The sequence below is a fragment of the Meriones unguiculatus genome, chromosome 12, assembly GCF_030254825.1.
Source record: "Meriones unguiculatus strain TT.TT164.6M chromosome 12, Bangor_MerUng_6.1, whole genome shotgun sequence".
NCBI lineage: Eukaryota > Metazoa > Chordata > Mammalia > Rodentia > Muridae > Meriones > Meriones unguiculatus.
Window position 1 is genome coordinate 90,847,345 of NC_083360.1, and position 263,161 is coordinate 91,110,505.

General features: G+C 40.2%; 2 protein-coding genes across 6 annotated transcripts; both read right to left on the reverse strand.

Annotated features, from left to right (window-relative positions):
- Positions 1 to 6,828: 6,828 nt before the first annotated feature.
- On the reverse strand, positions 6,829 to 16,070 carry Gpr75 (G protein-coupled receptor 75). Of its 4 annotated transcripts, XM_060366185.1 has the most exons (3): positions 15,781 to 15,926; positions 12,403 to 13,438; positions 6,829 to 11,124 (listed from the first exon to the last, which is right to left on the reverse strand). In XM_060366185.1, the coding sequence occupies exons 2-3, from the start codon at positions 12,492 to 12,494 to the stop codon at positions 9,474 to 9,476; spliced, it is 1,743 nt and encodes a 580-aa protein (XP_060222168.1). In that variant the 5' UTR covers positions 12,495 to 13,438; positions 15,781 to 15,926; the 3' UTR covers positions 6,829 to 9,473. The 4 variants fall into 4 exon arrangements, with proteins under 4 accessions (XP_060222168.1, XP_021484778.1, XP_021484769.1 ...); XM_021629103.2 differs by lacking the exon at positions 12,403 to 13,438 and having other exon boundaries at positions 6,829 to 10,885; positions 15,781 to 16,070; XM_021629094.2 differs by lacking the exon at positions 12,403 to 13,438 and having other exon boundaries at positions 6,829 to 11,213; positions 15,781 to 15,938.
- Positions 16,071 to 18,794: 2,724 nt separating this feature from the next.
- Positions 18,795 to 131,797, reverse strand: Psme4 (proteasome activator subunit 4). 2 transcript variants are annotated; one of them, XM_060366188.1, is made up of 47 exons: positions 131,352 to 131,797; positions 109,425 to 109,565; positions 108,552 to 108,668; positions 92,247 to 92,291; positions 90,362 to 90,511; positions 89,786 to 89,849; positions 88,389 to 88,463; positions 87,289 to 87,411; positions 85,247 to 85,339; positions 83,763 to 84,028; positions 81,183 to 81,369; positions 80,046 to 80,135; positions 77,705 to 77,769; positions 77,285 to 77,435; positions 73,938 to 74,036; positions 73,633 to 73,702; positions 72,930 to 72,997; positions 71,848 to 72,063; positions 70,742 to 70,899; positions 69,105 to 69,200; positions 62,280 to 62,335; positions 60,340 to 60,396; positions 60,083 to 60,138; positions 59,896 to 59,994; positions 58,260 to 58,322; positions 58,033 to 58,128; positions 56,859 to 56,990; positions 54,892 to 55,101; positions 53,372 to 53,508; positions 52,303 to 52,356; positions 51,791 to 51,920; positions 50,214 to 50,295; positions 48,279 to 48,432; positions 47,741 to 47,810; positions 46,484 to 46,609; positions 46,022 to 46,174; positions 44,301 to 44,405; positions 43,753 to 43,844; positions 42,352 to 42,483; positions 41,788 to 41,996; positions 37,884 to 37,969; positions 34,744 to 34,872; positions 32,080 to 32,139; positions 24,697 to 24,859; positions 22,637 to 22,770; positions 21,179 to 21,317; positions 18,795 to 19,479 (listed from the first exon to the last, which is right to left on the reverse strand). In XM_060366188.1, the coding sequence occupies exons 1-46, from the start codon at positions 131,591 to 131,593 to the stop codon at positions 21,183 to 21,185; spliced, it is 5,436 nt and encodes a 1,811-aa protein (XP_060222171.1). In that variant the 5' UTR covers positions 131,594 to 131,797; the 3' UTR covers positions 18,795 to 19,479; positions 21,179 to 21,182. The 2 variants fall into 2 exon arrangements, with proteins under 2 accessions (XP_060222171.1, XP_060222170.1); XM_060366187.1 differs by having other exon boundaries at positions 31,984 to 32,139; positions 131,352 to 131,796.
- Positions 131,798 to 263,161: the final 131,364 nt, after the last annotated feature.

A 263,161-nucleotide genomic window follows, 5' to 3' on the forward strand; every position in this document is an offset into this window, starting at 1 on the left:
GGCATTTCCTCAACTGAGGTTCCTCCCTTTCTGATAACTCTAGCTTATGTCAAGTTGATATACAAAAACAGTATAATTGACCCCTTGTCAACCTGACACATAAACACATCACCAGTGTAGTGGTTTGAATAGGTTTGACCCGTGTAACACATGTGTTTGAATGCTTGGCCCATAGGGAGTGGCACTATTAGGAAATAGGCCATATTGTAGTAAGCGTGGCCTTGTTGGAGGAAGTATGTCACTGTGGATGTGGGATCTGAGCTCAAGCCCAGTGTGGCACACAGTCTCCTTCTGCTGCCTTTGGATCAAGATGTAGAACTCTCAGCTCCTTCTCCAGCACCATGTCTGTCTGCATACTACCAAAACATTAATGGACTAAACCCCTGGAACTGTAAACCAGCCCCAATTGTTTGTTCACAGCAAACCCTAACTAAGACCCTTTCTTTCTCATTTACCCCAAATTTTCACATTAAAAACAAATAATAGCCAGGCACAGTGATGAACACCTATAATCCCAGCAGAGGCAGGAGGATCTCTATGAGTTCCAGGCCAGCCTGGTCTGCAGAGTGAGTTCCAGAACAGCTAAGGCTACACTGAAAAACCCTGTCTCAAAAAAAAAAAAAAAAAAAAAAAAAAAAAAGAAAAGAAAAAGAAAAAAGAAAAAAGGGGGGACATAATACTTTTAACGCACACACACACAACCTGTGAGAGCTGGCACTCTACCTCCACTATATGGCTTCTGAAAATATACTCTGGTCATCAGACTTGACAGCAGGTACTGTTACCTTCTGAGCCAGCTTGCTGACCCATAAAGTCCAATATTCTTAAGAATTAAAGCTACCAATTTCACATGAGGTTATAACTATGAGATAAAACCAGTCTTAGTCCCACTGGTGCAAGGAGAAAGACCACTAACCACAAATTATAGCCAAATCAAAGCAAGCATTATTCTGTGCGCAGCAGAACCAGTCCAGTGTCTATCTCTTCCTAAGACGGGGTTTGAGAGAACAGCCCTGAGCCAATTTCTCAAGCCTTTTTTGTGTCAAAATCACAAAGTGGGGCCTTTTGCAAGTGTAGCTACAGAAGAGAGACAAGGCAGTTAAAATATTCTATGGCTATAGGCAATTAAGGGAACTTCCAGGAACGTCTGTTACAGAACATACTATGGTCATGGGGTGAGATACTACCCAATTCTGAGAAACAGAAACAAAAGTTTTCCGTAAATAAAAATTTAACTTAGCGAGCAGTCAAAATTCAGTCATCATGGTTTTTCACTAGCAAAAATAATTTTTATGTAAATTTTTTATTTAAAAATTATTTAAGTATGTAAAATATATTATTGAATACAAAAACTGTAACTACAGGAGTGAATTTATGACAACATGGGTCTGCATGTTCTCTGTGTACGCTGCTTTCAGTTCTTGAAGCCATACTGTGTTCTTGATTATTTTAAGTTCAGGCCTAATAATCTTATTAGAATCTTACTATGAATGATCTATGATTAAAAAAAGAAAAGAATTAGACCTTGATCAGTAAGGCTAATGGGTATGACAATATGATTGGGAAATTTCTTTCTCAACCATTTCTCTCTCCTGAAAATTGCTTTCCACCTACTCAGCCACACCTTCATCAGAGCTTAGGAGTGACCCGTACTAGCTCCACGGAATACAAGGAAATATTTGGCCCACAAGGAGAACTATAACCCACATCAGGGAGCTCACAAGCACCTATAAGTTCAGTTTCAGAGGTTCTGACACCCTCTTCTGGCCTCCATAGGTACACACATGGTACACACACAGAGACAAGCAGGCACACACACATGCACATGAGTAACAGAATAAAAAGTGTTTAAAAATGTTTCTATCAATTCTGTGCGTGCCTTTACCTCCACACACTGGGCTCATTGTTCACAGCAAGACAGTGCTCACCTAGGAATTATCCAGGAATTCTTAGAAATTTTTGGAGACTAGCAATGTTTGGTTCTAAGATGTTCATAACAGCTTTACAGAAAATAAGGAAGGAACAATCTAAATGTATATATAAAAAAGGCTTAAGCACATTGTGTTTATGTGCTGATATGTGATACAGCCATTTTAAATTTTAATTTAATAAAAAAAGATTGCAGTGGAATTTCTGGCTTGCTTAATGACATCAAACCTTCTGTACTTTGACAATTCCAATACTTTCGACCATTTGTAAATATTCAGATTGATGTTTGAATTTACAAATAATTTTCATCTTTTCTCTTGTTTTCTTTTGAGGAATAGAGAATATATTTTACTTCTGTCTTTCATCATACCCTGAATAGCAATGACACTCAATACATCTTTGTAGACTAAACCAACCCTTATCCTCTTATGCCTTATAAAAACCTTCCCTTTCTCCTCTAATTTTTCCACCACTCTATTTTTTTTTTTTTTACAGTATTTGATGCTCTGAGGAAAATTCTATTTTCCAAGCTGAAAATGGCAGCACATGCTTGTAACCAGCACTTAACAAACCTGAGGCAGGAAGAACATGAGTTTGACACAGATCTGGGCTATATAGTGAGACCTTGTCACACACGAATGCACTTGTTCACACACACAAAACTGGAAGGGGCAATCCTCAGTTTGACAGTGGTTGGGTAAAGAGACTAAATTTTTTTTAAAGATTTGTTTATGTAATTTGTGTATATGGATATTTTGTCTGCACATACATCTGTACACTAGGGCCCTTGGATCCATGGGACTATAATGATAGTTTTGTGCTCAATTCAGAGACCTCCAAAGACTGCTAGGAGTCAAGTCTGTTGCGAAACACATGAGGATCTTTATTTGCAGCTTGAGCTGGGACTTTCACAGACACCAAGGCACTAGTATCTGACTGAGATCTCAGAGCTCAGGATTGGGCTCTGAGATTTTATGTCCCAGTCCCTCCCAGCATGCCCAAAGTGGGGGGAATTCCAGCCTGGCAAGTGTCTATTGGTTGAAACACAGAAGGGATGTTGCATTTTAAGCCAACTGGCTGTGGGAAGGCGCCAAAACCATTAACAGGTCTGGTTTCCTTTTTTTGGCTGTTGCTAGGGGAGAGGGGAGATCTGGGCCAGTTTCCTAGCAACTGTATCTCTAGTGGGCAGGAAAGAATGCAGTAAGGCTGGTTCCCCCCTGCAGGTGGCCAGACATGTCTTGCTGTGTCTAGCTTTAGTTCAGGCTTGTGTATTAAACTTTAATCAATAACTCCCCCCCATAAGACTTAATTTTTAATTCTTTGGTCTCTCAATAGATGGTTATAAGCCACCATGTGGATGCTGGGGACTGAACTTGGGACTTCTAGAAGAGCAACCAGTACTTTTAACCGCTGAACTATCTCTCCAGCCCCAGAAGAATTTTTAAATCAATTTGTTTTGACTCTATTAAATTTCATTTTGACTAGTTTTGCACACTGACTTTGCATTAATGCTGCTTCTCCCTAACAGGTGTACATAGCACAGTATGTCTTCTTCCTCTGTTTTAGTTCTCTCACACCAAGAATTGAAAACACTCCAATTGTCTGAGTGTCTTTCTTTCTGGCTCCTCTGTGAAGAGCACAACCTTGTCTTTCCTCAATCATGTTAATAAAATTAGGTTTTGCAGTTTCTATGGTATGTATTCATCTTAAAGCCAAAGAAAAGACCAAGATAGCTTATCAGGCAAAAGAGCTTGCCATACAACTAAGGACTCATGTTCATTCCCAGAACCCACATAAAGGTGGAAGGTGAGAACCAAGTCCATAGTGATGTCCTCTGACTTCCACACACAGACTGTGGCATATGTACACACGCACATGTGCACGCATATATATAAACACATGTACTCGCCCACCACATACAAACTATTAAAAGAAACTGAATTAAGTTCTCATCAGTCCTTGCTAACATTAGAGACACATGTGGTGTGAACTTGTCCTTGTACCTCAGGCTCCGAAGACAGACATAAAGCACTCTCTTGAATTGCTGGGCTTTGTGAGACCCTGGTGGCCTCTGAACAAGCTATACTCTGCAGCACAGCAGGCTCTTCATGAAAATCGAAGAGTCCTTGTTTGAGAATACATTGAAAGAGTCTGCCACTCATCAGCATGCTACAGGCTATCAAGAACTAGGAAACCTCCAGGGCAAAGGCAAGCCTTCATGTGAATGGAATTCTGAGAAACTACTGTTTCCACAGAGGAATATATCTATAAAGAAACAGATCTGCTCACTGGGAGGAAATATTGACTAATTTGTCCACAAGTAAAGAAGCGATATTTCTGGTTTGATAAAAATTATTTTCAGGCCAAGGCATGGTGGTATACGCATTTGAGCCAGCATTCAGATGGCAGAGGCAGGTGGATCTCTGGTGAGTTTGGGGCCAGCTTAGTCTACATAGTGAGTTCAAGGACTGCCAAAGCTATATAATAGAGAGATCCTGCCTCAAAAAAAAAAAAAAAAATCAAATGCACTGGAAACAAGTACATTGACTGTCTATTAGTTATCATGTATGGTAAAACTCCCCTACATTTTTACTTCACTCAATTGCCATAGAATTTATAGAAACTGGTATTTTTTTATTTACTCTCTTCCTAAAAACGATTCTCCCTTTTCTTCTTTTTCTAATTATTTTTTAATAGTTATTCTATTATTTTATTTTATGTAGTTGAGGTTTTTGCCTGCCTTTATCACATGTGTGCCTCGTGCCTGTGAAAGTCAGAGGAAGGAATCAAGTCCTCTGAAACTAGAGTTATGGACGGTTTTATGAGCTACCACGTGGGTGCTGAGAACTGAACCCGAGTCCTCTGATAGAGTAAACAGTGCTCTTAGCCACTGAGCTTTCTCTCCAGCCTCCTTCCTCCTTTTTCTTCTTTAACTTCTTTGTGATTACGGACAGATTTTGTTTCATCTTCAATGACTTCAGGCAGCATAAATCAAAGAATTACAATGACAAAAAATGAAGATGGTACAGAAGTTTCTGGGTGGTCCCAAAGGAAAGATGTTCCCGGATCTTATCTTTTAACTGAGAAAACAGAATAGTGCTAGATGTCAGGCAGGGAGAAGGGCAACACAAAGGCAACTTGTGGTCATTTTTTTTCTTTTTGTTACTATTACATTTGTTAATATTTTATTTATTTATTTGACACCTGTGGATGTGAAAGGAAAACCAGCAAGAACTCTGGTTGTCAGGTTTGGCAGCAAATGCCTTTACCAGCCAATCTGTTTTGTAATTCAGATAGCCTAATCCAGCATAGAAAGACAGGGTCCTCTTAGGGTCATGACAAGGAAAGGAGTCCTTCATCCAGGAATCTGACTGAATTGTTTTGTCAGCAGAGACAAAAGAGTTCAAGCACAATTAACAACCATGTTACTGAGTATTCTGTAGAAAACAGAATATATATTGTTATGCCCAAGTCTTGAGGACCCCAGAGATCACCAAGGAGCTGATTCGGATGCAAATGCAGAGTAGTCTTTTATTACAAGCTTGAGCTTGGGCCCACATTGTCACCGACACAGTGCTGAAGAGTGTAGAGCCTCCAGCCCAGGGGGAGAGGGATTTTTGGTTAGGGTTACGTCAAAGTTCAGGGACTTCCAGCGTGGCACTTCTATGATTGGTTGACATTTAACAAAAATTGGGAGATTGTTTGCCCAGAGGGCCAAGCCAAACTGTAATTGTTTTACTCATCCTACTGTAAGGAACACCTGGGTAAATTCCAGGTATTCACTGATTTGCTGTTGCTAGGGGTGATGGCTAAATATTACTGGGTTTTCTCCAGGATATTCCTTGAGTAGGGGACTCCACTGTCTCCTTCCTGGAATTGTTCCCAGGACTGTTGACTTTTGGGGTGGGGTGAGGGTCAGGCCTGGTTTTCTCAATATCATATAAAGGGGATTTACTAGATTAGTCATGTGACACGGGCTAAATAGTCAACAAGAACTGCCTTTTATATCAAGAGAGGTTGAGGAGACAGTAGCTACTCAGTTCAGGAGGATAGATGTTTCACAATCCCAGTCTAGTCTGAAGGCCTGAAGGATTCTGGAGAACCACTGATCTTTAGAAAGTTGTGTTCCAACATTTGCAGAGGATGGCAGTGGCAGTGGCATTGGCAGCAATGAACTCACAAACAGGGTAAATGAACTTGCTAGTGATACACAAAGGCAAGAAAGCTGAAAGCAAGATCCTCCCCATCTGCTGATATCTGGGCTCTTCTAGAAGGGGACAGGAGGGAAGAGGAGGGGAGGAGAAGAGAGAGAGAGACAAGGAGAGGATCATGGCAACTTTTATAAAGAAAGACATTAAATTGAGGTTGTTTTACAAGTTTGAAGGTTTACTCCATTGTCATCATGGCAGGAAGCATGATAGCACAAAGACACGGTGCTGAAGAGGTAGCTGAGAGTTCTGTATTCATATCCTCAGTTAACAAGAGAGAGTGGGCCTGGCTTGAGCTTCTGAAACCTCAAAGCCCACTCCTAGTGGCACACCTCCTCCAACAAGGCTACACCCACACCAACAAGGCCACACTCCTAATAGTGCCACTCCCTATGGAGCTCATTTTCATTCAAACCACCACAAGCATTCCAGCAATCCCAGCAATTGGGAGGTTGAGACAGGATTTATAGGTTTGAGGCTAGCCTGTGCTACACAATGAAAGACTAGACAAGACACTATATTGAAACTTGATTTTTCAGTAATGTGCTAGCATACACTTGTTATCCCTGATGAGAGAGAAGGAGCAGAGTGCATTTGAGGTTAGCCCATAAAAAAAAAATCCTGATTCAAAAACAAACAAATAAACAAACAAACCAAAACAACTACAAAAAAATCTACAAAACCCCCAAAGTTAGGATTTTCAATATTTTTATTTTTCAAACTCATTTTAAAAGTACATTAAAACATCAGAAATAGAAATCTAACCTAATGGTTAACATAAGAACACTTATTACAAAATGTTTGAGACACATACTTTGCACACAGTAAGCATCAAGAGAAAAAAACTAATGTACTTGGCAAATAATCATATCCAACTGAATTCTCATTACTTTGAGTTATAATTTTTAGCCCTTATGAAGATATAAGTTATATATGTCTGTCTACATCAATATGGTGACTTTGCTATTATAGACAGACATACATAGCTTATGAAGAAACAAGTTACATCTCTCTATATAGATAGGAGGAGAGCCAAGAATCCAGCCCACTATATATTTCATGCAAATTAAATCAATAATTTCTTTGATGAATATGAAGAAACTGAACACTTTCTATGTACATGCTTTGTCTTCTTATGCTATAATTTTTATTTCTCATGGGCCCCATGCTGGTCAAATAATTTCAAACTCAAAGGTCATACAAGGAAAGCTAACATTTAAAAATTTACAAGTAGTAATTTTGCTATAATCTTTGTCAAGCCACATTTTAAATGCCTGATCCCTCAAAGAGATGTATACCTTTTTGTGAATGTAAACTTTCAGATATTCTAAAGATTCAATTTTACTTTATGTGTATGGGTGCTTTGCCTGCAATGTGTCTGTGTATCATGTCACTCTCAACCTCCTAGCTATCTCCCAGCCCGAGATACAGACCTTTAAATGTGTGAATGATCTTGTTATTGACTGGACTAAACAACAGGTTTTCAATTAAGACAAAAGTTTAATGGTAATTTGCCAAAATTCTTCAAATGATTTTTGGGAGAGGAGATCAGATGTCTTAGTTCTTTGTTAAAAAGAGCTCTGTACTGAGTCTGTCTCATGGGAGTATTAATGAGAACCATATTGTGTTGAAGCTATAAAAACACAGTTGAAATAGGTAAGAGTGACTTCCAAAAGGAGTGTCCAGCTATCAAAATAAAGGAGAGTGGATATGCTATAAAACTTAGTAGCAAGAATAAAAAAAAAAAGGGAAAGGAAAAAGGGAGGAAGAGAAGGAGAGAACCTGGCAGCCCAGTTCCGGACAGTGAATTTGAAAATCTTGTCCTCACACTTAAATATCTGAAACAGACCTGACTGGGGTGCACTGGAATGTACAGTGACTACATGAGGCCAGGCCAGGTCTGGCTAAGGAGCTACTCTGTCTCTCAGCATCTCCTGTGATTTTGGAGTTTGGAAGAGCCTGGGAGAGGCTGCTCTGAGCTGAGTGCCTTCTGTTCCTTGTTCCTTCTGAGCTCTGCGAATAACAGTGGGATACAACACTTTGTAAAGATATTCTATTTTGAGTCTAATAGTTAGTGTTCCAAAATTGCAGTGAGTTCAAATCCTAACTGCAGGACCAAAACATTTTAACGTTAGGAATCAGCGTACCTAATAAAATTAGGTTCAGATATAAGAGTAACACAGTTGCATGTTTCCTGTTTAAGGTTAATGAGAGGATATGAACCATTAGTTTGGGGACTGGGGATGCAGTTCAGTGGTAAACTGGTTGTCTAACATGCATGAGCCTAGGTTCAACCTCCAGGCCCCTAGAAAGGAATGAGAAAAAAAGCGCCAAAAACCTAAAAACCTCAATCTGAAAATACCAATAGATCATATCGAGAACTTTTTTGCATAGCAATATTTATATAAAAAGGGTATTTCTGAATAGCTCTGTGAACACTGTCCTCATACAGAAGGGAAGCCCACGTCGTGCCTCCCAATTGCATCTCTACGCAGCTAGTGTTGGATGTATGATGATAGCTAGAGTATGCACTGAGGGCTAGGAGAGCTGGTGTTGGGTGCCCGATCAAAATGTGCGCTGGCCTCAGCGGATTCCTGAAGCTGACACCTCGCCTGCTCTCTCAGAACGCCACTACTGCAGTACAGTCCCCCTCTTGGGTAGGATTCTTGGGAAACAGCCATTAACTGGTAACTGCCAAAAACACTTCCTAAAGCTAACCACTCAATTAACGCGAAACAAAAATGTACAGCACGAAGTGACAAGAGTCATAACTCTGTCCTATTAGGTAACTGTCTTATAAAGGGGAGTACCGAACACTGCATGAAAATCTTAAATAAGGACAGAGGCACAGGTAACACATTTCTATTTTCTGCTTTAACAGTAAGTTTTTTTATTTAAATCAACTTGCCACCATAAAAGTACACTCTTTTCTATTTCAGTACTTCAAACACTCAAATTTCATATTTTTATAAAAATAACACTTCAAAAAGGTCTTTTTTTTTTTCAAACACCTTTTTAAAAAATGTAGCCAAAGACCCATATCTAAAAATCTGTAACACTGACTTGAAGGGCTTTCATCAGCAGGATCATTCCTGGCATCTTCTTAGCAGTTTAGTACAAAAGATTGAGACACCCATCAGAGTAAAAATTGAAATAAGCGTTTACATCAAATCTTAAAATGTCAAGAAACCATGAAGCAAATCTGGATACTAATATTTCAGACAAAAGAAAGTCTAATGGTCAACTGTTCAGTTGACTCCTCACGCTTTTCCACTGACTCCAAAGTCTTTTAAAGGAAAGCAAACAACTCCTTCCAGGCTCTCTGGCCTTGTTACTTTAAACAGAGGGGATGGGGATCTGCTTCGCTGATGTGCTGTCGTATTCCTGCATCCGATCATTAGTGGTGTAATAGTGCATGGCGATGTATGAACTGGCAAATCCAAAAGAGTTTGCTGGCTGTAACTTTCCTGGACTGGACACTTCCTGGGAGGGGCTGCTGTTATAGATGCTGTAGTAAGGTTCAATCCGGGTGTTGATGGGTGTGGAACTGCTCTGACCGCAGTGTTGATGTCCAGCAGAGACTTTGGGACTTGCTACACTTTCCTTTGAATGGCTTGGGCCACAAGCCTGGTCCACAAATTTTTTCTGTGGTTTTGGAGACAGCATGTAGGCAGAGTTTGTCTCATGATGGGAAGATTTGTTTCTATTGATTTCCAGGCTCCCTTTTCCCATGGCTCGAAGTCGCGTTTTCTGTCTGCAGCACGGAAAGCCCAGGCCAACATACTGGAGGCAGCAGAGCACCTTCCTCCTCAGCCCAGCACTGTTCCGAGAATAGATAAAAGGATTTAATCCTGACTTGAAAAAGATCAGAGTAAATCCAAACAATTCAAACTGATAAAGGATGAAGCTCCCAGTGTCAGACAGGACCACCTGCATTAGGGAAATCCCCAGAGGAAGACAGCACACCAGGACTGACAGCACAATGATCACGCAGGTGACCACCGCCTTGGAATCCTTGGCAGTAGAAAGGTTGACGGCTGACACCAGCTGGAGTCGACTGGCTGAGGGGATTGGCATCTGGCTGGGATTCTTAGTGTATCTATGAGTTTGACTGTGCTGCAGTTTGTTATAAGTCTGGTTTCTGTACAGAGCTGGCATGGTGCACTGGATGGGATCTCCACCTCCCTTCACAGAGGCCCCGATGAATGGCTGTGGTCTGGAAGCATCAACTGTGATCACAGGGGGGCACTTTTTGACTTGAGCATTCTTCCAAAGGGTCTGAGCAATCATGGTGTAAGAGACAGACACCACAGCAACACAGAAGGTAAAGTCAACAACATACAGACACAGAATGGCTTTCCCTTCCCCATCCATCAGACTGGACATGGGGAGACACAGGTGAGACTTACTGGTTCTCAGTGTGGCCAAGGTGGCAAGGGTAAAACTGGTGGTCCAGAGAAGCAGGGTAAGGAGAAAGATGCAGGAAAAGGAGGCTGTACAATTGGGCTGTTTCCCTAGCACCATCCGGAGCCGGTGCAGAGCAATCACAGCCACCATCTTGAGGGACATGATGATGAAGCCTGAGCTGGTGAGGTGGAAGGCGAAGCAGAAAGGATCTGGGATGCTGCTGGCTGAGCTGAAGAACAGCACAAAGGTGAACATGGGGGCTGTCACCCCACAGATGAAGAGATCACAGAAAGACAGGTTCAGGATCATGAAATCAAAGTTGGTTCTGAACTTCCTGAAGGCTGGGTCAAAGAAAGACAAGAAGACAATAAAGTTTCCGTAAGAGCCTAGACAGAAGATGATGGCAAGCAGAAAAGTGCAGGTCACCAAGGTTGCTGTGTGGATAAAATCTCGAAGATCCTCCTGGAGAGAAGTGGCGTTTCCTCTCTGCAAGGGAGGCATGTACAGCAAGGTGGTATTGGGAGCATTCTGAAGTGGGCCACTGGAGTTCATCTTCAGAGAGGTGTTTTTTCCTCTTATTCTCAAAAAAAAAAAAAAAAAAAAAAAAAAATCAGCAGAACAGTCAGGACCTCAGCTCACAGACATGCTGAAAGAGGGCCAAAGATAAGCCTGCACAAAAAAATGTACACCCAGAGACAGAGAGGGGTTAGTGATCTAGTAATTACATTGTTTTTACAAAAGCATTCCAATTTTTCATTGTTTTAAAAAGCATGTAACAAAGTCTAACATAGAAAAGGCATGAAAACCAGGCACTGGAGACACACAGGAATGGGACCTCGCTATTGGAAGTCCACAATCTCTTCCTGGGAGGAGCTACATCTGTGTGGTTGCAAGGATTACAGCCAGGGACAAGGAGAACTGAGTGTGTCTCGGACAGAGGCTGAGAAATAATGAAGGGAGCTTTGGTGAGGAGAAGCCAGCTGGGTGAGAGGTGAGGGGCAGGGAGAAGAATGAACAGCTTGCAAAAAAAGAGGCCTCTGCAGCAGAAGGCAGGCAAGCAACAGGATGTGCTTGAAATTCAAACAGGAGAGTATTGTCGCTACATAATGCGGCCCTCCAGTAAGTGCTCAGAAATCACTCACAAATCCCACTTTTCTCTACGGAAGATTTTTGTTTCCCAGCATTTATGTATTTTCCTAGTTTGGGAGTTAAGTTCTTTGTCAATTGAAAATCCTCCTTCATAGAAAAGAAAAATTCATGTAGGACTACATTTGAAGGAAGAAGAAGAAGAAGAAAAAAAAATAAACTAACAAAGGGTGTCCGAGAGGATATTTGTACTTTCTGAGCAGCCCTCTGGGGGCTGAAGATGTAGCACAATGGCACTGCACCTGTCTAGCATAGTTTTGTGTTTGGTCACCAGCAAGCATGGTCACCATAACACTACAAGGGCTGGAGACATGGCTTAGTGGTTAAAAGTACGTACTGCTCTAGCAGGGGACCCAGGCTCCACTGCTTGCACCCAGGCTGGGTGACCCACCTGTAACTCCAGCTCCAGGGGATCCGATGCCCCTTCCTGGACTCTATGGACACTTGCACTCATACCTGCATGCTCCAATACACATATGCCTACTTTAAAAATAAAGTAAAACTTAAACACACCACTATGTGTTTTTAGAACGGAATATCCTCGCCATCAAATAAGAGATAATGCATTCTGCATTCCCTCACTTAACTTACACTAACTACATGCGTGTCTTGGGCCAGTACTGCGTTAGCTGCTGAATGCACATAGATGAATAGGAAGCACTTGCTACCTTAAACTTTTATCTCTTATGCCAAAAAAAAAAGTAATACATACTCACACCAGTCTTCACTGTTCCCAAGCCCAAAGATGTGTGTGGCCTGTGGCCTATCCTTTGCCAAAGAAGAATCCCACACCACAGGAAACATTTAGAGCTCTGCTCTTGACAACTGCCAAACACTTGTTTTACTCTAACATTGCAGAGATTAAAAAAAAAAAAAAAGGAGTGAGGAAGTCCAGAGCCTATGCTCTGAATATTTAAACCATCAGCTGGAGCTGGATCCCAGAGACTTATAGGTGCCAAGCTTTTAGCTGCTGCATCAGAGGGTACAGACTGGACCCAGTCAATGAAAGCAACAGCTATGGACTGCCTAGAATAGAAGTCTCTCAGCTCTTAACCACAAGTACAGGCTTGGCAGTAAGAATCAGATCGGTTCTGGGAGAGCCGTGTGAATACGCTGCCCCTCATTGAGACAGAAGCTGCCTCTGCTGCAGAATGCACACGGTGGTAAATCTCTTCACCGCAACGTGACACCAACCTTTCTGGAACACAAATTTTCTTTAAACTAAGTTCTATAGGAGAGAAAAGGACAAATTCGGAACATCTGTTTGCCCATGACTAAATACTAATGGAGAGCTCTTACTATTTTTAGTAAGACTGCATGCCTGTTTGTGAACCCTTTTGATATTGTTACAGTGGATAAAGACAGTGTTTTACTGTTGGTAAAAAAAAATAAAAGAAAAAAATGTTCCTTGAGTTAATTTATGAAAAGGAAAGAAGAAAACCCCCTTATGAGGAGGCAAAGGAGAGCAGGAATTTGGTTCAGGAAAAATTTAAGAGTCTGGAATCAAGGCGCTTAGAGAAATAAAGTGGGGGATAAGGAAATGAAATGATGGGAGTTATAAGACCCCAAGCTATAGATGTAGAAGATGAGATGACGAGGAACCAACATTAATCAAAGAAAGAACAGGAGGCAGAGAAGGAAGGAGGCTACCGAGTCTGAAGTCAGGTCACAGGTTGTGATCCCTGCTGCTCAGAAGATGGAGGCAGGAGGACTTTCAAGTCCAATGCCCTGGGCAACTTTGTGTGACCCTGAAGCAAAAGAAAAGGCGAAAGAAAAGCTGAGTGTTTATAACTAGTGGTAATGCACTCTCCTGGCATGCATGAAGTCTTAGGTTCAATCCTTGGTTTAGGAAGATGATTTGGAATTACTCCGGGGACAAAGTTGCATAATCAATAGATATTTCAATTAAAAAATATATAGAACTCCACATTAGGAAATAAGAGCAATACAACCTGCCAGCACTGTTGTCAGTATCTAGAGAGAGTTTATGATGTGCTGGGCACTGTCCTTGTGGTTCCACACTATTGAATCTCTGCCAAAGCCTCAACATAGTATCTGTATCTCCATTTTGAAGATAAGGAAACCCAGTCAGAAAGATAACTCAGCAAGGTGACAGAGCTTCCACATGAACTAAGCAGTTGTTCCTCCAAACTCACATACACAAACACACATGAATACACATGCTCAAACACATATTCATGCTCACACTGGAGAGGATCCTTAGGTCAAAGCTTAATTACAACAGCTGTCATTTGTTGGGTGGCTATTACATGGTATGTTCTCATACTCAAAGCTTTATATAAGATATCAAACTTTATTTCACTATTGAAACAATCCTATGATGTATTAAAATCCTGTTCCTAAGAAAAGCTCCTGGAACACAAAACTTTAAAAACAATAAAGGGACTGGACAGAAAGTCAACCAAGAGCTCAATATTAACTCTTGTGACTTTGAGAGGAAATTACAAACAAAACAAAGATGTAAACCATGATGGCCCATGCCTATAATCCCAGCACTTGGGAGGAAGAGGCAGAATCTCTGTGAGTTCAAGGCCAACCTGGTCTACAAACTGAGTTCTAGAACAGCCGGGGCTGTGACAAAGAAATCATGCCTCAAACAAACACAACCACAAAGAATGCTATATATGTATTTGTGTTTGTGTACATATTCAGCGCTTTGGAGCAAAGTCAGTAGTGGTTAACTATTCCTAAACATTAAATGTTATTTCCAATGCATGCATATATGTTACTTTTTATCTTTGAGGTTATAGGCAGGTCCTAAAAGACAAAGTCATATAAGAATGATCTTAAGTTATAATCCCAGCTTTAAAATATTTGTATTGTGTCTGCTTAGTGTGTGTGCATTAACCATGTTAAAACAGAATGAGCAGTGCACTGAAGCGCATCTTGAGAGGCTGGACCAAGCAGAGGTGTTCAACAGGCTCCTGGTCTGGACTACACATATAGACAGACTTTTCTCACATGAACTCACATGCATCTGACTGCAGTTAAGGATGTTGAAGTAACTAGAAGCAAGAACCAGAAACTCTGAACATACTGCATAGTGTCAACTCTTAGTAAGACTCAGGTGTGGCACTGGCCTTTAATCTCAGTGCTCAGGAGACAGATGGCAGATTTGAGTTCAAGGCCAGCCTGAATTTCCAGGCCAGGCAAGGATGCGAGTCTGTTGCAAAACAAATAAACAAAAAGGGATGTGTGAAAAGCTGGATGTGGTGGCTCCGAGGTTCTCACGAGGTCGAAACATGATCACTTCCTTAGAAGCCAGCCTGGACTACATACCAAGATCCCTGTCCTGGAAGAAAGGGAGAAAGGAGGATAGGAAGGAAGGAAGGAGGGAAGGAAGAAAGAAAGAAAGGACGGAAGGACAGAAGGAAAGGAAAGGAAAAAAGGAAGGGGAAAAAGGAAGCAAAAGAAAGAAAAAAGGAAGAAAAAAAAGAAAGAATGAATGAAAGAAAAAGGAGTGATGGGTCCCCCAATGCTCAGCTGTATTAAGTTTTGAAGCAAGCGTTACGTCATTTACAAGCCTTACAAGTTAACTCATGCCCTGAATTATTCCAGTTTATTTCGCCTCCAAGAATTATTCAGTTTCATCACGGCAGGCATTTTCTGAGCACAGCCCTCACACAGAACAAAGTTCTGTCCCATGGAAAACCTCAGAGGCCAGATAACTTGCCCAAGGTCAGGAGGTATTTCAAACCTCCCATTCAAAAAGAACTGCCCGACCCACCACTCGGAGCTGTCAGTGGCTGCTGGGGTGGGAAGACCTGGGTGGAGGAATGAGGAGGCTGTGGTGCACCCTGGGACTAAAGGAGTGGGAGAATTCAGGTTTCCCACCAACGCTGACTGGCAATGGCTGGGCGCTCCCTAGAATAGAAGGAAAGACAGCGTAGGCCAATCCAGGGACGCTTGGACTCAGCCTGTGGGCAGTGGACTGTGGTCCACCTAAGCCTAGGAGCTTCCAGCAGGCTGCACAGGAACACAGGTGCGCGCATTCTGCCAGGCCAAGCTCAGCCTGTTCCCCTCAGAGTCTAGGTGGGAATCCCTCTGGCCTGGGCCCGCGTCCTCTCACCTGACAGCTGGCTGCAGCGCCGCCCTTCCTCTTCCATGTCGCAGCAGCAACCCCGTCTGCGCCGGGCGGCCTGTATGTTGCCGTACTGGAGGCATCATCGCCATGGCCGCAGCCTCCTTGCATCTCGGGATCCCAGGCGAGCCAGGCGGGAGGCGCAGTCACTAAACCGGGCGCGGCCCCTCCCTCCTGCCCCGCCTGCCGGCACCCTCCCCGTCCGCCGGCTGCCCAACTGTGAGGTGCGCAGAGCTGGCCTCAGCCTAGTGGGCGTGCGCCTGGACCCGCCAGGACTGCTTGCTACTGGCCGCTGGTAACACAGTACGGAAGACAGGAGAGGAAGCGACGCAGTCTGAGTGGGTCTCTGTACAGGCCTCTTGAGACAGCTAAGAGTGCCTGCAGACAGCCTTTAAGCTGGCCTGCTTGGCTTTCTCACTAGCCTGTCACTTCGAGTTTCATAATTATAGTCATTATGACAACCCGAATCAAACCCTCTTCAACAGGCGTATGTGGGGTTGGTGCAAAAGTTAAAAAAAAAAAAAAAGCATCTATTAAATGCCGTGTGTAGTGTAAAAATCGTGCAAAGCGATCGTGTAATCCAGCTAGGCCTATTTTAGTAAACACCAACATAAAACATGGGACTTGTGGCTTCTCATCTCCCCAAGTCGCCACGTCTCAAGTAACAAGCTCAGTTTGGTTGTAATTTTAGTTGGAGTCATCAAACAACAAACATTCCTAAGTGTGTTATTATGCACACATAACAAACTCATCAGCTCTTTCAGGATTTAGCCTTGTTAATTAGTATCTTCTACTTTTCCGATCTCACCCAATATTTAGAAATAGAGAATGCTATTTAAATGTCCCTTCTGTTGGCTGATACTACAGAGACTTTGATTACGTCCAGGTGAAATGTTTTGTGGCACCGATGCTAGAACCTCTGTCCATCTGCTGCTACGTTTTTCTTTATAAATACAAATTAGTAACGAGTTTCAAAGAAATTTAATTTTCCCATACTTTTTGCTAAGAAACATGCTGGTGGGCTTTGTGAAATATCAGAGTTCTGTTTAGAAAAAAAATACTGAAGAAAAATTCCCAACTAATTTATACATAAATCATGCTTTACTCCCCAGACCCTTGGCAAGATCAGTTCTAAGATTGTGTTGTCAGTAAAGGTAACAGTGGGCCCTAGAAACATCGGAGGGAAAAAAAGACTAATTAGCAGCTAGAGTGGAAATTCTGATCCAAATTATACATCACTCCAAACAAATTAGACACTGCTTGTGTCATTTCCATTTGGGCATAAGTGATGCTGGGTACCTAGATTAAGGGACTCTTGTTTTAGGTCTGAAGTAGAATCTAGATCTCGTTTTCACCAGGGGTTCTCAATCACTGATAGATGGAAGCAGTAAGAAGCTTTTTGAGATTTTAGAGTCCTTTAGTCTTCTGGCTCAGGATCCAGAATGCCTTGATTACTGGTGTGTGCCACCTTGTCATTTTAAAGAGAGGAATGCTATCCAGAGAATTTTAATTAAGGAACATACTGATTACCAAGTATATATAAAACATTCCCACTTAGGAAATGTTGATAAAGCATAGTTTTATGTAGTTTAGTTAGAAAAAACTGAAGTGCGATATTCCTCTCTTGGGAGTCCTTTCTCCAATTTCCACAACAAAACGAAGAGAAAGAAAAAGAAAAGGCCGAAATAAGCAATACAGTTAAGACTCAAATGGTAGTCTTAAAAGAATCAACCACACAGATTTGTGCTTACAGACACCCCTGGCCCCAAGCCTCCCCAAGCCAGGGTTTCTCTGGATAGGCCCAGCTCCCCTGAAACTTACTCTGTAGACCAGGCTGGCCTTGAACTTAGAGATCCACCTACTTTTGCCTCCTTGGAGTGTTGGCATTTAAGGCATGTGCCACCACCACCTGTTTTTTTTTTTTTTTTTTTTTTACTTTTGTGATGAAAGAAAAGCTCCTCTGTACCAATAAATGTAGTAATTATGAGTAACATGTGGCCTCAAGAGCCTGGCCACTGCACTCAACAGAGCACAGCTAGCTAATTCATTCTGGACAAAGGAAAGAAATTCATAGATCTAAACATAAGAAGGCAGAAAGAATCCACAAAAATTGCTACCTGCAGAACTTTCTTCTCTTAATGAAGACAAAAGTCAGGTATTAAAAACAATCCATTTTATTGTGTTTTTAAACTCATTACACAATTGAAATAGTCAATTAGGTACTACTCTATACACAGATTATGCCTGTGTATGCTGACACTTCAATACTGTGTATGCTGACACTTCAATACTGTACCAAGACCACTGCTGGGCTTAGATTGGGACAGTCAGCACGTAGAGTCTAAAAAATATACTGCAGTGTTCCTTTAAAGAAGATTGTAAAGGATGTGTGACAAGATGTCATTCATCAACTGGTGAATTTTCAACTAGAAGGTGTGTTGCACTCTATAAAGTTGTAAAGGCAAACATGTTACCATTTAAGGATGCACACAAAAAGGTACATAAAAATCCAGATATTCTAATGATAAATGTACTTAGAAAAAAATCCCACATTTGAGCTTTTGTAACATGAGAAGACAAAATAACTTACAAACACACACCAAAAAAGGCATTCTGTAGGCACAAAATCCCCAAGTTGCCATAGTAAAGAGCTGTGCGTGAATCTTTATAACCTCACACAATGGTTCGCGTGAAGGGCTGCATCTGTACAAAGTCTTGCCAATGTTATCTCTACAGTGTATACATTCTTTTACATCTATGTAACATACTAAACAGGTCAAATATCAAGTCTTAATCTTAATGATTCTGCAGGCAGGCAGGCAGGCAGACGGGAGAGGAGAGAGGGAGGGGGAAAGAGAGGGGAGGAGTGGGGGAAAGAAAGAGATGAAAAGAAAATTTCCACAACCACAGCAATCTTTCATTCATATGAAGTGTAACATATTTCAAGGTGGGGTGCAAACAGTATTTGTGAAGACTACAGGGTAAGAAGCAATCAGCCAGAGTGTTTATTGATGGTGTTTTTTATTTTTAAAATCACACATTGTATACACATACAAATCAGTCTAAAATTTATTCACCAAATCCCCAGTTTTTCAGCAATTGGCTCTTACTCAGCACCAAAAACTCCAGTCTGTGGGGACACAAAAACAGACTTCTGCCATGTGTCTAATTCCAAGACTTGCCCCCTTTGATCTTCTCTTCATGACTCTCCAGACAGAAGGCTGTTGACTTCAGACTCATGGGCCAAGGCCCTACTATCACTAAACCCAACAGCCTTTGGGGAAAAATTCAAAGTAATTTGAGATGAATGAAATGAGAGGACCTATATTACTGATGAATATTCTCCATTCCAAGAAAATTGTTTTGTTTTGGTTTTTAACAAGTTTCTAGACTGTTTAGTCATGATGCCATGATCATACTAGGTTATTCTAGTCTGAGACTTTGTGACTTTGTCAAATGTCTCAAAGAAAAAGTGATCAGTATTCTGGGAACATTTCAGGACAAGTTAGGAAATCAAATGGCAGCTGAGAACCTGTGAACGAAGACTAATGAGGCCAAACACGGAAGTCAGCGAAATGATGAAAGCTCATCAGAGGCTGTGTTGTGAAACCTGCAAAGAGTCACCACAGATGGTACCTGAGGAACTGGAATTTTTGATGAAATGAGCCCAAAATGAGGACTAGTCATCTGCATTAGAAAGAAGAAAGAAAAAAGTGTGTTAGGCAACAAGACACTCAGTTCTAAAATCCCACCAAATAGATTTTCTTTATTCTCCTTACCCTTGTCTACACAAAGACTTGTTGGCCCTCCCTCGTTTTTTCTTTCTAAAAATTTATTTATTTATTATTTATACAGTATTTTGCCTGCATGCCAGAAGACGGCATCAGATCCCAGTATAGATGGTTGTGAGCCATCATGTGGTTGCTGGGAATTGAACTCAGGACCTCTGGAAGAGCAGTCAGTGCTCTTAACCTCTGAGCCACCTTTCCAGGCCCCTGGCCCTCTCTCTTTACAGAAGGGTAATAAGTATTTATGAATTTAGATGAGTTGTGCAATGGTGGGAAATACCTTTCACACCAGCACTTACGAAGGCGGAGGGGCAGAAGCAGGAAGACCTCTGAGTTTGAGGCCACCTGTTCAACATACTGCATTCCAGGGCTATATATAAAGACTCTATCTGAAAATAAAAACACAAACAACAACAACAACAACAACACCCCCCCAAATCCCTATGGTGAGATAGTGAGATGGCTCAGCAGTTAAGAGCACTGGCATCTGTTCTAAGCACCCACATGTAGGCTTACAACCATCAAAACTCAGTTTCCTCTTCTGGCCTCCACAAGCATAGCATGCACATGTGCTCATACATACATGCAAGCTAAATGCCCATTTATAAAGAAAAAGAACCCAGACCAAGTATTCTCATAACTACAAAATCCAGCACAATCCCAAATGTTCCACTCAAGAAACAATTTCAACTACTATTCATTCTCTTTCCCCTGACCATCCCAGGCTACTAAAGCAACTTATTTACTTTCTAGTTGTCACAAAGCAGTCACATAAATTGCGTGCCTAAAAATGGAAACAAAATTATGAGAAATTCTATGGGAGTTATTTCCACTGACCACAGCAAAAGCCATATAATCAATCAACCTAACAAAATCCTCTGAGGGCACAGGCACAGGCCATCATGTCTGTTCACCTCTGTACAGGAAATTGAACCTAGGGTCTCATCTTTGCTAAATTTGGGCTCTGCCTCTGAACTATATACATATAAAAGCCATGTTTAAAACCAGTCAGGTTGGGGCTGGAGAGATGGCTCAGAGGCTGGGAACACTGCTTGCTCTTCCAGGGGTCCTGAGTTCACTTTCCATGACCACCTGGTGGCTCACAACCATCTATAGTGTGATCTGGTGCCCTCTTCTGGCATTCAGGTGTACATGCAGGCAGAGCATCGTATACTTAATCTTAAAACACACCAACCAGTCAGGTGTGGTGACATACAGCTGCAATTCTAGTACTCAAAAGAATCACTCCAAATGCAAGGCTAACCTGATCTACACAGCTATCCCTCTCTCAAAAAGTCAATAAACAACTCTCTCCACTTTACCTAAACACATCTGCAATTGTCAGTAAGCTTTTTTTTTGTTTTGTTATTATTTTTTTTTTTTTAGAGACAGGGTTTCTCTGTGTATTCCTGGAAGTTGCTTTGTAGACCAGGCTGGCCTTAAACTCAGAGATTTGCCTGCCTCTGCCTCCCAAGTGCTGCGAGCAAAGGCATGTGCCACCACTACCCAGCCAATGCCAGCAAACTTTAAAAACTTGCAGATATTCTTTTCTCAAGCATCAGTGGAATGATGCTGCTGGGATGTCACCTGTAACTCACCCCTCTAAGCATAATAGCATGGTGACACAAGGAGGTCCGTGAGAACAAGCAGCTGGTCATCAGTGAACTGCTGCTTGTGTTCTTGCCAATTGTCATGGTGCGTCCTTCGGAAATTGGATAAGGTCTTCTTTACAGTCATCTGTAATCAACCCATGCACATTTTTAACCAGAGTTAAATATGGGTTATCCTCGGCTAGGTGAGCACCCACCTAGACCTCATAGTTCACACACTGCAAATGCTACAATGTTAGAAAACCAAGTCAGTTTTTTTGTCACCAAACCACTAATATTCTTTAAAATTACTAGCTTCATTTCAGGACAAACCACTGGAATATATTACCACATTGCTAGACTAGTTTAACACAAATTTCTCTACATTTACAAAGATGACAGCTGGCTTAGGAACATGGGTGCTTACTACTAGATAATATATCATTACTTCTAGTTTAATTTTAGCCCTCAGTGAGGTGAGAGTTTCCAGATACAAAATGCCAGAATAACAGTAACAAGAAACCCAACTTTCTAGTGCTGGCAGTTCTCTTAATCTTGGGCTTAAAAGAAGAGAAGCTACAGAGTTTTGTTTCATTTTGCTACACATGGAGGCATGTCTCTGCAAGGCTTTAAATATTTACAGAGTAAACATGACCCTATAAGAAGCAGGAGGTTTAAAATAAAATTTTTTTTTTAAATTTATGTTTTTGAGACAGGGTTTCTCTGGGTAGCCCTGGCTGTTCTCAAACTCACAGATCCACCTGCTATGTCTCCTGAGTGCTAGGATTAAAGGCATGCAGGAAAGTACATCCAGTGATGTAAATAATCTAACAAAGATTAATTATATACTTTAGGATGTGTATTATTTGGGTAAATCGTCATGTGCTCTTTGAGGTCACCAAGAAGCTGGATCTGGAAGTGGAAGTGGCCCCAAGCATGTGTACACTGTGTCCTCTAGGGCCCCTTGTCTGGGAATGGGTTAGCCTCTTTAACTCTATGGCAGGAGGAGAGAACAACAGATCAGGTCAAGAGTAAAACCATGTCCAAGGACAGCTGGACGGCAAACCATTTCCGGCAGAGGCTGCTACTGCTTATCCCATGTCAAAGCACCTGCAGTGGGAAACTGGAAAGGGCAGCCACAGGAAGGTCAGCTCCTCTGGGAACTCTTAATGCTATGTTGTTGCAAGTGCGCGTTCTGACAGCGTTATCTCTACCTGCAACTTGTTCTCTTCCTTGAAGGCTTGGTAGAGGGCATGCTCTGCTCTGCCTGAGAGGCTCTTACTGGGAACTCCAGCTGGCTTCTGCTCAGATGTGCTCAGCCTCCAATTTGATGGCATTTTGTGGTCTATCTGATATCTGCCTGCTACTTGTTACTTATTCTTTTACTTCATCCTGTTGTATACTTAACTCACATAAGACTGAAAATATGGTTATTACAGATGATTCTCTGGGCCATACAGAACATACCTCAATAGGCTGAGGATCATTCAAATGTGCGCTGAGATTCATCAGAAGTTGGGGCATCCAGGTGGGAACATCATAAGGGCTAGAAAGAACACACGCACCAAGTCCAAGCACACCAGCATGACGTTTGACCAGCTCTGCAACAAAACGACAACATCTCCTTTACGGTGAAGTAAAATTTCACTCATGGAAGGTGTGCCTTCAGTATGTACATTGCCCCACTTAATATAAATTTACAAGTGCACACACGAAAAGCATGATCTCTGAGTCTGAACTAGAAACTGTACGAAGTTTAAAGACATTTTGTAGCTGTCCCTCAGTGACAGTCTAATTGTTTCTCGTCAGAAATGGGCCATATTGTTAAAACTAACAACACAGCTACAAAATTCCTTATCAGCTCATGCATAATATAAGTAAATCATTGACCCTAAAGTAATCTCCTGCAATATTCTCTATGTGATTGTCCTCCCCCCAAATGCATAACACACCACCATGCAGGACAAGAGCATCTCTTAAAGCAGAACTGCAGCACACGTCTATCTTACAGGTCTGCTCTTTCCTCAGCAAAGGAGGTCCAAATGTTTACAAATGCCCACGTTCCCCGCTTCCTTTCTCACTCTGACCCCCTTCCCTTCCAGCGGTGTTGGGGTTGATCAAGCACAGAGCCTCATATGAGCTAAGCACCATCCTCAGAGTAACCGCCAGAGAACTCTCAGTTTCCATCTCCTTTTTTGGTAGTCCTTGGGACTGAGCTCAGGACATGATGCGTATTAGCTAAGAGTTTATTACACTGAGCCACATTCTAGTTTTCCTCAGAGTTTCTTCATAAAGCAGTGAATATACAAATTCTTTTGTAAATCTATTCTAGGTGTGTCCATCAACAGAAGGAAAAGGTAAGGAAATGAAATTTTGAAGTAGTAAAAATTATAAACAATGCCATTTGTTAAAATAAATACTTAAAACACTTTATATTATCGAAGAAACTTAAAATGTTGATTAAAGCCACTATTAAGTATTCCCTTCTCTAGATAGAAGCAAGGGTACCTCTGGTTCCCTAAAACATTTTCTTTTTTGTGTGCGTGTATTTCTGTTGTATACATGTGTGTGCACATGAGTGCAGACAGCAGAAGTCAATCTCAGGCATTGTTCCTTTCATCAATTTTTTGGTATATATGTGTTTTTAATTTTTATTTCTCTGTATGTGTGTGTGTATATATATATATATATATGCATGAAAGTCCCACAGAGGCCAGAAAGGGGTGTTGAATTCTGTGGGAGCTGGAGTTACAGGCAGCTGTGAGGCTCCAGATGTGGATGGAAGAAATCAAACTTGGGTCTCTAACAGTGAGCACACTTAACCACCAAGACATCTCTACAGTGTGGTACTTGTTTTCTGAGTCAAGGGATCCGATGATCTGCTTGGTTCTCCTCTGCAATGCAGAAATTACGAGCCATCACACCTGGCTGTTACTGTAGTGCTGGGAATCACATTCCGGGCCTCAAGCTTGTAGGGCAAACACTTTACTAAATGTGCTATCTCCCGGCCCGGCCCCATTTTTCATTGAAAAAAAAATTGTGTGTGTGTACTCAAGCCCACACACGAGTGCCACAGTGTAGAAGTGGAGGTCAGAGAAAACCTGTAGGAGTAGGTCTTGCCTTCCATCATGGATTTAGAGATCAAACTCAAGTCCTGAGCATGATACCAAATGTCTTTACCAAATGAGCCATCTTGCTAACTGCAATTTTTGTTGTTGTTGTTTAGTGCACTAATATATAAACCTTAAATTCTGAAAAGAGAATTTAAGTCTTCCAAAATAACCAATTTTGGATCTGACTTTATGTACTTATGTTTGGGGTGGTGGTGTTAGGACTGCCTTATTAAAAAGTTATTGCATGCAACAGGTTCCTTTGTACATGCAGTTTTAGCCTTTTCATTTTACAGCCTGACTTCTTTCATGCCAACTCCCAGCATCTAGTGAAGACCCAAGCACAAACAAGTACTTCAAATGTATAAGCACGCTGCTTAATTCCTCAAAGGAATGGGAATTTTTTTCTAACATTACCTGCAGAAGGAATGGTATCTCCCACAGAACCAGGATCTCGTTTTCTTTTCTTGGGCAGTTTGGTTTTGCACAGTTGCTCAAAATGGCTCTGCATGGCACTGTCCATGGTGAGGAAGTTACACTGCAGCAGGCCACTTAAGGTGGTAGCCGCCATTTCCCGAACCTGAAGAGATAATCATTTCTATTAGCACTGAGATCCCAAGTCTGAGGTGAGAAGGGATCTCGGAGAGGCATGGAAAGCTGAGTGGAGACCTTCCCTAGAAATGAATATAAAAGTTATTTTCTTTCTTCAGTGTGACAGAAATATCACCAGATCCCCAGATTCCTATGACCTCAAATGTGGATAAAAAGGTAACTATTATACATAAAATAAAAATTCTCCACAATTCATAAACAAAATAATAAAAACAGGTGCTAAAAATATCAACCAAAAAACGCCAACACTTTGCTCTGTACTCCCTGAGAGGTTCTTTGTACTGTCATTTGGTTGCCCTGTTCTCTATGTGTTGTGGTCCTAGGACTGAGTGGAGGGCTCAAAGGCTTCATATAAGGTAAGTAAGTGCTCCACACCACTGAGCCCTCGGTTCAGCTTTCCATCTTGAAATAAGGTCTCACTAAGTTGCCAAAGGTAGCTGTGTAGCGCTGGAGTCAGCCTAGCCCATGTTAGTTAGGCTGGTACTGTCAGTGAGCTTCATTCCTAAGCCCTTTTTGTTTGTAGGTAGACAGGACCTTCCAAGTTGCTCAGGCTGTCCACCAGAACATCAGACAAAATATTCTTACTTCATACAACTTTTGATTGGCTATCCAAAAAATAACCAATTTTGGATCTGTCTTTATGCACTTATGTTGGGGGAGGGTGGTATTAGGAACAATTTGAAAGACTCAGCTATTCTATGGCTATTCTGCTCAAAGAGAAATGCTAATGTACTATGACACAGAATTTGAATGTGGACAGTAGTCAAACTGACTGGCCAGCAATAACATAAGAGAAGACCTATTAAAAGTAAATAAACATGCCTTGTCTTTAGTTTGCATTTTTGTGGTCATTATTTGTCGTTGTATTGACTATAACTAATCTACAAAAGGTTGATTTTTCTGTATGTCACACATTTTTTCTCTAGAAAGTTTCTAATACTCTTGCAGTGAAATTTGTCTAATTTTGAAATCACCCGAAGGGTTAAAAAGTCATCTCTGCTTTAAATTCCTACAAATAGCCAAATCGTATTTCCGTCCCCTTAACTTAAAAATGGAGAGTGTGCTGCTTTACTCTATGGGGTGTGTTACAGGGTGACATGTTCTAACTTTTCCTCCAAGCTGCTAAGAGTTACCCCAATACCTCCAAAAGAATCACTCTTCCTCCCAGCACTAAGGCCTATATTTAAGATATATATTATATATATAAATTTACATGTCAGTAATTACTTTACACTGTTAGAAAATTTTATTTCACTTTATTAGTCAGAAATGTGTTACCTTCCCACACTCCTAATTTTTTCAACCTTTAAACTTTAGAAAAAAATAGCTCAATTATAAAGTATTTTCAATTAAATCACACATAAGATTGAACTAGTTATTACTGCTATATATTTTCATTGTTATTTAAATGACGATTTTACTTTATGTCACAGTGACAGGCATTTTCTGCTTAGAGAAAGCACAGTGATTTATTTATCTTTATTTTATGAGCATTGATGTTCTGCCTGTATAAATGTCTGGATAAGGGTGTCATATCCTCTGTAACTGGAGTTACAGACAGCTGTGAGCTGTCCTGTGGGTGCTGGAAATCAAACCCAGGTCCTCTGGAAGAGCTTAACCACTGAGCCGTCTCTCCACCCCCTTCTCAGATATATTTTTAAAAGTCCCAAGTAACAGGAATGAATTTCCATGGAAAATTCCTCCAAACAGAATTTTCAAAACAGTTGCTAATCATTCCACCTAAGCCATCGCAGTGATACAATGTGTTTTCACTACAGATTCTGCCTGCCTTCTCTCTTAGTCAGACAAGCCCCCTCCCCCCATGTTGACCCTGTCTACATAGATACACCATCTTGGTAAAAACTATGAAGAACATGAAAGCTCACCAGTACGATGAATTATTTGAGCTCTCTTCTGGAAAGACTTTAATTCTAAATGATAGTAAATTAAGAATCACACATTTTCTTGGGACATTTTTTTTCAACTAAAAATAGGGGCTGGAGAGATGGCTCAGAGGTTAAGAACATTGGCTGCTCTTCCTAAAGGTCCTGAGTTCAATTCCCAGCATGGTGGCTCACAATCATCAATAATGATATCTGGTGGCCTCTCTTGGTGTGCAGGGGTACACATAGGCAGAACACTGTATACATAATAAATCTTAAAAAGTAAAATAAAAATAGATTGAAAATAAAAATAAGTCGCCTCAATGGTTAGATGAAGAAAAAAAAAAAAAAGCCAGAGCCATATTTTTGTTGCTGTTTTGAGACAGGGTTTCATGTAGATAAGGCTGGCCTCAAACTTGCTGTGTAGCTGAGGTTAAACAAAGGTTATTAAGTGGTTACGAATGTGAAGTAAAATTCTACTCTCACCTGCTGTATATGCTGTGAAGATGCTTTCTCCCCCCAAATACCGGGATGATAAGCGCATGTCATGTGCTGCTACGCAAGCTTCCTCCAACTGAGTCACACCCTCAGGCTCACCTAGTATTCTTTTTGGTAACTTACTAGAAATCTAGAGCTTCACTTGCCACAAGTAGAGTCAGAAAATGAGTGTGTGCTCTCTAAGCTCCTTCAAAGCTTTCTTAGGGATTGAAAAAAAAAAATGTGGGATCAGTGTTTGTACTTACACAGATACTGACCTAAGAATAAACAGTTAAGGCTTACTTTTTTAAAATCACATTTACTAACTATAGAAAAAGGATTTATCTTATGTGTCTGAGTGCTTTGCCTGCATGTATGTAAGTACACCATATGCACACGGTGCTTGCAGACGTTAGAGAGAGTATCAGACCTCCTGGAACTCAAGTTACTGTGGTGAGAGCAGCCTTGTGAACACTGGGAACTGAACCTGGGTCCTTTGCTACAACAGCACTCTTAACTGCTGAACTCTCTCCAGCCCTCAAATACATTCACTCACTTTTCTTTCTGGTTTTTCGAGATAGGGTCTCTCTGTATAGCTTTGGCTATCCTGGACTCTCTTTGTAGGCCAACCTGGCCTCGAACTCACAGAGATCCGCCTGCCTCTGCCTCGCCAAGTGCTGGGATTACAGGCATGTGCCACCTGGTCCAGACACTCACTCACTTTTAAACCTAGTATTATCATCATAAACAATATCCTTACAGTGACTAAGCTGAAGTGCTAGTTTATATATGCTTAATACGTAATAAAACAACAGATGAAACATTATAATTCTAGATGCTCACCCTGGACCTAAAATAATCTTTCCTACCATTCATGATAGCACATACACTCCCTAAAATCTAGACAGTCTTCAAAGGAAGTATTACAATAAGAATAAACTAAGATAAATACGATCTATAAAAATATATTCAATCCAAAGGCTGGACATACTTTCACTAGTTGCCATGAGCAAGGTAGATCATATTGCTTGTTCTCAGTGTCTCAGTTTGTCTAAGTTCTTGCTCTGGCTTACTAGGACTCTTCAAATTTAGATTTGACTTTCACTGTTTCTTTCTTTTTAATTTTAATTATTATTAACAAAATTCCCAGGTAAGAACTTTAGAGCAGGGTGAGCAGCTTTCATGTTGTTAATGTGCACAACAAACCCCTGAACCCAGGTCAGTCATACTCATCTAACCATCTGCACAGTCCAAAGAGGCTGGTCATGAAACACACTTTAACTCTGTAAAGGAGATCTCTACAAGTACCCTTCTCTTGTCTCTAGATGAGATTTAAGGCACAAAATTAATTCAAGTATGAAACCCATACACAACCTGGCCCCTAGTGGTCAGCCCTCTTTGTTTAAGGTAGGGTTTCATATAGTCCAAGCTGACCTCTTGCTAAAATTACAGGTATGTGCTACCATGACTGTTTCTTTATTCTTAGTTCAAGATATTTGAGGCTACCACCAAAATATGACAGTTTATATAAATGCCATGATCTATTTATTACATGTTCTAAAGTTCACTCACTCACTCTGTGTATATGTGTGTGTTGGGGGGGGTGTTTATAATATGGAGGCTACTGGATATAGTCAGGTTTCCTCACTCTTTTGAGAATGTTGAGTCTCTTACTAAACCTGGGAGCAGGATGATGATCATCAAATTCCAGTGACCTTCATGTCTTTACCCTGGGGTTCTTTGAACATGCTCTCGAGAGTGGACCGTGGGAAACATATGTTTTCTACTTTTTGGACACAAGATAAATAGCTTCGTAACACCACATATTCCTACCATGACATGCTACGTTACCATATGCCTACAAGCACCTAGGGTCCATCTGGAATGGACTGAAGCCTCCAAAACTACAATTTAAAATATACAAACCTTGTTGTGGTGCTATTTTCAGGTATTGTTATGGTCAAAGAAAGCCAATTAATATTCTAAAACTGAGGCTTAGAAACAGTATTTCTGAGATTCCCACTTTCCATCTTTATTCCTTTGGATTAGTTTCTAAGAAGCACAAGAAATGTAAGTATTTCCACTGAATTGGCTTTAAGCCGTCTGTCAGCACCCTAGGGTCTGGGCATTTGCTTGATGAACACGAAAAAGCTAGACAGGCTTTTTAGGGAAGAGGAGAAACCAACATTCCCCCAGATGAATCTATTTTCAGTACTTAAGAACATAGAAATACATAAGATACACAAACATAGAAAGTTCTCCACCACAAAAAATTTTTAAAATTTGTAAAGTAATATTATTATAGAAGTTTGTGCATTTTCTTTTCCCCAGGTCAAATACATCTTATTCTTTATTTATTGCAGCATTGAGCTAACTGAGTTAAAATATTATCTTCTGGTAAAAAATATAACTAAAACCTCTACATCAAGTAGGGGTAAGAACAGTGATAATATTTTAAGTCTACTGGATAATAGTGTATTTTGTGCTCTTCAATATGCCTTCGGGTATATTTCTACTAGTCCCTTAAGAATCTTTACTCTCACATTTTGGTGTCTTTGGTGTGGGAAGGTACAACAGGCTTTCAAAGGAGAACACCAACTCAGCCGCAAACCCTTTGCCCTGAAATCTGTCCTACCTGCAAGATATGGTAGGAAAATAGTGGCACAGAACATGTGGGTACAACCAGGCAATGTCTGATTTGACTGAAGGCCAAAATGGAACACAGACTTGACACTGTTGGAGGGACCAAGAACCAGAGACTAGACAGGGGGCTGGAGAGATGGCTCAGGTTAAGAGCACTGGCTCCTCTTCCAGAGGTCCTGAGTTCAGTTCCCAGCAACATGGTGGCTCACAACCATCTATAATGAGATCTGGTGCCCTCTTCTGTCGTGCAGGTGTACATGCAGACGGAACATTGTATACATAATAAATAATATTTAAAAGAGTATCAATAAAGTGACTCCCAATGATATTCTGCTATACTCATAGATCAATGCCTTATTCAGTCACTTCCTACAGTAGATTGGAACAAATACAGAGATCCATACCCAGATATTACTCAGAGACAAAGACACACACACACACACACACACACACACACACAGAGAGAGAGAGAGAGAGAGAGAGTCTTTAGAACACACAGATCTAAATGGATTATCTTCATTAAATCAAATCCCTTCCTTCAGAACTCAGGGAACCCCAGAAAAGAAGAAAGACATGGAAAGAGTTTAAGAATCAGAGGGATGGAGGACCTCATGAGAGAAAGGCTCTCTGAATCAAGTAAGCAAAAGTGATATGAACTCAGAGACTGAAGTAGGAAGCACAGGACCTACATGGGTCTGCACCAGGTTCTGTGCATTTATATTGTAGCTATTAGCATGGTATTTTTATGGACTCCTGAGTGTGTAAATTAGTGGGTCTCTGATTCTTGTGCTTGCTCTTGAGGCTCTTTTCTCCTACTGGTTTTCCTTGTCCAGCTTTAATGTTATACTTTGTTATGTCCTACTACATTTTATTTTGTCATGTTTGTTGTTTTCTCTTAAAAACTTTCTTTTTTGTTTGCTGAGACAGGGTTTAGCCTTGGCTGTTCTGGACTTACTTTGTAGACCAGGCTGGCCTCACACACAAAGAGATCTGCCTGCCTCTTCCTCCCTGAGTGCTGGGATTACAGGTGATCACCACTGTTGCCTGGCTAGCCTTTTCTAATGAGACAGAAAGGGAATAGATCCTCTCAGAGAGAAGAGCAGGTGGGAAGGAATAGAGGGAAGGGAAGTCATAATCGGGATATATTGTATGAGTAAATGTTGGAGGTTGGTCTAACGCTAATTACTGGCACTCAACTTCTGATTATTGCTCACCAGATACAGGTATCCTTGTTTGTGTACACCTGGCTAAAACATGCCTGATTGGTTCATTAAATGTCCTATATCTGGGCAGGACAGAATGGAGTCGGTGTGGCTAAGGTTCCTGGGCTTTTGAGGATCAGAGAATCACGAGATGGGACAGATGATGGGAAGAAAGGAGGAAGGAAGACACCATGATGAGTTATAGTGTGGAGGAAAAACCATATGGGTGAGGAAAAAAGGACTACAATAATGGCATGAAAAGGCCCAGATAAAAGCAAGTAATTATAAGATTATGGATGGAAGATAGGATAGTTAAGGAAGATGGCACTGAATGGGGGCTGGAAGATGGTGAAGTGATTCAGACAGTGTATGTAAGTGTATCTGCCCGGCACGTGATAAATAAGGCAATTATAAAATCTAACAGGTGTCTGTGTCTTATTATTTGTGATAGCAGGTTAGATAGTACCATCACAATAACCTTAGGGTTAATAATAAATACAATATAGCCAAACACCTTTTTTTTTAAACAACAACAAGAAAACAATCTATTTTCAATTAAAAGGAAAAAAGAAAGAAAGAAAAAAGAAAGAGTAATTACAATTCCAATTTCATAAGCAAGAAAATGCAGATTTATAGCAGCTGAGAGGAGGAAAAAACATCCAGCACACACCCAGTAGTTTCTGTCTGTACTGCAGCAAATGACTACTCATACAGCTGGCCTTATACTAAAATTAAAGTTAAATAATGCTTAAACAAAACACATCTCATGAACTGCACTCTGGAGTCAAGGCTGGCCTTCAATTTATGGAAATGCTCCTGCCTTAGCCTCATAATCACATATTTTTAAAGTTAACTCAATTTCCATTTGTTCTAACTTTAAATTTTACCTCTAACTGTTCATCCTCCAAAAGGCATATAATCAGCCATCTGATGTCTTTAACTGCATCTTCATTATTTAAGAAAATAAAGAGGTTGTAAAATACCATGGTCTGGAGGTAGGTCAGCACTGAGTATCTTGCATGCCAAGAACTGCTTCTTGCTGTCTGTGAATGAGAAATGAGTATATATGATAATAAATAGAACTGACAAGAAAAATCAAATGATAATATTACATACAAGTAATACAATATTTGAATCTGATTCTACTTTCACAGGTATAGTTGCAACTAACGTCATCTTCCATTTCTTTCTACTCATAGAGAAGCAGACTCAAGTTCCCAAGGCAGTTATTCAGAACGTCTGAATGTTCAGTAGTGGGAAGGTAAAATACTGGTAATACTCAAAATACTTTCTTGGGAGAGAAGTATTCATAAGTAAGACAACTGACTTCTCCAAGCATCACATATTATTTTATTTTACTTTTTATAGTAATAGGTAGGGCCTGAGAAACAAACAAACAAACAAACAAACAAAAAAGCATAAACTACTAGTGTCATCAGGCATGGATTCCAAATCATGGAGTGGGACTTAAATCCCATCAAAAACATCTGGTCACTCCCGTAACATCTGTGCCACTGTTACACCCAGTATCCTGCAGGCAGGCCAATATTATATGTTGCAGGGTTTGTAGTTCAGTGACGTGGATGACTAATTTTTTCCTCTGGCAGCATGCAGAATATTTTCCAGTATCGTGAACAGTAGTCAGTAGAGATGAAGATTCTAGTTAAGAACCAGATCGATTGACTGAAGTTTTGTCCATCTTCAGCAAATGACCCTTCCCACTGTGGAGATGAGCCGAGAGCTTTGGCAACGGTCTACCAAGATTTGCGGGGAGGTGTCTATAAAATCCCTAGGGTCAAGAACTTAACAAGCTTTAACTGACTCTTGGCAGGTTTTAATTGGCTGCACATCTAAATGGGGTGCTGTCGCCTCTGTCACGTAGCGACTCCATTTAAATACGCGCATATGCACAGATATTTGAGAAAGCTTCTACAGTAGTTGGCTTCTGTATGGCTTTTCAAAGAACCTGTAGTTGTTTTTCCCCACATATTTCCTCTTTTACCTCGGCCCCTCATCCCAGAGCGCCACAAGTAATTGGACAATGCAAATGGATTCCATGTTTTTTGGGTAGGTTTTTGTTTTATTTTTGGCTTGGTATTTATGTTTGTTTTGTTTTGTTTGTATGTTTTGGTTTTTGTTCTGTGACGGAGGGATGTGAAGCTGGGTGGGGAAGATATGAGAGGAGTTGAAGGAGGAGAATGAAAAAATGATGTAAAAATAACAATAAATGGTTAGCCCTGAGCCTATTCATATGTATTTGGACACGCACTCATGCATGCAAGCGTGCACTCGGGGGGGAAGAAGCCATGAATTTGAAAGAAATCAAGGATGGGTATATGGTAGAATTTGCTGGGTAAAAAGGTAGAGGAAATAATACAATTATTATTTCAAAAATGAAAATATATTTTAAAAATGCTAGCTAGCTTTAACATTCAACACATGGTGGAGTAGGAGAGAGTACGAGTAGGAAAGAGAGAGAAAGGAAATAGGGAGGCAAAGAGAAAACAGTGTAATGAATAGAAAAGACATCAGGCCAGGAAGCGGAAATATGAAGGATTAAAGAGCCCCTTGAGGTCAGCTGGGAGACAGTTCCAAACTTTTGAGGAAACTGAAGAGTAGAAAGACTAAATAGGTCCTGGAAGTCATGCAAATGAGTAATGTAACAACATTTGAGTTTAGGTCTTTCTACCTCCAAACCCAAGATCTGCAGAGTAAGCTGAAGATCAAATAGGTACAAAATAAAATAAAATAAAATTTAAAAAGCCAATTGCAGTTTGTGCAGATAGACAATTTTTGCCTCTGATACTCCTCTACTATTATGCCTTACAGAAAGAATTCTCAGCCCTCAGCCCCCATCCCAAAGAAAGAACTATACATTCCACTGCCTTCTATCTAACTCCTAAAGGAATACTAGTAGTTAGTGTATTGATTCTATAGTCAACATTACAATTGCTTGTTTGTCTCTCACTTGTAAGAAAAAGTAGAAATAAGAAGCTGTGGCCAGTCATCATTGTTTTCAAACAAATTCTACTCAACAACTAATAGAGCCACTAAATCCTGTTGCCCTAAAATACTGTTTTAAATTGTTGGAAATATTTTTCAGTGATTAACTGCAAGAATATGCCTATTTTTATGTATGTGCATGATTAGGTCTGCTGCTACAGTCACAGTAATGCAGCTACTGTGTCTATCACAGACCAGGTGAATGACAAAAGAGAATAAGCCCCTTTCCTCATCAACACTTTGTATCAGCACATTTTAATATTTATTATCTCTTGAATGTGTCCAAATTCAAAGAAGTTGGTGACTAAACCAGCTATAAATGGAGGCCTGTTTTCTGTTTTGGTTTGGCTTTTATTTTTGCTTTTGGTCAACAGATATATTAAAAGAAAACCTAAAACGAAAATCAGAGGTCAGGTGTGATACCACACTTTAATCCCAACATGTGGGAGTCAGAAGTAGGTGGATACGTTTGCAAATTACAGGCCAAGCCTGCCCTACCTGCTAATTCCATCCAGTAGGGCTACATACTGAGACTCTTATCTCAAAAGAAATAAAACAAAACAACACAAAAGTCCACTGTGAAATTCTCAGGATAACAAAACAATGTTGGACAGAGGATGTAAACATTGTACCCATATACTTACTTGGTTTAGCACCTGAAGTATCAAAGGCACCTGATGAGGGTAGAGCAACCCCTGAGACATTAGTGATAAACAAAGCTTTGCATCTCTTTTCAGTTCATCATAGCTATTGTCATTTTCCACTGGGGCGATCTAGAGAACAAAAGAAAACAAATGCTTACCACCAATACGTATAGACACCCTGTATGACAGAAATTCTAACACCCAGGAAGGTGAGGCAGAAAAATGGTAGGTTTGCAGCCAGCCAGGGCTACAAATCAATCTAAGGCCAATCATGACTACAGACAGACCCTGTCTCAAAATAAAAACTTAAAAGTCACATTTTAACTTTTAACAACTTCTATGGAGAACTGCAAACATGTACTAAAATACAGTGAACACCTTGTAATCCAGTCCCTTTTCTTTTTTTTAAAGATTTATTTATTATGCACACAATGTTCTGCCTGCATGTGCGCCTGCATGCCAGAAGAGGACACCATATCTCATTATTCATGGTTGTGAGCCACAATGTGGTTTCTGGGAATTGAACTCAGGACCTTTGGAAGAGTAGCCAGGGCTCTTAACCTCTGAGCCATCTTTCTAGCCCCACTTTATCTTGAATGATTATGGCTTGCTATAAAAACAAATTAGAAAAATATCACAATAGAAAAGTATGCAAACTTTTGGATTTCTGAGACAGGAACCCACTCTGTAGACTAAGCTGCCCTTGAACTTGATCCTCCTGTCTCACTCTACCAAATGCTAGGGATGAGAGGCATGTACCACATACCTAGTTTTACGAATTTCTTGATTTTATAGATAAGAAACTGCTTCATATGGGTTAACTTTATTATTGGTGTGCACGACTGCACCATGCATGCACACCACAGTAAACATGTATAGGCCAGAGGACCCCATTCTTCCCTTCAGCCACCTGGGCCCTAGGAATCCATCTCAGCAGCTTGTCAAGCTTCAGAGCAGGCACATTTTTTTCCCTTTTAATAATTTTTATTTTATGTGCATTAGTGTGAAGGTGTCACATCCCTTGCAATTGGCCTTAAAGACAGTTGTGAGCTGCCATGTGGGTGCTGGGAATTGAACCTGGGTCCTTTGGAAGAGCAGACAGTGCTCTTAACCACTGAGCCATCTCTTAAGCCCTATCAGCAGGCACCTTTACCACTAAGCCATTATGACAACTCTAAATTAACCCTTTAAATAAAAGTATTAATGTGCCATATCTGGTAATTTATTAAAAACCAAACACAACATGCAAGTGTAAAATATTTTATAGAAGTGTAAAAAATTATATAGAAGATGTTTATTATGAATGAACAAGCCCATGGTAAGATGGGCAAGAGCTCTGCCTGTGATTATAGTCCCTTTCTTGACCATTTATTTATTTTTTTTAGTGTTCACCATATGCCTGACACAGTCACTGACTACCATGCTCAGGCAGGCAACTTTTTCACTTGATTTAAAATCCAGTAAGTCAGTGTATTATTCTATTTAATCTGAACTCTTGCCCTTTGCTAACAGCAATGTGGAGTAAAAACTTCAGATGAAATGATTTTCTCATTACTAACTTTAATCACACAGCTCAACTGTAAGATGAAAGATACACAACAGCACGCCACGATCTCTAGGAAGTGAGTAGACCCTACTATCAATTTGCACAGGAGGAAAAGGAAGTTCTGAGGGGCTAGATATTTGCCCATGATTACATGGTCACTTCACCAGGATTCAAGCCAATACTGAGTTCCAGCAGCCTGGCTCCCTATTCTTTCCTCTTACCGTCTACCTAGAAAATGTCTGTAATTAATTAAATGAAAGCTACTATACAGTAAATGGTTTATTAAGTTACAGTAGCTACATAAGGAATAATACAGATAAGAGAAATTACCATATTAAAATCTCATTGTCCCTTTTAATCATTTGTATGGTCTCTAAGGTGAAACTGGCTAATGAAGAATGAAACAGGGCTGGAGAGGTGGCTCAGAGGTTAAGAGCACTGGCATTTCTCCCAAATGGTCCTGAGTTCAATTCCCAGCAACCACATGGTGGCTCATAACCACCTATAATGAGATTTGATGCCCTTTTCTGGTGTGTAGGCATGCAGACAGGCAGAATGTTGTATAAATAATAAATAAAAATAAACCTTTTAAAAAAAAATGAAACAATGCTTGATCTGCATAACTTTTGTGTATAGCTGCTGTGGTGGCTCATGTTAGCAATCTCAACATTCAGAAGATGGAGGCAGGAGGAACAGCTGTTCAAGGTCACCTTCTGCTACATAGCAAGTCTGAAGCTAGACTGAGCTACACAGGATCCTACATAAAAATGAGAAGAAAAAAGACCTTTCATATATCTATCATGTTCCCACATTGTAGTGTTTTGAATAGAAATGTCCCCCATGGGCTCACATATTTGAACGCTTGGTCATTAGGAAGTAGCAACATTCAGGTAAGGAGGTGTGGCCTTGTTGGGGTAATATTGGAGGAAATTTGTCATTGGGGGTAGGTTTTGAGGTCTCAGAAGCCTAAGCCAGGCCCGGTGGCTCTTGGCCCTTCCTGCTGCCTGCAGATGCACAAGTAGAACTCTCAGCTACCACGTATGCCAGTACGCTGCCATGCTCCCTATCATGAGGACGGTGGACTAAACCTATGAAACTGTAGGCAAGCCCAAATTAAATGCTTTCTTTTATAAGTGCTGCATGATCATGGTGCCTCTTCTCAGCAACATACCATACGAAGACAATAGTTTTACATATATGTATCTATATGTATGTATATATCGATGTTAATAGTAATTATATTACATATAACGTATAAATACGTATACATATTCAACGATAACCACTATCACCTAAGAGTTTCCCAGTGATAATCTATCTTGAGATGCAATTAAAATCCAACCAATACACAGAAAGAAAATATCTATTCTTTTTTTTCTTTTCTTTTTATTAATTACAGTTTATTCACTGAAAATATCTATTCTTACCTTGAGTGAAATGGATTGCTTTAAGGGCGGATTAGGAAAATACTAGAATAGAAAAAGTACGCAAGCAGATTTTTGAAACAGGAGCTCACTGTGTAGCTCAAACACATCAACAACTTTCTTCGGAAGGCCAGAAGGAATATATTCTTTATTTCAACTTAGAGTCTTACCTTAAAGAACAAAGGCAGAAGCTGAAGTTGCTCTTTGACTGCTGTAGAAAAAGATCTTCCTGCACTTGCCATAAGCCATTTCAATACTATTTGGAAATAAACACACAAAATCAGCTGAGCTATTAAATTAGGGACATGAAGAATGATGCAATTCTAATGTCCTTGACAGCTCTTTAATATTTAATATATTAAATACACTAAATATATCTAATATAGCTATAATATTTTAAATCTGAAAATTAGCAGAATAATAGCACCCATGGTAACGGCTATTAAGTAGTTGATCATCCTAAGGGAAGAAAAATAATCTACAAATTATTAATAGCCTACCAAATACTTTTAATACATTTCAAACTAGCCAAGAATTCCAAGGCAGGTAAAATAATTACAGAGTAGCTAATAGTTAAAATCCTTAAACTTTTTTAAGCTACTAAAAAGGATGCTATGAGTAGGCAAAATATCTTGAGGACTCATATTTAAAACAAATCCACAGAAATTAATAGTATGGCACTGACATAAAGGTATTCACACAAACCAATAGGACACAGCAAAATGCAGAAATAAACCCTCAAAATGTATGCTGATCAAGAACACCAAATCAATTTAATATAGTTTTCAACAAGCAGTGCTGGGAAAAGTGAATGTCCACATTCTAAACAATAAAGCCTGATTCATTCTACCTTACAATACATAGTAAAACTAACTCAAGGGAGACTAAGGACATAAATATGAGCCCAAAGTGTATTTTAGAAAGCTTAAAAAAAAAACAAAAAAAACCAAAACTCATGTAGGCATGACAACAAATGTCTTTAATCATCACAGTGAGGAGGCAGAGGCAGGCCCAACAGAGTAAGATTCTATCTCAAAACCTCAAACCCAAATGAAACACAAAACTATAATAATAAAACCAAAATTTGGCAGAGGAGAGGAAGGAAAAGTGGAGAGAAAACATATATTCTCAGGAGAAAATATTTATAAATCATGCACCTAATAATACAACAGCAGCAAGAACATGTAAACAACTACAATCCAAAGTCAACCAAATATGTAATTTTTATAAAATGGAGAAAAATCCAGGCATGGTGACACACTTAGGAGAAAAGGTAGGAGGATCTCTCTGAGTTCAAGGCCACCCTGGTCTAGAAACTTAGTTTCAGTCTTAAAAAACACTGTCTTAAAAAACCACCACCAAATGTAAACTTGTACAACCACTTTGGAAATCAATCTGGAGCTTTCTCAGACAATTAGGAATAGTACTTCCTCAAGATCCAGCTATACCACTCCTAGGCATATATCCAAAATATGCTCATACAACATACAACAAGGACATTTGTTCAACCATGTTCGTGGCAGCTTTATTTGTAATACCCAGAATCTGTAAACAACCCAGATGTTCCTCAACTGAGGAATGGATACAGAATTTGTGGTACATTTACACAATGAAATTTTACTCAGCAATTAAAAACAAGGTAATCATGAAATTTGCAGGCAAATGCATGGAACTAGAAAAGATCACCCTGAGTGAGGTATCCCAGAAGCAGAAAGACACACATGATATATACGCACTTATAAGTGGGTATTAGACATATAAAAGATGGGAAAAACATACTAAAATCTGTACAACTGAAGAAGCAAAACAAGGAGGACCCTGGGTAAGATGCTCATTCCTCATTCAGAAAGTCAAACAGGACAACTATCAGAAGGAGAAAACGGGGAATAGGACAGGAGCCTACCACAGAGGGCCTCTGAAAGACCCCAGGAGGGTATAGAAGCAGATGCTGAGACTCAGCCAAACTGTGGACAGAGTGCAGGGAATCTTATGAATGAAGGGGGAGATAGAAAGACCTGGAGGGGACAGGCACTCCACAAGGAGATCAACAGAACCAAAAAAATCTGGGCACAGGGGTCTTTTCTGAGACTGATACTCCAAACAAGGACCATGTATGGAGATTACCTAGAAGCCCTGAACATGTAGCCCACGGCAGTTCAGTTTCCAAGTGGGTTCCCTAGTAAGGGAAACAGGGGCTGTCTCTGACATGAACTCAGTGTTTGGCTCTTTGATCACCTCACCCTGAGCGGGGAACAGCCTTACCAGTCCACAGAGGAAAACAATGCAGCTAGTCCTGATGAGACCTGATAGGCTACAGTCTAATGGAAGTGGAAGAGGACCTCACCTTTCAGTGGATTGGGGGAGGGTCATGGGAGGGAGAGTGGTATTGGGAGGGGACGAGGGAGGGGGCTACAGCTGGGATACAAAGTGAATAAATTATAATAATAAATATAAATAAACAAAAAAAAAAAAAAAAAAAACAACCACCACCACCACAACAAAGTTTTCTCCAAAGAAGGTAAACAAATGGCTAACTAAGCACATAAAAAACGGTAAACATCATTTGTCATCAGGTCAATACAAATCAAAATTACAACTTTTCAAACCCATTAGGATAAGCGGGAAAAAGGAGGGGGAGCCCATATAAAAAACAAAAAGTATGGAGTAGACAAGGATATGAGACGCATTTAATAACTGAAACAAGTGGCCATTGAGAAAAACAATAGCTGAGCACACCTTACAAGTATGAACAGAAGTCTACACAGGCCAGCAACTCTACTCTTAGACATATACACAAAAAGCAGGGAGCCTAATAGATACTTAGTACATTAATGATCAGGTCATGCATGGTAGTACAAGCCTTTAAATCCAGCACTTACACAGACAGAGGCAGGTAAAACTAGCCTGGTCTAGAAGCAAAGTTAAAGGACAGCCAGAGCTACTTACTGAGACCCTGTCTCAAAAACAACACAAAATTAATGATTAGAATGGCACTGTTCGTAATAGTCAAAAGGTGATAAAAATTCAAGTGTCAACTAACAGATGGATAAATAAAGAAAATGCAGTAAAATGAATTTCTTATTTATAGTGCAACATAGATGTGCTGGTTTGAATAGAATGGCCCCAATAGACCAATAAGGAGTGGCAGTATTTAGGAGGTGTGGCCACGAGGTGAGGGGTGGTCTTTGAGGTTTCAGAAGCTCAACTCAAACCTAGTAACTCACTTCCTTTCTGCAGATCCAGATGCAGAACTCTCCTTCTCCAGCATAATGTCTGCCTGCAAACTGCCATGCTTTCCATCATACTGATAATGGACTAAACCTCTGAACCTGTAAGCCAGCCCCAATTAAATGTTCTGTTATAAGAGTAGCTGTAGTCATGGTGTCTCTTCACAGCGATAAAAGCTCTAACTAAAATAACAGATTCATCATAAAATATTTTGCCAAGTGAAATATGTCACAGATAAAAGAACCAATAAGATACAATTTGACTGAGATGAGCCACCTAGAATAAACAAATTTTAAAGACAGAAAAGGAAAGTAGTGGCTATTAAAGGCTAGACACAGGAGAGGAAAACTGAAGAGTTACTGTGAAATGACTGCAGACTTTCAGCTTGCCATGAGAATTCTGGAGATGGATGAGTGAGAACTTATAAAACTGCACATTCAAAAGCAGTAAAAATTGCCTAACTATCCCAGCAAGTAATAGCAAGAACATATAAACAACTGCAACTGAAAATCAACAAAATGATTTTAAAAAATGGAGAAAAATTCAGGCACGATGGTACAACTAGAGAGGCAGAGGCAGGTGGGTCTCTGATTTCAAGGCCAGCCTGGTCTACACAGGGAGATCCAGGACAGCACAGCTACAAGGTGAGATACCATCTCAAAAACCAATCAATCAAACAAACAACAACAAAAAAAAAAACACAAACCAAACCAACAAAAAAGGTTAAAATTAGAAAATATACTGTTTTACCATAAGAAAAACAGTGTGTGTTTTTGTAGGGAACCACCCAAACGAACTAAAATAGCTCCATTTTCAAGTGATTTTCTACCAATTTTGAAGACTTACTGGTTTTTAAGAGTTTAATGCCCTGAGTTCGTTCATCTTCTTCACCAATGCCATTTTCTTCCATAACATGGTTCTGAATTTCTTCATCCACATCTGTGAGGGGTTTCAGTTTTTCTAGGACTCGAGCAGTAAACTCAGGGATACAAGGAGATATTGTTGGAGCAGTATTTGGCAAAGAAACATCTATCATGAATATGTAGGTCAGCACACTGTTAAATATAAGGCACAAAAGTAGGCAGTTTAGCATGAGAATTAAAACTGAGATTCAAAACTTATAACTCAACCAAAGAAATTTTCCTAAGATAATTCCCAGGGAGGGACTCGGATTGCTCCCAGTGTAAAACATGCCATGCAATTCTGATGGCTGCTCAGTGGTGACTTCTGGGTACACTCCTTCCTAATTTACACTCAATATTTTGTTTTTCAGAACGTAATAGTGAACGAGACATGAGGAGGACAACACCACACTGACTGGCAACAACACCAGTATATGCATTGCTAGATGTTACAACTCCATACAAAGATTTAGGGCTACTCCAAACCAAAGAGGAAAACCACACATACCTCCCTATTCTTTCTCTGACATTTTTGTAAACTTGGGTGAGTTTGGGTTCCAAGTACTTCAGAAGTCTGTGTAATAGCTCAGGGACTCTCCATTCTTGCTGGGCAAGGCCACCTTGTAGCACATAGAGTCGGCTACAATTAAAGGACAGAAGCATTGTGTTAAGATGCTATTTTTCTATGCTAAGAGTGTAAACACTACCTGTATTACATTTCAATCTTTTCCTGCTTTCTCTTAGATCACCAAAAATAGTGTCTTCTCACTAAATAAATGATTCATAATTCAAAATAATGACATAATTGCCTTCCCTACATTTTTTCCATATTTTTACTACCTTTCAATGTTCCTTTTACTTCCTTTTTATTTACATTAATTTTTAAAAAATCTCTTTTTAGTAGTAGGAGTGGGGGTGCACACATGCATGAGGGTGGAGGGCAGAAAACAACTTCAAGGGTCTTCTCTTCTTCAACCACGAGGGTTCCAGAAATCAAACTCAGGTCAGAGCTTTGTTAGCCCAGCCATCTCACTGCCCCTGTCAAACTATGAATATGTTCTTTTACCATGTAGTCACCATGTGAGTCTGAGGGATTGGCTCAAACTGCCAGGCTTGTAGGTAAGCATCTATATTCCCTGAGCCCTCTCACAGGTACCTGACCTAATGTTTTTAGAATAATGATTCAAGTGTTCTCACCAATGAACTTTACTTATCTATGTATCTATCTATCTATGTATGTATCTATCTATCTATCTATCTAGGCTTTTCCAGACAGGGTTTCTCTGAGTAGCCTTGGCTATCTTGGACTAGCTTTGTAGACAATGTGGCCTCAAACTCACAGAGATCTGACTGCCTCTGCCTCCCTGACTACTAGCATTATGACATTACAATTTTTAATTGTCTCGGCTTTTCTCCACTTTCACAAGCATAGGACAAGTAAACTCTCCTTGATATGGTCACTTCTGTGGCGATACAGGGTATATGCTAGGCAAGCACTCAACCACTGAACTAAGTCCTTTGTATGTTTGGCAACAAAAGAAAACAAATCTGCGGCAGTACAGAAGGCTGGTATCTTATGCTGGAGCTGGTACATTGCTTACAAAATGATAACTAAGCACCACAGCCTTCAAAGGAAATCCATCATTTAATTTAGCACTTGGATAACTCAATTCCTGTTTTTCTTTTGCTTTGGTTTTATTTATTTTGACCCTTGCTCGTGCTGGGTCTCTTGGTCGGCCTGGAATTTGGTATATAGGCCAAGCTGGCCTCAAATGCATAATCATCCTCCTTCACCTCCCTACTGCAGGAATTACAAGGGTGCACTTCCATGCCTAGTAACTCATTTCCACGTGTTCATTAGTTAATATCAAATCTTTGATGCAGCTGTATAGGTTGTCTTTTTATTTACCATGCATCTACAAACGACCCCCCTTCCCCACTTAATGGTGACTCCAAGAGCAGCTCAAAAAGCCAATGAAGCTTCCGGGGATCTCTGCTTTCCTGCATTGAAGATATAAAGTAATAATTAGGCAAACGACATAATTCTGTAACTCAATCATACCCAGTCATATTACAAGTAAATATGCAAGAAGCAAGCCAAACTAAAACTGGGGAGTCAAATACAAGTTTAATTAATTATTGTTAGTTGTACTAACAGTGAGAAAACTGCTAACAAAATGGACAATAAATAAAAGCACATGAGCAACGAGCATACTTGGTAATAATAACACATTATTATATGGCTTTTACTATGTGTAAACTGCATTTCTCAAAACACAGTCTGACATAAAGATTTTAAAATGTATTACTATTTCAAAATAGACATGAGAACCAGAGTTACACTCAAGGGCTGCTGAGATGGCTGAAAAGCACCATCTTCAATTATGTACAACAAAAAACATTAACAAACTGTCAGGATTCAAAGGGAATGAGGAAACAAGCAGAAAGTGAGCTTACACAGGATGTGGCTATACAAGTTCCCCAGTCATTGTATGTCTCCACTGTCATATTGGACAGTGCTGTCCTCAGCAGCGGGCACAGGAGCTCCCAAAGCTTCTCCACCTTTTCAAAGTAAAAGAAAAGTTAGTGTCATACACCATCCTGAAAACAGTGCCTCATAGAAATACATACATACAAATAGGACACAACTTCCTAGACCATCCAAGTAAGGGATCTTATACGTTATAATTCATATAAGGTAGCATATAAAAATTATATATAGTTCAATTTCTTTCTCAAAATATTGTTCAGAAGGGAGGGAAAACTTTAAATGGTTCCTTATAAAATTTCTGGTACACAGAAAAGTTCTTTTTAAAAAAGTAAATAGATATCACATTGGGCAAAAAGAAAACTTAAAATTTTTTGAACTTATTCAGGTCACTATTGAACCTGAGAAGGAAGCACAGGTGTTCCAATATGAAACTGGAATTCACTTTAAGTGAAATTTTCAATTCAAATTTTTATAATCAAAGACTGAACATGTTTATGGCTTCAAAAATTCAATAAGCACACAAATTACTATGTGATCTTGAAAGACAGACTTTGATTAATCTCAAGGGGAAACTGAGGCCTTCCTTTTCTAACCACTACTACACACAATGACCACATTGCATAGCCACGCCCTTTGGTTTAAAAGGACAATAGGGAGGTAGTGTTTGGGATAAAAAGTATGAGACACATCTTTCTTAAAAATGTGTTTTAGAAAAAAATTAATAGTATCTCCAGTAACAGCATGGCAAGGACATGTGTGCTGCGGATAAGCCTCCATTTTGAGAGAAACAAGCTTTCTGGGTTTTGTTTTTTCTTGAGATTGTATTTTTTAAGCTCAGTGTGGTAGTACATACTTTAATCCTAGCGTTCAGAAGGCAGAGGTCACCAGATCTCTGTGAGCTGGAGGCCAGACTGGTGTACCAGGAGAGCCAGAGCTACACAGTATGACCTTGTCTCAAAAAAACTAAAACCAAACCAAAGCAACAACAAAATATTTATTTTTAACTACTGTGTGTGGGTACATGGGAGTACACTGTCCACAAAGGCCAGAATAGGGAACTGGATCCCCTAGAGCAGGAGAAACAGGCAGCTGTGAGCTGCCCGATGTGTGTGCTGTAAGCAGAACTTGGATCTTCTGCAAGAATAGTATATACTCTTTAACTACTAAGTCATCTTTCCAGCTTCTTCTTTAAAATTTAAACCTGATTATTACCCTGACTCTCCTCCATGCACTGAGTGTTATCTATAGATCATGAACTGTTGTTTTCTTATCTTTTCTTTTTAAAAATAAACAAACAAAAAAGTGCCTCTTGCATCCCTGGCTAGCCTCAAACTTGCTATGTAGAAAAGGAAGACTTTGAACCTCTTGATCTTCTTGCTTTCCACCTCCAGAATGCTTGGATTTTAGGCCCATGTCACCAAGTGTTAAGATCTAACACAGGGTTTTGTGCATGCTAAATAAACACTCTACCAACTAAACTGTTATGTTGCAGGAATCACTATCATAAATATGATGTAGACTGCTACTTTCTTTCCCTTTACTTTAGACAAGGTCTCATGCAGCCCCCTGAACTCTAGATCCTCTTATCACTGCCCTCCCAAGTCCTAGTATTATTTGTGTGCTGAGTAAATAATCATCAAAACCCGAAAGCAAACAAATAAAACTCTCCAAAGACTGATCACATCACCTTTTCAAATGTCCAATGCTTAGAACCTCTAATTAAACCAGCTATAATTTCTGCAACACATCTCTGGGTACTTTCATGAGAATCTGCAACCAAACGTTCTAAATGGGGCTTCAGAACAGGCAGAAAGGCATCGTCAAAATTTCTAAATAGACCCTATAAAAAAAAAGACAAAACTAATTCAGTATTATCTAGATAATACTTAAGACTGCAATTGTTATTTATTCTCTTCAATAGCATCAGTTACAACAGTAAGAATATTTCAACTTCCTATTAAATGCATTTGTCTCTACTGCTAATAACATCAAGAATTTTAAAAGATGCTTTAAAAAAAGTAAGCCACCACAAATATGAACCATTTAATTTCAGTACCACTTTAAAGTAGATAATAGGTAAGTTCAAATTTTCTTATGAACCCATGAACCTCACCACGTTTGATGAAAAGGGTACACAAAGCATAATTACCTTAAATAGGCAGAAGCGTCGTGGACTAAACTTATCTCTTCCTTTTCTATCTTCTAAAGATAGAAATGTTATTAACTGCTCGACGAACTTAGGATCAGAAAAATGATCATATATGATCTGTTCTGCCTATGAAGTTGAAAAAAAGAACAATATTCAGGATTTAAAGCCTACTTAAGAGCACAAGTCTGATAAAGCTAAAATTAAATTTTAAGACTGTTCATTAGATGGTTTACAGCCTTTTTTTTTCCCTCTGGAGAATTTTTAATACCCAAAGAAACTACAGTACTTTCTAGAACCAAAAGAGTAAATGTAACTAGGTGCAAAACTAAAATGCAGCTCTATGAATATTAAGTCCCCCCCCACTTACTTCCCTGGGTTTGGATGTCATTTCTCATTTTATGAAAATCTTCTAACTGTAAACCAAATTCCAACAAGCCATTTATATCTTTGTATAACACCAGCCTTAAAAGAAATGCTCATCAGAATCAGGAAATTTAAATATCAACTTGAAGAAAACTTAGTTTTTAAGCTAATTAACTTTCAAAATGATAATGAAGTATGTTTAATGAGGAATAAAATGTTGTTCCATGTTGTAGTCTTTTCTTTTGTTGATTACAAACTGTCTTGTTCTACAGTCCAGACTGGCCTTGAACTCAACAGCAGTCCCCACTCAACAGCTTGGGTACAGACATACTGTACCACACTTGGCTTAACTGAAGTGTTTGTCTTTAAAATCTAGATATCTGGGCTGGAAAATGGCTCAGTGGTTAAGAACGGCACTGTCTGTCTTGAAGGCCTGAGTTTATTCCCATCACCACGTCAGAGAGCTCACTACCTGTGACTCTAGCTCGTGGAGGAACTAATACCTTTTCCCACAGGGATACCTACGTTCAGGTGCACACACTCAGACATAGATACTCATAACTAAAAAAAAATAAAAATAAATCATAAAAAAGTATATAAACATCTATTTCCCCCCAAAACACGATCTATCCTATCCAAAACTAACACAAGCAACCAGCAGTAAACTATATAGAGCAGCACCCAAAGGAGTGCTGAACATGGTAGTAGCTTAAGGGTGACCCTGGAAACGTGGGTAGTGTTGACAGTTAGCACCTGAGTGATGGACTGTAGTATACCTTTCACCTATATGCTGCACTACACTGACATACCAGAAAGGGTTAAAAAAAAAATGACTGAGCGAGAGCTCAATCAGTCTCCAAGAGGAAATTAAAATCACCATGAAATGATGCTTACCTCTGTCATATCCTCCCTGCTCCTGCCGAGTTTAGGCTGCTCTTCCACACCGGCATAAACAACCATATTCCTACATAGTAAAAGTTTACATTTATAACACAAAAGGGATACAGCTTCAAGGGTTAACGTTAGGAGGCACTTTTAGCAACTGTGGTTAGAATGGAGTTTAGGGATATGAGTAGACTGTAACAGCTCCTGCTTTAAACTTCACAGATCCTGATGCCCTTCTCTTAATTCAACAGTAAGAGAAAAGTGCTTCTGCTTGAGACAAGTGTGTTATTATTAACACATAGAAAGACAATTTAGAGCAGCTGCTAAGAACCTCCCTAACCATATAACAGGAATTAACAAAAGCTCGGGACTGTAGTATAAGTGCGAAGAAATGAAGCACCGTCTTGGCAGGAGCAAAACAAAGATAGGAAGAAAGAAGGAAAAGGCCTTTAAGTGCCTCTGAGTAGAGAGATGAGCTCTAACAAACCACGTTCACCAACACAGAAACAATGTTCAATGAGCAGGTAGGAGGCGAACTATGACTTACTTTGGCCAGTTGTAGTAACCCCAGTGAGTTTTTTCAACAAAGCAACTCGACTCCCATTCTTTTTTTGTTCTTGGTATATTTTTGCTATCATAATGCAACCAATGATTATCAGGTCTATCACCAGCAAGAATTTTGTTGGGTTTAGGACATCCACCTAAAGAAAAGGCATTCAGATTCAATAATTTGAAAATATTAATTTAGTAGATGTTCTAGACTTTCAATAAACAATACTACTGCCATATTACTACTACTTTATTATTTATTTATTTCTCTGAGGCAGGGTCACTTTATAGACTTTGATGGTGTGGAACTCAGAGACACACCTGCCTCTGCCTCCAAAAGTGCTGGGATAAAAGGTAGGCACCACCATGCCCTGATTATAACTCCCCTAAAAAATTATAAATTATGTATTTATATTTGTATAGCTATGCTTGCATATGTGCATGTGCCCGAAGTTAGAGGCACCGCCAGATGCCTCATCACAAGCAGTTGTGAGCTCTCTGATGTGGGGGCTGTGAATAGAACTTGGTTCTTGCATAAAAATAATACATGTTCTTGAACTCTGAGCCATTTCTCTAGCCATGCCTAGAACTCTTAACAATAAATCACTTATTAATATTGTCTCAAAACAAGACCACATAGGACTGTCTAGATGGCTTAGCAAGTAAAAGTACATGAACAGCCTGAGTTCAATCTTTTGACCCACACAGTGAAGAGTGAAAACTGATGCAACAGCCATCCTCCACCCACCACATACATATGATGGCATATATGCATCCATACACACAAATATAAAAAAAAGACTAGATAGGAATTAAGAGTGTAGTGTTAGTGTTAGCTGGGCATGAGCAACGTCCTGGACGCAATTCCTCAGCAGCAGGGATGGGTCTCAAGTGGAGCATGGGGTTTTACTTAGAACTATTGAGGGGAAGATGGAATGGTTTGGATTGATAACTGTTAGGAGAATATGATGTACTAAATAAAAGAGTTTGTTAAAACATTTGGTTCTGAATTAATTTCAAGCTTACAGAGCTCAAGGAATGTTTTTTACATTATTCTTCACTTACAGGCCTCAATATTTTATATATTACCCTATATAAACTTTAACATATTCTTTAACTTTAACATATTCTCTCTCCCAACACACACTTAATGGAATTGTTTCACAGGAAATTGCTTACATAATGTCTCAGCACAGAATACAAAAGTATTTAAGATATTACATATTACACTTTATTTTACATATCAAAATACAGTTCTCAAAAATAAAAACTTAACATTTATTCTGTGTTAATAATTTTATCAACACATCTTACTGAAATCTTCATCACTTATCCAAATGTATGTCCTTCACATTAAGTGAAAAAAATTTTTAAAAGATAATCTTTTTTTCTGTTGACTACAGCCTAGTCCACAATTAAAATATTACATCTGCTAGGTGGTGGTGGCTCACACCTTTCATCTCAGTACTCAGGAGGCAGAGGAAGGTGGATCTCTGAGTTTGAGACCAGCCTGGTCTACAGGATGAGCTTCAGAACATCCAGTGCGACACAGAGAAGCCCTGTCTGGAAAACCAAAATAAAACGACATAACAAAAAGTCAGAAATAAATAAAAAGAAATAAAATCCAAGAACACAGTAAGAAAAGTAGAAAAATTGACCCTGCTCACACACACACCAAAAAACAAACAAACAAACAAACAAAAAACAACAACAAAAAAAACCCAATCCCCCCCCAAAAAAAACCAAAACAAAAACTCGATGGATTATGTTAATACAGCTTACGTTGACTTTTGAATTCCATACCTTCCTACCTCTACTTCCAAACTAAAGGAATTAGAGTCCTGTGCTACCGCTTCTTACCTCTGTGAATACTTAAGAAAATTTTCTAAGTGTTATTGAAAAGCACTGCTATTTACCTGGGATATTTACTTACTGATTTCGTAAGGATTGATGGTCAGCTTTTTGTGAGTTCTCTTTAGCTGCTTGAGAATACCAGCAACAGCTGAGATAGCCATCTACAAACAAGTTAATATGTAAATACCAACATTTTTGAAATCTCCTACAGCATGCTGTACTCTATTTCTTTCAAATATCTCCTCCCAAGAGAAACCCTTATTGACTCTCAGTAGGAGAGTCAACTTAGGCAGACTCTATGGAAATCAGTGTGGCGGTTTCTCAAAGATAAAAAATAGAACTGTCACCTGATCCCACTCCTAGGACTCTCAAAGGACTCTGCATTATACCATGAAGATACCTATAATACCCATACATCTATGTTCAACAGTGCTTTACTGGTAATAGCAAGGAAATGGAATCAGCTTAGATGCCCATCAACAGACAGACAATACAAATGGTATATATACATATATATATATATATATATATATATATATATATAAAATTTTACTCAATCATAAACAGAAAAAATCACATTCACAAATGGATATGGAAATCATATTAAGTAAAGTATTCCAGACTTAGAAATACAAACACCACAATCCCAGCTTCTAATTTATAAACAAGTTATTTATGTGACAGTGGGTGTGGTTATCTACAAGTCATGATGCTGAAAAGGGGAAATGAGAGAGGGAAAGGCTGTAAAGAAATGAGGAGGGGGGTGACAATCAGAAGACTTGAAAGTGGAAATGAAAATACAAGGTCAGAGGTTATTGGGGAAAATTAACTAAAAAAGTATGCATGAAAATGCCATAATAAAATCACTTGCTTTGTATGTTATTTCAAAAAAAAAAAAAATTTAGGGTCTGTGGGATGACTCAGGAAGCACAAGTACTTGTTGCACAAGCTCAATGGCCTGAGTCTGATCCGCTCCTCCAGTCCATCAGTGGAAGTGGAGCATCATCTCCCATGTCCTCTGACTGCCACATGTATATTGCAGTGGGGTGTGTGTGTGTGTGGGCGCGTGCACAGGAGCATGTGTTTGTACACTTACAAATTAAAAAGTAGATATGGATTAAACAGTTAACTAATTAAAAAAATACTGTCCACATGTTGGCACTGGTGGGAGAAGCATGGACATTTAACTAGGAAGACTTTACTAGCATCTCCAGCTTGAGCCTCTGGGAAGGAACCGCTCTTCCTCTGCTAGATCAATAGAAGCTCATTCTATTTGTGTCAGCCTCTGGGTCTTTCATTGGTTTTCTTCCAGAAGTACCAAACCCAGGACCTTTCTTAGAGCTCATTTCTAACACTTTTCAAAAACCAAAAAGCTGAATCCCTGCTTGCAAAATGAATTTTTGAATTCTTAAAATTCCAACTTTCCTATTAGTCTAAGTTTATTCCCTGCTATAGCTATAATGTTAAAATATAAAATGCTCGATTATGCTTCCCAGTATTTGTTGAACAAATTATGATTGCTTCTGGGTAAACAGAAGACGTCAGATCATTCCTTTCAAGGTATTTATTAGGATATATATGCTTATGAAGAATGAATAGAGTCTGCTAAGGTAGATATTCTCAAACCCAACAAAGTAACCAAAATAAAGTATGTACCTTTCGAACAACGATTGCATCATGGTTGAGATTTTCAACAAAAAAACGTATGGCGCGAACAGGCAACACTCTGTCATCCCTTAGAAGCAGAGACAGAAGCCCGATGCCTATATGCTCAAATTTCCAAGGCCTGATGGTTGGAGTGGTGATGGGGAGAATGAGAGAAGGTACATACAAATCAAATTACTCTTAAAACCATTTCAAATAAGAATCTGTTTTCAAACTTTTTTGTAGCCTCAGCCTCTTGAGAGCTGTGATCACAGTGTGTGAAAACCTGCTCAACTCTGTATCTGACATAATTTAAAGTTTCTCAAGAATTAAAACAAGCCTACTGAAGAACACTGCCCCTATCATTAGCCTGAGCCTTTCCATGCCTCCCTCAATATTCTAACACAAAAATTATGCCATTAATACAATCATTCTTTTTCTCATGCACAAAATCTCTAGAGCAGTTAGGACAAATGCTTTGATGATTAAAAAAACATTTTAAAGAAAAAAAAAATTATACTTACAGATTTCTTTGTTCCACACCATCTAGTAAAGTATTTACCAAACTTTCATAGTTCCTTTTTGAAAAAATTCAGATAAAATACGATCTTAGTATTAAGACATCACATAATGGAATATCAATTCAGATTCTGGCTTAGTTCACCTCCTCTTACACCTCACCATATGACAAGACGAAAAGTGAGTATGTGAGGAGACTGAAAAAAGAACATTAAGGGCTACAAATAATAAACTTCCAATTGTTTCTTCTTTCTTAATATTCTTAGGTTTTTGAGTAAGGTCTCTTACTACAGGCTAGCCTTGAACTCCTGATCCTCCTCCCTCAACACAAAAAGTACTAGCATTACAATAATGTCTGAGTATTCCAAAATAAATATTAAAACTGTAAGTAGCAATAAAGAGTTTAGCGGTGCTCCGTCTGTAAAGCACGCTGGCTGCTGGCTACCTGAAATCAATTAAACAGGCTATGGGAGTTCAATATTTACAAAGACATTTTAGAAAACAAGCTTTGGGGTTGTAGCTAGTGCCCATATTCATGACATTTAGAGCACTACAGTGAGGCAGGAAGAATTCTTAAGCCCAGATTGGGCAATAGCATAATACATGGGCATACTCATGTACTAGTGATATGGTAAACCCGAAACTGAATTAGGAAGGCTATGGCGTAAGTGCTTCCATGGATTTGTTCTGGCTCCCCAAATCAAAAAACAGTTTAGTAATATCCTAATACCAAGTTTGATAAAAAAGAGATTACTGTAAAAGCTATAAATATGAGTGCACTGAACTTCAATTTAGGACTTGATAACAAACTGTGCCAATTATACTGTGTCTGATACATTATACCTATAAACAATCAAAGGGAAGTCACAGTGAAAAAAATACAACAATAACTGTTTTACTTTTAGCCTGTTTTTTTTTCCAACTCTATACCTAAAAGTAAAATTTAGTCCCTTTCCAACAATCATCTCCCAATTTTATGCATTTTCCCAGAAATCAATGTGTAAATGATAAGTTACATTTATATTTTAGAGCTAGTTAAAATGTATTAAGTGTAACATTTTGTATATCAATTACCTTAGGGCATCAGCATTCTTTTCCTGTTGGCGTTTCTTTCCTTCTTTAATCATTTCTGGGCTCAGCAGAGTCTGGCTAACAGAGGGATTCTTTGACTGTTGAAGTAATTCGGCTATTGCAGCACATGGCTTTGGAATCTTATTAGAAAAAGATATGCAGGAAAAAAGAGTCATGGCACATATTACAATGTGATCTAAAAAAGAAAAAGGGCACTTGCTACCAAGCCTGACCATCTGAGTTCCCATACCTACATGGGTAGATGGAGGGAACAGATTCCTACAATTTGTCCTCTGGTTTCTACATTTGTGCCATGGTATGTGCAATGTACTGGTGAGTACATGAGTGTGTACTCGTCTATATATACACAAAAAGAAACAAATGTAATGACTGTGCTTTCAAATCCAGGGAGTGAATTCAGGTCATCAGGTTTACTGACAAGTACCTTTTCCTCTTTGGCCATTTTTGTCAGACCAATGATTTGGGAATGTCATTTCAAGTTACTATTATTATTAATTTTTAAAGAAAAAATAATCTACCTGGTTGTGGAGTGCATCCCTATAATCAGAGCACTCAGAAGAGAAGACAAGAGGATCAAGAATGCAAGGCCAGCCTGGGCTGCAGAAGACCCTATGTGGGTAGGGTATGGGGAACCAATTCTAATATAAGGACAGTTTCAAAGGGCAAGGGCTGCATCTATAGCCACAGCTACAATCCTGGTCATTAAGATGCAAATCATAACCAATCTGAGGGAAGAACTCATATCCTTACATTTTTGCCCATCCCGATGCACTGAGGAAGTGCGAATGTATGCTTCTTAGATGGTCAAGAAAGGTGGCTCATGCATGTAATCTCAGCACATGGCAGGCTAAGGCAGGAGGATTTAACACGGACTACAAAATTAGTCAGACTTTTGAAAAAGTGCTTAAATGATGTCCTATTTGATCTCTATTTGGCAACCAGTTAAATTTCTTTCTCATTCATCCAAAAAATTAATATATTCTGCATTGTAAGTTTTGAATCTAGCTAGTGGCAAGTTTCCTCTAATTTTGACTTGCATAGCTAATTTCCTAAAATATAATCACCTCTTTAAAAAACCCTGCCATGACTGGGCTTAATGGGTCATGTCTGTAATCCTAGCATTCAAGAAGCAGAGTGAGTCTGAAACTAGCCTGGTCTACAAAGCAAGTTCCAGGCCAGGCAGAGGAGAGGGAAAGGAGAGGAGAGAAAGTGAGGAGAGAGGCATATATGGAACAATGGTAAATATAGCAATGTTAACTATTGTAGCTTCTTGGTGGAAATGACCTGGTTCTCTCCCAGACACATTCCAGCTTGGTGTTCCACCATTATCCACAACAATGACCACTAGAAAGCATTAGATGGAAAAAGAAAGCACATGCCTTTAAAAAATTATAATAACAGGCTAAAGTATTACAGGAAAAAAAAAAAAAAAAAGAAGACATGGAACATAAAACCCAGAATGTCCACTAAAATATGAGTGAACAAATAAATGGTTTGCTTACTGTGAAGTCCAAGCCAATTGTTTCATATTGTCTATGAATCTTTTCTGCAAGGTCATCAAATAGTCTGACTATTGATGGCTTTTCCAGTGACATTGCTTGGCTAAGCCCTGAAGAGACAAGTGCTGGCCATGTCTGCACGATACAGTCCCAGTCATGAAGGTTTGCCAGACACACACCGCTGTGATTTCCAAGTAGACAATATAAGGCACCCTATAGGAACAAACATATGATACAGAAAATAAGAGACTTGTTTGAGTTCAACATGGTGTTTCAACCTTTACACTGGCTATTTACACACTTTCAGCTGATTTGTAAATAGGTTCACACATTTAATGTGGGTTTTTTTTAAAATGTGAAACAAGTGGCATCCATTCCCTTCCCCCACCCCAAGTCATTTAACAGAGCGTTGGCTAAAAGAATGGCTATTTAGCCAATGTAAAAAGGTAAGAATGTTTGTAAGAAAACAGACTCTACTCTTTTCTTTTTAAAGATTTTATTCATTTATTTTATGTATGAGTGCTCTATCTGCATGTACGCCTACATGCCAGAAGAGGGCATCAGATTCTAATATAGATGGTTGTAAGGCACCATGTGGTTGATGAGAATTGAACTCAGGACCTCTGGAAGAGCAGACAGTGTTCTTACCAGCCCCAAATTCTACTCTTATTTTCCCTCAGATATAATAATGGCCCTGAAATGAACCACACTAAGTATTTTTAGGACCTAATGTTGGAAATAATTTATCAAATACCAGCTAACATCGAGTTGCTAAGTATGTTACTAAATACGGAGAAGCTTGGTTACTCAGGAGGAGGATGGGTATGAGGAGATGCACTGTATACATGTGTGAAATTATCACAGAAAAAAGTATAAATATCTTTAAAAATATAGCTACTTAATGATACTACATGGTTTTTATGAACAAAGTCTAATCAATGATTCTAATGAAGCAGGTATTTCCAGAACACTCAATCTAAATGGATCCCAAGTCAGAGTGTTGCCCACTGCAGATTCTAGCCTCCTCCTCAGCCTCCACACAGTCACTGCTAACCTTGAGCTCTCTAACATGTTCTTAACAAGATTGACCAATGGCAGACCTTCCAGAGAGAATATTCAACACTGGGGCAGGAAGTCAGCTGCCAGATATTAAAGAATAAAGGAAATAGAAGGTCATTCTCAACTGTGATATGAAGAAGACATACAGACTATATAAAAGAATGTCTTGTCCTAAGAAAGCTTTATTTCTAACGTAAGTAACTAAGCCTGGCTTATAATAAGCCTACTGATTTCTGTTTTGCAAATTAACTTTCAAGGAATATGCTTAGTGCTCATCTTAATCCTATCCAGAAAGTTAGCACTGACGAAGATCTTCTTTCTAAAAGGTCTTTATTGCCATCTGTCTGATCCTCTGTTTTTATGGTATCTCGGTCAGTTTTACTGTTTAACCTCTAATTTTTCATTTTGTTTTGAGATGGGATCTTGCCATGTTGCCCAGGCTTGCCTCAAACTCTTGGGTTTGAGGGATCTCTCACTTCCCCTACAATCTGGAAGCTTTACCGATGGAAATTCCCATTTTTTGGTTCCCTCATATTTAGCCATTAATCTCTAACTCTTCTCTATCCTCAATATCTCTCAATCAATCAACTTATAAAGATTTACTTACATGCCATCTCTGAGATGCCTTAAAATTTCTTTTTCCACTCTGATCTGTTGTTCAAAATAACTTTATTTCTTCCTATTTCTGGACCACCTTTCACACTGGTTATACTTCTCAATTTATTCCCACATGGCCTGCATCTTATATTTTGTCATAACACAAACCATGATAAAATGTTCTGATATTTTCAACTTATATATATATTAAGATATAAGCATGTAAGTGATAAGCAAATCTAACAACATAAACTGCAGATCCTGAATAACAGATATATGGGTGTTTACTGTAGAAGTTAAAACAGAATCTATACCTTGAACTGTTGCTGTGTGACATCCTGTCTATCAGGCCGTAAGAACTCCAAAACCAAGGGGATAATATCTCTGCAACAGAAGTTATATGCTCCCAAAGCAGCAAAAAATGTTTGCTGAGCCTTGTTTCTGACCTGGGGAAAATTGACAGGGATTTTAAAAGACGTCTACTCAAGTATAAAAAAGAAAGCAATGATAATTAGATGTTTACTTAAATAACAGAAAGCACACACCTTAAAAAGTAAGAAAATGACTATTAAAAGGAAAATATTATCACATGCTTCTTTCTGATGAGAGAAGTGGAATGGCATGCCTAAGCAAGAGCTTATTACAAAGAGGAAAGCAAACAGCAGGCACTCTTAAGTTGATGAGAAGATCAAGTTTCCTATGTCCATACACAAGAAATTACCAAGTGAGAAGGAACTGATATATTGTACTTTCTCTGTTCTGTGTGCTAGGATGTATCTACTGGTCTGTTACTATATTAAGAGATAGACTACACGTTACATCCTAGCAACTCCCTGAAACCTGATCATTACACACAGAAGGCATTATGTAGCATTTCCAGATTAGCCTTCCAAATTTCACAGAATTAAGTGGGCACACCATTCTACTGGCACAGTCTCTAAAATTTCACAGAATTAGGTGGGCACACCATTCTACCAGCACAGTCTCTAAAATTTCACAGAGTTAGGTGGGCACACCATTCTACTGGCACAGTCTCTAAAATTTCACAGAATTAGGTGGGCACACCATTCTACTGGCACAGTCTCTAAAATTTCACAGAATTGGGTGGGCACACCATTCTACTGGCACAGTCTCTAAAATGTAAAAGAGACGATTTAAGATGTACCTGGTGCATATGCCAGCAAGCCCAGTACTGGAAAGGCGGAAGCAGGCAGACTGTCTCGGCAAAGGATTGTGTGTGTATGTGTGTATGTGTGGTGGTGGTGGGAAATTACACTACAAACATAAATGTTTTTGCACATTAAAGCAAAATTTTAATCTTATTTGAAATTTGAAAAGTATTTCCGATGGCACTGGGGGTGGGGAAGCTAGATTTAGTTCTAGTTCTCTTGTTTCTTTTGTACGTGACCCTACATAAGGGATTATTCAAAGTGTTCAAACAAGGGTTACACGTAACAAAATGAAAACACGGAAGAGAGCGAAGCTCACCTGGCTGTATGAGCTTGTTGATAATCGAAGAAGATCTCTGATCATCTCCTGGTGTATTTTTTTGTACTCACAACCCTCAACAGTTAGTGTCCGCAACTTTAAAAAGAAATAATATAAATCAAGTCTTAAAAGTATTTACTGAAAGTCCATGTAATTGTGAAAAAAAAAAAATCACAGTAATTATTCCTTAGAATGCCACATCATGAGATCATTACTGAGACACTTGCCTCATGCTGCAGCATCACTCGGTCAATTAGAAGGGCTCTGATGTGTTGCTTTTTTCCATGGAGCTGGAAAACAAAACAGAAAACATTGAGATGTTTTCACTAAGTGACTACAACAATGAATTCTTGAACCCCTGAATGAAAACTTACCTCAGAACAGAAGGCAGAGCCAGGTACAATGGTGCACACTTTTAATCTCCGACACAGGGGGGCGCTTAGTTCCAGGCCACCCAGGGCTACACAGATTAACCAAGTCTCCAAACAGAACCAACCAAACACACGCACCCACACACCCAGTAACAACAACAAAAAGGCCAACCCCCAACCATACCAAACCTCATACTGAGAAAATGGAGCAAAACCAGCTGCCACCCTTGTCTGACACACTGAGTCTAATGTCTGGGACCTACACGTTGGAAGTATAGAACTGACCCTTACAAGTTGCCCTCTGACCTTTACTTTCCCAGATGCATAGGTCCCCCACCCATACAAACAAACAAATGAAAAAATTGTAATTGTTAGCCTTTATCATATATTAACCATCAAAATCCTTCAAGTCTGCCCTTTGTCCAAACCCACTTCTATCTGTATCTTAAAAGTCTTGATTTGGGCTTTTTCCACTTAAGATTCTAACTGTGGCAGAACATTTTAATATTCAGTAAATACTTTTTCCTATATTCAAATTAAATCCATACTAACTTTCAGTCAGGTGTGGTGGCTCATGCTTACAATGTATATTCCATTTAGTGGATCTCCACTGCTGAATATAAAACCAATAGACTCTTTTACAACACAACTATTGACCTAATTTACCTTCTGGCACTCTTCTACAGCCTGCCATAGATGCTCTTCCATCTCCAGTATCTAGCACAAGTAACATATCGGCATCTAGAGACTCAAGACGTGAGCACAAGTCTACTAGGAAACACTGTTAGGAACACACCTCTACTTTTCTGTGAGTATTTTTCCTTCTGGGTGCCTAAAGAGGCTTATACCGATTCTCACATTGGAACATTAAATCAACACAAGAAATGTTCTTCCTCAGAGTCAAATAAGTTCATTCATACCTATGGGCAATCTTCCTTTTTTTTTTTTTCTCGAGACAGATTTCTTTGTGTAGCTCTGAATGTACTGAATTTGCTTTGTACTCCAGGCTGGCCTTAAAGTCACAAGATCCACCTGTCTCTGTGTGGCATGGCACCTGGCTTCTTCTTGTTTTTATAAAATAGCCTGAATGCTACTAAGCAAATCTCTGCTACAGAAATGTTCACGGAGGGTAACAGATGTTATCACTAAATAAAATATTTTGAACTGAGGGCCTCACACATGCTAGCCAAGCACTCTATAAGTGAACAATAGTCCTAAGAAGTAAATACATTCTCCCCCTAGGATCTGTTCGATATGTATTGTGCTTAGAGTTTTCATACGATATTCTTTTTTTTCTTTAAAAGTCAAATGTTTTATTATTATATGGAAAAATTCTATAAGAAAAAAAAAGAACATCACTGGTTTCATGCAATATTCTTAAAGCTACTAATTACAGGGAAAATTTCCTCTATAAACAATAATCTTCAAATCAGGGCTATTATACATCTTTTTTTTAAAACAATAATTCAGAGTTTTAGGTGAAAATACTGACCCGATTTTCCATTGACTTCTTTACTAAGTTAAAGCTTTTCCATCGGGAGTCAAATTCATGTTTATGAGATCCTTGGAACTGCAGAAGGTCTCCAATGATCTGTGTTAAAGAATTTCAACATTTATTCAGAAGTCACCAGTCAAGCCTGAGCACATTAATAATGATGGAGCTTTGGAGCCACTTCTACCTTTATGATGAGAAACAAGGACTTGGTGTCATCTTCCGAATTATCAAGTATGTGCTCTAAAATAGGAGAAGAGAACATTTTAGCTAACATCTTAAATTACTACGCAAACCCTAATCTGCTGCTTAAAGTGTGTGTGTGTCGGGAGGAGATAATATTCTCCCAATTTCAACTAAAAAAAAGTTAAGTAAAAGCACACCTGCCACAGGCTACTATTCTAAAGCTTAGCAAAAAAGGAAGTTATAGACATATATACTTACTAAGAAGTTTCCTTATGACACTAGCAATTACTTCTCGTTGGTTCTCTCTGGAAAGGTCTATTTAAAAAAAAATAAGAGAAGACATTTAAGATATGGAGAAGTTCCTGATTTTATTTCAGTTTTTAACAACACCTTATCCTAAGACCCTTCTTAAAAAGAGGGGAAAAAATGATTTTGTCTTTATTATAGTTAAATCAGTGGCAGAGTATGACAGACTAACATTCAAAACCTTCATGTTTAAAGGGTCTAGCTTAGTCACATCATTGAGGCACACACCTGTAACAGGGATGGCAGATGGTTCAGGGGTAAACTGGTCTACAACTGAAGACCCTGTCTCTAGTCAATCCATAAATGAACACATAGACAAACATATCTGGGCATGATGATTCACATCTGTAATCTCAGCATGTAGAAAGAAGAGTAAGGAAGAACAGGAGCTGAAGGCAAGATGGGGCTACAAGAGATTGGTCTCCAATAACCAAAATAAGGGCTGGAGAGATGGCTCAGTGGTTAAAAGCACTGTCTGCTCCTTCAAAGATCTTGAGTTCAATTCCCAGCAATCACATGGTGGCTCACAATCATCTGTGATGTGATCTGATGCCCTCTTCTGGTGTGCAGGTGTATGTGCAGACAAAGCACTCACATACATAAAACAAATACATCTTTAAAAAAACAAAATAAAATGATTATTTATGAAATAATAATCTTTTATCAAAACATTGGGGAGAGACAGTTCAGGGGTCAAAAACTCTGTAAGAGGATGCGGACTTAGTTCCCAGCACCCACACGGCATTTTACAACCAGCTGTAACTCCAGATCCAAGGGATCTGACACCTTTTTTCTCCGCAATGGGAATGTGGTACACACACATTCATGCAGAAAACACTCACACACATAAAATAAAAATAAACATATACTTTTTAAAGATAGGGAATGGAAGAGAAAACATTCTTTGTGAACATTTCAAAGGCCCTAGCTACTAATTAAGAGTCCACAAACACTTGAGATTCTCTAAAGTTATGGGTGACCCAAATCCAACGAACAGTTGTAACTTAGAAACTAATGTATATAAACTAATTCTATTATTAACCCATCAGTAAGAAAATTTACTGAGTTTCTATCAAGACTATATTCTGAACCTAAATTAGTATAATATAGTTTGGATGGGGGGGGAAGGAGGGAGAGTGCCAGGCATGGTAAGGATGTGATTAGTCACTGAGCAACATCCCAAGTTGTTTCAGAAAATACGAATATAAAATTTAAGGGTTAGGGTGTCTCTCAGGTATGAGTCCCAGTACGACATCAAAAACTTAAATTGAATTAAACTCACTGGACAGAAAGCTACAAAGATCATTAGATTATAAAGCTACAATATTAATGTATCATTCTGAAACAAACAAAAACATGGCTGGTGAGATGGCTTAGCTGGTAAAGGTCTTTTCGGCTGACTTATAGTCTGAGTTTGAGCCCCAGAACCAACACAATGGAATGAGGATCCACTCTAGCAAGTGGTCCTCTGACCATGGAATGTACACATATAAAAACATATACAAACTAATACTTTTAAGTAAAAAATTTATTTAAAAATAAGTGAACATTATATTCTGAACACAGAAAGAAATTAAATTTAATGACCTAATTTGTTATTTACTGGTATTTCTTTATATAATAATTTCTAAAGCCAGAGGCTCAGACAGGAAGATCTCTATGAATTTGAGCCTATCATGGGTTACATAATGAGACTCTGTCTCAGAAACAAACATAATCATCCAATTTTTTCAGAGAGAAATAAAATAATTGTTGTATATGTAATGAGTTTATTTTACATAGTACAAAAAAAAAAATCTAAGAGACATAACTACAAAACTACTCCATTCTAATCCTTACAAAGAAGCGACACAGATCCTTCTACAGATTTTCTTCAGTTAGTATTCACATACCATGTTCTAGTCCGGTATACAATTTTGTTTCCTCTAAGGACACCATACTTGGTACCCTGTATAAAAACAAGAGAGCTTGCATTTATCAATAATATCAACACAAAAGACCAAAGGAAAAGTCTCATTGCTACAATGTTTACAGTCAAACAAAGCTAATGCCCTTGTAACAAATTTCTACTCTCCAGTACTTCAATTCCTTACACTTCTGAAGATTAATGCTGTTGTTCCAGTAAGAAGCATATTAACTAACTTAAAGAAAATGTTAATGTAGTACCTTCAAGGGAAAAAAAATCATTTCTCAGTGGACATTATATTGGTAACTGAATATTCAAGTGGAAAAGGTTAAATTCACTGACAGACATTTACACATCCGCACAAAGAAAATCCAACCTCATAATTATATAATTATACTTTAATATGCAGTCAACTTTTATTGCTGAAGTACCCTAAGACAGCACACATGGCTCTCTAGATAATTATTACTCTTTCTCTTTAAACCAGCAAAATGAACCTTTCCTAACATTATAGTAAAATGGTGTTTCTAAATTGGTATGTAGAAATACTAAATCTTAACTAAAGATCAGTCACAACCCAGGCATGGTGGCCTGTAATCCCAGAACTCTGGAGGCTGAGGCATAAAGATCAGTGTGAGTTCAAGGCGAGGATGGGGCTACGTAGTGAGCTTCAGGCCATCCTGGACTAAAACGTAAAACTGTGTGAAAAACACCAAAAAAACTGCCCATAAGAAATGTGTCAATATGGCCAGACCCTGGTAGTTCAATTCAACAAATGGCTGGAAAGTTACCATTAGATTTACAAGAAGATCTTTTATGGAGAATAAAAATTTATACATATATATGAACATATATGCATATATGCATACACGTGTGTGTATCTTCCTCAGTTTTCAAATCTTCAAAATAAAAGACTTGCTTCAATAGCTATTCTAATATGAAGAGAAGATATTTTCTAAGATGTGGAACATTAGGTATAACCGCAAAGGAACCAAAGAGTAAACAAATCCCACGTAATAAACAGAAACTATTATTACCTAACACTAATGAGCTTGCAACATGTATAATGGGGAAGAAAACGCCACTTTTACCCCCCTTAAGAGTACCCCACAAAGCAGGTACATTCAAAGCATTATCTCCATCCTAATATCTGACTTACAAATCACAGCTAATGACTTCAGAGTACTAAAGTATCCATTCCTTAGCTATACTGCTCACCATATCTCACAGCCTAGATAGCAAATCTCAGAACTACACTATAGAATATAAACAAGGAATGGTTCTTCACTAATGTACTTCAAGATTTGTTAACATTTTGTAACATAAAATGCTAATTTGATTTGATTTTCTGAAAGTTAGCTTTCTTTCTATAAAGTTTCAACCTGTGACAAAACTTGCAATTTTCAGCATTTTGTTGTTTTTTTATGACCAGAAACAAATACATATCCAAAAATCAAAATCAGAAAAGGGGTAAGAAAGCCTTAACAATAAACTTTCAGTTTCTGCTGAAATTAGATCTCAGTACCAAATACAAACGAACAATGACAAAGTGGAAGGGAGCTATCACCTCCTTCACGGTAGAACATAGGGCAGGGTTTGTCATGGCTGGTATATAAAAACAGAAATAGCTTCACTGCTGATACAAATCTACTACCTGTCTAAAATAAAATACAGCTCTACTTGATTCATACTTGCTACCACGTAACACTAAGTAGTTCAGTCACACTACCAATGGAATGCAGAGACATCACAGTAAAAAAATGTACAAGCTTGCTGTACCAGGCACCCAAGTAAAAAGCTGAGCATGATGGCACAATGCTGGGGAGAAGAATAAACAAGATTTTCAGAGGCTTACTGGCCAGCCATGCTAGACAAAGCAGCAAGCCCTCGTACAGGGAGAAACCCCATCTCCAAAACCAAGATGGAGAATGATAGGGAAAGACATCCAACAGCAACCTCTAGCTTCACATATGTAGCCACACACACAGACACATAAAACATATATACTACACACACACACACCAAAGGCTGTCACTTACTAATCTGGAGTATTTCATTACATACATTTCCAGCTCTTCTAACACCAATTGTATTTTTTTAAAAAAGTATCACCTGAAGAGCTTGAAGCTAATTTCTTAAATCTATATGTCAACTCTGAGTTGCTTTTCTATCATTAATCCTAATTAAGGAAAAACACCCTGCATAGTTTTGGTCTGTTGGCAAATATCAAACAGAAAAAAAAAAATCTACCTTGTGTGAGATTTTAAAATACTAAAACTTAAAAATGGTTTATCATTTTCCTACATTTGAAACACAAATTAACATATACAATTCTTAATTATATTTAAACTTTAATTTTGTTATCCAGAATTCCCTTTCATATTCACTTATCTAAGAATCAACTTTATTTTGATCTCTTTCTACCTACCACAAATTAAATTCTAATTGATTTGACATATTTTACAGCCAATCTTTCTTAACAAGTATATGCAGTCATATGCGGTAGCATATGCCTATATACTTAGGAAGCTGAGGCAGGTGGATTGCCTCAAGTTTGAGGCCAGTCTGTGTTCCATAAACAAATAAACAAAAAGCAGTAGCGCAAAAATCTACAATTTAAGTTCCACATACCCCTATAAAGTCCATTCTGTTCACTCATTCATCTTAGAAACCACCATCATTTGTCTTAAAAACTAAACAGAATTCTGCAAAAACAATTCCAGCATAACAAACTGTAAGTTCTCCATGCTAATTATAATGGAGTAAAATCAGTTCCACTTAGAGCTTAGACCAGGCCACCCAACTTATAACAGAACATCTTAGACTCTGGCTCACTACCACATCATCTGTCCCACTAGATAGCAATCTTCTTATACTTAGGTAGAATTAGAACAGTTATCACTGGTGGCAAACAGAGGATGCTAGAAAATGAAGAAATGACAAAAACATAAAAGCAAAATATACAAATCAAATGTGTTACAAAGACTGGGATCAATTATAATGATGAAACAAGCACAAACAATATTATACACAAGTCTTCTGCCTTTCTTTCCCAAGAATTCCCTACCGTCCTGAATAAAATAAATAAAAAGATTGGACATCAAGCCACTGTCAGGCTTTTCCCCCTCCTTGATGTACAAGTGTTTCACAAGAGACATTTGGCCATTTCTGTGTACTCAGCTCTCTGCATTGATAACAGATGGAAATAACACAACTGAAAAACTTCTCTTCACTACCATGTGACCAAAGTTGCTAAGAGAAACTTTACACACTGGAGATTTAAAAAGTAGCTATGAGCATAGATTTTCATGTCTGACACACAAAGCTTTATGAAAACAATCAGAAGGCGAAATAAGGAGAAAACAGGGTTACTCACCGTGGAGTAGTAACTGTTTCCTTTTCTGTGTGCAGCTTCCCCAGCAGTGCTGGGTAGTTTCCTGGAGGTGCCAAGAGAGGTTAGCTAGCCCTGCCCCTCATTGTATAAGTAACACATCCTTCACACATCAATGAAATGGTCTCAAGCTTAGGTGGGAGGAATTTTTTTTGAGTGGACAGTTAGTAAAAGCTGAGATCCCAAAGAATGTTTTGACTATGACGTAACAGATCAAAGGAAAGGGGAACAAAATATAAGAAGTATTCTGAGATGAAAATGGTGACTCCTCTACCTTGAGTAACCCTGTTTGTTTTTAGATGTTAGTTTCTGCATCTTGTAATAGCTGGTTAGACCTAAAAGATTGTAACATAAAGTGGACTGAAAAAGGAGAAAACTGAGGATTTAAGAATAAAGGCAATATCCAAAGTTCCTGAGTGGCAATGTAAAGACATAATCCAATTTTCCCATCTATAAAGGCAGAGCTATACATATGAACTACTGTAGCAGAAATGCCTCTCTTAAAGTCCCAGGAGTACAGAAGGGAGAGATTCCATCCTAAGATTCATTCAGCAATGTATGTCACCGAGCATACCTGCTAAAACTTCAAGTTGTTTTAAGTTGGAGAGAAAACTTTTTAGCCTTGATTACCCCTCAAGGACCTTATCACGTGTAGACTTGGACATACAGTAATCCCAGGGGTTTAGTGACACCCCCCATTGCTGCACCATTTACTTTGGATTTAGCTTTTTGTATTTGTCTGTCACTCATTGCATAACACAGAAAACATTTTGCACTTGGTAGCCATTTCCCTAATAGTGAAATTAAGATCATCACATAAACTCCATTAGAAACAAAGCTACTTAGAAGTAAAGTGAACTTCTATTTTTCATCACAGTTTTCCAGAGGCCAAATACAAAATCACCAATAAATACAGAAAGCAGACCCGATACTGAGTCACCTGACTCTATAAGTGTTACACAATATAAAATATTTTATATAATTAAACTTAGATGAAGAATTTAAGCACAAATTGAAAAATATTCCTTGAGTTGCTACTAGTTCCCAAAATGATCTGATGTGGGTTGTTTTTTTGTTTTGTTTTGTTTGTTTTGTTTTGAGACAATTTCTCTGTGCAGCCCTGGCTGTCCTGGAACTCACTCTGTAGACCAGGCTAAACTAGAACTCAGAGATCTGCCTGCCTCTGCCTCCCAAGTGCTGGAATTAAGAAGCGTGCACGGCCACACCCTGTTGATCTGGTGTTTTAATAGATAAGACTTTACACTAATGCCCTCCCCACTATGCTGCATCCTATGCCCTCCACGTGTGGGCTTCCCCCATGTCCTACAGTTCTACCTCAGCCACTGTTCTTTTCCTCTCAGCAAACCTGCCGAGAGCTGTTGTGAGTCATACTCCATTCATTCAGCACACTCAGAGTATCACAGGATGTAGCTACTGATTTAAGTTGTTGTTGTTTTTTCAACTCGAAGATTTAGATGATCTTTTAACAACTATTTTACTACAGGAGAATAAGCATTTTAGAGGTTTTAAAGGCTATTTTATTAGTTTCAGATTCTGCAATCAAAGTGAAAATTGTGAACAAAGGAAAAAAAAGCACAAAGTTGTGGTCCACATTTTTGCAAAAAGACAATACAAATATTCTGTTAACTAAGAAAAGAAAATGGAAAGTCTCCCCATAGTGGAGACAAAGTCTCACTATGGCAAGTCTCAAAATTTCCAACCTCCTACCTCAGCCTCCAGAGTGTTACAATTACACGCATGAGCTGCCATGCCTGGCTAAATCTGAAGCATAAAACTTTTCAGTCAAAATTATATTTCTGGTGGAAACCCTGTGAGTAGAACTCAGTGTTGATACTAGAGCTTAAATAGTATTGTATTACATTACATGGCACGTGTTAATATACTCGTTTTATTAGTAAAAAGCATCTCATCATATAAATCAAACTGGCTTTCTAATAAACAAGTATAGAAATTTTTCTTGAGGACAGAAAGGTTGAAACAAAATCTTGCTATGTAGCACAAGCTGACCTCAAACTTTACCTCGACTTCTCTGATACCTATGTGAGCCACTGAATCTGGTTTGAAAGAAACTTTTGTCATGATGAACGTTAACTTGGAAAGAGAACACTTAGCCAGGCTTGGCGGCTCACACCTGTAATCCTAATATGCTAGTCGCTTAAGGTACAAGTGCTGCTGTGAATTTCAGGCTGAGCCAGGGCTACAGAGTGAGACCTCAGTCTCAAAGAAATGGCCAATCAACCAAACAGAAACAAAGATGAAGACTCGCCTCGGCTCCCTATGACAGTGTACACGGCAGAGCTCCATGCCAAGATGCAAGGCAGTGTGTGAGCCTCATAAACGGGCATTTCCCATTGCATCCAACCATCGTAAGACACACGCTTGAGCTCTTAAGACAAATTACTTCAAAAAAAACAACAACAACAAAACCATGTTCTTTTCTACACTCTCAGCAGTGCTCCACTGACACACTCTATTTGATTGTTTTTTCAATATGGCACAGGTTTAGGATCACTGGAGAGAAAAGGCTCAAAAGGCTCTCATAAACATTTTCCCTCCTAAAACTATACTACTATTTCTAAACTTAACACTCTAAAGCTCAATGATAAGAAATGTTTTTAGGATGAAATAATAGACAGTATGTTTTGGAAAGTATAACTTCCAACAACTATACAAAATATGTTAATGCCCCCAAACACTTCCTGCAAAGCTTTTTAAAGAAAGAAAGAAAGAAAGAAGGAAAGAAAGAAAGAAAGAAAGAAAGAAAGAAAGATCCACAAAAGATTCTCCCATCCCCAATTTTTAAAGATACCTGGCTACCCATTTTTTATGTGCTCTTCATTAGCTTTCTTGGCAATGATATAGGTGCTGACTGAACCCAGCGACTAACTCGTCCCGCTAAGCCTACAGCGCGGCTTGCTTCATGGCACCTCCACTTTTCACGCAGGTGGCAGGCCAGCAATAGGTTAAACATGCTACATGAGCAACCAAAAAGCAACACTGAAGAAACTGCTAGTAAAAATACTCATTTACAGGATCCTAAGTCAGTGCTCACTGCTGGCAAATTAGGGATTGTTTCATTTGCTTGCCTGCGTGCTTTTTTAAAAAGAACGGTATTAATCTTAAATTAATAATTCCTAACTGTTTTTTTACATTAACTAAAATCTAAAGATATTTATCCTGTTACCATATGACAATCTGGATAAAGATTTTAATTTCATAGACCTAAATTAGGTTGTTTTTTTTTTTACCCTAGGAACTACAAATATGAAAGATTAAGTAATTCAGAAACAACATAAAGAACAAAAGTAGTAGCCCATGAAGTAGGTAAACTTAAAACATAGTCAAATGGCAAAAAGAGCAAAACATGTAGGGTTTTTGTTTTGTTTTGTTTTTACTTACAAGTTAGTAACTGGCTCTCCTTTCAGTGGAGGCAGGAGGTTCCCCGAGCCAATCAAGCAGTTGTGTACTATAGTCAGACTCTGGAGAATATCATCTCTAGATAATACAAAAAATGTCATATTTTAGAAGATTTTTTTAAACAAGACTTCTACAGTCAGGGAGAAGAACAAAAATTTTATCAAATGGTCATGAACACAACAAATATTGTCAGTTTACTACCTACTGTCACAGCACAAATATATTTATTGCTAGTACTAGGCCTATTTACACTTTAAATAATTAACCACAATTAACAACTAACTGTACTCTGAGAAGGAAATTTTCATTTATAAATACAAAAAAGATCACTACCACTAACAAGAACAAACAATGAAAATCATGTCTATCTTACTTCAACTTTTAAACATGGAATTGAAAAAAAAAGAATCTAGCTACACATGTGCTTCTCTAAAAAGCAGTTTAGCAAATTGCACAAGTCAGTGTTAGTCAATCAGAGTTCTTCCTCCAAATCTACCCTTACTTGCTATTAAAGATTTCTGGCATTTGATACAAAAAAAGTATTTACTATTATTTTAAAAACTTTCAAAAATTCAAACTCTAAAAGCCTAATGGATTAAAAAATAACTTTTTGTTAAATTCCTATGGAAAAGAAAAAAATCTCAGTTAAGTAACCTCAATGTCAACAATGAGGGCTACTACAAAGAATCAATAATTCAATATTTAATAGAGGTTGATAAAGGACATTCCTTTGAAAGGAACATACCTTACTTATGCTTTCCAAAATAAGCAAAGGAAGTTCCTAAGTAGAAAAGTGTTTCTGCCAAAAAAACTGGGAGGGTAAGGTGTGAATTAGATTTTGTATTTAAAATGTTTAGATGGGTTCAGTGTGGTGGGTACATGCCTTTACTCCCAGCATGTAGGAGGCAGAGACAGATGGATCTCTTGAGTTCCAGCCTGGTCTACATGGTGAGACCCTGTCTCAAAACAAGAAAAGAAAAAGAAAATATAAGCAAACAATACCAAAAATCTACATGTTCTGAGGAGGCTGAGATTATTAGCACAGTGACTGTCAATATGTATGCTTGATCCGCAGCACTGCGCAACCTGGGCGTAAGGAGACATGATTATAATTCTAGCACTTGGGAAGTGGAGGCAAGAGGATTTGGCCAGCCTTGACTATAAGAGGCCCTGTCTCAAAAACAGAAAATAAACCACACAACCAAAGGAATAGTTTAAATGTTGATGAATTTTGTTACAGTGTTCAATGTTTTTCTCAATTCATTTAATGCTTATTTTTAAAAACAATGAATATATTCTGTATCATGGGGCTGGAGATGGCTCAGAGGTTAAGAGTACTTGTTTGTCTTGCAGAGGACCTGGGTTCAGTTCCCAGTACCCAAGTGGTGGCTCACAACCAGCAACTCTAAGTTCCAGGGAGTCCCAAAGCCTTCTTGTGACTTCCATGGTAACTAGGCATGCACACGGAATAAACATACAGGCAAGACACCCAAACACATAAAGTTATATAAACTTTTAAAAGACGATTTTTTAAAAATAGGAAACCTGCATCAGATACAAAGGTTGGGGCAGGTACTGGGGTTTAAAAAGATATTAACTGATTTTAGAAGAAAGCTAACCTAGACATTTCAAGTTCTCCATCCCCACAACACTGGAGTTTGGTAAGCTCAGGCTGAAGAAAGGAGTCTAACAGATAGAAGGCGAAAGAGACTTCCTCTGAAGAAGGAACATGCCACTGGATCCCAAGATTCCACAAATCTCCAGGCTTACCCCAGTCCTAGAAAAGAGAAGCTTCTCATTAAGTTGTAACGTTGGATAAAAACATGTATACACAATATTTCTAATGTTTAAAAGTAGACAGAGAAATAATGAAAGCCACTATATCTAAAAGACTCATGAAAATACCGTGATCCTTTATTATTGCTCCTGAATGGGTCTCCCTAAGAGCCACTTAACATGCATTTCCTACTGTAGGAGAGAAAGCAAGTTTCTATGAGGACTAGCTTAGATATGGCAGAGCCACTGCAGAAAGGTAGAAAACTACCCAGGCATGGTGACGCACACCAGTTATCATAGCACAGAAGCAGCTGACACAGGAAGATCACCACTTCAAGGCCAGCCTAGGCTATACAGCAGGAAGGAAAAGTAAATTTAGCTCTATGACAAGTTAAAAAGCACAAGGCTAATACATCTTAGTAAGTTTTTTTAAAAAATTATTTATTGGTGTTCTACCATCACGTCTGTGTGAAGGTGTCAGATCTCCTTCAACTGTAACTACAGACAGTTGTGAGCTGCCATGCGGAAGCTGGGAATTGAACTCACATCCATTGAAAGAACAGCCAATGCTCTTAACCAGGCAGTGTTCTCCACCCCCTAATAACAGTTTTATACAGCATACCTTAATATAAAGAACTGGGGCTCAAGAGATGGCTCATCAGTTAAGAGCATCGAATACTCTCCCAGAGAACAAGGGTTTGATTCCAGCACCCATATGATGGCTCACAATTCTCTACCTCCACTTTCAGGGGCTCCGATGCCTTCTAGCCTTTGTGGGCACCAGTCACACATAGGATTCAGACATGAACACACTCGATCGACAGATATTTTTTAAAAGACATGACATTCTATGCACAGCAAAGAAAAACATCTCTGAATTACTTAAAAAAAAAAAAAAAAAAAAAGAATCCAATATCTTCTTGAATCCTGAATAACTGAAAATGCTTGCCTTGATAGGGAAGTACTCAGAAGGCGGCTTGTTGAAGCCACCCGGGACACTGCAGTACTCTGTGGGGTAGATTAGTGTGGTGGAACGAAGAAGATGATGCAGAAGGTTGCAGGACAGGGTGTATCCCTGCTTACAGGTCAGGTGCAGGGTTCGCTGGAGAATCTTCACAAGCTGCTCCTTATACGGAAGTAACTTCTTCCCATCCACACGAGTAATCTGAGAAGGCAGAAGAAAAACAAAAACAAAAACAAAAACAAAAAAAAAAAAACAACAAAAAACCCTTGAAGGCACTTGGTTTTAAGTCTTGAATACTCAATTCAGGATTCATTCAATATTTGACGCTACAGTAGCTTAAAAAAGTTTCTGTAAATGACTTTAACTTATTTTAAAATCGTTTTAGAAGTATCATTTTAAACTATACCTTAGTAATTAACTTTTTAAACTAAAAACACATTTTCTAACCTTATACTTGCTTATGCCAAAATAGCATCCTTTTCAAAAGAATCAACATTTCTTTAAAGGGACAAAATCTATATGTTTAAATGTCTAAACTATCTCATAAACAACAACAACGACAAGTTTGATCAAATTTTTAATGTAAAAGATTTCCAGGAATCAGGCATGGTGGTACACTCCTTCAACCTCAGCACTCTTAGAGGTAGAGTCAGGTAGATCTCTGAGAAGTTTGAAGTCAGCCTAGACTATACAATGACAACTCTTCCTCTCAAAAATAAAAAAACATAAAAAAAAAATTCAACTTGAATAAACTCCCAACTGATAAGTTATTCATCTTTATCAGAAAAGTGGACTGGAACATTTCTATCTCATTTGACAATGACAAACTTTGAAATATCCCACCTCTCTGAAGCTAGAGCCTGGCCTGATGGTGCATGCTTATAAACCCAGCACTCAGGAGGCCAAATATAATAAGACTTAGTCTCATCAAAACAACAATACTAAATCCCTAAATGACTGACTTTTCATATGCTTTATACCAGTAAAAACAAAACAAAACAAAACAAAACAAAAAAACCCAAAGTTTTAGAAGCAGGCAAATGATTTCTTCCAAATGCTTATAATACCTCAGATAGAAGCTGAAGGTTCCACAGCAACTCCTTGTCTAGCTCTTCTTCATTTAATACATCATCATCTAAAAACAGAAAAATAGCATCAAGAAAGAATTTAATGAACCCACTGGATATATTACGTTAAAATATTTCTGTGTTATATTCCTAATCTTTCAGAAAAAAGGACTTTAAGTCTTCACTACAAAAAGAAGAGGAAATTAAAAAAAAAAAAAAATCACTGGATGATGATGGCCCATGCCTTTAATCCCAGCACTCAGGAGACAGAGGCAGGTGGCTCTCTGTGAATTTGAGGCCATCCTTATCTACAAAGTGAGTCCAGAGCAGCCAGGGCTTGTTGCACATAGAAGATAGCTATTTCATGAAAGTATTCGTTCAATATGGCAGGATTTCAGAGTTACTTAGCAACCTGGCTGACGCACCGTGTGTGAATGAGGAAGGGATGTATGGGTACACATCTTTAATCCCAGCACTTGGGAGACAGAACTCCGTAAGTTCCAGAACAGCCAGGGCTGGAGACCCTCCATAGACAGACAGACAGACAGACAGATATAGATAGACGGATAGGTAAACCGACACAGACAGACAAAATGCTGCATAGATAAAAGAATCTATTGATATTAACAGAGTTCTAGAAATGATGAAAAACTTCATTGAAAATTACAGACCGAATAATGAGATTTTCTTTTTTGTGACTTACTCATTGTAAGCTGAGTTATAACACCGTAACAGTGAGGAACAAAGAGCTTCAGGGATTCTTCTGGGCAACACTGAAAATGTATTTGTATAAATAAAGTCATTTTTTAAAAGTAAACGCTTAACAGTCACAAAGTATGAAATAGCACTACTTCCACTGCCAAGAGCAATGTGTCTTAAAAACAAGTGCTTATGAAATAATCGTACGCCATCACCCAAAAAGGCTGGATAGAGGAAAGAGTGTCTGAGCTTAGCCTGCGCTACAGCAAGACACCGTATCTAAGTAACAAGCAAAATACAACAACCCACCTTCACAGCAGCACGGCACATGTCTGCCACCATGCGACCCGCAACTCTTGTCTCAAATATGTGCGAAACAGAAAAGTTAAAGACCTTCTGAAGGGCCACCTGTTGACACAGAAGAAATGAAAACGATCAGGAAATTTCTTTAGAAATCAACCACCTTGTGGAACATTAAAGGAAATAATACTCAAATTATTCCAACAGTAAATAAAAATTTTAACCACTGGTTACATGTAGATCTAGAAACTGTCTGTGTGGAGGATTAGAACTTAAACAAAACACTTGAGGGGGCTGACAAGACAGCTCAACAGGTAAGGGTGATTAGCATCTTTGCCTGAGTTTGATCTTTAGAACCTGCACTGTAGAAAGAGAGAGCAGATTGCCAAACATGGTCTCCCATGCACAGAAGAGAGGGAGAGAGAGGGAGGCGAGTAAGAAGTTAAAAAACAAACAAACAAACAAACAAAACCATTTGAAGAGCAAGAGTTGCTTTGGAATAGAAATGCTTTGTACCACTAAAGTAAATAGAACCCAAATACAAACTAACCACTTTTCCATAGTTAACAGAAAATTTTCTGGATATGTTTCTTAAAACTTGTCATTCTGACAAGTACAAAGGGTTCATTGCTATTATCTACTTCGAAGAATTGAAATACACAAAGTGTGGAGGCTTACATCTATAAATCCCAGCAAGTGGGAAAATGAGACAAAAGGATCATTGTATATTGAGAGCAGCCTGGGATACATAGCAAGTTCTTGGCCAGCCAGGGCACAAAACCAAGACCTGTCACAAAAACAAAACAAAATAAAAACCCAAAAGACTTTAAGCAGTCTATTTAATTTTACAACAATGTCACAAAATCTTAACCTATACGAAAGAATGGATTAACAAATACCAAAAGTAGAAATAAGTCTTGTCTAGTAAGAGATAGTTTCTGTTCCCTTCTTTCTATTCTTTCCTTTTGTTGCTGTGTCTTTGTGTTCTGTTGTTCATTTGTTGTTTTGTTTTAGTTTGAGGCAGAGTCTCACACAGCCAGGCTGGGTTGACGGTGACCTAAATTCATGTTTTTCCTGCCTCCTCCTCTGAAATGCTAGAACAAAAAACAGGACATAGCAGCTCACACCTTTAATCTCACTATTGGGGAGGTAGAGGCAGGAAGGTTTGTTAAGTTATTGTGTAACCTACGTACATAGTGGGTTCCTGGACAGCTGAAGATACCTAGTGAGACCAATAAATAAACAAAGCAAAACAAATTCAGGGACAACAGGTGTGTATTACTATACCTGACCTATACTCATGTATTCCTAGTAACTATTACATATGTGTGTGTAGTACAGCTTAGAGTTTCTTTCTTTCCTTTTTGTTTTTGTGTTTTGAGACTGGGTTTCCCTGTGTATAGCCCTGGCTGTCCTGGAAGTTGCTTTGTAGACCAGGCTGGCCTCAAACTCACAGAGACCCACCCACCTGCCTCTGCCTCTCAAATGCTGGGATTAAAGGCTTATGCCACACACATGCTTTTATACAGCTTAGTGTTTAATCAACATTTAAGTGTTGATTGATCTTGAAGGAAGGCAAGAAAAAAAATAGAAGCAATCACTTTAAACACTATATACATAGAGGTATGAGCGGCTGTCAGGTGAATGGCTGTTTATGCCTTTGAAGGAAATCACTTCTAATTAACCATAAGATGATTGCACCAAGGATTTAGCATCTATATGTGATACATAATTTCCCCAAACTTCTCTCATTAATTAAGTTACAAGTTGTGCAATATCAGGCAAGGTAATACATCCCTATAAACTTAGCACTTGAGAGCGAGGTAGAAGATAACAAGCTCAAGTGCAATCTGGCTACAAAGCAAGTATTTACCCACTGCCCCTAAAGGAAGCTGTACCATGACACCGTCCTCGTCAACTGCAAAACTAATAATCCTCTTTCAGTGTGTTTCTGTCTATAGACATTTACTACACTGTAATTCATTAACACTGATCTCAAAGTCAACTAGCTCAACTCTCATATACCTAAAAACATTAGAATTCAAGCATTACACTTTAGATTTAAACTGCAAATCAAAGCTTAAAAAATGCAAAATATCTGGGTTGTTTCCAGCTTCTGGCTATTATAAATAAAGCTGCTACAAACATGATTGAGCAAATGTCCTCAGTTGAGGAATGGATACAGAAATTGTGGTACATCTACACAATGGAATACTACTCAGCAATTAAAAACAAGGAAATCATGAAATTCACAAGCAAATGGTGGGAACTGGAAAAGATCATACTAAGTGAGGTATCCCAGAAGCAGAAAGACACACAGGGTATATACTCACTCATAAGTGGATATTAGATGTATAATACAGTATAAACATACTAAAATCTGTATACCTATAGAAACTAATCAAGGAGGACTCTGGCTAAGATGCTCAATCCCCATTCAGAAAGGCAAAGAGGATGGACATCAGAAGGAGGAGAAAACAGGGCATAGGAAAGGAACCTATCACAGAGAGCCTCTGAAAAGACTCTACCAAGCAGGGTATCAAAACATATGCTGAGACTCATAGCTAAACTTTGGGCAGAGTGTAGGAAATCTTATGAAAGAAGGGGGACAGAGAAAGACCTGGAGGGAAGAGGAGCTCCACAAAGACAGAAAGAAATATCTGGGCCCAGGGATCTTTTCTGAGACTGATACTCCAACCAAGCACCATTCACATGGAGATAACCTAGAACCCCTGCACAGATGTAGCCCATGGCACTTCAGTATCTAAGTGGGTACCCTAGTAAGGGGAACAGAGACTGTCTCTGACATGAACTGATTGGCCTGCTCTTTGATCACCTCCCCCTGAGGGGGGAGTAGCCTTACCAGGCCACAGAGGAAGACAATGCAGCCACTCCTGATGAGACCTGATGGACTAGGATCAGAAGGAAGGATAGGGGCATTTGGGGAGGGACATGGGTGGAGAAGGGGGAAAGAGGGTGGGATTGGGAAGGAAGGAAAGAGGGAGCTATAGGGAGGATACAAAGTGAATAAACTGTAATTAATAAAAATAAAAATAGAATTGAAAAAACCCACAAAATATGCCACTAAATAGATCACTTTGTGGCTGTATCTGATCAATGAGAGAGAGATACGTTTCAATTAGTTGACTATTTTTACCTCTTTACATACAAAATGATTTCTGCAAGGAAGTGTATCTGCAGACACTTTACAATGAGGAACAACAATTTTTTTTAAAACCTTTGAGTATAAAGGATAAACTGGCAACATGTACATACTTCAAAAGAAGCTGACACTCAATGCAAAACATTAGTAAAACAAAAAAATTGGAGTTCCATTTGTAGTAATGTTCTCTTACCATAAATATCTCTCTGGAACATTGTGTGAGGATTGTACTAAACGTAGAAGACAAACCTAATTCAACCAAACTCTCCAAATGAGTCATTTTCTCTGTTTCTGTCTCTTCCCTTGTTTGCTCCAACGTGCTACTTTCTATTAGTCCAAAGCATCTAAACAATCCAAACAAGCTTATTTTAGGAATTAAAAATTAGAGACAGTCAGGTACACTTCTATTGTTATTACTACCCAAGAGAGATCTATTCGTCTTCTTCATGATTCATAAACAGATAATCCTTTTTACCTCACAGTACCAGCTTCAGCTTTGGGTAAGACCTCAATAAAAGGTTATAGCACAGAAAGAAACCAGCTTCTAGGAACCACCCCTTTCCCCCCACTTTAAATCTGCCCAAGGAAAGACAGGACTGAGTTTTCAGCTTACCTGTCCATAAACTGTAAGACAAAATCCTCAAATTCAGCTGTGGCCGAACAAAGTTCTTTTTCAATCTGTAACATTGTAATGCAGAAAGATTTATAAATATGCTTAAGTTTTTCCCCTCTGAACTCATGAAATTCAGTTATAACCTAACAAACAAATCCAATGCAATTTTTTTGTGTTGGTTGCCATCATAAACAATATAACCACATCTATCAAGTCAGAGCCAATTCATGATTTTACCTGAACCAAGGCACCCAACTTTGTTATCAACTCCATTTTTTAAAATACTGGTAAAGCTGTAAAGGACAGCACTGTACTACTTCATAGCCAAAAAAAAAAAAAAAGCAAGTAACAACATGCTTACAAAAAAGAAAACATTTGACAACCTCAGGACACTGCTTTCACAATGGAGGGGTAGGCTGGTCTAGAAGAGCAGGACAAGTACACCATTAAATAGTCCACAATGCAAGGACAACGTTCGATAACAAAGAACTGCTTGGCTTCAAGGTATCACTGTTAGGATACTTGGGCCTATCATCTTGGAACTTGGAGAGTTAGGCTTCTTCAACATCCCAGATTTAATTGCCATGTTGGTTTTGTGTGGTCAAAGGTTCTAACTTTAGTTTCAGTGTATATATGCATTTGCCATACATATGAAGGTCAGAGGACAACTTTTTTTATTAGTTACATTTTATTAGCTCTGTATCCCAGCAGTATCCCATTCCCTCATTCCCTCCCAAACCCTCCCTCCCTCCCTCCCTCATCTCCTCCCTGCCCCTTTCCAAGTCCACTGATTGGGGAGGACCTCCTCCCGTTTCATCTGACCCTGTTTCATCAGGTATCTTCAGGACTGGTTGCAAAGTCCTCCTCTGTGGCCTAGCAGGACTCCTCCTCCCTTGGGGGGGTGGGGGTGGGGTCAAAGAGCCTGCCATTGAGTTCCTGTCAGAAATAGTCCCTGTTCCCCTTACTATGGGAAACCAATTGGTTACTGAGCTACCAGAGGCTTCATCCAAGCAGAGGTTCTAGGTTACATCCATTCATGGTCCTTGGTGTAGTGTCAGTCTCAGGAAAGACCCCTGTGCCCAGATATATTTGGTCCTTGTGGAGCTCCTATCCTTTCCACATCATAAAAACTCCCCCTTCTTTCACATGATTCCCGGCACTCTGCCAAAGGTTTGGTTATGAGTCTTAGTATCTGCTTTGATTCACTGCTAGCAGAATCTTTCAGGGGCCCTCTGCGGTAGGCTCCTGTCCTGTTACTTGTTTTCAGTAACTACGTCCAATGCACCTCCCATTTGTCTTTCTAAGTGAGGAATGATCATCTTACCCTGGGTCCTCAACTTTATAGAGTTATTTCTTTTCATTTCTTTTCTTTTGTTTTCTTTTCTTTTTTTTTTTGGGGGGGGGGGTTGAGACAGGGTTTATCTGTGTAGTATTGGCTGTCCTGGACTCTCTGTAGACCAGGCTAGCCTAGAACTCACAGAGATTCCATCTGCCTTTGCCTCCCTGAGTGCTAGGATTATAGGAACTGCTTTTCTTCCATCTTTACATGGACTCTAGAGATATATTTCAGGTCACTAGCCTTGCTCAGGAAGTACCTTTTCTGGCTGAGGTAACTCACTGGTCTCCATCCTCAATTTCTAAGATTATGCATTTCTGATTTGTAGAGACTTAAATGGTTTTATTTTTAGTGAAACTTCACTTAGTCTATGCTTAACAGTTCCATAAGAACCACAGACATGAAGAAAACCCTCTGTATGAAATGCCACTGGTCATGGAATATGTTATTTAAGCAGACAGTAATGAATGGAGAAACAAGGCAGCAGCATCTATACTGAATAAACCTTGTGAAAAAATGACAACAAACTGAAATATACTAACAGCTGTTAGGAGAAACAGCCTGTGCTTATTGTACTTCCTATGGTGGGTGTTAGGGCATCTCAACAAAGATAACATGGCTCCTAGTCATACCAGTAACTCTAGTCACAGAATAATAATTGTAGTTGTATTAAAAAAATAATAATTTACTTTTTCTGGAGATTGACCCTAAATTCTCATGCACAACAGGCAAATGCTGTCCCCTCTTTATGGTTTTTACTATTCACTTTTTGAGACAGGGTCTTGACATGTAATACAGGTTTGCCTTGAACTAACTCACATCCTCCTGCTCAGCTTTCTGAGCACTGTGACTGCTAATGTGCACCACACCAGCCTCCGTACCCTTTTAGCAACTGTACTTTCTAGAAACTATGCAAAACTGGGTTTCGAGGAATTAAAGATTCCTATGCATACATGGTAATGACACATTTCAGCTAAGCCTGCGTTAGCCAGAAAGTATCCTTACTTCTGTGAGGTCGTTTCTTTCTTGCAGCACAGATGAACAATCTACTAAAGGCACCAGAGTAGAAAAGGTTCCTATAAATTGGAATGTGATCTATGGGAAGAGACAAAGGATTTTCAAAATTAATTATACAATTCTATTTCAACACAAGTTATGCCAAAAGCTAGGTACAATATTGAAAATATCTTAAGGAAACTCCCATAATGATCTTTCTGGATATTTTTCATTTAAAATTATTTTTTCTTTTTTTGGGGGCAGGGGGGAAAAGGGATTAGGGATGAGGCAAAGCTAACTCAAACAAACCTGAAACTCATTATGCAGCCAAGTATGAGCTCAAACTCATGGTGGTCTTCCTAGCACAGCCTCCAGATGCTGTGATCACATGAGTAAGCCACTACACTTAAGTCTAAAATTAAACACTTTAAGGTTCCTAACAATTAACTGGCTGTTGCTTTAATAACAGAGTTATAGTAAAATTTGTTCTCATTATAAACTGAGTTTAAACACATAGTTCTCCAATCTTTTGTTACTGAAAAGTTAGTTTTTTTTTCCACCTGAAAATATCTTATTACAGGGAAATTTCTAAACTGTCAGAGAACAGAAAGGAAGGAAAGATAGCAAAGCAGTAAGTCAAGAGAAAATGTGTACAAGTTGGAATTTTACATCCTTTAACTTTTCTGTTGCTGTTACCGGCGACTTTGTTATTCTGAAACATAGTATCACTATGTAGTCCAAACTAGTCTCAGACTTGACTCAGTCTCCCAAGTGCTCAGACTATGGGCCTCTGCCACTACGCCCAGCTTCTGTATTCTGTAACTTTTCACCACACTCCTTTGATTACCCATGTAGAAAAAGAAAAGGGCAAGAGATAACATCCTGCAACAATTACTATGTCCAAGAAAAACTGCAAATATACAATGAGTTTTAAACATCATTAAACATATGTGGGTCAAGGAAAATTACAAAGGAAGGTATTACACAAATAAATTATGCACAAATCTCAACTTAAGCATTTATAACTGTAACACTGTGCCATAAGATTTTTAGATTGAGCTATGTTATCGTCAAAAGGTATCTAACTAAAAGGAAAATGCCTATTTAAATAATAATAGCTACAAACATCATCATCATCATGCTTACCATGCATTTACTAAAGTCGTTTGGATCCACCCCAGGCAATGCTCTCATCAACAGAGGTAGCATATGTGTTGGACCTTCAGGAAACCATTTGCTGCCTGATACCAAACTTCGGGCTACTCCAATTACACAACTTAACGTAGCTGTGAGCTGGTGAGGTTCTGTTAATGTCTCTAAAGCAGGGTATGTTCTATAATTTAAAACAGAATACTTTAAATAAACTTTAAACTAAGTTCATTAACTGTATTTTGTCTTACACTACTGTAGATAGCAGAATGCTTAGAGCAGAGATTGCCTACTAACATGAACAGATTTATAAACATAAAGGAATAAAACATATACAACTCCAGCCATCTGCTTCTGTGTCTCATCTTGTCTCCATATGAACTCCCGTGAAAAGAAGCATAAACTGATACTTTCGTTGTCCCAGCCAACTTCATCTATATCACACTGAACTAAGAATGACAAGGCACAAATATTCTGTTCATTCCTATTTAAAAACTAAAAAATAAAAAAATTAATACCTTTTAGTCCTTTTATCTTTTTTGAGATAGGGTCTCATGTAGCCCAGGATGGGTTCTAACTTACTATGTAGCTGAGGATGACCTTGAGTTTCTGATTATCTTCTCCTTATCTTGTCCTAAAGTGTTGGAATTCCAAGCTTGAGCCACCATATCAGGTTTTATATGCACTGCTAAGGACTCAACCCAGGCCTCTGTACATGCTAACAAATGAATCTACCAACCAAGCTACACCTCCCTACCTTCTTTTTCTGAGGTCTCACTGAAACTGGACTGTTTAGCTACACTGGCCAGCCAGCAAGCCCCAAGAATGCTCTTGTCCTCATCTTTCCAGAGTTGGGGTTACAGATACCTAGGTTCTTAAGTGGAAACTTACTTAGAACTTCAATTATTTCCCTCTACAAATCTACTTTGAATGAAAAAAAAAATGTTAGTATCTGTTTACACAGAAAAGGTTAAATAACAACAGTAGTGTCCTTCATTTTTTTAGATTTAATTTTATGTGCACAGGTGTTTAGCTCAAATGTTATACTGTACAGCACATGCATGCCTGGTACCAATGGTGCCAGAAAAAAAGAGCACTAAATCCCCTGGAATGGGAATTACAATGGTTGTGATTTGTCATGAGGGTGCTGGGAATCCAAACTCAGGTCCTTTGGAAGAGCAACAATCGAGCCCATCTGTCCAGCCCAAGAGTACTGGTACTTTTAAGTATGGAAAGAGAGAAACAAAAACAAAAACAAGCTGGGGTTTGTGCTGTGAACCTGTATTCCCAGTACTTCGGAATTCCAAAGTTTAGGGTAAGCCTCAGCTACACAATGACATGCAGGAATGCCACACAGGAAAACATGGCTGGGTTGCAGCTCAGTGGTAGAGTGTTTGCCTAGGACACATTTGTCCACATCCCAGGTTCAATCCTCAGCATAGAGAGTAAAACTCAAAGTAATGACTAATTACTTTGAGAGATTCAGGAACAATACTAAACTCTTATTTTGAGAATATAAAACTGTAAAAATTCTTTTTGGTATCTCTATTTGCCTATTTAATTTTTGACAGAGGGTCTCAGTAGGTTGTCCAAGCCATCCTCATTTCTTAGGTTCCTAAGTAGCTGGAACCACAACTACACACCACTGTGCCCATCTTACTTTAACATTTTTACGTTTGTTGTTGTGGTGTGTGTGTGTGTGTGTGTGTCTGCAGGTGCCATCAAAAGACAATGTACGAAAGTCAGTTCTCTCCACCCACCATGTGGACTCTAGGAACCAAACTGAAGTCATCAAGCTTAGTGGCAAGGACCTTCACATACTGAGTTAAACCAGCAGCACCTTAAAATTAAAAAGACTTCTGAGGCTGAAGACATGGCTCCGTGATTAAGAAAGCTTCCAATCCCATCCTTGCAAAAGACCAGAGTTCAGTTTCCAACACCCTTACCAGGCAGCACACATACCACTTGTAACTTTAAATCCAGAGAATCTGACGCTCTCTCCTGGCCTCTTTAGGCACCTGCATGTACATGCTCATAGACATACATATATATCAAATATATTGTCTAGAAAAATTCTGGGGTTTTGTCCTGTGTTTTAAGACAGGGTTTCATACTGTAGAGCCCTGGCTTACCAATAATCCATTATGGTAACCAGTAGAATGTTATTTTAGAAAGTAGTTTCAACATACAAAAGAATGAATGCACTATAACTGACACTGAAAACAGCTAATGTGATACATGAAAATGATGATAATAAAATTTTCTTCATTGATTTTCTTCTCCATCCTCAATATTTACTGACATATTTAATACAAACAGAAAAGTCATAATTTTTGAGTAAAAACCTGGGTGAGTAAATGAAATAGACAACTTCTTCTTGTCAATAAGCCTTTAAGATATCAATTTAATCAAGTTAAAAACACTGTGCTTCTCCTCTAGAATCAGGTATAGAACAGGTGGGTATAAACACAAAAAACACAAAACAGACACCACAGGCAAGAAAGGGAACCAAAGAGAACAGAAGAAACAATAAGCTATTCCTGAGGCATCTACCAAACATACAAAAGCTGAGCTTACCTTTCCAGCACAGGGGGTATTACTAACTCAGGTCTCATGAGTGCAAGGTTCTGCAAAGCCTGAGCTGCTTCTAGACTACCAGTTTTGCTAAACATAGCCAAGAGGACAGGCTGAATAATGCATTGTACAAAGTCTGTGACATCTTGATCAGTAAGCTTATGGCTCTCAGGCACAGGAGTTAACCACGAGGGCTTCTTGTATCTTTCATGATGTAATCTCCTAACAACGCTGTTTGGCAACCGCTGAAGGAGTTTCATTAACTTGTTCTGGGAACACAGAAACAATAGGTTCAACTTTCCTGCAGGTTCTAGCAGGTTCAGCTTTCCTACGCAGATATTTACAGTTCTTCTCACACAAGAAAGAAAAGAAGAAACACACCCTGGATATAAACAAATTATATGCTCTCACTACACAGAAAAACATACTATACCAACTAACAAACAGTGACTTCTAAATGCAAAAATTTACATTGCTGTTCTGTTTTTTGCTAGACAGAGTCACACTGTTGTCTTCCTGCCAGTCTCATGGATGCTAAGAAAACAGTCATGTGCCTCCCTGCCTTGCCTTAAATTCATGTTTTAAAAGAGTTTCTAGCCAGGCATGGTGGTGCACCCTAATCTCTGCATTCAGGAGGCAGAGACCCAGGATCTCTGATAATTTGAGGCTAACCTGGACTACATAGTGAGTTCTGAGCCAGCCAGGACTACACAGTGAGACCCTGTCTTAAAAGAGGAGAGGAGGAGGAAAAGAAAGGACCTTGCTACCAAATAACATGTTTCATTGTGTGTTTGTGTATGTACGTGTATGTGCCTATTTTTTGAAGATGTTTATTATTTACACAGTATTCTGCCTGCATGTGTGCCTGTAAGCCAGAAGAGGGCACCAGATCTCATTATAGATGGTTATGAGCCACCATGTGGTTGCTGGGAATTGGACTCAGGACATTTGGAAGAACAGCTAGTGCTCTTAACCCCTGAGCCATTTTTCCAGCCCCCATTACATATTTTAAAAAAGCCACTTTAATCAGGTTAATAAAAGATAAAAAAACTAGCAATATAACATTGAAACAATGTGCTAATGCTTTTGTGGCATTACTCATTATCATTTTGTTGCCAGTATTTAGCATTTTGTTACATGTGGTATTATGTTAGTATATTTCTGTCTTTTGTTGTTGTTGTTGTTTTTCAAGACAGGGTTTCTCTCTGTAGCCTTGGCTGTCCTGGACTCACTTTAGAGACCAGGCTGGCCTGGGAACTCACAGAGATCTACCTGCCTCTGTCTCCCAGAGTGCTGAGATTATAGGTGTGAGCCAATGCGCCTGGCTCTTTATGTCTTTCAAACACACAGATTTGAGTCTAATCACTTATACACTGCCAAAGATTATACGAAAGACAGGAAATATCACAGTTCTAAAATAAGTAATAGTTAAATATAACTATATCGTTAAATCTTCAAATACTACAATACAAACTGAGCATACTTACCAGCCAACGTCCATTATTTGAAGGATGATAAAAAGAAGTGATGCTGTTAAACAAACCAGCTAAATGTTTTTGTACTAATTTACTTGGTCCACCCTTGATCCAGAAGAGGGAGGGAGGGAGAAAGAGAAGGGGAGAGAGAAAGAGAGAGAGAGATAGACGTGAGTACCTATATTATACTGTATATGAACTCATCAAATATAACCCATATAAAGCTCTAATGTGGGTTTCCTTTATTCTAAGAGTGGTATCTCTAAATCAGTCAAAAAAAAACCAACTCCCCAATGATCTTTGCACAAATCAGTTTAAAACATTCCAATCAACACAAGAACAACTTAGTTAATTCTAAGTATAAAGCTGAAAATACGTCATGTTTCAACTTAGGGAAACAGACTTCACCATTCCTAAGTAAAAAATACAAGGAAACTACAATTTAACATAAAAACTCTCACCTTGCTATAATCAATAATGGTGATAGGAGCTGGTGAAATGGCTCATAAGTAAAAACTATGGCCTCAAGCCTGACATTTGACCCAGGACCCATATAGTGGAGAAAACAGACTCCCCCATGTGGTTCTCTGGCCTTCACATGGTACTGTAACTCCCATGTACAAGCACACAATCAAAACAAACAAACAAACAAGGAATGGCAGCATAAATAAATAAACAAGGAATGGAAACTCCCATGCACAAACATCTAAATAAATATTAATTAGAGAATAATTAATAGATAAACAAACAAGGAATGGTGACATAAGCCATAGAAAGCACTCCTTAAAATTCTTTAAAATATTCATTAAGTAAATATTTCAGTGTATGAAACAAAAAGATTTATACAACACACACACATTTTATGAGGTACTTTTTAATTCAAAAGAAAAGTATTTTTATTAATCTATTATTAAAACAACCAAAAAACAAAATCAAAGGAAAAAAATTAGTATCCTAATTCTAAAGAGCTACAACATGGGCTCATACCCACCACTTTGTCACATAATGATCTTTCAACAACAGCACAGAAGACAAAACGTCAAATTATATTCGGGAAGGGTATACTGGCTCATGCTTATAATTCAGGCAAGGGCAAGAAAATCACTGCAAGATCAAGGCCAGCCTGATCTATCAGAGCTCTGTAGTTAGATCTCCTATTAACCTCCCCCTCAAGTCTCATAAAAACAAAACAAACAAAGAAACACATATACACAAAAAATAAAACAAACCCCAAAACCGATTGTATTAGGAACATGCCTCCCAACTCAAATGAGGCCTATGTCTATTTTTCTCATTGAAACTGGAAGAGGCCAACTATTCAAAAACCGAAAGATTCCACAGCAACATGGTTATCACAATTTTCTCCCCTTTAACATTACAAAAAGAAGCTGTTACTGAAAAGGTGTGAGAAAAAGAGAGCAAACTTAACTCAAGGTTGACATTACTCAATTCAGGGAAACCTCCATAATAAGCATCCAAGATATTCTTCTCTCCTTTGAATACTAAGAAAAAACTAAAGTTCTATGTAAAATGGGAGTTTCAATCTCTTGCTGTAAATCTGAATGAACATTCTGTCTTTTCCACCGAAACATTATCAAATATAGTAGAATAAAAATCCAAGGAGGTAAAATTATTAAAACAAATCCTATAATTTTAATATAAAGCTGCTATAACAGTATCTGTTTAAATGCATATGAAAATTTACAAGTAATGGATTGTGACCACATTACAAATCTGAGAATTATGGATATACCACATTAAAAAATAGCTGAATCTTGTCATGCACAAGGCCCTGGGTTCAATCCCCAGCGAAAATGTAAGAAAAAGGGAGGAGAGGGGAGAGGAGGGAAAAGAAGAGGGGAAGGAAGGCCAAGGGATAAAAAAGTAAGGAGAAAGGAAAGTGGGGGAAGGGAGAGGAGTAACTAAAAGTAAAGAAGAAATGAAAGAAAACTATTTAATGATTAAGTGACCAACCAAACTATTAACATGGGCTTGAATTGGAAGGTTAAAGAAAATACAAGTGAATTTTATAAAACACGTAATTAACTACAAACCATCATTGCGGTGATCCATATTACAGCATGTCCTATATCATAAGCATTTGTTAAAAATCTTGGTACTAATACTTGGCTGCTTCCCACTGGGAGGTTCAGGCTTCTTAGAATTCTTGTAAATATCTTTTAAAACAAAACAAAATAAACACAGGAATAGAAATGTTCATAAATATCAAAATAACTCCTTAAATGGCTAGGGGAGTGTTAGGTATTAGTCTTAAATATACCCTCATTTTTCCCCCATGAGATTCTCAACAAAATTATGAGTGTCTAATCATTTGTTTTATTCCTTAGGAAGTAGATATTACAGATTGATATTCTGACGTCAGAGGCCACAGATATGAAGCAGCTCAGTCATGTACTCAAACAATGAGATATTTATAAGTTAAACATAAAAGAAAAAAAATGAAGCTATTGCAGTTAAACATAAAGTGTTTCACCCTTTCACTTCCTGTATACATACACATTACTTTCCCATGTCTCATTTTATACCAAAGATTCTTGACAGCAGCCCTAATGCAAGTACTGGGCAGGCCACTTTCACTCTTCAAACCTTAGAGCTGACTTCAAGTCCTAAGTCTTTGTTTTAGGCAGCATGTAATAACTGCATTTTAATGTAATTAAATTTATGCTTTAAAGCTATCATTACCGATAGGAATCCAAATGAAAGGAAGGGGGACGTGTTTTTGTCCCTTAGTTTTTAAAAGCTAACTATAGTGGAGAAAACCAACAAAGGAAGGGCCTTTTTGCGACTAGTCTTGTTCTAATATCAACTCCCACTTCCTATAAGGCTTTGCAGGAGATTCTACTACAGCTGAAGCAACACACCTCTAGAGATATTCTAACTTTAATTACTACGGGGGTGAGGGATAGCACTTCAGAATGCAAGCAAGTTTAACACAGAAAGTTCTTTGGAAGGAATAAACTCATGACAGTCCTAATAATTACTACTTTCTAAATTATTTATTCTCAAAATACACTTCATGTCTTCCATCGCAAGATGCATACAGTACTTGGCATTACGATTTAAGAAACAAAACAAGCCTTCCCCTTATAATTAGTATCAGGACTATGATATACATATTCAAATTTCTAATTACCTTTGGTACATATGGATCCCAATCTATGTATCCTATATTATCTGTGGCCAATCGAGCAAAGAGATTTACTAATTGCTGAAAGTAAACAAAAACAAAATAATGGTAAGCTGGTGTATTTACTGGTTTAATGTCAGTCATAACTCTTACTCTGACTATTTCAATGACATGGGTTTTACTGTGCTCCAGAATGGTCTTGAACTGACGATACCCCTGCCTCAGCCTCCCAAGTGCTGGCATTACAGGTGTGTGCCACCATGCCCACTTCATTTGTTCTTTTCAGAAATCATTAGAGCAATGCATATAGTTTATGACAGATTTTTTTGTCTGTTTGTTTGTTTTGAGATAGGGTTTCTCTGTATAGTCCTTGCTGTCCTGGACTCTCTGTAGACCAGTCTGGTCTTAAACTCACAGAAATACACCTTCTTCTGCCTCCCTGAGTGCTGCAATTAAAGGACTGCACCAGCTCATTTAGATTTTTTAAATTTTCCAAATTTAAGATCAGATTCATGCCACCCATTTAAATTTCACTGACACCAAAAGGAAAAATCACAAACCATTATGCACAATGAAAGTTGAAAGGAAAATTTATACATACACATTTCCATCAAATGTCCAGTAGCATTTATAATGAATACTAACAAAAGCAAACAGCAGTCATGCATTTTATAATGCAGGCTTGTCTAGTTCTGTTAGAAAATGTAGTAAAATCAAAGAAATTAACTGGACCTGGAGAGATGGCTACATGGTTAGGAACCTACAACACTCTTGCAAAGGAACCAATATAGGTTCTAGCCTACACATCTGGTAGAAAAGCCCCACTGATAATCTACCTGTGACAAGCTCAAAGCTCTACCTGTGTTTACCCTCAAAACTTCAAGTGGCCAGTTCAGTCACCAGCCTGGGTCTTCCTTCAGTTCTTCTCTGCCTCCTTATGTTTCTGACATTCCTATAGATTGAGCCAAAGCACCTAGGCTCTGTAGCCGTCATGAAGTGCCCCTAGGTGGGGGTGCTGTAGAGGTCATCATTCCCAAGACTCAAGGATAAGTGCTTTGTGGTCCTGAAGAAGCCAGACCCCACCCCCAGCCTGGTACTGAACCACAAGGACATAGTCTTTGGTGACTGGGCAGAGGTGGCACCTGATACATACACCTTACCCTCAACAAGCTAAGCTATCCACAAAGACTACTCTAGCACTGCAAGAAACAAGATTACACACTCAGAGTTCTAGCTCTAGAGGATGTGATGCCTTTGGCCTCCTCAGACACCTGTAACTCACATGTAAATACCCACCTACACACAGACATGCGTGCACACATGCGTGCGCGCGCGCGCGCACACACACGTGCACACACACACACACACACACACAATTACAAAAAGAAAAAAAAAATACTTACCCCCTCCCATTGTGGGAGATTTTGCACTGAAACCCAAAGGCCAATTAGTTCATCAAACCAAAGTCTGAAGAAGAAAGACATTGTTATGAATAGCAAGTGATTATAGAAAGTAGTTCAAACCCAGGTAGTCTTTGTACTTCTAAATCTATCGTTCTTTCTGATAACTTCTAGAAAAAGTATACTGAAAGTTTCAAACTTAATGGAACAAAGAAATATTTTTTGTCTGAGTATTCCTTTTCCTGTTTACTTATGCTATATTGTAATCTCATCTGCTAAATGTTCTGAATTGTTAATAACTATTATCCACTTTTACTTCACAGTTGTCACAGCTTTCTCCCTTATATTGTTTGGCTCTTCTGACATTTTTTCATTATAGCTGACATCTTAAAACCATCATTTTCATTGGGTTTGTCACATATGCATTACTTTCTTTACAATCATATGCTCAGCGGTTTTAGCCTTCACGCTTGAATTGTAATAAACAGATTTGATTTAATAAGCTGTACATTTTTTTAGCTCCTTACTAGTTACTGGTATTGCTGCATCCTAGAATATGTCAAATATGCACACACTTACTTAAAACCTTTATGATGCAGTTCTGGAGGAAGGGAGGTAGGAAGAAATATTTCAAAATAAGTGATGGCCTTTTGCATTGTCACATCAAAAGGACACATTAAAGGACGCCATTCTTCTAACATTTCTGCTGTTGCATCTGCTGGAAAATATCTAATGAAGAAAAAAAAAGGTTTCCATTGGATTATCTGACCATTGGATTACAAATTCTGTAATATTTATATATGACTGACAAAGGCGGGGAGAATAGACCTAGAGAATCAGCACCACTTGCCCAGCACCCAGGAGGACCTGGGTTTGTTTCCCAGCACCAAAAGAGGAATGATTCCCATGGGAAAAGAAAATATATTTCATAAGATGAACATACTAGAAATATCAGGTTCTCAAAATAAAAACATACTTTTACAAAGGCAGAATAAATATCTGGCCATTTAGGAAAAAGTCACTCTTGTTTTATCTAGCAGCCTTTTGGAACATGCTTTGAGGCTGAGAAAACACCATTACTTAGGTTCTTCAACATAAAAAACATGGCTGTAGTTTAAGTAACAGCAACTGAAAATTTCTTAATAAAACTTAAGTCTATGCGGGTGATAAATAATCAGTACAATAAGACAGAAGCAGCAGCCCAGAAATTTCCAGGATGTTTTACAGAGTCTGTGGTTTCCATGCACCATCAAAGGACCATAGGACCACAGCAGAGTGGGAAGACCTGGTTCTACAGCATCTGATATTCTGCAATTGTATATTAAAACACACACACACACACAAACAAACAAACAAACAAAAACTGCCAGGAGTATCCCTGTGATTTAGAAACTTAAGTTGGGCTGGAGAGGTAGCTCAGGTTAAAAGCACTGGCTGCTCTTCCAGAGGTCCTAAGTTTAATTCCCAGCAACCACAACTATCTATACTGGCTCACAACCATCTATAGTGTTATCTGGTGCCCCCTCTTCCGGGGTGCATGTGTACTTGCAGACATAACATCGTATACATAATAAATAAATAAATAAATCTTAGAAAAAGGAGCTTTAACTCTCTCTCTATCTCTCTTTCTCTCTCTCTCTCTCTGTCACACACACACACACAATGAAAGTACGTGACTTTAAGAGGCCATGTGTAAATTGCTAAATGCATCTGCAACGGTATAAAACTTGGGAGTGGTACATACCTATAATCCTAACACTCCAAAGTGGAGACAATATGACCAGGACTTGTTTTAACTTCTCAATGAATCAGTATTAGGTATAAAGTGCCGTATCCGAGAAATTTGTATTCGTCCCAAAGAAGTATAGGTTTAACCTATACTTCTTATAATTATTAACCTATCATATTTTAATAGCATAAAATATAAATAGGTTAATAATAATAGTATATTATTAACCTATCATATTTTCATAAACTTAAAAGGCATACTTTATTATTGCATATTAATAAAATTATATCCATAATAATACTTCTATTGAGTTTACCATGCATTTTCTGCCAGGTACTAAATGCAGCAAATTGCAGTTTAAAGCAGAACCACCACCACTGACCGATGCTCCCTTCACGGAGCTTATACATCAAATACCACTTTCTAGTATTTCCGAGTCAGTTCTTAGCAAAGCAATACTAACTAAAAAACTTCGCCCTCTAGGCTCTACACCTTTTCCACGGTGCATACACCCACCAGCTCACACACATGCACACACACAGACAAGATTAGTAAGTTAACTTTTTTTAAAAAGTAAAAATTCAGTCAAAACCTGGGAACACTATGTTGTGGTCAATGACTAGCACTACAATATCAGAAACTATTTATACCTTTAATTTCCTCTTCAAAGTACACTAAAGATGGGGGAAAGCCCACAGGTGTAACAAGAGGCTTTATAAGTTGGGAGCTACTTACGGTCGGCAGCTTTTCACGAGTGTTTTGAGAACATTTTCTACAGAACTGGAGAAGAAAAAGGCATTTGATAAATTACATTGAGGTATTTAAATAACATAGTTAATTCTACAACCTATATCTCAAAGATACAAACATAAGTTTTGATAGTATCTGTTTACATGTAATTACTAAACCTTTTCTTTGCTGTAGACAGAATTACAAGGATTTTCTACTAGACTTCTTAAGTCTTTTTTCTCTGCCCTCATTTTACTCTTTTTTTCCCCCAATAAATAAATCAGAGAAAAACACTGTACTGGAAAAAAGATAAACCCCTTTTCAATCTTTACAAAGTAGGTAACAAAAGTCATATTAAACACACATAAAGTAAGCCCAATGGCTGGAAATTCTAAATAGTCATTTTTATGATAGTGCTTTTGTATCAAAATATAAACTGTGATATAATGAAATACAGTATGCTTCTATCAGCACTGGAAGAAGTTTTGTTAATCAACTTTTAAGAGTTCTTTAGCCCTCCAAGGCACTTTACTGCTAGTAACAATTATCAAAAACTGCAACTGTTCTGTTTAAACAGCTACTCATAAAATTAGGTGAGCAAATGAAAAACCCACACGAAAAAAGGACATGGATACTGGTTCAAATACATGACCAAAACAGAATATTTAAGATACCAATTAGACTACAGTCAAAACTAGTCAAAACCATGAACAAAACAAAGGGGTATCATGAACTGAAATTTAAAATGAATCTGTGACTACTTACAGTATAATAAATACAAACAGAAACACAAAAATGTTCAAAAATTCAAGGGCAGGACAAAGGTGTTAACGCTTTAGACATGTTCTCATTAAACCTTTTGAAATTCTTCAAGTCCAGAGGTCTGACCAATTTTCCTGGAAGCTTAAGAACTGCACTATAAGGAAATTCCAAGGACAGCACAAAACAAACTTAGCACAAGAAGCCAATACATCATGTAGCTGCAACCTAGAAAGAAAACTTCCGTCTTGTTATTAACTAATCCCTGTAAGCATCCTCCTTCTCTGGGGGTTGGGCATCAGGAAGTAATTCACAAGGTGACTTTTACACTAAAAAACAGGAGCCACATCAGGAAACATTGTTTTAATGCCCAGATCAGAACAATGCTCTTCTCTCTCTCTCTCTCTCTCTCTCACACACACACACACACACAAACAATTAAAAAACTCGTTAACTGATCACCTAAGTTTGCCTAGTGAAGAAAGAGAAAGTGAGGATAAACTTTTCTCTAATTACATTTTAAGCTCCCTGAAGACTATGGCTGTACTTATCACTCCAGGGTAACCAATGTGCTTCTAATAAGGTTGTTCACATCTGCAGGGATACCTACACTTCTGCTCACTTATAATAATCAATAAATCCGTTTTATCAGGGGAACAGACAGTACAGATCTTGAATCTTCTTACAGTTTGAAGAACCAGTTAGTAACAAATATAAAAAAAAAAAAAATCAACATGTAGGAAGCCATCTGCTTTGATTCAGACTTTAAAGGTGACTTCTGAAATATGAAGTGTATTTCTAAGGAAAAGGAAAAGATCCATGACCCTGCCACTTCCTAATGCTTGTACTCCCATTAGTTTTCCATTGATGTTACTAGTTCAGCAGCAATTAACTTCAGATTTTAATGTGGAAATTCTGCTATTTTTAAGTAACTTCACTACACCAAAAAAGAAACTATCCTAACATCAGAAACTATTCCAAAAAGCAAGTCATTAAAGACTATACAGCTAAAGGTTGCCTACATTCCAGAAGCAAGCACAGGAAATTAATGATAACACCTACTCCTGTAACTTGTTGCTGAGTCAAGGGTTGTAGAGTGTGATCTCATTCACAGAGTCAATTCCAACCCCTTCTTCCACATGAGGTCTGCATCATGGTAGTTAGGCTCTTTATCAGAAAAGGGTGCATCTCTCTAACCTGTGATATCTGTATAGTGACCTTTTGTGATTCTTGTAATCTCTCAAGATGAAGGAAACAATGTTTCTGTTTAAAAATAAAATAAAAGGTTAAGGCTAGATGCTACCAGACCATATTTTATTAATTTTTAGAGGGAATGGATAATCACTACTTAAGTTTCAACTGTTGGAAATTTATGCTAAACTGTTAGCTCCAACTGCTGTTTTAAAAAGGGATCTAAAGTGACTAATTTTGGATGAGGTTACCACACCCTGTTCGCTCTTAGAGATTCGCTCATTAAAAAGTCATGGCGCACAAGTGCTTCGGTTTGAACCTAGGCGTCAGACAAATCTGAATTTGAAAATCAATTCCACCGTTCCTAGAAGTATAATATTACAGCTCAGTACTTTGCATCACGACAAATAATACCTATCCTCTTATAAAGCTATTGTAAAAAACTGAGATAATATAAAGACAGCTGCTGGGTACCCAGAATTATCTGCTAGGCATCACAGTAAATACTGTTAGCTCATACTTTGCAAATCTCACTGCACTTGTAATTCCACAGAACAAAAACGCAGACGGTCAAACACAAGTAACAGGCCATGCCTGGTGGCAGGACTTCTGGGGGCTGGACGCTAGCCTAGGCCGCGCAGCAAGGGCCCGCTCCCTCCCTCTCAAAATAAATAAATAAATAAATAAATAAATGAATAAATAAATAAATAAATGAAGATGATAATGATGACAATAAAAACAAAAAAGCAATATAACATTTTTCCTAGAGGCATATTACTATGAAAAATAGACTATACAACTTCATGGCAGCCTTTAAAATATATAAAGAAAATATATAAAATTGATTTTTTAAAAGGACATTAAATTAGAAGGAGACACGGGGAGGTAGAGTCAGAAAGGAAGAGAAAACGTGAATGAGTTCAAAATACTCTGTATATAGGGCCAGGTGTGGTAGAAGAGGCCTTTATTTCTAGTATTCAGGAGGCAGAGAAAGATAGACCAGTGTGAGTAGAGGCCGACCTGGTCTACAAAGTGAGCTCCAGGCCAGTCAAGATTATATAGTAAGACCCTGTCTCAAAAAATCAGGGGCTGGAGAGATGGCTCAGTAGTTAAGAGCACTGGTTGATCTTCCAAAGGGCCCACATTTATTTCATAGCACCCACATGGCAGCTCACACATGTCTGCAACTACAGTTCCTGGGTTTCTGACACCCTCATACAGACATACATGCAGACAAGACACCAATGGGCATACAATAAAAATAAATTATAAATTCTTTATAAACCCAAGCATTTTATTAGCAGAAATAACCTATATTACACTCTGCATTTCTTTTTTTCTTTTTATTATTAGTTACATTTTGTTAACTCTGTATCCCAGCTGTATCCCGTCCCTCATTCCCTCCCAATCGTTACTATCATGCAATATGCCACTCTGAGTATATGGAACATTGCTTTTTTGTTTGATTTTGAGTTTCTCTGTGCAGCTCTGGCTGTCCTGGAACTCGTTCTGTAGACCATCTCTCAAACTCAGAGCTCCCCCTGCCTCTGCCTCACGACTGCTGGGACTAAAGACATGCACCAACATCACCAGGCTGGGAACATTGTTTTATGAAATAAAACCATAACCAAAAATATCTGGTATGCTTGTTTCTGAAATAAACAGTATACAAATTTGTATGTTTCTAGTGTCAAACTTACAAATAAGTTCTTTACAATTTTGTATTTTGCACTAAATTAAAAACCCTACCAGGCCATATAAGGCACTGCATTTCTTTAGTCCCAATACCCAGGAGGCAGGCAGTTTTCTGTGAATTTAAACCAGCCTGTTCTACATAGTGAGTTCCTGAACAGACCAGGTTACATACAGACCTTGTCTTAAACAAACAAACAAACAAACAAACAAACCTCTACCAAATTACCAAGAATCTCAGCACTTGGAAGTCTTGAGATATAAGGGAAGGAAGGAGAAGAGAGGAAAAACTGTTATCTTTGCCCTAAACAGGACCAACTTTTAAAACAGAATGAAGAACACAGTGCTCTAAGCAGTGGTTTCCGTAAGAACGAATATGTGAGGCACAGAGAGTTGAGAAAAGAATCAATTCTGATTATAAAAAGTCATCTAAAAATAGTAGAGAACAGGCTGTCAAACGACTGAGCCAGCTCAAATGTGTCAAAAGAATTTAAGGTAGAAATACTGGAAACAAAATAGCAATTCTAAGAAAGTAAGTCATAAAATGGGTCCTTATAAGTTAAAGAGTGTCAAATTTAACATGTTTGTAAAAAGAAAAAAGTAATAAGCTTATTTCTTGACTATAAAAATATAAGCACAGCTTGGAGTATCAGTGTACCAAAACAGTGTTAAACAGAAAAGCAGTAACTGTCAAAACTGTTCCCTTGTAGAAATTCGGCAGACTGGGACGTGCAGGGAGGAACAAGGAGCTCCAAGGACACGGCAAGCACCATGGTGTGACTTGCTGGCTTCTCTAGCAAGAGCCAAAGAGTGGTGTTCAACTCAAGGCAAGCAGAAGGGAGGAGGTCCAAAAGGTGTTTCTAAACTGAATTTATAGTTTTTATATTATTGTTTTGTTTTGGAGACAGATGTCTCCCCAGCACTGGGATAAAAGTGGTGTAATATACACCCAGCTGTTCAAAACTTAATATCCTAAAAAGTAACGAAGTAACAAATCAATGATACACTTTACAATGAATTCCCTGAAAGTACAGGCATACAACCCTGTATGTCAACCACTCTAGCTTACTGGTTCAATATAGGTCACCTTTCTAAGAACATCAATTTAGTCTGGTGCTTAGATGGCGAAAATCTACCGCTTGGAAAGAGCACTACCTAATAAAGACAGGAATATGTAAAACAAAAGCCTTAAACTCACACACTTTAGCTCAGAGCCTTAGGGCATGAAAGGGTGCCTAACGTGAAATGAAGACGCGACCACAGCTTACGGGCTAGAATAAACTGTTCTTACAGAATCAAAAACAGGAAAAAGAAAGCATGATTAATCAAAGCAAAAGACTGCTGGGTGGTGGCATATGCCTTCAGTTATGGAGAGGCAGAGGCAAAGTAGAAATGCTGTTATTTGAACGACATATGGAAAACATAGGGTGGGCTAGAAGGTAGGTATTGTTGTGTATGAACATGCGTGAGTGTTTGCCAGGGGTGGGGCGTCATTTAAACCTAGCGCTTCACAGATGCTAAGACTACGCTTCACCAGAATAATCTCCGGTCTGACTTTTAAAAAATATCTACTTTTATTATTTTTAAATTATGTGTATGTCTGGGGATGGGAGTGGGCACATGCCTAAGGGCAGGTGCCTATGGAGACATTCAATCTCCCTGGATATGGAGTTACAGGTCACTGTCCAAAATGGATGCTGGGAACCAAACTTGGGTTTTCTGCAAAGAGCAGTATGCATTCTTCATTCCTGAGCCATCTCCCCAGCATACCATAGGGCTCTTTTAAAGGATAATGACTGGGGAGAACCTAAGCGAGCTTTAGTGGTCAAAAACCAGGTATGTAAAACATCCTACAATTTGTATACTGGCAAGATATTGAAAAATTTAAGAAGATAGGTATGGTGGCACACTCCTATAATTCCAGCACTGAGAAAAAAGATATTTAAAGCAGCTGATTTCTTTTCCAATAGCTGATTTCTTTTCTGAATAGCCAGTGGAATATCTAAAAGTCTTAAAACAATGTTTTGTTGTTGCTGTTGTTTTTAAAGACGGGTTTTCGCTTTGTATCTCTGGATGGCTTTCTACTTATTATAAGCCCAAGCTGGCCTCAAATTTACGGCAAACCTCATGCTCAGCCTCTTGAGTGCTGGAGTTAACTGCATGAACAATCATATTCAGTTTAAGACTTTTATAAATAAGTCTTTAGAGCGGCATTTGGTAGAGACACAAAATCATGGCAGGCTGAGGATGTAGTTTAGGTTTTAAGAGCACCTGACTAGCAGGCACAAGGCCCTAGGTTCAGTCTCCAGCCACTCTCACACACCCTGGTACACAAGCTTCATGCTGCTGGCACTACTCTACAGCATAAAATGAAATGCAGCACATCCACACAGAACTATACACAGATTAACACTAGAGCAATGGAGGCAAATTATCTTGGGCTCAAGGCCAGCCTTAGTTCCAGAGTGAATCTGAGAGCCTATCTGGAAAAGACAACACTAAACAAGACATGGATGACTTTTTTTTTTTTTTTTAAATAGCTATTGTTGAGACAGGGTCTCCAGATATCCCTGGCTGCCTAGAACTCACGTAGACCACGCTGACCTGAACTAGGAGATCTGCCTGTGACACCAGCTATCTATTATTGCTTCGAGCACTGAATGCCAGATTTCAATTTTACTGACGCTCTCCAAGAAGCCTACTGAATACATTCTCTAAGGCTTCACTTATCTTCACTGGCCACCCTTCGCCTCTGCAACATGTCTGTTGTGGTGTCCTTTTATTCTAAGCCTTAACATTTATTTCAGTGAAAGGTTCCTTTCCTTACCTGTATTTATCTCTTCGTTTTTATTTTTGTTTTTTGAGATGAGTCTCCTTTATAGCTCAGTTTTCCTGAAACTAATTCTTGTTGACTGGGCTGGCCTCTAATTCATATAGATCCACTTGCCTCTGAATCCTGAGTGCTAGGATTAAGAGTATACATCATCACGCCTGGTTTTATAATTTTTTTAATGCGTGTTTGGCCTACACGCAAGTATACACGCGCAAAGTGTCCAAAAAGGCCAGAAGAGGGTGTGAGATCCCCTGGAGCCAGTTATAAGAAATTGTGAGCTGCCATGTGGATGGTGGGAAGCTAGCTCAGATCTTCTGCAGCCATCTTTCCTGTCCTTGTATTTCTTGCATAAAATGTTTGATCTTTTTTTAAAATCCAAACAAATTCATGTTAAATAGATGTGAAATCTCAGTATATCATATATATGTATAAATATACATATATACCTGTGTGTGTATATATATACACAGACACACACAGACAGACAGACAGACACATGCATACATGATTCCACTGAGACAGGATTTCTCTGTATAGCCCAAGCTGTCCTAGACTCACTTCATAGCCCAGCCTGGCCTCAAACTCAGAGGTCTACTTGCCTCTGCCTCCACAAGTGCTGGGATTAAAGGCCTGCGCCACCATTCCTGGCTTGAGTATGTTTTTGTTGTAATGGCATCTGCATGTCTGAAACCAAAGACCTACTTATATTTTATTTTTGTGGATGCGTACATGACGCGGTAGTAGGCTATGTGCCATGGTGTGTGTGAGGAGTCAGAGACAACTCTGGAGTCAGTGTACGTCTTCCCGACAAGGTTCCTGAAATCAAACTCCAGATACCGGGCTGACATCACAGACCAAGCGTCTTTACCCACTGAGACAGCCGGCCTGCCCAGAAGTACTCTTTGTATTTATTTTGTCACTGAGTATAGAGAATAAATATGGTGTTTAGCACTACATATTGTCTGAGGACTTGCAAGTGCTAAGCATACATTCAATTTTCACCCTTAATATTACTGATAAATATTTTTGTATAGTTAATTACAAAAACTAGAATAAAGTACGTGGCCAATTTTAGTTTAGAGATATTGATATATACCACTGCCTCAGGCATTCTGAGCATGTTCCCCACCACTGAGCCAAGAGTTCACTAGAATAACAGCATCTCTTTTAAAACAAGAGCCACCAGCTAGGCTGAAGAGATGGCTCAGAAGTTTGGAGCATTTGTTGCTCTTCCAGAGAATCTAGGCTTGATTTCCAGTGTGACCCTCCCAGACCCCCGGGAAGTGTATCTGTGTATGAGGGCAAAGGAAACAGGGGCTTTTATATTTGGCAGGGAGTTCAGAGTATGGACAGAATGATGACTTCCAGGACTAGCTCCAGGGAAGCAGATCAATTTTCTCTGGCATAAACAAAAGTTACATAGAACTTTCAGGAGCATCTAGGGATCTCCAGGGCGAGATCCTGATTGGCTCCTGGAGGACTAATGTACTGAGATGCCTCATTTACACAGAGAGGCATTCCACAGGAGCCTAAGGCGATTGTGGCGATTGCTGTGCAGGTTCTTATCAGAAGAAAGGGAACTGAATCTGTAAATTCCCTAAGGACCACAAGACATTCTTTAGGTAGCTGGCGTGATGCTCCAGACAGAGAAGATGAAACCCTGATGACAACGGGAAGTTTCCATTTTTGGCTGCGCTCAAGGCTTCCTGGTCAGGGCAAACTGCAACCTTGGCAGCAGGGTCCCGACGTCCCAGCACTTACAGTGGTGCACAGTCATCCGTAACTCCAGTCCCCATAATCTAACAAGCCCTTCTGAGTGCTGGGGACACCAGGCATACTCATGCTGAACATACATAGATGCAAATCTACAAGTTTTTTAAAAAAGCAAGTAAAAAAACTAGCCACTGGTGGATTTTTAAAGGAGTTTTCCACAACTCCACGGGAGGTGTGCTGATACTCCAGGAATAAACATGGTAGAGTTACTATGAAGACTATGAGCTGAAACACAGGCACCAAGGACACTAGCATGAAATCTTTAGGCAAACAGCTGGCATGTCTAAAGAAGAAAGTCACAAGCATTATTGAACATCGTATGGCTTTAAAAAGAAGTGGTTTCCTTTGCACAGGTATACCTGTCCAGGCAGGAAGTAAGATGTCTATTTATAAAGCACAAGACACAATGAGAAATACTGAAGAAAAGAAAAAATTTCCCTACCATCCATCTACCAACAACTTTTAGAGATAAAATAATTCCAGAAGGATAACTGATCTGAACACAAATAACAGGTCACAGAAATCTATCAATCTATCAAAATGACAGTCAAAAATTCCTCAAGTTTGCCAGTAGGGGTGGCACACACCTTTGATCCCAGCACTTAAGAAGCAGGGGTAGGTGGGTCTCTGTGACTTCTAGGCTAGCCTGGGCTAAAGAGCTAGTTCCAGGGAAGTCAGAGTTACACAAAGAAACATTTTTCAAAACAGAAATATTTTTAATTTTTATTTATTTATTATTTGTACAGTGTTCTGCCTGCATGCCAGGCACTAGACGGTTGTAAGCCACCATGTGGGAACTGGGAACTGAACTCCAGACCTTCGGAAGAACAGCCAGTGTTCTTACCCTCTGAGCCATCTCCCCACACAGAAACTCTTGTTAGAGGAAAAGAATCCTCAAGTTTCTATGCAGAGGTTCGGCCCATCTAACCCGTGGCGCACTTCCCACAGAAAAACACTCAAAGGCAGCTTTCCAAGGCTTTCACAGAACATTGTCTTAACAGGAACTTTTTGTTGGTGGTGTGTTTGCTTGCTCTCTTAAACTTTTCTATGACCCTTCCATTAGTTATCTAGATGCTGTGTCAACATCATATGACTTGTTTTTCTATGTGTCAGTTATTTTTTTAATTTTTTTTATGTGCATTGGTGTTTGGCCTGCATATATGTCTGTGCGAAGGTGTCTGTGTGAATTCCCAAGAGCTGGCTTAACAGACATTTGTCAGCTGCCATGTGGCTACTAGGAATTGAACCTGGGTCCTCTGGAAAAGCACACAAACAGTGATCTTGTCCACGGAGCCATTTCTCAGCCCATAACGAATTTTAAAAAGCCTATTTGCACACAGTACCATTCACTTTCATAATTAATTTTAATTTGTCTATGGTTGAAATTTTTCCTTATTGTAACACAAGAAACCTCAAGGACAAAATGATCCCTGATTACTCTACCTATACCACTTGCCCAAAATCTAAGGCCTAAGTTCACAATTCCCTTTAATCCTTTTTAACTCTTCCATTTACGTAATTTCATTCTTTACCATTAAATCTATAATCTAAAAAGCTTCTAAAAAATCTGCCATTTGCAGTCATATGCAGTAAGTTCAGACTGTTGAGCTATAAGAAGCCTTAGATTCGAGACAACATCAAGATGTCTAAGACAATGAAAGAAATCAAACAAGTCTTTAAATTTTTAATTTATGAAAGAGAAAGTTAACACAGACACATAAAACAGTGCTCTTCAGGAAATCAGTACATAAGTATGACAAACCACTCTGGGCTGTAACAGAAAACAGCTAATAAAACCTAAAGAACAAGAGAGGTAGGGAAATTTTGTCTATAATCCCAATACTTGAAAGCCCAGGCAAGAGGATTACAAAGCCAAGATAGACTGGGCTAGCAAGAATCCAAAGCCAGCCTGGCTACCTAACAGGAGCCTGCCTTTAAAATTTGATTATTAGGCCAAGTGGTGTGTACACCTTTAGTGCCAGCACCCGGGAGGCAGAAGAAAGATGATTTCTGTGAGTTCAAGGACAGCCCAGTCTACAGAGCTAGTTCTAAGACAGACAAAGCTATAAGAGAGAGAGAGAGAGAGAGAAAGAAAAAATTATCTCAATAAAAACAAAACAAAAACAACAATTTTTAATTACTCAAAGTAAACTTTAATCACATATTTTAAAACATTTTAAGCCAAATCTGCAAAGACTATGGATACTAAAGTTAGGAAGTAATCACACTAGACAAAACCCCGTTCACAGAAATGATACTTAACAGTCAAGTCTGAGATCACTAACTAGAAGCACAAGGTGGCAAACGATCATATTATACTTTGGACATCTAAAATAAACACAAAATTTATTTTAAAAAATTAGGTCTTGAAGAATCATGATATACATGCAAGGAACCAATAATCATCAAGACAGCTATGGCTTTAAATGTTACTATGAAATGAGAAAAACCAGGGTCTGGCATTTGAATAGTTTATAAACTAAGTGAAATCAACTAGTAACACTGATACTCTGTCCAGGCGTGTGAAAACCCAGCATTGGGAGGATGAGCAAGAAGGCAATTCCCACATTTGTTCTGTATACCGGTGAGAAGACCTGGTATTTTTGTAACTGTGCATAGTGAGTGCTCTGTGAAATATGCAAGGTCATCTTACAACATTCACTTTACTTCATTAATTAAAATACATAAAACGCCAGGTTGGAGGTATATGGTTTGTAAAAAGATGGCCCAGTGGTTCAGAGCACCTACAGCTCCTGCAGAAGACCCAGGTTCAATTTCTAGAACCCACACAATGACTTACAAAGACCTGCAGCTCCGGTTCCAAGAGATTCAAAGTCCTTTTTTGGCCTCCAAAGGTTACTGAACACATGTAACTCATACAATCACACACAAACACACACACACATGAAAATAACTGCCCGCATAGCAGAAAAGTGCACGAGATGTCACTATAGATGGTTATGAGCCACCATGTGGTTGCTGGGAATTAAACTGAGGACTTTTGGAAAAACAGACAGTATTCTTAACCTCTGAGCCATCTCTCCATCCTGAAAATAACTTTTATTTTTATTTTAAAATTTTATTTTTTAATTTATTAAAATTTATTCACTTTGTATCCCAGCTGTAGGCTGCTCCCCCATCCCCTCCCAATCCTGCCATCCCTCCCATGACCCTCCCCAAGTCCACTGAAGAATAGCAGATAACCATAACATTTAATAACAGAAGAATGATCAGAAATATAGTGATGGTGATATGAGAGACGTTTTGGTGGAAAAGCTTTCAGGAAGAAATACAGATTAAAATGGCTTCAAAAGGGCAAAGTCAAATTACATAGACATGAGCACATTAAGATATGTAGTTAGTTGTACAGTAGTACACATCTTTAATTGAAACATCTGGAAGGCAAAGGCAGGCAGATCTTGCTGAGTTCAAGGACAACCTGCTTTACATATATAGCGGGATCCAAAGCTAAGCAGAGATATGTTTTTGTTTTTTTTCTCTCAAAAGCGAAAACAAAGCAGCAACAAAACAAAAGCATTTCCTTGTTTAAAATAACCCATTTTTTCTTCGATTGTATTCAATCCCTATTGGTATAATGTTCTTATTGAATGTATACAATTTTTTCCTTGTTCATCCAAATGCTGATTTCTCTACCTCACTATCTAGTTCCAATCTGGACACTGCATTGTGATGCTTAAACCTGTCTCAAGTTTGTGTAAACATGCCACCATTTATTCTCTGTATTTTCAATGAAACCACAACCAGGCAGTGCTGAGCAATGGACATTGCTCATAGGGTGGGACATCCTGGTCTGCAGCAGAGGACAAAGAAATGAATGGGAGGAGTCACAGAAGAGAGACTGGCAGGAGAGGACTAGGAACCATGAGGAGAGATGAACTGGACCTAAGATATGACTAAAAGCAAGAACAGGGTGGGAAAATATAAATGGGAGGAAACTATATGGGCTTGGAGGTTTAGGATGGCTTAATTATTGCCCAGCACTGTGCTCTAAATTAATTGACTAAATCCTGGGCTCTGTGTGGTGATTTGGGTATACCGCTGGATTAGGAATAACCAATGTTTAACTAGAAGATGAATCAATATTAAATATTAATGATCATCAACAAATGGCACCAGTGTGGGGCAGAATTTACAGTAATCTAGCAAGAACTTAAATAGAAAGTAATACTACAGAGCAATTTCTTCGTTCTCTTCCTTAAAAACAAAGCAAAGGCAGCTCCTAAACTAGGAGCTCACAGGTTCCTCATCACAGACTCCCCACCAAACAAAGGCCTCCAGCAGGCACCAGAAAAAACAAAAATTGATACATGCAAACCCCAGAGAAGCAGTTTCTTTAGGTAGAGAAAAAAGTGGCTCTTTGACAGGATGCTTTTCAAAATCAGACTTTGCTAGCCAAGGCAGAAAGCAAAATCCCTTTCTTTGAGAAGGGGTTCTTTTTTTTTTTTTTTTTTAAGATTGATTTATTATTTATACAACATTCTGACTGCATACCAAATCTTACTATAGATGGTTATGAGCCACCATGTGGTTGCTGGGAATTGAACTCTCGGGACCTTTGGAAGAACAGTGAGTGTTCTTAACCTCTGAGCCATGTCTCCAGGCCTGAGAAGGGGTTCTTGCCAGTCTGAGAAACAAACATTTGTGGACCCAATATCTCCCCAGAGTGAGGAAGGGGTCAGTGAGGGAGGCAGAAAAAATACCTCTTCCTGGAAGAAGGAGCCAAGAGTGAGACTGAGAAACCTCAAGCATCTTGAACTGGCAAGGTCTAGAAGGGTAGCTAGCTCTAAGAAAGTAAAGTCCTTAGGAGGAGGTTTAGAGATTAAAGATTATCCCCAATGTTGAAAATGGAGGGAGACACGATGACACAGTGCTTCTGGATTCTTCCATTTGAGTTTGTTTCTCTTAGCATAAAAATAAATTTTTCACTGAAGATTACTGTCTCTCTTTGGGAGAGAGTAGGATAAGACAGATTTGGAGAAAGAAGAGACTGAGAAAATACATGATAAATTAAAGTCCATAAACAGAGGTTGGGGGAAATCTCTAAATCAAAATAGAGCGCCTTCAGGGAAATCCAATCTGGAAGTGACAATAACACCAAAAAAGGAGTTCCAGATTTAAAAAAAAGAAAAGAAAAAAGAAAAGTCCACAGAGGCTTGAAAATATTGCAAAATGGCAGTCCACTAAGATGCTGGAGATAGTCTCCAGCCATAGGCCAACTTGGTCAGACTGGATATTATGTGTGTATTGTCAAGGTTCAATTACAAGATGAAGGTCTATATGCTAAAGTAGAAATGCAGATCCTGTTTAGTGTTGTCTTGAAACAAGGTCTTAGTCTGGTGTGCTCCATTTTACAGAGTTTGGAGAACTGAAATACATGCACCATGCCATAGTTTCATATATAGATTTCCAGTGGGCCTTAAATTCTGGAGAGCATAATCCTAAGGTTACACATTTGTTAGAGATGGCAAATGTTTTGGAGATGCCCTTGCAAATTGGGGCTGATAGTGTTTCAGCATGGATATCCATTGGAATATAACAATATTTTAGAAAATATGGCATAGAAAGTGGTACAGGTATATCTTTCAATCTTACAGGATGGAAAATTGTAGAAATATCTAACAGGAGTTTAAAGAAAATACACATAGAACAGAAGGGGAATATAATACCTCCCAAAATAGATTAAATGATTAATCAATTTTAAAATGCTTAAATGAAATAAGCAGCACACCTGCTAAGACACAGTAGAATTTAGACAGGACTGCTGAATTAGGCCCTAATTCTAAAATGGAGAGCAGGGACTGTGTTAAGCTGGGGAAGGAGTTCCATCAGAACTAATAAAAATCAGATATGAAACCTAAAGAGGTTGGCCACACACCAGAAAAGTCAAGAATACTAAACAGAACAAGTAACATAAATTACTGATCCCTTCACATGGGAACAACTCTGAAACTGACTGAGACATAAAAACATCTCCAGCCAGAACTTCAACAATACATGGCAAATAAAATCCTTGACAACAATATACTCAAAACTTATTCTGCCACTCTTTCAAATGGCATAGATAAAATTATAATTTTAGGGCTTATAATGCTTGTGAGAAATTATATGTTTTCAGAACAAAAGGACAGGAGACGCTGGATCAAACCTGACAGGATTCATCCTTCCAGCATGCTGAGACGTTGACACATCTGTTCCAGCATCTTGCATGTTCCAGCATTCTGTTTCAATTGCTGTTTCTCATCACAGTCTGCTCCCCAAAAGAGCTTTAGAGAAAGCTACTAATCTCAACTGGTAGAGCATTTTAGACTGTTCCAAATAGGACTTCTATCAAGCCTATAATTTCTCAATATTCAAAGACTTGACCACAAATGTTAATGTTTGCTTAATTAACCATTTTCCCCCAATTCCCTTTGGGCTGCCTAACAAGATTTCTACATGTCCAAAAAAATCAGCTAGAAGAAATTCATAAGAATGATGTCCAATATCCCTTAAAAGGGATTAGGTGGGTTTTTAATTATTTTCTGGGGCTACGAATGTTTGTCACTGGGAGATGGTTATAAGTTATTAATGATCTTACTCAAAGAGAAAATAAGGTTACAATATTAGGTAATGCAAGTTAATTATTAATCACCTTATAGTCATGATAGACACTAATCTAATTTTTCACAAGTATTTACATCCTCAGCTTAACAGATAGATATGATTCTTTAGACAGATAGAGTATATAAAGATAGGTATAACTCTTCAAAAACCTCACAGAACTACAGAATATGGCATTTAAAATGTTTTTATTATTTTAAAGATTTTTTTGACAATGAGACAGGTCATCTCCTGGCAACACCTAGCCTACCTCAAAGATGAAGAACATCGAAGAAACTCCATATGGCTATGGCTTCAAATGTGGCAAACCAGCCACCTGGCCAAAAAGAAAATGCCCTCGCTTCATGACAGAGAGAAGTCTGCCAAAAATGGGCAAGCTCAAATGCAGGCCAAGTTGACTGCCAAACTGCCAAGATAGCATATGTCCTAAATAGTTCCTGCTTCATACATTATGTCTGCCAAATAACTGGGCCAGAAGGCTGAAGAATGTTCCAATGTTATAGAGGGTTTTGGATGACTGTTCAGGCAGCAAACTATCTCTGTCAAATTTTTTTTTGTTACTTTTTGGAAGCTGCTAACATGCACTTCCTATTTACTCAAGTAATGTAATTTTATTCCTTCTCAAGTCTCTGGTGGGGTTGAAGACCAAATAGTTAATAGTTCCACAATTAAGCTTAAGCTGTTTAGAATTTAAGACAATGTGTTTATATAGGTAATACCAATAAGGATAAAAATTAATTATAGACTAATCAAATACTTTCTCCTAAGTTGTCAAATGCACTTAAGACTGAGTGGACATTGCACATGTAAATCTTACCTAATAGTTTTCATAACTGTTTTATAATTAATTGTATTGAAAGAAAAAGAGCCTTTTATTGAACTTAAAGAGGAAATTGTTGGCATAATATACTTGTGGAATACATACAATTTACCCTTGTTCATTCAAATGCTTATTTCTCTGTCTCACTATCTGGTTCCAATCTGGACACTGCATTGTCAAGTTTGTGTAAACATGCCATCATTTGTTCTATTTGCCAATAAAAACTACCAAGCCAGTGCTGAGCAATGGAGAGAATAGGATGTCCAGAATGGGACATCCTATTCTGGAGAGAAGGAGAAAGGAGTAAGAGGAGAGCTCCAAGAAGAGAGGACCAGGAAACATCAGGAGAAATGAACCAGACCTAAGATATGAATAAAAAGGAAGTATAATATGGAAAATCTAAATGGGAGGAAGCTATGGGGGCTTGGAGGTTTAGGATGGAGTAATTACTGTCCAGCTCTAGGTTAATTAAATAAACCCTAGTCTCTGTGTGGTGATTTGGGTATACAGCTGGTTTAGGAATAACCACTGTTTAACTAAAAGATAAATCGATATTGTTAATAATCATCAACAAATCCCCTAAAATATACAAGTGGCCCCAAAGAAAGACTTTAAGACTTACTTAGGAAATGAATTCAATCCCAGGTGCTCTGTCTTAGAATATAGTATTCTTTCCACCATGTCATAAAGTGGTTTCCAAGGTAACTCTAAATCATCTCTTGAAAGAAGTTCCTTTTTCCTAATTAAAAGAAGAAATATACACAATTATTTATAGCTGCATGGTTATCAAGTATACTAAACAGAGAGCACAGCCAATCAAGTGTGTTTTGCCTGTCTCTGCCCAAAGCCACTGACTGGTAGAATGAGCACTAAGGAAGAACTTTAGAACTCCTCAACACCAAGCACTACCGATTAAAAAGAGCATCTAAACTGTGCCTCCATTACCTTAGATGACTATCATACTTTAATTTTTTTTAAATTTATTTTATGTGTATGAGTATTTTGCCTGTATGTGTGTATGTACATATAATACCACATGCATGCCTGGTGCTCTCAAAGATCAAAGAAGGCATGGGATGCCCTAGAAATGGAATTAGAATAGTTATGAGCTATCATGCAAGTGCTGGGAACTAAATTTGCATGAGCAACAAATGCTCCCATCCATTACTGATGTATCTCTCCAACTCGTAATTTCATGCTTTGCTATACCACGTGTGTAAGCACTTAATGTTTTTAGCCTTCACTGTGTACAAGAATAGTTTATACCCCATGGAGCAAATAATTAGCATAAATAAAAAAACCTAACCATCTACAGTTGAGCATGTACAACTAAAAGCTTCACAGAAAAAAATATTTTTTTTTAAAATCAAAACCTAAAATTAAACTTTGGGTAACTGTTCTGTTCTTTTCTCAAAATTGATTCTGATCCATTAAAGTTTTAAAAACAAAACAAAACAAACAAAAACTCTGCAGGAATAACAGAAAGTAGACTTACTTTAATAAGTTGATCAAGAGACGGGCAAATCCCTGCATCATGCTGATTTCTAGTTTTGAAATTGATACCAGCTCATACAATAACTTAATAAAAAGAACATGATCTTCTTTGCTAAATTTTCTCCCATAAAGTCGGATATACCTGCAAAAGGAAAACAAAGCTCTTAAGAACAAGTCTTGTCACTTATGTTCTTTATCCCCATAATCCCAGCATAACAGGCAGAGGCAATTATCAAAAGTTCACAGCCAGTCTGATTTACTCAGTGAGTTCCAGACCAGCCAAAGGCTGCACAGTGACACCCACTCTCAAAAAATAAATAATGATCAAAAATAAACCAGTTGTTTATCTCAAAAGTATACATACTCAATTTTCGACTTAAAAAAACCATATGGTCAAAAGCTCCGACAATAAGCAAGCTTAACAGTAAAGAGAGCACTTATGTCTCTTGCTCTCTGTTTTAGACAGGGTGTTACTATAGAGCCCTAGATGGCCTGAAACTCACCTTTTAGATCAGGCTGGCCTCAAACTCAGAGATCTACTCTGAGAGCCAAAGTCTTAATGTTTTAAGTTTTAATTACCATGCCTAAGAGATCAACAAAAATGCCTCTCACCTGTAAGCCCCTTGCCCAAGGACAGATATTCCCTGAGATGCTAAAGGCTACTATTCATGTAAGATAACTGAGGATCCAGACTGCCTCCATCTTAGGCTTCAAAACCATCTTATAGTAAAGACAAATGAAGTTTATTTCTGTTTCCCAAGGATTGGGCTATTCCTTACCTGTAACCCTCACTACAAATGATTCTGTACTGCCTATTCCAGGAATGGCAATCATGGCATTGTTTCAAATGTTGTTTATAACCATCTTGCAATGCTAACCTTGTTTTAAAGAGGTTGTTATGGCTACCTTGATAATGTACACCTAGCAACCATGTCTTTGTTTCAGGAAATCATTATGACTAACTTTTTATGCTTATGTTCTGTTCCTGTAACCCTGCCTATTTTCCCTGCCAAATCCCCCATTTTGGGAACCTCCTACCCCTAATCTATAAAAGCCTTGTCTTCCTCACATCCAATGCCTTAGAGGGAGATAGCCTGTATAGCCAAATAAAAAGGCTTGCCTTTTTTTATTTTTATTTTTAATTTGGCCATGATGATCTGGGTCAATGGTTTTCCTCCTCCCATCTTTGGGGCTAACATAACAAGACACCCCAGCACTCAGGGAGGCAGAGCCAGGTGGATCGTTATGAGTACAAGGCCAGCCTGGTCTCTGAAGCAAGTCCACAACAGCCAAGGCTACACAGAGAAACTTGTCTCAAAAAACAAAAACAAAAACAAAAAAAGAAAGAGAAAGAAAGAAAGAAAGAAAGAAAGAAAGAAAGAAAGAAAGAAAGAAAAAGAAAAACAAACCCCAAACCATAACAAGCCACATTTCCACTTCCCTAAACAAGTTTGGTTTGCCCAGATGCGTCTGAACACAGAAAGGAAGTATGTCAGAATATATGCTTGCCCCTGAATAAAGGCGGGATGTACACAGCCCTGTGAATTTGCCTTTATAAGTAAGCACATGGCCATTGCAAGTGGGCTGTCTTTAGGAACTCCAGCCCTACCACAGCGGCAAGCCTCACTTGCTCTCCATGACGCCTTCGTATCTTTAAAACCAACACCACCTGGTTGCCTCTTATATTACAAAGCTTAGCTGCCAGTGCAAGGCATGTTTTTTTTTTTAAAGATTCATTTATTTATTATTTATACAGTGTTTTGACTGCATATATGCCTCTAGGCCAGAAGAGGGCACCAGATCTCATTCTAGATGGTTGTGAGCCTAGATGTGTTTGCTCAAAATTGAACTCAGGACCTTAGGAAAAGCAGCCAGTGCTCTTAACCTTTGAGCCAACTCTCCGGCCCCCAGGTATGTTCTTATATATGATCACAGGATATAGATAGTATAAAACTGTATACTTTAATACATTATTAAATAAGCATTGTCTGTAAATCTTCTTTCATAAACCTTGTTTTCAGAACAGGAATTATTAAAAAATCCATCCTAATTCAAAATACCCTGGAGACCTGTTGTTGCCTCCTTGGTTACTTTATACTATATGGTCACCTTTAATCAAGATGATGGTGAAGTCACACTCTCCAACCCTAGCAAAGGTGGCTGGCTGCCTGCTGGGGACAACAGCTGAGGGGGCAACAGCTGAGGGGGCAACAGCTGAGGGGGCAGCAAGCCACTTACATCACAAGGTGGCGTGACTCCACATGATTCCTTTAAGATTACCTATGCAGCCAGGCATACATCCCAGAGGAGGTGGAAGCAGAGGCAGGCGGGTATCTGTGAGTTAGAGGCCAGCATGGTCAACAAAGCAAGTCCAGGACAACCACAGAGAAACTCTGTCTCCAAAAACCAAAAACCATTACCTACGTATAGATTCCTAACTATCAACCCCATGAGTTTTACGCTAACTTTTTCCCACAGAATTTTATTTTTTAAAGCTGTTCTGCTTTGCTCTCTTTTTCCTGTTACAGAATCAGGGGGCTCAACCGACACAAGACACAGAGGAAACTTTTGATAAAATATGCTTGGGTCTAGGGAAAGGAGAGCTAACTCTCCAGCTGGATTCAGGCAGGGGAGTGCATCTTACTTCTTGCCCTGGATGACTCATGGCCATTTTCTGAGAACCTCAGAATAGACTTGGCCAGAGCCCATCATCCTAGCCAGTACTTAACTAATTAAAACTTGCTTCAAATTTGCTCAAAATCATAGCAGTGGTCTTCTTCTCACCCGGTAAGATCAACACAAGCGGCCTTTGTTTCCCTGGTGCCAGGGTTAAAAGCGTGGAGCACCACATCCAGCCAAGGTGTACCTTTTTAGACACCAGAATTATGGTATATTTAAACAGTAAGAAATAACCAATTCCAAAATTATTTACAAATTACTAGCTATGTAAAGACCTAAACCACTTTGATGAGGACTGTGGCAGTCGAAAAAAATAATTTAAAAAGAGAGAGAAAGAAAGAGGGCAAGGCAGTGGTGGCTCACCCCTTTAAGCACTTGGGTAGCAGTGGTTCAAGATCAGCCTGGTCTAAAGATTGAGTTCTAGGGCAGCCAAGGATACACTGAGAAACCCTGTTTCACAAAAGACAAGAGACTGAGACAGGCTCTACTCCCATTGGCTAAAATAAAATTAAACTTTAAGTCTACCTCTCAAAATTAGAAGACCTAAAGTACTTCCTACCTTCCAGAAAGACCTTAAAATTCTTGGTCTATTAAGAGTATTTCCTTTTGGTCAAGGTGGATTACATAGTGAGTTCCAGGACAGTAAGGAAACATTTAAAGTAAGACCTTGTTTCAAGGGGGGGGAGAGGAGGGAAGAAAGACTGAATGAATGAAATAATAAGATGATCCCCTTTTACTTTCTCGGGTTATTTTAAATTTATTCAGTTCTTTTTTTATCATTTCAAAGGTAGAATGCCATTGTCTTCCCCTCTTTCATTCAATCAGAATGTAGAAGAGAAGAGGAATGAGGCCTGAGATTTCTCTATTTTGTTTCTAAATCATCTATACTGGTCAAGCAAGTGGATACATGGCAATAACATATATAAAGACTGTAAAATCAGGCATGCTAATACACACCAGGAAAATTCCAAGTTCTAGGCCTGTTGGACTTTGTTTCAACAAGAAAAATGAAAAGACCTAAAGCCACCAGTGTGCTAAACAAGTTTCCAGTTTCCTGAAGCATCTCTCTCTTTTACTATAAATGTAGAAGTGAAAGCTACAGTCATCTAAATGCTACTAAGAAAGAAAGCATACTAATCTTTAAAAATTAGCAATGCTGAGCCTGGTGGTGCATGCCTTTACATCCAACACACAGGATGCATAGACAGACAGATCTCTCTGAGTGTGAGGCCAGCCTGGTCTACAAAGCGAGTCTAGGACATCCAGGGCTACACAGAGGAACCATAATATGAACAAAATAAATAAATCAGCAGTAATCCCCACTTTTGGTGACAGCTTCTGACGCTGCCAGGACTAGGGTGCCCACGGAGCTCCACATTTGTTTTTCCTGTGGTTAGAGTACCTCAGCATAAGAACTAGGAAAACACTGATCCAAAAGACTGACAAAACTAGGCGACAACCAACTGCTTCTGCTGCAACAGACACATAATAAAGACAAGAAATTCACAAAATCCAAGTTTTAATACCATATGAAGAAACCAGTAAAAAGGCATCCTCAAAAGACTAGAGTTACTGAAAAAGCTAAAGATTTTGAGGGAATTCCTCAGAAATCTATTTATTTCCTCTATCTCCCAATCTACAAGCAGTTCCCAGTTTTTCTCAAAATATTATACAAGAAATTTTTTCCAAAGTGTTGGAACATGAACCATGAATAAAGCTATGTGAAGAGAATTCCAAGAGCTTATGAGAAGACAAAATGAGTCTTGTAGTTTCTGTTCCTCAGCAGTAGAGGCTGTTGTTGGCTAAGTAAATAGGGGTGGATTTCCTTCGTCCTTATCCAGATGATGCTTCCAAGCGAGCGCTGTCCCCGACTGTTCGCAGCCTAACTAAACTCACGTGACAGCTTCTCCTATGACCTTGCTCAACCCTCACAATATAAACTGTCTCATGCACTAAATAAAGTTGACTATTGCATGAAACTTTAATCTGCCTCACTCTTGGGCTCTACTTCTCCAAGTTCATGCCATCAACTAGAGTACACTGAAGAATACAAAAAGTACTAATATGTAATATATATATAATTGGTCTTTGAGCTGGAAAGACAGCTTAGTTAGCTCCTGTTCATTTGGCAGGAGGACAAAGAGTTCAACCCCCCAAACCTATGTTTGTTTAAATACGGTATAATAACGACTCCTGTAATTCCAGCACTGGAAAGGCAGAGACAGGAAGACCTCTAGGGCTCGCTGGCAGTCAGCCTAGCCCACTGTTCTAGGTCAGTGAGAGACTTTGTCTAACACAAACAAAAAAAGTACATTGTACTTGAGAAACCATACTGTTACTATTATAGTATCATTCAAAATCCCTTGCACGGCAGCACAAGCCTATAATCCCAGCGCTCTGGAAGGCAGAGGCAGACGATCTTTAAAGTGAGTCTAGGACAACCAAGGTTGCACAGAGAAACCCTGACTCTAATAATAATAATAATAATAATAATAATAATAATAATAATAAAAAATTAAAAGTCACACTTAATATTTGGAATATGTATCTGACAAAGAATGTATACTCAAATCACACTCAAAAGAGCCCAATTCATTTTGTTTTTAAAGTTCAAAGGGCAAGTACCTTCCAAGAAAGACCATTCATATGACTACCAAGCAGATATTTAATATCATTACCCTCAATAAGATAGTAAGCATTACTAAGCAGTAAAAGCATGTTAAAACTATAAAAAAATTCCCACCTGCAGACTACCTAAACTAAGACACTTAAGAACATTCAGTCTGGGTAATAATCTAGATCAAAGGGACCTTTCACATTCTGCTGATGGAAAATGAAATTTCTCCTAAAAGCATTCATGTTTCAAAGGTTTAAGTGTTAAGGTATAGGTGGTCCTACTGGCCAGCCTTCAGAGGCCTTCAGGAGCCTGGCAACATCTACTCTGCCAGTAAAAAGGACTCTCCTGCCTGTCTGTCTCTGTCTGTTTCTCTTAGAACTGTCTTTGAGTCCTTCTCCCTCTTTCTCTCTCTGTCCTCATAGCTCACTCAGGCTCTAATTCCTCTCCCCTTCCTCACCCTCAAATAGCCCTCTTTGTACCGGATCTGTTGTGTGGCTTGTAATTCCTCACATGTATTATTTTAACAGTGAGAAGTCTCCAGCGTGGCGTTACGGGGCTATAGTAAAAACTGTTAAGCAGAAGGGTCTGCCAAGTCAAGTTTTATGCCATTAGGAACATTCCCTCAAAGGAAATACTATAATCCTTCCCTACCCAACACATGTCACCAGCCCTTTTGACAGTCTGCTATGCCCTAGGCCTCCCAGTTCCACCTCTTTACCACCAACAATTACCTAGAAGCAATGGGTCTACCTAGTCATGGCCTGGAACCCACAAAACTATGAACTAAAATAAGCATTCTCTCTTTTCAAGTTGATTCTGCTCATTTACCTGTTCAAGTAACAGAAAATACTATTATACAAATACTCTAGGAAAATTGCTTAATCCTATCTGAGTAAATTAAACACAAGCCCTGGTCAATAACCCAGTAATTCCACAACAATGTGCATAAAATAAACACATGTACCAACAAAGTACTAAATGTACATAAATCTCACATTATGTTGAACAAGAGAGTAACCAAACATACCAGGTACAGTAGCACACTGTGTAACATTTGGGAAGTAGACTATAAAAAGATTAGGAGGGGCTGGAGAGATGGCTCACAGGTTAAGAACACTGGCTGTTCTTCCAAAGGTCCTGAGTTCAATTCCAGAACCAGCAACCACATGGTGCCTTATAACCATCTATAGTGAGATCTGGTGTCCTCTTCTGGTGCGCAGGCACACATGCAGACAGAATGCTGGCTGGCTGGCTGGCTAGATAGATAGATAGATAGGAAAAACAAAAACAAGCAAACAAAAACCCCAGGAATGCAAAATCACCCTCAGTTCTACAACAAGTTGGAGGCCAGGCTGTTAGAGGTTAACTTTTAAATCCAGGACAAGCAGACGAGATACCTATGTAACATATTAAAGAGGACCCGGCCTCCAGGCTCTCCCAGCATCCCTCAGTCCCTGCCTGTTACAGGGTGTGGCTGGCATACCCTACCTCTGCTCTGAACTTTCCAGCCCAGAGGCTGGGCTGCCCTTCCCCCAAAGGCTCTTCCCTACCTAATCCAGATAGTTGGTCACCCACTCTTTTTTGTACCTTTTGTACTTTTGGTCTCCTGGCTACTGTACTTGGTTCCCCTCCCCCTTTCTCCACGTGGTTCGGGATCGTGACCACCCAGGGATTCTCCCAGATTTGTCTGCCTCTGGCTATGTCCTCCTTATCTGTATATTAAACTTTCTCCTCCACTCTTCTACCTAGGTCCTTTCCTTTCCTTTTTACTTTTTTTCCCCATCATAAACTATAGAAGAGCTTATCCAAAATAAAATAGCCAAAGAATGTGTATTCTGATTTCCTTGTAAATAATAAATGAAGCTAACCTATGATGTCATATGCTAGAGCTGGGACTCTACTGGTAGATGGCTCGCATAGCATACTCGAGGCCTGGGTTCCACCCCAGCACAAGATAAAACTAGAGGAGACAGCACTCACCAATAATCCAGCACCCAAGAGGAAGGAAGACTAGAAATTCAAAGTCATCCTTGGCTATATAAGGAGGCCAGACTGGTCCACATGAAACCATTTCAAATCTCAAAAACTCGTATCTAATAAACCCAGCCCCCAAAATAAATAAATAAATAAATATATGTATATATATATATATATATATATATAGAGAGAGAGAGAGAGAGAGAGAGAGAGAGAGAGAAATGAGAAAAAAAACAACTCAGAGTGTAGGTTAATCTTTAGGGAAGAAACTTTAGTGAAAGGTCACTGATGCAGAATTTCATAACTGTTTAAAATGTTTATTTTTGAGAATCATTTCAGATTTAAGTCTGTCAAAAATACTGGGAGTATTAAATCCTAATAAAGCCGGTTGGGGCTGGAGAAACGGCTCAGCACTTAAGAGCTCTATGGCAGAGGACCTGGGTTTGGTGGTTTGCACTTATGTCAGCAATTCACAACTGTCTTTAAATCTGGCTCCAGGGCCTCTGAGCACATTTGTGCATGCATAGCCTACGAAAACACGCTTAATTAAAAATAAATCTTAAAAAAAACAAACAGGAAATTAGATTCTAAAAACTGGAAGACTAATCCAATTTGATTTCTGTATAATTAAGCTCAAACCTCTACATGAAACATTTCTTAAGATCATTCATACTCTTTCAGATTAAGTTTTAGCTAAGACTACACATAATAATCAGATTTCTCAAAATACTTGAAAACCTTAGTAACAGTCATGATTAAACTTCTGAATAGAACATCTCTTAAACCATCTAGAACACACAAGTGACAGGTCAGTAATGTTCCACCCTCCCACAGGAAAAAACATGCACTACAAAGCATTTCCCAGCTTATTCCCCACACACACACACAACCTCATGGGTGTGTGCTACCAAATACTTTTAATTTTTCATCTCAGAAATGACTGGGCACACCAGGAGCAGTAAATAGTTAATAATAAAACATGATGCCATCAAAGGCAGTTTACATTACAAGGAAATTTAAAGTAAAAAACAAAATTATACAGTTCTAGTAAAGTACACCAACAGTCAGAGAAGCTAGAGCTCAGGAGAGGTTCAAACTCACTAAGAAACCAAGGACAACTCTGAACTCTGACTTCCTGTCTCCAAGTGCCAGAATTATGGTAAGGTCAACATGACCCAGTTTATGGGTGTTAAGGATCAAGCCAGGGCTTCCCACGCGCCAGGCAAGCAATTCACCAACTAAGCTATATCCTCAAACCCAACTACTAGGACTGTAAACTTTTAATTAGATTCACCAATAAACCAAAGGTGGACCCATTCTGACTACAAGAGGACTCCTTTAAAGCAACGTATTCCCTGGTTTGTTCCTGAAAAATGCCCTGGCTCACAGTTAGACTCTATCATTAAACCATGAATTTAATTTGAAGGGGGAAAAGGCAAATCTTACATCAAAATATGGGGCCAGCAAGATGTGTCATCAAGTTAAAGGCATTTGCTGCCAAGCCTGAGGATCTGAATTCAATTCTCTGGGACCCACAGGGTAGAAGGGGAAAATGCACAAACAAGTTGTCCTCTTACTGCTCTAGATCTCTTTCTCATACACACATGCACTGATCTTTTTTTTTTTTTTTTTTTAATACTGAAATCTTACCTCTAATTCTCACAATTCAGAGTTTAGGGCAGGAGAATTGCCACTAGTTTGAGTTCTATTTGAGTACATAGTGACTTCTGGGTCCAGTCTAGGATAAACTTAAGACTGTCTCAAAAACAAACAAATCTAGCAATAGCTCCTAAATAATAGAAATATCTGTCATGGTGGCATAAACTTATAAACTTAGCAGTCCTAGTACTTGGAAAGATGAGACAAGGATGCTATGTAGCCTGAGCTACATACCAAGACTCTGGCAACCTCTACTGAAAGAAAGTCCTCAAACTAACAATAAAATTCGGCCACATTAACAAGCTGATTTTAAAAGACAGCTTCCAAACACCACTCACGGGAACTGGCCTTAATGCTACCATTTTTGTACTGTGGGTGTACTTTAAAAAACAAACAAAACTCTTATTTACGTTTCTTATATATTCATCTCGTCATACCCTACTGTCTCCTGTAAGGCATTAGCCATTATTTTAAGTCCCACATTGGGTGCCATTCATAGGCATTCGTTTTTGTTTTTTGGTTTTTTTAACTCTTTTATTTACATTTTTTATATCTTTTTCTCCCTACTCCAACCCCAATCCCTTCCAACGCCCCAACACCAGCTAGGGGAGAGAAAGGGCTGGTGGGAGAGGGGACACAGTTCTTTCTTAGCTGCTTCCTGCTGGTTGGGGTTGTCCAGTTCCTTGGAGCCAGTCTAATCCTCCTTTACAAAAGAGTTTGATTCCTTGATTACCTCCTTTTAAAAAAACAACAGCAAGTTTCATTCATATTATAAGAAAAGCCATTCTTTTGTTTGTTTGATTTTAAACAGAAAGGGGGAAAATGTTATGGTTAAACAGATGATTTTGTTTTGGTCCCAGGTGTGGGATGTGGGACTGATTCAGATAGTCCACAGCAGCAGACTATTAGTTTTGTCCGGGCTTTTCAGCAGCTGCAGATAGGTTAAAATCTGAGGACTCTGGAGAGAGAATAAACACCAGACCCCACAGAATGTAGAGATCAGAAAAAGAACAATACTGCTCCTGCTTCCCCCTTACTGCTCCTGCTTCCCCCTTGCTGCTCCTGGTTGCTGTTGTAAGAAAAGATGGAGATCTCCTGAAACAAGGATGAGACTGGCTCCAAGGAACCCGACACCCCTAACCATCAGGAAGCAGCTAAGAAAGAACTGTGCACCTCTCCTACTAACTGTTTCTCTCCCCTACCTGGTGTTGGTGTTTTGGAAGGGATTGGGGTGGAGTAGGGAGAAAAATATATAAGGTAAATAAAATAGTTAAAAAAAAAAAAAAAAAAAACTAATGCCAACACAGAGTTATTTCTTTCTTGAACTATAGATAAAGGAAATATTTTCTTTTCTTCCAACTAGCCAAGGATGAATGCTGGGAGTGCAGACATGTACTGTGATGGATGGCATGTTTTATTTAGCTCTGGAGAAAAAAAAAAAAATCTGTGCCTTCTAAGCAAACACTCTACAAAATTATTACAGGAAGCAATTTCTTGAAATGTTTCATTAGGTGTTTTCATTTAGGTGTTAGAAATGTACCAGACAATGGAAACATAAGACTAAATAACAACCTTAAGCATACTGCATCAAAAGTTAACCATTTCAGTTTGATGCTCTTGAGTATAGAGTTTAATATTTATTTGGCCAATTTACCCATTCATCTCTATTTTCCCACGTTAAAAGACATTTTCCAAAACTCACATTACTCAATTAAATCCTACCTTAAGGCTAGCCATGAATGAGCCTTCCTGGGGTAGACTTACAGAAGCCTTCCTTCTTCTCTATAAACATATAGTTGATAATAAAAGGATCTCTGTGGTCCGAAATTTCTGTGACTAGACAGACATGGTGCTACACACCTGTAATCTTAACCCTTAGGAGGCTGAAGAAGTTACTCTGACTTCAAACCCAGCCTGGACTACATACATCATGAGGTCCTGCCCTCAAAACAAAGCAAGCTCGGGCTGAGGAGATGGTTTAGTGGGTTTAGTGGGTAAAAGTACCTGCTGAGCAAGCTCAAGGACTTCAGTTCAAATCCCTAGCACCTACACTGAAAGGGGGAGAAGAGGGACATGACCAAATATACAGTGAGCATGGCAGAGCTGGGGCACAGAAAAAGAATGTCAAAGCAGGAGCCCTGAAGCTTGCTGTGTGACAACTAACTCTGGGTTCAGTGAGAAACTGTAAGAAAAGGCAGAGTTACAGAACATGTTGACATCTTCCTCTGGTCTTTGGGCTGGCACACACCCACACACACTCTCAGGAACACTAAGCGTGATAGCCCCTGACTGTTTCCCTGACACTAGGAAGCAGTAGAGACGCGCGGACTCTTGGGAGATCATTCACTAACCAGACAGTCTAGGTGAACTCAAAGTACAATTAGAAAATACAGGGGACAAGCCACAAAGAAAGATACCAGAAACAACCTATAGCCTCCACATGCATAAGCAGAGGTCAGTATACCTTCACACACATTTTCACATACACAGCACCAACATAAAAGCCCCTGAAGGAATGTTTGCTTGTACCCTCCCCCACCTCATGCACTGAAACCCTAATCCTAAACACCAAGGTCCTCTGAGGTAAGACTTTAGGGAGGTCATTTTTCTTAGCGACAAAGCCTTCACAATAGGATCAGTGTTCTAACAGGGAGTTGGAGCTTGTCTCTGTCCCTCCAACAGATGAGTATGTAGGCAGCAGGTAGCTAGAATGACGAGAAGGACTCTTAACAGAACCAGCCCATGACATCTCTCACCAAGATCTTGGATTTCAACCTCCAGAACAGGAAAAAATAAATATCTGTTCTAAAGTTTATGGAATTTACAGAATCCCAAGTAGCCTGAGAAAACATTAGTAAGTTTCACTCTTTCAGGGATAGGACAAAAACCAAACAAACAAACAAAACAAAACAAAACAAAAAAAACCCACCAATAGTCCCTAGAGTTTTATGTAAGAATTAAAGTAAATAACGAATGAATATAAAGTACTTTGCTGACTGATGACACATTAGGACCTTTATGCCTGCTGTTCATTCAATATTCTACCAATAATCTCTTTTATTTCCTGTATTTTTATAATCAGTAATTGTTGACTATATGAGCTGAGAGCAAAAAAAAAAAAAAAGACAAAGTGTCATGCCAGTAGCTTTGACAACTGTCTTTACCTATTTCCAACAGCAAGGAGACTGTGAGCGGGAACTGATGATGGCTGACAATGACAGTCATCTCAGTCATCGCTATGATCTGAAGACAGGGCTTGTCCCAGCACAAAAACAAAAACACCACGCCTGTGCGGGAGGGGAGACCTGAGGCTCTCTTGCCAATGGAAGGAGCCAGCAAACACATTTATTCCATTGTTGCCCTGTGCCGTGGCGATCCGGCAGCTTTGGAAAAGCAGAGCTGGCCCTTTCATACATCTGAACCATTCTCAGAGGATACAGATCTTGCACCGGGCCAATTCAGAGCCCTGGAAGTGGGCCTGGGCGGTAACTAAGCCAGGCAGCCCACCAGCTCGTCCTTATCCTTACCACCAGGGCAAACTCTGCTCTGCTCTCTAGGCCACCTAATACTGTCATCTGCAGGAGGCAGAGTCAACTCCTCCTTCTCTCAGGTATTTGGGGATGACGCACCCACACCCACAACTCCACAATGCTGCCCAGTCAAGGCACAAGGGCCCACTCTCCCAAGTAAGAGGCTGGGACAGCTCTCACTCTCACACCCTCGCAACTGGCTCACCTGCAGCCTTCCACCAGAGCTAGCTTTACTGTGCTGCTCAGACGAGGCACAGGGCCCACTATCCCAAGTGCTATATAGCCAGTGCCAGGGCAGAGCTAGCTCTCCTGACTACTGCAGGTGGCGAGGGCACAGAGTGAAAGGGGGTGGGTTTCACCCCCACACCCAAGCCACATCGTGGTTTAGGAGTGGCAGGACCAGTTCTTTCGTGTTCTTGCCCTTGGGCCAGCTCACCTGAGCCCCCTTCACTGGAGCCAGCACTACCGTGCTACCCAGGAGAGGTGCCAGAGAGGGACAGGGACAGTACAATTTGGCACAGTCACAATATTTTTATTTCAAATGAGTTAATAGACCCTTGATTCTCTAAGATTCCTTTTAGCTTCAAAGTTCAGTGTTGCTAAGTTCAGTAAAAGTGGGGGGGGTAGTCATTTAACAACAGGCACAAAATGAATAAGGTTTACCTTTGGGCATGTAAAGAGGGGAGAGAGGAGGAAGAGGGAAAGAAATTCAAAAGAGAACATGGGATCCCTTGGAATCGGAGTTACAGGTGGGCTGATACGGGTGCTGGAAACAACTCAACCAATAAACCATTTCTTCAGTCCCTTGTTTCACTGTCTGGTTGTTAGTGCTGTGGTGGTGGTGATTTTGTTCTTTTGGGTGGGGGGTTGTTTGGTTTTTGAGACCGGCTCTTACTGTGCAGTCTTGGCTGGCCTGGCACTCAAGTGTACCAGAGTAGCTCCACTTTGCCTCTGCTTCGAAGTGCTAGGCTTGTATGCCAACCCACCTAGCTCATTCATTCATTCAAGAAAGCCTCAATGTTTATCATAGGCTGTGGTCAAACAAACCTCCAGAGTACCCAAGATAGGCAACAAAACCAGAAGAAAAACAACAGGAACCTGGTTCGGATTCCAGGTTTGTCAAACAACTGATGGATCTGATCAAGTGTATGTGGCACTTAAATAAAGGATTAACTACCAAATTCATTGGGAGGTGATAGCAACGAACACTTAACTGAGTCCTATGAATCAGTCTTCTAAAGTAGGGCCTGCACTGGCCTGTAAAGCCCAGCTACCTGCGAGCCAACGAAGAAGGACTCCAAGTTCAAGGCCAGCAGAACTATAGAGTAAGTACAACGGAACTCTGGACATTTCTGTGAGACCTTGGCTCAAAATAAAAGGGAGCCTGGAGAGATGCCTCAGTGCTCAAGAGTACTTGCGGCTCTTGCAAAAGACCCAGGTTCAGTTCCCAGCATCCACATGGTGACTCACAGCTGCCAATAACTACAGTTCTAGGAGATCTGACACTTTTTTTTTCTTTTTTTTTTTGGTTACCAGGAACTCACGTAGGGTACATTCATAAAGGCAAACACTTAAATCTTTTTTGAAAGTATAACAAAGGCTAGGGAGGAGCACTTGCCTAACATGCATGACGTTCTAGGTTCAAATCCACAGAGAAAAAAAACAAAGAAGGGGATTGGGTGGCAAAAGAGCACAGTAGGGCACACCTGTAATCCTAGCACAGGGAGACAGACCAGAAGGATTGAGAGCTCAAGGAGAGCCTCTACTACACAGGTCAGTCAGAGACATTAAAAAAAAATAATGTCCAGAGACATTATTAAGGGAGGGGGCATTCATCCTGAGGACACAGCAAATTCAAAGCTAGCCTGAGCTATATAGCAACCCTGTCTTAAAACACCACCACCAAACAAAAACCCATTAGCTGCAACCCACAATAACAAATGTGTCATACATATCTACATAAAACTAAGTCATGAATAGTCCATCCTTAATTACTAATGAATGTGTCTTCATTATTTCCTCATCATTTCATCCTAACTTATTATTTGGAAATTATATGATGAAATGAATATGTAAATGAAAGTAAATGGGAGCTTTAGAACAAGCCCCCATTAAGAAAAGTGGGCCAGGGAGAGAGCTCAGCAGATAAGAGAGCTGGGACACCAAACCTGATGGGCTGGCTGAGTGTGATTTCTGGAGCACACATGTGGCACTGAAAACTGGCCTTAGACCTCTGACCTCTGCAGGCCATTCACACCCCAACACACACCCTGGAGGTTGAGGCAGCTGTTAAAGGGTGAGCTGCTAGGCAGCTGAGGGCTAAAGCTTGAGATTATGTATCAAAACAAAAGCACCTAGCCAACATGTAAACCATGCATGCTACAGTTCTGTTACAAAGTAACTTTTCTCCCGCTTACATAGATTGGGAACCCCATCTGTTCCATGCTAACAACTTGTCATTTGTATTTGCTGGAGATTCTGCAAGTACTCTACTTGCCTTCAGAACACAAACTATACTAAACTCTTTCAGAAGTATTGATAGATATAGGTCGTAGATGCAGCAGTAGAGAAAGAAGCTTGCCAAGATGGTAAGCCTTTATTTTCAGAAGGGGCACCGGGGTTCTGCCTTCTTAGAAAAGACTGACACCCAGCTAGCTCACTCCGGTTACTTTGGTCAAGGTTAACCAGGGCTGGAAAAGGTTCCAACTACCAAAGTTATCTTGCCCCTGCTGCCTATGAGAGCAGACAACCCACACAAATCTCAGTCCCTTTTGACCATGGCTAGCCATATCAAAAGTTAAGAACTCCAGGTTTGCCAGGAGTATCTTCGGACCAAAGGCTGGTGCAGCTGCAAGCTCACACAGCAACAAGATTCTTCAGACATTTCTTCAAGGTTCAAATGGTCTCAGAACAAATTTTCAGCCTCTACTGACCCAAACATAACAAAAGCTTTGCTGAAACATTTCCATCAAAGCCAGGCACAAAGGCTTTACTATATATTCCACTACACAAAGGTTTGGAGGTTATTACTCACTGATACCTGCCTATCATGCTCAAGGCTAGGCCCCATTTACTCACTGTAAAAGCAAATTAACCCATTCACTCAAGAATCCTACAAAATGGGGCTAGAGAGACAGCTGAATGATTAAGAGCACTGGCTGCTTTTTCAGAGGACCAGGGCTCAATTCCCAGAAACACATGGCAGCTCACAACTGTCTGTAACTCCAGTTCCAGGAGATCTGATACCCTCACACAGACAAACACATTGGAAAAACACCAATGCAGATAAAACTAAATTATTAGTTAAAAAAGGAATCTTCAAAAGGAAAGTCAACTCCAATCAAAAGCCATTTCAGTGGAGAAATAAGAAAAATATTACTGCCCAAAATATGTATTTATACTTACGTTTATAAAATTTCTTGCTGTAAAAAAAAACCTCTATTTCATTGTTGACTTAAAAAAAAAGCACTAGAAAATGAAATGAAACACCTATTAAAACTATCCCAGATTGCTAACATATTCATTCCACTGGACGGCCAAAAAGAGGAGACCATGAAGCATTTAATTGTGTACAGTAAAATAGTCTTTTCACATCCATTTGTTGTAGGTTATTAACATTATTGACTTATGTTTTAGTGGTCATTCCTAAACCAGCTGTATACCCAAATCACCACACAGAGACTAGGATGTATTTAGTTAACCTAGAGCACAATGCTGGGCAATGATTGCTCTTTCCTAAACCTCCAAGATGGCATAATTTCCTACCATTCAGATTTTACACATTATACTTGCTTTTAGTCATATTTTAGGTTCAGTTCATCTCTCTTTGTGGTTCCAAGTGCTCTCTCTGCTCTCCTTCTCCTCCCACTCCCTTCCTTCTCCTCCCCTCCTGACCAGGATGTCCCATCCTATTCTCTCCATTGCTCAGCATTGTGGCTGGTTGTTTTACTGCCAACACAGAAAACAAATGGTGGCATGTTTACACAAACTTGAGACGGGTGATGCTTAGAATAAATATCACAATGCAATGCCCAGATTGAAGCCAGATAGTGGGGGAGAGAAATCAACATTTGACTGAACAAGGGTAAATTGTATACATTCCACAAGAACATTATACCAACATTTATTTCACAGTATTAGATTTTTTTCCTTAGAAAGAAAAGTCTTTGTTGCCTCCTGGTCCACTGCCACATGAAAAGCAGCAGCCATACACTACTGATCCCAAGGATGCTGCTGCTCCTGCCTCCCCACCTTTCCTGCCATGAAACCCTGAAATCTCTATGACACTGTAAGCCAAAATAATCTTTCCTCCCTTAGAGGACTTTTAAAGTACCTATCTTTCTAAAACTTCTAGAGTATTACTATTTTTCTCTCACACTCAGTTACTGTGAAATACAGCCAATTTACCAGAAAAAAATAGCTATATAAATTTAATGATGCTACTATAATTTTTAATAACTATACTCTAAACTAAACACACCTAACTAAGAACTATAATTTATTTTAAAACTAAAGTCGTAGGGGCTGTAGTTCAGCAAAAGAAAGCATGACTAGCAAGTATGTAGCAAGGTCCTGAGCTCAATTCACTACACTGAGGGGAAAGAAAAAAAGAAATGAATGGGAAGACAAGGAAGAGAAGAGGATAGAAAGAGAGAAGGTGTGTGGGTAGGGGTGGGGTTCATGATGAAAGGAAAAGAGTCCAGGCCAAACTCTTTGATGCAACTTTGATAATCTACTTTGTCAACTGTCACTCTTGAATTCCCCTTTGGGGTTATGAAACACTAATGTTTTTGGCAACCATATTGCTGGTTCCTTCAAATTCTTTGGTTAAACATACACTTTCTTTTGACTCCAATATTAAAATGGATCCAAACTACCATTCACATTTTGTTTTGTTTTGTTTTGTTTTTCGAGACAGAGTTTTTCTGTATAGCCTTGGCTGTCCTGGACTCACTTTGTAGACCAGCCTAGCCTCTTAACTTGTAGAGATCTGCCTGCCTCTGTCTCCCTGAGTGCTGTGATTAAAGGCATGCACCACAGCACAAAGCTTGCTTTTTAAATATTGAATGTAGGGTTGGAGAGATGGTTCTGAGTTTAAGAGCACTGGCTGTTCTTCCAAAGTCCTGAGTTCAATTCCCAGCAATGAGATCTGGTGCCCTTTTCTGGCATGTAGGCATACATGCAAGCAGAATACTGTACAAATAAGTAAATATTTAAAATTGGAATATAACATTAAAAGTTCTTTAGCAAGCTGGTCATGGTGGCACACTCCTGTAAGCCCAGCACTATGAGTCCAGCCTGGTCTACAAAGGGAGTCCAGGACAGCCAAGGCTACAGATAACCCTGTTTCTAAAAAAACAAACAAACAAACAAAAAAAAAAAAAAAAAAAAAAACAAACTTAGCCCAGTGCAGTGGTACATGCCTGTAATTCTAGCAGTCAGGAGGCAGAGGCAGGTGGTATAATCCTAGCACTTGGGAGACAGAGGCAGAATTAAAGGCCAGCCTGGTCAATAAAGGTAGTCCAAGATAGCCAGGGAGAACCTGTCTCGAAAAACAAAACAAAAAATTCCTTGGCTTTGCTAATGCTTTAGGTTACAAAAGGCTAATTCTAATTAATATTAATGAGGACCACTCCTAAATGCGGGGGGGAGGGGGTGTTGAGGGGTAGACTGGCTGCGGAGGTAAAAATAAACTTCAAAGTTGAAGAGGGGAAGATATGAACAGAAAAGCATAAAAGGGGGATGAAAAGAAAAAGGCTGAGCATAGACCAAATATGGAAATTGTCAAGCCAAGACTCCAAGAAGGAATCTGTATGTTGTGTGCACCTTTTAACATTCCAGAGGAAGGTTAGACCAACGCACGCTTTTATTGCTATTGTTCTTTACTTTCTGTTGCTTTCATGACTATGCTCTTAGCTTGCTGTTAGTACAAAATAAGGCACTTGCTGGCTTTCTTTAAGCCTCAAGAAAATATGGTTAAATTTTGTTTTGTATTAACAAGAAGAGAGTCACTACAATTAAGAACATGTACTTTAGCCAGTCACGGGGGCACACGCCTGTAATCCCAGCATTCAGGGAGGCAGAGGCAGGTGGATGTCTGTGAGTCTGAGGCCAGCCTGTTCAAAAGGCTCCATTCAGAAATCCTATTTTCTCACCAAATTTCTTGATTGAGCTACTCCTTTACTGGTGTACTCTTAACAAACAAAAAGGACAGTTAGAGAAACAGCATTTTGGAGCATCCTAAAGGCAGAAATCTTTCACTGGTGTGTTCCACAAAGCAAAGACACTTCCTAACCCATAAAAAGAACTTAAAAAAAAAAAGTATTGGAAAAAGATTGGATGCTACTTCTGCTATACTGCATTAAGCCATGTCTCAGTGCTTTCATTATTAAAACACATAAGTCCACACCATGCTTGTCACCCCTGAATTGAGTCTACTCTCCAAAGGACAAACGATGCAGTATGAAAATAATCATTAATAAGCCCTTTTTATACCTGCTCGGTGTAATACAGATATTCCTGATCCACCCTGAAAACCTGACTTCAATCCCTAGAATCCACTCGCTCACAGTCTTTCCTTATCTGACTCATGCGGGCATGGTATGGCACAAGTGAATGTGTCATACACACAAGAAACCAGTCTTTAAACTGCTCTGCCCAGGAGGTCTGAATAGTAAACCTTAACAAAGTAAGGCAGATAGAGGGAAATCTCTAAAGCAAAATCAATGACAAATTTTGCAGCTCACTATGGATTGATAATTGTTGATAAGTGATATTCATTATATTACTGTTCTCTGTGTTTGGTATTTTCTGTCATTAAAATGCTCAGAATCATTTTAATGCTCAGAAAAGAATACTTTTCCTCAAGTAAAAGCCATTTGGCAAGCAACCCTAAACCTAACTTTGATCCCAGAATGCCACAGTGAAAAAGTAGGAGGGAATCACTTTCTTAGAGTTGTCCTCTGACTACCCACATACATACACAATAATAATATTTAAATAATTTTACTGAAAATTGTAAGGCAAAAAGTGTTTGCACTTGAGAACCAAAAATGAGGTTCTGGCACAAAGAACAAGCTAACACAAAGAAAACTGGCAATTTCTGAATGATTACTTGGTAGCACGTGGGAGGTGGAGGCAGGGGTCAGGAGGTTAAGGCTAGCAGGTTTGTGAAACAAGTCTGGACAACTAGAGATCCTGTCTCAAAAATGAAAGTAAGTCAGGCATGGTGCCTCACGATGCCCGTAATTCCACCGCTTGAAGGTGTAAGCAGTTAGATCAAGAGCATCCTACATACAGTTCCAGGCAAGCCAGGCCTTCCTAGAACCCTGGAGGGGGGGAGGGGAGGGTTGTCACAACTCATTTATATTAAGTCCAAAATAATAAATATTGAAATAATAGGATATCAGATCAAAAATAGTTCCCAGGAATTATTTAACCCAACATTCTCATTTCATTCTCAGGAAAACAGAGTTGGTGGGAAAAATGAAATCTGTTACTACACTTCTTCTAGGATGTACTAAACATGAGTACTTGAGGACTTCGGAGATGTTAGGCAACACACTAGGCTTTAAAAGATGGGGGTGGGGACAAGCGTAACTATAAACAATCAAGTCACCTTAAGATGCCTTAGAGAGGAAACACACACAGCCAAGATCACAGCATGTCCTATCACATTGAAAATGTCACATAGCAACGCAATTCCAGGAATGAGTTTCCAGCATTTAACCTCCATTCTAAAATTAAATTGTACTTGACAGCACTGCTCGCTGGTTGTTTACTTAAAGGGGGAGTGACAAGCACTGAGCAATGCTGCCCTGCACAGCAAGCACCGTATTTCTAGCCCTGCCTTTTTACCTGAGCCAAAACAGCAACGAAACCTACTGCTGATTTACTAAACTCATGAACCAGAATCTGGAAACAAAACAAACAAACAAACAAAACATTTAACTATGCTCATAAATCCAAACTGGCTGTCTTCACACATATAAAAATACTGTACACCAAAGAAAACTTGCTTATATTCCTTGAAAGCACTATTCTTTGGCAAGTCTAAGTGATTTTTAAAGGGTCTACCCAACAAACAAACTTATTTTCACTCTGCCCAAGTTACACAAACACCTAAGGGGAACACACCGAAGAAGCATTTTAATTTGAACCACTTAATAAGTGGATTTTCTTTGATCATTAATCTCCACTTTTATGGATCCTTAACACCATAAACTTCTTTATACTCTAATCAAAAGATCTGTTAACCTTGACACTTTATGGTCACTCTAAGAAGAACAAATTGTTTTAGTTTTGCATCTCCTCTAAGTTGGAGAGTATGAAAAAGCTGTCAACCCCACCCTCACCCCCACCAATTAGCACGTAAGAATTATCCCGTGGAGAGATACAGCTGACTATCGCATATAAACCCCTGAGTCATCACCAGCAGTACACTCAGCAGATTCTGGTAAACACAAGTGACATGCCCTGGGTAATCACTCATCGGCAACCGAATGCATGAGCATAGACTCCTAGCAGATTATAAGTAGCATACCAAACAAAACAGCAAAATTCTTATATAAAAAGTTCTGCCGCAGAAAAGGTGCACATAGAGCAAATGACCTCTCCAAACTTTTTGCTCCGGCATTTCTTTCCTTGGCTCTAATTCCACTGACACTGTTATTTGCCGCGAGTGAATACTGAAAACAAAAGAACACTTGAAGCTGAGGTTAAGGTCGTCAACATTTACCGGATCAACTCAAAACCACAGTCCAGAGAGCTAACAAAGCCCCTGAACAACCTCACAGCGCTCTTTACTATTTATCTGCCTTAGAATCAGCAAAGTCTCGACTGAGGAAATGTCACTACAGAAACAAACGCTTTCCTAGGATTCGAAGACAGCATTATCGACCTCAACGTCTACTCAGCCCAAGAATGCGCTTACTGCCTATTCTGAACCAATGATTTCAATTAACTCCAGGAAGCCCCCACGAAACAAAGTAACACCGAGAGAGACACAACACACTCACAACAGAACCACTGGAACAGAGTTCCGCCTCCTTCCCACTAGCAACGTGGTTAGGGAGGTAAGTGAACAGGCTTAGATGTCGGGGAAGAAAACCAGAAAGCCCAGAAGCGAAGACAGGAGTTGCTTCCCCATAGACCGGATCTCTCTACTCCGCAGCTCCGCGCGCAGAACCGCAGGAGAACCAAAGGGAAACGCTCGTCGCAATCCCCGGAGACCCCGGCGGCTCCCTAGAGCCTGACAGGTGAAGGGAAACGACCAGAAGGCTGGCCGTGAGGGGCGACTAGCGGGACCCAGAGGCGCCGCAGAAAGCAGCGAGGAGGATGGGTCCCTCCAGAGCTCGGCCGCGCCCTTGGAACCCTGCACCAGGCCAGCGCCGCCGGGACGGGACGAAGCTGAGCAGCGGCAGCTCAGACAAAGAGCCCGGATCGCCGACAGCCTCGGCCCACTTACGTGGAGAGTTTCCGGGTCCAGAAGAGGCCCCCGGGCCACAGCTCTTGCAGCTGAACCGCACGGCCCAGGTTGCTCTTGATCTGCGCCAGCTGCATGTCGGATTCGGCGTCGAGCCGCTCGGCGTAGGGCAGAAGCTTGTTGTACACGATCTCCTTCTGCGGGACGAAGGCCCGCGGGCCCAGCCCCGGCCGCCCGCCAGGCTCAGGGGGGTCCCCACCGCCAACCCGCTCCGGCGCCTCCATTAAGCCCGGGGCCGCCCCCGGACCGCCCCCCGGCCCCCGCCCCGCTGCGGGCTCTGCCTCGTCCGCGTCGCGTCGCCCTCGCCCGGACCGCTGGGCCCCGCGGCTGCCCGGCGCGCTGCTGGACCCCGCGCGGCGCCCGGTTCGTTGGAGGCGACAGCAGCTGCTCTGCCGGGCCCGCTCCGGCTCGTCTCTGGTGACGCTGCAGCCGCTAGACCCAGAGGTTCCGGACAGGCCTCAAGTCACTTCCGGGGCGGGCGGAGGCGGGGCGGGGCGGGGCGGGGGCGTGGTGAGGCCGGGGCGGGCCAGGGAGGCTTTCTTCCGGACCGCAGAGTTTGGTGTCCGCGGCGGGGGTCCCTGCGTGAAGCTGCAGGCTAGAAATGAGTGACCCCGAGCTGATCCAGCAGGATCCAGGCACCTCTGGGATCCGACTACTTCTCCACGTCTAGTACTCTGTCTTCCGGGCCAGTTTATGAAAGAGCAGCTTGTATCCCAGTTTGGGAGGTGGGAGTGGACACAGAGGCAGTATGATCAAGAACAGTTCAAGGCCGTCCTTGGTAATATAGTAAGTTTGGCTGCTCTTCCAAAGGACTGGGGTTCAATCCTCAGCACCCGCATGGCAGCTCACAGCTGTCTGTAACTTCAGTTCCAAGGGATCTGATACCCTCACACCAACCAATGCACATAAAATAAAATAAAATTAATTGTTTTTTTAAAATTTACTCCTTGTTTTGTTTTGTTTTTTGAGACCACGTTTTGCTGTATAGCCCCGGCTATTCTGGAGCTGCTATGTAAACCGGACTTGCCTTGAACCTTGGGCAATCCTAGGATTGCTGGTATATACCACACCTGACAAAATTTTACATTAAAACCTTTTATATTGCATTTCACTGGGGCACACATGTGAGTGTGCCCCAGTGCCTGTGGTTGACTTGCAGGAGCTGATCATCTCTTCTACTTTGTGGGGCCTGTGAATTGAACTCAGGTCCTCAGTCTTGGCTACAGATGTCTTTTCTAGATGAACCCAACATTTCCATTTTTAAAGAAGCTCTCTGGCTCTGTGTGAAGACTGCGCTTGGAGAGATAAGATTAGAAACTGGAGGGCCCTTTAAAAAGATGAGATATTGTGCAGGGTGTCATACATGCCAGTAATTCTAGCACTGGAAAGTCAGAGGTAGGAGAGCCACAATTTCAAGGTCACCCTGGTCTATACAGATGCTGTCTCCAAAAGCCTCCCTCAAAAAAACATAATAAGGAGCAGGATGTCAGCTGAAATTGAGACACATTTCAACAGAATGGTCTGGGCTTAGTATTGGATGGAATGTGAAGAGTAAAGGAGAAGAACAAGATACTGTGATGCTAGAAGTCTGGTTTGGGAAGGTGGTTAGATAATGAAAGCCATTCAGAAGAAAGACAAGCAGAAACAACTTTGGAAAAAGCAACTGTGTTGAGTATGCAAATAATACATGTGTGTTGAGGGGGGACTCAGCTGGTATAGAAATGAGCTTATAGTATATAGGGAATAAGAAAAAGTATGAAAAGAACAGACCTCTGAGGAAACCCACATTTAAAATGGACAATAAGCCAGGCATCGTGGCCCATGCCTGAATCCAAGTACTCGGGGAGGCAGAGGCAGATGTATCTCTGTGAGTTCAAGATGAACCTGGTCTACAGGGTGAGCTCCAGGACATTCATGGCTACACAGAAAAACCCTGTCTCAAAAAAACAAAATAAGCAGATTATATATATATGGAGAGAGGGATGGATAGATAAAATGGGCAATAAAGGGGAGATGGACTACAGGAGTGTTTATTCACAAGAAGCAGTAAGGAGCTGGAGAGATGGATCAGGGCCTAAAAACGTGTTCTTGTGAGGATTAGTTTGGTTTTCAGTACCCAAAGAAGGCACTCACAAGTATTTGTAACTCCAACTCCAGATGATCCCATGCCTCTGGACTCTAAGCATCTGTATTAACAAGTTCACAGACCCACACCCAGACTCACACACATACACATAATTTTTAAATATTTTTAAAAAGAAACAATAAAAGATATGAGCCTGGCGTGTGGTAGTGGTGCACACTTTTAATCCTAGCACTTGGGAGACAGATGCAGGCAAATCTTCATGAATTTGTAGCGTGGCCTACAGAGCGAGTCCCGGAACAGCTAGAGCTGTACAGAGAAACCCTGTCTCAAAATGCCAAAACCAACCAACCAATCCAATAAGGGATATAAAGTATTTAGGAAGAGTGGGAGGGCACTAAAAACTACAGTACTTCAGAGAGAAGAAGTGACTAATTCTATCCTCGATAGCTGGCAGGTCAAATGAACTGAAACCTGAGCCAAGTTTTATTGATAAAGTAGATATGAACAGTTTTATGAGTCCGCACTGTGGAATGCGACTATGATGACGAAGGACAAATGGAAAATGGAAAAGTGAGTATAGAGAACGTTGTAAAATTGTGGCTAGAACAGGAAAGTGGAGAGAGCAGGAGGGAGGGAGAGCCTGAGGAAAGAAAAAGGCCAGGTTTTCCTATTGGTGTTGCTGCCGTGTTGAGCACTTCTCCCTGCGGGGCTTTGTCCTTGTCTCCTTGAGGTCTCTAAATGGAGATCATGAGCTGAGATTATTGGAGTGGTTCAGATGTAATGGTTGAAGTCTAAGTGATAAGAGAGTAAAGCAATGATAGGAAGAAAACAGAAGCCCCTGTAAGCTGGGCCTGACATTCACTCAAGTGTGATAGGGAAAGGGACTAGTAAAGGTGAAAAGAAAAGCAAAGGAGCTGGAGGGACCGTGTTAATTCCACAGGGTAATAATAAGACCACTACTACAATTTTTGAGCTAAATTTGAAGCAAACTTTATTAAATACTGGCCAGGATGATGGACTCTGGCTAGGCCTATACCCAGAACTCCCAAAGAATGGCCTTGAATTAGCTTAGTCCAGTGTTTATAATGGCAAAACCCAGAAGGCCACATACCTCCCATCTTCATCCAATCAGGGGCAAGCATACATCCCAAAGTACTTCCTGCCTATGTACCTCCTATCTATGTGTGATCAGGCACATCTTAAGAAATTGAGGCAACCAAGCTTTTTTTACAGAAGCAAAAACACCTGTTTTCTTACATGCCCAAGGGCCTTCAACATTCCAGAAAGTTATCTGTCCTTGGGCAAGTGGGGCTTACAAGTGTATCTGACCTTGGGCAAATGGGGTTTATGGTCTAGAGGCATTTTTGCTTTATAGATCTCTTAAGTACAGTAATTTAAACTTAAAACATAAATTTAGCTCTTGTGATGGCTCAGTGGGTTCAGAGCACATGCTGTTCTTCCTGGGGACCTGAGTTCAGTTTCCAGGTCACAACTCCCTGTAACTCCAGCTCCTGGAGATCTATGACCTCTTCTGTCTCCCAGGATACCCACACAGAGGTACACTCCCATACACATCAAATAATAATAACTAATTGTGTTAAAGAGAAGCAAAAAAAAAAAAGAGAGAGAGATTTAATCCATATTGCAGAGAACAAAAAGGAATTCAGTGTCCAGAGTCTTTCGGATTCCTAGCCTAAGATATTTATTTTATTTTGGGGGTGTTTTGTGCATGAGCTATGAATAGGGGAAGTATGTAGGAAAGTAGGGACCAAGAAGTATGCATAATTAAGCAGTCCCGGTCCAGGCTTGGTCTGCAAATCTTCCGGTTAACGCTAATTGCTATCATTACCTGGGGAGAGGGAGGGCAAACTAGTTTTGTTCTGTGGTGTAACCAATCCAGGTAACTGTTTTTGTCTGTGAGGATTTGCTGTCCTGGGAATCGGAAGTGACTGAATTTAGGATAGTGACCTGTCTCTGTGCCTCAGACTCCATGGGATGATATAGGTAGGGTAGACAGACACTTCCGCCTGATTGTCATGGTTATGCAAAGTTAAAATAGTAAAGGTGGACACAAAATGAAGGTCAAAGTACCAGGCTAAAGCTACTTCCGAATGCTTCATATAGACTTAGATACTGTGAGACAAGGTGAGGATTAGTCTGATCAAGGGATCCAGAAGAATTGAAATGAAATGTTTGGATTTCAATTCTTGTCGAAGGAGTTGCAGGTGATGCTGTCAAAACTCCCTTAAAACATACATCTAAACTAAAAAGTAAAAGAGAAAAAAATTAAATTTGGAACTAAAGATACAAAGTTCCTATGTATTATTCTGCATGAAATTTGAGAGACAGTCCAATGTGGGCCCTATGATGGCCCATGCCTTTTGTCTCAGCACTTTGGAGGCAGAGGCCAGCCTGCTCTACATAGTAAGAGTGTCTCTTTTAATTTTAAAATTTGTATTAAAATGCCTGCATGTGAGAAAATGAGGAGGCCAGCAGCTTCCTCAGGTGAGGAAATCTACTTATCACTGGAGACAGTAACAAAAGTCTGAAATGAGTTTTCTCCACCCATTTTTATCTTTTGGAGATCAAGAGATGCCAGTAAAAGATAGCCCTTTAACCTTTTCAACTGGCCCCAGTCACAAGCCTGGCTTCCTATCCCAAGCCCTCAAGGCAGCATGAGAGCTAGGAAATGTACTGGCTCTTTAGAGAGAGAGAGAGAGAGAGGTGGGGGAGTAAAGTATGGGGGAAGGAAGAGAGAGAGAGAGAGAGAGAGAGAGAGAGAATGCTCTGAATACCCTCAGGGTATAATATCCTCATGAAATGAGGAACTGAGGCTATATTGGAGGATTCAGAGAATCGCTGGGCCTCAGCCTGACCTTTCTACTCCACCTGTAAAAACAATATATCCTGATACCAAGATCAACTTCATCTGGCTCTCAGTCAAAGCACAAAACCAGCTGTAACTCCCTGACATAGATTTCACATATATAATTATACTGAGGGAACCAGGCACAACAAAGGTCACCAGAAACTAGTGACCCCACCCTAAGGTCAACAGGAACTAGGTCATAGGTCACCAATTCCAGAAACAAGGTCATAAGATACCCTACCCAAGGAACAGTCTGAGGATAGCCACAAGAATAGGATGGTATCTTATCTCTGGGTGGGGCATTTGTGCTGACCAGCCACCGACCTTTAAGTAGAACATTTCATGGCACAGAAAATACCTAATATTCCTGAGGTCTATAGATAGCTCGCTGGATGTCAGGTTAGTTAGCCAATCACTTTGTAACAAGCTTGCCCTTGCTGAATGTCATCCAATTGTGTAACTGCTAAGCTGAGAATTCCCGGTTCTTGTTCAAATTGCAATAAAAACCCTGCGGGGCAGCTGCTGTGGGGCTTTCTTTTCTGATCCACTGTGTTGGTGATGGTGGGAAGACTGAGCTTAAGCCCAAATAAAGCTCTCTGCTCTTGCATATATGGTCCAGCGCCATAAGATCTGGGCATAACAGATCTGGGCATAACAATACATGTGTGTGTGTGTGTGTATACAAATATATGTCAATGCCAAAACTGTTCTCACCTCAAAGGGAAATAAGTGATATTTTGGAGTCGACCATGTGTGATCATGGCCTGGCATCACAAAATCAGGTTTTCCCATGTTCCACTGTGGAGTTAATTGGCTACATGAGATTTTTATTACTTATGGTGTTGTGCCCAGTTCGTGAAAGCTCCAAAGACCAGGAATAGACTCCACTGTAAATACATGAGGGCTTTTTTTTTTTTTTTTGTATACATGCTCAAACAGGGGTCGCAAGGAATGAAGCCCTCCGTCTAGGCGAACAGGGTTTTTAAAGGGCAAAACTGCAAGCAGGGACTTACATGCTTTAGCGATACATGATTGGGTAAGGGAAACTGACTTTTGAAATGATTGGTCCACTTTAGGCACCAAGACCATACCTGGTTCTGGCCTGGCCATCTGGGCCGGTTTCCTAGCAACTGTATCTGTAGTGGGTGGGGAAAGAATGCAGTAAAGCTAGTTTCTTTTCCCAGGTGGCTAGACATATCTCCATTTGTCTGGCCTTTGTTCAGGCTTATGCTTTAAACTTTAAAACAATACCCACTGATTTTTAATTCTTTTGTCTTTCAATAGAACAAAGAAAATTATAAATCAAATTGTTTATCAGATACATTGGTGGGGCATAAGTGTGTGTTACAGCAGAGCAAGGAAGGCTGCTCTAAGTTTCAGATGGTATCTGACAATATCATTAGCCTTGAGTTGGTAAATGAAAGCTGATAGTTTCCTAAAAAGTCTAAGGTTAAAATAGTTATGTGGAAGTTCAGACACAGGTGTGGTCACTGGAATAACAACAGCCCTGGATCTTTTGCAACATTTTAACTCTACTCAAACTCGAAGTTGAGTTGTTTATTTGGTCCTGTAGAATCTTTAACAAATGCAGCTTGTAACTTTTTCTTTTTTTTCCTTTTCACAGCTCTTCCAGGACTTGGTCTTGAACTCATGGCAATAATCCTGTCTCAGCCTCTCCAGTACAAGGAGTAACAGATTATAGGCAGCCCTTGGCCTGCTTAGAAGGAATAGATAACACATTTGAGTTCCTCTTGTGTCTACCAAACGATAGAAGCATTTGCTCCCCCAAAAGTAAATCTCTTGCTAGGAGATGCCCTGGTTGCTGCCAGAGGAGGAATTTTTCTCCTGGTTATTTACAGCTTGTCAAAGGGCTGGCAGGAAATTCAGGCTGAGATGGTCTTTTGAGATTGGTAAGACTGTCTCCCTACCCCAACAATAGAGAAATGAGAAGAAGATCTGTGTCCCCAAAAGTAAGTAGCCTTGGTGTCGAGGAGGAAGGAGGTGGATCCCTCTGACACCACAAAGACTGGGACTTCTTGTTAGAGACGACGGTGATCAAGTCAAGGGAACCCGGACCTCATTAGTCATCTATGGCTAGGCCTAGGAGATTGGCTGGAGGGCAATCTGGGAGTGAGTACCTTGGGTAGTCTTACTGAATCTTAGGCAGGGTTTTACATGGGCAGTCAGAGAGTGTTTCAGTGTCACAGTGGAAGTGTTACTAGGTGGAAGACCTGTGTAGGTATCTGGGTAAGTCATTGTGGGTTATGAGGGACGGTCTCCAGATGGTCAGGATCTGCCTATTGAAATGTGGAATTCTTTTGCCATAGTGTCACAGCACATTAAGACAAAGCAAGGTTTGACATCATTAACTTTTTCTGACAGGCAGTACTATTCTTGCCCTAAGGACAGCCTACTTTGAGGCAGATCAGTCTTATTCTCTAAATAGCATGGTTTATGGCAGCTCAGTGTCCAAGTGGGTTCCATAGTAATGGGAAGAGGGACTGCCTCTGACATGACCTGATTAGCCTGCTCTTTGATCACCTCACCCTGATGGGGGAACAGATTTACCAGGCCACAGAGGAAAACAATGCAGCAACTCCTCATGAGATCTGAGAGACTAGGATCAGAAGGAAGGAGAGGAAGACCTCCCCTATCAGTGGACTTGGGGAGGGGCATGCGTGGAGAAGGGGGAGGGAAGGTGGGATTGGGAGAGGAGAAGGGTTTATGGGGGGATACAAAGTGAATAAAGTGTAATTAATAAAAATTAAAATTAAAAAATGGGAAAAAAATAGCACGGCTTATCATAGGCATCTGTCCCCATAAGGGCATATACAATCTATATTTATATATTTCTTATTGTTTGCAAAACACTTTCTATTCCACTCAGAACTCACTCATCTCTCAAGGCCTGGTTTACATTACCTCTTCCACAGAAAACAAATATATATCCAAACTTTTTAAGGGAATAATTCAGTATTTCTCCCATTTGTTCATAATCTTCCTTTTTCCTTTAAAGAAGGTTCAATTATTTTAATTTTATGTGTATGAATGTTTGTCTGAATGTATGTATGTGCACCATGTGCGTGCCTGGTGCACAAGGATGTCAAAAGAAGGCATTGGATCTCCTGGTGCTGGACTTGCAGACATTTATGAGCCATCGTATGGGTACTGAGAATTGTTCCCAGGTCCACTGCAAGAGTAGTAAGTAAGTGCTCATAGACACCGAACCATCTCCCCAGCCCCATATTTTTCTTCCTTTTATTACTAATTTATTTATTTTGAACTTAATGACTTTTAAAAGTTAAGATATATAGATATTCTGCTTACATGTATGTCTATACACCACTTGCCTGAGAAGACCAGAAATAGGTATCAGATCCCCTGGAACTGGAGTTAGAAAAGGCTACAAGCTGCCATGTAGGAACTTGAATTGAACCTGGGTTTTCTGGAAGAGCAGCCATTGCTGTTAACTGCTGAGCCATCTTTCTAGCCTCCACCCACTACTGAAGTTTTAATGAAGACAAATGCTTTCTCAGTTATCCTGGCATCTTGTTTAGAGCAAGAGGAACAGCATTAGGCATGGCGGCTCTTGCCTGTAATAGCAGCTCTCTGGAGGCGGATCTTTCAAAACGTGCACCCTGCTGTGTAACAGCTGTCTCGCACACTGAGACTTGTTGATCCCAGCTTGGTCAACAATTGGACTGTGTTTCTGTCACTGAAGGTATAACACCCAAAATTAACCTCTAAGCCCCACCCACCCAAGGACCAGTTAACTTCCTGGCATCCTAGAAGTTGTAGTTCTTAGAAAATAACAAAGCCTCGTGGGAAAGTACGGTGGCCTCCAGATGTTTGTCCCTATAAATCCCTGTCACGTGTCTCAGGGGAGTGGTCCTGACCAAAGTCCATCTCTTGATCAGTATTTAATATGTAATAAAGCTTGCTTTAAATTGGGCCAAAATGGTGGAATTGGTTTTTATCCATTGAATCTCAGTGTTAACAAGGAGAACAGAGAGACTAGAGAGTGGCACAAATAGTCCCCACTACTCTGAAGTGATCAGTGTGACTTCTTGTTTGTTTGTTTTTGTTTTTCAGGACAGGGTTTCTCTGTGTAGCCCTGGCTGTCCTGTACTCACTTCGTAGACCAGGCTGGCCTCACAGAGATCTGCCTGCCTCTGCCACCATGCCCAGCCCTGTGTGACTTCTGTTCATGCTTCATTAGTATGCTAATTTGGCACAAACTAAAGTCATTTGAGAAGAAGGAACCTCAATTAAGAAAATGTCTCCGTAAGATCAGGCTGTAAGAAAATATAGAGGGCATTTTCTTAATTAGTGATTGACAGGGGAGGGCCCAACCCACTGTGGGTGTTGCTCTCCCTGATCTGGTGGACCTGGGTTCTATAAAAATGTAGGCTGGGCCAGGAGCACTGGTGCATATCTGTAATCCCAGAAGTTGGGGAGGCAAAGGCAGGTGGATTCTGAGTTTGAGGGTAGTCTGATCTAAAAGGTGAGTCTAGGACAGCCAAGGCTACACAGAGAAACCCTACCTCAAAATACCAAAAAGGAAAGAGAAAGAAAGAAAGAAAGAAAGAAAGAAAGAAAGAAAGAAAGAAAGAAAGAAAGGAAAAAGGCAGGCAGAGGAAGCCATGAAGGACAAGCAAACCAGTAAACAAAACCTCTTCATGGCGTCTGCATCAACTCCTGCCTCCAGGTTCCTGCCTGCTTGAGTTTCTGCCTTGACTTCCTATAGTTATAGACTATCACCTGGAAGTGTAAGCTGAAATAAACCCTTTTCCCCAAGTTGTCTTGATCATGATTTAAGACAACTAGTCAGAACCAGTCTGTGCCTGTGCTTAATTGAGGGAAGGATTGTGGAAATGCAACAGAAAAGTGAAAAGAGATTTGGGGGGCTTAATTATCTCAGATATACAAAATTATCAAGACCAAGGCAAAAAAGCTCAGTTGGTAGTGTGCTTGCTTAGCGTGTACAAAGCTCTGAGTTCACTCCCCAGCATACATAAAACCAGTCTTGGTAGCTTGTAAACACAACACTTGAATAAAGGCAGAAGAATTAGTTCAGAGGTATCTTCAGCTACAAAAAGTTGTTTGGGGCTGTTAAGTCCAGGAATCACTGAAGGAAGACCTCAGACTCAGGTAGTATTGCAAAAGCAAGGATTGTTTATTCTGCAGAAAATTTCCAGCTGCAGGGGCCACCATTCCTTAGAAAGGCAACCATGAAGTGTGCACAAAGGCTCGATTTAAAGGCAGTTAGAGGCTCTAGAAAAAGTGAGGTAACCTTTCATTTGATTTCATTTGATTGGTTAGGAGTGACTCAGGAGGTATGGGGGGGGGGAATGTAGGATTGGCTAAACATTTAGGAACTTTCCAGAGTTGCTGAAGACTTTTCCTTAGGTTTGCTGAATCATTATGCTTACCTCAAGCCTGTGTATTAACCTTTAAGCTTATTGGCTGCCTTCGAGCTGCAGTTTTTCCAGAAATTATTTTTCTGTGTTCCAAGCAACAGCAACTCAGGCTTAGTTAGGCAAAGTTGAAAATGAAGCCTGTCATGGAGTCAGATTAACCAAACAGATTGGGGCCTTCTGGGGGCTTTGGACTTATTAGACCTCTCAGGGTCATCTTGAGACTGTCTCATAAAACCTAAGACTATAGGGTAGTTATGCTTAGAACACTTACTTAGCATACTCCTGACCATGGCTTCAACCTCCAGCACCCAAAAAGAGAAATAAAGGAAAATGAATCATGGAAGATTGGAAGTGGTATCATTTTTTAATATCCCTAGATCTTCCCACAGAAACTGTATGGTAAAACCTAAAATCCAAAAAATAGCAAATTTGCATGGCACAACATGAGCTCTCAAATATTTAAAATAAAAATACTTGGCAGGTAACAATACTGTCACAAGATTCACTGTAGAAGGAGCAGCAGGCAATAAAGCACAGTGTGTGGGGATATAGCTAAGGAGCTGAGTGCATGATCAGCAAGCACAAGGCCACCAGTTTAACCCTCAGAACCAGCCAAGCAACCACACACCACAGTCCACTGAACTATCAAAGGATGCCCCTAAACAAAACCCTACTGGGTGCGTGCAGGAGCTGTCGAAGTGGAAACTGTGCACTCAGAGGCACACAAATGGGAAAGCCGGATGGTTCTAGAACAGCTGAGATCTTACGCGTCCTCAAAACCAGCCAAGACTCCTAGTAGTAAACCCTGCAGGGGAGAAAAGCCACCAGAAATGGACATAAGAAAGAACTTTTTAAATAACTGTTGTAAGTAGTAAATTAGTTAAAGGAAATTTATCCTCTAGGTCATTTTCCATGACAATTATATTCAGCACCACTGTTCAGGCTCACACTGCAGTGTTTGCAGCGAGACAACCTGGCCTCATTAAATACTTCAATACTAAAACTGGCTCAAAACAAAATGCATTTTCCATTATCGAATTCCCAGGGAAAATTAAGTCTAAAGATTAAAACTCCATACAAATTAATTCAAAGGAATTAAATGTCTGAAAACCAAATTTATTTGTCCTTGAAATTTAAACTTCAAAGAAATTAATATCCAGAATTCATCATCTCCATATTTTAACACAGTCTTCAATAAGCACTTAAGGCTAAATAGATTTAGAGTTTTTTAGGCACCCACACTTTGGACAGAATGAAACTGTATTATTACAAGCATGGTGGCATATGCCTGTAAATCCAAAAAAATTTAAGAGACTGAGGCAAGGGAAATGGTGAATTCAAGGCCAGCCTGGGCTGCATAGTAAGTTCAAGACTATCTTGGGAAATTCTAAGATCTTGTCTTCAAACAAACAAACAATGTTTAAAGGTTTGGCCATGTAATTCAGTGCTAGATGGCTTGTATACCACATATAAAGCCCTTGGTTCAAGTGAGTCTCTTATTAAGCTTCTTGAGAGTTCAACAACTATGACACAAAATTGTTAAGCAGTGCTTTCACACTCATCAATTTTGGAAAAAGCCATAGCCTACCCTCTCGTGTTGTTATTGAAGGAAAAAAAATGGGTGAGAAGCTAAGATAAAACAAAACAAAATAAAACAAACAAACAAAACCAATTCTGGCATTGAGAGTAATAAGGGAGAGAAATTCTGAGTTTTAGCATGTCAGGATCAGCTCATCTGGTATAAGGTTCTTTAACCCTTGACCTACCAACATGTATTTAATTAGCAGATATTAAATTTGGCATTTTCTTTGTGTGTGTTTTGGGGATAGGCCTCATCCTGTATCACAGGAAGACTTTGGCCTCATTAAATATCCTAAGCTGCCCTCAAATATACAGCAATGCTTTTACCTCTGCTTTCTAAGCGCTGAGATTATAGGTGCATATGAATACTCCCAACTAAGCTTGGCACTTTGAACTTTCAATTTCTCAGAGAAAACCTTCCCTGTTCATATCAACTTCTTCCAGAGAATGGTGTTTGTGATACTGCTGTCTTCCTGGGAAGCCTAGAAACTTAAAGAATTTGGAGACTCAATCAGTCACGTCAAGCTGGATTATGCCATAATCACAAACCCGACATATTCTGCTTGAAACAGTAATTTGTTCTTTACTCACACACTTGTCTGCCAAGTCCAGGGAGTTCTGATCACAATGTATTCCCTGAAGAAACTATAGTGATGAGATCTAAATAGAGGTTGCATCCTAGCATTTAAAAAGTCTGCCCAGAAATAGAACAAATCTCTTTTACCACTTTTAGCCACATTCCTTTGTTTAGAACATGTCACATGGCCTTCAAACATGGAATGGACATGAAGAGGCAATCTTGCTTTAAGTTCTAAGTTCTTTCCCTCTGTGATACTCTGAGACTGTATTTTGCCTTACAAATTGCTAGTAAACTTGCGTTGTGTGTTGCAGGATATTTGATCCCATTGTGAACCCCAAAATGGTGAACTATAAAACTTAGGGCTAGCAAAGTGCAGGCTGCATTGGAGCTCAAGCCAGTAGGAGAACTGAGGAAGTTTCATCAGAAGCATCTGATTTACCAACCGTCTGGCAATATTGCCAATTCTGTCCTGACAGAACCTGAAGAAACAGGGGACAGTCGTTATTACAAGGAGTATCATCTTAGTTAGAAACACCATGGCCAAAAAGCAAGTTGGGGAAGAAAGGGCTTATTTGGCTTACACTGTCACATTGTTCTTCATCACCAAAGAAATCAGGACAGGAATTCAAGCAGGGCAGGAACTTAGAGGCAGGAGCTGATGAAGAGGCTGTGGAAGAATGAGTGCTGCTCACTGGCTTGCTCCCCATGGCTTGCTCAGTCTGCTTTCCTGTAGAACCCAGGACCACCAAGCCCAGGGATGGCACCCACCACAATGGGCTGGGCCCTTCCCACTGATCACTAATCAAGAAAATGCCTTACAGCTGGATTTTGTGGAGCCATTTTCTCATTTGGGATTCCTTCCTTGTGTCAAGTTGATATAAAACCAGCCAGTACACATACAGAAGCCAGTGGGCCAAGGAAATATAAGAGCCAGGGGGTCAACGGAGATCAAAATGTAAGTTCTGCAAAAGAGTTGGCCCCTAGAGGCCATAATCTTTTTTTTTTTTTTCCAGATCATGTAAGTCACTAATCCTTTCTTCCACCTGACTGGACTGGTTTATGTCAGCTTTTCAGGAGGCCCAGGGATTGCAAGACCACCTGGAACTGGTGTGTTGCAAGCCACTCTAAAGCAGTTTGCAGACTGCAGCTGCTTCCTGGATAGTGTCTGTCAGCTGAGTTGAAATCTGATGGAAAGATGTAGACTAGGGACAGAAGGAAAAGATCAGGAACTCAGGGGAAAAGCTTTCTTCTGGGTGTACACTTGAAACTTCTGGGCCTGTGGTCCTTGTAGTTGGGGGAGGGTGGAAGGAAAAGCCCACCTGCAGGGATTGGCAGTAGGTGGAGAAGCTTAGGCTGTTGACCAAGAGGGGTCCATCTGTCCTGTGACAAGAGGAGCCAAGTCATGACTCCTTGAAGCTTACATGTTTTTTTTCAGTTTACCAACAGATAAAAGTTTTAGGCATATTAGCATTACTACTGTTAGTAATCATCACTGAAATTGTCATTGTAGAAAAATCAGTTAAGAACAATCTGTCAGGCTGGAGAGATGGCTCAGAGGTTAAGAGCACTGGCTGTTCTTCCAAAAGTTCTGAATTCAATTCCCAGCGACCACATGGTGGCTCACAACTGTCTAAAATGAGATCTGGCACCCTATTCTGGCGTATAGGCACACATACAGGCAGACTACTGTGTAAATAAATAAACAAATAAATAAATAAACCTTTTTAAAAATCTAGTAAGCTTCAGGCAGTTGGGAGACTTTGATTTATCTATCGCAGTTCAAGTGGACTTCAGATAAGTACTCCTGTAAACCAATAGTCTAAACATATCTCCTACCAGCTACCCTTCAGGGTGAGCCCCTCCCCTCTCTGGTTTTGAGACTCCTCCCTCCCCTCAACTACCAGGACCCTGGGCCTGAACCCTTAACTTAATTTTCTCTCATAGCAGATTTCCAGTCAACTGTAGACTGCTCCAAAACTGACGGCAATAAGCCAGCCATGGTGCGCCTTGGAACCTACATCCCAGATCACTGCAGAGCAGCATACACTTCGCTAGCCCTACGTGGTCCCACAGAACCTGGGCAGTGTGAGAAACAGATGCCCTGCAGCCTGTAAGCCTCTCTCCCTTCCCCGTTTTGTCCTGAGTTTGATTCTCAGCAACCACATGGCAGCCAACAACTATCTGTAACTGCAGTTCTAGGGGTCAGTGCCCTCCGCAGGCCTGCAAGCACGTGGTGCAGAATTACCTGCAGGTAAGCATTCTCCCCATTACACATACAATTTAAAAAATAAAGTCCCCCAGTCAGGCGTGGTGGCTAACACCTGTAATCTTAGCATTTGGGAGGCAGAAGCAGGCAGATCTCTGTGAGTTTGAGGCCAGCATGGTCCACAAAGTGAGTTCAGGACAGCCAGGGCTACACAGAAAGAGCCTGTTTCCAAAAACCGGGATACAAAAAGGAAGGAAAAGTCAAAGCATTGTTATTAGCTGGTGGTATGATTCTATACATAAGAGACCTTAAAGATTCTACCAGCAAACTTTTAAACTGATAAACGTTTTCATCAAAGTAACAGGATAAAAAAAAATCAACATATAAACTCAATAGCCTTCCCATATATCAGCAACAAACATGCTTAGAAAAACATCTGAAGGCATTCCCTTCCACAAATGTATAAAATATTTTTAAATAAAATTAACCAAAGAAGTAAAAGTTTTCTATAATGAAAACTTAAAAACACTAAGGAAAAAAACTGGGCATGATGGAACATGTAACTTTAGCCTCAGCACTTGAGAGGGAGAGGCAGGTGGGTATTTATGAGTACCAAGCCAGGCTGGTCTACATAGTGAGACACTGTCTCAATAAACAAACAAAAACAAAGAAATTGAGTGCTAAGTCTAAAACAGGTCCCCCAAATGGTAGTGCCACTGACAATGTCCTAAATAATAATTTGGGCTCAACTCAAGTTGGACTATGATAGGATAAACAGAAAAATTTCTATTGGGTAAACAAACACTTAAGCTAAGAATTTCTAAGAAACCTTGTGAAGCAGGTTCCTGTTTGTCAGGTAAAACGATTATTTTCTTAGCTGGCCCTCAGGCTGTTCTGGCATGCACCCCACCTCTTGCTGTTCTAACTCCCAGGATATTTTGGGTTTTGCTATTCTCTTTGTCCCACCAAGAGACAGCTCAGAAGTTTGATACCTAATAAACCTTTCTTTCTACTAATGGAGCGGCATAGTTCAGTGGCTTCCCTGCACCCTTGCTTGCTGCTTGCTTACACTGAGGAAATCACTAGAAGATGGAAAGACTCTTCTTCTCATGGATCAGAAGAATTAATATTGTGAAAAAGGCTGTTCTGCCAAAAATGATCTATAGATTTAGTATATTCCCAATCAAAATTCCAATGCCATTTTCCACAGAAATAGGGAAAGAAATCTTAACATATGGAAAAAAAATCCACATTGAAAGAAAAAGGGCCAAAGAATGATGATGGATGACACAGCAACAAAAATGGCATCATGATGGTACAAAGACAGAAGTTCAGATAATAGAGTACAATAGAGGACCCCAATATGCAACCACAGACACCTGATTTTAACAAACAAAACCGAGAAGAAACCACTGAAAGCTGGGCAAGGTGGCACACACCTGCAATCCCAGCACTCAGAAGCAGAGACAGGCTGATCTCTGTGAGTTCGAGGCCAGCCTGGTCTACAAAGCGAGTCCAGGAGAGCCAAGGCTACACGGAGAAACTCTGTCTCAAAACACCCCCCCCAAAAAAAAAAAACCCACACACATTGAATAAAAGACAGCCCCTAACAAATGGTGCTGGGAAAACTAGACATCTAGCCTTATCTCTTATGATACAAAAAAATCAACTCTAAATCAATCAAAGACAAGATCAAGATACAGGCACAGGCATGGATTCTTCTCTTTTAAAAAATATTTATTTCATTCTACATTTGTGCCTGAGCATATATATGTGTGCGATGTGTATGCTTGGTGCCTACAGAGGCTGGAAGACAGAACAAGCCCTGAAACTGGGCTTAGTTGTGAATTGCCATGTCAGTGCTGGGAATCAAATCAAGGAGCTAGTGTTCCTAACCACTGAGTTGTCTCTTTAGTTTCCAAGGATGTTTTCTTTCTTTTTTTTAGTGGATTTATTATTTATATAGCATTCTGCCTGCATGTGTGCCTGCACAACAGAAGAGAGCACCTGATATCCTTTTAGATGGTTGTGAGCCACCATGTGGTTGCTGGGAATTGAACTCAGGACCTTTAGAAGAGCAGCCAGTGCTCTTAACCTCTGAGCCATCTCCCCAGCCCCCAAGGATGTTTTCAGTAAAATTCTTGGGAATTAAGGCCAACGACTGATGAATGGGATCTCATGAAATAAAAAAGTTTCTATACAGTAAAGGAGTTAAATGAATGAAGAAGCAGCCTGTAGCATAGGAGAAGAATCTTCGATCTGACAGAAAGTAAATATCTAAAATATACAAAGCTAAAACAAACAAACCTGAACAACAGGACATCAAGCAGCTCTGCCAACAAATGAGCTAATAATAAAGCAGATAATTCTCAAAAGAGAAAATAAAAATGACCAATGAACACGTGAAAACTGTTTAACTTTACTAGCCATCAGAAAAGTGCAATCAAAACTACACTAAAATTCCATATAAGCCTATTAGAATAGCAGTCATTAAGTAAACAAATAATAGCAAATGCAGATGAGGCTATGGGAAAAATAGAACCCTTATACACTCTGGAGATATAGACTACTCTAGCCATTATTAAAATCAGTATAGATCTTCCAAAGACCCATTTATGTCACCCTGGATATTTGCCCAAGGGACTCCAGGCTAACTGATTTGAGAGACACTTGCACATTCATTGCAGCACTACTCAAAACAACTAAATTATGGAACTAACCTAGGTTTCATAATTGGAACCAATAGAGGAATGTATAAGAATAATGAGGTTTTTTTTCAGTTGTAAAACAAAATGAAGATATGCTATTTGCAGGAAAATGGATACATCTAGGTATAATCATATTAAGAAAATTAAATCAATCACAAAAGACAAATGTTATCTATATTATACTCTCATTTATAGTTCCTAGATTTTACTTACACATATAAAATCATTTTTATATAATCTGAAAGTAAAAGTAAAACTACAGGGGACAAAGGTAAGAAATGCAAAGTTTGAGGGGGTGGGTCGAAGAACAAAGGTAGGAGTTCCAGGAGAAAATATCCTCAATATACAATATATACATGTGCAAAACCTTGAAAACATATTAAGAAAAAAAATCACTCAGAAAACACAAAGCTATGAGTAATGCAGAAAGAAATAGTTTATCAGAAAATATATGTTTAATATGGTTTCCCTTTACTCTTTGAAAAATGAGTAGCAATTCCATAGATGGGTTAGCCTGTCAAATCATGAAGTTAAGGACATTTGAGGTGCCTGAGAGGACAGGCTGTATAGTTCTTTGCATTTTACAGAGATTTTTTACCGTGGGTCTTCCACATCCTGTGGTTCAACACTTAGAAAAGTGGATGCTTCTCTTCATCATTGTACACATACGCTTTTGAAGTAAAATGATCTCGACTGCCTTTAAACATAATTATGTTTGGTACTGTGTCTTGAGGTAGTTTAAGAGGCCGTTGTTCCATACCTGTCTCTTCTTGTCCTGAACCCACCTAGTTTATCACCAAGATTTCGCCAAGAGAGGTTACGTACACTGTGCTGATTGTGTGTGAACTGGCAGTTCAGGCTGAGAGAAGGAGCAATGTGTGCACTCTGTAAATTCACCTCCGCTCTCCGCCCTGTAGATCTGACCTAACAGGACATGGAAAGGAGACAGAGCTATGCGGTACCCCAAGGGCGGCGGCTGCTGCTGCTGAGACAAAGACCACACTTGAGAGGCCCTTTACTCGGAAACTGGGGAAATGAATCCTCTGGGTGATGCCCATGAGAACATGTTGCTAGCCTGACTCACGGGGAATTCCACATCAGGCTGGTCTACATCATAGGAGGATTTCTTACATAAATGAACAAACAAAAATAAATTGACACTGAGAAGTCCAGGCATGCTGCTGGTACATGCCTCGAAATCCAGCAATTGGGGTGGGGGTGGAGGCAGAAAGATTGTTCTGAAGCTAATGTGGGCTACATAGTGAAATGAAGACCAGCTTCAACTACACAGAGAAACTCTGTATCAAAAACAAACCAAAGACATTTATCCTGAGTCCACTGACCGCCAGGGTTGATTCTGCTGCTTTAGCTGACTAGGCAGGTGTCTCCTTCCCATTCTCTGCTCCTGAGTACTGACATTACAGACCTCTGCTACAATGCCTGACTTTATGCCGCCTCATGTTTTCCATAAAGCATTTATTTATTTGTTTATTCACCCATAAACTTAAACACTATCAGTTTGACATTGAAGTTTTTTTTTTATTGGTTCTTTGTGAATTTTACATCATGCACACCATTTTTGTGTGTGCATTTCCCTGTCCACTGGTACCCATCCTCCACCCTTGCAACCTCCCCAACAAAAGAGGAAAAAAAATCTCATTGTGAAAGCTGTTGTGGGTCACAGTGTGTCCCACAGTATAGCCCCCCCCTTTTTTTTTTTACATGTCTTTGCTTGCAAATGTTCATTTCAATCACTCATTGAAATGAACATTTCTGGTTCAAAGCCTCTGTCTTCTGCTACACTATCAATACTGGAATGTCACTGGAACTCCTCTCAGATATCTGTTGTCCTGTGTCACGGAGATTCTGCAGCCCCCAAGTCTATGCCATCTCTACTGTGCTGCTCAGGTGAATACAGGGCCTCTTCGCCCAGGCACTGAAATTGTTGTTTGTGATGTTATATTTTCATGATTACAAAGATCACATCCATACCAATTAAGCTGAGCAGCATGTGACAGTGTTACTCTAGGAGGCTGATGATAAAATTGTAACCTTTTTACACCATGCTTGCTTCTCCTCTGGAGAAGGAGTCTGTGTAATACTCCCTCTAAAGGCTGGTGCCAATGATACTCTTCTTCTTTGATTTTTTTTTAAAGACTTATTTTATTTTTATTTATGTGTAAGTGTGCGTGTCTATGTGTGCACATGAGTGCATATGCTCATAGAGGATAGGAAAATGCAGTGGGTCCCCTGGATCTGGCGTTATGGGCAGTTGTGAACTGCTTGGCATTGGTTCTGTAAATAGAGCTCAGGCCCTCTGCAAGAGTAGTGCATGCTCGTGTGCTCTAAGACATGTCTCCAGTCCTGTTTGCTTAATTAAAAAACAAACAACAGAGAGAGAGAGAGAGAGAGAGTCACGGAGCATGTGGAGGATCCAAGACAATATTGTTGTGACAGGTTTGATCATGCAGTTCATTGAAGACTTTGAAACTTTGGACTAGAAAAGTGTCTGAATGTTTTAAGCAGGGCCTACTGGACTATCAAAGTATGAGTATGAAGGAGTGGTGCTGAGAGTGATGTCTGTAAGAGGCCCAGATCAAAAGATTTCAGAGGGGAAGAATTAGTGAGAGACCATTCTTGTGATATTCTGGCAAAGAATGTAGCTGCTTTTTGCCCTTGTCCTAAATGTCTGCCTGAAGCTTAATTGAAACATTTTGAATAAATGTCTTAGCCAGAGAAGATTTAAGGACAGCCTGCCATTGTCTCTGTCATGTGGTTGCTGGTGACTGCTCGCATTCAGATCTACGGTGAAAGAAACAGACTGGAGAAAGCAAAATACAAAATGTACAGTTTGAGGGAAAAGGAGCATCAAAAAGTGTAATGAAGTTAAGTCCAGTGCTCAAGTAGATAAACAGTTTAAAGAAAAGACTGATATAAAATGAAATAATGGGAGTAGTTACTTCCAGTAAGACCATACTCAGCTAAGCTTCCAAGTTGGGGAAAGGAAGTAAAGGAAAGCTTAAGTAGGATAGAAACAATCAAAAAGTCAACATTTATGCAAGTGCAATTCATCAACTTGGCCAAGGTTCATCCTAAGTAGACAGAAGAACGTAACTTGGTTCTGGATTTAAAGTCAAGGATATAGGAAAACGGTTTTGGAATCTTTTTCCGTGGTTAAAGAAATCTCCTGAGGTGTGCAGCCAGGAATCTCTGCATCCAGGTCCACAAAGGCCTGGATTCCATTGGAGACCCCAAGATGTTGAAGATGCCAGAATTGTGGGATACCTGCCAAGGAGAGCTGCAGAGCAGGTACAGAAGCAGCTCAAGAGAGGAAAGAGTGTTGCAAGTCAACAGAACTGAAAGGAGTTAAATATCTGAGGAATGCTTTAACAGCAGACATGGAGATGTAGAATTTGGAGTTTGTCCTGCTGGTTTTAGGTCTTGCTTTGGTCCAGTATTTCCTTACTGTATAAACTGAAAAAAAAGAAAAGGTCAGAGTTTTAACACTCATTCTGCTTTCTTTCCTCCATTTTTGAATGGTAACTATAGTCTATACCATTATACATTGGAATACATGATTCATTTATTTATTTATTTATTATAAGATTTATTTATTTCTAGATTTACAATGTTGTACTTGCACGCCAGAAGAGGGCACCAGAATAGATGGTTGTGAGCCACCATGTGGTTGCTGCAAACTGAACTCAGGACCTTTGGAAGAGCAGCGAGAACTCTTAACCTCTGAGCCATCTCTCCAGCCCCATGATCTGGTATTTTATTTTGATTTTACAGATTCAGAGATTTCCTTGAGTCTCATAAGAAACTGGAAAAACTATGGGAACTTTTGGAGCTGGACTACACCCATTTTTGCATTCTAATATGGCTATAAACCTACAGGGTTCTAGGTTTTGGAAAGTGGACATTTGAATGAGAACGACCCTCCACACACTTACATTTGAGTGTTTGGTTTGAAGATGGGAATGCACGGAATGGAGGTGACCTTCTGGGAGCAGGTGTGGCCTTGCTGGAGAAGGTGTGTCTCTGGAGGTGTCTCTGAGGCTTTAAAAGCCCACACCTGGCCAAGCATTTCTGTCTTCTGGCTGCCTATAGATCAGGATGTAAATACTCTCCCTACTTCTCCAGGGCTACACCTGTCTTCTCCCGACCATGATGTTAATGGAATAACCCTCTAAACTGTAAGCAAGCCTTCAGCTAAATGCTTTTTTTTTTTTTAAGAGTTGCCTTGGTCTGGTGTCTCCTTATTGCAATACAACAGTGACTAAGACACTCCCTGACTTCCTACTTACCCAAATTCTCTCCCCTTCTCTCTCATTAAAATACAAATAGGCATGTAAAAATATTAAAATAAATAAAATAAAAACAAGCTGGAATAGAATGAAGAAAATATTACAGAGTTCAAATCCACATGGAAAGACCAGACACAACGCAAACCCATATTAGAATTAAATTAATTTACTATTACTACTAGTAGGACTAAAGCAAATCAAATCAAGGACATGTCATGCCAAAGGGACTAGAGGAAGGATTTTTAATGGTGGGTATCACAATGATTTCATTCTTTACGGAAAATGCAGCTGTGTGAAAAAAAAAAAACTGCTTTATTCTCATCTTTCCCTTACATCTGTTTCTGTTTCATAGCATGAAGAGACTGTCTCAACCCCAGTAAACTGCCCCCCAGTACCATAAGCAGGTTTGCAAAAGCCAGAGCAAGTAGTTAATTACTGAGTAGCAGGCATACCATTCTTTTATTCTTATCTTACAGTAGTGATACCATTCTGGGGGAGGATGCAGACTGCTAGGAGCTCATAGGAATTTCAGGACAAAGATCAATGGCTGAGAGACCAAAAGATTAAAAATCAGTTATTATTAAAGTTTAAGGCCTGAACTAAGGCTAGCAGGGTGGAGAAGTCCAGTAATGCCCCGAGGGGAAGAACCCGACTTACTGCATTCTTTCCCCACACACTAGAGATACAGTTGCTAGGAATCTGGCCCATCCCCCTAGGGAGGGACACCAGATCAGTAATGGTTTGGGGACCTTCCTATAGCCAATCAATTCAAAATGCAGCATTTTGACCAATAGATGCTTGCCAGGCAGGAATCGCCCCTGCCTTGGGCATGCTGGGAGGGACCAGAATCTTTAAATCACCCAACTAACCTGAGCACGGGGCAAGCACGGGGCTCTCGGCTGTCACCGCTTTGACAGTGGGGGGTGAGGTGAGCCCAAGCTGCAGCTTGTAATGATTTATAATAAAAAGAACCTCATATATTTACAACGGAGTCTATTTATTCCTGGTCTTTTGGGGTTCACGAACTGGGCAGAACATGGCTATCAAGTGCCTGGTACAGAGTTAAGTATTTTTAGCCCTCTCCTAGGAGTCATACATATATGCTGGCATGCAGGTGATTCAGGGACCTAGCAATTGCTTATGTCATTATCTGCCTCCACCAGGTGTGTGTACCAGATCCCAGGACCTGCCCACCACCCCAGCTCTCTCTGTTCCTACATTTTCTCTCTCATTCTCTCTGTTCTTAGCATCCTCTTTCTCGCCCTTTCTGCCCCCTCTTTCTCTGCCCTCATGGCTCACTCACTGCCTCTACCCCTTCTCCAGGCCCTTCTTTCCCTTCCCCAAGCCTCCTTATACCAGATCTGTTTTGGGGTGTAGTTTCTAGGGACATACCTTGGCCTGGGCACCATGGAACCCTGCTGCTGCATCATCATCTCTCACAACAATGTATACATTGTTACACAAACCAGGCCATTTTGGAGAATTGAAAGAAGCGCCCTTAATAATTGGGATACAGTAGAGTCTTCTTGGGCTAGCAATAACACAGTGTCACCATGTTCGGGGCTGACTGTCACACAAACAAACTACCAGGAGAAAAAGCACAGGAAACACACATGGATGCAGACACACACACACACATACACACACACATACAGAGAGAGAGAGAGAGAGAGAGAGAGAGAGAGAGAGAGAGAGAGAGAAATCCCATAGAAAACATAATATATATACAAAAGACTTGCATGGGAGGGGTGAAAAAAATTAAAAATAAAAATAATGCTTAGATAAAGAATTATGAGGTAAAAAATCTTAAAAAATGTCATCGAATTCATTTTGTGTTGGCCATCTATGGCTGGGTGTGGGCAATCTATCCTTCTGTGTGGTTTGTATGCCCAGTGAGACCCCATTGGAGAAAATGAAATTTTCCCTTGGAAGCAGTTACCAATTGGAGATAATATCTAGGTTAGGGCTGGGGTTTGTGTCCACTTTCTCTCTCAGCACTGGGACCCCATCTGGTTTAGACTTATGCAGAGACTAGGCAAGCTGCTAGTCTCTGTGGATTCTTCTATATATTAGTCCTGTTGTGTTTGGAAAGACTTGTTTCCTTGGTATTCTCCATCCCCACTGGTGCTTATAATCTTTCTGCCTCCTCTTCCACAGGTTTCCCTGAACTCTGAAGAGAGGAATTTGATGGAGACATCCCATTTAGGGTTAAGTGTTCTAAGGTCTTTTAGTCTCTTCACTTGGTTTTGTTGTGGGTCTCTGTTTTTGTTTCGAATCTGCTGCAGGAAGAAGCTTCAGTAATGAAAGCTGAGCTATGAGTACAGAAGAATATCATTAAGAGTCATTTATCTTCTTTCTTTCTTTCTTTCTTTCTTTCATCTATCTTTCTTTCTCTCTCTCTCTTTCTCTCTTTCTCTTTCTCTCTCTTTCTCTTTCTTTCATTCTCTTTCTCTTTCTCTCTTTCTCTCTTTCCTTCCTTCCTTTTCATCCTAATTTTTATATAAATCTTTTTTTGATTAAAAATTTCAAATAACATGAGACATAATAGTAACAAATTTACCATTTATTGTAAGAAATTTTTTCCTAAGGGGGTATTAGACAATACCTGGAGATTTTACCCAGCATAGATAAGAGCTTTTCCACTGCTGCATCAGAGGGCCCCCTCCTGATTCTTACTTTCTAGCCTACAAACCCTAGTTTTTGCTTGCTTGCTTGCTTGTTTATTTTCAGAAAACCTTGAGGCCTCATATAATTGCATTCAAGCAGCTGGGATGAGTGATTGGATTCTTAGGTGAAGGTCCAATGATAATTCGATAATTTGTATCTCTCTCTTTTGAAGGAATATTAGGATGAATAAACAAAATTACAGATATTTACCTCTTTGACCCCCCCCCCCTTTTCTGGGTCTTGATTATAAAAATGGTATTAGCTCTTCTTTAAAGGTCTGGTAGAATTCTCCACTGAAACCATCTGGCCCTGCACTTTTTTTTTTTTTTCCGATGAGAGACTTTTGTTGATAGCTTTTATTTCTTTAAGGGATATAGGACTATTTAATTTGTTTACCTGATCTTGAGTCAGCTTTGGTCAATGGAATCTATCAAAAACATGTCCATTTTATTTAGATTTTCGAATTTGGTTGCATATAGGCTTTTGAAGTAAGCCCTAATGCTTCTTTGGATTTCCTCAGTGTCTGTCATTTCATCCCTTATTTTGTTGATTTGGACAGTGTCCATCTATGTTTTAGTTAGTTTGGCTAAGGGTTTGTCTATCTTGTTGATTTTCTCAAAGAACCACCTCTTGGTTCCATTGATTCTTTGAATTGTTCTCTTTGTTTCTAATACAGTGTTTCTTTTACAAATGCAGGAGCCCTGTGTTTGGGGCATAGATGTTCAGGATTGTGATGTCCTCCTGGTGGATTTTTCCTTTGATAGAAATAAAGTCTCTCTCCCTATCACTTTTGATTAATCTTGGTTGAAAGTCTATTTTATTAGATATTAGGATGGTTACTCCAGCTTGCTTATTGAGCCTTTTTGCTTAGAAAACCTTTTCCCAGCTTTTCACTCTGAGGTAATATCTATCTTTGTTGCAGAGGTATGTTTTTTTGAGTGCAACAGAATATTGGAGCCTGTTTCTGCAACCATTCTGTTAGTCTGTGTCTTTTTATTGGAAAGTTGAGTCCATTGATGTTGGTAGATATTAGTGATCAACATGTTAGTTTCTTTTATTTTGAAGTGTGTGATGATTATTAATATATATTATTGGTTCATCTTTTAGTTAAACAGAGGTTATTCCTAAACCAGCTGTATACCCAAATCACCACATAGAGACTAGAATTTATTTAATTAATCTAGAGCACAATGTTGGGCAATAATCACTCCATCCTAAACCTCCAAGTGCACATAGCTTCCTTCCATTCATAATTCCCACATTACACTTGTTTTTTAGTCATATCTTAGGTCCGGTTCATCTCTCCTGGTGTTTCCAGGTCCTCTCCTTTCAGATCTCTCTTCCCAGCACTCTCCTCCTACTTGTTTTTTTCCCTCCCCTCCAGACTAGGATGTCCCACCCTATTCTGCATTGCTCAGCATTGGCTGTTTTTTTGTTTTGTTTTGTTTTGTTTTTTGACAATACAGAGAACAAATGGTAGCATGTTTACACAAACTTGAGATAGGTGATGCATCGAAATGCAATGTCCTGATTGAAACCAGATAGTGGGGTAGAGAGATCAGCATTTGAATGAACAAGGAAAAGTTGTATTCATTCAATAAGAACATTATACCAACTTGAGTTGGTGGTGATAGTGTGTTTGTGTGCTTGTTTTCTTGTGCTTTTTTGTTGTGAAGGTATCTTTATCTTTGTTTTCTTGGGTGTAGTTGATCTCATTGGGTTGGAATTTTCCTTCTAGTGTCTTCTGTAGGGCTGAGTTGCTACATATAGAGTGTTTAAATTTAGTTATGTCATGGAATATTTTATTTTCTCCATCTATGTGGATTGAAAGTGTTACTGGGTAGAGTAGTCTAGGTTAGGAGTCTAGGTCTGTAGTTTCTTAGTGTCTGCATAATATCTTTCCAGGCCCTTCTGCCTTTCATAGTCTCTGTTGAGAAGTCAGTGTGATCATGAGAGGTCTGACTTTATAGTACTTGGCCTTTTCCCCTTGCTGCTTTTAATATTTTTCTTTGTTCTGTACATTTAGTGTTTTGATTATTTTGTGGTGGGTGAAATTTCTTTTCTAGTTTTGTCTTTGGTGTTCTGTAACCCTCTTGTATGTTTAAGGGCATCTTTTTCTTAAGGTTGGGAAATTTTTCTTCTATGATTTTCTTGAAAATATTTTCAGGACCTTGGACCCTGGAATCTTCTTTTTTGTCTATCCCTATTATTCTTAGGTTTCATCTTTTCATGGTGTCCTTGATTTCTTGGATGTTTTTTTGTCAAGAACTTTTCTGTTTTAATGTTTCCTTTGAGAGATGGATCAATTTCTGCAATTTTATCTTCAGTGCCTGAGATTCTCTCCTCTACCCCTTTATTCTGTTGATGATGCTTACCTTTGTGGTTCTTGATCTCTTCTCTTAGTTTTCCAACTCCAGGGTTTTCTCTGTGGTTTCTTTATTGATTTCAATTCTGTTTTCATGTCTTGTATCATTTTCTTCCCCTGCTTGATTGTGGATCCCTATCTGTCCATTATGGCCCCTATTTTTTGTTCATTTCTTCTTTATGTGCCTCAAATAACTGCATAATTATAGATTTAAGATAATTTTCCTGTGTCTCAGCTCCATTAGAATATCCATTGATTTTTGGAGAGTCTGGTGAAGCCATGATGTCCTGGTTTTTGTTGCTTGTATTCTTATGCTGTCCTCTACCCATCTGGTTGTCTGTAGCCTTGACTTGACTGATTGTTCTTGGAGCCTCTACTGCAGACTGGGTCCACCTGTCTCTGGAGTCTGGAGTAGTCTCTGCTGAGTTCACTGTCTCTGCTGGCTCACTATTTGTGACCCAAGTACAACAGGTAGCTGGGGCACAGACAGAAAGATCTCCGAGCCTAGAGCTTCTCCAGGCCTCCTTGGGAAGGAGGACGATGGAACTTGGCTTCTGCACCTAGCTCACCTCTGCTGGGTTCTCTGTCTGTGCCGGGCTCATTATTTCTGGCCCAAGGGAGCCAGGCAGCTGGGGTGCAAGTGGAAAGATCTCTGAGCCTCGACCTGCTCCAGTGTCCCACAGGCTTCCTCGAGATGGCAGTCAAAGGGACAGCTCAGTTCCACTGCTTTCACTGTCTGTTCTGACCCGGGTGAGCCAGGCAGTTGGGGAGCAGGCAGAATGGAGCCGCACCTCCTAGTAGTACCAGACAGGATCTCCTCCATAGGATGATGAGAGTGAGTGCCACTAGCTGCTGTTACCAGGAAGGTGTCCGCAGGACGGTGAGAGTGGGCGTCCAGGTTTGAAGCCTCACCCTCAGTACAGGAAGGTACTCACTCCACAGGCAGTAAGAGTGAGTGCCCCAGGTCCGAGCCGAGCGCTCCCGGTACCAGGAAGATGGTGGGTTTGGGTGAGTGGCCTAAGGCTTCAGGGTCAGAGTTGCAAACCGGGAAGGTATCTACAGTTGGTGGGCTTGGACAGGTGGCCTAGAGCTGTGGCAGTACAGGGCAGGAGCATGGAAAGTTTTCCTGGTATTACCTGGTGGCCTGAAGATGGACCTTTGTGTATCCCTGTGAATTCTCCTCTCACCTGAGAAACACAGACATCAGGGTTTGGGGGTCCACAGTACAACCCGTGGGTCACTCTGCTCTCATTACTGAGCTGCTGAGCGGTTGGCGCTGCCATCTTGGATCCCTGCTAAAGTCTTTTAATTAAATCTTCCATTCAAAATTTGAAGCCTAAAACTTAACAAAAATAAAACTATAAAATTCTAATCCTGTAAAAACCGCTAACTTGTAAACTTTTAGAGACAATTTAAGACATGCAAGTCAGTTACCTTACAGAGAACAAAATTCTTTAATGTGCTCAAAACTAAACTTGTAATCATGCAAAGTACAAACGTAATTAATTTACAGGAACAAAGCATGGAAGAAGAAACCAATTTATATCTCCCTTTACTTCTGTGTACGTTGCCAAGGTAAGCCTAAAACAAGTAAAATTTATTTATTACCAGGTATACTTAATAAATAATGACCCTCAGAGGTCTGAAGACCATAAAATGTTTCATAAACAAGGTTCTCATGAGAGAAATTCCAGACCTACTAGCATCCTCAAGGTCTCCTCTAAAAAGATGATGAGGTGCAGATGACTCCACCAAGATTGTGGTAATGATAATCACTGGGCAAAGAAGTGGCCCCATGCCTCATCTACCACCAGGACCTTGCACAAAGTGTGGTCAAGTGTTAACCCTGAGATGCTCAAGAGAAACACCAGTTTCATAGCTTTAAGCCAATTTTGAAGCAGGCTTTACTTAAGTACTAACCAGGATGGCGTCTAGGAAGGTCTACTCTCTGGGACTCCCAGCAAGTAGCAATAAGACACGTTTTGTAAGGCTCTTTTAAGGACAAAACAATACAGCCACAGCATTCCCTTGTGACTTTGTTATCTTCCAAGAACTACAATTCCCAGCATTCCAGTAGGTAGAGTAGGTGAGCTTACAGATTAACTTTGGGTCTTACATTTTCTCCTTGTGTTGTGTCCTGAGTTAAATCCTTGACTCTGTGATGGATAACTGTTTATTGTGGGGTCTAAAAACCATCAGCATAATGGTAATCAGATAGGAATTATCATCTAGTGAAGGCATCAGTGATGTAGGAGCCAGCAGCAATTAGCAGAACCAGATGGTCCAAAGGCCCTGTGATGGCTAACATCAGAGTTAATATTTAGAAGGAGTCTGGAAATGGACAGAGCACCAGTCATTTATTTTAATCTCAGGTTCCCTTTCTGTAATAATTTTTTTTAGTATAGCCACAATATAATCCTGTATAGAAACAATAATTTTTCTCTTAAAGCCATATAAGACCTCTTTGTTCTATGTAAAGCATGCCAAGTAGCCTTTCATACTGTAGAAATATTTCAGTTTCTAAACTTACGTGTTGATAAATCTGGGCCTGCTTTCCTGGTATGCCATTTTGTCCTCTACGCGAGGAATTTTCCTTTTGACCAACATTTCAGCCTGTTAGAGGACAATGGATGATGTGCTCTCTTCTGTAATTACTTCCAGCTGAAGCTAGGGCATCATCATCAGTGCCCAGGAAGGCTGAAAAGACAGTCAACCAGTGGGCATTAGGGCATTCATCAGAAACATTTGCTTAGCTGACCCAGCTGAAAGACAGGACCAACTGCATCAGCTGGGCTGGTTTATATCAGCTTTCAATGGGTCCAGAGACCAGCAGTTTGCAGACTGCAGGTGATCCCTAGATGATGTCTGTCAGCCAAGTGGGAGACTGCGGAAACAAAAGATAGACTAGGAATAGAAGTCAAAATTTAAGAACTTAAAGGGAAATCTGACATTTGGAACTTTTCCTAATAATTTGGGAAAAGGTGGAGTCCCCAGACCAGGGGAGACACCCATTCTTAGGAACCGACAGATAGGGAAACTTAGTATTGTATTTATTGTATTTATCTTGACTCTGTTTGACCTGTGACAGGTAGATCCAAGTCTTATGATTTCTTTGATTCCTTGAAGCTTACAAGAAGTTTTGATTTACAAATTATTTGAAATTTCTAGATATAGTAGCATTAATTTGTTCTGAAATCCACATTATAACGCAGCTAGAGTAGACCCGTGCCTTTGCGTTCAGCAACAGCTATAGCTTTGGGTAAAAAAAAAAAAAAAGAATATTTTTTTCTCTGTTTAGAGACCAGATATACGGATTGGATGGAGGTGTTTTTAGCCTGATGAAAAGCACCTGTAGGTCTATATGTAGACAACAATGAAGGAACATTTAAAATCTTGAGCTTGTGACTGAATAGTAGGTAGTCAGCCTTCCATTGATCAACGTTAAAACTCTGAACCTTTGGAATTTTAATATAACAATAGCATAGAGGAGGAAAAGAAATCTGAAATAGTCCCCATTTTTATATACCTTATACTATCACAACTTGCTTTTATACACCTTACATCATTTTCTGAGACCCTCAGAACTTATTTAAGCTTTCATGTCCTCAGGCCTTAAATGCTTTAGGATATTTTCTTAGGCCTCAGAACTTGCAGGGACTGTACCCCCCTTTTAAAATTTAATCTTTTGGGGTCCGGTGGATGCTGCACAAACCATTTAGACACCAATTTTAGTTAGATATGGATGGTTTATTAAACGTAACACCCCAGGACTGATCATGGTCAGGGGCATAGTGGACTCAGGGGCCAAGCTGTGACATTGGTTGTGTTAGCTTATAAAGGCAAAAGCTGAAATAACTCACATGGGGTGGAGTGTGTGATGGGGTCAGGGGGAAAGACAGTGAAACAGGCTATGTCCCTGAATCAAATCTTTGACGATATGTCTTTTTGTCCATTATATAAGGGATTATATTAAGTCTAATTTATCCCATAAAGGGCAAAAAGCATAATCAGGAAGAACAGGACTAAGGGACCATCTTTGATATGTCCATTGGCTCCTTATGCCAAGGAGCCTCTTAGGTGAGACAGGGGACAATGTATTTTCTTTTGTAACTTCTTTCAGCTGACATTAGCCCAGGAAGGCTGAAGTGCTGGTCGAAGGTTGAGCAAAGGGGCATTTATCAGAAGCATCTGATTAGCCATCCAGCTGAAGGACAGGAAGCAATGAAATAGACTGGTTTACACTAGCTTTTAGGAAGTCCAGAGCTCAGCAGTAGGCAGTTTACAGGGGATCCCTGAATGGAGTCTGTCGATGAAATGAAACTCTGCTGAGACAAACATAGGGTAGGAATAGAAATACATTTTTTTTTTAGTAATTGGGGAAGGTGAAGAATTCCAAGACAAGGAGAAAATTTTCATTTTCAGGAGCAAGGTAGGTGTATTTATCTGGAGTACATTTGACCTGTAGCAGGTAGATCTAAGTTATTTTTTGAAGTTTATAAGTTTTTTTTTTTAAGTTTATAAAAAGAGACAAATTGGCCTGGAAAACAATTTAAAATTTGATTAATGTTAAAGTTTTAAACAGTCTTAATATAACAGTATCTTAAATCATTATCATCATTGAAGTTTTTATATCTTTTAAATTTTATTATTTATATTTATCAATATTAAAACATTTTTAGAAGTTTTAAACTATTAATCTTTTAATCTATTAAAATTATTATTATTATTATTATTATTGTTATAATTACTATTGTTGTTGTTTTCAAGACAGGGTTTTCCTGTGTGGTCTTAGCTGTCCTGGACTTGCTTTGTAAACTAGGCAGGCCTTGAAATCATAGCAATATGCATGCCTGCCTCTGCTTCCCAGAGTACAGGGATTACCAGGTACCACCATGCCTGGCTAAAATAACTTTTTAGTTACCAATCTTAAAACATTTTTTTTTTAGTTTTTAACTTTACAACATTTTTAGTTACTAATTTAAAAATATATTTAGACCCTTAAACATTTAAAAAATCTTTATAGTTTGTATTTAAAGTATTTTTAGATCCTTTTTATAAATCTTTTTAATTTTAATCTTTATAACTTGTATTTGTTAATTTTAAAATTTGTTTTAACTTTTATAATTTGTATTTATCGACCTTAAAATATCTTTTTAAATATTTAGGCCTTATATAAATTTTATATTTTCTGAGAAGGCAGCTGAAGCCTCAAGTGCATCAGAGACCTGAAAGGCATAAATTATAATCTAATGGACTATATATTAATTAAAATGACAGATGTTTACCCAGTACCCATACAGCCATCCCATTAGGCTCCTGTGGTGTCATTGTTTTCGTTGGAGACATAGGTCCCAGGGCAGTATCAGTCTTGCTTGCCAGGCCCAGCGAAACTGAGAGGCCTCTCTGTGGAGGAGGAACTTGCGAGAGACTGACCTCACCTTGTCTTTCACAGTGTGGGACAGCTGACTCTCCGGGTGTCCTCTTTTTCTACTGTTTAGGCTGAGCTCCAACAGCGGGTGAGGCATTGGGGCAGTCTGCCTGTGGTTGCTGTACCTTAATATAGGTAGATTCATCAATGCCCTGTATATTTTCTTTGGAAACCTTAGGGTTGGGGGTCTCTCTTATAGTAAACTTTTTTCATCAAACATGGAAATGTTATATTCAGCATATCTCTGAAGTGCTTGAGGACCATTATCTATTAAGTATAGCTGGGCTAAACAAACTTTGTATTTAGTTACCCATCATAGGCTTAACCATGAAAACATAAAACTTAATCTTATAATTAGACAAAGCTTAATCTTATAATTGGCTGCATCAGTTTTTTTTTTTTTTGGGGGGGGGGAGGAGTGATGGTTATTGTTTAAAATTTATATTTTTATTTTATGTGCATTGGTGTTTTGCCTGCATGGAGGTCTGTGTGGGACTGTCAGATCTTGGAGTTGCAGACAGCTAGAAGCTGCCTTGTGGGTGCTGGGATTTGAACCCGGGTCCTCTGGAAGAGCAGTCAGTGCCCTCAACCACTGAGCCATCTCTCCAGCCTCACTGTATCAGTTCTTGACATGATTCTATTATAAATATATTTGAACATATTTTTGAACTTATTGATGATCACCCATAAGGTGACTGAGCATCAATTTGCATTTCTTAGTTATCCTCAACAGTCTGCAATAATTTAGTTATTTGTCTTTGTTTAACTTTGAAAACAAATATAGGAGGCGAAATGAAGTCAATCCTCGCACTCAATCATGACCATAAGCATAATCATGGATATTTTAAAGAATACAATAATTTCCGAGGCAGCTAAAAATCAACCTGCAGGCCCAATCATCTTTAACAGTCCATAATAAAATGACAACCGTTGAACCAAGCTCCTTGAGCATCAAGATCTCTAAATATAGAAATGGGGACTTTTTTTAAAAACCTTTTTACAGTGCAACATTATAGACTATAATAGTTTCTTGTATGACTTAGTTTGTAATAAAACCTACAGTTTAACAATGCTGGCAGAATAACAGATATAAGGAGAAAGAAAAAAAAAAACAGTGCTGGCAGAAGCAGAGTTAGATATGTATCTTTAACTCAGCCGCTGTTAGCCTGAATAGGACTTATGAGCCAGTGATTATTATTATTATTTTAATGTTGTAGCTCTTTAATATACATTCTCTGTTGTGGTGGTGGTAACATCAAATACCTGATTTGCAGGCAATCCTCGGCTAAAAAAAAAAAAAAAGTCTTTTGACCTCCCCCAAAGTGTAGAGCAACTGTTTTAAGTTCTTTGTTAGACTGGCCAAGGTAATTGTTTATTATAGCACAACATATAACTCTAGAGTCTCCTGTGTGTAGCTCCAATCTTTAGCTTTTTATCTATTAGTTTATTAGCATAATATATTAATAAAGACATTATAATAAAATATTTAGTAAACTTTAAATGTCTCATAACCTTATATATTTAAAATTTTTTAAAGTTATTTTGCAATATTAAACTAACCTACCTTTTTAAATAGTAAAGTCATAGTGCATAATTATAACTTTTAGAAGACAAAACCAAATTTCAAAAGTGTACATAATGTATTGTCTCTAAAATTAATACCAATTATTTTGGTGTTATAAAGTTTTGCTGCTAACATGAAAAGTTCTTGAATATGAACACATCGAGGTGCAGTTTTAATATCTCATTAATCAAGCATAGTTTTAAATCTCATTTTTTATAAATCTGATTTCTCTTAAAGACAGGACTGTAGACATAAGGTTATTGTGTAATTCAAATGTTGATTTCTGTACCCCCATGTCTGGTTGCAATCCTTGTTCTGCGAATCTACGGTCTCAATGTCGTGCAACAACTGCTCCCCCAAATGTCCCCTGATATGCCAATAAAGCAGCTTATAGCCAATCACTGAGTAGGGGCTAGACTAGGGATAGAACAGTCATGGGAGGAGGAGTTAGAAAAAGAAGTTGGGGATTCATTCATGGGCAGATGTCCAAGAGGGACCAGGGAGAGAGACCTTAGCAAGGAAAGCTATGCAGTGCAAGTATCTCTAAAATATATGCTGAGAGGAAACCAGATTAGTTTAGAGGATTAAGAATAAAGTTGATATTGATCAGGATTGTTCTGTAAAGCTTGTTAAAATATTATAATAGAGTCCCAATTATTTGTGTGATAGTCAGGTTAAGGAAAAAACTAAGAAAAATGGTTCAAATTGGCTGATTAACAGCACATTAAATCCCAGTATTTTACAGGATCTTTTTAATTACTGTCAGTGATCTGGTAAATGGAAGGAGGTATTCTATGTTCAAATTTCTCTGGTCTCCACTCTAAACCTTCTCCCTGTTCTTCCTGTTCTACCCAACTTCTTCTAGCTATAAAGTCTCAACCTCAAGAGTACTCTACCTTTGACCCTGTGGATGAACCTCCACCTTGCCATTCTCAACCTCCGGCTACTTCCCAACCTCTGGCTTCTTCTCAGCCTCCGTCTTCTCCCTCCTCCTCTGCTTCCTCCTCTCCCTCTTTGTCTTCTCCAGCACCCTCCTCCCCCTCCCCAGCAGCAGGCTGTCCTAGTCGTCCTACTTTGGCACCCACTTTCACCCCACCAACAGCTATTAGCACCCCGCTACCTGCTCTTGCTCTATAGCGAAGCCCACTTCTTCTACTCAGCATAAACCAGCCTCAACTCTTCCCTTGCAGGAAGTGGCTGGTGTGGATGGCTTAGTTAGGGTGCGTGTTCCCTTCTCATTACCTGAACTTTCTCAAGTAGAATAGAGTCTAGGATCCTATACCTCCAATCCTTCTTTCATTAAAGAATTTCACTATCTCACTCATTTTACAGTCTTAGACTCCATGATATTCATACATATGAATATACATATATTTACATACATATGAATATTTACATACATATGAATATACATATATTTAGACGTGAGGCCACATCCAAAATTCCAGAAAGAGGGACATTGGGCTGTTGACTGCCACCATTTCTCCCATGATATGGGGCATCACTCCCAGATCACCTTCCAGCTGAAATCCTAGGCCTGGCTATGAATGACTGAAGGTGCCCGGGTTCCCTGGACCTGACCACTGCCATCACTAGCAGGGACCAACCTCTCCTTCTAGTTCCTCTATTGTCAGGGTAGGGGGACAACCTTGCCATCTTTGCCGGATTCCACCACTTAATTGTATTTTCAGGGGCGTTCCCTTGACTCATTCCTTTTTAGTGATGCCAACCTGTCCAGTTCCCTTACTGGAAAGGGACTTTTTAGCCAAAGTGGGAGCCTCTATCTCCTTTACTCCAACTGTTCACCTGACCCCAAGCTCATCAGTGTTTTCTCTGCTCCTCCTCCTAGCTACTGTACCTATCATTTGTGACACTGCTTCCTTTATCAGTCTCTTGGTGCAACCCCAAGTCTAGGATGGCCAAAATCCCTGTGTTGCTAGGCACCATTACCCTGTGGTCATTCAACTACAGGATCCCACTGTAGAGCGCTACTTGTTTGTCAAGCTGCTTTGTTATTTATTGAAAAACATGTTTTCACCCTGGCCTTGTTTTTTAGATGGTCTTTAATTAGAGACAGTCTGTATCTATGGCATGAGATAAGGAAAGTGCAACTTTCAGGGTCAGAGAGAAAGAGGATAGAAAAACAGGAGGCTTTGAGACAAAATAAGACTAAACCATCTGCTCCTCCCAAAGACTTCTGTTTCCTCTGATGACAATAATTCTTTGTTAAGAGAAGACTCTGAGGATGACTTAGATCCTGATGAGGTTGCAGAGCTAGAGGATTCTGAGAGATAGCCTCCAATTCAGGTTATGAGTGTTAAAAAACTTAATACTTGGCAAAAAGAAATTAAGAAGTTGGAATGGGGCTTGGAGGAAGTAAACAGAAAAATTGGAGAATTAACAATTAAGGAAAATGAGGCTCAATCCCCTCTCTAACTCCCTCATTGATTACAGGCTTGGACCCTCCTCCTGAGATGGCTACAGTTGCTATAGCTCAAAACAGGAGTGGGCCTTTTCCTTTGTCCACCGTGCGGGCACCTGTATCCCCTTTACAAGCTTCTTTACAACAAATTAGGCAGAAAGGAGAAGCTATACCTGAGTATTGTGGCTTTCCAGTTATAGAGCAACCCGATGGACCAGGTAATATGGTGAGAGTCCATGCACAATTAAAAGAATTAAAAACTGCATGCTCTCAATTTTTACTTAGTTGTTAGAGTGAACAAGGCCTCCTTGTTCACTGAGGCCTTCTGCCCAAGGTACTGGAAGAAATTAGCAAGAGCATGTTGATCATTTGTTATGGGGGTCCAAATGTGCTGAGCAGGGTCAAGCTACAGCTAAAATCACTCAAAAAAAAAAAAAAAATAAGGCAGCTTCTCAGTTTTTCCGGGAAGAAAGCTAATAGTTGATCCTGCTACAAAGCCTCTGTAGTCACAAAAAATTGGATTCAACAAATAGCAAGGTGTTTTGCCTGTCCGTTTCATATGTATAAGTTTACCATGTTCTGTATGGCTTGGTTATAGATCATTGGTCACTGTGTATCTTTAAAATCTGTAACCTAAATTTAACGTACTGAAAACCTAGGGTTAGAACCATTTCAAACAACAAATGTATGTTACTCATCCCAAAATTTGGAAAACTAACATATGTTCATGTAACAATTGATACTTTTTCAGGATTTATCATGGCAATTTCCTTAACAGGAGAAGCCACCAAACATGTTATAAGTCGTTGCTTAAAATGTTTTGCTACAACTGGTATTCCTTATAAAGATTGATAATGGCTCGGGATATACGAGTCAACCCTTTCAGCATTTTTGTGCACAAATGATTATAAGTCATAAAACGGATAATCCTCAAGGCCAAGAAATTATGGAGCCTGTCCATGGATCTCTTAAGAACCAATTGCAAAAAAATTAAAGGGGAAGTCATATCCCCGTATATTAATCATGCTCTTTTTATTTTAAACTTTTTGAATGTGGATCTACAAGGCTGTTCTGCGGCTGATTGATGGTGTTATCCTAATACCAAAGATAATTATGCCCAAGTGAAATGGAAAGATCCAATTACTGGAACGTGGCAGGGCTCTGATCCTGTGTTAATATGGCAAAGAGGGTATGTCTATGTTTTTCTGCAGGACGCAGAAGGAGCTAGGTGGATCCCAGATGGCTGGTGTGATTTGCAGGAAATATCCCCCAGAATGGGGATGCTGTTGCTGCAGACCATGGTGAATTCTGTCCTGATGGTGAACAGAGAGCTGCATTGGGCTTATGCTCCTGACTCACCTTTGTTACATTCTGCTCACAGGAGAAGATATAGTGCAGAGAAACCTTTTAGATACAATGTGATTGGACTTGATTAGTCTGGTGTTCAGGACAGTTCTCAACAAAATTGGGAAGACTGGGAAAGAGGACTGACTATGGGTCTTTGGTTTGATTCTGGTTTTCAGCAGACCTATATTTGGAAGCTTGCCACAAAAACTCTCCAGAGGGTCTGTAACTGCCTATGTATATTATTGGGATCCATAAGCAGGCATCTCTACAGCCAGCCCCAAGGGACCAGAAGAACTGGATATCAGGCATCTGTGAAGCCACCTACAGACCACCTGGAACCACCTGTGCATGCTCTGGGTCACCTTATAAGAGAATTCGAAGCTCCCCCCCTCTCTCTTTTCTCTCCTGCCCTGCCTAGAGACCCCTTCCCCCTTCCCTTAATAAACCTCCCTCTTGGAACCAGATGCGTGGCATGGTTTGTGAACCCACCGTGTAACTCTGTTGCACAATCCTAACATGTATTCTCCTTATGTTTTGTTGTTTGGGGATGTTAACATTTTTATACCAAGATCCAAACTTTAATGTTTCTTGCCATTAATGTAAACTAACCAACTGTATTTCTAAGCTTTCAAATGGACAGCAGGCTCTGCTTGTTCTACAGCCTTCTTTTATCATGGCTCCTGTGAGTGTTTCTCAGGCTTGGTATTCTGATAAGGGATTATAAGTGCTAGAAGCAGACCTAAAAGAATGGTTGACTTAATTATTGCAGGTATTATGGCCCTCCTGGTCATCTTTTATGTCACTTTTATGGAGTGTTATAGGACTTGGCTTATTATGCTTATTAGAATCATGTCTCCTATCAATGATAATTAAAACTTTCATCAAGGCCTTCTGGAATGTTAAAGCTGATCTGCATAAGATTAAACTCCAGGGTCTACCCTAGTGGAGGTTGGTAGTCAGAGACTGGTAAGATATCTCTGAGGTGTATTCAACCTAAGACAGGGCATGCATGATGGAATTCATGTACCAATGATGGGTAAGAATATATTGTTCATGAGAGACAATCCAAGAGAGGCATAATCTTCTGCTCCATAGCTCTTAAGCTGTGGTCTTTTAAAGTATAAAAAAGGGAGACCTGTGGAGAGCTACTTGTTTATCAAGTTGCTTTGTTATTTATTGAAAAACATGTTTTCACCTTCTTCTTGAGACAGAGAAAAGAGGAAGTTTTGCCAAGTTCCTTAAAACTTGTTCCAAGTTCCTTAAAGTTTGTTTGTGTGACCTTGGGCCATAAACGCTATAGGGAAGTAGTTTTAGAAAAGAAGTCTGGCTGTTCCACAAACAAACTTCTTTTTGTATAGGTGTGACTTGTTTTTGCTTTGCCTATAAAAAAATAATCGTAGAATAAACCCATATTGCAGTCTTGCTGACAGTCCTCTCAAGCTGGTCTGGTGTGCACTGTGATTTGTTTTAATTATTTTAATCCTCACTACCCACTCAGGAACTGTTTGGCTCTGCCAGTGGGCTCCAGCATTCCACCCAGTACATTACCTAATCCCTAGGGATGGGAGAAGTAGAGAAGATAATTAAATACTCCTCTAAGGTCGTTGCCTCTCCTACATCTCCTCTCCTAAATAATAGAAACCTGTCATTTCATCTCCTACTTCAGACTCTGACTTTGGCCTACAAGCTCCTTAATGTGGCCCAACTGGTTTTAAAGCTTTCTGGCTGTGTGTCCCACCTGGGACCAACTCAGAACTTCCACTAACAGCTTCTCTGGTCAAGTAACCTTTCTTCACCATTCCCTAATTGTCTTGACTCTGATGTTGCCACAATCCCCTACCCTTTCATATCACCCTCTTTGGCATGGCAAGCTGTTTCAAGGCATCCGAGGACACACTCTGTAGAAATGCTAAGTTCCTTAGACTGTAATAAAACTATAATCCTTGATACCTCATCTCAACCCCAATGCCTTACTGCTAGTAATACCTCTATTCTTTGTGGTACTCAGGTCTACCATTGTCTGCCTGCTGCCTGATCAGGAGTTTGCACACAGGTGCTCCTCTTCCCCGAGCTGGGGTTGATAAATGGAAAGAAGCCCCTACCAATCCTGGTCATGGGATAGCTGCCCAGCAGGATAAGAAGGCAGTTCAAATCTTGCCCTTCTGAGCTGTTGCAGGAAACATGGCAGCTGTCAGAGGAGTACAGCAAGACTAGCCACTTCACTAACTTTGTCTTATCAGCTTTCTTCCCAGTTCATCCAGGACCTCCAGGAAGTGGCTCAGACAATAATAACTCTCCAAGGACAGACTGACTCGCTGGCAGCAGTAGGACTTCAAAACTGACATGGATTGGATTGTTATGGGAGGATCACGGGACCCTCAGAGACCACCAGGAGACAACTTGATGCAAGAACAAGAGAGCTTTATTATGAGAGTAATTGAACTCTAGACCCAAGTCTCAATGACACAGCAGTAGAGAAGTGGAACCCTGAGCCCTGCATGAGCAGGGTTTTTAAAGGGAAAGACTGCAAGCAGGGGGTTTCCATGACAGCAAGGGGGGCACATGCCTTGGCATTACAGGATTGGGTAAAAGTCAGAGGGGCAAGGTGACCTTCTCTGAGGCACATAATCACAATTGCTATTCTTCTAAACTGTATCTGGAACATTGGGGAGAATTTTCCCAGCCGATTCCCAACCAATTCTCATTGATTGCTGCCAGGGGAGATTGTCTCTATTTTTTACTAAGTATTTATTTTGTGATATTTCCTGGAGGCTGTTGCTAGGAGAGGTAACTTTGTTTTCTGCCAAGTGCACATTCTGTGATATTTCCTGGTACCTGAGTTCAGCTCCCGGTCAAGATGGCTTCTCATTTCAAAATGGAGTCAGCCAGGCTAACTTAAACTCTTCAGGATCTCCTTATAGCTAAAGAAGGTGGCCTTTGCATCTTCCTCCAGGAGGAATGCTGTTTTTATGTCAACCAGTAGGGTATAGTAAAAGACAAAATCCAACAACTCCAGACAAATCTACAAAAGTGAAGGGAAAAGCTCAAGGCCTCTAGCTCTTGGGCCATCAAGAACCCCTTATGGAAATGGATTCTGCCCTTCCTCACATCTCTCCTGCTCATCTTTCTGCTTTTGCTTTTCACACCCTGCTTTATTAACTTCCTTTCTACATTCTTCCAACAACAAATGCAAGAATTCTCTAACCAAACTATTAATCAGTTACTCTTACAGGACTATCAACCTCTGCCCACAGAACCAGATGACCATGACCTTCCAATGGACCCTGATGGTGGGGACCAGCTGTACCCTGAGAAAGACAACACCCCTAATCAGCAGGAAGTAGCTTGAAGAGCAAAGGTCGCCCCTCTTCCCTCCCCACCATCACCCCTTCTTAGCTCCTCACTTTTTAATAAAACAAAAAGGGAAGAATGTTGGGATCCGTAGGCAGACATCTCCATGGCCAGCCCCAAGGGACCTGACAAACCGGTTATCAGGCATCTGTGAAGCCACCTACGGACCACCTGAAACTACCTGCACCTGCTCTGGGTCACCTTATAAGAGAACTTGCACCACCACCCCTCTCTCTTGCCCTACCCAGAGATGGTCTCTGTGACCTCTTCCCTTAATAAACCTTCCATGTGGATCCAGTCATGTAACTTTGCTGCACAATCCTTACATTAGCATGTCTAAACATTGCTAGAAGAGCCCTCTCGTGTTTCAGCACCAAACGTTAGTATCTACTTAAAAACGATGCCACATACACAACAGGTATTATATGAATAGAGATTTATTGGATGGAGGTGGAGAGAGAGAGAGAGACGTGGTGGTGGTGGGGAGAGGGCACCCTGACAGAGAAAGGGGAGAGAGCAAGAGACAGCAAGAGAGGGCAAGAGCAAGAAGGTAGCGGGCAACAATGTGGTGGGTTGGTCCTCTTACAGCCTCTACACAACTGAACCTCACCTGCTAAGTGTGTCTACCTGTGGGATGACATCACAGGTTAGTAGGCAACCCAGAGGCAGGCTGCCGAAATACTAACACTTTTTACCCGCAAACCTTTCCAGATTCGAAGGGCATGCACTCCAGTTTCACACAGGTGAGTCCGTGTGTCAAGGGATTTCGCAGGCATTTGGGTGCTATTCTTGGCTCAACTTGTTAGGCCCAGCAAGAGCCTAAATATAAGAAGGTATGAAGAGAACTCAGGAAACTAATCATCCATCGATGCAAAAACACAAGAGACTCTTCTTAACCATTGTACAATGGGGTCACCCCTGCTGGTCAGCTAGGAGTGGCACCGGGAGACAAAGAGCTTAGGTTTTTAAAAGACACAAGGCAGGAATCTCCTGGGGTTGCCTTCTTGGCGATTTGGAGGAAGTGTCTAACTTTTAAAATAATTGGTTGGTTCTGGGCACCCTTAGGTCTGGTCAGCCCTGTCGTAAATATCTGATCTTCAAGTCAGTTTGGAATTTCCTGCCATCCACAGTTAAATGTGGGGGGTGACTAACTCATCCCATGTCTGTTCTGAGGAGTGGGGGTTACAGGCTTTGGATCAAAGGTCAGGAGAAGGATTGGGGCCATTTGGCCCAGTTTCCAAACAAAGCCCATCTCACCGGCGCCAGCCGGTGATTTTTTCTCCATTTAGTAGAGATCTCTGCTTGTTCTCTTCCTTATCTCTGCCCTCACAGATGGCTAATGTCAGGAACTTTTACATTCCTCGGTTCTCTGGAGAAGCACTAAGAGACTTTAATTAACATGGGCCTAAAACTTGCAAATATAAGTTATAAGGCAATTAAAAGAAACATAGGTTACAAAGTTAGTCTGATTCTTTCAAACTCTCACAGAGCAGCTGTGAGCAACTGCAGAGACATGGTGGGTTAGAGAGGTGGACCTGGGAAGCTAGCAGCCTTCTAGGTCAAGCTAGGGAGTAGAGTTGACTGACTAGACTTACCAATGAAGGCTACTATTGTCCCTCTTGGACCAAAGCCTAAAGGCACAGCTACAGGATTAAAAACATGCTAGAGAACTAGGCCTAGAACAGTGCCCAAGATAAAAAGTGCCATGGAAGGGGGTGCTCGCATCTTTTATGGCTTTGTTTTAATTTTTTAAATTAAATTTTTATTTTTTATATTAATTACAGTTTATTCACTTTGTATCCCAGCTGTAGCCCCTTTCGTTGTTCCCTCCCAATCCCCCCTCCCTCCCTCTTCTCCTTCCATGCCTCTCTCCAAGTCCACTGATAGGGGAGGTCTTCCTCCCTTTCCATCTAACCCTAGCCTATCAGGTCTCATCAGGAGTGGCTGCATTGTTCTCCTCTGTGGACTGGCAAGGATGCTTCCCCATTGCGGGTGGGGAGGTCAAAGAGCCAGCCACTGAGTTCATGTCAGAAACAGCCTCTGTTCCCCTTGCTAGGGTACCCACTTGGATACTGAGCTGCCATGGGCTACATCTGAGCAGGGGTTCTAGGTTATATCCATGAATGGTCCTTGGTTGAAGTATCAGTCTCAGAAAAGACCCCTGGGTCCAGATATTTTGGTACTGTTGCTCTCCTTGTGGAGCTCCTGTCCTCTCCAGGTCTCACTATCCTCCCTTCTTTCATAAGATTCTCTGCACCCTGCCCAAAGTTTGGTTATGAGTCTCAGCATCTGCTTTTATACATTGCTGGGTAGAGTCTTTCAGAGGCCCTCTGTGGTAGGCTCCTGTCCTTTTTCCTGTTTTCTCCTTCTTCCAATATCCATCCTGTTTGTCTTTCTGAGTAAGGATTGATCATCTTACCCAGGGTCCTCCTTATTGCATAGCTTCTTTAGGTGTACAGATTTTAGTATGTTTATCCTATATTCTAGTATCCACTTATAAGTGAGTATCTACTGTGTGTGTCTTTCTGCTTCTGGGATACCACACTCAGGATGATCTTTTCTAGTTCCCACCATTTGCCTGCAAATTTCATGATTTCCTTGTTTTTAATTGTTGAGTAATATTAAAATTTTATTAGTTTAATTGTATAAATACACCACAATTTCCATATCCATTCCTCCATTGAGGGACATCTGGGTTGTTTATCGGTTCTGGCTATTACGAATAAAGCTGCCATGAACATGGTTGAGCAAATGTCCTTGTTGTGTACTTGAGCCTCTTTTGGATATATGCCTAAGAGTGGTATAGCTGGATCTTGAGGAAGGGCTATTCCTAATTGTTTGAGAAAGCACCAGATTGATTTCCAGAGTGGTTTACATTCCCACCAGCAGTGGAGGAGGGTTTAATTTTAGTTTTTGTTCGACCTGGTTACAATGTGTTCGTTGGTGACAATGCTTCTCTATGTCCTCGCTAAGAAAGCTCAAGGATGAAGTGAGGTGAAAGCCAGGAAATGCTAAATAACTGGCCGTGAAAATGGAGGAAGAAATGACTAGAGCTCAGAGCTTTCTAGGCGTGAGATGATTTTCGAGTCTTCTGAAAAGGGTTGAGGAATACATTTTGGCATTGCCTAGATTCCAAGGAATGATGGACACGGCTTCGCCGTTGCAGCCTAAATTGGCACACTGGCCCAAAATTTGAGATGAAATATTTAAGCAGGGTGGGGATGCCTTTAATCCCAACACAAAGGCAGATTTCTGTAAATTCAAGACCAGCCTGGTTTACACAGTGAAGTCAGGGTAGGACCTCATGCTGAGAAGATAAGCAGTCCCACTAAATTTAGGGGCAAGACAAGTCTGTCCACTCTCTCCATATCTCTTCAAAATAGTACTTGAATTCTAGCTATTGTACAAAGACAACTGAAGGAGATCAAGGGGATACAAATTGGAAAGGAAGAAGCCAAACTATCCCTATTTGCAGATGATATGATAATATACACAAGCCACCCCCAAAATTCTACCTGAGAACTACAGCTGATAGACAACTTCAGCAAAGTGACTGGATATGAAATTAACTAAAAAAAAAAAAAAAAATCAGTGGCCCTCCAGTATACAAAATTAGAAAAACAACACCTTTCAAACGGCATAAGTAATATAAAGTGTCTTGGTGTAACTCTTACCAAGCAAGTGAAAAACATTTATGACAAGAACTTCAAGTCTCTGAAAAGAACTGAAGAAGCTATCAGAAAATGGAAAGATCTCCCATGCTCAGTGATCAACATGGACGGACATAGTAAAAATGGCCATCTTACCAAAAGCAATCTTTAGAGTCAATGCAATTCCCGTCAAAATACTAACACAATTCTTACAGACCTCAAAAGAACAATTTTTGACTTCATATGGAATGATACAAAATCCAGAGTAGCCAAAACAATCCTCTACAATAAAAGAACTTCAGGAGGTATCTCCATCCCTGACTTCAAGCTGTAATACAGAGCAATAGTAATGAAAACTGCATGGCACTGGCATAGAAACAGACTGGTGGATCAGGCCTGGTGGGACATGGCTGGGTGGGGCATAAATCTCAGGCAGCTATGGTGGGAGGCTGATGTTATTATGAAGTATGCAGCACCTAGTATATTTATTTGAAACTAGGGATTTATAACCCTTGGGCAGTGGGAGGGACTTTGAGGGTGAACGTGTTTTATTCAACAGCATCAGGGGTACTTGATTTACATGTAGTAGCACTGTCCTATCACAAGAAGAGAGCACAGTACTTAATTATCCTATGGGAGGGAGACTCTCCAAGTACACTTGAAGGTCACTGCTGAAAACTAAGATCTCTGTACCCTGGTAGGACAGTTCTAGGGACTCCCAGATGCTTGCTGGATGGGTTTTCTTATCAGGAAAAGGTCTAGCCTGTCATCTTCCCTGAGGGCTATGTGATGCTTCTTATAAAATCTGGGGCTGCTTAGATGGGGAGGGGGACCCCACTGAGCTCAGTTTGTCAACCAGGATACATCAGACTTCAACCTTATCCAGCAGAGTTCCACACCTATTAACCTTCTTTTTCTCCTTCCTAAGGTGGGTGGGTTGGGAGGGAGGTAGGTAGAGGCATTTAGGAACCCAATGCCAATGACCCTAACCAGCAGGAAATAACTAAAGAGAACTTGACCCCTCTCCCCACTAATCTTTATCTCCTATGTGGTGTTGGGGTATTGGAAGGGATTGCCGTGGAAGGGAGAAAGAGACATAAGGAACCCCAAATAAAGTAGCTTTAAAAAAAATCAAAGCCTACACTGGTGGCTCTCGCTGAACTCCAATTAACCAAAAATAACTAGCAGGGCCATGGGATGTCTCCCTTTGTCCTGAACAGGAGCATAGACCTTGTAAGGTCCTTTCCATTCCCAGATCAGTGTACCCCATCACCAGAATCCAAAAACGAGGCAGGAAAATGTCACAGGAAACTTAAAAAGACTCTGTGACTCACCAAAAAGAGGCCTTTATAAGAAATAATTGTTATCTCCTTTTTCAAGCAAGTCTGCTTACTGTGGTTTCAGGAGTAAGGGTAGTGGGGGTTCCCTGGAGCCCAACTCCATAATTTGGGGTAGAATGGTCTTATCTTGCTAAAGGGTTCCAAATGTTAATCCTGAGATTCTCAAGAGAAAAACGAGTTCCACAATTTTGAGCTAAATTTGAAGCAATTGATCAGGATAGGCTCTGGTCAGGTCCACTCTCTGGGACTCCCTGTGAGTGGCAATGAGACCTTCGTTGTAGGGAGTTTTTAAGGACAGAATCATACCGCCACAGAATTTCCCTTGTGACTCTGTTATTTTTCAAGAACTATAATTCTCAGCATTCCAGGAAGTTACTTGGTCTTTGGGTAGGTAGGACTTACAGATTAACTTTGGCTCTTACATGTAGAGGAATATGGCTGCTCTGTGAGAAGATCACATCCAAAGACCTTCTAGGTCTATGTGATCTGGCTAGAATGCAAACATGCTTTTAATCCAGGAGACAGAGGCAAGTTCAAGGCCATTCTGGTATAGAGCAAGTTTCAGGTAAAGAAAAGCTTAGTTCCAGGCATGGTGCTACATGCCTTTAAGCCCAAATCATGAAGACAAAGTTAGTCTGTAGCAGGAAGCACGCATGTTTGAAAGTGATGTCTAATTGAGTTGGCAGGAAAAGTGATGAATCAGAAAACGATTTGACAGACTAGATTATGTCCAACTCCTACGAGAAGAGAGAAGAAAGGGAGACTACTTAAGGGGCAATGCAGAGTGAGAGAGAGAGGAAGAAGAAAGAAGAAGAAGAAGAAAAAGAAAAAGAAGGAGGAGAAGAGAACAGGCAGTTTTACCCGGAGAGCTTTATAGAGAGAGAGAGCTTGAAGGCAGAAGATTAGAAAAGATTTCTGGAGTTAGTTTGAAGCAAAGCAGAGCAATTAAGAAGCTAAGAGAACAGTCAGAGTGAGTTAAATCAGCTGGGCAAGAACTCTGAGCCAGAACAGCTGAGTTGAACCAGCCAGCCCAGAGCTCAGTAAGAACAAGAAAGGGCGAGCTTATTAAGCAGTAAGTCTCAGAAGCTGAAAACATTCTAGAACTAGGTTAGATTGTATGGAGGCTAGAAGCTTCCAGGACTAGGCCTAGGTTAGCAGAGGCAATTTGCCTCAGAGACAATTAAAACAGACAAATAAAAGCCCTCTTATGGGGGCTTAGAGAGATGGCTCAGAGGCTAAGAGCACTGAATGCCCTTCTAGAGGTCTTGAGTTCAATTCCCAGCAACCACATGGTGGCTCACAACCATCTGTAATGAGATCTGGTGCCCTCTTCTGGCATTCGGGTATACATGCAGGCAAAAGATTTTTTTTTTTTTAAGTCTTTAACATTTACACAAGCAGGTTGCTGAAGAATTGACTGGCCTTCTTCGTCTTTGTCTCTCAGATTCCTCAAACATAGGAAAGTCTCTCTCATATTCAGGGTGTGGAATCAGAAGGCCAATACTGGCCTGTGTGGCAGCAAAAGAGTTAATGCTGTCCTGTGTGTTACTACCCTGGGAACTCTGACCCCAACCAAACTATTTGAAACTATTAACATCACCGTAGAGGAGCCTAGGGTAACTGCTAGGTAGTCTTTAGGATTTTAATTGACTCAGAGGTATTCTGGTTTATACTTGTTGCTCAAATTTATCTTTCTTAGATCTCTGAAGATCTGGCTGACTGTAGCTTTATTGGTTTAACAGTAGCAAGCACCCAGCTTCTCCCTGAATGCTGAACCTGCCAAGTTTGTCCATTTCAAAAGTAAAAACCAGGCCTTGCTTTTTCCAGAACTACTTGGACTCCTGCTTAAATAAAGAAGGCAAGCACTACCCTAAAAGAGATAAACTCACAAAACAGGTTTTAATGCATCTCTTAGTATTTAAATAAAAAAAAAAAAACAACAACTTAATTTCCAATGACTGTTCTCAGTACTTAACTATCTATGTCTCATGGTAAATGACTGGATGAAAAAAAAAGACTTAAGGTTTATAAAAGCTTATGAGGGTGTGGGGAAATGATTTGGGGTATGTAAATGCAACTCATGAGGATCTAGAAAAATGATTGGAGTATATGCAAGATACAAAGGTCTGAAAAAGTAATTTAAGGTATGAAAAAGCAAATAAAGGTCTGAGGATATGAAAACTTACTAAAACTTATGAAAACTTATTAAAATTTGTGAGGATCTGAGAATGCGATTTGAGGTATCTAGAGGAATTTTAATTCAGAACATGGCTGTTCTGGCAAGATCTTCTAGGTCTTTGTTATCTGTCTGGCATATCGGCAAGCCTTTAATCCCAGGAGATGGAGGCAAGCAGATCTGAGTTCAAGGCCAACCTGGTATAGAGCAAGTTTTAAGTAAAGAAAAGCTTAAGTCCAGGCTTGGAAGTACATGATTTTAATCCCAGCATTTAGGAGACAGGCATGCAGATCTATGAGTTCTGTTTAAGCAGTTCAGTTGAGTCAGGAATTGAGAGGCAGTCCAGTGGAGCTGAGTTCGTGTGGGGGGCTTGCTGGTTCCATTCCAGATTCTCCAGGGGTTTGTACGGTCTGTGTGGGGCACCAGAGGTTTGACATGGAACTATTGAGACAGAGCGCGTTCAAACCCCAGAAATCTCAAACCTGAGATTTAAAATCTCTTCCTGAGAATGGAGGGTTTAGGACAAAGCTCTCTCTCTGTGTTTCTGTGCCTGCCTCAGGATCACATGACACAACCCCAAGGTGGTTACAGTTGGTCAGTCACTTAAGCTTGTCACCTTCTAACTTCCCCATCCTAGACTGAGCCAATGAAATGCATTCACACCCAAAGGGCCTCCCTACTGGTTTACAAGTCCCTGTTTCACATGCTATCAAGCGTGCATACCACCTACTTAACCAAAGATCATCTGGGACTGGCTGTTTTCTTCTGAGTTATAACGTTGGGGAAAGAAGGGCTCCCCTTATCCCTGAAGATTTCATTGCTGGACCCCCGGACTTGACTTCCGGCCAGACTGTCCCTGTGGGGGACTGTAGAACCACTGTAGAAGCTCATCCTGTCTCAAGGGCATCTGCTGTACATCAGTGAGTCAGCGCAGATTGCTGCTGCCATCTTTCGAGCCACTCTGCTCCCAGCATCGCCCATCTGCAGTAGCAAGCTGTTGACTGTTCCCAAAGCAGCCATTCTGTTCACTTGAATCAGGTCAGGCTTCCGCTTTCCGCTGCTGTCTGGTGCTGGCTGTCTAACTAAAAGGGCCATAGCACTTTGCCGCAGAGAAATCGTTTTCTCCTGCGTCATCAGCCAAACCAGAAATCCTGAGGCACAGACCTCGTTCCGTGCTCCACTTTTCCGCAGCTAGAGCTCGCTGTTCCTGAAGGAAGTGAAACCCTCTGGTGCTTCATCCTTTTCTGCCTGGAGACAGATGACACTGGAGCGCCCTTCTGTGCCTGGCAGCGTCTGGGCATTTCCGGGGAACGCAGAACCCCATTTGTGGCCGTTCACTTCGTGGAATTCAGAAGCACTTTTTACTAGGAGAGTTTTACAGAGCGGTTGAAGAGAGATCAAACTAGACACAGGTGTATGCAGAACAAGCCAGAGAATGAGAAGGAGTCAGAAGATTGGAACAGACTTCGGCCACTGCCCTAACAGCCAGTACCACAGACCTGGAAGTTTCCCAGGTATACCCAAGATAATAATTTCCCCCCTACGTTCTTTAACTATAACTTCTATTCCTTGTCTATACCTGTTTCAGCAAATATCCAATCAACTGAGGACTACAAACTGCTCTAAACATGCCAGCTTCAGGTCCTTTGGAATCAGCAAGCCTGGACTTGAGAAAAGAAAAGAAAAAAAAAATGGTATAAACCAGATGCTTCGGATTGAATTTCCTGTTAGCTTGAGCCTCCACCTTGGACCAGCCTTCCAGACTGCCCCAAAGCCACTTGCCCTTCACTAGCCTCAGGCGCCAGCAGAACCAACAGGGCAGGCTAGATGTACCCCGTCCCCTCCCAGCCTTTGAATGCCAGTCCAGCATTCCCAGGCCCGGACAACATCCTTATTTCAGCTGAAAATCAGTTACGAAAGAGAATAATGCCCCTTATCATTAACAAAAGCTGCAGTGTCGACCCCAAAGAAAACTAGTTTCTTTCTACGAAAAGGAGCTGCTTCTCCTCTCTCTGGCGGAAGTTACCTGTGGAGCCTACCAGCACACCTAAACTCATGCTGGCCTCCAGGCTCCTAAGCATCCAAAATACCTACTAAAGGCAAAGAGTTAAGGGAGCACTTATGAAAAGATTTGCTTGAGATGGTGGCTGGCGTTGGTTAAGTGGGTCTTATTAATTTTGCACGAGTAAAGCAAATGTTTGTTTTCTCTGTCTCACCGCTTTATGTATCCTAATGCTGATTTATAAATGTCAGTGTCTACTCCTTTGAATTCCCTACCTCCTTCCCACAGGCCAATCAGAAAAATTAAATTCCTCAGCTCATTCCCTTAGAGGCTGTGGGGAACGTGCTGTGCTAAAACACTCTCTTGTAACTTCTGTGTGTTTCCATTGGCCCCTGTACCACAAACTGGCTGAAAACATCACCAATGATTTCTTTCATAGGATCTAAAGCCGGTAGAGATTGGGATGACTAAAGAAACTCCATTTTGTGCTAGACATCCCTTTTTGTACAAGTTTCCAGTAACCCTGACTCAGTGACCTTGATCTGGAAATGTACAGCGTGTTACTACCTGCTTTGTTAGGATATGACTGATGGCTTTTTGGCTTTTATAACCAGCTTACACAGATATTCATGTACTATTTTGAGGTCATCTTGACCATCTAATCTTGACAGAGAAAAACAGCTCCTGGTTCGCTTGTGCAGACACTCAAGGTTGCCCTGTGATTTTCACCTTTATAAATTCTTCCCTCGTCCCCCTTCACATGCAGTCTCTGTTTGGTTCAGAGATTGTGGTCCTGCTAGCAACTTCAATAAGTTTAACTAATTACAATCTGGATTGAGTCTGTGGTCTATTCCTGGGATCTCACTCCATAAGAAAGCTTCTTTGATAATGGTTGAGCAAGGCAGTGTCTTATGAGTATAGCAGAATATATTTAAGAGTCATTTTATTGCTATGTTCCTTACAAAAATGTAATGTTTGATTTCATCTAAGTCTAGTCCCATGATCTTGGCTACCCGAGCAGTGTTGGGCATGGGTTCATCTCAGGGGCCTTAAATCCAATCAGATATTGGTTGGCTACACCTACAGGAGAAGCACCAGCAGCATTTTTTTTTTTTAGCTCCCTTTCTCTCTCTCTGGGCTCTGGCCTTTTTTTCCCTCTCAGAGTCCTCAGAATTAAACTATCTGCAGCTGGCAAAGTGCCCCTCTCAGAGCCTGCATGAGGCAAACAGTCTGCTGCCGTGGACAGTCTGAATCAGTCCCATACCCCACACCCGGGATTAAAGCAAAACCATGTTTATATATCATAAACTCAAACTTTGACAACACTGTGCCATCCACCTATACTCGTGTGCACACAACCACACACATGCACACAAAATTAAAATAAACTTTTTTTCCTTTTGAGCCTTTATGTTTATACAAGACTTCTATAAATTAGTATTTTTCTCTTTTTTTATGTTCTGGCTGTTGAACTAGGGCCTCACACGCACTATTCATGCTAGCTGTACACTTGAGCTATATGTTCAATACTTTCTTTTAATTTTTTTTTTTTTTAATTTTGAAACAAGGGTCTTGCTTTGTTGCCAATTTTGGCCTTGTACCTGCAGCTCTCCTTCCTCAGTCTCATGAGTAACTAAGATTATAGACATGGCCCATTAAAACAAAGTTGAATAAAGTTTATAAATGAAGAATAGCCAGGGAGAACATAGCCCAGTGGATAAGCACTTGTCTAACACACACAAGATTCTGGGCTTGATCTTCATCATTGCAAAAGTAAACGAAACAAATAAAAATAAAAACTCCTTTTCACATTCAACATGGGTGCATTAAGAAAGAGTAGCTTATAGAATCTGGTCCATTGTGAAATGTCTCTTTAATATATATGTTATACATATCTATCTATCTATCTATCTATCTATCTATCTATCTATCTATCTATCCATCCATCTATCTACTATGTAATCTGAGGTTTTATATTGGTAGTTTAGGTTGGAATTAAAGAACCTGTGTATGCCATGGCTACCTATCAAGGGAGATAAGGACTACTTAGCAAATTGCAGCCGGTGAAAATAATATACCTTGTGAATTTATTATCATTCAGTGCGTTTTGACATTGTGGAAAGACAGAAATAGATCCATTTATACTTGTGACATACAGCTCCACTTTGACCACGAACACCATAAAGACAAGGGGCAGGGCTTGATCCAAATGCATGGAGAGATGAACAAACAGACAGCATTTCCACATGTATGAATGCACAGATGGGGAGCAACTAAGTATCAACCAGGCCATACCAATAGTGAAGACTGAGTTGAGCTAAGCCTGTGGCAGAGCTGGTAGTTACCTGTTTATTCTTTGATGTACACACTGTAGTCAGGTGACAGGTTGGCGGAGGACACAGCCACATAAGTATAGGTGTCCTCATTTATATGGGTCTAGAAGAAGGTGCTAGGCCCTTCCTCCGTCTGGTGTGTTTATTAAGTTCTTGGGCCTAGTTTTTTTTTTTGTATGATTTTAATATGCCCACATGCTCACATGATCTAAATTTACTTAGATAAATTTAGAAGGTGATTTTTTTTCTGCTTTTAGGAATAGATTATTTATCAACCTGAGACTTATAGATGGTAGTGGACACCAAGTTATTTATGTACTGAACTGTGGAATAGCCCTGTCTCTATATTTAAATTAAAAATAACACCCAAGCTGGACATAAAACGAAATCCCTTAAGGCAAATTGTAGCTTGCTATACACCATTTTTCATAAAGCAGAAGTCCCAGAACAGCGTATGTATATAGCTTGATCTCAACTTTGTAGTGAGAATTTTGGTTTCTTTAAAAACACAGACATGTTATGTAAATACATTTTTTGTTTAATCCCAGGTGTAGGATATCGGGCTGCTCCGGACTGTCCACAGCAGCTAACTATGATTTGTTTTGTGCTCTGTAGGGGCATGATTTTTGTCAGCTGAAGATAGTTTACGTTTGGAATTCTGGGGACCTGCAAACGGTATATAAATGCCAGAGCCCCGAGAGCCATAGCAGCCCCTGTTGCTCCCTCTGCCGCGCATGCCCCTGCTGCTCCTACTGTGGTTGCTGGTTGCTGGTTGCTGGTTGCTGGTTGCTGGTTGCTGGTTGCTGGTTGCTGGTTGCTGGTTGCTGGTTGCTGGTTGCTGGTTGCTGGTTGCTGGTTGCTGGTTGCTGGTTGCTGGTTGCTGGTTGCTGGTTGCTGGTTGCTGGTTGCTGGTTGCTGGTTGCTGGTTGCTGGATCACTGCTGACTGGCGATATCCTGACACTGAAGATCAAACTTTCCCCAAGGAGCTCAACGCCCCTAATCAGGATATTAATGTCCCCTCTGTCCTCTAATCTTTTTCTCTCTTATCTAGTGTTGGGAGGTTTAATGGGATAGAAGTTGTGTAGTGAGGTAGGAAAAAAAGAATAAAGTGCCCGAAAGTCCGGCTATACGATATAATCCTCTGCCTTCCCCTTCCAAATTCTGGGATTGCATCTAGTTCTTTGACCACAAATACATCCTTCACTCAGATTTTTGCTTGCCTTGAAACAGGCCCTTAGCCGTTGTGAAAGGACAGGGGAACAGCTCCATGCTGTCACTCTCACTAGCCTGAAGAGTTTGCCTAATTTTTTAGAGACCTTGGCTAGGGCCAAACTAGGATCCATGGCATTGATAAAGGGGATACTTTCAGGACTAATAATATGAAGCCGAGTTGAAAATACAATGAATGGTACTCAAGCAAAGAGTAAAAGCAGATAAGAGCATGGGTGTGGGCTTCTCAAATATGCAAGTTCAAGGGGAAAAGGCATTTCGGGGGAGGGAGAAGTGTGCTGATGGACTCCTCAAGGAGAGTCAAAGTTACCACTTTGGTTGCTAAAGAAACTTCTTTTTTTTTTTTCTTTTTTTGACAAGTGAGATTACAGGGTGCATTCAGAAGTACCTTGTATGAGATTACAATTTGATAAGGTAAAATCAGGAGCCACTAACGTTATACCAAGGGTTTCTGGTAAGGTTTCTAGAAAATTGCAGTGTTTTTTATTTAAAAATTTTAAGCCCAGCCTAATCTATGTAGAGAATTCCAGGATAGCCTAGACACAAGTTGAGTCATTTTTTAAAACACTTGTCTGCATATTGAGGATGAGGGATCCTAGGTGTTTTGTAACAGGTCTCTCAAGTATGATTAAGTATGATTTCTTGTGACTTGACTAGGGGTTGTGGGATTGGGAGAGAAAAACTCCAGACCGTCCCAGTTTTAACCCAGGGGTATATGTTACCTACATGACTTATAGCTGTTGTTTACTTTGGTGAGGTCATGCTTAACAGGTTTCTTACTGGTCATTATTTTCAAAACATGTTCAGTATTTTTTTTTCATTCTTATACATTTCAAAATGATATGCTTATAAAATATTTCACTCGACCTGTGTCAAGCTGACACACAAAATCAACCAGCACAAGAGGCATATCTTGTTAAGTACTTTCTGTCTCCACTTTCCAAACACCATGAGAAAAACAAAACTTCTTAGTGCTTTGTTTTTGTTTTTGAAACAAGGTCCCATCCTAACCCAGGCTGGCACAGGTTGGCTTGGAAAATCATATTAACTTTTCCATATTGGACTCCCTCAAACTGAGATTACAGGCAGAAGCCACCTTGCCCAGCAAGTGAGTAGGTTTTCTCTGCCATCTGCTGCCATGATATTCTAGATATAAATTGGATGGAGTAAGATGCCCACAATGAAATCCCTGGAACCAAGAACCAAAATAAGTTTTTCTTCCATTAAACTGTTTGCCTAGACATTTTGTCACAGAGATGAAGGGACTACCACAAAAATTGGTACAGGATATAGGGCTGGAATCTGGAGGAATATCTGTGAAAGGTTGATGTATGAAGCCATGTAAGAGGGAAGCCTAAGGTGCAATGGAGAACAAAGGAGCATATAGATTCCAGGAACATGAATTATCTTCTGGGAAGATTCACAGTCATCAAGCTAATCCAGCCCAGAAGGAAGGCTGAGGGATGGGGATCATATCATGTTACTATGTGCTTCAGATAGCAGAAATAGAACTCAGGCTTTCTGATTTGCCTTGCTGAGCCTTGATCTTATTTTGAACTCACTCATCTTTTGCTACTTTTTCTATTTCTTCCTTTGGAAATAGGAGGTTTCTTCTATTGTCTTTTAGAAGTATTTACCTTATTTTTCAATTTACAGTCTCAAAGCCAGGAGTTTTTCCTGACTCTTAGAAGTGACTTTGAATTCTGACTTTGGAGATATTCTGTAATTGTTGAGACTTTAGGGACTCTTGGTTTTTCCTTGAGAGATGGTCATCATCTTGGAGGGGTCAGAACTGAAGAATTATAGTTTAAATTTGAAGTGTGCCTTGCCAGAGGATGGGCTTTTGGAAGGTAACTGGGTCTTGAGAGCTGTGACCTCAGCAGTAGGTTGTCCTCTGATAGGTTCATACTTGGATGGCATTACTGAGAGATGGTGTCAGCAAGGGGATGAGGCCTGGATGGTAAAAGGAAGATGTTAGTACATTCCTTTGAAGGAATCTTTGTAATAGACCCCTAGACCTTAACTCTATAATGAAAGTACCATTCTGGTCCTAAACCTCAGCATGTAGATAGCACTACCTGCCAAAATGAAAACAGAAACCTAGTTCATCAAAACCCGTAGTTCTGCAAAGGAATCTAAATGTACTAACCTTACTTCTTGGCTTCTGTAGTTCTACTTCTGGCTGTTTTTGTTAACTGAAGTACGTCAACCCAGGATATCTTTTTGTTTGTTTGTTTGTTTGTTGTTGCCTCTCCCCCTTTGCAAGCTCTCTTTGAGCCTCTGCTGGTACCCTGAACATTCAGTAAAGTCACCAGCCAGCTAACAAAGACTTCCTGTTGGTTTAAACCCTTGCCCAAGTAGTCTTCTCTGGTGGATATCCCTCACCATCTTTTCTTGTTCTCCCACTATTTCTGTCAGCCTCTCAAAATGTAAACAATCTGCACACAGAGGAGGTATGGTAATGGGGGGAGGATTCTTACTCTTTTAGGATCATTGTTTGACCACAATTTTGTATTCAGAAAGCAGAAAGAGAGGTAGATAGTGTTATCTGTATTTGGCCTGAGGAAACATATTTATCAGAGACTTTACTCTAGCTAATCTTATGCTGGAGGCCAGTGAGAACCAAGAAACAGAGTACAGGATCGGTAGCCAATCTATGGAGCCTACCAACACCAGCACACCCATCATTTCTACCTCCCTAAAACTTAAATAGAGCAGACAGTGTTTTGCCTACCTCACTCTACCAACAGTCCATGCACATCATGACCACGACCTGACCAAAGCATCATTCTATGTGGTCATGAACCTTAGTGAAAGTGGAGTGTGTGTATGTTTGTGTGTGCTATTTTAAAACTAGTGACCTAAAAATAGATGTGTACAAATAGAAAATGCATACTTGTTGAATTCAGGCTTGCCAAGCTCTGAAACTCAGCTGAGAAGAGAACAAGTGTATCCTGCCCTAACACCAGGGAAAATGACCCAAGAAGAATCAAAAGGAATCTAGTGTTTAAGCAAGCAAGCCTCTTTTCTTCAGACCAGTAGGGTTGTATGCCTTTTTTGGCTGTTGTTTGGGATTGGTGGGTGTATTTTTGGTTATCACGATGATTGAGTGCATTTGAACTGGCATTTGGTGGCTGAGGGCCAGGACTGACAGATGAGTGGGACAGTTCACAGAACAAAGCTCTCCTGTCTGACTTTCAAATGCCCTGCAGGGCGCTGATATAGCAAAGAGTCTGTAATTATTTCAACATAAACCGCAATTCTAATTTTTCTTCTCCTTTATATTACACTGACAGCATGTTATTATATTTTTTTGGCCTGTGTGTAAATAGATCATATTATATACTCATTTAAGTCCAGGAAAATCAGAAGTATTTATTTTGAAACTTTATTTAAAAACTGGGTCTGATAGGATTGAGAACTACCGTCCTTGAAATTTGCACGTCTATAGGTATCCGTTCCATGCAAACTTTGCAGGTCTTGTGTAAACTTACCTAATCTTAGCCGTTTATGAGGTATAGAGCCGTGCTATTCCCAGCAGTCCACATTTAAATCCTAATGTGTGAATAGTCTCAGTTTGGGCTGGCTGTGATTCCTTCTTAACACACAGGAGGAGGGAACCAAAAATAGGAACCACCAAGTTTCACATGGAAGAGGAAACCACAGTGTGAGTGTGTGGGTGTTTGGATGGAAAAATAGGGTATGGGAAGAGGAAGAAGGGGAAAAGAGTCGGGGTTAGGCATCAGGTTAGGCCAAAAGCATACTGAAACACAGGCACATCTGTTTGCAATGCAGACCTTCACCAGCACAGAGGTTCACACAGAGCTTGTTCTGGTCTCCAGAATGTAAACTTCATGTCACAATTACTCTGCATACCCCACAAACAGCCTGCCTTTGTTCTCAGGATATGTGCTGAATAGAAAAAGGTTTACTTTAGGATATGTCATCCATTAAGTTCAGTCTTTCCACTCACCGAAGTGCTAAGTGAAAGGCTTGGGAAGATCTCCAAAGGAAAATGCAGAAAAGTCAAGGTACCTGCGATTGCAAGCCTCTGAGGCCCTTTTTCATCCTCAGAGTGTAACAGCTCAGATAGTCCCAGGAGGGAGCAGGCCCCAGGAGATGCTTAAAACCACACTGGGAAAATGATTGAAGTTCATTTTGACGATTTCGAAGACAGGATCTCATTCCGAAGCCTCAGCAAGTATACAATGTGTAGTAATCCTCTTGTCTCTGATAGCAGGATTGCAGGTATGGATCATCATTCCAGACTTATTGTTTATTTAAAAAAGGAAACAGACTAACAGCAGAGAAGGCTTGATATTTAGAATTTATTTAAAATTAGGGAGATGCTTTGCTACAGAGTGTAATAGTAACATTTAATTTCATAATTCCAAGGATTAGCTGAGATGTATTTGTTTGTTTCCAAGCTTCATATACACAGGTCAGTAAGTAAGATTATGGCTTGGACAAAATACTTACCGAATTAGGTTGAAACATGAGGATAAGGACCTGATAAAGGCAGTCAATTTGATGTCAACATTAAACAAAAACTCATAAGAAAATACTTTGTTTTTCTTATGTCAAATACAAGTGGCCATGCCCTAAGAGCACACAAATTCATGTTGGCCTGAACAACCTTGTTTCTCAACAGGAGTTACAGAAAGCTTTTATAGTTATAAAAGTAAGCTGATGGGGGCTGGAGGATGGAGCTCAGTTGGTAGCATGCATGAAACTGTGTTCAAAAGCAAACAAAAATAAAGCAAAACAAGCAAGAGATCAAGTGGAGGAGGAGGATATAGAGGTGAGGAAGTCTCTTCTCTGAGAGAAGAGAATCTTTTTCTTTTTTCTTTTTTTGAGATACCGTTTCACTATATATTTCTGGCTGTCCTGAACTCACTACATGGACCAAGCTGGCCTTGAACTCACAGAAATCTGCCTCTCTGGTAGAGAATGTTTTATAACACTTCTTTTATGGAATTTGGATTCAATTAGTTTTCTCAGCTTTAGGGTTGGCATAGGCCAGAGCTCTGTGAGATTTAAACAGTAAAGAGTTTTATTTAGTTATCACGAAATGTTATTTCAGATGTAGAGGTTGCTAGCACATGACTATAAGAGCCCAGAGGGGTAGCGTACTCCTGTAACTCCAGTACATAGGTTGGTGATGAAGAGAATGATTTGAGACCATTCTGGACCCCATACCAAAGAGCAAAGGGCGGTAAGCACTGAGAAGGGGGAGACGGCACCAAATAACTTTTGACTTTTTTTCTTAAATATTTATTATTTTATGTGTAATGTGTGAGTGCCTGAGGGTATGTATATGCAGGCCAAAGCCGAGTGAGGTCCGAACAGGCCTTGGATCAGCTGGAATTGGAGTTAGAGGTGGTTATGAATGTCACCTAAATGCTGGGAACCAATCTCGGGCCTCTTAAGACCACTAAGTGCTCTTAATCCCTGAGCCATCTCTCCAGTTCCAACTTTGATTTCTTGACCTGCAGCATTCCATCTTTCTACAGTCTTGAGCCTTTGTCCTTTTTCCTCCAACTAGTCTGCAAGCTCTTGAGTGGCTTCTTAGGAGAACTTTATCCAGCTCACGCTGGTACCAAGTATGTGACCGCCCTGAGCAGGGCTCCACTCCCAGTGCTTTAGTGTTTAGCTGTTGCTCTCTTGATGTTATTAGTCAGCGTGTGTGGTATTGGGGATCCAACCCACAGTATGCATACTAGGCAAGAATTCTTTCAATAACCAGTATCCCCCAGCCTTGAAATCATTAATAATTTTTTTTGAACAAGAGGTCTTGAGCTTTCATATTGAGCTGGATCCTTCAATTATGTAACCAGTCCTTGTCTAAGGAATGACCCTGAGTCTTTGAGACCTGCTTCTAATCCATATTCCACCATTAGCCAGTTGTATTATCTTGGGAAATTTATTTAAACTGCCTCCATTTGTAAAATAGGAGCCATAATCAGACTATTTTTAAGAAAAAAACAAAGTGTGGAGCAGTTTTCAGTAGGTATTATTGGTCTTGTCATTAATGACAACAACTTAGAAGAATTTGCAAAGTCCAAGAATAGAGCCGTTTTCAAAATTCATTTTTGCTAACACATTTATGATCTGGATATGTAGACTGACATCACCATCCTGTGGTAGGACAGGAGAAGATTAATTTTCTGAATTGCAGGCTTCTCTGATACATTTTGTGCTAGAACCGAAGGAGAGTAGGTATAATTTCAAATCTGATTGACCATCAAACATTCCTGCATAGCATATTTCTTATAGATTTAAAAGAGCTGGACTGCAACCAAGATAATGAAGACATGATTTTAGAATGTAAAAATATGCCCTTATATAAAGGCATTTTGCTATTAAAAATACTTCTTTGAGAGTGCGAGCCAGTCATTTTATTTGTCATGTAATTATTGGCCACAATATTCTTAACCAAAGAAGATACAAATAAAAAAAGTATTGATAGGCCCATTTTGCTAAGAGTGAATGCTAATTATTACCTCGCCGTGAATGAAGCATTTGGGTTGTATTAGACTTTGGCTTGGGCTAAGTTAGGAATGAAAAATGGAGGAAAGGCCAAGTGGGATAATTTTCTTCCATTTTTACTGAATGTTCCGTGTTAGCTCCTCGCTCATTACTGTCATTAAAAGTTTTCTTGGGAGGTGTTTGTCAACAACTATTTCTGAAGTTGATAACAAGTTTTTAAAACGTAAAATAGATATTTTAAAAATGCGCTGGGGCTGGGGAAGGGCTCAGCACATTATGCTGATCTTGCAAAGGGCAGGGTTTGCTCCTAGCACCCACATGAGGTGACTCACAACTTTCTGAATTACCAGCTCCAGAGGCTCTGACATCCTCTTCTGTCTTCCTCGGGCACTGTACCCAGGTGCATATACCCACACACAGACACACGTCCATAGCATAAATTAGAAAAAAAAATAATAATTTAGAAATGAGCATGTTGGCATGTGGTATTTTTTTTCCCCTGTAATATCCCAGTACTTGAGAGGCTGAGGATTGCTGTGAGTTCCAGCCAACCTGAACAGCCTGAGTTGTACAGTAAGACCCCATTGAAAAGAACAGTCAAAAAAAATGGTAATACCGTTTTGTTTTAGCTTTTGTTGTTGCTGCTGCTGTGATAAAACACTCTTGACCAAAAGAATCTTGGGAAGAAAGGGTTTACCAGGCTTGTGTTTTCAGGACACAGTCCATCACTGAGGGAAGTCAGGCCAAGAGCTAACAGCTAGAATTTGAAGCAGAGACCATGGAGGAGTGCTGCCTGATGGCTTTCTTTCTGCTTAGCTAACTCTTTGTTTGTTTATTTCTTAAATATATAGGACCACTCTCTTGAGGAACGGTGGCACTCACAATGGGTTGGACCCTCCTACATGAATTAATAATCAAGACAACATCTCACAGACCAATCGGACCTAGGCCATTGCTTAATTGAGGCTTCTCTCAGCTGACATTAGGCTGTGTTAAATCGACCATTAATGCTAACCAGGAAAAGTCTGTTTAATATATCAGGATTGTTAGTGGAACCAGCTTGGCTGCAATATTATGGTAAGAAAACCCTCCCTTAAAGAGTTGAGTCATAATTCAGTAAGAAAACTCTTCAGTGGTTCTAGAGACAGAGTTGATCTGTGTTGTACAATATGAGTTCAAGGCTGGTTCCCTGGGAAAATCAAAGTCATTTTCAAGGCTCCAAGCATTCTAACTTTGGTGGGCCAAGGATACAGCTCAGTGGTGTAGCACAGGCCTAAGGTCCTAAGTTAGATTCCCTAGAAACACACACACACACTATAGTTAATTCATTATTAAACTTCACCTTGAGCTTTATATATCATCATTTTCTTTCAAGACCAGTTTACAATTCTTTTTCTTTAATAACAGCTGTTCATAGAATGAGATGGAATTATGAGCTGTAATCTGACCTAATCCAGAGAGGGGAAGGAAGAAGATTACAAGGTCCAGGCCTGAGCTATCAATGAGTTCAAGGCCAACATGAGACCCTGTATCAAAACAAAACATAAATAGAAGTTTGGGAAAATAGCTCAGTGGAAGAGTGTCATTACTCTAGAGGCAGTGGGACCTGGGAGAGTGGAGCCAATAAAGTCTCATACAATAGCCAACTTTATTCAGAGCCTCAAAAAAATTTATATTCTGAGAGTTATGAAGGGCCACAGTAATAACGTTATCCTGAGTTCAACCTGTGCATAATCACAAGGATGAGCCCCACATGGTAAACCTGTGTTTTCATAGAGGCATAGAAAGGGATAGTTTAAACAGTTAATTGAATAGCAACATCGAGAGATAATGAGTGATCAGAAGGAAACTCAGTCCTATCTGCTACACCCGGGAGCAGCAAAAAACACATCTCTGAAACGGTGTTTTATTTTGAAGAAATCGAGGCCACAAGGCTCTTGCCTGGTTTTCTTGGAGTGTTCTCACAGGCATTCAGAATTCTCCTCACACAACTCCATTCCTTGACAAAGTTCTAATATCTCTTCTACCCTCCCCCCCCCACATTTTTTTTTTATTTTGTAAACACAGGATATTCAGAGTGGTTTTGATTTGAGATAATGTAGATAAATTTAATTATCATTTGAAGCATGATTATGCTGTAAGCAAGCAAACTATAAACATAATGAAGAATAAAACAGTGAAAACATTGTATGTAATAATACTCTGCCACCGAGAATAGGGATCTAAACTAGGTCCAGTAATATTGGTTACATTATTGTATTTATGAGAAAAAAATAGAGAATAGTTTGAAAAAAAGAACCATATAATTATTAGATCTGGTATCCTGTAGAACATAAGCCTATATTTGCTTTTAATAGGAATACAAATGTAATGTCTTGTGTACATAGGAAGTGATTTAAATACCAACAAAAAATTAAACACACTCCCTTCTCCAGATGAATGAATGAGTCTGTTGTTGTCCCAAGGTCAAATCATAAACACAGAATCATTAATAAAGGTAACAGGAGCTGGGCCCGTCCAATCTACAAGTTGAAGCAAAGCCTCTTTTTGCTTCAAGAAGCATGTAAGGTTAGTGCCCGTGTTCAGAGGCACTCAGCACAGATGCACAGATCAGAGCACCTGGCATCACCAGAAAGAGATTCTCATGTGACCTAGGCTCTGTGTATTTCATAGAATAGCTTCTCCCTTGGTGCAGAGGGCCTTAACTTGACTCCATCTGGGCAGACTTGACTGCTTACAATGTAATCGATAGCTCTTTTTGCCCTTTGTGACTCTCCCTGTCTCTTTGCCCTCCACCATTGTACCTTGGTGTTCAGGGGCCAGAGAAGCCAAAGAGGAATTCATAATGTTTCAGTAGATCTGTCTGCAATGACAGACACATACAGCTTCCCAATTTTCTTCAGCCAAACATGCTTCCAGGTCTCAAATTGTTTAAACCACACAGTCTTGTCTGAAGGCAGTTCGAAGTGTCCTGTAGAGAAATGTTTATTGTTTGTTTGTTTGTTTGTTTGTTTTAGCTCTCAAACATAATATATCACCTTGAGGCAAATTTTAAAAATAAAGAATAGCTAAGAAAAGTGCAATCCCCCTTTTTAATTTTTTTAATAATTGTTTAAATATTCTATGTGATCTTTCAATTATATTCTGGTCTTGAGGATTATAACGAATGCCTGCAATATGATTTATATTCTATTCTTTACAGAAGTTCTTAATTTTTTTACTATTTTAGGCTGGTCCGTGTTCAGTTTTTATCAAAGTAAACACTTACCTAACAGCAAAAGTTTGTATAAGAGAAGAGCATACTACAGAAGCATTCTCAGGGGACTGAGGCACAGACCAAAGACATTTAGAACATGCGTCTATGCAAATGTGCGGGGATGGTGTCTGAGGCACGAGAGCAAAGTGAGTGACATCCATGGACCATAATCCATCAGTACTTTTACCTCCGGGTAAACTCCAGCTGGATGACTATGATGGAGTAAGAAAGCACAAACAGGACAGTGTAAGAAAGCACAACTTTTATAGCTTGTCTAAGTGGCATTATACACGAAGTCTATTAGTGTGTGTGTGTATTGATCTTCTTGTTCTGGAGAAGTAGAAACAGGGCAGGTTAGTGCATCAGCTTGCTTATTTCCTTATGCAATAAAACCAGAGGGGTTAGAGTGTGCATAAAGATTAGTAACGAGCAAACGATGTGTGTGAGCTTTAACTAGGTATGGTAGTTTTTGTAGTAATGGGAGCATAACTAAATAAAACAGTTTCAATTGTTAGAACTAACACTAGAACATATGCAAAATCTGAAACAATAATGAATTAACTATAATAGATGATTCAAAACAGCCAGTTCCACTTGTTAGGCTGAGAGAAAAAAAAAAGTATTTGTAGATTGATGACTGTTTGGACATGAATCCCTACTATACCCTTAGATGAACCATCAATAAAATAAGTATATGCCTTTGAAATGGGAGAAAGCTGGACAACTTTTGTAGTCACAATTTCAGTTTTATGAGAAAAATCCCATAGTTTAATCAGTTGGATAATGAATTTCTATCCATAGTAATTTGCAAATGAAATCTGGAAATCCTTAAAGTTTTGAAACGATCTTAAAAACTGACTGTCAGATAATTGTAATATAATACAGGAGGGATCAAATCCATATAATTGTTAACACCAGGTCCTCCCCTGATTTCTAATTGAGCAAGAAGAGTAAGTAAGGTAAGCAATTAGTATTTTATGGCGCTTATGGTATAAATAAATCCATCCAAAAGTTAATCCTCTTATGCTATCATACCTGTAGGGAACCATTTTAGTGGGAAAAATAAGTAAGTTTAAGGATTCACAGGATACACAAATGACACTTTTGGCCTGGATTCAAATACCTTTAGTTCTTTTCTTGTTTTTCGAGATAATATTCAAGGACTATCCAATGCGGTCTCCTCTTCGAGAGTTTTAAATTGATTGGTTAGTGCATAAGTAATTTCTAAAGTTGGCTATGGCCGATTAATATCCCATAATAATTTCTAAAAGTCATTAAGTGTTTTTAAGTTGTTTTTTTTTTTCCTAATGGGCTTTTTTGTGGTTCAAACATTTTGATTTTGTTGGAATTCTACTGGAAATAACAAGCGCAGCTCATAAGGCCAGGGAGGAAGGAGTCCTCTTCTCTGCAGTGCCCTCGCTTGCCTACATTGTAAAGTTAGCATTGTCATAGGCTCTCCTAAGTCTTCATGTGGAGAGAATTAAAGATTAGATTGATTATCAAGTTCCTCACTCCATGCTTCGGGATAATCTTCAGGCAATGGAGATATGTAAAGGAGACAGCTAAGGGAGTCATAGTTGGTGGTGGTCATGTTTTTACTTTTGGTTTTGCCTGAACAGGGAAAAATCTTTTTTCTTTCTTTTTTTTTTTTTGTTTTTTGGTCTCGTTTACCAATTTTAATGTTTCATCATCCAGATCATCCAGTTTATGTGCATTCTAGGAATTAGACATCTTTTCCTCACGAACAATATTCTCCTAGTCTTTCCTTTCTTTATACCTTTTTTTCTCACTCCAAACCCTGTTTAACCACCTGGTTGCTCTCCCAAGCTGTGTGACTAAGCATGCAATGGTCAGAGCCAGATGGGAGCAGTTACTACTGTAACTACTGCCAGGGACGGCCTCAGACCAAGTCTCAAATTTGACCACTGCTGAGGTATGTGTGAATCATTTGTCTGTAAATTTGATCCCAAATTCCTGATTAAGAGTCCAGTTCCTCCACATGGTTCTCAGTCTTGACCTGGCCACTTGAACCTACTTACTCCTCCTGCAGCTGGTCTGCAAGAAGCCAAGTTCACGCTTTCCCTCCCTCCCCCTCCTTCAATGAACTAGCTCTCTGTTTCAGGAGCCTGGCTACATTCAAAGCTTAAAAATCGGTGTACCAAATTTCCAAATTCTTACCACCATAATAATTATAGGGCTAATAATAAACATTATTAGACCATACCATTACATTAACAGAGACTTATTGGAGCCCAACTAATTTAATGTGTTCACAACCTTTAAAATTATATATATTTTTTCATAGTTTGGCAGGGGAATAAGCTTCCAGAGATACAACCCAAGCTTCGAACCTGCTGCGGACCGACAGGAGACAAACTGAGCGGACTTAGCAGAGCAGAGCTGGCTAATGCAATCACAGCTGCGGCCGCCTCTAACTGATCCTGCCACACCTGCCCGGGAAACACCAGCTGTTTTCCACGCTTCAGCTATTGGGAAGGTGGAGGGGAGGAACGGTTCCTTAGCTAGAATGTGTTTTTTCCCCCCAAACATTTATTTCGAGGTTTGAAAGCATGCGAGCTATTTAACACACGTGCATCCACAGGCCAGGGCATTTCACAGGGGCTGCCCCAGGCTGCCGCTTGAGGCTCATCTCTCACAGAGCAATGGAGGCTGCAGAGGCATGGTGGGTTAGAGAGATGGAACTGGGAGGCCGCAGCCTTCTGGACTGAGCTGGGGAACTGAATTAACCACATCGATTAAAAAGTAAAGACTGCTACGGTCTCTCTCCAAGATGCCATGGCAGAGGGCTCTTGGACCTTTGATGTCTTTTTGTTGTTGTTGTTGTCGTCATTGCTATGATGTGCAAGCAATTCAGTTGGCCTTCCCTTAGCTATCTTTAGGGTCCTGACAATGTTCTATGTCAGTACCTACATCCCATGACATCATTTAGACCAGGTGCATGGTTACCTGTCGGCCACTCCCCCTCTCTCTTACTCTCTTGCTCTTGATTTCTTCCCCTCTCCTGCTCTCTCCCCTCTCTCTCTGTTGGGGCGCCTTCTCCCCCCACCAGGTCTCTTTCTTCTTTCCCCTCTTTCTCTCCATCTCCATCTAATAAACCTCATTGGATTTAAGATAGTTGTGTGCATGGCATTTTAAAATAAATGCTAACATTTGGTGCCGAAACCTGGAAGGGCTCTTTTAGTAACGTTTAGACATGCTAGAATCCCTCTTCACATGCCCGCCCACAACAAATCTTTCTTTCGCACCCTCATCTCCTGCTCCTTTCATGATCACTTAACCTGCCACTGCAGCTGCTACACGCATCTGTCATGCTTCTGGTGGCTGCTCAGACGGGTGTGTGGCCCACAACAGAACCTTTTCTTGCTGATACCCTCATCAGCTCTGGTCTTTTACGATTGCTCACTCACTCTGGAATTCACTGTTAGGTAAGCCAGGCCTTGGGACCGGCTGCACAGCACCGAGGGTTTTACAACTGCCCTCAAACAGCTTAAATTTTTTTCCAAGTTTAGAACTGCTGCCAGTCGGGGACTGCCATGCCATCAGCAAGGCCCTGGATCCTGCAACCTCGGTTGTTGGTGGTCTGGATCCTGCAGCCTCGGTTGTTGGTCTGCCATGCTGCTTTGGCTAGCTGCCATGTTGATTTTGGGATAAAGAGGGTGGAGCCACAGCTTCACTGCCATCTCCACTAAGGGCAATCACATGGTTTCACAGCCATCTTAACTTAGGGCAATCAAGGGCAGTCACATGATTGGCAGCCATCTGCTTTAAAAAAAAAAAAATGATGTGCTCCCCACCCCACTGCCTTATGCTGAGAAAGCCCTGGTACCAGGCACCAAGGTTCTCTGTCTTACCCAGGCTAAGCCCCTGACCTGCCGTGCTATTTGGTTGACAAATCGCTAGCCACATGGTCCATTTCCATTTCCCCTTTCTCGTTTGCAGGAATGGCTTCCTCATGTTCTCTCCTCTTTGGGAAACCTCCGGTCTCTACACCTATATTTGCCCTACTCAAATGTCTAATATCCAGTAACACTATGAGCAATCAGCGAAGTAAAAAGTGATTCTCTAGATCTCTTTTCTCAGAGTCCTGTCTGTTTCTCTCTGCCTGCTCTCCCCCTAAATAAAAATACCCTCTGGTTTCTTTCTATACTCTCAAAAATAATCTTAAGATTAAACTGTAAACCTTAAGGTGATCACACGGTATGAACTATTTTAATCATGATTAATTCTCTGTTTACTTTATCTCCTTTTAGCCTAAGACAGCAACAAGTCTCATTTTAAATGGGTATGGATTTTTAAATTCAAAGTTTTTACAATGTGCTATATGCATAATCCAAGCCTGGTTCAAAATCATTTCTATGTGATGCTGAAATTTCAAGGTTATAGAGATCTATTCAAATTAAGCTAATTTATACATAATACATAATTTAAAATGTCTGTCTAACGGCCTATGTCTTTATCAATTCCTAAATTAATAAATAAATGCTGTTTCTCTCATCACAAGCTAGCTGCCTATGATCTGGATTCACCACTAGGCTTTCTGGCTAATAGATTTGGTATAATAAATTCAAATGTAACTTTACATTGTTTTATACTGTTCTATATTCATAACTTGGGGGTTACTAAGTAAAAGTTTTTCCCTAGATACCTTTAAACTATATGATACAATTCCAAGGATACTCTAAATTAAGCTCTATTAATTTTAGAGGCATTTATTTATTTATGTTAAAACTTAGCCATCGTGCTATATCTTCACTATCAAGGTTAAAATATGCTTTGTCTTGTTTTCTAAACCATACAGAAAACTGTTCTGTTCTCTTTCTTTACAGACTATGTTTATGACTTAGGTTCCAACTTCACAAGAATGAAACCTGAAATACTAATATATACTGGTTAACAAATGCAAGTTAATAGTCATCTTATACATGACCAAGTCCTTTAACATGTTCAAAAATATATTTATAGTCCTACAGATGCAAACATGGTCTCACTGCTATCTTAATTATACAGTTTAAATAATTAAACAGCTGATGATGGTCCCTGAGTCACCATACAGGAGTTGGTAAAAATAATGAGAGGAGTCTTCCCAAAGGCTCATTTACAGCAAAAACTATGCTCCAGACCTTGGCTGCTGCTCTGAGGCTGTCAGCACTCCTGCAAAACAAAACAAAACAAAACAAACAAAAAAACAAAACCAAGAGGTTTGCAATGCCCCATCCTGCCAGGGTTTATCCAAAAGTCAACTCTGCTAGGTAACAGTTTCAGATGCAGCAAGAAGGACTGGTCCCAGGGCTGCCTCAACAAGCCACACCCTGCCTGCTGCCAGACTGGCTTCTGGAACTCAAAATGCTCCCATTCAGGCTTGTCCTCTTTGCCCAGCCATGGAGCCACAGACACCTCCAGCCTTTCAGCTCCTTGGCCTAGCGGAGGACAAGTGGCTCCTAGATTCAGCCACCTCCGATAGTCTTGCCAAGCCCAGATAAGGCTGTAGGTCGGTTTTGAGTTCACACTTGGGTCCCAGGGACATATTGCCAACTTCTGTATTGGGAGACTTCAGATGACTTCTCAGTTCTCTTCATATGCAGCAGACCAGGATTTAAGCAGTTAACTGGCAGTCTGCTTTGTTGTCACACTCAAAAAACAGGTTTCAACTGAAACCTTTTACCATCCCTTTAAGTAAAGGATAATAAATGTTCATAGCAGTCTCTCCTATGTCTAATGGTAAATAACTAGATACAAAGGCCTAAATAAAATGTTAAGGGTCTAAGAAAACGTTTTAAGGTTGATAAACACAAGTTATAAGTGTTTGAGGGTCTAAGAAAATGTTTTAATACAAAAGTCTAAGGAAAATATTGTTTATGAGTCTAAGAAAGTGTTTTAAGTTTGGTAGACACAAGTTATAAATGAGGGTCTAAGAAAGTGTTTTAAAGTTGGTAAATGCAAGTTATAAATGTTTCGAGGCCTAAGGTGATTTAAGGTATCCTAAATAGGTAAAAATGCTTAATAATTCCTTCTGTTGCTACGCTACTGCTGTATTGACTGTCCAGAGCTTTGACCTTTATCAGTAAAGCTCTGATTTATTAATCTAACTTGGGGCTGGTGAGATGGCTCAGAGGTTAAGAGCATCGACTGCTCTTCTGAAGGTCCTGAGTTCAATTCCCAGCAACCACATGGTGGCTCAGGCCATCTATGATGTGTCTGGTACATAATGAGATCTGGTGTATACATAATAAAAAAAAAAGATGGCTGCTATTAATCTAACTCTTAAAAAACCCACATTCTACTCTACCACCCACTATCATGGTTCCAAGCTCAAGATTTTAAATCTCCTTTGGTTTGTCTTTTAAGTATAGACTTAAAAATTGTTTCTCATTATGCTAGACTTATGTACATAGTCTTTTCTGGACAGAGAGGAAAAAAGCCTCTCTTCTATAATATGTAATCATACTAAAGGTTAAGCTCAAGTGAGCGTTTGTCCCTTCTACTTCACAGAAGGCCTCTGCCTTCCAGAGGACGCCTTAAAGAGGGTTGATACTGTTAACGCAAATGTGTATGTCTACTGCCTTTTTCCATAGTGTAGTTTCACTGCAAATTACAATAGTGATGCTAGCATGTCTAAAGTTTTATCTCCTTTGTAAAACTTAAAAGGGATTCTTGTAAACTGCAGGAAATCCAATCCATCTGAATCCACCTCTCAGCTCAACTGGGCTCCAGATAAGTACTGCATCTATTTCCTTTGTCAGAGGGTGGCATTTCTTCCCCTTCCCTGGTTTTGGGACTTCCCTTTCCTGGCTACTCAATTGCCATATTCCCATACCCAACACCACCTGATTGGAGACTCTTCACTTCTGGTTGGCACAAATGCTTCCTTCTGCCCTCCAACCTACATCCAAACCCTTCATCTAGGACCTTCTTCTCTCCTGGGTAAGATTTTCTCTCTACCAGCACAGTTTTGCTCCCTCCCCCTCTTGCTTATCTATGCAATCCTAGCTAGGTAAACCATGTCTGTAAAGAAATGACCTGGGGGCTGGAAAGATAGCTCAGAGGTTAAGAACATTGGCTGTTCTTCCAAAGGTCCTGAGTTCAGTTCCCAGCAACCACATGGTGGCTCACAACCATCTACAGTGAGACCTGGTGTCCTCACATATGCAGATAGAATGCTGTATAAATAATAAATAAATAGGTCTTTAAAAAATAATAAATAATAAATAATAATAAAAAAGAAATGACTAGGGCTGCAGAGATGTCTCAGTTGCTAAGAACTTTTGAAGAACTGATTCCTAGAGACCATGTCAGCTAGCTCACAACCATCTGTAATTCTAGCTGTAGAGAGAACCAAGACCTCTGACCTCTGAGGACACCCACCCTCTCTCTCTCTCTCTCTCTCTCTCTCTCTATATATATATATATATATATATATATATATATAATGAAAAATATTAAAAATAAATATTTTAAAGTGTCTATTGAACTTATTTTTGATTAATTCAAGTCTAAGCTAATTGCTCACTCTCACATAAGCACAAATGGACTGAGTTACTCAACCCACCAGAAAAGCACATTTCACTGGATACGTCGTAAATGTGTTTGTGTTAGTAGGTTCTGAATGTACAAACTGTGACACCCATTTGTTAACACAATACATACAATATTGATAGGGAGAGTGAATATTGAACAGTTTATAGGTTAAGATGTGGAAATTATTCAAATGAGAAATCAGAGCCGAGAAGGCAATGAATGATGTAACAAGGTCACAGATTTGGTGGGGAGTGTGTGACAACGGGCTACAACAGAGCTGAGCCATTGGAACTTCTGGTTTGGCCACCAGGTAGCAAATGTGGTGTAGTCAATGAGGAGGATAAACGAATATGTGGAAAACCAACCTGTTAAACTTCTACTTCATGCTTTGGGATATTCCCTTATACACAGAGGGAGCAGGAAAGAATGTTCCCCTCGTGAGGAATTCTTTAGAAATTCAGATGTCAGTCCCAGGAAGACACAGCGCCAGTGCAGCACTAGGCAAATGTTGGGTGTCTGAGGAGGGTTCATTCTAAATGGACTGTTGGCATCAGATTCGTGATGAAAGCCAAACTGCAAAGGATATCTGGGTTCGTTCTCCCTTGTGATTTTAGGGAGAGAAGCTGTAAAATAATTTTTTTTTCACATTTGAAAGTACTAATACTGAATTTATTTTAAAATAATTTTTCAGCCTTTTTTACTAATTTATACTGATTTTTTTTTTCTTTTTCTCCATTGCCAGTTCTTGGATGGGATTTTTAACATTGAAAATATATTTTTAAACTATAATACAGTCTGATTATGGTTGCCCTAACTGCAGCTCCTTCCGGATTCTCCCCGGTTCCCACTCACCTAAATCTATAAAAATTTAAAACAAAGTCATGAACAATATTAAATAGTACTATAAAGCCTTTTTTTTTTTTTTTCTGGCTCCATTGAATGCCAGGCTTACTCTATATCCCAAGATTTCCTAGAATTCATTACACAGGTTAGCTTTAAATCCCCCGTGAGTTTTGTGTTTCAGACTCTTGATTGCCGGGATGACAGGCATGCGACCCACACCCAGATCATGAGTGGTACACACTTCATTCTCTGTTTCCTGGCCTTTGTATCTTCTTTTTCTTTTTGCATCAATCATTCATTGTGCCAGGAATTTCCTTTAGCAATCTATTGGTAAGTTGGTGTGAGGCAGGAAAATTGAGAGTGTGAGGCTAGTCTGGGCTACATAATGAGAACTTTTCTCAATAAAAGAAAAACGAAAACGAAAAGTATATTAGCTTATCACTATATAAATAGCTAGGACAGCTAAGTTATAAAAACATAAGATCTACATGGTTGAACTTTGGAGGTCAAAGGCAATGGGACTTGACCTAGTTCTTTTTTACAATTTCACACATGTATGTAATGGTCTGATCACTCCCCACCCCCATCTCCATCTTACCCTGCTAGATCCAATTCTTCCATACAATCTATTTCCTATATTTGTGATTTTGTTGCTGCTGCTGCTGTTGTTTTATCTTCCACTGACTTTAACGAGGGCTGTCTGTGCTACCTTGGGTTTAGAACTATGCGATAGAGCTTGATGGGCTCATCAGCAGGTACAAAAAGTGACAATTTTTTCTAGGGATGTAACTATTATAAGGTTAAAGGGAAACTGAACATTACTTGCTGGGGAAATTTCACTTATTTGAAAAGTCCCATTTCACATCACAACACTGCTCATTGTATTGAATCTCTAACAGAAATATATAACACTATGTAGTCATAGTGGCGGTTCCATCCAGTGGTTCTAGCCCCAAATAGAGCCTTAACAACTGAGACTTTACATTTTTGGTAGCTATTACATCATAATGTATAGTTTGTTTTTCGTTTTTTTGGAGACAGGGTCTTATGTAGCCTAAGTAGCCACAGATGACCCTGGGCTTCTTATCCTCCTGCCTCTACCTCCAGAGTGTTGATATTACAGACACGCCTGTCACTGTTAGTGAGTATAATTTATCTACTCTTTATTTTGTATTCTTAGATCTTAATATTAGTTTGGTAACATTTTGTTAAGATTTCATTACTTATTAAGTCCATTTCAAGACAGTAAAGGAGGCACTGCAACATATTTTACACAAGACTTTTGGTTCAATACCTAGTACTAAGTGTTTGTGTTTGGGAGAGGAGGTCATTGGCATGATGGAGTCTGTGGTGGTTTGGATAGAAATGGCTCCCACAGGCCCACAGAGAGTGGCACCATTAGGAGGTATGCCCTTGTTGGAGGTAGTCTGTCACTGGAGGTGGGCTTTGAGTTTAAGAAGCTCAAGCCAGGACCAGTCTCTCTCTCTCTCTCTCTCTCTCTCTGTCCTGCTGCCTGCCTGCCTGCCTGCAGATTGAGATGTAGAATTCTCAGCTACTCTCCATCACCATGTCTGCCTGTGTGCTACCATGCTTCCCACCATAACAATGGGACAAACCTCTGAACTGTAAGCCAGTCTCAATTAAAAGTTTTCTTTTACAAGAGTTGCCATGATCATGGTGTCTCTACACAACACTAAAACTCTAAGACAGAGCCATAGCTCATACCTATAAGATAATCTACAAGGCTTATAGAGTAAGACCGTGTGTATGACACATGAAGGCATGAGTTCGTTTGAGCTTGAAGCCTTGATGATGCTCAGAGGCTTTTTTATGAGAGTCATCGCCTTGACTCTAACCTCTCGCACCAGGCATCTCTGTTCAGCTTCTGTCTTATTCCCAAGGTGACATTGGGTATGAGTATTTTTAGATGCTGATGCCAGATAAACATATTAAAGATGAGTCTGGTTCTGCTTTTCACTTCCTGTACAGGATCACATTAGCATATCTTCCATATGAATAGGGAACGCTGTGTGCCATATGTTCAGTACCATATGGTGATGTGCCTATTTGAAGCCTTTAAAACAGTACAAAAGCAAAGTGGCTTGGACTAAAACATTTATTGTGCTTTGTGGCTTAAAGCTTCCGGGTATTACAGAGCTTAAATTAGCTTTCTATATATATGTCATGAAATGCGCTATTAATAACTAGAAAGGCTAACTGAGAAAGAGCAGCTTTGGGCAAAATAAAAGTAAGTCAGTACCATTCAAGTTAAATGTAGGCAAAATCTGAGAGGTCTTGAAATCAGAGGTAATTTTAGTGGGTAGGCAAAGAAGGCAAACTGGGAAACAACAGGGCTAACAAAAAAATCAGGGAATATTTTCCCCCCAAATGGCTCAAAATTAATGCTGTCAATTATTAATATGTACTATTGATTTATCTTTTAGTTAAAGAGCAGTTATTCCTAAACCAGCTGTATACCCAAACCACCACACAGAGACTAGGAATTATTTAATTAACCTAGAGCACAATGCTGGGCAATAGTTACTCCATCCTAAACCTCTAAGCCTGTATAGTTTCCTCCCAGTCAGATTTCATCCATTATACTTGCTTTGAGTCATATCTTAGGTCCAGTTCATCTCTTCTCCTGGTTCCAAGTCCTCCTGCTCATCTCTGCTCTCCTCCCACTCACTTCCTTCTCCTCCCCTCTGGACCAGAATGTCCCACACTATCCTCTCCATTGCTCAGCATTGTGGCTTGGTAGCTTTATTGACAATATAAAGAACAAATGGTGGTATGTTTACACAAATTTGAGACAGGTGATGCTTAGAATAAACATCACAATGCAATGTCTGGATTGAGACCAGATAGTGGGGGAGAGAAATCAGCATTTGAATGAAGAAGGGTAAATTGTATACATTCCACAAGAACATTATACCAACAATTAGATTTGGTGGAAAATACTTTTGAGACGGGGTTTCTCTGAGTAGCTCTTGGTAACACAGAATTTACTATGCAATTTGGGCAGCCTTAAATTTGTTGCAATTATCCTCTACTATGCTTGATTAATTTCTTTTTTTAGATCAGGTTATACTGCATGGACCTGGTTGGCCTGCTGTGTGCCACTTTACCCAGCGAGTGTCGGAGCCCTTAAGCGCACTGCTCCACATTGTACATACATGCAGGAATATCAGTTGCAGTTATTTTACCTTATTTCATCTGTATTTTTAGTGTATATGTATATATGTGTGTGCACATGTGTGCACACACAGGAGTCAAGGTTGTCAGTCTGATGTCTTCCTCAGTCACTTCTCCACCCTATTTTTTTCGGACACTAGTCTCTTACCAAACCTGGACCTTGTTGATTTGGCTAGACCAGCTGGTTAGGATCCCCAGTCCTAGAATCTGAATTGATACCCTCGTACCTATGCGACAATCACTCTAACCACTGAGCCTTCTTCATAGCCCATTTTATTTTCTGATAAAAGGTCTCCTGTTTTCTAGGCTGGCTTTGAATTCGGTATGTGGCTGAAGATGCCTTGGAGCTTCTGGTCCCCTGCCTCCACCTTCGAGTGCTAGAATTGCAGGCATTTATGTGGTACTGAGGACCGAAACCAGGGTATCCTGCATATCAGGCATGCACCCTAATAAACTGAGCTACATCTCTAGCCTAATAGAAGTTCTTCTGCATATCAGATATTATGCTGGTTCCTAGAGAAATAAGACTAAGAAATGACAGATGAACGCTTGACCCTAATGAGTTTACAATCTAGTGGGGAAGGAAGACAATAATTTTTAATTTCTTATGATTATAAAGTTATAAGTAGAATCAAATACTGTTAAAGAGAGAGGTGTAGCCTATTAGCATCATTGGAGGTATGGCAGCCTGCAGGCAGGCATGGTGCTGGAGGAGCTGAGAGTTCCACATCTTCATCCACAGGCAGCAAAAGGGGACTGTGTACCACAATGGGCAGTAGCTTAAGCATATATGACCGCAAAGCTGGCCCTGATAGTGACTCTTTTTCTCCCACAAAGCCACACCTACTCCAACAAATGCCACACTTCTTGATAGTGCCACTCCCCATGGGCCAAGCATGCAAACACACAAATCTATGGGATCTAAACCTATTCAGACCACCCTATACATGGCTGATGAATAAAGCATTTAAGAAGCAGTGGCTGGAAAGGGGACATGTAATGTCTCCATCTATGAGAAGGCTCTTTGTTTTCTGTTGAGGGTCTGTTGTATAGGATTATAAGCCAAACAGCCGCCATCTTTACTTCTGCTGAGTCAGCTCACAAAAGAGCATCATGGCTAAGCCTACTAACTATTTAACTTTTCTCATAAAAGAAAGGGGCAGGGAGGGTCATGGGACTCTTACTCACGTAGCCAGTCATCTTCCCAAAGAGCAGAATGCAATTCTGTCCTATTGCACATGGTCTTGAGGAAGGGGCTAGAGGATATAGTAGGGATGGATGAGGAGAGCCAACATTCTTGATGGGTGTAGACCTTCCAGTGTGGCTGCTTTCATGCTCCTGTCCTTAGGTTTGTGAATAAGCATAACTCATTGGTTCCTCTGGATGCGCCTTGGAAGACTCAGACCTTAGTTTGATGTTGGGTCTTTCAGAGTAGAATAAACACTGCTTATGTCTTCCAGGGAAAAGGGTTCTAGTACAGGCTATTGCTTCTTCACTGAGCAAACTTGAATGAATTTTCATCCAAGTTCCATGTTGTGAGCTTTTAGGCTAGAATTTAATATCCAGAAATTATAAAACTAGTGTTTTCTGCTTTCTGGTATTCACAGCCTCCTCAATGTAAGTCAAACTGTATTTAATCTTTCCCAAACACAACATATTTACAGCTTTCCCTAGACAATGCCATGAAGTTTCCATTTAGTCTTCATTTATTTCATAACAGTTACTTTGTGAACCAGTAATACAACACACATAGACACACACACGCAGAGAGTTCCAAACACATGCTGTCCATCACCCACATCCTAATATTGATTTAGCTTTTACTGTAACTTATGAAATTAGTAGATGATCCCATTTTACACACATGAGAACTGAGGTCCACATTTAGAAGTCCTAAACTGAAACCTGTTATATTTTGCTAGACCTCTGCCAAACCACTGTACCGCAGAATCACAAACCTGACATTCATTTCTCTACTTTACTCTGTGTTCTTTCAACTGTGCAATGCTTCCACAGTATTTTGAAATTAAAGACATCTTTATTACATGGTAACAAAAGTATAAATATATAAGAAATAATGAGGTGAAGGTGTAATTAAAGAAATGTAAAATTTAAGTCACTAAAGGAAGTTATTGGCATCTGATCTATTTTTATTTCTTAAATGTGTATGGCTGTTTTGTCTGCATGTGTTTCTGTGTACCACATGGGTACCTGGTGCCTACAGAGGCCAGGTAAGGGTGTTGGATCCTCTGAGACAGTTTTGAGCCATCATATGGGTGCTGGGAACTGAACATGGGTCCTTTGGGAGAACAGGCAGTGGCCTTAGCCACTGAGCAATCTCCCCAGCCCAGCCAAACACTCTTCAATAAATCTTCTATTTAAGTCCAATATTATAAATTAGGGTGTGGAGCTTGATTGATAAAGGCTAAGGAGGTGGCTTGGTGGATCATCTAGACATGCTTTTCCAGATGATCAGAGTTCAATTCCCAGCACACAACTACCTGTAACTTCAGCTCCAGGCAATCTTTTTTTTTAATTTTTTTTTTAAGATTTCATTTATTTATTATGTATATAATATTCTGTCTGCATGTACACCTGCACACCAGAAGAGGGCACCAGATCTCATTATAGATGGTTGTCAGCCACCATGTGGTTGCTGGGAATTGAACTCAGGACCTTAACCTCCGAGCCATCTCCCCAGCCCCAGCTCCAGGCAATCTTGAACTCTCTTCGGGTCACATGTATACACAAAGACACAGAGACATATTAAATGAACCCTTAAAATAAGGAACTGGATTAAGAGCTTTTCCAAACATCAGAGGTTTGCTAATACAATAAACTGGACCCCAGGTCAAAAGGCAGGATCTGAGTCTAAGTTTCAAATCCTGTTTTTTTCAAGGCTGATATAGTGGGATCAGTGAGTTTGAGGCCAGCCTAGGCTATATAATAAGTCCCAAGATAAGACTGGGCTATGGAGTGAGAATATCTCTTAAAATTAAACAAATGAAAATAAAATAAAATGCCAGCTATTTGAGCATTTGGCAGGTAGAGGCAGGATGATCAAGAGTTCAAGGCTGAACTCATTTCTATTTTTTATTATGAATTGTGTATATTTGGGTAAATCATTTGACTTCTTAGAACCTTCTTCAGTGGTAAAACTTCACTATATACAGCATAGAAAACATGAAAATTTCTGGGGCATTATAGAGGTACAGATATTATTAACTTACTTGGGGCCCTAGAGGAGGCCAAAGCCAAAAGAAATAATGCTTGTGACCCTATAAGCAGACCCTTATCAGAACAGCAGTTACAACTACAATGGAACATTTTTTATCTGTTGAATTTTCACATTTTTGTATCATTACAGGTTATGAAATCAATGTATACTATCAATACAAGAAACTGAAATGAGTTGTCCATGGTCAGAGATAATAGAGATAACATTAAAATTTATTTCTACCTTGCCTCATACATTTCCCTCTTTAGAATACCTTTGTTTAACACCATTTATGGTGTTCAACTTCAAATTTGTATCTGTAAGTGACTTAGTTTTTCTTTCTGTTCTTATAGGTGCAACCACATCTGATACTGATATAGAAAGTCAGTATCCAAGTTGTTTGCCTCTTCCATGTAAAGCTCATGACAGGTGTGACTTCAATCCCAGCCCTGAGGAGGCTAAGGTAAGAGGATTGCTGTTTGTCTGATGCCAATCTGTACTGCAGGCACACAGATACTACACTGACTGGGGTTACTTAAAAAAAAATTAAAGCAGGGCTAGAAAGACGACTCAGTAGGTAAAGGGACAGAAGAACACATTGCCAAGCTTGACGTCCTGAGTCCAATCCCGGGACCCACATGGTGGAAGGAGAGAATCCACTTTGACAGGCTGTCCTTTGAAATAGATAAATAAAAACATAATAAACGTTGAAAAAATAATAAGAAAAAGAAGTGAAGACTATGGGAACAAGTTGATTAAATGATTTTGGTTATTTTAAGTATAAAAGAGTTTTAGCCCTATTTGTAAAACTCAAAGGATTTAAGCAAAATATCAAGAGCTAGCATACTTAGTATTAAATTTTATTCTGCAGTGTATTTTGTTGTTTGTTTGTTGAAACAAGATCTCATGTAGTGCAGGCTGTGCTCAGACTTTCTATGTAATCTACAGTGGCAGCCTTGATCCTACTCAAGGGTTGATAGTCATGCCCAATATGCCTCACTTTGCTATGTATTTTGGCAGGGACGCCCAGTTAGACGCATTATTGACAAGATGGCTAACTTACTGTTTCCTATTCATGGTGAGGACCTGGTGTTTTTAATAGCTTGGGATTTTGTCTGCTCTTCCAGTTACTTCACCCTAGAAGAGAAGGGATGATTTGTTATTTTATTGCATGGGAGAGAAGAACTGGGTTTGTGTGGTCCTAGCCATTTGTGGTAGGTATTATTTGGCACATCTTTCTAAGCACCAAAAATTAACAAGGACATATTTACTTGAATGCCTCCTTTTTACTGGCATAGACTGTAGGCAGAAGCCTGCTTATGTCTAGTCTCAAGTAGACACATGATCCAGTTGTGCCAATAAGCCTTTTCTCTTTTTAAGGATTAAGAGGGAAGAATAAAGAAAGTCAGTCTAGACAGGAGGCATTATTTGGAAATGGCCATTGCTTTTCTCTGATGAGGACAGAAAAGAGACAATCATCCTACAGAAAGAAAAATAGAAGTAGAGTCTAATTGGAATTTTTCAGTTTTTTTATGACTTTTTGGATCTCATTTTCAGTCTTTTTCTAGGGCCTAGTGGACATTCTTAACTTCCGTATTATGAGCTATCAGTGTATCCTCGTAACAAATGCCCTTATTTTGTTTTTACTAAAGGGAGCATTTGTTTTCTCTTGCATTTATGAAGCATTTTAACCAATACCCTGCTAGTTGTGGTTAGTAAGTGTGTAGTGTTGCACAGAAGAACACATAAACTACGTGAGAGTAATCCCACAAGGTGATTTGTTTTTGTTAAAAGGGTGTACCTGACCCCAAAACAAGCACACTTGGCTGAAATGGCCTCTGTTTTTTTTACCCCTGACACAGTGGGATGATGACTGCATATCATCCTACTGGTAGGAGCTTGATTTCACAATCTGACATGATTGGTTAATCAAAACAAGGAGGAAGGGGGGAGGTTCAGTGAAAGAGACTCATTGGTAGAGGAAACACTCTGGGGACTGGGAATATTGCTCAAGCTTGTCAGGGGCATTGATAAACTGCTTAAATCAGGGCGGGGAAAGTGTGAGGATATTTATGCAAAATGGAAACAAGTTTGTGTCTCAGTCTTTGTGTGTGTGTGTGTGTGTGTGTGCAAGCACCTGTGCTGGGAATTCTTCTGTAGGACTTGCTAAAACTCAAAATATGATGTATTTCTGAAGGAAAAAAAAATACACATGGGAATCTTTTCTGAAACAGTCCTATCATAATTAACAAAAAGTCTTGTTATTAAAAATTTTAAACCCCAATTAGAGTTAAACCACTACAAGGATTTAAACTGAAGCCAAATGTTGGATAAGTGATTTCCTAAGAATGAATCTAAGACAACACAAGATCTGCTGCACTTGGCACTTTAAATTGTGCTTCTAGAAGTGATGATCTGTCCCCACTTCTTAGTTTTCCCATGCATCCTCAGTCCCAGGATGATCTGTCATATATTCTTTGAAAGTTGATAAAGACACCATTAAGCTCTCCGAGTTCCAGAGAAACCTTTTAGTAAGCCTAGTTACTTTATAAGCTGGAGTGTAACTTTAAAGTATATCTAAACGAAAATAAAATATATTCCAGGAGCCGGGTGTGGTGGCACGTACCTGTAGTCCCAGCACTCAGGGAAGCAGAGGTAGGCAATCTCTGTGAGTTCGAGGCTAGCCTGGTCTACAAAGCAAGACCAGGGCAGCCAAGGATACACAGAGAAACCCTGTTTCGAAAAAACAACAACAAAATATTCCAGGTCACTTTAAGAGCAATTCTTGAGCTGGTGAGACGGCTCAGCAGGTAAAGGTACTTACTGATTAGCTTGATGACCCGAGTTCAGGGTTAGAACTTACCTGATAAAAGAACCAAGTCTTGAATGTGCTCTCACCTCCACACTAGGGCTGTGGCAAGAGCAGGCACAGACACACGCAAACACATGCATGTATGCACACACACATACAACAAATCAACAATACGTAAATGGGTGTATGTAAAGGTTTTAAAAAAAGCTGTTCTTTGAGAAACCCAATATCCTTTCATGATAATGACATACAATCAATTAGGGAAAGAAAAGAATTTTCTCAACCTAACGGAAGGCCTCCTTGAAAGGCCACAGAGAACATAATACTTAGTGGCAGAAGATTGTAAACTTCTCTCTGAGATCAGGAGGAGACAGGATGTTTGTTTTCTTCACTGTCACTGAAAATTGTACAAGATATTCTAGTCAAACCATTATGTAAAAAAAAAAAAAAAAAGGATCACAACTGAAAAGGAGGGCATAAAACAATCTCTATTTACAAACTGCATAATCTTGTATGTAGAAAATTCAAACAATTCAACTGCAAAACTTCCTGAACTTGTAAAAGAGTTCAATAAGGTTCACACAAAATCAGCAGGCAAATCAAAAAGTGATGTTTAGAAATCAGTTCCCAAAGGCTGAGGCGCTAATTTGAGGCCAGTCTGGGCTGCATCTCAAGACTGTTCAAACCACGTAACCTCCAGAAGAAAATCATCTCCAGCTGGTCTAAGCTCAGCGACAGAGCCTACCAGGTGTGAGGCTCCACATTCAGTTGTTAGCACTGAAGAAGGAAAGAAAAGATAGAAAAGAGTTCCCCACACAGGAGATCTGTCTCTTTCTGGTTTTGGTTCTGGAATGCCTGGGATTGAGTCTGGGACTTGCTTGTGTTCAGAAGTACCGGATCTCTTGGACCTCCTCCAGCTGGACTTATAGGCAGCTCTTTCCTTCTGCCATGTGGGATCAAAGTGAGGAAGCTTGGGGAAAATCATTCTTACTCATAACTCATCAGGCCACATTTCCCTTCTTGATGAAAAACAAGAGTGAAGGGCTCAAATGTTCTGTTTTGAGACTTTTTACAAAGGTGCATTGATCAGAATAGTGTGGCACTGGAGATCAATAGGCTAGACTTGAGAATTCAGAAATAAATTATGTTTCTTGAATTTTCAACAAAGTTTCTGAGACAATTGGGGGAAATAATATTTCAATAAATAGGCTGGAACAACTGAATATCTATATTCAAAAGAATGAAGCTGGATTTCTACCTCATTCCATATATAAAAACTAACAAGCTGGGGCCAGTGAAATGGCTCCGCCAGTAAGAGCTTTTGACATAAGCCTGACAACCTGAGTTAAATTTTTAGAACTCAAATAGAAAGGAGAAAGAAAAGGAGAGAGCCAACTCCTTCATGCAAATTGTCCTCTGACCCTCTACCCATGTGCTGAATACAAAGTGAGTTCAAGGCCAGCCTGGGCTTCATAAGATGCTGCCTCAAAATAAATTATAGCAGTAAGCTAAAGATGTAAGATTAATCAAAGACCTCTAAGAGTGGAAAGATACAAAATTCTTAAAAATAAACCCCAAAACCCCATAAGATTCCAAAGTATGAAACCAAAGCACAAGCAAAAAGAGAACAATAAATAAATTAGATTTCATCAAAATAAAATGGCGTATGTGCTGCCAAGAACATCAAGACAGAAAAAAAGTGTGGCGAGCCGAGACTCAGACGCCACTAGGTGGTGCTGACATCTCGCCCTCAAAACTGTAAACCTCCAGTGCGCATGCGCGGATTGCGTAAGCATGCTAAGGATTGCGTAAGCACGCTAAGGATTGCGTAAGCACGCCGGGTAAGAGTGAGCAGCCAATCAGGGTATTGACACGTCACAAGCACGCTAAGCATGCTGGGCCCGCTAAGCATGCTGGGCCTGAGTCATCAGGCGGGGTAAAGGTGAGCAGCCAATCAGGGTATTCGCACGTCACTCAGGTGCGACCCGGGCTTATATAAACAGCGCCACATCGGGGGCCGCGCTCTCCTCCTCTCTCCTCCCCTCCTCCCCTCCTCCCCTCCTCCCCTCCTCCCCTCCTCCCCTCCTCCCCTCCTCCCCTCCTCCCCTCCTCCCCTCCTCCCCTCCTCCCCTCCTCCCCTCCTCCCCTCCTCCCCTCCTCCCCTCCTCCCCTCCTCCCCTCCTCCCCTCCTCCCCTCCTCCCCTCCTCCCCTCCTCCCCTCCTCCCCCTCTCCCCGCCGCCTGGGGCTTGCCCGCCCCGGCCCCGGCCGTGGCCCGCGGGACGCCATGGCGTATACGCCAATGCCCGCGGCCCTCTCCTCTCCTTTTTCCATCGCGTGACTGTAATAAAGATTCTGTTGCGGGAGGATTCCTGTGTCCGCTTGGGTTTCTGCCGGCGAGACGATCACGCGGCTCCCAACAAAAAAGAGTTCACAAAGGAGAGTTATCTAAATCTTAAACATTACACATTATAATGATATACATAAACATTAAAATCATAAACATTAAAATGATCATCAGAACTACAAAAAGATAATATTTCACATTAAGATGGCTATAATAAAAACAATGGACAATACTGAGCTGATTTGGATTGAAATATTAGAGCCCTAATATTCTATTGGTTACAATGTAAAATGATACAACTCCTCTAGAGATAGGTTGGTGTTTCTTGATGAGGTTAAACAGAGCAATTTCACTACCAGGAACATACCAAAAAGAAATTAACACAGACAAACATCCATATACAGCAACACACACAGGCACACATACACAGACAGACACACACTTTCATAGCACCACAATAAAAAGTACAGATCAGCAGTGATAGCACATGCCCCTCAGGAGACTGAAACAGGAAGATGGAGAACTCAAGGACCACTTGAGTCACAATAGTGAGTCCTGTCACAAGGAAGCAAACAAGTGTAATCCTATGTGCTACATTGTTTACAATGACATCACAAACAAGATTATGTGTGACGTATACATTTTGCTGTAGGGTTATAATGGCGACGGTGTCATAAGGGAATGGGACTCTCTCAGCTCTTGTATAATCTCTCTTATTTATGAATCTCGTTATTGACTGAACTGCTAGCCAGTATTTGACTAAGTAGGCTGCAGCTGTGTTGATACTTTAAGAAACAGAACAATACAGTGTTTTTATATGTGGAAAGAGTAATTAAGTAATTAGATCACATGATTAAGGAGGCTGGCTAGTCCAGAATCTGTACGAGCAGGCTTGACACGGAGGGATAAGCCAAAGTTTTAGACAAGATCTGAAGGCAATTAGCTACAGAATTTAGTCTTGCTTAGGGAAGGTTAGACTTTTTTTTTTTTTTTTCAAGTTACACTTATCTGGGCTGGGGAGATGACTCAGCGGTTAAGAATGCTTGCTGCTCTTTGAGAGAACACGATTTTGGTTCCCAATACCCATGCTAGGCAACTCTCAACTATCTGTACTCCAGCTCCAAGTGACCTGATACTCTCTCCTACCCTCACTAGGCATCTGCAAACACATAGCACACATGCAGACGGAGATCTGCCTGCCTTTGACTCTCAAGTACTATGATTAAAGATATGGGCCACCATTCCCAGCTTGCTGTTGATGTCTAGAGACAGGGTCTCACTATGTAGTTCTGGCCATCCTGAAACTCATCCAAGAGATCAGCCAGGCTGGCATTAAACTCAAAGAGATTTGATTGCCTCTACCTCCCATTGCTAGATTTAAAGGCACCACACTTGACTAAAAATTTAATTATAGAAATTACACTTTTGTGTACATATGTGTGTGCACACTCATGTTTTCTTTTTTCATTCATCCCCCTTTTATTGAAAATAGATTCTTTTCTGATACAATTTATCTTGGTTGTAGTTTTCCTTCCCTTTACTCCTCCCAGTTGCTCCTGATATCTCTTCCCCTTTGAATCCACTCCCGTACTGTCTCTCATTAGAAAAGAATGGGCTTCTGAGAGATAACAATCAAACACGACAAAATGAAATGTAAGGCAGAATGAGACCGTCACGTTGAAACTGGACAACGCAATCCAACACAAGAAAGAGTCACCAATGACCAACACAAGAATCAGAGAGCCACTCCTTTATACACTCAGGAGCCTCATAAAAATTACTGAGCTGAAAGTTGTAATACATATGCAGAGAACAAAACCCCATGTAGGCTCTTGCTTGCTACTTCAGTCTCTGTGAGTTCATACGAACCTTGCCTAGTTCTGTTCTCCTGGCATCCTCCGTCCCCTCTGACCGATACACTCTTTCTGCTTCCTCTTCCACAGGCTTCTCTGAGCTCCGAGGGGAGGGATTTGACCAAGACATCTCATTTAGAGCTGTGTGTTCTGAGAGGTCCAAACTTTGAAATTTAATTCCTGGGGCAACATGACTGTGGCCCTGGTGTAGACAAAGAAGCAGGCAAGTTGAGACAGACCTTTCCTGCTGCAGAAAAGTAACCAGGCTTGCCGTTGAGAGTTACCATTGTCTGGCAAACCTAGCTAGATAGCCCCTAGCTGGTGACCAAGGTCACATAGTCCTGTTACTAAGAAATAAAAATCACAAGATGTGCTAATTGTTCCCCCTCCCTAACAGGAGCAGATAATCTCCAGATGGACGTGCCAGGACCATTATGGCCGTGGTGCCTAAAATAAATGAAGGCTTGGAAATTCCCTGTTTGCAGTTTTGCCCTTTAAAAACCCTGCTCCCCCAGACCTCAGGGCCACATACCTCTCTGTTTTAGTACAGCTTGTGACCTGTACTAAACCCTCATGTGTTTGCAGCAGAGACAATTCCTGTTGGTCTTTGGGGGGGGTCTGAGGAACTGGGTATAACAGTTCCAATGACCTCCCATTTAGACTGTCTCAGCATAACATCTGGCTATGGGTCTCTACATCTGTTCTCATCTACTTCAGGAGGAAGCTTTTCTGGTGATGGCTGAATAAGGCACTGATCTATGCTTATAGCAAAATATCATTAGAACTCACTTTATTGCTACTTTTTCTTTTTAAGGCAACTAGTATATGGTTTTATACTAGATGTCTGGGCTATCTAGTTTCTGGTTCTTGGTCACCCAGGCAGTGTCATGTATGAGTTCTATCTCATGGAATGGGCCTTAAGTCAAATCAGACTTAAGGGGTTGGCAGCTCCCACAAGTTCTGTGCTATATTTGCCCTCTAGTAGAGCAAAGTTTTTATGGCTGAAATGTTTACATTTCTCCTTTGGTAGCCTGCAGTATCTTCCCACACCAAAGACAGTAGAAACTAGGGGTAAAGGCTCCATGTAAGCACCAGCTTTTCTTCTCCATGTACATTTGAGTTGTGTGGGTGTTGTCCTTGGCAGTGGGGCCCCACTGTCAGTTTGAAGAGATCAACCCATTGTCTTAGCAACAGTCTGTGTTAGTGTAGTTTTTAAAAGCTATTTTATTTGCATTTTTTTTAAATATATTTTTTCTCCCTATCCCATCCCAACCCCTTCCACTATTTCAATACCAGGTAGGAGAGAGAAAGGGTTTAGTGAAAGAGGGGGTGCAGTTCTCTTTCTTAGCTTCATCCTGCTGGTCAGGGTCATTGGGTTCCTTGGAGCCAGTCCAATCCTCATTTCAAGAGATCTCCATCTTCTTGTCAACAGCAACTGGGAGCCACAGGAGAAGCAGCAGCAGCTTTGTTTTTTTTCTTGTAGCTCCTCCACAGTCTGGGCTTTAGCATTTATTCTCTTTTCAGAGTCCTCAGATTTAAAGTATCTGCAGCTGGCAAAGAGGTACTCTCAGAGCTGCATGAGGCAAATGGTTTGTTGCTGTGGACTATCTGAATCAGTCCCACATCCCACACCTGGGATTAAAACAAAAACATGTTTATAGCCACAAGTCTGTTTTTTTTTTTTGGGGGGGGTGGATTTTCATGAGACCCCCTTGGCGAACAACTCAATTTAATTCAACCCAGTCCTGCTACTAGAAGCCTTATTTAGTGATAGGAGATGGCTAGTTCAAACTGTTTTTCCTATTATTAGGAGATCCTACTAGGATTGCCTTCATAAATTTTAGGAACTTTTCATTCCACTAGATTTCAACACCATCCCTCAACCGCACCTCAATTCCAGCTGTCTCTTCCCACATTCCCCTCCCCATTCCCATCTGATCCTCCCATTTGGTCCCCACCTGCCCACAGTCTACCTCGAAAACCTATTCTGTTTCTCCCTCCCAGGGAGATCCTTTTTTTCCCCCACCCCAAAGTTTCTTCCTCTATACCTAACCTCTTTGGGTTATGGACTGTAGGTTGGTTATCATTTATTTAATTCTAATATCCACTTATAAGTGCATAGATACCATATTCATCTTTTTAGTTCTGAGAAACCTCACTCAGAATGTTTTTTTCCTAGTTCCATCCATTTGCCTGCAAATCTCAAGATGTGATTGGTTTTAACAGGTGTGTAATATACCACATTTTCTCTTCAGTTGTGGGATATAGTGCCCTTTTAAAAACTATTTTATGTTTCTTTTCTTCCTCCTTTCTCCATGCAATTCCTTCCAACACCCCAACACCGGGTAGAAGAGAAAGAATTAGTGCGGAGAGGGAGCACAGTTGTCTTAGCTGCTTCCTGCTGGTTAGGGTCATCAGGTTCCTTGTGAAAAGTCTAATCTTCATTTCAGGATATCTCCAACTTCTTCTCATCAAACAGCATCAACCACAAGCAGGAGCAGGGGGAAAGCACCAGCAACCTTCTTTTTTCTCAGAGCTCTCTTTTTCTCTCTGGGCCTTGGCATTTATTCTCTTTCCAGAGTCCTCAGATTTAAACTATCTGCAGCTGGCCAAGCGCACCTCTCAGAGCCTGCACCAGGGAAATAATTTACTGCTGTGGACAATCTGAATGCCACACCTGGAATTAAAACAAAAACATGTTTACATTTACAACAATGAGACATTTAGATTGTTTCCAGGTTCTCAGGATTATGAGCAAATCAGCAGTGAACATGGATGAGCAGGTGTCTTTGTGGTATGACGGAATGTCCTTTGGTTATACGCTCAAGAGTGGTATAACTGGATCTTGATGTAGATCGATTGATAACTTTTTAAGAAACTGTCATATTGATTTTCATAGTGGCTGTATTATTTTGCACTCACACCAGCAATAAATGAGTGTTCCCCTTATCTCACAATCCCACCAGCATAAGCTGTCGCTTGTGTTATTGATTTTAGCCATTCTGACAGGTGTAAAGGGGAATCTTGAAGTAGTTTTGATTTGCCTTTCCCTCATGGCAAAAGGATGTTGAACATTTTAAAAAAGTGTTTCTCGGCCATTTGAGTTCGCTCTGTTGAGTTTTCTGTTTAAATTTGCACCCCATTTTTTAAACCGGATTATTTGATTTTATGATATCTAGTTTCTTAGGTATTAGTCCTCTATCAAATGCTATCAAATGTGGAGTTGGTAAAAACTTTTCTCATTCTGTAGGCTGTTCCTTTGCCTGAATGCTAGTGTCCTTTGCCTTACAGAAGCTTTTCAGTTTCATGAGGTCCCATTTATTGATTGCTGATCTTAGTGCCTGGCTATTGGTTCGGAAAGTCTTCTCCTGTGCCAATGAAGTCAAGGCTCCCCACTTTCTGTTCTATCAGGTTCAGTGTATCTGACCCATTCAGATCGGGCTTTGTGCAGGGTGATAAGTACGGATATAGTTGCATTCTTCTACATGCAGCCATCCAGCACCACTTGTTGAAGATGTGTCTTTCTTCCAAGCACACTCATGTTTTTATGTGTGTGTGCCCCAGTGTGCAAACACGTGAATATGGAGCTCATAGGACAACTTGGGGGAGTCAGTTTTCTCCTTCCACCAGGTGGGTCTAAGGGATTAAATTCAGGTCATCAGGGTTGGCAGCAAGTGCCTTTAAAGGTGAGCCTTATTTTCTCTCCTGGTCTCCAACCGATTAGATAAGGCTCACCCCCGTTACCCAAAATACTCTTACAGGGACATCCAGCCCCCTGACATATCTCTGTGTTCTTCTCTTAGCAGTAAAGGTTTTTTGCTATTGGTGTCATAGTCACTATTCTATTGCTGTGAAGAGACACCATGACCAAGGCAATTCTAATATAAGAAAGCATTTAATTGGGAGGTTGCCTACGGTTCCAAAGGGTTAGACCATTATTATAATGACAAGGAACATGGAGGCACACAGACATGCATGTGAATTTCATGTTCTGATCAGGAGGCAGCAGGCAGAGATAGAGGAGAGAGAGATGACTGGAAGAATGTCTTGGGCTTTTGAAACCTCAAAGCTCACCCCCAGTGATCTATCCCCTCCAACAAGGCCACATCACCCTAATCCCTCCCAACAGTTCACTCACTGAAGACTAAGCATGCAAATACATGACCCTATGGAGAACATTCTTATTCAACCCACCACAGATGATATATATTCTATGGTATTCGTTTCTGTGATAATAATGTTGGTGTCTGTGAATCACCCAAGAAAGATGCCAGACTCAGATGGAATGCAAAAACAAAGAGTGTTTATTCTGCAGAGAACTCCAGCATGCTGGGGTCACCACCTTCACAAAATGGTGGCAACTCTGAGGAGACCTGGTAGGCTCCTTTTAAAGCCAGAAAGGGGAATTGCTACTGTGGGTATGTGACCTCAATTGGGATTGTCTAGTGTCCATGGAGGCTACATGACTCTGATTGGGACTGGCTGACTCCTTGGAATTAAGTCCTCTCCCTCCCCCCTCAAGTCAGATTCCTTTTCAAATCCTTGAGATGTGGCCAAGGGCTGGTATTGCTACTTTAACACCCATGGGTTGGACTATGTAGACCTGATCATTAACAATTGTTTGGTTTTTTTTTATAATGCTAGGCATAATCATGCAAGGGGCACAAAGCATGACCAGGAGAAACAGCACTAATGACCAATTGTCTGGTATGTAAATAGGAAGCCATTTGTCTCTTATGACAGAGTTTCTTTTGACTTAGCATTTCAACTGTTAGGTAGGACAATGGGCAACATATTCTCTTATGTAGCTTCTTCAAGCCAACATTAGGCCTAGAAAAGCTGAAAGGTTAGTCAAAGGCTAGGCAATGGGCCACTTATCAGAAACATTTGATTAGCAATCCAATTGAAAAGACAGGGGGCAATCAGATTGGCTGGACTGGTTTATATCAGCTTCTAGCAAGTTTAGAACACAGAAGCTTACAATCCACAGGTGACCCCTGAAGGGAGTCTATCAACCAGGTGAAAATCTGCTGAGACAAATATAAACTAGGGACAGAAGTTGAAATTGTTTAGTAAATGGGGAAGTGAGGCATCCCAAGAATAAGGGGGAGAAAAAAACAATTTCAAGATCAGGTGAGCATACTTATCTGGAGTCTGATGTGTGACAGGTCTTATGACTTTTTGATTCCTGAAGCCTATATGAATTTTAGTTTACAAAAGGAAGTATAATAGTATCATCCTTGTATTCAGAGCCATATTTTAGAAAAAAAGAAGTTAACAGGTGTCTGTGAGACAGCAGGAGTAGACTGATGCTGTTGAGACTTACTAAAAGCTATAGCTTTGGGTTAAAAAACATGAATACTATTTTCTCAGTCTAGCAGGCCATTATACAGTTTGGACAGAGATATTTTTAGCATAATAAGAAGCACAAGTCTATATCCAGAAGACAACCAAAGGGAAATTAAAATCTTGACCTTGTGACTGAATAGTAATCAGCTCGTGCTCCACCAGCTTATTAGAATTCCATTGACCAATGTTAAAATTATGAACTTCTAAAAATCTTATAACAACATAAGGCAGCATAAAGGGGGGGGGAGAGAAAAATCTTAAAGTTTTCATTTTTATATGCCATAAATCACTTTCTTATAGCATTACAACTTGCATTTACATACCTTAAAATGCCTTCTTAGACCAACAAACACCTCTTCAAAAGATCCTCATAACTTGAACTTTCGTACCCTCAGGACTTACATAAACTTTATACTTTTTTTTAAAATCCAGTTATTCACCTCAAGATACAGGCAATTGATTACTGGAGCAGTGATTTAAATGATGGAACAGTAAAAAGTCACACTAAAATCTGTTTACCTTTTAACATGAAGTCTATGAGCAAGGCAAGCCTGTACCTAGTAGTTTTAACTAGCTAATGAATCAACTAATAAACTAACAGCGGATCTAACTGTCTGTTCTCTGGCTGTTAAGCTCCTACTAGGTTAGCCATCCATGTGATCGGAGGCCTGAGGAGGATAAATTGTAACCTAGATGAATCTATGTACCAACCAAAATGATAGAGATGACTATCAGTCCACCACCTAGACAGTTGTCCCCAGCTCTTGTGGTTTCATGGCGCATGGGCAGAGGCAGTCTGGCTATCAAGCACAGAAGATGAGAGGCCGTTTCTGTGGAAGAAGAACAGGAGAGACCAATCTCACCTTGTTTTCAGCAATGTGAAACAGTGACTCTCTTGGCATCCAGTTTTGTCCACAGTTTAGCCTGGGCCTTAGCAGCGGGCCAGTTGGGGCAGTCTTGCCCAGTGGTTAGCATCCCACAATCTAGAGTTGAAGTCATCTGTCATTGTGCCCAAATCTTCTTGGAGACCATGGGGAGCTACTGTTAGGATTTGGGTCTCTCTGTCTGTCATAATAAGCTTACACATGTTAAATGCCATATTCATCAGATCTCTGACAAGCTTGATGGCCAGCATATTTGAGCTAATCGTTGTCTGTCTTTAGTTATCTGCTCTATGTTGAATCCTGTCAACATACTGGATGAGCCCCCAAATGCTAGAGTCCATGAATCACCAAATAAAGATCCAAGACTCAGATGGTATGCAAAAACAAGAGCATTTACTTTGCAGAGAATTCCATAATACTGGGGTCATCACCTTCACAAAATGGCCACAAACCCAAAGGCGCTCGAAGTCTCCTTTTAAAGCCAAAGGGGAATTCCTGCTGTGGTTACATGACCTCCATTGAGATTGGCTCATATTCTTGGAGACTAAGTGACTTCAATCAGTACCAGCTGGTGCCCGTGGAGGCTATGTGACTCTGATTGGGATTGGCTGGGTCCTTGGAATTAAGTCCTCTTATTTCTAAATCTATATTGTAAAGATTAAGCATAACACTGATAATACCTATGAATTTTAAAATAGAAATCAATTTCAGTGTTTTTATTTAGTGTCAGAATAGTTTGTACATGTGTGAGTTATTTTATAATCAAGTAATTTTTATTAAAGCATGATGACTTTCTTCCAATAATAAAATTTAAGTTTGATTTTCCTGCATTTTTATAGCCTTTCATGTCTTTAAACTTCTTAGTTTGCAACCCTAAATCTACTGCAAATTGTCCGACACCAGCAAACTTATTGTAGGTGAGTTATGGGTTGACATTCATCGTCTTATAGGCAAAACTCAAGTTCATAGGTAGAATGATAAGCAATTCCTCATGTGTTGGCTTGAAAAGGAATGGCCCTCATGGGCTCATATACTTGAATGCTTGGTCATTAGGGAATGGCACTAATGTCAAGACAGGGATTAGGAGATATGGCCTTGTTTCTGTAGGTGTGTCACTGCAGGTGGGCTTTGAAGTTTCAAATGCTCAAGCCAAGCCCAGTTTCTTTTTCCTTTCTGCTGCTTGCAAATCCAGATGTAAAACTCTCAGGTCTGTCTCTGTGCAACAGACATTGACTGAACCTCTAAAACTTAAGCAAGCTCCAATTAAATGCTACATTGACTAAGACACCTATTGTGTAAGGGAAATTCCTGAGGGAACAAGAGACTTCATGTTGCATTGAAGACAGTTACCCATGTCTTCCCAGCAATAGGACCTGTTATTGTTAGATGCATTCATAAATGTTTGTCTTTATCCACACACCCAGGAAGGAGTCAGCTTGCTCATGTGTCACTGCCAAAGGCTATTCAGTAAGGATTTGACAGACTACAGCCACAGCAAGCCTTGTGACTCTTGCAAATTGTCTGCTTTGCCACTCTACTTTCAAGACCACAGATCTCTTTCCATCTTATTGGTGATTCAGAAAGAGTCTAATTCCCATTGCTGACCTAGAATGTGAGACTGAGACAAGTCCAGTGGGTTGGTACATTTAAGACAAGGCAGGCCTTAGTTTATTGAGAAGAGCCATTATTGGAGTGATCACTGATTAACAGGGTGATTAAAAAAAAAAAAGAGTAGTGATTCCAAGACAATGGAATAAGCTCAAACACAAAGTGTCAACTCTCTTGACAAAGGTGTGATAAGAGACTGAGTTGCCATCAAGAAGCTGACAACAGGCTTTATTATTCTAAAATCCTGCTGGTGACTCTAGCCTGTGTCACTGCAATGATACCGTCTGGATATCATACTCCCATGGTTTCCTAGATGCTAGGGGGAGAAATACTTTTAAAATAGATCTTAAAATCTACCCTCGAGGCAAAAAGCAGACCAGATGAACAAGGTTGCTATTGCCAAAATATAAGAAATGTCCTATGTCAGAGTCTGGAGAATGTATCCTAGTTAGGTCCATCTTCCCAAGGATTACAGTAAATATTAGTGTCCAGTCTGTCTCTTACAAATAAAACAGAACTGATTTTTGTCCTATGGCTCACTGAGAGTACAGCTAACAGTCATAATCATTAAAAGAAAAGTCTAACTGCTCTCAACCTAGTATTACTCCATAGGAAATGAGTAAACTATGTGAGTGAGCAAACAGCCCCACTTTGCTGAGGCCTGGTGAAAGTGCCCTTATCTTGTCTTGCACTGCCCTCTTTCTGCCCTCCATGTCCAACCACAGCAAGAAAGGGCCTCGGAGACTGGATGCTTTGGGAATTTACTCACTGGGGAAATGTCAGTGTCCACTCCAGAGTAGACTATGCTATAAAATTTAGGTCAGAGGAAAACTTGGCACGGTTGATTCTCTCCCATTACATGGGTTCTGGGGATCAAACTCAGGTCATCAGGCTTGGCAGCAAGTATCTTTACCACTGAGTCATCTTGCTAGCTCTCTCTATAGATTCTTATCTCTTTTCTCTTTTGAATTCATCTCTTTCAATAAATTCACTCTCTTGAATTTATCTCCTCTAATTTTGCAACACTGGACACTAAACCCAAGCCCTTTTATATTTCCAGCCCATTATTATTTTAAATGGCCCTAAGTAGATCCATTTCCAATTCTAGATTGTCTACCGTGTTTTGTACCTCTGAGCCATCAGTGGGAGGCTAGTCGGAAGAGAAGGGATGAGTCTGAACAAGGCAAGCAACTAGGCAGCAGGAGAATGAGGGTGAAATTAAAAGTTAGTGGGGACATAGAAGTCCACGGAATTTGGTAGCTATGTAAGATGAGAGAGTAGAGGGACTTAAGCATAACCCGAGTTTCACAGCACAGTTTTTTGAAGAGTAAAAGAAGAAGAGCAGGTGTATGGGAAAAGAAAAGGTCAGCTTAATTCAGAAGTTAATGGATTTGAGTGCTGAGTGGCGATGGAGCAACACTGTTTGTAGGTATCTGTAAGTGCTTCAGAGGTGGAGAGGCTGAATCCCCAGTGTAGCAGGCCTCAGTCACCAGGAAAGGATGGGGTTTCTGCTTCACTGAAGGGGGAAAAAAAGAATATGTTTGGCTCCCAGTCAATTCACAAAAGCAAGGCCAGGCAATTACAAGAAGATCCCCCAGCACTGGGAAAAGTTTTCTGTCCTTGGGCAAGTAGCTCTGACGTGTTAGAGACACATTTGTTTTATAGGCTCTTTATCACAGGTGTTTAAACTTAAAACATAATGTTAGCCCTTGAAGCCACTATAAATTCTCATAAAGGTGTCCAGATAAAGGAGCACACCCAAAATTTGGGAATGCTACTTCAAAACAGGGTGAATTAACTGCAATAAAAAAAAAAAAAAAAGGAGCTGGACACAGTATCACACTCCAGTAATCCCAGCTACTTAGATAGACTGAGTATAAATTCAAGGCCATCTTGCCAAACTGGACGAGACTCTAGTTTAAAACAACAACAATAATATAAAGACAAAAAAAGGGGGCAGTTGTAGAAGGCACAAACAGAGGAGATAGCACAAGAGGAGTCAGAATTGCTAGCCATGTAGGCTTTTCTCTGTAATGAAAGGGATAATCATGTCTGTTTTCCAACTAAGACTGTGAATGAAAGTGTTTTAAAACCTGGTAATCTTTGCTAAACTTTGTCTTTTGACCAACCCATTTATTTATTTATTTATTTATTTATCTATTTATTTATTTATTTATTACAGTTTCTTTGCTTTGTATCGCAGCTGTAGCTCCCTCCCTCGTCCCCTCCAAATCCCTCCCTCCCTCTTCCTCTCCTATGCCCCTCTTCTTCTCCCATGCCCCTTTTCCAGTTCAGTGATAGGCAAGGTTCTCCTCCCCTTCCCTCTGGCTCTAATCTATCAGGTCTCATCAGAACTGGCTTCATTGTCTTTCTCTGTGGCTTAGTAAGTCTTCCCCTCAGGTGGAGATGATCAAAGAGCCAGCCACTGAGTTCATGCCAGAGACAGCTCCTGTTTCCCTTACTAGGAAGCCCATTTGGAGACTGAGCTGCCATGGGCTACATCTGTGCAGGGGTTCTAGGTTATCTCAATATATGAATTGTTCTTGTTTGGAGTAGCAGTCTCAGAAAAGACCCCTGTGTCCAGAATTCTTGGTTCTGTTGCTCTCCTTGTGGAGCTCTTGTCCCTTCTAGGTCCCTTCTAGGTGTCTCTATCTCCCCCTTCTTTCATAAGATTCCCTGCACTCTGCCCAAAGTTTGGCTGAGTCTCAGCATCTGCTTTAAAATCCTGCTGGGTAGTCTTTCATAGGCCCTCTGTGGTAGGCTCCTGTCCTGTTTCCTGTTTTCTCCCTCTTCTGATGTCTATCCCATTTGCCTTTCTGAATGAAGACTGAGTATCTTAGCCAGAGTCCTTCTTCTTGCTTAGCTTCTTTAGGTGTACAGATTTTAGTGTGATCATCCTATATTATACGTCTAATGTCCACTTATAAGTGATCACATATCATGTGTGTCTTTCTGCTTCTGGGATACCTCACTCAGAATGATCTTCTCTAGTTCCCACCATTTGCCTGCAATTTCATGATTTCCTTGTTTTTAATTGCTGAGTAGTATTCCATTGTGTAAAAATACCACAATTTCTGTATCCATTCCTCAACTGAGGGACATCTGGGTTCTTTCCAGCTTCTGGCTATTTACAGATAAAGCTGCTACAAATATGGTTGAGCAAATGTCCTTGTTGTATACTTGAGCACCTTTTGGATATATGCCCAGGAGTGGTATAGCTGGATCTTGAGGTAGCACTACTCCTAATTGTCTGAGAAAGTGCCAGATTGATTTCCAAAGTGGTTGTACAAGTTTACATTCCCACCAACAATGGGGGAGGGTTCCCCTTTCTCCACATCCTCTCCAGTATGTATTATCACTTGAGCTTTTGATCTTAGCCATTCTGATGGGTGTAAGGTGAAATCTTAGGGTTGTTTTAATTTGCATTTCCCTGATGGCTAAGGATGCTGAGCATTTCTTTAAGTGTTTCTCTGCCATTCTGTATTCCTCTATTGAAAATTCTCTGTTTAGCTCTGTACTCCATTTTTTTATTTGGATTACTTGATTTGATGCTGTTTAACTTCTTAAGTTCTTTATATATTCTGGATATTAGCCCTCTGTCACAGCAAGCCTATAGCCAACATCAAACTAAATGGAGAGAAATGTAAATCAGTCCCACTGAAATCAGGGACAAGGCAAGATTTCCCACACTCTCCATATCTCTTCCACATAGTTCTTAAAGTCCTTGCTAGAGCAATAAGACAGTTGAAGGAGATCAAGGGGATACAAACTGGAAAGGAAGAAGTCAAAGTATCACTATTTGCAAATGATATGATAGTATACCTAACTGACCCCAAAAGTTCTACCAAGGAACTCCTACAGCTGATAAACACCTTCAGTCAAGTGGCTGGATACAAAATTAACTCAAAAAAAAAATCAGTAGCCCTCCTATATACAAAAGACAAATGGGCTGAGAAAGAAATTAGAAAAACAATACCCTTCACAATAGCCACAAAGGACATAAAGTATTTTGGTGTAACTCTAACCAAGCAAGTGAAAGACTTGAATGAAAAAACTTTCAGTCTCTGAAGAAAGAAATAAAAGAAGATAGCAGAAGATGGAAAGATCTCCCATGCTCATGGCTTAGTAGGTTTAACATAGTAAAAATGGCCATCCCACCAAAAGAAATCTACAGATCCAATGCAATTCCCATCAAATTACCAACACAATTCTTTACAGATCTTGAAAGAAAAATTCTCAACTTCATATGGAATAACAAGAAACCCAGAATCGCTATAACAATCCTCTACAATAAAAGATCTTCTGGAGGTATCTCCATCCTTGATTTCAAGCTGTACTATAGAGTAAAGTAATAAAAACTGCATGGTACTGGCATAGAAACTGGCTGGTGAATCAATGGAATTGAATAGAAGACACAGAAATAAACCCACACACTTATGGACACCTGATTTTTGACAAAGATGTCAAAACCATACAATGGAAAAAAGATAGTATCTTCAACAAACTGTGCTGGTCTAACTGGATGTCTACATGTAGAAAAAAAGGCAAATAGATCCATACTTATCACCCTGCACAAAACTAAAGTCCACGTGGATAAAAGACCTCAATATAAAACCAGACGCACTAAACCGCTTAGAAGAAAAAGTGGCGAAGAGCCTTGAACTCATTGGCACAGGAGACAACTTTCTGAACAGAACACCAACAGCACAGGCTCTAAGATCAACAATCAGCAAATGGGACTTCATGAAACTGAAAAGCTTCTGTAAAGCAAAGGACACAGTTGTCAGAACAAAACGACAGCCTACAGATTGGGAAAGGATCTTCACCAACTCTGACAAAGGGCTAATATCCATTTTTATGCTGATTACAAAGCCCTCCTCTGAAGGCGCTGTTTTTCCAGAGTGCTGTTTCTGTGTCAGCAGAACTCATTCTATGATAAAAGTCACTGGTGCTTTACTAAAGAGATTCACTTGTCAACATAGTCCCACCTGAAGCTTTGTTGTCATAATTTTCAGGTGGACACCTTTTCCCAAAGGATTACTGTGTTGAAATGTGCAAGAAAAATAAATCTCTTCGTCAGACTCCAAAAGTTTTTGACCCAGCACCGGCTCACTTTTACCCTCACTGGATCATGTCCCTTCTAGCTGTGATGCTTGTGGGGTAACCCACAGGCAGGAAGTGGTCCTTGGCAACACAGGAAGCAGTTGCAGTGGTTTGGGCACAATCTGCTCAGCCCCCACCTCTGGACAATATGATTTGTTCTTCGGCTTTCTGAAGTATGAACTCCTGCTGCGTCTTTCCTCCAGGGTTGTCTGCAGCCGAAGAGAAGTGTCTTGCCTTTTTTTTCGTCCCCTAGTCGAAGGAGGAGAACAAATCCCTGGCCTATTGTTTTCACCCAGGACTGCTTTGGAACGTTCTTTGAGCTCAGTGTTTCCCCCAGGACAAACTGAAGCTTCCGCTACAATTGCTCAATAGGACAACTTGCCGCCTTCACCACTGCATAGTTGTCCCCCAAACCTCCAACATGTAACCCTCGGCCTCCAACACACTGGGAAGCGATCCTACTCTAAGACAAGAAGGCATTGCACAGAGTTTCATAGGAGGAAGTCAGCAGATACTATTTATAGGTGGTAAAATCAATGTTTAAATATATAAGCATATGTCTAGAGTTACATAATCATCATATGAACTAAAAATAGAAATGATGAAAACACGTTTTGTAAAGTGTGACAGAGAATTGACTAAGTGTTAGTTATTTATATAAAAATGCCACACACACAACTGATCTTAAATCCAGTGAGGTTTATTAGATGGAGAGAGAGAGAGAAGGAGAGAGTGAGACATGAGAGGGGAGGAGAGGGGGCGCCAGAGACAGGGAAGAGAGCAGCAGTGAGGAAGAGAATGCAAGCGCAAGAAGGCAAGAGAGTGGGGGAGTGACCAATAGGTCACTATGTACCTGGCCTAGATGGTGTCATAGGACCCAGATACTGTCATAGGACATTTTCAGGACCCTACAGGTCCCTAAGGGAAGGCCAGTTGAATTGCCTGCACAATATAACACTGAGTAGGAATCCTGCTTTTCCTTTTAACATTTTCTACTTAATACCATATAGAAATAGTAAAATCTAGTTTTAGCATTAAAAAGAAAAGACTCTCAGAGCTGGAGATGTAGCTCAGTTCCTTCCTTCTTTCTTTCTTCCTTCCTTCCTTCTTCCTTCCTTCCTTCCTTCCTTCCTTCCTTCCTTCCTTCTTCCTTCCTTCCTTCTTTTCTCTTTTTGATACACTATGTAACCCTAGATGGCCTAGAACTCACTATGTAGACTGGAATGGCCTCAGACTTAGAGATCCACCTGTGTACTGGCTAGTTTTATGTGTCACCCTGACGTAAACAAGAGTCTGTTAGGGTCCGAGAACCACCCCAGACTCAAGTAGTATGCAAAAGCAAGGAGCATTTATTCTGCAGAAATTTACCAGCATGCTGAGGCTACTATTCCTTAGAATGGCAACCACGAAGAGAACATGCAGGCCCAATTTGAAAACAATTAGAGGGGTTTCCAGAAGGAGTGAGGTAACATTTCATTTGATTGGTTAGTGTGACTCAGGAGGTAGGGGGGAATTTAGGATTGGCTAAACTTTTCCTCAGGTTTGCTAAATCATTGTGCTTAGCTGAAGCCCATGTGTTAACCTTTAAGCTGGTTGGCTGCCTGCGAGCTGCAGTTTTTCCAGAAATTCTTTTTCTATGTTCTGAGAGACAGAAACTCGTGCCTAGTTATTTGAAAATGAAGCCTGTTGTGGAGTCAGATTAGCTAAACAGATTGGGGCCTTCTTGGAGTCTCCTGGAGGATTTGGAGTTATGAGACCTCTCAAGTCATCAATGAGGAGTGAGCTTCAATTGAAGAAATGCCTTCATGAGATCCAGCTGTAAGGTATTTTTCTCAATTAGTGGTCAATGGGAGGGGGGACAGCCTACTGTAGATGTAGTGTTAGTTCACAAGCCAATTCCAATAGCCCACTTCTAGGTTGCCTAGCAACCTCTGACATCATCACCTGCCACCATGGAGACATACCAAATAAAGGTGGCCCACTAATTTGCGTGCACACGCACACACACACGCACACGCACACGCACACGCACACGCACTTCCTTTCTCTCTCTTATCTTTCTCTCTCTGTCTCGCTCTCTCTCTCTCGCTTTCTTGTTCTCCCTTGGTTTCTCTCCCTGGGGTGGCCCACCCCTTTTTCTCTTTCTGTTTCCCCCTTCCACAATAAATCTCTTTTTTAGTACATATGCTGCAGCAGGTTTATTGTTACCACAGTGGATGGTGCCATCCCGGGGCTGGTTCCTGGGTACTCTAAGTAGGCAGGCAGAGCAAGCCATGCGAAGCAAGCCGATAAGCAGCACCAGCCTGAGGACCTCTGTATCAGCTCCTGCCTCCACGTTCCTGCTCTACTTGAGTTGCTGTCCTGACTTCCTTCAGTGATGGACCATGATCTGGAAGTGCAAGTCAGATAAATCCTTTCAACCCCAACTTGCTTTTTAGTCATGCTGTTTTGTCAAAGCAATAGAAAACAACCTGCCTCTGGATTAAAGGTATGTGATACCATGCCCGCCTGTCCACTCTTCTTATGATATACCTCTGGCTAGAAATCCCAAAGATCTGTTGGCTCTTGGCCTCATGGAGTACTTGAATTAAAGGTGTAGGCCACAATGTCTAGCCAAAAACCGACTCTCAGAAATAACTGAATATGGAGAGGTAGTAGAATAAATGAGAGAATCAATAATCATTTACTTATTTTTAATTTTCAAATTTTAAGTGGATTTTAAAATTCATTTTCTTTAGTTTTCCAAGGGATTCATATTGGGGTCATTACTGATCAAGGCAGTAAAATTTTCCTCAGAGGATCCAACCTAAAATTCAGATGTTCCCTGAGTCTGGATCACTTAGAGTCATCGTTTTTCTCATCTAACAAGTATTAATAATACTGTAATATTAAATAAAATTACTAAGGGTTATTGAGAGGTATAAAATAAAAGTGAAGACCAGGAGGTTCAAGGAACTAACTTCAGTTTCCAGCATCTGAACCAGGCAGCTCACAGCTCACAAGCTGGTGTAACTCCAGCTCAAAAAGATCAAGTAGTTCTGGCGTTCTTGGATTCTTGCTGCTCTAACGTGTCCATGTTCCACCCCCGTGCACATACACATGGTTTAAAAAATAAATTATAAAACAAAAAGTAAAAATGTTTATTAAAGGCATGAAGATATCTAGCAGAGAAGAGTACATGTTAGAGGTTCGAGTGATATACAACAAAGCACAGAAAAAGTTTAGTTTAGGCTATTGGTGAAAAGATACCTTGAAGGCACAATTACTCAATAATGGCTTAAGAAGAGAAGACTTTGAAAGGTAGGAAGGAAGAGCTTTAGATGTTTTATTATTGATGCAGGGGTTTGAGTATCATCAACATGCATTTTGCCGCTGAACTTTTATAAACCCGGTTGTTTTATTTTTAAGTAATTTCTTTTCAGTTCTTATTTTTTTTTTTTACACTTAGCATAGGTGTGTGCATGCGTGTGCGTGTGGATGGACGTGCACTCTTGGATAGGTCAAGCTGAGGTGCTTGGTTTTCTCCTTTCATGTATGGGTCCTGAGAATTGAACTCAGGTCGTCAGACTTGGCACCAAGTGCCTTTGGTAGATAAGCCATCTGGCCCCCAACAATGTGTTATATACTGGAAAATGGCAAAAAAAAAAAAAAAAAATGGATTCCAAGTATGTGCACCATACAAAAACATAAAATTCCTGTGTTAGTTTTAACCAGACCACATGCATACATATTCCAAAAGACTGTGTTGTACATCATCGACACATACTTTTTTTTTTTTTCAATTTAAAAACTAAAGAAGGAGAAGGGAGAAGACTTGGAGGAATAGAAGGAAGAGGAGGAGATAGTGGTGGTGAAGGGAGCATCCAAGCACAAATGTCTCAATGTGAGGAGTAGCTCCATATTCTCTCGTGCAAATCAAAAACATACCAAAACAAATGGGGTGGGGCACGGCAGGCTCATCTTGGTTGACGGAGTAACAAGTGGAGACTCAAAGATACTGTCTGAAGTCAAAGAAATGATCTTATAGAGGAGCAGAAGCTATTAGTAGAATTATTATCGGGAGGGAGACGACAGGTGAACTAAATTTGCATCTATCCTGACATTTAAATCAAGAGTCACTGGAGACCTCAAGGTCACCACAGGAAGAGCAGAGACAGTGACAAGATGCCCTAGAGAAGGACACCCAAACAATCTGTTTCCTTACCCAGTCAGACCTAATGGGCAGGACATTTCATGGGGCAACTGACCTCATTCCTCTAACAAATCAATGGTGTGGTAGAGTGAGTTATAGAAAAAAACCGTTTAGGAGAAATCCAGACCCTTTGTTGATTACGAGGCATGACACAGTCTTTTCTGTGGTGGTTTGGAGTGGAATGTCCTCTGTAGGCTCATATATTTGAATTCTTGGTCGTTGGGGAGCGGCGCTACTTGACAGGGATTAGGAGGTGTGGCCTTGTTGGAGGAAGTGTGTCACTGGGGCTGGACCCAGTGTGGTTCTCTTTTACTGCTGCCTTCGGATCTGGATGCAGAACTCTCAGTTCCTTCTTCAGTGCCAGGTGTATCTCCGGGCTTCCCACCATGCTGATAGTAGACTGAACCTCTAGAACTGTAAGCAAGGCCCCATTAAATGTTTCCCTTTAAAATGTCGTAGTGCTCATGGTGTCTCTTTACAGCAACAGAACTCTGACTAAGATATCTTCTGTAACTGCTTGTTAGCTGAAATTAAGGCCTCATCGTCAGGAGCCCAGGAAGGCTGGAAGGAAGGGAGAGAAGAGTACAGGTGTGGGGAACATTTTTTACTTATTGCCCAGGTTCTGAGGGACCACCTGGGGCTAGTGAAGTGCAAGCAGCTTTGGTACAGTCTGTGATGCTGGACTACCTGGAATGGAGTGTTGCAAGCAGTTTTGCAGTATGCGATTGGTCGGAACCCTGCTAGAACAGATATAGACTAGGGACAGAAGGTAAAGTGAAGGAGTTTACGGGAAAATATTTATCTTGGACAGACATTTGAAACTTCCAGGACTATACTCCCAAGAAAAGGAGAGAATGAGAGAGGAGGCACCCTCAGGAATAGGCAGTAAGAAGCTGGGCAGTGGTGTTGCAGGCTTTTAATCCCAGCACTTGAGAAGCAGAGGCAGGTGAATCTCTGTGAGTTTGAGGCCAACCAGGCCTACACAGAGAAACCCTGTCTTGAAAAATAAAACAAACACACAAAAAGAATAGTCAGTAGGTAAGGAAGTTTAGGCTGTTGATTGATAGGAGTCCATTTGCCCTGTGAGAGTGGATCCAAGTGAGACTTCATGACATTTACAAGAATTTTTAAAGTTTACATAAAGAGAAACGTTTATATTAGCATTACTGCTCCTTGTAATCTGTAGGGAAATCTATATTGTAGAAAAAGCAGTAGATTTACACCTTTATAACTTGCACTTACATACCTTCAAACCATTTTTATCCAGTTATTTGCTTAGAGACACAAGTGGTTGATTACTGAGAGCAGTTATAGATACACTAGCTCTCAAAAAGGGAGGGCATGATTTTTATATATGAAACAAACTGACCAGGCCGTTGCAGCCTTGGAGTTAGGAGCTGGTTTGCTGCTGTTAGCCACCAACACCAACAAAGATCCAAGAAGGATACATTATAGCAGAAAGTATAATCCAAATGGCCTCTGTATCAAACAAAATGATAGAGTCTTACACACTGCCTAGGTGGCTATCTAGGCTTCCCACAATAGTGTTGACATTGATAAGGTAGGACAGCATTATGTCTTCAGCTGCCAAACTCAGAGTCCAAGAGATTTTCCTATGGAAGAGGGACATGGGGAAATTTACCTACCTTGGAAAGGCAGAGTAGGGCAGTTACTCCAAAAGTGTCTACAGTTTGGGCAGGGCCCTAGTGGTGGGTGAGACATGGGGCAGTTCTTCAGGTTATTAAGTGGAGTTGTCATTTTTTTGGAGAGCTTAGGTTTGCTGCCATTTTATCTATCACAGGAAGCTTTTTTATTAAACACTTTAAATTCCATAGTCAGCAGATCTGAGTCTGAAGACTATCTAGCAAGTATGTTAAAAGTTTTAACAACTTTTACTTAGTTTTAGTTACTTTCTTCCAGCTTAACCTTGAAAACATACACAGGAAGCTAAATAAAATTTTTCCCCATAAATGAATTACATTTGTGCTTAACATGACTATGAGCACAGTTCTGCACACATTAAAAAATTTGGTCATTTGTAGAGTGGCTGAACATTAACTTGCATGTCTTAATTATCTTTAACAATTTATAAGTTAGTAGCTTCTATAATATTAGGAATTTACAGCTTTATCTCTGTTAAATTTGAGCCTTAAAAACTTGAGGAGAGCCAGGCACAATGGCACATACCTATAATCTTAGCAATGAGAGGCAGAGGCAGGTGGAACTCTGTGAGTTTGAGGCCAGCCTGCTCTACAAAGTGAGTCCAGGACAGCCAAGGCTACACAGAGAAAACTTGTCTTGAAAAACAAACAACAAACTTGCATTGAAGATCTTTTAGTATCAAAATAAAACATTAAACCATAAAATACATTTGCAAAGATAAAGAAGCTAGACATATATCTTCAACTCAGACCTTAGAAATTCATTTTAAAAAATTTGCGTTATTTATTTTTAGTTTTTACCTTACTTATCAAATATACCTTATTCATCAAGCATATGTTTTTTTTTATTGAAAAAATTTTTAGATGCTTGGTGTTGAGCAGTTAGCAAAAACATAAATAGGTAGACATCTCTAAGTTAGTTTCTGTCGACTTTAGTATACTCTTATAACCATCATACAAAATATTTTTGGAGATTTGGTGTTGCCTCCTTAGCCTAAAAGGAAATACACTTCTAAGCAGAGGGCTCAGTAAGAATTAGACTAAGAATTTGTATACTTGTTGTCCTAATTGGTTTATAGCACATGGTTGTCTTAATCAAGATGGTGGTAAAGTTACATTTCATGTACTGTCTGACCTTAGGAAAGACGGTTCCCAGCTACATGGTTGCTTCCATCCTCATGAGGTCATCAGCCAAGTGGATGCAAGCTACATGGTTACCATTGAAAAACATCTATTTTCCTAAGCAAGAGTTGAATTCGAGTTACATGTACAGTAAGTAGGTCTATTTTTCTAAATAAGAGTTGAATCACATATAGCAAATTAAGATTACACATAGATTTTTAACTATCAGTCTTTTGTTACAAGTTTCAAGCTAACTTTTTTGCTACAAAATTTACAGATTTTTAGCCATACGCAATGAACTTGCAAATCCTGAGATAGTTTACAGTTTACGGGAAAAAAAAATTAAAGCAAAAAGAAAAAAAATCATAAAGATAAAAGACTTTTAAGATTAGAAATTTAAAAAATTGTAGAGATAAGAGACTTAAAATTTAGACAGAAAAGTTTAGATATAAGAGGTTTTATGGTCATTTGTTCGGTGGCAAAAGTTGTCATAATAGAATTTGAAATTAAGTGTGCTGCCTTTGGCTATCAAGCCCAACTATTTGTAGTAAGACAGTGAGGCTTTAATGAAATCCCTGAATCTGAGAAAGAAACTGAGTCTGATGAGGAAAGGAGGAAGGGTTGCAGACACTGGAGGGAGGGTTCCAACAAGCTCCAAGAGAGAACTGAGAGACAGCACAAGGTAGCCAGGAGGAATGAGGGTCACATTCCAACATCAGATAGGCTGTGGAGGACATAGAGATGCTGCAGGACTGCAGCTCCTAGAAGGAGGCAAGGAAGAGCCAGGAAGGAGCTGAGAACAAGAGAGCAGCAGAGGTTAAGTGTTGTGTTGACAAGAATTTCAATCTGGAGTAGCCCCAGGTAGACTGAAAGACTTGTCAGAGAAACATGTCCCTTTCCATGTGACAGGGGTCCAGGAAGACAAGAGGAGTATCCTGATACACCAGTGTGGCTTTTGTAGCAGCAGTAGACAGATCAGGCAGCTCTGGAGTCACACTTACCCAGCAGAGGTGAAGGGACCAGTGGTGAGAGCAGGTAGAAGAGAAACAGCCAAAGAAGTGGACTGGGGAAGTCTTTTGTGAAAAGAGAGAGTTCCAGTAGAATGAGAGGAATATCTTAATAGACAGATGTCCATGACAGTGTGGCAGGCCAGAGGGATGCCCAGGTGACAGGCACCCCAGAAGAGCATAGCAGGCTCCAGGAGCCAGAGAGACACTTACCAAATAGGTGAGGGGAGATGAATTCTTAGAGCAGGGGCAGGAAAGAAGTTGCTGAGGAGACAAATTCTTGAATTTGGAGTCAACCATGATGCATACGAGAAGCCAGCAGAAACATACCTTTGAAGAGTCGAATCAGCAGGTTGGTTTGGTTAGGAGAGAGGCTGATGCCTCTCCTAGGTTTTGGCACCAGATGGATGAAATAAGCATATTACCACTCCAGGGTACAGTTGAAGGAAAGCTTTTTATTGCAGGTATGAGGGAGAGTTCAGCCAGAGGCATCTGGAAGAGTTCTGAGCAGAGAGAAAGTAGCAGATCAAACATGGCCAGCAGAATAGACTGGGTCATGAGATGGGAGAAGGGGAATGGCAAGAGAGGAAGAGAAGAGAGAGAGGCAAGAGAGAATACCAGGAGTCAAGAGAGGACATGGCCTAATGGAATCAGAAGCTGGGGTAAGGGAAAGGAAGTCAGGGGCAGAAGAGGTCTAGGGTAGGAAGTAGAATGTGTGTGAAAAGAGCGGAGAGAAATCACAGCTACTGAGTGGACCTAGAAACCAACATATGCTTAAGAATGTCAGTCAGCCATTTGTTCCAGGTTTCTGTGGGACCTGACAGAGACAAACAACCCAATTCAATATGAGGCAGCAGCATGAGAACGTTATTAGGGGACAGTCTTTCCACACTCAGAAAAATTTAAACATGAATTGAAAATAAAATGTAAAAAAAAAAAAATGCTGCTAAATTTGGTGACACAAGCCTGTAATCTGAGGAAGGGCAGTCTCTCTCCCTCTCTCTCTCTGAGAAGGTTGTGCTCTGTAGGCTATTACTCTACAGGACAGGCTGGCATCCAACAGCAAGAAATTCTTCCGAGTCAACCTCTTGAGTGCTGGGTTGAAAACATGAGCCACCACTGTCAGCCCAAACTCGTCAATCAATCTTTCTTTCTTCCTTTCTTTTTCAAAGATTTGTTTATTTAATTTTTAAATATATAATTTATGTTTATTTTATGTTTATTGGTGTTTGGCCTGTATATATGTCTATGTGTAGGTGTCAGAAGCCCCGGAACTGGAGTTACAGACAGGTGTGAGCTGCCATGTGGGTGCTGGGAATTGAATGCAGGTCCTCTGAAAGAGCAGCCAGTGCTCTTAACTACAGAGACATCTCTTCAAAGTCTTAAATATTTATTTTTATTTAAATTATGTATTTGTATGTGTGTGGGTTTGTGTGTGTGTGTGCATGAGGCAGTCCCCAAGAAGACCCCAAAAGAGCATTATATATCCTAGAGCTAGTCCCTTGAGCTGAAGCCACAGGCAGCTGTGAGTCATCTGATGTGTGCTGGGAACGGAGTTTGGATCCTCTGCAAGATCAGTATGTTCTCTCCAGCCTCAAATCTTTCTTACACTTCTCCAATTCCACATCCTTATGTTGCCTTTTAATTTATTTTATTTTTTTAATTCATGCCAGGAATAGTATGTGTGATTTTAAGGGTTTTGTTATTATTTTTAAATTGTGTGTGTGTGTCTGTGTTCCAGGGCACACATGTAGAGGTTAGAGGTCAGCTTTCAGGAGTGGATTCTTGCCTTCTACATTTTTAAAGCAGGATTTCTTTTATTTCCTGCTTCACAGTATATTCCAGGCTAGCTAGCCTGCAGTCTTCTGGATAAGCCTCCAGAGTGCCAGCTCCCGTATTGCCACAGGCGTACTAGGATTATAGACGGGCACCACCACACCTGCCTCTGTATGCAGGTTTTGGGGATTAAACGCCATCTGTTAGGTTTGCACACCGAATGATTTTACCCTGTGAACTACCTGCCCAGCCTGTGACTACAGTTACCTCTGTCCGACTTCATTTTACATTTACATTGACTTGCCCATTCCACGTCTCAGCCCATTCACTGGAGGCCGTGTTCTATATTGGGAACAGTAATGGAAGAAAGAGCACATGTGGCATTTTGAAAAACCAATGATCCTCTATTGGCTAAAAATGAGGCCAGAGTGAGAGACAAGGCAAGAAGAGGAAGGATTATTTGAGCCCAGTTCAGGACAAACCTGGGCAGAGGTGAAGGCTGACCCTCCCTGCCTCTTCCCCTCAGAGGAATAAAAAGGGAACAAGGAGAGAAATTTGGTCTTTGTAGGTTCCAGTAGACTCCAGAATTTTTCAGGACAAATATCAACAAGATATTAATGAGTTTAAACCTTGCACAATGAGCAAATGGCACGGGCTGAGACAGTAGAAACCAACTTGAACGTGGGATTTATCTTCTCTTGTTTCTGAATACTGGTCCCAGGGCTGATTTCATTCAAGATCTCCAGAGATATCAGAGGGTATGTAGGCTTTCCTGAAAGCACCAAGGATTTTCTTTTTCTTCTGAGGACAGAGATGTGGTTGCAGACAGGTCCATTTCATTGATGCCAAAAGGGTCTACAGGACAGACAAATACTATTCTTGGACTCTTTTACGTCTATCATTTGAATACCATTGATAGACACCTAACTTAAGCTACTTTAAGCAAAATGAATGAGTCTGTGAATCTGTTGACTTGTGTGACAGAAAGTTTGTGGGTTCTTTTTGGAACAGTTAGTCCATGGGCTGAAACAGTGCCATCAACATTAGCTTCTGTCTTTGTGTGGCTCTCTCTGGGTGTGGCCCCAATTTTAGGCAAGCTTTCTGGGTCTCTTGGCAAAAGGCTTCTGGCAGCTCTGGCTCCAATGACTCAGCAGTCTCCCTAGTCTGAACAGGGCATTCGCTCCAGTGGTTCCAGCAAAGGTCTGGAGAAGACAGCGCTTGGCCTGTGCTTATCCCGGAGCCATCATTGCATCACACTGATGAGATCACCATCGCTGATTAGTTAGGGATGGGCCTGCCACCTCGAGACTAGGGTGAGCAAAAGGATTAGCCCGAGCAGAGGGAAAGAGTTAAAAAAAAAATAAGTAAACACTGCACCAAAAAACAAAACAAAACAAAAATATCAAGCAAACAAACAAAAAGCCAGTGCTGGCAACTGTCCACACAGTATGTTTACAGGGAAAGAGGAAGACTTTTCCATCCAAAAAAAAAAAAAAAAAAAAAGGAAGGAATGATGCCAAGACCAAAGTATCCACTAAATCCTTGCTTTAACTTGTAGGTTAGGGGCTCTCTAAAGAGTTGCCTGCCCCTGTTTCCTGAGAAGGCAGTCGCTTAGGGATTTACAAGGTTTCCAACACAATGGTCTTATCAGCCCTTTTCAGTTGGCATAGTAGCAACGGTTTCCCCATCAGTTGCTTCTTAACTGGGTTATATTTCAGTAACATAATTTCAGATCTCTCAGAGACCCACGCTTTTATTCATTCTGACATGAAGTAGTTTTATGAATCCGTTACTCTGGTTTAACCTTTCTGGTCCAGTTTCCTCATTTGTAAAACGAGCTTTAACTTTCTTCCTTTACTTTAAACATGTTTAGGGAGATGAAATAAGGTCAATTTATTTCAAAGTATAGGCTTCAAGACAAAGCTTGAAGTGATGCTCTTAGCTGCCGGAGGGTGTTTAATGGTATCCCATAGCAGATACCATGAGAAATCAATTTGCAGCTTAAAGCGTTCTTTCTGCCAAATGGAACGGAAGGAGCCCCTCCTCTCTTGCCTAGCCAGCCAAGGCCAGTCGCAGGAAGAAAAGCCTGCAGCAGAGGAGAGAACTCAGATGCCAGTCAGAGCCTGAAAGAGGGTCATGTGAAACTAAGGCAAACAGATCAAAGCTCCAGGTTGAACAAGAAAACAGGAGGCCAGCATTTGCTGAGTGCATCTAAAAGCATGTCCTCTCTGTAGTCAGAATGCAGCTCTTACAATGAGCTTTGCTTTGCTGTAGATAGGGCTCAGCGGTTAAAAGTGCTTGCATCATAACCAGGAGGACCTGAGTTGTTACAAGTGAGGCCAGCCTCATGAGTGACCCTGCGCTGTCTGGGTGGGGGTGCTGGCTGCCGGCTTAGCTGAAAAAAAAAACCAAGAGCTTCAAGTTCAGAGAGAAACCCTACCTCAAAAGTGTAAGACAGTGATAGTGGAGGATACTTGATGCATCTTTGATTTCAATATACAAGTGCACCCATATTCGCATACACACAAACATAACACTCTTGCTCTCACATAAACACACTTTGAGCAGTTTCAAAGACACAGATTAAGAACATCCTGGGAGCAGGTGATCCAGTTTAGAAATAGGACTTTTGCTTTAGATTTAGTTCCCTACACTGAAACCTAACAGCATAAGATGCAGCATCATGTGGTCTAGCACAGATAAGGTTCAACAGCCTTTGAGAAGAGACTCGAGATGGAATAAGATAAGAAAGGATGGATTTGTTTATAATGAGCGAAGGATTCATCCATTCTTGTATACATTTCCGGCACTTACATGGTGGTTCACAACCTTTTGTAACTCCAGTCCCAGGGCATATGATGCCCTCTTCTGACCTCCATGAACACCAAGCACACACGTGGTACACATTCATACCTACAGGCAAAACACTCCTAGACACAAAACACATGAATCTAAAAAGTTAAAAGAGTGTTGAAAAGTATTCTGTATAGCTAGTTTGAAGTGTTCACTTTTGCAAATCTATTTTATTATTAAAAAATAATAATAAAATGGCTGAAAGAATCTGGGACTAAACAGTAAGCCGGGTAAATCTTACAGTCATTGTTTTCATCTTGTCTTAGTTTAAGTGGATGACACTTTGTAGGAATCACACTGAAGCAGGATGGAGAGATGGCTCAGTACTTAAGAGCACCTGCTGCTCTTGCAAAGGCCCGGCATTCAGTTTCTGACATCCTCAAGGTGCCTCACAACCACCTATAACTGCATTTCCAAGGGATCTAAGGCCCTTTGGCTTCTGTGGGTTCTGTGGGTTTATGCGTGTGATACACATAAAAGGAGGCATACAAATACATATAAATGAAAAACAACAACAACACATAAACCTTTACCTAAAGGAATCCCACTGGAAAAGAGAAAGTATTACAGAAAAATTAATTACATTACGTTCTCAACCTGTAAAACCACTGGGTTTGCAGGCAGTTGTGAGCCGCCTAATGTAGTAGGTACTGGGAACTGCTGAGCCATCTCTCCAGCTTCAAAAAATACATTTTTAAATGTTCTATCTTGATCATTATATATAAGTCTTTGGGGTATAGTTTTTGTAGCACTTTTAGCCTTCTGTGAGTCCAGGCAGTACTGTCTTGTTTCATAGTTCTGAGTTAAAGAGTTCTCAGCCGTTGAGCTAGAGATTCTGAGTATTTGAGGTAGACTAAGGCACACTACAGAGGGTAAAACAGCATTGCTGCTGGCAATGCAAAGCACAAATGTTGCTCTGAAGAAAGTAAGAAATCATTATTTTGGAGCCAATGCTTTCAAAGGCATGTCACACCACAGAAGAGACTGCATAAACTTTTATAGAGAGCAAAAGAAAATAAAAAAATAAAGTCATTTACTAAATATATTAGGAAATCATGGGGTAGTTTATAACAAATATATAATCAGCCGGTTCCATGCAGAATTTTTAACACAGATGTGGCCTTTTCAGGTAACTTTAGTTTATATGGTGTATGTGTGAGCATAGTCCCTATATACAAATACCTTGATGTCAATATATTTATAACACTTAGTATAGCTCAAAAACTCCTACTCCTGTCTTTTAAGAGTATATGTCTGGTAACTGCAATGTCAAGTGCAGCTTTTAAGTCTTTATATTTTATCTTTAGCTACTCTGGGGGTTCTTCTCCTAACTTACTCCTAATAGCATCTTTGTCGGCTCAGCTCAGCTTCTCCTGGTTCAGCTGTCAACAACTGTCTTTTCTTCTCACTCTGCTGGCTCAATCCACTCTCAACTGTCTCTTGTCTTTATTCTGCTCAGTCTCTTTTCTTCTCTATAGTCCTACTCAGTCTTTTTTCTTTTTGCATCAACTGTCTTCTCTGAATCTACTTTTCTGTCTCCTGGAATCTACCTCTGCCTGTTTCTGCCTACTCCTCTTACTTCTCTCTCTTCCTCCTCTCTCTCAGCTCTCAGCCTCTGCTGGCTTTTGTATTTTCTCCTGTTCCCAGAAGTTCAAGAGCCAACTGACACTGAAGGGCATTGGGTCATTTAAAGAGCCAGACACATAAGATATTTTATAAAGTCTGGGATGCTTGGGATCTATTTCTACTGTCTATTTTCCCTCTTTGATTTCTATCTTTTGGTCTTTGACCTGGCATACCCTTCTTATTTATTTATTCATTCAGTATTCAGGGTCTCCTTGTGTAGGCCCTGGCATATCTGACCTAGCTACAAAGACCAGGCTGCCTCAAGCATTCCTTTACCTCCCAGGTGCTAGGATTACAGATATATACCACCACACCTGGCTTTCAACGTACTTTTAATTCCAGAAAATGTGAAGAATCTGGTTGATGATTGCATCTTCTGTTTATCCTTCTTCTCATTTTGACACAGTCAGGGACTGTGGTTATCCTATACTTTTCCAGGCTGTGTAAGAGCTCCCAATCTTGTTCCTGAAGTGTTTTTTTTTTTTGTTGTTGTTTGTTTTTTGTTTGTATTATCAACAGACCCTCTTTCATATGTGTCAGGAACTGCACTTTTGTTTTCTCTGCTGTGTACTGTGAAAGTGCCAAAAAGCATAACTTCTACTTGGTTTCTTATCTTGGCATCAATTCACAATTTAAAACTTGGTACATTTCCTAAGAGCAAAAACCAGTCCAGCTGAGTGCTCTGCTCTGTTTTTTTTTTTTTTTTTTTTACTAGCAATCAAGTCTTCTGCTTAGACTAACGGATAATAAAGGAGGCTGAGAGAGTAGAGATGACAGAAATAGTTTTTAGAGGAAAGAGAACAACTTCCAGTTCAGGTCTGCTTGCTTCTGACCATCTGCAACCATGTGAAGATAACAGTCAAAAACTGGACAAGAAAATAAAACAACAGATGGAAGGGGAGGAGGACCTCCCCTAGCAGTGGACTAGGAAAGGGGCAGGGAGAAGATGAGGGAGGGAGGGTGGGATTGGGAGGGAAAGAGAGAGGGGGCTACGGCTGGAATACAAAGTAAATAACCTGTGATTAACATAAAAAAATTAAAATTAATAAAAAAATAAAACAAAACAAAACTCCAAATGTTTGAAGGCATTAAAAACTGAACCAACAGAGTCATAACTTCGCATTCAGAGATATGAAAAAAGTGGGGCGGGGGGAATGCAACAAACACAGATGGATTTCCCATCACACCTGTGCCCTTCACCTTGGGAGAAATTCCTATTCTGCCAAAAAGAGCCTGAAAATTCTTTACCTACTACACTCAGAACAGAATCCAGATGACAACCCAAGGGCATCATGGTTTCCCTTGTTTGGACCGGAAGACATATTTAATATTACCCTCACCATTTTTATAACACCTTAGCTATGCCGGGCTTCTTTGTAATTCTACTAGAAGAAAGACCTGGGCACAGCAAAGAAACCAAAGTAGCTGCACTGTGGGTGAAGAGAGGAAAAGTTTATTCCAAATTGCTAAGGTTGTCTCTTGAAAAAGCAGAGAACAGTGATGGGGCAGGTGTGTGTGTGTACTTTAAAAACAAATCAATGCTTCTATTTATATTTTTTTATATCTCTTTCTCCATACTCCATCCCCATCCCTTCCAACACCCCAACACCAGGCAGGAGAGAGAAAGGGTTAGTGGGAGAGAGGGGTGCAGTTCTCTTAGCTGTTTCCTGCTAGTTAGGGTTCCTTGGAGCTGGGAAAGGACGGAGTCAGGCACTTGTGATCAAAAAACATGGTTTTGATCACTGCCCAGGTTCTGTGGGGCTGTCTGGGGCTAGAAAAATAAAAGCCACTTTGAATTAGTCTGGAATGCTGCTCCAAACCAAGGGGTCAGGCTGATAGGCAGTGGGAGGAGGACTGGAAAACTTCTATCAGAAGCCATTGAATAATTTTGCTAATTCTTTCCTGAAAGAATCTGAAGAGACAGGGAGTGATCATTATTACACGGAGTATGGAAAATCAATGGGCCAAAGTGGTGTAAGATCCAGGTGCCCAAGGGAGGCAAAAATGAAAGTTCTGAAGAAGAGAAGTAAGGAGAGCTGAGGTTCCCGGGATGGTGGTCTCAGAGGGGCTATGAGGCCAGGAGCAGGAGAGAGGGGAAGCAGATGTAGCAGGAACAATCATTCCTCCTGGGCTGCTTCTGTTCCAACAGGCCATCCATCATGGCCATGTGCTCATGGACCACACTGCCCCATAGTTATTTAGCTTCTCTCCAGAAAGCGTTCGAGGGTCTAAGAAGATGTCTCAAGGTTGCTAAATGAAAGTTACAAAGGAACACTTCTAAGAAAGTATTTGCGGGTCTAAGAAGTTGTTTAAAGGTTGGTAAATGCAAGTTGCAAAGGATGGAGGGCCTAAGAAGGTGTTTTAAGGTTAGTAACTGCAAGTTATGAAGGCCAGAGGGCCTAAAAAAGGATCATTTAAGTTATCCAAAATAGAGAAAAATGCTTCAGATTTCTTCCTGCTGCTGGGCTGCTGTTGTTAGTGTACAGTGTGGGAAGCCAAACTTCATTCTCAAGCTGTGTGCATGGAGAGCTGCTTGCATCCTTGCTTGCAGTGAGGTGACTCCTTTTGCTCTGTCTTTAAAAAGGAGCTGTTGAAAGAACTCAGTGCTTTCAGTACTGACTGAAAGCCCTCCCGAAACTACCCTAATCTCTGCGTCTTTCTTTTAGCCCGTAATTTCTCAAGTCCCACTCTCTCCATCATGTCCCGAATTACCTATGGCTGGTTCTGTCAGTAGAGGCAGCCTGCTTCTGGGTTGCCTAGTAACCTGTGATGTCATCGTGTGTTGCCCATCACGTGTGTGGCGGATGCAGTTCAGCTGCGCACACACAAGCTATGAAAGGGACCAACCTGCCACTTTGTCTCTCTCTTACTCTTCTCTCTTGCCTCTCTTGTTCTCTCTGCCTTGTTTTCTTCCTCCCCATCCCCGTCTCTCTCTTTCCTTTTCCTCTCTATCTCTCCACCCCCATCCAATAAATCTTTTTGTCTGTTGTGTGCATGTGTGTGGCATCATTTAAAAATAAATACTAACGTTTGGTGACCCATACGGAAGGGCTCTTCTAGCAATGTTCAGACATGTTAGAACCCTTCTTTACACGCCTGCCCACAACTAATCTTTCTCTTGCACCCTCATTTCCTGCTCCTTTCACGATCGCCTAACCTGTCTCTGCCTGCGACTGCCACAGCCACACGCATCTGTCCTGCTTCTGGAGCAGGGTTTTTGGATTGTTTCAACACCTGCCCAGCCTTGTCAGTTTAGAACTGCTGGGCTGGGACCGCCATGCCTTCAGCAAGGCCCTGGGTCCTGTCACCCTGGTTCTGCCATGCCACCACGGCTGCACACAACTCATGGCTAGTTGCCATGTTGATTTTGGGATAAAGAGGTTGGAGCCATGGCTTCACTGCCATCTCTATAAGGGCAAGAATATGGTTTCATCACCATCTTAACTTAGGGCAATGAAGGGCAGTCACATGATTGGCAGCCATCTTGGGTATAAAGAAAACGCTGTGGTTTCCCCACTGCCATCTGCTTTCACGATCTTGTTTCTGTCCCACTGTTTTTGGAGCTGCAAAACTGGAGTCTCTTGTAGGCTCTAAAAGGCCACTGTACCCCTTCCTACCGCCACTCTAAAACTGCCTATCTGCCCCTATCCTTTCCCGAGGATGAGATTCCCTCAATGAGAACATGGCTGTACTGCTGATAAAGCCCTGGTTCCAGGCACCAGGCTTCCGATTGACGGACCACTAGCCACACGGTCCATTTTCATTTCCCCTTTCTCATTCACAGGCATAGCTTCCTCATATTCTCTCCCCTTCAGGAAACCTCTGGCTTCTACACCTATATTTGCCCTACTCAAATGTCTAATATCTAGTAATATCCACTAATACTAAGAGCAATCAGCGAAGTAAAAAGTGATTCCCTAGATCTCTTTTCTCAAAGTCCTGTCTGTTTGTCTCTGCCTGCTCTCCCCCTAAATAAAAATACTCTCTGGTTTCTTCCTATACTCTCAAAAAAAAAAAAAAAATCTTAAGATTAAACTGTAAATCTTAAGGTGACCACATGGTATGAACAATTTTGATCATAATCAATTCTCTGTTTATTTTATCTCCTTTTAGACTAAGAAAGCAGTGAGTCTCATTTTTAATTGACATGGATTTTTAAATTCAAAGTTATGTTTTTACAACATGCTGTATATTTGATGAACCCTGGTTTAAAATAATTTTTAGATGATGCCAAAATTTCAAGGTTATAAAGGTCTATTCAGATTAACAAACTAATTTAAAATGTATGTCTAATTTCTTATGTCTTTATCAGGTCCTGAATTAATGAATAAATGCTGTTTTTCCCCTGCCATAAGCTGCCTGTGATCCAGATCCAGATTGCCAATAGGCTTTCTGGCAAAGAGATTTGGTATAATAAATCCACATAAAATTTTAAAATTGCTTTGTACTGTTCTACTATATTGTTGGTTTTAAAACCCATAACTCTGGGGGTTACTAGGTAAGAGATTTTGCCTAGATACCCTTAAACTCTAATAGAATGTTAAACTTGGTCACTATAAAAAAGGTTAAAATGTGCTTGGTCTTATTTTCTGAATGTGGTAATTAATCTATAATGTAGCCTTAGACTTTTTTAAGCTATGGTCTTTTCATGTACTAAATAATACAGGAACTTGTTATGCTTTCACTTTAAAGGACCATGTTTATGACTTTTAAGGCCCCAACTTAACAGGGATGAAACCTAAAGTCCTAATATATACTAGTTAACAAGTGCAGAAAATCTACCTCTCAGGTCACTTGGGCTCCAGATAAGTACTGCACCTATTGTCTATCTCAAAAGGTGGGATTCCCCCTCCCCACCCCAACCCTTTTCCTGATTTTGGGGCTCCTCTTTCCTGGCTACCTGATCAGTACATCCATACATCCAACACTGGCAGATGGATGATTCCCTCTGTCTGAGAGACTGACCAGTATCTCCCTGTTTCACTGAAGAACAGAGGTACTCTCCAACCACAGCCTTCAAGGCTGCAATTGGCCCTTTTCACCAACCCCCACACAGACGCCTTCCCTTGGGTGAATAATCTTTATCTTCCCATCTACACAGTCTCTTGGCTTTTCTTTTCTTTTTATCAGACGAGTTGGAAAATCCTAGTACTAGGTGAGCTGTGTCTCTCTTGAGTCTTCCCTGTGGCCCCTGGCACAGCTTGTGACAACCTGCTTTGCTAGCTTGTATCCCCATACCTCTGGTTCTCCTGTACTTTATGGGGAATCCCCAAAGACTGGCAGAACTGACCTTTTTTCCCCCTTTCTACCTCTCATCCTCCATCCAATAAATCTTTCATATAATATCTGTTGTGTGTGGCACTATTTTTAAATACTAACAACTGTTATATTAAGACTGTTCAGAGCTTTGACATTAATCACTGAAATTTATTAATCCAACTCTGATAAAAACATTCCATCATATGATTTACTATCATAGCTCCAAGCTCAAGATTTTAAATTTCCTTTGGTTTATCTTTTAAGTATAGACGTATTTCACTATAGATTACAATGATAATGCTAACAGGTTTAAAATGCTGACATGACTGAAGTCTGTCTCCCTTTGTAAAATTAAAAAAGGATTCTTGTAAACTACAGGAAACCCACCCAAATCCACCTCATTGGTCAAATGGATCCAGATAATTACTGCACCTATCGCTAACGTCAGAGGGTGGGATTCCTACCCCATTTTCTGGTTTTGGGACTCCCTCCTTCCCCAACTACCAAGACCATGGGACTGAAAGTCCAGAGGACTAAAAGTTTCAAATATACGTCCCCCCCAAATGTCTCCCTAACCCACTTAACTTTGTCTTCTACCCTTATAATTGCCAGGATCCTGCCAGGCCCAGGTGTTTCCTACATGTACAACGGAGCCAAAGCAGCTATTTCCAGGTGTTCTAGTCTAACCTGGCAAATAGAACAGCCTGCTCTTGGGACTAGGACAGCATCCTCAAAATCAGTGCCCCAAAGTCAGCCGGAAGCAGGCAAAGACCAGTTGATCTCTTCACCTGTTATCCATTTATTTTCAACAAAAGGTTACGATGTTAGGTCTCTACCTGCTGCTGGGCATGGCTGGCAAACCCCACTCTCTACCTTGAACTTTTGGGGGCAGGGTCTTCCCCTCCTCCTCGCCATGTAAATTTACTATTTTTAATTAAAGAAAAAGGGAAAAATGCTAGGCTAGGTTGCCTGGCAACCTCTGATGTCAGTACCTGTGGCTGCCAGGTGCAAGCCAGGGGAGCCCCAGATATAAAGGGCAGGCCTGTCACTGCTCCCTCAAACTCTGACTTTCCTAGAGTGCTCCACCCATCCTCCTCTTCTCTTCTCCTGTGCTCTCCCACTACCTTTCTGTCTCATTCTGTCTTTTTCCCACTCGGCCCGTAAATAAACCATTTTGTGTCAGACCTGTTGCACAGTTTATAGTTTATATAACACTGAACCCCTTCAAAAGGGCTCATATATGCTCCTCCCAAGTTTCGAGTACCAGATGAATGAAGTAGGTGCAGCAAAGAAAAAAAATAGCTGCTTCATGGGTGGAAAAGGGAAAAGTTTATTTTGATTTGCCAAGGTTGTCTCTTGAGAAAGCAGAGTGCAGTGTCGGGATGCGGGTTGGAGGGGGATCTCCAGGGTTATATGGGAATGGGTATCTGGGAGAAATGGAGCTTATGAGTTGGGGTGGGGGCTTTCGAGTAAGGACTGAGGGAACCTAGAAGCTAGCATTTACCTTGACATGCTAATAGGCACCATAGTCACATGTTCATGGGAGAGCAACTTGCTCATTTTGCGAGAGATAAGGAGAATGATTCCTTTTAGGAGGTAGAAACTATTTTCCAGGCCCTAATGGAATGCTGGCTTTTGTCTAAATGCCAGACTTCGGGGAAAGGAATTTCTTGGGCCTGATACTAGGGTCCTTTGGGTTTTCTCCTTGCTGTTCCTTTTGCCTGGAGTCAAGCCTCCCACTTTCTCTTTTGATTTAAATCCATTCTTACGGAATGGCTTCCTTAGACTTTTCTAACATCACCTTCTCCCCAGCACCCACTTATTGCACACATTTATCTTACCATGATATTTGCTAACAAGTGAATGAAAGACCATTGGAAGGTAAGTTTTGTCTCAAAAGGTCAGGTTCTCGGTAGGATTCTGTTTCTAGTGATCTTGAAGAACCCCTTAAGGGTTATGAGACTATTTCTTTGTCTCTAAAATAGATACAGTACTTGTCTTGTTTAGTCAAAGTGGTTTCTATGAAGTAAATTAAATGAGAGAAAACTATACTTTAAGTTTGAATGAACTATACCTTAAGTTTGAATGAGAATGAGGATATGATTGCTCCAAGGTATGGTTGAAGTGAAGGGTTTATTGTCGATGTGAAAGAGAACAGCCAGAGGCATCTGGAAGGATCCACTGATTAAGACCATAAGGAGTGAGAGGGGGGTGAGCAAGAGAGAAAGATAAGAGAGAGGGGCAAGAGAGGGGATAAGGAATAAAGGACAGAGTACACACAGAGAGAGAGAGAGAGAGAGACAGACAGACAGACAGACAGACAAAAGAACCAAGAGGTCAAGAGAGTACATGAGCTAAAATGGCTGGACTATACAGAAAAAAGAAGCCTGGAGGAAGGGAAGGGAAGTCCAGCCACTGGGTTAGAGGTGGGTTGAGAAGGGCTGGGAGAAGCCAGAGTTGAGACTTCACCCAGTTTCTTTGACAAAATTCATCATTATTGTTGCAATGCTACAGTCATTCATGTCACTGCCAGCCATCCAGAGATAAACTTTTACAACTGAAAGTGAGAGATCAAAGAATTAGAAATTTTTTTTTGAGCTATTGGTTTAAAGTTTAAAGCACAAGCCTGAACAAAGGCCAGACAGGTGGAGACATGTCCAGCCTCCTATGGGTAAGAACCAGCCTTACTGAATTCTTTTCCTGACCACTAGAGATAGAGTTGCTAGGAAACCAGCCCAGATTGCCCCTCTCTCCTAGGACAGCCAAACACGGAAAGCCAGATCATTAATAGTTTGGGGGCCTCCTATAGCCAATCAGTTCAAAATGCAACATCCCCTTTCGTGTTTCAACCAATAGAGGAATTCCCCTGCTTTGGGCATGCTGGGAGGGAATAGAATCTTTAAATAAGCCACCTACCCTGAGCACGAGGCTCTTTGCTTTCAACTGCTGTGGCAGTGAGTCTGTGAGCCCAAGCTATAGCTTGTAATAAAAAGATCCTCACGTGTTTTGCAATGGACTGGACTTCTGGTAGTCTTTTGGGGTCTTGTGAATTGGGCACAACAAAAGGTAACTAATTACAGGATAAATTTGCAAATTGTTTCCCGGGCTGGAGTAAACACATCTTACTTATATAGCAAATGTCCCTGAAATGCACTGTCTTTTGATAAGACTCACTTTATTGATGTAGTATAAAGGCAAAATTGCTAATCAGATAAAGACATTTATCACCAAATCCGATGACCTAATTTTAGTCTCTGGGACCTACATGGTAGTAGGGGATAATCAATGCTAATAAACTGTGCCTTGACTGCCACAGGAACACTGTGGAATTTGGATGCCTCCCAAATAAATAAATAGGCAAATGTAATTAAAACTCTATGCCTCCTAAATAAATAAATAAATGTAATCAAAACCCTATGCCTCCTAAATCAATCAATCAATCAATGTAATTAAACCCCTTATAGTATAAGTATATGTTGAGTATAATATCTCATATAATGGGAGTCAATCATCATTTACTAAATGAATTTTCTTGTTCTTTTCTGTAACTTTTGTATCTAATAATAATTCATGGTCAAGAGTCTTTCATATTTAAGCCACCTGTTGAGTGAAAAACCCAATAGTACTTAAACATGCTTGCTATTTAAGGGTTTGGCATGCACACAGGTAGTTTGGAAGAGTGATTTTGAAATTTTGAAATAAGAGGCAGTCTTGGTGCTGCTAATGTTTTTATACTTGATTTTAGCCAAAAGGCCAAGAAGAGAAACTGCTATTTCTGAAGAAACCATCCTATGCTCACAGCCTGCCTTGCCTTAGACAGTTGATAGGTGGCAGCAAGAGACCAGAAATTATGCTTTATAACTAAGCAGCACTCCAAAAATCACTTCCTCGGTTTGTTTGCTTTTAGGTTTTCAGATAGGTTTTATTTAACACAGGCTGGCCTCAGACTTGCAGTGGTCTTCCTGCCTCACACTCCCTAGTTCAGGAATTAAAGGCATGTACCACCTAACGCAGCCAGAAGGGTTTTATTCCTTTATACTTTTTTATTTTATGTATGAGTACACTATCTGCATGTGCACCTGCTTGCCAGAAGAGGGCATCAGATCACTTTATAGATGATTGTGAGCCACCACGTGAGAGGACCAGGCCTGACCCCCCACCCCCACCCCCAAAGTCACCAGTCCCAGAAATTAGTCTACAGGTCACTAATTCCAGGAACAAGACAATAAAATCCTCTACTCAAGGAATAGCCTGGAGATAACCCACAAAAATATGCTTGGACCATTCATTCTGTTAATATTTAACCATCACCCCTAGCAATGACTAATCAGTGAATATCTGGAGTTTACCTAGGTGTTCTTTACAAAAGGTTGAGTAAAACAATTATGATTTGGCCCTCCGGACACAATAAATCAAGTTTTATCACCTGATATTTGCAAAATGTCAATCAATCATAGAACTGCCAAGCTGGAATTCTCTGATCCTTGCTCAAAACCCAATAAAAACCCTCCTCCCCCTGAGTATGGGGCTCTACTCTGGAGAACCACGGTGTAGGTGATGGTGTGGGCCTGAGTTTGAGCTTGTTATAAAGACCCTACTACACTTGTAACAGGATTGGCTCCTTGGTGGTGTTTGGGGCCTGTGAGACTTGGGCATGACAGCTGCTGGGAATTGAGCTCAAGCCCTCTGGAAGAGTAGAAAATGCTCTTAACTTCTGAGCCATCTCTCCAGCCCCAGAAGGGTTCTTTTTAACGTTATTGTTTCATTAATTTATAAAAATACAACAGGATATATATAAATCAAGTAGACAATAAATATAAATAAGCAGATGCAGCTAATTCACAGAATGTAAACTATTTAAGCCCTTGTCCTATAATATTTCAACAAATTATTTTTCAAAGGTTAAGGGTTAGATTTAATATTCTTTATTCTCCTCTCTAATCAACTCAGGGTCTCGCTGCCAAACCTAGGCTGGCTTCAACCTTCTGATTCTCCTACTTTGTTCTTCACAGTGCTGGGATTATAGGCACATGCCACCGAAGTTGGCTTTTATGTTTCTTTTCATAAGTCTTTATTTCACCTGAAATTGTTAATGCCTTTTAACTGACATGTGAGTATGGCATATTTGAATTTCCATTCTGTTTAATTTTGATCTACTCCTATTGTGAAGTTTTTGTCTGCAGGCATTGCACTAGTCAGAGTTTAAATTACAGGAGAAAAATGTCAGGGACCACCTGAGGGAACTCCTCAACTTCAGAGACCACCTGAAGGAGCTCACCAACTTGCCTTAACTTGCCTGTTTCCTTACCTGCAGTAAACATACTGCTTGGAGATGTCAGAGACCACCTGTGGAAACCCATCAACCTGCCTCAACTTGCCCATTTCCTTACCTGCAGTAAACATACTGCTTGGTAACAGCAGAGATGTGCTCACAGAACCATGGCTTATCACAAGATGTTTCAGGCCCCTGGCCGAGAAGAATTTGTAATTTTTCACCCACCCTACTTCCTCATCCTGAACCCTATATAAAAGCTGATTCTGTTCAGTAAAGTTGGTCCTTGACAAGCACCTGTTTGCTTGGACTCATTTCTTCCTCTCAGCCCATCTTTTCACAGGATCGGATTCTCTTCTATCCCCCGCTAATAACAGGCTCTGCTGGCCGGAGCAGAAAAAAAAATATACTTAGTTTAAGCAGAAATGAGTTCAATTTTTAATATTAAATAGCCAATGAAGTTGTTCAAAAGGCTAAAGAGAGAGGCTCTGGGTCTCCTGCTCCCAGTCTTAGCTTTAGTCATGTCACAAGCATCTGAAATACCAGTATGGAGTCCACTGCAGCCAGGCCAAATCGACCTTCACTGAAGAACTGGGTCGTCTAGGGAGCTGATGATCTCTTATTATCCAAGAGACTGCGTAACCAGAGGCTGCTGCCCCAGCTGCTGCATTTAAAATGATGCTTCCTTGCCACCATGACTGCCATGAAACTCCAAACTGAGAAAGCTGCCACTCCAGAACTCACCATACTTGGTGCACTTGTCAACTAGTAAAACAGATTCCCGCACTCTGCCTCTTGGTGCCCTAGAAACCATAGGGGAGAGTGAGCTCCTTCCCACTGTGTTTCTTATTGCAGAATCATCAATGGGTTCAGCCTTGCACAGGATCCACCGCTACATGGTTACTTTATTGGTGGAAACTATTTCATGTGGAATCGAAATAGCACAAATACCTGAATGTTACAATTTACAATCTTCAGCCCTATAGACAAAATAAAAAGATTAAAAAAATGTGAGCACCAAGCCACTTTCCACCACAGGGACCATAAGGGAGTTGAGTTCTTTTTATAAAGATTGGAGAAGCTGTACAGGGGTGTTTTCCAGGACTGATACTCCAATCAAGGACCATGCATGGAGATTACCTAGAACCCCTAAGTCCCCTGTACATATGTAGCCCATGGCAGCTCAGTATCCAAGTGGGTTCCCTAGTAATGGGAACAGGGACTGTCTCTGACTTGAACTCAGTGGCTGGCAATTTGATCACCTCCCCATGAGGGGGGAGCAGTCTTACCAGGCCACAGAGGAAGACAATGCAGCTAATCCTGATGAGACCTGATAGACTAGGTTCAGATGGAAGGAGAGGAGGACCTCCCCTATCAGTGGACTTGGAGAGGGGCATGGGAGGAGATGAGGGAGGGAAGGTAGGATTGGGAAGGGATGAGGGAGGGGGTTATAGTGGAGATACAAAGTAAATACACTGTAATTTATAGAAATATAAATAATTTTTTTACAAAAAGAAAAAAATGATTGGAGAAGCTTAATGTCCTACTTGAGAGCTGCTCTTTCAGATATTTAAGGGTGAGTGTGAGCACACCTGTGTATTGTGTATGTGTGTCTCTGGTGTGACCAAGAAGCCACATCAATGATTAATCATAATGTTGCCTTTACTCAGTATCGACAGGGGCTAAATTATATTTCCTGAATCATCCAGTGCTAATATAACTGTGTTTTCACAGCTTCTGACATCCAGCTGTTCCTACACAGTTATATTCTTCTTCTGGGAAGTGCACCGTTTCTGCAATATTCTTTTTATTAATGATAGTTTATTTTATTATATGTTCATGCTTCTTTATGCCAGTGTGGAGAGCTGTTCAACTCTGCCAGTGAGCTCTGGCAGCTTGGTACCTGAATAGGGACTTGAGATGCGAGGAAGCAGTGAACGACACCGTGGGTGTTGGTGAGCTCGGATCATAAAGTAAAAAGAAAAGCGTGCAGAGAGTAAAATTTGAGAGTAGAAATGGGACAAGAGAATAGCCTCTTTTTTTGTATGAAATTTAATTAGAGATAGTCTGTATATGCAGCACAGGACTGAGAAAGTGACACTTCAGGGTTAGAGAGAAAGAGGAAAGAAAAATAGGAGGCTTCGAGACAAAATGAGATTAAACCATTGGCTCCTCCAGAAGAGTTATATGTCCCTCCTAATGATAATCATTTCTTGTTAAAAGAAGACTGTTGGTATAATGTTCTTTTGAAATGTATACACCTTATCCTTGTTCATTCAAATGCTGATACCCCCACTCTCTGGTTTGCATTGTGATACTTACTCTAAGCATCCTGTCTCAACTGTGTGTAAACAGGCCAAAATAAAACAACCAGCCACAGTGTTGTGCAAAGGGAGGAAACAGAGGGCAGGAAAGAGGGGAGGAGCCAGAAGGCAGGAAATGAGTGGGAGGAGAAGGTGTGAGAGGAGAGATAGAAGAACGGAGCTGGAGGAGAGATCTTGGAGGACACGGAGCATGAACCAGATCTAAGATATCACTAAAGCAAGTATAATGTGGGAAATCTAAATGTTAGGAAACTATGAGGGCTTGGAGGTTTAGGATGGAGTAACTATTGCCCAGCACTGTGTTTCAGGTTGACTAAATAAATCCAGTCTCTGTGTGGTGATTTGGGTATACAGCTGTTAGGACCAACAGCAGCATTAACAGAAGATAAGTCAATAATAAATATTAATAGTCTCTTACAACAGAAGACTTTGAGGATGACTTAGATCCTGATGAGGTTGTAGAGTTGGAGGAAAAAGTAGCTAAGTATTATTCTGAGAGATACCCTTAGATTCAGGCTATGAGTGTTAAAACAAAACAAAACAAAACAAAAAACAAAAACAAACTTAAGCCTTGGCAAAAAGAAATTAAAAAAGTTGGAATGGGGCTTGGAGGAAATAAACAGAAAAATTGGAGAATTAGCTACTAGGGAAAATGAGGCTCAATCCCCATTCCAACTCCCTTATTGATTGCAGGCTTAGACCCTCCTCCTGGGATGGCTACATTTGCTGTAGCTCAAAACACAGGGGGACCTTTTACTTTGCCCACTGTGCAGGCAACTGTATCCCCTTTATAAACTTCTTTACAACAAGCTAGGCAGAAAGAAGAAGATATAACTGAGTTTTATGGTTTTCCAGTTCTAGAGCAACCTGATGGACAAGATAACATGGTGAGAGTCCATGCTCCTATACCTCTTAAACAATGAAAAGAATTAAAAATTGCATGTGCTCAATATGGTCCTATAGCACCTTTTACTCAAGCTCTGTTAGAGTCCTTGTCTACTGAGGTCCTCTGCCCAGGCATGTTTATCAGGAGGAGATCATTTATTATGGAAGTCAGAATTTTCATAGACTGTCAAGTTACAGCTGAACTCAGTCGAGCTCAAGGAGTTCCTATAACTTATGACATGCTTACTGGAGAAGGAATCTACAGGGAAATAGGACAACAATTGGATTTTGATGTGGCCGTTTGTTTGCTTAAGTAAATGCTGCTGCCTGAAGGGCCTGGAATAAACTTCCACAAACAGGTAGACAGGTGGAGGATTTGTCTAAAATCTGTCCAGGGACCTGATGAATTATTTCAAGATTTTGTAGCAAGATTAATGCAAGCAGCAAGCTGACTTGTAGTTGATACAGATTCTGGATTATTATTAGTAAAACAATTGGCATATGAAAATGCTAACAGTGCCTGCCAACTGGCTTTAAGACCCTGTAGGAAGAAAGGAAATGAAGTGTCTAGAAGTTGTTATGGTTGTGGCAAATGGACATAACTCATATCCCAGAATTTGGAAAACTGAAGTGTGTTCACATATCAACTGATACTTTTTCAGGATTTATCATGGCAACTCCCTTAGCAGGAGAAGCCACCAAACATGTTATAAGTCATTGCTTAAAATGTTTTGCTACAATTGCTATTATGAACATAAGTCATAAAACAGGTATTCCATATCATCCTCAAGGTCAAGGAATTGTGGAGTGTGCCCATGGATCTCATAAGACTCAATTGAAAAAAATAAAAAAGGTGAGTCATATGCTTGAACACCACAGAATTATCTTAATCATCCTTTCTTTATTTAAAAAATTTTGAATGTGGATATACAAGGCTGTTCTGCGGCTGATTGATGGTGGCACCCTAATACCAAAGATCATTATGCCCAAGCAAAATGGAAAGGTCCAACTACTGGAAAGTGGCAGGGCCTTGACCCTGTAGTAATATGGGGAAGAAGGCGTGTTTGCATTTTTCCGCAGGTTGCAGAAGGAACCAGGTGGATCCCAGAAAAGCTGGTGCGATTTGCAGGAGAAGTTCCCCAGATGGAGGATGTTCCTGTTACTGGTACTCTGTCCTGACGGTGAATGGAGAGCTGCACTGGGATTTTATGCTCCTGACCCGCCTTTGTTTCATTCTGCTCCTGAGAGAAGATGTTGTGCAGAGAAACTTTTTAGATACAATGTGACTGGACTTGATTGATTTGGTAATCAGGACAATTCTCAAGAATAAAAAGAGGACTGACTATGGGACTTTGGTCTGATTCTGGTTTTTAGCAGACTTATATTTGGAAGCTTGCCATGCTTTATTGTTTGGAAATGTTATACAAGATTCAAACTTTAATGTTTCTTGCCATCAATGTAAACCAACAAACTGTATTTCTAAGCTTTTAAATGGACAACAGGTTCTGGTTGTTCAACAGTCTTTTGTTATGGTTTCTGTGACTTGGTATTCTGAGAAGGGGTCATCTTTTAAGTCACTTTTATGGCGTGTTATAGTACTTGGCTTATTAATGTTAAAGCTGATCTGCATAAGATTAAACTCCAGTGTCTACCCCAGTGGAGGTTGGCTATTAGGTATTTTATAGAATACCAATGAATTCTTTTTAATTTTAATACTTTGTATAAGTTTCGAACATACAAAACTAGAAAATTGTACAATGAAACCTCATATACTCATAACCCATAACATTAATAACCATCATCAGTTTGCCAAGGTCATTCTATCTAAACTCTTCAGTTCCTTGAGGATTTAAAAACAAATGCCAAATATATTCTAGTAATCTTTAGTTTAGCATATACCACTAATATATTAGGTCTTTAAAAAATCCCTGTTCATGTGTCAAGGTTGTAGCTCAATTTGTAAAGCCCAGTATGTAAAATGCCCTGCATTCAACCCCCCCCACCACAGCCTGATGAACTGATTTTGGTCCCCGAACCCATATGCTGGAAGGAGAGAACCTACTCTAAGAAGTTTTCCTCTGATCTCTACACATGTGTCACATACATGCATACAGGCAGACAGACTGACACACACACACTTATGAAGAAGATGGAGGAGAAGAAGTAGTGGCTGTCCAAGGCTATCTTTAGCTATATAGCTAATTTGAGGCCAGTCTGAGATAGAAAATATATCTCAAAAATTAATCATAACCAACCACACCAATGCTCACAATGATATCACTACATGTAATAAGCCACATGAGGTAGAGACATACAATTCCAGTACTTGAGAGGCCAAAGCAAGAGGACTACCATGAATTTAAGGCCACATAAGACCCTGTCTGGCCAAAAAAAACAAAAAAACAAACAAACAAAAAAACCAAAGCAAATAAGTAAACAAAAACAAAGCTGATGATGTCAGCAATTTTTAACTCTCTAATTGGACTCAGAGATGCTCTGTTCAAAACTTTGGCTCAGTGGTAGGGCATTTGCCTTCCATGTGTGACATACTGGCTTTAGTTCCCAGCATTGCCAAAGCATGGCCAAAAACAAAACAAAACAACAACAACAAAAAACAAAACAAAAAAAAAACCCAACAACAACAAAAAAACGAGTACTGGTCAGTTAACACATTTAAGATCTGAGCATGGCTTGTTGAATTTAGCTGGTTGGAGAAAGGAAACTTTTAAATCCATTTTGGCTAAGACATGAAATAGTAAAACCACTGTTATATTAAATTCAAGACGAAATGCTGCACGCCCTGTAGAGAACACAAATGAGCATTTTAAACCATCTGTACGGTTGTTAGCCATCTTACATTCCAGAGATTTGTTTTGAGGACTCACTAAGGAGCTGCAGTCTTTTTAGCCCACCATGAGAGAGTGTGAGGGTGGGTGTGGTGAGGTGTTTTCCTTTATCCCAAACACAGTTAGGGGCTCTTTAAAAGAAGCTCTTTGAGGACTGGAGAGATGGCTCACTGGTTAAGGACACTGGCTGCTCTTCCAGAGGACCCTGATTCAAGTCCCTGCAACCTACATGGCAGCTCACAACTGTCTGTAATTCCAAGATCTGATCCTCTCACATAGACATGCAGACTTTGGTGTTAACTCTTTGGAGATAGAAGGAGAGGAAAGGCTGGAGAAGTCTGGACAGCAGTAGAGGGTGAACCCAGTGTTGCCTGCAGAGAGTACCCAGTGATGAGGTGGGATGGCAAGGGGAAGGCTAAGCCTGTGACCAGTTTAAAGTGGATGTTTTTTTTTGTTGTTGTTGTTGTTTTGTCTTGTTTTTAAGCTGGGGGAAAGTTTCAGCCGAAAGGTTGGAGGGTCATATTTAATACAGAAGTGGGCAAGTACAGAGCAGAAGCACTGTCCAGAAGCACTCAGTCGGGATTCTGTTGTGCCAAAGTCACGACTCTTCAGCAAGGTATTTCAGTTAGGCAGTAGAGCATCAGAGAAAGGAGGAGGTATCAACGAAGCCTTCCCCAATCTCTAGCCTAAGCAGTACTGAGGTAAAAGAGATAAGATGACCTAACCCTAGCCCTTCCAAGTTTTAAAAAGTAAATTGGGTTGTGATTAAAAAAAAACAAAACAAAAAAACAACAACAACAACGACAAAACTGCTTAAAATCTGGGACAGAATTTCTTTTGGGGAAAAGTTCCTTCCTGATAAAATGCTTAAGCAATTTTCCGATAGCCTATAACAAGATGAAAACCTCTTTCATAAAGCTAGCCACTTACTCAGCTGTCTGGCTGGTATCTAATGATTTTGAAACTAGTTTAGTAATAATTTTCTAATCATATCTTCAACTATAAAGTATTTCTTCTACAAGGTAAGCATTGATTGGCTCATTTAGGCCTCTTCACACATGGAGACTGATGAATCTGCTCTTTCAGTGACAACAAAAATACTTCCGGGATAGAAATACTGTTTCAGCAGAGGCGGTAATTTTGGTTGCTTGCGATTATCAGTCATATTTCTGGGCATTCAGTCTAGGAAACTCTCAGTGACTTTTTGTGGTGACAAGGTGCTCTTCGTTAGATCAAATGATATGTGGACATAGAGATGGTATTGTTTATCTTTATTTCGCAGTTTCTAGTGCCAGGTCATCTGGTATCAATGGACAAATTTTTTTCCCCTATGTATTATTCTAACATGCTCCTACACTAAAAACAAGTTGCTTGTTTTTTTGTTTTGTTTTGTTTTGTTTGTTTGTTTGTTTGGTTTGTTGTTTTTTTTTTTCATCTCCCTTCTTAACTTCTCTCCTCCCCTCCCCTCCCCTTCCTTCTATGTAGCCCAGGCTGGCCTCAAATTCAAGATCCTACTAACTGTTGTATTAATTACTTTCCTCATTTCTGCAACCAAACACCTAACAAGAAACAACTTAAGTGTGTGTTGGGGGGGGGGTGTCACTTCAGCTCACGGTTTGAAGGAATACTGTGCAACATGGTGGCGAAGACAAGGGAAGAAACAACTGTAGCCAAGAGTGTATGGCGGCTGCGTGTTCACACCTCAGCTGAACCGGAAGCAGATAGACAGAAGCAGGTCTGAACTGCAAACCTTAACCCTGCCTCCCCCTCCTCCGGCCTGGCTCCCTGAAGGTTCCGTAAATGCACTAAAGAGGTGTCGAGCAGATGTTTAAACACATGAAACTATGGCAGTTGCTTCCCATTGAAACCTTTAGTGTCTGAACTGCCGGGATTGCACGGGCGTGCCACCAGGCCTGACCCGCAGATTCCTTTTTTAAAGTCCTGTCAAGGGAACGATTCGGCTAAATGTTAATGTCAGTGTGTACTGTTCATTTCCAACTGATTCTAAGGCTGTTGCTCAGGTCATGAAATCTGAACTTTATATATGAACTATATAGGAAGAACAAATCAATCATGAACAGGATTGGCAGTAGTCTTGATAGAGCTCTTAAAACCTATAACTCGGTAATATGTATTAAGAACGATGTACACAGGGGCTAGAGATTTGTCTCAGTGGCTAAGAACACTTGCTGTTCTTCCAGAGGACTTGGGTTGGTTTCCAGGACCCTTATTGTGACATACAACTCCAGTTCCAAGGAAACCTGTGCTCCCTTCTGGCCTCTGCATACATATTATCCACAGGTATACATGCAAGCAAAACATTCGTATACAATAAAAAAAATAATAAATCTTAAAAAAAAAAGAATAATACATGTGGCCAGACATAATGGTGCATGCCTTTAATCCTAGCACTTGGAGGCAGAGGCAGGCAGAGCTCTATGAATTCAAGGCTATTTTGGGCTATCAAGCAAGTTTCAGGCCAGCCAAGATCCTGTCTCCAAAACAAAACAAAATAGAGCAAAAAAAAAAAAAAAAAAAAAAAAGAAAAGAACAATATTTTGGACTTGATATAGTGGTACATACATATCCACACTACCACACTAGGCAGGCTGAGGCAGGAGGATTGCGATTCTAAGGCCACATGGGCTACACAGTGAGACCTGACTTCCTAACACCCTAAAAAGAAAGAAAGGAAGCTACATGCATATTTTCTTTTACAATATTATTTTTATGATGGTGAAAAATGGGAAGCAGCCTGAAGGCGCAATAACCTGTGCTTTTCAGGTTAATCTTTGGCTTTATATACTTAATATAAAAACTATTAAATTATTTATCAGGAAGACTAT

What these genes read in the sequence shown, in the direction of transcription:
- Gpr75 (XM_060366185.1), bottom strand. Translation starts at nt 12,494, where the DNA reads ATGTTTCCTGTGGTGTGGGATTCTTCTTTGGCAAAGGATAGGCCACAG. An exon ending in AACAGTGAAGACTGGTGTGA is followed by an intron (nt 11,125 to 12,402) that starts GTATGTATTACT and finishes TTTTTTTTTGAG; the next exon opens with AATAAGAGGAAAAAACACCT.
- Psme4 (XM_060366187.1), bottom strand. Translation starts at nt 131,593, where the DNA reads ATGGAGGCGCCGGAGCGGGTTGGCGGTGGGGACCCCCCTGAGCCTGGC. An exon ending in CAACAAGCTCATACAGCCAG is followed by an intron (nt 56,991 to 58,032) that starts GTGAGCTTCGCT and finishes AATTTTCCCCAG; the next exon opens with GTCAGAAACAAGGCTCAGCA. An exon ending in TGGAGGATGAACAGTTAGAG is followed by an intron (nt 24,860 to 31,983) that starts GTAAAATTTAAA and finishes TTATCTCTTCAG; the next exon opens with GTTCGGGAAATGGCGGCTAC.